The sequence below is a fragment of the Triplophysa rosa genome, linkage group LG2 (assembly GCF_024868665.1).
Source record: "Triplophysa rosa linkage group LG2, Trosa_1v2, whole genome shotgun sequence".
In the NCBI taxonomy this organism is placed as follows: domain Eukaryota; kingdom Metazoa; phylum Chordata; class Actinopteri; order Cypriniformes; family Nemacheilidae; genus Triplophysa; species Triplophysa rosa.
This window is the reverse complement of record NC_079891.1, coordinates 23,730,759-23,972,887: the sequence shown is the minus strand read 5'-3', so window position 1 is coordinate 23,972,887 and position 242,129 is coordinate 23,730,759. Positions and strand designations below refer to the sequence as shown.

The following is a 242,129-nucleotide window of genomic DNA, read 5'->3' as shown; positions in this document are numbered from 1 at the left end:
TCTTCTTCGGAGCAGCGAGACGACGATGCTGCTGAAGGAGAAAATGGTACTGAATGGCATTTGGCCCGGACTTATATGGGTGAGCGGTGCCGCCTATAATGGCGGCCCAAATGCCATTGGTCAGTGATTTTCACAGACGTTAACCAATAGGCTTCAGTATCGGATAAAACAGGAGTTTTCCCATAGCGTTTTGCTAAATGCAATGCGAAGTGAACCGTATCGAAAGGGGACTACATTTGCATTTAGTCATTTAGCAGACTCTTTTATCCAAAGCGACTTACAGAGAGTTCAGGGAGCAATAAAGCGATATGTCATACAGGAGCAATAATACAATAGGTGCTAATACCAAGTTACTAGTTTCCACAAAAGCCAGAACAATACATGTTTAGAGAAAGAGAGAGAGGGTTTTTTTGTAAACTATATTTACAAAGCTCTGTCATGTTTTCTTTGCTGTGGCTTCATGTGCTCTTAATCAAATATGTTTGGTCAGTAAGACTCCTACTGGGATGGAGTCATCCACACAGAATTTACCCCTAATTGACCCAATGTGTTTGTGCCTGGATGACTATATAAATGTGGTAACATGGAAGAGCTGATATAGCTACAGATAGATATTGATATATTTTTTTTTCATTCTTGAGAAAAAGATTACGAGTTGGGGGACATGCGCTAATTAATGGATTTATGTGTTCCATGTCTTTACATCCACACAGCATGTAAGCCAGATGACATCATAACTACTTTTTGCATGCAGGAAAAAAATACATTTTATACATGCGTTGACGCCAATACCACATCCTCAACAACTTACTTCATTAAAGCATAATTAAAATAACAAAACCTTGCAAAGCTGTTTATGTACAGTGTAACCCCAGACACCATTAAATCCATTTAAAAAGCACCTACTGTAGTCTCACAAACTAAGAAACAAACAAACATGTCAAATTTAGGCCACAGTTTGCACATAACCAGCACCCCTTGTAACGCTATAAACAATGCAGGCTAAACATCCTACCACACAAAAACACCCAAACATTTATGGGTATGGGACCCCGATACAGGTAAAAACTGTTGACTGTTAATAAACATCTAGTTCATATAGAGTACACTTCATTTATATATTTAGGAATCATGTGCTCTGCCATATTGTGATGGCTAAGGCCACACAATAAATATGGCTACTCTATTCCAATTGTTTTAAATTTTCTCCTTATTTTATTTCTTTATGAGAAATTGATTTTGTTTGTTTGAGGGATTAATTGTTTTCTGCTTGTTTATATATTTCTACTCATTTTGTTTTGTTTCTTTAACAATTTACCCAAAATATTGTGTTAGAGGTGCATGTTGTCTTTATGCGCACATTGAATATCAAATAGCGGGACAACATTTCAATTACTAGAGTGCACGCTAGTGTTTGAATAAACCACAACTAGATAAAGATATGGGTTTAACATTATTTATTTTTTATTTTTTTAATTGTTTGAATAACCGCGTATCTTACCCGTGGTTCCGCCTGGATCCGTGACTGCAGCATGGAACAAAGGCCTGTTATTAAAAGACCGTGGCAATTCGTCCCTTATATCCTTTGCTAGGAATTATGGGAAATGTAGTTTTGGGTAATTTATGGGTCTGGATTGTTTGTTCATTTAAAGGTGTGATGAACTGGGCTTGTTTATTGTTTTATACTGTTGTATGAGGTCTACTTATGACGTTCGTTTTTACATTTAAAAACATCAAAATCAATAAGTAATAGGCTATTTTCTACCCGGGTTTTGATGTCAGCTCTACAAACGCTCGGTTTGAATGGGCGATTGGGCGTTTGAAATGGGCGTCATGAAGGCTTGGAAGTAAATGCCCACTGCTATGATTGGATAGCAGTTTGCGTAGTAAACTTAGTTTGAGCCTTCTGTGAATTTGGTTAGAGATGTAATGTTAGGTTACACATTAGCACCATTCGCACAAGATTATCTGGGGACCTCGTGTAATTTATAAATTACCTCCCCACATCAGTATTTCATGTGACGCATTCGCACGGGATGATTTTACTCAAATTTACAGACTTATTTCCCGGATGTGATGGCAAGCCTTTGCGTAAAGTTTGTATAGCCTATAGTTGTATTGCGTTTAATGATATATGACCGTACCTGTCAGCATTTGAGACCCGTGATTGCGAACCGGACAAAAGATCACCGCGATCGCGGGTCTCAAATGTTACGAGAGTTTCCATGATAAATAAACAAATGGGAGACTCCCGGTAATTTATGGATATGACCCAGCACCCGAAATAATACCAAAACACTTCAAAATAGCCTTCATTATTGTGGTGGATAAAAACCTTGAAACATGATATATGAGCCCGCCAAATCACAGAGATCCCGATATGCACGGGCTTAAAATCACAGACAACCTCTGCAATTAATACAAATGACTAGCGGTCCCCAGGTAATACTAATCTCATGCGAATAGTGCTCAGGGCATATCAAGAGATCTCTAACAAAGCAATAGTGACGCATAGTACAAAACTGTTTTACTCACATAAGATTGCTGCGCCATTCCTATCGGATCCAATATTGACGGCACAGCACCGCTTTTTAATTTTAGTCTCTCCACAAATCCAGCGTCGACCTGTGCCTTGTTCAAGAAGGAATCCTCGGAGAAATGAAACTAACAAAAATTCTCCATGTTTTTCCCACATGAGCTGGAACGTCTTTAAAAATAAACTTTAACCCCGCATTCCTAATATCGCAATCCCGAAGGAAGGTTATGCAGAGACTGTATTCTTCCACAACCAGGGATGGCACAATATTTAGCTATCTTTAATGGCATGTTTGTTTATTGCTTGCTCGCTCTATCTGGTTCCGCGCCACTTGTGTTACTTCAGAATTGTCATGCGCGAACCAGTGGGCGGGGCTATAGAAGTAGTCGTTGATATTCTTTCTGTGGAGGCGGTGTTCAACCTATAGATAGGTGCATTCCAGAACCTGCCGTTTGCTCGGCCTGGTGTCAATAACAGTTGTAATCTCAGTAACAAGGGCGTTTTCAGTTCTGTCACTTACAGTACATGATGTTTGCGTGAATACGATTCCCTCTTACACAACAAAAGCTCAGGTTAAAATTGTGGTTTTAATTCATGGCATCTTTAAATGTTTTTGTAAAGTTCATTTTTTGGGGTTATCTTTATCATTGCTTTGTTGAATGTAATTTAATATGTTTGTGGAGTTTTTGTATATATTATATACTTCTTTGAGGTTTGATTTATTGAATTGAGACCCCCTGTAATCATAAAATGGTTTAGTCTGTTTGGTTAAAAGGGTTGAATTTTCGATGGCTGAGTTAGTTCTGGTGAGGGATCCCTGGAGAAACATCTCAGGCCCAGAACTCAGTGTCATGTTGGTTCGTTTGTTATAGTTTTTTTTCTTTTTCTTTTGTTTTCTTCCTTTCTTTTTCTGCACCTGTGTGACCAATGCATCAGTGGCAGTCAATAAAAATAAAAAGTTTATATGAATACCTCCTGAAAATTTTATGAAAGAACTCTTACACATATACTGCATGAATATTCTTCTTACATACTCTTTTTCAAGCCATTACTGTAAGAATACTATACAAAAATATTATCCACCCTCTATGAGTGTTTTATTATGCTTCCAATGTACTGCATAAAGACTTACTCTCTCATAAAAAATATTTGTTTTCAACTGTTTACAAGAAACCTAATCCACATAACTGATGCTAGCCTAATAAAACCTTATGCTGGGCAGCTTTCTTGACATTGTTTTCACCAAACTCTCAAATGGCTTACACAGCCCTGGAAGAGGCACATAATTTCACCAGCAAAAGCCATTAAAACATTACATTACATCTACATTTATTCATTTGGCAGACGCTTTTATACAAAGCTACTTGCAAGTAGGAGACCAAGTACTGTATATAAAAGTATAAACATTTTGTCAACACACTAAACAGTACCATTAGTTTACAAGGCCATACTACAGTACTAGGAGGATAAAAGCTGGAGTAAGCAAAGGAGAGAATGAACAACAAGAATTTTTGACAGACAGTTGTTGGTCAGTGAAATAAATGAGGAACAGTTATGTTTTGAGCGTTTTTTTTTTTTAAGTTGTGAAGGATGCTGCAGTTCGTGTGGAGGCTGGCAGTTCATTCCACCACAGAGGAACCGGATGAGTAAAGGTTTTTGCGAGCGATTTGGTGCCTTGCAGTGATGGAACAACCAGGCGTCGCTCATTTTCAGACCGAAGATGATGGGAAGGGATATAGACCTGGAGCAGTGAGTAAAGGTAAAGGGGCGATTTTTTCATTATCATTCTGAAGGCCAGTGTTAGCTATTTAAACTTGATGCGGGCGGATAACTGGCAGCCAGTGATGTGAAATCAGGAGGGGTGTTACATGGGTTATTTTAGGCTGATTGAAAACTAGACATGCATCTGCATTCTGGATCATTTGCAAGGTCTTGACTGCATTGGTTGGAAGGCCAACCAGTAGAGAATTGCAGTAGTCCAGCCTTGATATGACCAGAGCTTGGACTAGCAGCTGAGAGGCATGCTCCGACAGGAACGGCCTGATTTTCCTGATGCTGTAGAGCACATACCTGCAAGTTCGAGAGGTTGTTGCGATGTAAGAGGTGAATTTCAGCTGGTAGTCGAACATCACCCCCAGGTTCCTCGCAGACTTAGTAGGTGTTATAGTTGAGGATCCGAGCTGAATGGTAAGGCGGTGTTCCATTGATGGGTGGGCCGGTATAACCAGGAGTTCTGTCTTGGATAGATTGAGTTGTAGGTGATGCTCTTTCATCCAAGAAGAGATGTCCAGAAGGCAGGCAGTGACACAGGCAGAGATGGTGGGGTCATCTGGCTGAAAAGAGAAATAAATCTGCATATCATCTGCATAGAAATTGTATGAGAACCCATGTGCCTTAATAATTGGACCCAGGGAGGTGGTACATATAGAAAAGAGGAGAGGAGAAAGAACTGATCCCTGAGGAACTCCAGTTGTCAGCTGGTGAGATCTGGATGTCTCGCCTCTCCAGGATACCTTGAAGGATCTGCCTGTGAGATATGAGTCAAACCAGTTGAGTGCAGTTCCAGACGATGCCCAGTTTGGAGAGAGTGGACAGCAGGATCTGTTGTTTCAGTGTCAAATACAGCAGAGAGATCAAGCAGAATAAGGACAGATGACAAAGGTTTAGCCCTTGCCTGCCGTAGGTTTTCGACGACAGACAGGAGAGCAGTCTCCGTAGAATGTCCTTTCTTGAAGCCGGATTGCTGACTGTCCAAAGGTCGTGCTGTGCGAGATAGGCAGAGAGTTGGTTAAACACTACCCTTTCGAGGGCCTTGGAAAGGAAATGCAGGAGTGAGATTGGTCTGTAGTTGCTGACCATTGAGGGGTCGAGTGTCGGTTTCTTGAGTAAAGGTGTTACGTGGGCTTGTTTAAATGAGGTGGGAACAGTACCAGTGGTGATGGATGTGTTTATAATGTGTGCGAGTTGAGGCAGTAGAGACGGAGAGATAGCCTGTAGGAGGTGGGAAGGGATCGGGTCGAGGGGACAGGTATTAGGCCAGGTGGAAAGGAGAATTTTGGAGACATCAGTCTCCGAGAGGGGAGAGAAAGAAGGCAGTTGAGGATAGCAAGGGGTAAGAGAGAGATCAGGGATGCGTTGAGCAGAGAATTGCCTGCTGATGGTCTCCACTTTATCAGTGAAGAAGTTGGTAAAGTCATCAGCAGTCAGCGAGGTATTGGCGGGAGGTGGAGGGGGACAGAGAAGAGAGGAAAAGGTTGAGAAAAGTTGAGACGCGTTAGATGTACTGTAGTTTGGATTTTGTTTTGAAAGTACTTGGTTTTGGCTGCAGATACAGTACATCAGTAGCAAAGGAGTTAAGAAGATGTTGATACTTGGAGAGATCAGCAGGGTCTCTAGACTTGCTCCACTTCCTCTCTGCAGCCCTTAGCTTAATCCGATGGTCGTGAAGAGTCTCAGAAAGCCAGGAGAAAGAGGGTGTAAGCACGTGCAGGCCTAGAGGTAATAGGGCAGACACTGTCAAGACAGGATGTTAAAGTTGTACAGAGACTATCAGTAGCTTCCTCAATGTTGAGAGATGAGTAAACGGTTGTGGTGGGTAGGGAGGAAGACACCATGGATGAAAAGCAGGTGAGAGAGAGGGAACGAAGATTATGACGGAAAGAAACAGGGTTAGGGGTGGGAGGTGAGATTACAGGGAGTGTTACTGTGAACATTATAAAGAAATTATCAGAGACATGCAGGGGAGTAACTAGAATATTATTAGCGGTGCAGTTACTTGTCAGAACAAGATCTAGCTGTTGTCCTCCTCTGGGGGTGGGAGGGGTGTTGGCCCTGCGAAGGTCAAATGAGGAGAGGAGAGCTAAGAAGTCGGCTGCTTGTGGTTTGTCTAGGTGGATGTTGAAGTCACCTAGCATTACCAGTGGAGTGCCGTCTACAGGGACAGAGGACAGCAGCGTGTCAAGCTCTTCTAAGAAGTTTCCCAATTGACCTGGAGGACGATAGATGACAACACAATGCCTTCTAAAAATTGTTAGTAACCTTGAAGAAGTGGCAGAAGTGTTGACTTTCGCTCAAGAAATCGAGATGCAGGTATCCATGGAGATGTGAGGAAACTTGATGTTAACAAAAGCTGTTTAAGGTTTGCGATGCCAGAGGGAATTGTTTTCGTGCCATGCTATAGAGACACCAAAACACAACCTAGTGAAGAGCAAGCTTTGTTTATTGTGATCGGCTGCGATTTCACAACAAATTGAGTCCAAAAGTGGATTAAAGTGATTCAAAACAAATCTTTATCGGTTTTTTAGCCAGTTTCAGGGAGACTGTTGATATAAATTCCTGCATCAACAAATGACATGTTTGGCAAACTAAGACAATTTCAACCTATAAAACAGACTCAAAAGCCTGCAGAAATCAAAGGAAAGTGTTTCACCTGAGGCTGCATGAAATACCAATCCTTTCCTACCTTTAGGTAGTACATTCATGTGACTAGTCTAGTAATCAAAAGGTTTCTTGCTATGTTTTTGACAGAGCCTGAAGCTAATGCTATTTTCTAAGAACATGTTACAATTGTTTTTAATCTTTCTTTTTGAAAGTTATTTGGCATTGTGCATGTCTACAACAATAACTTGGATCAGGCAGGAAAAGTACCCGAGTGTTGTTTGTTTACAGCTTGTAAAATAAAGTGAAAGACACATGGAACAAGTTTAACAAACTATTACAAAGCTAATGATGTGATAATGATAAGGATGAGGAATTTTGATCAACTATTTTATGTGTTTTTAGCCTAAATAGATTTTTGATGTCTTTTTACTACACAATAGTTACACAATATCGCCATATTTTCGTAAAATCTTTTAGGAATCATATCTGCTTACGCGAGATGTGATTATCCCTTCATGCTAATGCTTTTTTAAATTGGACTTTTCAAAAATTCAATAAAGCACTAAAAAACAGGGTATTAATGACTCAAAGGACCCTAGAGCATCTTATAAATCAAACGGGCACAGATATAGAACACTTCAATTGCAAACACCTGCCATCCATAAACATGCAGATGCATTATAATAATTAAAACAATGATTTAACGTGAGGTCTGAAGAAATGGTTACCTTTTCCTCTTTCATTAGATTAAAGCATCAAAGGCTTGGCACGCCATGCATAATTTAATAAACATATTTTCACTTTTAAAAGCTTTTATGTTTTATTTATACAGCATGTAAGAGTTTTCTCATGAAAACGAGGATTTCATGTCATCTAATAAAAAACTTTTTAAAAAAAATTAGCAGCATACAAATTTGTAAAGTTCATATTAACTGTCTAACTGTATTCACTCAAAAATATAATCATACAGACGTCCTGTAATATTACAGTCTTGTTGAAACAAGTTGACAAAGATTGGATAAGTGTTCAAACTGTCAGTTATCAACAAAAAAATTATCAAATATACTGTTAAGGAAGAGCACCTGTTGTTCAGGCGACATTTCCACTCCCGTTTGGGACAAGTTTCTGCAATGTACTTTACTGTTCTGTGGTAATAGTAATGTATGATGAAGCTACTGTAGCATAAACAACACAATTTATGTCATGATGTAATGGAGGAAATTATCTAATTTCAGCCTCTGTCACTTACTTCAATAAACACATATTACATATCCTGAACAAGCTTTCACAAAAATATGCTATTAATCGTTGCATACGTGATTACTTACGCTGCTGAACAGAAAGGCTTGAGTTTTAAAAATGGCGCGCAGGCGGCAATGGTAAACAAAACTTTTAATAATCGTAAACGATAGACAATAAATCACAATCAATCAATCTAGCATTTAAACATTTGTGTTACCGACTGAAAAGATCACCTAATCACCTAATGCTTGTTATTTTGGCAATATCCTCCTACGACCTGGCGTCCACATGTGTGGACATCGCATTTTTGATTGTGTGCACGATAATACTTAATTCTGTGTAACTGGAACCTGTTATTCACAAACATGGACCTTTACACTGCCATCTGGTGGTGTTAGAAGAGAAAAACGCTTTAAATAAAAATGTCAAGATGGCGGCGAACACATCTGAAAAATAAAGGCAGCTATGGCAGGCCAAAACGTCCAAAAGGTAAAAAATGTAATATAATTGTCATTGTTGCTTCTTGTTAAGTTATGCATAGTAGTGTTGTATGATTAATATGGCATGCAAATTTGACACATTTTTGCAACAGTAAATATGTACTATGCCTCTAAACTTGATGTCCACACATGTGGACAATGGGACTTTGCTAAGTTGAAAATGTAAAAATGTATTAAAAAATAACTGCTTTTAAATAACTGTGAAAACGTAGTTTGGGAAGAATTTGTTTGAAAACATCAATTTACACAACGACTGCAAGCAGTACCATGGGGCCAAGCCCACACTACCAAGTGTACCCACACCCAGCCCACACTTCCCCCGGTGTACCCACAGCATTCCCACACGTCCCCCCCAGTGTACCCACACTTACCCAAGTGTACCCACAGCATGCACACACACAGCCCACACTTCCCCCAGTGTACCCACAGCATGCGCGCACACAGCCCACACTGCCCCCAGTGTACCCACACCTAGCCCACACTTCCCTCAGTGTGCCTACAGCATGCCCACACTTCCCCTAGTGTACCCATAGTATTCCCACACTTCCCCCAGTGTACCCACAGCATTCCCACACTTCCCCCAGTGTACCCACAACATTCCCACACTTCCCCCAGTGTACCCTCAGCATTCCCACAGTTCATCCACAGCATTCCCACAGTGTACCCACACTTCCCCCATTGTACCCACAGCATGCCCACACACAACCCACACTTCCCCCAGTGTACCCACAGCATTCCCACACTTCCCCCAGTGTACTCAGGCTGTTAATAAAATATATTTGTACTTTATTACACAATGGTTTTTTGACTGTTTTCTGTGGATACAGACCGATTGTCCACATGTGTGGACATCGTTTTTTCAAAAAGTGCTTCATGTTCAAATATAATATTTGGTTATTATATTTTTTGGTTCCTCCTAACCCCAAATAGCTAGAAGAAATCTAAAATGCAAGCCAAACCAAAGCTCGGGTCTTAGGAGGTTATGCAAGACTCACCCAACTTAAGCCTCATTTGCCTCCACTGGTGAACTGACGCTTTACAGTAATTGCGTGATGACATCACACATATGTAAAACAAAAATAGCAATTAAAAATATTTTTTACTAAGCAGATCCTAACCTAAACTCATCAACATTTGGTTTAAAATTGGATTAAAACAGATTCGTTGGTTATATTGCATTTGTGGTATTATTTTTATTATTGATTTGAATTTTTTTTATGCATTCTGAATAAGCAGGTGAATATACTGTAGAGAGCTGTTTTACATCCGCAACCCCCTTTTCCCAGACGAAAATGCACTTAATAGGGCCTGATTGGGCACTGAATTTGTTACCACCAGCATGTCTGTGGAAAAGGTGTTTTCAGCACCATTAAACTCACATCAGCGATGCTCTGAGGGCTTATTTATATTCCCTTAACTGGGCTGTCACAATAGCCTCTTTCCTTGTGGCACTCTCTTACGTTTTCGTGGCTTGGCAACAAAACTGTCGTCAAAACAGGAAAACCACAGGCGTTCGAGGATCACGCCTTGCTGAAACCTCAGGTCCTATTTGGAAACTGGACTATTCTGTGCCACTTCAGCACAGGCGAGCCAAACAAGGGGTCAGACTTTTGCTGGGTTAGTTAGCCCCTGCTGGTAGATGCCCCAATTACACATTCTGTGGGCAAAAAAAAAAAAATTCTCTGTTGACAGTAATATAAGAGTAGCCCTGTATTATGGCAAAATGTTGGTTAAACTCAGGTTGATTGTGACACTTTTAGAAATTTATTTCAAAAAGTAAAATGTGAAAAATCTCGAAAAGTGCACAGTCAACCTGAATTCACCCTATTGGAGGGTTAAAAAGAATCAAATGTACTGTGTTAACATTAACAAATACTGTGTTTTTTGTGTTAACGTTGTGGTAAATGTTTTAACTCTCCATGTCTGGAAATCTGAAATAATACTACATGATTTAAATTTGATTGAGTTTGAAAGTTACAGTATAATTATAGAATTTGAAATTGCCATAAACTTTGAAGTTGTTGACAAAATGCTTAGAGAGTATTGGGGAAAAAGTCATTCAAGATTTTTCCCAAATATTTGTGGCTTTTTTATTATGATCATGGAGTACGTCAAAACACATATGAATATGACAAAAATGGACAAAACAGTTTATAACAAATATCACTCCAGGCCATTTTTCATTTTGTTCAAAACAACACATCACAACTGCTTTTCATTCAAATTTCAACATTCAGTAGTTTATGGAACTTCCAACTTTTCCTACATGGAAACAAGTTGAATGTTATTGGCAAACTATATTTTCAATAATAAACAATATGAACAATTGGCAGCATTTAAAAGAGACCAACCTATAGAAAAAATTAAAATACTGTGTTCAAAATTAAGATTCACAGCTTTACTGGTATGGTAAAGTATGGTACAGTACTCTGTACCATAGCGTCAGGACTTAAGCATAACATTAGAGATTTTGACTGTCAGTACATTGCTTCAGTAAGACTAAACACATAGTAAACATCGTAAATATGGTTATTGCAACACAATCAGAAATTTCCAGCAAACAATAAATAACTTGGATAAATAAAATAGACTAGTCATTAAAATATGGCAAATATTATCTAACATGAAATACAAGATGAGCCTGTTATTTTTCCAGTTCATATTTCTTCAGATATCTTTTATGGCAGACATTTTAAAATAATTTGTGCAAGTCAGCAGCTTAAAAAAACAGCAGGGGCCTGGAAACAACTACTAAGGTTAGATATGGAGAGATTGTGTGTGTGCGTGTTGGAGAGCAAGAGAGAGGGAGAGAAAGACAGAGAGAGAGTGAAACTGTGAGACGCTGCAAACCTTTTAAAAAAGCATGTTGTTCTCATCTCCCGATTTTAGTCTCTCACACAAACCTCAGGGGAGTAAATTCATGCAAGAGAGATTTTGACATTATCAGTTCTACTATTAGGCAAAAATACCCACATTATAAAACCCACACCATGAAATTAAATTGACTTGGTAAACACAATCATGTTCCTCACTGGCCGCCATCTTTATAAATAACAGAGAAATAATTGAATGCCATATCTGGTGGAAAAAATCTCTAAAGGGACCACTGTGTCCAGACTTGCTCACTAAATGCATTACAATAGGATTCATCACAACAACGGTGAAAACAATGATGTTACTAAGAGACACTACCACCATGAAATGCACAGTGTCACTTTAAAAACCTCATTCATATTCCCCGGCAATTATTGTGATGTTATACATGCTAATACTTACTCTGTTTATAGGGGCACAAAAGGTTAAAATAATAATAAAGACAGCTATGTTTTTAAATATGAAGAGAAACAACATCATCTGTAAAGCCCCATTCAGACATCCAGAAACTAGCAGCGGCAGAGCGAAGCAATCTCATTCATTTCAATGGAGAGCTGGCAACTTCCGGCAACACGAGCGACAGTGACCGTTGGCGACAGAAAGTGGGCGTGTCCAGTGACGGGAGTCAAGCAAAAAAGTTGAGAATTGTTCAACTTTATGCAAATGATGAGAAACTTTCGCGAGTGACTACCAATAGGAGTAAAGCAGTGGAGCTCACGTCATCCGTCTCTCGTCAGTTACTGGAGGGTTTGTTCAAACTGTTACTAGGACGACCAAAGCTAGGAATGCCTTCAAACGATCTCATAGCAAGAGACAAGCAACACAAAGCGACTAATTCTCTGGCTGTCTGAACAAGGCTTAAATCCATCAGATGTATTCTGGCAAAAAAATGTATGGGATCACTCTTCAGGTCCTTTAATCTGAGTCCATATACAGTAAATACAATATAAACAATTGTGCAGTAAAACTCATTAGAATGGGGAACCACAAACCTTTGTACATGTGGAGACACAGAACTGTAAACACAGGATTATGAGACCTTTCAACAGTCATATCCATTTACATATACATCTGTAATTACATACATACCTCTTTTTCTAAGTAAATTAAAATAGTTTCATATAGACCAATATGAAACCAGGAGTGATCACAAGGTTTGTTTACCTTTTAAGGGACCATATGGATGGTACAACTATGGAGTAAAACAAGGTTCAGCTGGTGATCTCGATGCCTATCCACATCTTGATCTTGATGCCTAAAAGTAACTTAGAAATAAATAAAATCATACGCTTGCAATTTTGGAACATTACTGGTCAGTTGTGATTAAACTCAGCAGTATAATTGAAAAGGCCCGTGTTTGTTTTGCTTCTCCCGTACAGTCAAACAAGCAAACGTCTTTGTTACAATACAATCAAACATGTTGGAAAAAGCATCACGTAATACCAATATCACATTTAATTTTCTAAAATGACTTCAGTTTTGGGCAATGCATTGGAGTAAAATGCTATAGTTACAAGCCTGTGCCCCGTGAGGAGCATGCATGTTGTTTACAATAGCCTGCTGTGTGATCTCCAATGGGTGGTATAATCACAAACAGGTTCTATGTTTACAGCCTTCAACACATGCCGAATTTAATTCTACATGGCAAGACTGTCCAATCTGATGGAAATACATCAAAAGATCTTCTGCTCATAAGGAAGAACAGTTAAGTATTAAATCCCCAGTATTTCAGTGATGGATGTCTGAAAGCGCCTGAAGAAAAGTCTTATGGAATGATTGTAAAATAACCTTATGTGCCTGACCATATTAATTCCTGGGCTAAAACTTTAAAAAGATTGTAAACCACATGTTTGTAAGCGAATCTTTACGCGTGAGTGGCTACAGCCAATGACTAAATCAATTCAATATGAACGAATATTAAAGTGATAACTAATGGCATTTCATAATCCATAATTAATGCTTGTTATTAGGTGCAGCAACTTTTTCCATTAGTTAATGTTCATGACATTACGAAAATAGTTTCAGGCCTAAAGATTCCATATTGCTTCCACACATACTATGTTAGTCAGATTTTGTTTAGCCGGCTGGGGGATGCATAGCTGAGCCTGATGACTGCTGGAACAAAAATTGGTCTGTATTTCTTTTCAAGCACTGCATTATACTCATTCGGCTGCTGAAGAGGCTCTTTTGTCTGAGCAGAGGTTGTGATGCATTTTCCATGATTGCATGCAGTTTGGAAAGCATTCACTGGAATCATCAATAGCTGACTCCAATAACCAGGACCACCGGAACAAGCTGGCATTTACACTGGCAGTATTGAAACTCTTGCTGCAACTCCTAGAGCAAAAATCTAGATTGATATATTGAATGTTCCCTCTCCAGGCAATTTAAAGAAAAACCCAATGTAGATTTTATCAAGATAAAAAGTAACAAAACAAGAATCTCAAAACAATGACTGTGAACTTGACATAAATTGGACGTAACAAAAACCATGCACCAAAAACAAAGAAACTTATAGCAATGTTTGACATAGAACAGGGCAAACAAGAGCGGTTTAAATATACAAGGACTGAACCCGGGGGGAAATAGTTTACTGCAGAGGTTGCTTTTTTAAAGCTAGACTTTTTGGAGTTCTCAGTGACAGCATTTTTTATTTCACTCATCAAATTTGTCTCAGATGAAAAATTCTCCAATTCTTAAGGAGAAATAAAGAGACACAAAAGTGAAGCACTGCAATGAAAGCACAGTGCTATAGACTGCCTAGCTCAGATAATTTGTCTTGTAAGAATCTCAGCTATGGATCCCAAAAATTATTTTGCAGGCTTGTAGGCTCTGGAATGGCAAGGTCTTATGGGACCAGGCTCAGATCGGGCAACTGGACATTTTATTGAGTTTCTCCAACTACAGTAATAGTTTGGTTCACCTAAATTAGAGTTTCAAAAATGCCATTCATTTAATATCCTTTCAACGTACTAACCCCAAATGTCAAAACGCACAAGCGCTACAAAGTAAAAATTTTCTTTAAAAGGTCAGTGATGTACATTAGATATGATCACTATAATCTGAGGAATATGTGTGCGATTCTCCTAAACTGGCTTCAACATTTTATCACATCTTCTCTATTTCCAGTTTAGCCACGTAATGTGTGCTCTGTCTCTCTCTCAACAGTTCAAAAGATTGAGCTTCTTACCGAATTTCCAAAGTACCTCATCCAGTGGAACTTTAGTGAAACATCTGAAATTAAAAGTTGTTTTCCCTGTTTGCACAAAACAGCATTAAAGGGATAGTTCACCCAAAAAATTAAAATTCTGTCATCATTTACTCACCCTCAGATTGTTCCAAACCTTTTTTAATTTTTTTGTTCTGCTAAACACAAAGGAAGATATTTGGAAGAATGCCAGTAACCAAACCGATATCATCCCCCATTTACTGCCAAAGTAGGGAAAGTAAACACTATGGGACTCCATGGGGGGTGAGATCTGTTTGGCTACTATAATTCTTCCAAATATCTTCCTTTGTGTTAGTGTAATGATGCCGGATTCTCCCTCATCAGCCACGCCCTCTACATCGTCACTCTCTCACAGACTGTCCCGCTCGCACTCGCCTGATTACTGATCATACGCACCTGCACCTCATTCACGGACTCTTTATATACCCTGCCCTATGTTCAGTTAGTTATCGAGTTTTGTTATTGTTAGTCTGACTTTGTTTCGCATACCTGTTTGATAGTTCCGCTTATGATATTCGATACCTGATTTGGATTACCCGTTTTTGTGTGGATTTATGTGCTTTGGATTTTGCCTGTTTTTGTTCACCTGTCTTCAGTTTTTTCACCTTGGATTGTTCATTAAACCCTGTTCACTGGTACTCCTGAGTGTGTTCTCCTGCTTGGACCAAAAGCGTGACAGAACACTCGACCTACCAAAATGACCACACCTCAGAGTACCACCACCACAACCCCCACACCAGCCACCTCGGATCCCTTCACAGAGCTTCTGCAACTTCTGCGCACCCAACTCTCTCCATCTCCGTCCAGCGTGAGTCCCATGGTCATACCAAATCGCTTTTCAGGATCGGTGGAGAAGTGCAGCAGGTTCTGCTTACAATGCGAGCTATATTTTCAGATGCACCCAGGTCAGTTTCCCACCGACACAGCAAAAATCGCATTTATTATCTCTCTACTGAGTGGAAAAGCTTTGAACTGGGCGAAAGGCATCTGGCAGGCTGGGGAAAAATGGACTTCAACGCTGCGCTTATTTCTGCAACATCTCTGAGAAGTCTTCGGCCTCCAGCAGTGGATGGAACGAAGCAGCGCTGATATCAGTATATCGACAGGGCTTGGAGCCCGGAGTTCGTTCACAGATGGCCATGTTTGACGACACTGTAGGCTTAGAAGCACTTATACAATGATCAGCTCGGATTTGTCAATGCCTGTACCCCACGCCGACCCACTGTTTCTCCATCTTCTTCTGTTTCCGCTACAAGCCCCACTCCAGAACCCGAACCCATGCAATTGAATCTGTATCATCTCTCTGTTGAGGAACAGACTCGCAGACGTAATCTTAACCTCTGCCTGTATTGTGGAGGACCGGGTCACCGTATAGCCACCTGTCCGATTCGCCCAGCCAGACCCGTGGTGAGTACCATCCATATACCCGCCTCGGTTCCCACTCTGGCCCACACCGATGTAGTGATTTCTGCTCTGAACTCATCTCTTTCAGCCAAAGCTTTGACTCTGGAGCTGCTGGAAATTATATCTCTCTGGCCTTACTCACCTCGCTCGGGCTGAGTCGGATAAAGAACCAAAGTACCATGTACATAAAGAACATTCTTGGTAAACTGCTGTGCCGAGGCCGGATAAGTTACCACTCACCTCGGGTCACACTGCAAAGTGGTCCTCACCATACTGAGGAAACCATGTTCTGGGTTCTGGAGGGCTCCACCTCGGATATCATCCTGGGACGACCCTGGCTTCTTCTCCACCAACCCATTATAGACTGGCAGACCGGTAAGATTCTTCAGTGGGGAGAGAATTGCAAAGGTTCATGTTTACCCATGGAATATTCCACCTGTTTGAACTCAGCAAACCTGCCTGTTCATGCCAATCCCATTGAAAAACCCGAAGAGGTGTCCCACCTTCAGATTCCCAGAGAATATGGGTCGTTCCAGGACGTTTTCTCCAAGCTACGAGACTTCCCCCTCACCGGCCATGGGACTGCACTATTGAGCTGCTGCCTGGGGCCGTAACACCTAAGGGAAGAATCTACTCGCTTTCAATCCCGGAACAGAAGGCCATGGAAGTGTATATCAAGGAGGCTCTGAATCAAGGATTCATCCAGCCATCTACTTCCCCTGCCGCCTCCAGTTTTTTCTTCGTTGGAAAAAAGGACGGGACTCTGAGACCCTGCATTGACTACCGGACTCTGAATCTCCACACAAAACGCTTCTCATATCCGCTTCCTCTGATCCCCGCTTCACTCGAGCAACTCCGTCACACAACCCTATTCACTAATCTTGATTTTAGCAGTGCCTATAATTTAATCTGGATTCGCCCTGGAGACGAGTGGAAGACTGCCTTCATCACACCCAGTGGACACTACGAATACCGAGTCATGCCCTTCGGCTTAGTTAATGCCCCAGCGGTCTTCCAAAGCTTCATGAATGAGGTAATCCGGGACCTATTAGGAAAATTCACCATCGTTTATCTGGAACGACATCCTAATCTACTCACGTACCCGCACAGATCACATCAGGCATGTCACTACCGTACTTGAAAGACTCAGAAAGCACCAGCTGTTCCTGAAACTGGAGAAATGCCAGTTACACCAGAGCACTATCCATTTCCTGGGTTACATCATCTCCCACAATAAGGTCACCATGGATCAGAGGAAGGTGGAAGCCGTGCGCACCTGGCCACAACCCAACACCTTGAAAGAGATGCAACGCTTTTTGGGTTTTGCAAATTTCTATAGACGGTTCATTGCGGGTTTTAGCATCATCGCCGGACCTCTCACGGCCATGACCAGAAAAGGACCAAGACTCCTGTCCTGGAATTCGGAAGCTCTGCAGGCATTCCAAACCCTCAAGGAAGCCTTTTGTGCAGCTCCTACTCCGTCTGCCCGATCCAGATTTGCCATTTGTAGTGGAGGTGGATGCATCCTCTTCTGGAATAGGCGCAATGCTTTCGCAGCGGCAGGGGAATCGTCCTCGATTACACCCATGTGCGTTCTACTCACGCCAGATGTCCCCGGCAGAGGTGAATTATGACATAGGGAACAAGGAACTCTTAGCCATCAAGCTGGCTATCCAGGAATGGAGACACTGACTGGAAGGGGTCAAACACCCGTTCTCTGTATTGACCAATCACCGCAATCTGGAATATCTCAAGAATGCCAAAAGACTTAACTCCAGACAAGCACGATGGGCACTGTTCCTCGCTCGGTTCCAGTTTACTGTGACTTACCGACCGGCTACCCAAAATGTTAAGACAGACGCCCTTTCTCGCCAGTACCATTCCGATCTCAGCACTTCTGATCCGGAACCCATACTCCCTTCAGCTGTGTTTGTGAATCCTATTCAGTGGTCAATGGACTCAGAGATCAAGGTGTATCATCACCCCACTCCGCCAGGAGGTCCCGAGGGTAAGACCTCCATTCCCCCTGAGCTCCGTAATACCCTGTGGACTCAGTTCACTCTGTTCTGGGATCAGGACACCCAGGTAGTCAGCTCACCTTCTCGCTCCTCTCCACCCGGTACTGGTGGCCTGGTATGTCTCAGGATATCTCCCGCTTCTTCAAGAGCTGCTCAGTCTGTGCTATGTCAAAAATTCCAAGACGTCTTCCGGAAGGCAAGTTGATGCCACTGCCTATTCCCAATCGCCCCTGGTCTCATCTGGCTGTGGACTTTATCACAGATCTGCCCCGGTCCGACACTTATACTTGTATCCTCGTTGCTATAGATCGATTCTCCAAAGCTTGCAAACTCATACCCCTTCCATGTCTTCCCACGGCTATGGAAACCGCTGAAGCCATGATCAATCATGTCTTTCGGAACTATGGAATCTCGGAGGACATCGTGTCGGACCGGGGGCCTCAATTTATATCCCACGTCTGGAAAGCCTTCTTCGGATTATTGAACGTCACAGTCAGTCTTACTTCCGGATATCATCCACAAGCCAACGGCCAGGCTGAGCGGAAGATTCAAGATGTAGGGAGGTACCTGAGATCGTACTGCCATTCTCATCAACACAGCTGACATCGATACCTACCCTGGGCCGAGTACGCACAGAACTCCCTTCGCCCAGCATCCACCGGACTCACGCCATTTCAGTGTGTACTCGGGTACCAGCCTCCCCTGTTTCCCTGGTCGCGAGATTCCTCTTCGGTGCCAGCTGTCAAACACTGGTTCCGGGAGAGCGAGAGGGTCTGGGACTCAGCCCACCAACATCTTCAGCAGGCTGTTCGCAGACAAAAGACTCATGCTGATACCCGTCATTCCCCGACACCTCTGTGCACTCCTGGACAATGGGTATGGCTATCCACCTGGGATTTGCGTCTGCGACAGCCTTGCCGTAAACTGAGTCCCAGATACATCGGACCATTCACCATCACCCGCCAGATAAACCCCGTCACCTACCGTCTCCAGCTTCCTCCTCACTACCGGATCTCCCCTTCCTTCCATGTTTCCCTCCTGAAACCCTATATTAACCCCATCTCTGCTTCCTCCACAGAACCTGGTCTAGTGACGGACATGCCCCCTCCTCCGCCTCCGTTGGACGTAACCCAGCAGATCTACAGGGTAGAATCTATTCTCAACTCCAGAAAACGAGGTGGCCGTCTGGAATATCTCGTAGACTGGGAAGGTTATGGTCCCGAGGAACAGTCGTGGGTCTCTCGTGAGGATATCCTGGATCCTTCTCTCCTCGAGGACTTCCATGCCAACCATCCCGAATGCCCGGCTACTCGTCCCAGAGGTCGTCCTCGTCGCCCTGTAGGGTCCGCTGAAGCGGAGCGTGGAGGAGGGGGTACTGTAACGATGCCGGATTCTCCCTCATCAGCCACGCCCTCTACAACGTCACTCCCTCACAGACTGTCCCGCTCGCACTCCCCTGATTACTGATCATACGCACCTCATTCACGGACTCTTTATATACCCTGCCCTATGTTCAGTTAGTTGTCGAGTGTTGTTAGTCTGACTTTGTTTCGCATACCTGTTTGATAGTACTGCTTATGATATTCGATACCCGATTTGGATTACCCGTTTTTGTGTGGATTTATTTGCTTTGGATTTTGCCTGTTTTTGTTCACCTGTCTTCAGTTTTTTCATCCTGGATTGTTCATTAAACCCTATTCACTGGTACTCCTGGGTGTGTTCTCCTGCTTGGACCAAAAGCGTTACAGTTAGCAGAACAAAGACATTTATACAGATTTGGACAAATCTGAGTAAATGACAACAGAATTTTCATTTTATAAGAGTATAAGAACTTTATTTGCGATGTGCATGTACTGTACGGTACATGTACAATGAATCTTTGGTGGAGCAACCTCCAGATGTCTTCTTTGTACATTCAGACTCTTAATCAATGTAATATAACAAAAAAGCAAGAAAGAATCTCCATCTGCTCCATCATCCCATACCAATATTCTAAACTACAATAATTAAAGAGGGTTTAGTTTAGGGTAACTTGAAGGCATTACAACAACCTCAAGTTAGAGTGTTGAGGGCCACTTGTAAAATCAACAATATAATCACTCCAACACATATACTGTAAGTGTCACGAATGGCAGGAAAGAACCCAAATGCAGGCAGACGGTGGTGAAGGGGTTAAACACGGATATTTATTAATAACAAATAAACACAAAACAAAAACCCACAATGGGGTAACGAAGACCGAACTAAATATAAAAACAGAAACAAAAGTACTTCCCACAAGGGGGCAAAAACAGCAGGACCAGGAACGAGGTACACATGCATACACAACGCAAGAGCACAGGACAATGAAACAAGAGGGCATTAAATGGGGAAGACAAACGAAGGATAACGACACAGGGCAGGTGAGAGTAATCAGACACGGCCGGGAAACAATACAGGAAACGAGAGGGGCAAGAGCAATGACGAGACACTGGAGAGAACATATATTATTGTCAAAAGGGCAATAATATGTTTCTCTCCACACATAACCAAAGGCTTTGTCATGGCTCTGACACAGGACCAAGAAAAACATGACTAATAGAGGCAGAGCCATGACAGAAGCCCCCCTTTAATGAACACCCCCAGGTGTTCACCAAGGGGTAGACTAACGAGACAGGGTAGACTGCGACCGTGACAAGAATAAACAGAACATGGAAAATAAGATCAGGGGCAAACATGCAAACACAATCATGGGGTTGGGGTGACATAGTAGAAATAACAAACATGGGAGGGGGGGTGGGGCAAAACAAGAGTTCAGGGGAGGAGTTTTAATCCCCGGCTGCGCTCGAGGGCGCGGAGTCCTAGGGGACTTTGTGGGGGAAGTCCTGGGGGGAGCCGCCGACTGGAATGTCGGCGGGACAAGGCTGGGACCCGGCTGGAAGGCCGGCTGCTGCACCGGACTGGATATCGGCTGCACCGGACTGGACACCGGCTGCACCGGACTGGACATCGGACTGGAGACCGGACTGGAAACCGGACTGGACGCTGGCTGGATCACCAGACTGGACGCCGGCTGGATCACCGGACTGGACGCCAGACTGGACATCGGCTGCACCGGCTGGGACGCCTGCTGCACCGGACTGGACTCCGGCTGCACCGGACTTGACGCCGGCTTGATCACCGGCTGGGACGCCGGCTGCACCGGCTGGGGAGAGGCCCGCGCTGCCTGCCGATGCCTTTTTTTCTTCAGCTGAGCCACCCGCCTGGTGGTCAGCTGAAGGAAGGAGGTGAAGGGTACGGCTGGCTTGGGGTTGGAGGCCTCTGACGAGGAACCCCAGGATTCTCGCCTTCCCCGTTTGCCACCGAGGCTGACTGGTGGTAGGGAGGCTGCAGGAGGTGAGGAGGATGATGGCGTGGAGTTCCCCAAGGTGAGAGTACCCACCACACGGTCCTCCGGGATGGATGCCAGACCGGGACGAGAGGAGATTGGATGATTGCTGGGATAGGAGTCTTTGCCACACTCCTCTCGAAGCTGCAACCGTTCCACTAACAGTGGGAACAGCTGGTAAACCAACTCCTCCCGCTCCGGAAAAGATGGTGGGTCGTCCATCCCGGCCATGAGGTAGGCACTCACCAGCACCTCGTGAACGGATGCCCTCTTGGCCTCGACCTCCCGAGCATAGTCCTGCAGAGGCCGACGACACTGGGCCGGGAACAGGCCCCCTCCGGCATGTGACTGGGAGGCTAATGCCTCCCACCATACCGGATTGCCGGTACACGGCCACCGGCTGGTTGAGAGTCTGTCCATGGGCTGCCTGCTGGGTTCAGCTTTGGGCTCTTGCGTTCTGTCACGAACGGCAGGAAAGAACCCAAATGCAGGCAGACGGTGGTGAAGGGGTTAAACACGGATATTTATTAATAACAAATAAACAAAAAACAAAAACCCACAATGGCGTAATGAAGACCAAACTAAATATAAAAACAGAAACAAAAGTACTTCCCACGAGGGGGCAAAAACAGCAGGACTAAAATAACAAGAACTAACACGACCAAACGTCAAAACATCAAACCACAAGGCTGGACTTAAAGAGACAATGAGCACACGAACGAGGTACACATGCATACACAACGCAAGAGCACAGGACAATGAAACAAGAGGGCATTAAATAGGGAAGACAAACGAAGGATAACGACACAGGGCAGGTGAGGGTAATCAGACACGGCTGAGAAACAATACAGGAAACGAGAGGGGTGAGGCCAATGACGAGACACTGGAGAGAACGCATATTATTGTCAAAAGGTCAATAATATGTTTCTCTCCACACATAACCAAAGGCTTTGTCATGGCTCTGCCACAGGACCAAGAAAAACATGACTAATAGAGGCAGAGCCATGACAGTAAGACACATTAACACCGTAACAGACCTCTGATTACAGTCCTCACAGACCGCTCCGGTTCTGCTGGGTGCCTGAAGGTGCAAAGCACATTGATTTGCATGTTGTAAATCCTCTGTCCTTAAAGCAGATACTTGACTTTGGGTGAAATAAAAGCATGATTTTATACCCAAAACAATAAACAGTGTTCCATGTGTTCACTGTTAAAACCCTGCAATTTATCTGTGTTGTCTGGCACTGGAAGGAAATGACTTGATTTGTGATTTCAAAAACCATATCTGTGAAGTCTAAAAATTATTACTTATTCCAAACCTCAGGGCATTAAATTAGCCTCAATTTATAGTCGCAGAAAACTTGGTTAATCCTGAAACCTAAGTCTGGGCTTTTCTTGTTTGTAACTGACTGTACTTCTGGCCAGGCTGGAGTAGGCAATGAAAAAGGCAAATGTATTCAAACATTTTTCTTAATTTGATCCCATTTGCCAACCTTTGCTCTTGCCTATTTTCTCATACTGCTTTTGAGTAAAGTAAACTGTGAAACCTATGTCTGATGACAGGGATATTACTGTAACCAAGCAGAAAACACTCTACTGGTTGTAAGACTGATAATGTTATCAGCACAATGATATATATAACACAATACAAATAAAGATACAATAAACAAAGATAGATACAATAAAGCACAAATGATTACCAATACTAAATTTACTACATTTTAGAGGTGTGCTTAAGGCTTAACCTCAATGATGTTTTCAAAAACTTTTCAGGTGAAGGCATTTCAGATGTAACGTGATGCAAAACTTCGATTTGGACATGACTTGTCGCCTTCCTGCTTCTGTATCCTGAGGCAACATTTTCCAGCTTTCTGATAATTGTATAAACATTTTAAGTAAAAAAAATTGGACAACTATAAACAAATGATATTTGATATGATACGAACAAAATGATATATGATTTGCCATTGCCTATAGAGGTTTGATTTGTCTGACAAGAAATTGCTCCAATATTGCACATGGTGACTTTTAGTCATGTGACGCACACAGTACTTGGAAAAGGAATAGTATCTGGAACATGATTGTTTTATGGTACTGTTGTTTCAGAACCAACAGAGGATGTTGATGTTGGCTTGGATAAACCTCTCACAAAGTGTGAAAATTAATATGATGGTAGTTGCAACGTACTTGGAAGAAACTCATTATTTTAATAGCAAAAACTGAACTAACACATTAGTAGAAACATTAAGAAAACCATAATGGTATAGTCTCTTATTTATTCACAATTTCTATCACAGTCTGTACAGTGTACATTCTGTAAAGACAAATTAAATGCTAACCACATATTAAGTCATCTGAGCCCATGACTGTAATGTGTTTTACCTGCTGCAATGTTTGACTGTAATATCCCTTGACAGACCAGCGGTAAATTTATCCCTTGAGACTCACAAGTACAGTACATAGAGGTAAACTACAGCAAGGCTTGGAAAAGGTGTGCTGTATCACGTTCCAGAAGGTCTCAATGGACCTGTCAAAATCCCACCACAACCCCCCTCAACATGGGATACACCTGACCCTGTGTTCAATCATTCTATTGATGTGAGGCACTTTTAAATCCGATGAGGGTAAAGAACAGGATTACTTATATAGTGGTGCTTCAAATCAGATCCTGTATTTCTAAGGTTTTGCAAGATTTCAAAGATTTTAACAGTATTTTGCATGATGAATGTCTGGTTTACACAGAGGGCATTGCTAGACACATTTTACTATGGTTTGTGGCTCCATTAAAACATTAAAAGCTTACTGTCACGCCAAGTGAGGTAAACAGTTTTACAGTGGTATCTTTGTACAGTAATCTTTGTAAAAGGGTGCTAATTTTTTTTTTAAGACACACGTCAACACACAAGCTGTGGTCATGTACAGTAATATATAAAATCATGTACTGTATGTAAATCATTACAAACATTTCCTTTTCTTTTTGTATGTTATTTAATTTAACTTTTAATTTGACTTCAAATTACTTTTAAATTGACTTCAAGTTACTTGTTATCGATTTTCAAATTACTTGTAAACTATCTTCAAGTTACTTTAAATTAGACTTCGAGTTACTTTGAAAGTAATTTGAAGATAGATTACAAGTTACTTCAAGTCTAATTTAATCTATCTTCAAGTTACTTTCAATTTCAATCTGTCTTCAAGTTACTTGTAATCTGTCTTCAAGTAACTTGATTTAATTTGACTTAATTTGACTTTGAATTTTTTTTAATTTTACCTTTACTTTAGTTTTATTTTATTTGACATCATTTTATGGTACAATTAAATCAAATTAAATGTAACATGAAATCAAATTAGAAATAACTTGAAGACAGATTAGAAGTAAATTGAATTCATTTAATTCAATTTTATCTTTTTCGATAGAGAAAAATTGTTAAAAATCATTTGGGGTCAAAAACAATCATAACCTTTTTCAACTTCACTGTCTTTCTCACCACTTGCCGAGTTTTAGAATGGATGGATGCACCTCAGTAACATGTACATCACCCAAGAAGGAAAAGGAAAAGTTGCAAAAACAAAGCTGCTCCGAATTGTGCTCTATGACATAACCGAAGCTCAGTCCATTGTGCATCTGTTTCCCGTGTTCTCTTCCTCAGTCTGGAGCTAATAAAGTCACAGCGGTGATGGACAATGTGATCTTAACACCACAGAGGAAAGACAAAGTAAACCCAGGCCCATCAAAAGAACATTCCACAGAATTACAAAATCTCTTTCACCTGCTGTTTGAGATGCTGTGCAACATGGGAGAAAACTGAGCTCACTGCCATGCAAGCTTTTTATTCCTCACCGTGGGACGCCCGAGCTTCACATTACCAGACGTGTGCCAGTGAGCCAGGAAACCATGACAATTAACCCACGCCTCTGAGGTTGAGTAAAAGCTCAGCGACACATCTCTCAAACAAAATGGTAGAATACAGCTGGGTACCACTGGGAGGGATGGAGGCTTGCTCTCATGCTCCGGTAAGTTTTGTTTCACAGTTTATGGAGTGTTTCTGACTTGACAAACACAGATTTGCCCTTGGGCTTTTTGAGACATTAATACCCGTTCGAGAGTTATGTAGGAAAATAGTAGATTAGGTATCAGCACAAATCTAAACGACACAAAAATAAATGATTCAAGCTGTACAAGGCAGCTAGTTGAATCTTCTCACTTTCTCCTGCATTAACTCCCCATTGACAAAAGCAAAAACAATCGTAACCCCTCAGTTTCAGTTCTTCTCCGGTTCTCCAGAAACTCACTATAGCATATCCACAGAATTATGGCACACTGGATGAAGGCCAGAGAATTCACTCACTTTCTCCAAATAAAACATATTTTACAATAACATAAGCTGTGTTAATAACATGTAAGTGGCCATCTAAAACAGACCCCTGGGTGGGGAATGATAAAAAGAGTTTCTTCACCTTGATTTGTGACAGACCCCCTCCCTATCACTGCAGGCCTAGTCTCTGTTCCAAGTCATGGGACAGCATTCCAGTTTATACAAAGGGTACAGGCATACTCTTTCATTATTCATGATGGATATCCACTTTGTGTATGATGTATTTTTGTTTGGTCTGCTTTATTGTCATCTTCAAAGTTCTTTCTCATTGTTTTGAAAGAAACCTTCAATTAGACCGACTACGGCTGAAAGACTGGTCTTCTGAAGTTTCTCATGTTGGTTGAGGTTGACCGTTTGCAGATTTGTCATCTATAAATGTTTGGATGTGCTCTCTTCTCAGCACCTTGAGATGTGGCACACGCTATACATAATTCAATAGCATGTGGTAGTTCACACATGCGTCTCACTTCGTCATTTTACACACAATACATGGAAACATCATACATACTGATCGTGAACAACAAAGTAAATTTTGAAAAAACTGAAAACACAAGGGCTTAGTGAAAGAAATGTTTTTCCAAAGTTTAGTTATTATTCATTATTGTGAATAAACAACCAGCTGTAGCACTGAAGGATGTACAAACATTACCTCAAAGAAGCCCAAAGTAGCTGCCAACCACTGAGGACAATACCAACTTTGATGCCAACTAGTATGATTTTGTAAATATGGTTCAATTTTGTTATTACAAACATCTCGTGCACGTGTACATGACCCACTGGTTATGAACATGTACTGTAAAAATGTTCCGGCAGGTTACCTAAAAATGTGCTTCATGGGGTAACATTTTAAATTGACTGCCTTAATGCAACTTAAAAGTAATAGCTTACATACTACACCAACAAAAGTCATGTTTAAGGGTTAAATAGGGTAAAAATGGTTCCTTACCATTTATTAAAACTGCACAAATTTTTAAAGTGTGAGAAAAACATAAAGAACCATGTGAGGTATTGTCTGGGCTATAAGCTGCATCTGTGATTGTATACTTTTACTTTTTAAAATTTCTCTATGTATTATTTTGTGACTTTAAAGACTTGTGCTTTAATTTACATATCGTTTCACCCAGACGATACCACTGTAGCAGCTCGCATTACAGCCTGCCTAGAAGACATGCTTGGATGAAAGAGCATCAGCTCCAGCTGAACCCTGCCAAGACAGAACTACTTGTGTTTCCGGCACACCCCACGGTGCAACACGATCTCACCATCCAACTTGGCAATACCACAATCACTCCTTCCAAAACACCTAGGAACCTCGGAGTCATATTCGATGAACAGCTGTCCTTCAATGATCACATTGCAAGGACAACGCGGTCATGTCGATATGCCTTATTCAACATTAGAAAGGTTAGACCCTATCTCACTGAGCACGTGGCACAACTCCTTGTCCAGGCCCTGGTAATCTCAAGGTTGGACTACTGCAATGCTCTCCTTGATGGTCTTCCTGCAAAGGCTATCAAACCACTCCAGCTAGTTCAGAATGCAGCAGCACGCCTAGTCTTCCAACAGCCAACAAGGGCTCATGTGACTCCCCTTTTCATCTCTCTCCACTGGCTACCGGTTGAAGCCCGTATCAGATTCAAGTCACTAATGCTTGCCTATAGGACTATCACTGGATATGCACCGGCATACTTTCACACCCTCCTACACTCCATCAAGAACCCTGCGTTCAGCAAACCAGCGGCGTCTTGTATTGCCTTCTCAAAAGGGCAGTAAATCACTTTCCCGCTCATTCTCATTCACAACTCCATCCTGGTGGAACATTCTTCCTAACTCAGTCCGGTCAACCACATCTCTCACAACATTCAAAAAACTACTTAAAACCCATCTCTTCTACACTAACACTAACCCTCTCTCTTTCTCTCAACAGGTAGTGGTCTAGCTTTTGTTGAAACCAGTAACTTTGTATTGGCACCTATTGTATTATTGCTCCTGTATGACATATCGCTTATTGCTCCCTGAACTCTTTGTAAGTCGCTTTGGATAAAAGCGTCTGCTAAATGACTAAATGTAAATGTAATTTTTTCCAAAATGCTTGACACGTGGGCTATTTAGCCACACCAAAGGACATACTCATCTCAGATGGTGATTATTTTCTAATAGGTCCCAAATCCTATAGAGACCTTTAAGTCACTTACTTGTTATACGATTTACTACAAAATAAAAGATAATTGCTCTCTATTTCATTTAATTTCAGATCTTCCAATTGCATTCTTCTGTGGTCTAATAAGGTAAGGGGCCTGTATATTTGATTGTGGCAGTCTGTTTTCTGTTTTCTCCTGACTCAGTATCAAATCTACAAAACAAAACAGCTGAAAAAATATTTCTTTTTTAAGTGAGGCAACATGACAACAAACACCCCTCAGGTTATATTTAGGTTTAGGTTGACTACTGTATGAAAAAGTACATTAAACAGAACCTCTGGTGCTTTACAGCGCAGAAGTGAGAACTTTTTGCAAAATCATATTTACCATCGCATAATAATCTGGTTAAATAATAAAGATATCAATCATCAGATATCAGTCTTATTTAAGCAAGACCGGATATGATATACCCATTTTATAAAAATTGGATTTCTGGTTAGAGTACAAATTACAACATCTAGAAGCGGACAATGCTTTTAAATACAAAAGAAATGTACAAACATTTTTGCAGAGACCAAAATAACACAATAAACACATCTTGGGTTCTTTCATGCAGCAGCTTATCAAGTTGAAGACTTCAGTATGTCAGCCTTCAGTATGCACAATATTTTCCTTATAACATTTCAAAAGTTCTTGCCATTTATGGCACAAGTAGCATGTTTAACGCGAAGATGTTGCAGATCTACAGACCAAGGTATTCACTACACATGAAAGCAGGTGACGTCATCCATGATGAAGACCTGGTTTGCTCTCCTATTTGTGTGTCGGCAGATTAATGGGAAACATTAAACCCACTGAGACTCTATGTTGAATTATCCCTTTGGATTTTTCCCCCAGCTATTACCTTCCCCCTCTGGAATGCCTGTTTCAAGTTTTAGAGGCTGTGTTTCCGAGCTCTGCAGGGAGAAAAGTTTTGAAAAGGAGATGTTGATCTAATGGCAATCCTGCCCTTTGATGGCAAGATGTTCTTAAAAATCATGACCTTGCAGAAAATTGCAATGCTGGTTAGCACCACCATGAGAGAAAACAACAATGCTTACAGTGTAGGCACCTTCATTGTAAAGGGAACGGGTATTTGATCTGTGAATGGGCATTGGGGAACTCTTCACCTCTAAAAACAGAGGACAAATTAATAAGACAGGTAGCTTTTGTTGTACTCTACTAATTTCATATAAATTGGGTATAACAAATTTGTCGGTAGTTTATAAAAATGTATGTAGACATAAATTAATTCTTTCCTGACCAGATAGTTCACACAAAAATGAAAATTCTTTTAGCACTTACTCACCGTCATGTCATTTCAAACCTATATGATTTTCTTTCTTCTGCTGAAAACAAAATAAGATATTTTGAAGAATGTTGGTAACCAAACAACATTGGCCACCATTGACTTCCACTGTATGGACACAAAACCACCGAGACATTTCTCAAAATATCTTCTTTTGTTATCTACAGAAGAAAAAGACATACAGGTTTGAACAACACAAGGGTGAATAAATGATTACAGCCTGTTCATTTTTGTCTATGCCTTTATGCCTTATCTTTTTCTAAGTTTTCTTGTGCTTAGTTGACTACATACAGTACATGGACTCTGTTGCTTTATGAAATTAAATACGGCAAATATAATTGCTATGATATTGTTAGATTTCGCACACTGATCTAAAATTGAATGAACAACTCGACAAACACTGTTTTTAATATTACCACGTGTTGCCCAGTCTCTGTTCTCTAATGGCTTTCATGGAAAGCTCTGTGGATTGTTTCCTGGGGATTGTTCTTTGTCAGTTAAAAACTTTATAATTAATGATGTTGCTGTTTGCATGTGGAGAAATCAGAAAAGCTTGCGTTTCACGCTAAGCAAGTGTCCGATTTCTCCATATATGTGTTACTGTGCATGTGCACTAGATCAAGTTTTGAAAGCATCGTTTCACAGAAGATGAACAAGCTATGAAAGCCAGGATGTTTACCACAGATGAATCACATGATGTTTACCGAAGCAGAAACACATTTGGGCAGAGAGGTGAATCTTTAATGCATTTATACTGTAAATAATAGGTCCATTACATTGAAAGACAACAAACTAAGAACAATCCGCTCTATGGGGGAGTTCTGTGCCCGGGCTTGTGAAAATATGTTCAGCTGTGTATCAAGTGATGAATGATTTAAATATATAATTTTGAGTAGACTGAGGGCTAAGGGTTCTTTTCAGGTCCAGTGAACACAGAACGGCAGGACTTGCTATTGTACAACAACACAAAGGTCAAGAGGGGCTCCTCATTAATCACGCACAAGGTAAAATTCATGAGCCTCTACCTTGATGAATGTGGGTAGGGAGAGTGTTTTCATGTTTCGAGGATTTTTAATGGAAAATGGGTTTCTAACATGTCAAAATAATAAATTATGTGCATACAGCAAAGCTGTTTCTGGCGTTTGATGCATGTGTTGTTGTGGAGTAACTAACATTTTTTCAGTGGGTGTAACAGTAACTCAGTTGGTTTCAAATAGTGTAGCTTATTTAGTGCTGAGCTATACATTTTGCAACTGTACTTTTATCCCATTGTATTATGTCTGCAGCTTTACAGCCATGTGATAAAAAAAGCATAAATCAAACATATGTTCCTAAAAAATATTGCTCTAAATACATCTCATTACCATGTTTTATTTCAATTCATAACCTTTGCCTCTTTATCGTCATCTCTGTTTGACATGTAAAATTGCTGATTTCTTGCAGTTATTTTCTTTATGTATACTTGATGTCAAATGACGTAATTTCTTGCAAAATCCAAACTAACAGCTGAACTTGAAGCATTATTGCAAGCTTATCGTTATGAATCGGGGTAAGGTAAGGAGACATTTTTGAACACTGACTTTTTATATGCTGCTTTGCTGAATTAGATAACGTATTTATGACACGCACTCTGTAGAGCAGTTTGTCTGTTTAAGGCTACTGTAGAAACAACATGACGAATTCCATACAAGGGGACCTTAAACATAACCCATCATTATGCAATGTTTTTATACACCTCTGAAGACATAGTTATGTATATTATATTGCATTTCTGTCGATAGATCCTCTAAAAAAATGACACATTGGACCTTCAACGAAGTATCTTCAAAGTAGTTTTTTCTGGACAAATGAAACACTTAAGCTACTGGAACCCTAAAAATACTGCCCTTGAAATAGCTGTGGCGGGCATCCTTGGTTAAGATTTTCATTAGGTCAACTGCATTCTTGGATTGAACATAAATTACCTGACAAGCACAACATCACTTTGACAAATGAGAAGACAGCCCACCGCCGGAAAGCAGCTAGTTTAACCATGTCCTACACTGTAATTAAACCTGACTTAAATCATTCATCTTCTCTCGTTCTCTCTCTACTCCTTTCACGCATGCATACTCCCCTTGTTGCATTTGCCAAACATAAAGGCTTGAACATACAGTTCTCTTACAGAGCTTGGAAAAATTTTATTAATAGCATTAATTTGTCATTAATCTCAAAGACCAAACACATAGACAGGCAACATATAATTTAGAGGACAGGTCCAGTGGAGGATAATCAAGAACTGGCCAGTGGTGAAGAAAGAAGAAGCCAATGGCTGTGGTTGAGGCGGGTGGACACAGCATGGGCTGCCAGATGACCTTGTAACAATGCGACACACACCCAGGTCTGATCAACCTGCGGTGGGCCTCCCTTGGCTGAGGGTGTCTTGTGATAAAGGGCCGAAACACCCAATGAAGCTGAGGTGCACAACTGTTGATATGTCGCATTGATGGGAACCATACAACGGGCATTATCAGCAGCACCTCACCAAAAGGCATCTTTCACTCAGGATAATGGATGTGATGAAAGTGGGACACACAACTCATGAGATGTCTCTCTGATAATAGCAAGAAAAGGTAAGTATGCTATAATCATTTATCCCCCAAACACAGAGGATGCCTACCCGACGAACCTAGTGAAACCTCAGACCTCCTTTCCTCTATTCATATTCTTGACCGCTTCCCCCTGTCATGCATAAGGCGTGGGAAATGTCCTATTGGGCAATTCAACTGTGGGTTATAACACCTTGTCCTATTAAGCAAATCTGAGCACGGCATAACTCAGAACTGGCTTAAGTAAACTGGTAAACTGTTACTCATGACAATACTGAGATGGCATCAACTCACAAACTGTCTCTGAACACTAAAACCATGCTTAAGGCCTCAACAGCTCTGTGAAATGTGCAGTGAATACCATTAAACAGTACAATATATCATCCAGCATAAATCTGACCATACATGGACATCATGTTTTTTCTTTTTGCCCAACTTCTGAAGGTAATAAATTAATATCATAAGTCAAGAGTTACAGCAACCTCTAGCTCACAGAGAAACCGCTGTCCCAGTTCAAGTGCAGACAGGATATAATTCCATCATTTATGTAGATAAAATACTCAAACGATGAGGTAGTATGAGAACTCTTCAGTTTTCCTCGCAGAGGTCGTCTCTCATACCTGTTTCACAATCAGAAGTCCCTGAGCTCCTCTGAAGAATGACATAATGGTCCTGCTCGTTTTTGTTCCATATGCCTATATCCTTCCTCTCCTGAAACGGGACACAAGATCAGTTAATTCATAATTAATTCAGGAACTTGCTCACCATTTGTTTCTCGTCATCAGACACATCTTTATCTTTTAAAGCATCTTTTCTCTTTGCTTTAAGAAGTGTCATTCTATCCTGGCTTGGAATGGAGACTTGAGACTACCCTGCGTCAAGTTTAAGAGTGCCAAGTGGAACATATTAACCATATAGTTAACTGGGACAAAATTACCAACACACGCAGCTATGAAAATAAAACCCCTTTTATATACTGAACACACCGTGCAAATGGACATCCCCTGTGGGAGAAACATGTTGGTGGTGCAGTGAGGTTCTGCCAAAGACCAAAAAATAAAAGCATTTCAAACAATAATAGCTCATTAGCTCATACTACAGCTATAGTCAGCATGTCCTTGTGGGCTTAAGATGCCTTTTGGGACAGAAGGACTGAGCTGCTGAACTATTAAAAAGTTAGGTCCTCTGTGAGCAGGTGCCACCTTCCACATCCAACTTTCCAACTGATTACTTTAAAAATGGGGCAATTAGTGCTTTGACTATTATAATTCCTGACATATCACATGCTGTGGGCAAAGCCAGTAATTAACAAAGTGGAACTGGATAGGAGTCCTGTTGGCTCTCTTCTCATTAGATGACTGTAGCATTATTCCAACAGTTTATTTACAGTTATACATCATAATAGGTTTTTAAAACAAAGTTTTAAGTGTATTGGGTGTTGTGAGCATATCGAGCACATTTTATTACATCCATTTTTCAAATATGCTTGTCCTCATTCGCAGATGGCTGGCTCCAATCCCAGAATCTATCCCATTTTAAATTATAATATGAAATAATTATGAACATTTTATGAATCTTTATTGAATAACACTAATTTTAGTCTGAGAACGGTTACGAATTTTCTGCCTGATGGAAATGTGTCATTCATTAAAGACTCACCAGCAACAATATATGACAGGGTGCAGATTTCTTTCATTCTGTTTTTTTTTAAACAATTATTGTTTACCCATTATAATTTAAAAAACCTGTAAGAAATTAATCTTTAAAAAATACATAGTCTCACATACAAATATAAAATCTCAGTTTCATGCTGTATTTGAAATATACAGTTTTTCCACACATAAACTATATATATGTCAAACTGTTAAAAACTCATCATATCATTACACAGTCACACCCCCTTTATAGGTTATTTAATAAAGATCGACCTCTTCCAGACAGGTGCAGTTCATCAGCCCCTGTAACTTGTCTGCATGTGAAAGCTGGGCTCTTCACACTGGTCTCAATCCCTCTAGACTCATCAATTCCTCTGTCTTCCATGTGCTCCCACAAGTCTCATATGCTCGTTCCAAATCGTATTTTATTTTATGCTCATTTTTGACATCTTGAAACTTAGCTCAGTGGAATGAGGCGTGGAGAACTCAGCTGTTCAGAGTGTGCAAGACTGTCATTCCCCCCTCTCTCACTAACCCCCCTCTATCCCTCACCGACCAAAAAATGGCCTACTTTTCCTTCTCATTCTCTCATGCCCCCTCCGTGTCAACTCCTAAGGATGGATGATTGCGATTCCACTCTTTCCATCCCTCTACTCCAGATGATTTGAGAAATTTCAGCTGGAGCACGTTTTACAGCACAATCAATCAAACATGACATCTCAGGGTGTCACCTGGAAAACATTCAAACTGGGCACATAGACAGAAACATGTATGACATCACTCATTCACAGGACAGTAGCTGATCTGAAATATTAATTTTACCCTGTAGTGCTTGTAAAGTTCAACAAATGGGAGTTTTAATTGTTATACAATTAGAGTTCATAGAGTTGCAACAAGCAAATGATGCTTCTTATAGAATATTATGATAAACAATGTTTGTTTATATTTTAAGGTGATCATGAAAGCAGTAATTAATGTACTGATAACGTACGTGTTTCCTCCACTTAAGGTAAGGTGCCCACTCACTGTTTTCCTGGCACCCGTGTTCTTGATGTCTCTGCGCAGGTACCTGCGAACCTGAAGGACGACGCTAACATCGGAGCTGTCGTGCTGCACATGGGGGTGTCAGGATGCGGCAGTAGGAGATCTGATTATGAGTATGAGAGTCTGATCGAGACAGTACGCAACGCATCGCCCAAGGTGAGGATCATCGTATCAGGGCCGCTTCCTTCCTACCGACGAGGGAATGAAAAGTTCAGTAGACTATTTGCTCTAAATAAATGGTTGATGTCATGGTGTATTGAACAGAAGCTGCTCTTTGTTAATAATTTTGATCGGTTCTGGGAGCGACCTAGGCTTTTCCCACCCCGACGGCCTGCACCCCAGCAGCATCGGAGCTGATCTTCTGTCTGACAACATCTCAAAGACGCTACGCATTTGACTAGTAAGTCAAAACTTTAACCATAGTCCGTGTTCCTCCCACTCAACTGTTAAAAATGTTACTGCCTCCAAATGCTTAGAGACTGTGTCTGTCCCCTGAATAATGAAACAAAATAATAATTTTGGTAAAAGTCAGAGAAAAAACCTTATTGTGATTAAACCTGAAGACAATGTAATAAACGAGCAAAACCAACTCATAAAGTATGGGATACTTAATATTAGATCACTAAATTCAAAGGCAGTTATTGTAAATGAAATGATCACAGACAACAGTTTTGATATACTCTGCCTTACCAAAACCTGGCTTAACCCAAATGATTATTTCGGTCTAAATGAATGTACCCCACCAAGCTACTGTTATATGCATGAGCCACGTCCGGTTGGTCGAGGTGGCGGTGTCGCAACAATCTTTAGAGACTTTCTTACTGTAACTCAGAGAACAGAGCATAGATTTAAATAATTTGAAGTGCTTGCGTTGAACATAATTGTTCCAAACGAAAGTAAAAAACCATCGCTTTCTTTTACATTGGCTACTGTGTATAGACCCACTGGTCCCTACACTGATTTTCTGAAAGAGTTCACAGACTTCTTATCAGACCTATTGGTTAACGTTGATAAAGTACTTATTGTCTGAGATTTTAATATCCACGTAGATAGTGCTAATGATGCATTAGCAGTGGCGTTTATAGAGCTCACTGTTGGGCAAGTTACTCTGGAAATGTAATTAAATTACTGATTACTGATTACTCCTTTTAAAAGTAATCAAGTTACTGGTCTGATTACTTTATTTAAAAAGTAATTAGTTACACTACTCATTACATTACTACCCCACACCCCTCAAAAACACAAAATGTAACCTATTTAGCCTTCTCAAGACTAAACTTTATTGGGAAGTGCATACTCTACTCTATCTCTGTCACGGTTCCCTCTTTTTCTCCTCTTGTTTTCACACTCGGACTTCATTCCCCACGATCCTCCACACTCCCTCACCTGTTTCGTGTCTGTAATCATCACACCTGCCCGTCATCTGCCTCATCATGGACTTGTATATATTCACACTCTGTGCTCCCCTTCATTGTCTAGTCTCAATTGTAATGTTAATGTAATGCCATATGTTATGTTTCTTCGTCTGTCTTACCCAAACGCTACGAATTAAAAGTGTTTTGCCTGTGGATCTACTCTCGTCTGAATTCCTTGGTAACATAGCGTTACAGAAGACTAGACCTCCAGAGATGGACTACATCAACTTCACCTCTCCAGAGGACATTCTCCTATACCATCTCCGCCAAGACAGTCATCCCCTGGAGAGGTATGTGGAGGACTTCCTTGACGTCTGCCATCAGGTGAGTTGGGACGATCGCTCACTTGATGTGTGTTTCATGATGGGATTAGATGATGACTCCCATCGGTGTCTATCTCCCGAGTTCCGGGACAGACCCATGGTCGAGTTTAACGATCTTATCCTGGAGATGAATGGCTCTCGCTTCTGTGTGGAAGAGGCCACTCCGGATAAGATCGATCATCATCCGATCCCGCCCGAACACAAGTTGAGTGCCCCAACTCACCCCACCATCTCGGCAAAGTCCTCCACCAAACCCCACAGCCGTGCTAAATGGCATGGATGCCGCGGCACTCCTGTACCGGCTCTCCGCGGCTCCGCCGGACCAGCACACCGCAGCTCCCCCGAGCAAGCGCCTCGTCGCTCAGCCGAGCCTGCACCTCGACGCAGACCTCCCACTAGTGGTGGGCGGATCGATCCTGAAGTATCGATACTTTCGATACTGAGGTTGTATCGAAAAGGATCGATCCTAACATAAAAATATCGATACTAATGTGTTTTTAGTTTTTACTACTGATTTTATTTATTTACTAATGTAGCTAATAATTGTATAATGAAGAAAAACTATTTCCCATACACCTAGTTTTGCACACGTTGCTCCTCCCTGCCCTGCTGTGTTTTGTAGTCCGCCATCACGTGACTCAGCAGCGCCAAGCGCAAGCACGCAGACGCAGCTGCAGCCAGCGAAAAGAAGAGGAGCATCGTGTGGAGTTTTATCACCTCGGTGAATAAAAACACTGCGAACTGCGATGTATGGCAGTGGGCCTTTGGGGGTAAAAAGCCAAAGATTGAAAGTACTTTATTGTTTGAGACACAAAGTAAATAAAGTGCTTAAATAATAGTGTGCACTTTGTTTATAAATTCACTTAAAAAAGTGTAGTGAAAGGGAAACATGTTAATTTGTTCTATTATTTTGTCTAAACATAACACTGAACAAGGAAAAGCAGTTTTAAAATCTTTGTTCTTGAGTAATAATTTTGTGCACTTTGGTTTTTTTAAAGCTAGAGAAGTAGTACTGGGATAACGAGAAATTGTTTTGTTATATATCGTTTTTCTGTTCTGTTAATCTGTTATTGTTACTATTTTCCAGTAATAATTTGGTGCAAAGTTCATGTTTGCAAATTCGATTACAGGAATAAATAACTAAATAAATAGATTTATTTGGTTTAAATGATGTCCAGTGTTTTAACATCTACATGATTAATTGGCCTATAGGCACATTAAGAGCACAAATCACAAAATATTTTAGTGGTCATGAAAATGTATTCAGATTTAGCATATTAATGATGCATTCATCTGATAAATCATGACATTTCATTTACAGGAAAGTAAATGTAAGTTCAAGTGAATGCTTTTTAAAAGTAAAAAGTATTGGTATCGGTATCGAAATCGGCAATACTGGCCCTGCATTTAATTGGCATCGGATCGATACTAAATTTTACAGTATCGCCCACCACTACCTCCCACATCAGAGCTCCCCTTGCTGGACCAGCTGTTGCGGGAGTTTGATCCACTATACCCAGGAGAGGAAGCCCAGATTAAAGGGGACCCTGCAACACTGCCGGAGGACATTAAAGGGGACTGTGGCAAGGGGTGTGTGATTTAGCAAGGTCTGCAGCGGGAGAGAAGGCTGAGAGAAGAGTGGTGAGTAAATGGGGTGCGAAGTGCAAATGATGATCAGCTGTCCTCTATTCCAGTGATTGGTGTGGGGATGCATATAAACAGCTCGGAGACAGGAGCCGGGTGTGTGAGAGCCAGCAGTGTCTACTAGAGAGAGAGAGACGGAGAGACAAAGCCAGTAAGAGGACTGCTTCACGAGAGGATCGGCAGCTCCATTGGAATACGGAGGCTGGAAACGGAGACGCGCAGCGTCAGCATTAGACTGAGATATAATTTTGTGAATAAACATATTTCTTCTCTCCAGTAGACAACCTGACCCCGATCTCTTCCTTCTCACCTACACGAATATTACTACAGTGGTGCCGAAACCCGGGAGAAGGAAGTAGGAAGCCGTGGCCAGATGCAAGCTCCGCCGGCAACCCCGTTTGCGGACGTCATCTCGTCCCTCGCGGTCCTCCACTGCGAGCAACACCAGGCGCTTCTGCAGCTGAGGGCAGACCAGGAGGCCCGCTTCCAGGCTATCCTCCAGGCCCAGAAAGAGGACCGCGAGGCGTTCCGGAGCTGGGTGGACCGGGAGGTTCAGGCTGGGGGCCGCACGGAAGTGGCATCGGGTTCCCACCTGTGGCTGACAAAGATGGGACCCCAGGATGAGCCGGAGGCGTTCCTCGGCCTTTTTGAGAAAGCTGCTGAGTCCAGCGGTTGGCCGAGGGACAGGTGGGCAATCCGGCTCCTCCCCTTCTTGTCCGGAGAGTCACAGGTGGCGGCGCAACAGCTGGCCCCAGAGAGCCTCCTGGTTTACGATGAGCTGAGGAGGGCCATTCTACAGCGGGTCGGCCGGAGCCCAGAGGAGCATCGCCAGCGTTTCCGGACGCTGGGCTTCGCAGAAACCGGTCGACCCTTCGCCCTCGCTCAGCAGCTCCGGGACTCGTGCCGCAGATGGCTGAGGAAGGCGACGTGGAGAAGATCGTCGACCGGATGGTGCTGGAGCAGTTTGCCACCCGTCTTCCCCGGCAGACAGCTGCGTGGGTCCAGTGCCACCGGCCGTCGTCGCTGGACTCGGCCATCCAGCTGGCGGAGGACCATTTGGTCACGTGCCCCGGGGTCGGGGAGGCAATTCCATCGGCCTCGCTCTCACACACCCCCACACCTCCTCCAAGTCGACCAGTGCCGGCTCCTCGAGCCCGGCCACCGGGTCCACCGCGGTTCCCGCCTCGGGGGCGAGGCGGGACTGTTCCTCGGCCCGATGATGGGTCCAGCGGGATGCAGGGACGCACCGGCGGATCGGCGCTGGAGGAACACCACCCCATGTCTCCGTCCTCCCCACACCAAGCACCGCCCCCATTTTCTGCCGCCCGGGCGGCGGGTAGGTCTGGGCCGGCCTGTTGGCGCTGCGGGGATCCGGACCATTTTCTCGACCGATGTCCCATGATGGATGTGGGGTTAATGGTTCGGGTCCCGGACGCGCCTCAGGCTGCCCCCGGTCAGGCTGGCGAGTACCAGATACCAGTGAGTATTGGGGGGGGTACCTATCGGGCTCTGGTGGATTCCAGTTGCAACCAGACCTCGATCCACCAAAGCCTGATTCGATCCGTGGCATGGGATAAAGGCCGCGCGGTTAAGGTACGGTGTGTGCACGGGGATGTGGTTCAATATCCCCTCATGTCGATGCTGATAAAATTTAAAGGGAAAAAGCATAGAGTTGAGGTGGCCGTTAATCCGCACCTCCGACATCCGTTAATTCTAGGGACGAATTGGCCTGCTTTTCCAGAATTATTAAGGGTTTTATGCACGGATGTTGCTTGGGGAAAGGGAAACCGGGGGAGGCGAGGGCTCGTGCAGGCGGGCAGTACAGAACCCGGCTCGCAGGGGTCTGGCTCCGGGGGAGGAGAAAGCGGGATCGAGAGGCTGATCCTCTCGGACCGCGATGACTTTCCCCTGGAGCAGGCCCAGGACGAGACCTTAAAACGGGCTTTTGAGCATGTCTCGTCCATTGACGGGCAGCCGGTGCAGCCTGCCCGACCTCTCGCCTACCCCTATTTTGCACTTCGGAACAATCGGTTATATCGAGTGGCCCAAGACGCTCAGACCAAAGAGGATATAACCCAATTATTAGTTCCAAAGAGCCGCCGGGAAATGCTTTTTCAGGCGGCTCATTGTAATCCAATGGCAGGACATCTGGGGCAAACTAACACATTAAATCGTCTCATGGCCCGGTTTTTTTGGCCGGGCATTCACGACAATGTGCGCAGGTGGTGCGCGTCTTGCCGTGAATGTCAGTTGGTGAATCCACCGGCCACACCAAAAGCGCCATTGCGCCCTCTTCCGTTGATGCAGGTCCCCTTCGAACGAATTGGGATGGACCTCATCGGGCCATTAGAACGATCAGCACGGGGACATCGGTTTGCTTTAGTCATAGTGGACTATGCAACCCGATATCCCGAGGCAGTAGCCTTGCGCAACATTTCGGCAAAGTGTGTTGCGGAGGCTCTGTTTCGTATCATCTCCCGGGTGGGGATCCCCCGCGAGGTCCTCACGGATCAAGGCACGGCGTTCATGTCACGCACACTGCGCGAGCTATACGAATTATTGGGCATTAAATCGATCCGGACCAGCGTCTTTCACCCACAAACAGACGGCCTGGTGGAGCGGTTTAATCGCACATTAAAGACCATGATTCGTAAGTTCGTACACGAGGACGCCAAAAATTGGGATAAGTGGTTGGAACCCCTATTGTTCGCGGTACGGGAGGTCCCGCAAGCCTCCACAGGGTTTTCCCCGTTTGAGCTTCTTTACGGGCGGCAACCTCGAGGGGTGCTGGACGTATTGAAGGAAACCTGGGAGGACGGGCCGTCCACGAGCAAAAATGAAATTCAGTATGTCATGGACCTGAGAACAAAACTCCATACACTGGGGCGGCTATCTATGGAGAATTTGTTACAGGCCCAGGACAAGCAAAGCCGCGGGTATAATAGGGGAACCAACTTGCGAAAATTCACTCCGGGAGAGAAGGTACTTGTATTACTCCCTACTTCCAGTTCAAAATTACTTGCAAAGTGGCAAGGACCCTTTGAGGTTACACGGCAGGTAGGGGATCTCGATTATGAGGTCGTACGAACAGACAGGCGGGGAGCACGGCAAATTTACCACCTCAACCTCCTTAAAAAATGGAGTGAGGAGGAGTCCGTGATGTTGGCGACGGTGGTAACGGGAGAGGATGATCTCGGGCCGGAGGCGAATGTTAAACATCAATCCCTCGCCCTGGCCCCGGGGGGAGATCACCTCTCACCCTCGCAGCTCACGGATGTGGCCCGCCTGCAGGCGGAATTTGCGGATGTGTTCTCCCCCCTGCCTGGTCGCACGAACCTTATTCAGCACCACATTGAGACCGAGCCGGGGATAGTGGTACGAAGTAGACCCTACCGGTTACCTGAACACAAGAAAAAGGTGGTTCAGGGGGAATTAGACGCGATGTTGAAGTTGGGGGTAATAGAAGAGTCTAACAGTGACTGGGCGAGCCCGATAGTTTTAGTCCCTAAAACGGACGGCTCGATACGGTTCTGTGTAGACTATCGCAAGGTGAATGCCGTGTCGAAATTTGACGCGTATCCCATGCCGAGGATTGACGAGTTGTTAGATCGGCTAGGCACCGCTCGTTTTTTTTCGACGCTGGATTTGACGAAGGGATATTGGCAGATCCCTCTTTCCCCAGTGTCTAAAGAGAAGACAGCCTTTACCACGCCGTTCGGATTGCACCAATTTGTCACCCTTCCGTTCGGCTTGTTCGGAGCTCCGGCCACCTTCCAGCGCCTCATGGACCGCATCCTCCGGCCACATGCAACATATGCGGCTGCCTATCTGGATGATATTATCATCTACAGCAATGATTGGCAGCGGCATATGGAGCACCTGAGGGCGGTCCTGGGGACGCTGAGGGAGACCGGGCTCACGGCCAACCCGAAGAAGTGTGCGGTTGGGCGGGTGGAGGTCAGGTATCTGGGCTTCCACTTGGGTCATGGGCAGGTGCGTCCCCAAATTAACAAGACGGCAGCGGTTGCGACCTGCCCGAGGCCTAAGACCAAAAAGGAGGTGAGACAGTTTCTGGGGCTGGCGGGATATTACAGGAGGTTTGTGCCCAATTATTCGGAGCTTGCCAGCCCGCTGACTGATCTCACTAAAAAGGAGGCACCAGATCCGGTCCAGTGGACGGAGCGGTGCCAGCAGGCTTTTACCCAAGTTAAGGCTGCCCTGTGCGGCGGGCCGCTCTTACACTCGCCTAATTTTTCTCTTCCTTTTTTTCTGCAGACCGACGCGTCGGACAGAGGGCTGGGAGCTGTCCTGTCCCAGGAGATGGGGGGAGAGGAGCGGCCGGTGCTGTATATTAGCCGCAAGCTCTCAAAGAGGGAGGCTAAGTACAGCACCATCGAGAAAGAGTGTCTGGCGATCCGGTGGGCCGTTCTCACCCTCCGGTATTATCTCCTGGGGCGGGAATTCACCCTCTGGTCGGATCACGCGCCCCTCCAATGGCTCCACCGCATGAAAGATACCAACACGCGGATCACCCGTTGGTATCTGGCTTTACAGCCATTTAAATTTAAGGTGATCCACAGGCCGGGGGCACAGATGGCTGTGGCCGACTTCCTCTCCAGGCGAAGGGGGAGGGGGGAGGCTGCAGGCCGGAGGGCTCCCCGGCCTGAGTCGGGCGGTGGGGGTATGTGGCAAGGGGTGTGTGATTTAGCAAGGTCTGCAGCGGGAGAGAAGGCTGAGAGAAGAGTGGTGAGTAAATGGGGTGCGAAGTGCAAATGATGATCAGCTGTCCTCTATTCCAGTGATTGGTGTGGGGATGCATATAAACAGCTCGGAGACAGGAGCCGGGTGTGTGAGAGCCAGCAGAGTCTACTAGAGAGAGAGAGACGGAGAGACAAAGCCAGTAAGAGGACTGCTTCACGAGAGGATCGGCAGCTCCATTGGAATACGGAGGCTGGAAACGGAGACGCGCAGCGTCAGCATTAGACTGAGATATAATTTTGTGAATAAACATATTTCTTCTCTCCAGTAGACAACCTGACCCCGATCTCTTCCTTCTCACCTACACGAATATTACTACAGGGACCTATCATGGCCTGCTTTCGAGCCTGCTGACAAGCCCCAGCCGGTCCCGTCAAGCCTTCCAGAGGTCTTCGAGCCGGTCCCGTCTGGCCTTGCAGAGGTCCCCGAGCCGGTCCCGTCCGGCCTTTCAGAGCTCCCAGAGCCCGCTGCCCAGCCGCCAGAGCCCGCTGCCAAACCGCCAGTGTTCCCCCTGGATTCCGCTCCAGTGTTCCCCCTGGATTCCGCTCCAGTGTTCCCCCTGGATTCCGCTCCAGTGTTCCCCCTGGATTCCGCTCCAGTGATCCCTGTGGATTCCACTCCAGTGATCCCCAAGGACCCCGCCTGTGTGGTTTCCCCTGGCTCCTCATCTATGACTTCCCCAGACTCTGCCGCGGTGGCCGTCGTGGCTTTGGCACTGGCTTGCTCCTGGGCGGCCACCGCATCCTTCCGGGAGGGGGGAGTTCTGTCACGGTTCCCTCTGTTTCTCCTCGTGTTTTCCCGCTCGGTCTTCATTCCCCACGATCGTCCACACTCCCTCACCTGTTTCGTGTCCATAATCATCACACCTGCCCGTCATCTGCCTCATCATGGACTTGTATATATTCACACACTGTGCTCCCCTTCATTGTCTAGTCTCAATTGTAATGTTAATGTAATGCCATATGTTATGTTTCTTTGTCTGTCTTACCCAAACGCTACGAATTAAGTGTTTTGCCTGTGATCTACTCTCTTCTGCTTTCCTTGGTAACGTACCGTTGCAATCTCATCTTTAATTATTTTAATACATTATTTCTGCTTATTTCATACTAAATCCTGGCATAAATAATAATAATTAAACTCTGTGACACTTTAACTTAAAACATTTTTTCATATGTTAACTAGTATTTCTAAACCTGCATACTCCATAATGTAAAAAGTCTCTCCTTAGTTTCTTATAACTTATATCTTAACTAGTGCTTCTGCATATTTCTATGATGATTTCTTTGTCATTTAACAAATATAACAGCGTTAGAGCAGCAAAAACTAGTCTGACAAAACATAACATGTTACTAATAGCAGCCTGGCACTCGACAGTAGAAGTTGATTCATTGCTCTCTGTGCCCGGTGACGTTACTTTCTCCAGAAGTTTAACCATGCTGTACTGCCCTTTCAGGTTGTTTTTCGCAGGAGAGAGGGTTTTGCATACCTCCTCTTGACTGACAACGCACAACAATGTTCTTGCCTTTGACAGAAATAAACTCAAAATAATGATTGTATTTCCAGCTACAGAACGAATACGTTTCTCTCTCCATGCCGAGTTTGTTTTCACTGGTAGTACCAAAGATTGTCTTGTGATAGGGAGATGTATGGGTCTGTAATACTTACAATTGGAGCATAAAGGCTAACATCGATCACGAGAGGCACCTCAGCCAATCATATCCGGTGTCTAGTCTCCTTGCCTGCGTTCCGCGCGGCGATAGCATTGGCCATTACGAGTTTTTAGCTTAAGGTGGCAGGCTTTCCATGGAGTGGTTGTTTTTTTTGGTACTTTCCGCGCAGGCGCGTTTCAGTTTGATGACGTCGCGGGTGCGACAGGCAGGCATCCAGACTTTGAAAAAGCTATTTCGCTTTTTACAATTTAAATGATAAAACGATGCAACAATGTAACGCAGCTGTAACGTATAGTCACGTGGGCTTGGAACTATAATCTAATTACTATTTTAGGAATAATAACGCGTTAAATTACTCCGTTACCAAAAAAGTAATCAAACTACAGTAACGCGTACTGGCTGTTCTGCCTGGGCACTCAAAGCGCTTTTACATTTAAAGGGTGAATCACCTCAACCACCACCAATGTGCAGCATCCACCTGGAAGATGCGACGGCAGCCATATTGCGCCGCGACGGCAGCCACATTGCGCCAGAATGCTCACCACACACCATCTTATTGGTGGAGAAGAGACAGTTTTTTTTAACCAAGCCAATTGGTATACATGGGGATGATTAGGAGGCCATGATGTTTAGAGGCGAATGGGCAAATTTGGCCAGGATACCGGGATTACACCCCTACTCTTAATCGAAGGACATCCTGATATTTTTAATGACCACAGAGAGTCAGGACCTCGGTTTAACGTCTCATCCGAAGGACGTACACTGCGCGCTGCAGAAATCAGCCTTATAATTCGTTATCGACAGGGTTGAACAATTACCTTGACTACTAAAGATTGTTTAGCAAAGAGCTTGCCAGATCTGACTCCTTTAATAACCTTACCAATAAATACAGAATCGCTTGACGATATGACCAGCAACATGTGCACTATTTTCTCTAACCCTGATAGCAAGACTCCGGGGCGGATCTGCCTTCAAGTCACCTGGTCCGCTGTACTCTCAGATTCAATTCGGCCACAAGCACAGAATATGCCCCGCCTCCGCAAAACGCACTGTCAACTCGCGGACTCGCAACTGACGCTGGGCGAATTCTCTGACCGAAAGCGTCTTTTTTAAACCGTCACAGTCACTTAATCCATCTCCTCACACAGTGGAAACGCTGGAGCTGGCAGGTCGGTGAGGACGGAACACGGTAAGAATAGTTAAAATATGCTTTATTTGTACAGTTACATAGCCAGTAACATTACTGTTGATTGCTTTGCTTGATGTTTTTAATTGTTTTTAAAAGTTTCAGCACATTGTCATTCGCGTTGAGTAAAATTAATTTGGTAAATAACTTTTTGAGTAAAAGCTTTTTGGACAGAATGTCTTTATCTGTCTGGGAGGTGGGGTGATTCAATCGGATTTTGATCCAATCCTGAGCGCATATTTTCTCCCCTTTCCAGTAAAATAGCAGGTGAGATAAACTGATGTTGGGCCTATCGTTAACGTTAAGTTACCTGTTTTTTTACACTGAACTTCTGGTATAGTTTGAGTCTTTTGTTAATATTTTGACATATATTCTCCACCTCCCCATGTAATGTTGTTTCAGATCATTTTCATATCATATTAAATCATATTAAGATACTGTGTGTGTGTTCTGTTGTGTGTGTGTGTGCGCGCGCGTGTGTGTTATTTTGCAGCTTACAGCTCATTCAAGTGCCACTGGTCTTGCAGTATTTCATCTTTTCCAAACAACCGAGTAAAGTAAGATTTGATACTGTTTTAAGCTTGATTTAGCCAGCTATTTTGTCAAATACTAATAATGGTCCACACTACAGATTTTAACATGTAATAAATGTGCAATTTAAAAAGATTCATACCAATAATTTAAAGTTAAAAGTTTTTAGGTTTATAACCTACTTCGTAGTTTAAAAACCCACTTGTATAAGTAAACTTTAGTTCTGGTAGACTAATTATTTCATGTCATATTAAGATATTAAATCATATTAAGATACTGTGTGTGTGTGTGTTCTGTTGCAGCTTAAAGCTTTCAAGTGCCACTGGTCTGTTTTTGGAGAATTTCATCGTTAAGGTACGTATGTAAACTTTGCCTACAGACTTAAAAAGAACACGGAGGTTCACAACTCGCATGCAATTCTGTTTATTAACTGCTAGAGCTCCAAAAGTTGCATAGTGTAGGCCTACCTATAAATGTCAGATTGTACACTCTTGTTTTAAAGACAGTGGTTATGTGTATCCTTAAAAAAAACTGGTATCTCCTATTTGATTTCATGAATTTGTTTAGTGAAAATCTGCTTGTGTATCACAGGTGCTGTGAGAAAGAGCCATGTCTCCCGTGCCGCCACTGACACATAATACGGCGGTTCAACTTTGCAGCAGATAGGGGAAACTCAAGGAGCTGTCCCACTGTCAGCACCCAACAGTAGCGTTTGGGTGTTTCACTGTTAACTTCTGTGTTTAGAAGTGTTCGTTTAACAGTTAAGTAGTAACAGCTGAGATAAAGTTTACTACTTTAAATAGTTAGTGTTTTATTTATTTAATTTTGTTTCTATTCATCTTCAAAAAACCCAGTTTCCACACAAAAAATAAGCAGTGCAACATTAAGAATAAATGTTTTTTGAGCTACATTAAAAAAGTGTTCTTCATTAAATAAAAAATGTTCTTTGGACAATTTATGGTTGCATTTCATTTTCTGTAATACCTATTAATTGTATACATAAATAATTGTTACTGGCTAAAATGGGTGAATTTAGATATACAAGATTTGAATGATTTCATCATGTTTTATTAATAAAGGCAGGCACATTAAATATTATAGAGCAATCCAGTCGGTTCATTAGATTTGAAATATTTCTTTAGCTAGTTTGGGCCAGAATACTAGTTTTAAATGAGGGGGATCTGAAAGGTATCCAGACAGAATGACCAGATCGGATCCGTGGCGGATCAGCTGCTTTATAAACGGGTCCTGATCGGATCCGTGGCGGGTCAGCTGCTTTATAAACGGGTCCTGATCGGATCCGTGGCGGATCAGCTGCTTTATAAATGGTCCTGCTCGGATCCGTGGCGGATCAGCTGCTTTATCAGTGGATACAGGGCGGGTCTGCCCCAGATCTGGTCCGGATCTGCAATCCTTACTTGTTCTGGATCCGCTGCACTGTGCAAGTGGACTCCGTTCCGGACCCGTTTTGCGCATCCGTTCCGGACCTTGTGATACTTCCGGGGCGGATCCGTTCTGGAGTCAGTTTGCTATCTGGGCGTGGCACCTATGAAGTCAAAAAAGATTAATGACAAAAACATATCACCATGGTACAATAGCACCACTCGTGCCCTTAAAGGAGAAACACGTAAACTGCAGCGCAAATGGAAACAAACCCAGTTAGAGGTCATTCAAATTGCGTGGAAAGAGAGTGCAAACTGTTATAAAAAGGCACTAAAAGCAGCAAAGGCTGACCACCTCCGAAACCTCATAGAAACTAACAAAAACAATCCAAGGATTTTATTTAGTACAGTTGCTAAATTAACAAATAAACAGACATCACCTGACCTAGTTATTCCGCCGCACCAGCAATGAATTTATGATTTTTTTTACAGAGAAAATTGAAAACATACGAGACAAAAGAGTAAAAACTCAACCTCCAAGTCTGTCCTATGAATTAGTATCAACCATCGCCCCAAAAGAAAAGCTACAGTGTTTTTCACCTATAAAACAGGAAGATTAAATTAAATTTATCAAACTCATAGCAACATCTAAACCTACAACATGCTTATTAGACCCCATACCAACTAAATTATTAAAAGAGTTCCTACCTGTCGCAATTGAGCCAATTTATTATTATTATCAACTGGTCAATTTATCTAGGCCATGTCCCAGAACCTTTTAAGATGGCCATCATTAAGCCTTTTATCAAGAACCAAACTTGGACCCCAATGAATTAGGAAGCTATAGACCGATTTCAAATCTCCCTTACCTGTCTAAAATACTAGAAAATGTAGTGTCAACTGTGCTCTTTCTGACAAAATAATGACATACATGAAAAATTTCAGTCAGGCTTTAGACCGTATCATAGCACTGAAACTGGGCTCGTTAAAATTGCAAATTACCTGTTTATAGCATCAGATAAAGGTAACATCTCACTCCTAGTCCTGCTTGACCTTAGTGCTGCGTTCGATACTGTAGACCATAAAATACTTATAGATCTCTTACACAATTATACCGGTATTCAGGGACAGGCACAACAATGGTTCAGATCTTACTTATCAGACAGATATCAATTTGTCCATTTAAATGGGGAATCGTCAAATCTAACGCAAGTAAATTATGGATTACCTCAGGGATCGGTTTTAGGACCCTTGCTATTCTCCATATACATGCTGCCCCTTGGCAACATTATTAGAAAACATGTAATTAGCCTCCATTGTTATGCAGATGATACTCAGCTATATATCTCATCAAGACCAGATGATTCCTTCCAGCTATCCAAATTGGCAGAGTGCATCGAAGATATTAAACATTGGATGATTAGTAATTTCCTTCTTTTAAACTCTAATAAATCAGACCAAAAACACGCAAGCAGAATATTTTGGATTATAACCTGCAAATTGAAGGCTGCATTGTTGTTACTCCAACAAATACAGTTAAAGACCTAGGCGTTATATTAGACCGCAACCTGTCATTTGGAAATCACATCTCAAATGTCACAAAAACAGCTTTCTTCCACCTTAGAAATGTTGCCAAATTATGAAATATTCTCTGTGTTGCTGACGCAGAAAAGCTTATTCATGCATTTGTGACCTCAAGACTTGACTACTATAATGCACTACTTAGTGGTTGTCCTGCATCATCAAAAAACAAACTACAGTTAGTTCAAAATGCAGCTGCCAGAGTTCTAATCAGGGGCCCGTTCTTCGTACATCGCTTACTACATCCAAGATCAAAAGAAATATCCGAGATGACCTAATCCCGCTAATCATGATCTGGATAATTCAGTTATTCGAACGCACCTCTTGTGTACGATTAGTATATCTGGATTTAATTGGAAAGGCAGCATATATCGATAGAAGAGCTACTCAACTCAACTCAACTCAACTTTATTTATATAGCGCTTTTACAATTTTCATTGTTACAAAGCAGCTGCACATGAGACACATTGACTACAAGCAAAACAATCAAAGTTGTACCTGCAAAAACAAGAAAAGGTTGAAAACACAGAAGACAGACACACCCACACACAAAACACTCCACACACAGAACACGCACACGCACCAACACACACAGACACAGAGACACACACACACACGGATGCGCACGCACACACACACAACACACACACACACATGTACGTACACAGACAAGTACGCACACACACACACGCTCAGTGAGAGCACACATTTAGGATATTTAGGATAAAGGAGAGAGAAGCACAGGTCAAATATAACAGATAATAAATTCCTATATGCAATATTAATTAAAACTTTAAAATTCTAAAGCAGCCCCCCCGGTCAGGCAGATAGTGCAAAAACAGTATGCAAACGGTGGCGAGGAACCCAAAACTCTAATCGAGAAAAAAAAACCCAACCTGGGGATTCCAGTTCCCCTCTGGCAAAAGCTGCTGCCTCTGCACAAGCTCCAGAGAACTTGCACAACAAGGCTAAATAAAATAAATAAACTTAATAATAAAATAAATAATAGTTTAAGATTATCATTAATAATCTAATAGCATTTGAAATTTTGTGGTGAAGACATGTCAAGAGACCGCGTCCTTCTTTATCCAGCTCTATCATCTCAGCTCTTGTCAGGTCCCCACTTCCCATTCTCCGATCTACCATCAGGTCAGGCCATGAACTGCATCCTGCTCGCTGTGGTAACCTTGGAACAATGAGACAAGACTGGCTGAGAGTAGAGTACTGTTCTGTACTCTTTGATGCAACAAGTACATCAGTTGTGTTTTTGGTTCCGGTTGATCTAACTAATGCAGCCTAAACCCTCTGAAGATTTATATTATGGAAGAGTAGTGTATGCAAGATTAAAAAGATGCGTCTTTAGTCTAGATTTAAACTGATCAGCAACGCTGCTATTGGCTGGTTGTTACGTCAAAAGACTCAGTTACGTCCATAGTTTTTTTGCCACTGCTTAAAGATTATGACAAATTTTAAAACTTTATTAAAATGTCAGGAACACTTCAAACGATGCACAGACAGATTACTTTAAGAGATATGTATTACAGTTTGAAGCAGTTGTAAGCTGAAGTTGTTTATTTTGATAAACTAACTTTAAGTTCTTTTTTTATAAATTATCTTTTTTAATGGTTAATTGCAATGAGATGGTGTTTTCCCCACAAAATAAAGTGTTTTATACCCATTAGTGTTCACTGCATGGGATACTGAGGAAAGTGTCTGGAGGACTGTCCGTTTCAATAACATTTTTTAAATTGGATTAACTCAGTAGCAGTTGCAGGAGTTCACATTATGTGAAAGGCTTTTACATCTGCTGAGTCTGCATAGAAAAGTGGTATAGATAGTGGAAAATATGGTTTTGTTGTGCTATTTTATTGCTTTTAATGTATTGTGAATTATTTATTTCACTCCACAAAAGGCACAAGGCACATCGATGTGTAAACTTTTTAAAGTCTTTAACGGTTGGATATATGGACATTCAAAAGCCAAAACTTCAAAACATTGACCTTGACAATATAAAGAACACAAACCTTAAACTGGAGATTTAATTTTTAAAAGATTGGAGATCTAAGTAACTATTTCTATATTGTTTACGGACCTAACATCTCTTATTGCAGGTAAAAGATGACACTGATACCTGCCTATTATCCATGGAGATTAAAAGTAAAATGCATTTGGGCATAATGCATGTTTGTGTTGCTTTTTATATAATAATAATAAAAAATTGTATACCAAAAGTTATATCTCATGAAGCTCAGTCTGTAGTGGTTTAGAGATCATCATCAGGCTGTACCTCCCTCGCAGGTCTCCTCTGTTTTCTGATGATGTATGTAGTGTAGCACATGACACAGTACAGGCCCTGTCAGGCAATTTTGATACACTGAAATCCTTCATTCCTATCAGTTGCCCGAAGGTCATTTCATGATCCTGTCCTGACTAGGGCTGCAGTGTAACAGGTTTGGGTCAGGGAATGGTGTCTTCAAACACAGTCCCATCATAAATGTGACTGAAATTTGTTGACTCATGCAGATTCAGGTCATTTTGCTTCAGTGCTGGTGATACTATAGGTGCACATTAGGTCACACACCATCTAAGAGATTATTCAGTCAGCTTCCTTATTCATTCATTTACTTTTTGCTTCATACCATTACTAATATTAAAATGAATATTACCTGCAAATATCATCATTTATTTTCAGAAAATAACATGAGGCCTCAGAGGCCAATGATGCAATCTATGACATCAATCAAGACACATAATGCTCATTGACATGATCATGACTGCAGAATCTTTAGTTCCCTTATATCATATTAATTAAGATGGGGTCTTAAGAGACTGAAATACCATAAATTTGCAAATGGCAAGACAGACTGCATTTTTTTATAAATCCCCCATATCATATACACTGTCTGAGCTTTTATATCTCTTTTTTTATATTATATGCGAATATCTCCTTTACAAGAAAAAAAACAATATTTTATTTATTCATTCATTTATTGCGGACCGAAGACTTTTCACAGTAAATGAGAAATAAAAAATGTTCTTAATATATTATATTACATTACAATAAATAATGTTCTAAAAGCAAAACATTGCGTTAATTACATGTTAAATTCGCAAAGCTCTTTCTATTAATCATGTACCTTGTACAACAAAGTTGCTTTTGTATGAATGAAGCCGATTCGACTGCATCATGACCGCGATCTAATCCTGTTTACATGAAATAAGCCTGCTCTCGAGCAGGTTTAAGATAACCGACCTGTTGCTAAAACAACAAGTCTAGGATGAGCGTCGAAGAACCGAACAATCCAAGATCATGCGAAATCGTCAACAATCAACAATCAAATCCAGCTAACTGAGTGCAAGAACGGGCCCCTGGTCCAGAAAATATGATCACATAACCCCAGTTTTATCACCCCTTCACTGGTTACCCATTATATCGTATTGACTTTAAAGTTCTTTTAATCACTTATAAAGCCCTAAACGGTTTAGCCCCTACCTACATAACAGAGCTTCTATCTTTTTACAAGCCATCACGCTCTTTAAGATCTCAAAACTCTGGACTTTTGTTTACACCTAGAATAACTAAATCCACCAAAGGGGGTAGATCTTTCTCATACGTAGCACCTAAACTCTGGAACAGCCTTCCCGATACTATTCGAGGGTCAGACACACTCCCCCAGTTTAAATCTAGATTAAAGACACATCTTTTCAGCCAAGCATTCACTTAATGCATAATATGCTAAATTAATTAATGAACAGCAGCTACGCTAATTATTCTCTTTTCGCCCTCCTCCCCCACCTCGGGATGCCCAGATGAATGTCATATGCCCATCTCTAACTAGAGATTACGCCAGCTCCAGCTCCATCTGAACATCCCGTACCATCCCCAACCAAGAGCAAAGACGGACTACTTGTCACATTAATGCTAAATTTACAATGATTAGTATTAAATGATAAACTAATAATGAAGTTATAGCTGCACTCAGTTACATTATGCCATTATCATTTTCCCTGCTTATAACATTCCTCTGTTGCCTGATATCGATAAAAAAAAAATAAGACCAAATTAAACCCAAACAGTTTCAACAAATGAAATTTCCTAAATCACAACTAATAAACTCTCCCTATTCTTCATAAACATTTACTCAGTAACTTTTAATCAAAGTCATTGAGTGCAGCTGTGACACGTCAGAGGAGATCTGACCCTCCCGGCTGAGACTGGTATCTCCCAAGGTTTTTTTCTCTCCATTTATTTATCATTGGAGTTTGGGTTCCTCGCCACAGGGCATTGTTGGCTGGCTTGCTCACCGGGAGACTGCATTTATTAGATATTTACTAGAATGATCTTGCTTGTTCTATAAACACCATGCACTGTGCTGTTTTACATTTTCTGTTTTTCTCCTGTAAAGCTGCTTTGGAACAATCCACATTGAGAAAAGCACTATATAAATAAAATTGAATTGAATTGATAATGCAGATGAGTGTCCAAGGCTATCAATAGCCTATATGGTGTGCTGCATCCTCCGAAACTTATTGCAACACTTTGTTGCTCTATCCAAATGCAAATTGAATGGGTGCAAAACAACACAAATGACGTGCTAGTAAACAACCCTGTCGGTTAAAGAAACTCATTTTTAGTGAATTCACCCATGTCTTTAATGGCCAGTGACTGGAGGACAGCTCTGTTACATTAGATGACATCAGCACTACATTACTGCATGTCTCTCAAAGTATAAAACTATTTGTTGTCTTTTCCACCATGAGTGACCTCATTTTAACAGAGGTTGTACTGAGCTAGGTTTATGCCATCAGCTAGTCAATGCCTGCCAAGACGAACGCCTTTCCTCCATAATGTAACTCACAAATGGCTTTGGTTGACTACAGAGTGAAGTACAGTTACAGTACACCTGAACGGTGAAACAACAGATTTTACATAATTAAACTCCAGTGTTTTTCATATTGAATATTTCTGCAAATTTGATCTGCCCTGTAATCATTCAGCCTTTCAATCTGAATGCCAATATAAACTTTCTTGCAGAACACCTAGCTCTAAAGTACAACTTGATTTCTGTTTATTGGCACAGATCAGCGTTCCCTAATCAAATTCAAATCTTGACCTAAGAAATTATGAAAAAATTACTTCTGACACATATACCTTGGTTGCAAACAAACGTATGATAGAATAAAAAACCCAAGTGTACATGTGCGAATGCTACCTACATTAGTATCAAACAACAAGGCAGTGACATCATCATGCTGGCAAGGGGCTTCATGTTATTCATGAAATTCGTCTTGGAGCTTTCTCAGAACGTAAAGCCAAAACATGTACAACATACTGTAAACAAAACATCTGACACTTTTTTAAACTGAGTCACCTGTTTTATGTGCTTTGCACAAGTTTGATATAAAAAGTCAGACAGCCTATATTGTAACAAGGCTCACAGAAAAAAGTCAGACCACATGCTGCGTCAGCAGCTTTTGATCTCCATGTGATACATAAATGGCAGGATGAGAGGATGACGGATTGTGTTTAAACCTCTGCTATGACCTCTCCTACACACTTATAGACACACACACACATGCATGTTTCCATGTTGGACCACACATGCACACAAGACTCACATCCAAACACTTTGACGACGCAGGTAGGCTATAGATTACGCACACAATTGCACAAAGGTACATGTAAATATGTGCAAATGCATTGTAGTTCAAACAGAGCTGTTTGTTAATTCTACAAACACGATTCACTGATGGTTTTATCAACAACAACAAAAAAAGAAAAACATTTCCGTTAAGTGTGGATATAATAGCAAGATGCTCCTCTTCTCATAACTATTAGGTTGCACAATATGCTATACAGGGGTAGCAAATAATGTTTATTCGAAAAAGTGTGTGTGCGTGTACATAAAGATACAAGACTGAACTCATGCTCTCAGATGTATCACCCCATTATTGCTGACCTGACTTTAATGAAAAAAAAATTCATCAACTGTCTTATTACTCTCTGTCTCCCCCTTAATCCTGTGTTTTACTTAGCAGTGAAAATCCAATCTAAACACCCCATAAATTGGACGGCTGCATCATATTTTTATGGACTGTTTCCTTTCCCATGATTTCATGCGCTGTTTTAGGTTGGCTCTTCTCTTCTCTATCATAGGTCAGGTATGAGACTACACTGGGGAACACAGGTCACAAGTAGCAAAGGTTGCACAGCAAGCAGTCAGCAGTCCTCAGAGTCTTTAAGCTGCTAAAGGCCATGCATACAAAGAGAAAAGAACCTACAGTATCATAATTAAGATGTAATGTATTATTAAAACAACAGATAAAGCACTGTAATAAATGACATTTTGTCAACACAGTAAATTTAGGGAAATTTTGGATTAAACTGTTTCAACTGAAATTATAGGCCATTAAGTTTGTATGCACCAATATGCATATTGTTTCTGTAGCTCAACTAGTAGAGTACAGTGCTTTCAAAACTATGGGCTAAATCCCAGGAAAAACATCCTGATAAAATGTACACCTTGAATGCACTGCAAGGCGATGTGCCTGCCAAATTCAATTCAATTCAATTTTATTTATATAGCGCTTTTCACAATGTGCATTGTTCCAAAGCAGCTTTACAGGAGAAAATAAGAAAAACTGAAAAACACAAAAAAGGTCAAACACAGCACAGTGCATGGTGTTTATAGAACAATCGAGATTATTCTAGTAAATAATATCTAATAAATGCAGTCTCCCGGTGGTTTATTTAGCATATTTTGCATTAAGTGAATGCTTGGCTGAAAAGATGCGTCTTTAATAGATTTAAATTGGGAGAGTGTGTCTCACCCTCGAATAGTATCGGGAAGGCTATTCCAGAGTTTAGGTGTATGAGAAAGCTCTACCCCCTTTGGTGGATTTAGTTATTCTAGGTGAAAAGTCATCAAAAGTCTGGAGATTTGAGATCTTAGAAGTGGTAGAAGCTCAGTTATGTAGGTAGGGGCTAAACCGTTTAAGGCTTTATAAGTGATTAAAAGAACTTCAAAGTCAATACGATACTTAATGGGTAACCAGTGAAGGGTTGATAACATTGGGGTTATGTGATCGTTTTTTCTGGCCCTGGTTAGAACTCTGGCAGCTGCATTTTGAACTAACTGTAGTTTGTTTATTGATGATGCAGGACAACCACTAAGCAGTGCATTACAGAAGTCAAGTCTCGAGGTCACAAATGCATGAATAAGCTTCTCTGCGTCAGCAACACAAAATATTTCGTAATTTGTAAATATAAGTCTTATATAAATGATCTGTGGTCTAAAACCAAATACTCAATATGTCTTATCAAATCATGTTAACTATTAAAGGCAACATTGCTTAATATTTTGTAAAGTATCCACCCATTTTAACAGCGGATTTACAACATGGCCACTCTACACTTAAATAACTGTGTGCTCTACAGACTTTTTTATTGTAGAGAATAAGTGAATTCAAAATTTGCAAAAAGAAGAGCATTGCCATTTATTTTGGTAACTGGTACTGTAAAACTAATACAAATATTTTAAAACCAATGAAACACCTTTACATTTCTGTTTGATCAAAACTTTTATTCTTTATGCAACGCTATTTTTGAACAGCTTGTATAGTTTATTCTTCTTTCCTTTTTGTTGGCATTTCAAGAGTGATGTTGCAATCGTCGAAAGCTGATCGATTTGTCACCATGGCCAACATAAGAATTGAATATACTGCAGCTGCATCCTGTGAACCCTGAGGATTCAAGCCAACCTGAATATAACCAGCATATACATAAGCCATCTGGGCCAGCAAAATCAACTTCACATCCGGACTTCACAATCCAGCCAGAGTTCTTTGACCCAAAAACTGTTGCATTAGATGGGAAACAACAGTGAAGACGTTTCACAAATGGTATGTGGAGGAGATAAATAAAAAGACAATGCATGTTTGTACTGTTGTCAAAAATATTGATATTTCGATAAGTATCGATACTGAAGAATCTGAAACGGTTCCAATACCCATGTCCCACGTATCGATATCAGCTGCGCGTTCCCGCTCTCTTTCTCTTTTTCGACAGTGAGTTAACACACACTGCAGGTGAACGCATAACAACAGAGCATCGCCTCCTCTCACATACTTGACTCGTTTGTGGCAGTTAAATCGTGTTTATGTTAGAAAAGATGGCCAGTCTCAGTAACACATCTGGCGTGGTGCACGCTCGTTACGCTTCCCGTGTTTACCATAGCGATCCATGTATGTGCGCTGATCAATAATTTTATCCACTCGTTTCATTCGCCCTGGTTATATGTTGTTTATGTTAGTACAGAGTCTCCGCAACAGTTCTCATGTTTAATGCACGCGTTTCTGTCTTTATGTGCGCTCATCAATGATTTCATTCACTCGTCTCGTTCGCTCCGGTTAATTTGATGTTTGAAATAATGCTGGTGCGGGTAAAGTCTCCGCAACAGTTCTCGCATGTGATACACGTTTGCACTCCAGTGTTTACCATAGCGCTCAATGTATGTGCGCTGTTCAATGATTTCATCCACTCGTCTCGTTCGCTCCGGTTAATTTGATTTTTGAAATAATGCTGGTGCGGGTAAAGTCTCCGCAACAGTTCTCGCGTGTGATACACGTTTGCACTTCAGTGTTTACCATAGCGCTCAATGTGCGCTGTTCAATGATTTCATCCACTCGTCTCATTCGCTCCGGTTAAAAGTTGTTAATGTTAGAAAGATGTCCAGTGCGGAGTCTCTGCAACAGTTCTTGCGTTTAAGTATGCGTTTCTGTCTATATGTGCACTGATCAATGATTACAGTATGGGCCTATGTGAATAAAAGCCAATTTAGCCAAATAAAAATGTAGGCTATTAACTAACATTAACGAACAATGAATGAGCAATACATTTGTTCAAGTATTTATTAATCTCTTTTAAATTTTAGTTAAAAAATACAACTATTTATGTAAGCTTCCCTGTTGAAAAATCCAGTATATGCTGGGTAAGGTATGTTTTGATCGATGCTGGTTTGATCTTAAACCAGCTAAGAACCATCTTAAATCAGCATATGACCATCTTAAACCAGCACATGAACCATGGCTCTAGTAGGGCTGTCACGATTATTAAATAATCGTCTCATCGCGATTGTTTGACCTCATCGCGATGATTTCGGATCATCGCAATTATCGCACATCTCTATAGAAGACACTAGGGGGAGCTGTAGTGCATCTGCATATTGCATATTTTAGTGTATATATTGTTACTAAAGCATGGTAATACTTGTAAAATGTACCACCACAACACAATCACCTAAAAAAAAAACTAAAACATATACAAATTACCTGCAGTACAATTTAATATTATTTAAGCAAATCTCAAATCTCAAAAATCTCAAACCAAAATTTCATTAACACACAAGTAAAATTTTACTGTAGTCTTGCAAGTGAGAAAAAAACAGACTAGAAGCTTTTCTATGACTGATAGTATTTTAATGGTGGCTTCAATTCACACCTGATCAATTTACTTCATTTACAAGTATTTGGTGGTTGTATTATTGACAGGTAAAAGCCTAAACCTTAAATACATGATGACCCAATTTTTTCCGATGTATTTCCAAGAAAAAAACATAGTCTTGTATTCAGAACAATATGGTCATTTCAATCGCTGAATCAAAAATGAATGAGAATTAAATGTCAAAGCTCAAAAACAGACAATTAATCGTCATAATCGCCAAAGCCCTAAAACAGACAATTAATCGCAATGATTTATTAGACAATTAATCGTCAATCAAATTTCATAATCGTGACAGCCCTAGGCTCTAGACTAACTTTTTGCACTGGTTGCACTGGTGCGCCTAACTTTTTTTCTTAGGTGCACCAGCACGAAAGTTAGGTGCACCCAAATTTTCGACCGCATCGCATTTAACACCGCAGTTTTACAAGTTCACTTTTTTTTAATCGCTGTCCATAGGCAATATTGACTTGTAAATGATTAACTAACAATCTGGTCAACATAAAGTTCTTTAGTTGAAGCACAATTCTACAAGAAAGCAGGGCTCTAGACTAACACTTGAGAGAGGTGGCACTGGTGCTACCAAGTTATTCAGTTGGTGGCACCAGCCCTTAATTTAATGTGTTTAATACATTAATAAATCAATTAGAAATTAATACAAATCGTTGTTTATGATTGAATTATTTTTATTGTATATGTAAACTCTCTTTCAACACTTTACCATATTTAAAGCACATCTTTCTTAAAGCTACTTTCTTCCTTTATTTGTTGTGAACGACTCCTATAAGAGAACACAATTCCTTTAATATCAGTGAGTGTTTTTGGGCCCGTCCGTTGTTGTTTGATGAACATTATAAACAGAGATCTTTATTATGCTGCTGCCCCTTTAAGAGCTCGCGCAATATACTGGAACACGTGTTTTGTTTCCCAACTGTTTGGTCACGAAACAAACTGAATACCTTTACAAGGTTTCTTGTTAATATGGGAATTTTTAGGTTATTTTGTGTTAATATGTCCGTTTCAGAGTAAGAAGGCGTGAAAGTGAACTCCGTTTAGTATTTTGTGCTCTGACTCTCTGGGCGCGCGCATATCTCAAACACCCGCGAGACCTGAAGGCTTTTAGTGATTATTCATCATGAAAGCTGCATTGATACACGTTTGGCTTCTATCAATAGCGACTCACAAATAAATAGTATTTAGCGTGATGTGTAACGTTTTGTATGCTTTGCAGTATTGTTAGAAATCTTTATACAATAGTTCAGTGCTTAAAGTTTAAACACGTGTTTCCTGCATTAGCTTCACATGCATACAATACTTGCAACACATTTCGTTATCTTTGCTGTTTTGTACCTTAGCGGGGGAAATTCTTGTATTCTGCATATTTATTTAAATTGCAAGATTGAGCGCTTCACTCGTCTGCTCTTTCGGTCCTTCGCCTTTTACCCGTAACCTGCGAATTACGTCTTTGGGGGCGGGGCACTGATAGATAAGTAAATGGTTGAAGGAGGGGAGACGAAAATGAGTGACTGAATGTGCAGCTTGCGCAATATAACATTTCTGCGCATTAAATTTATAATACGCAAAAATTATATATTGATCAGTTTGACAGTCGCACCGGTGCGACCATTAAGAAAAACTTGTCGCACTGGCAGGAAAATTTGTCGCAAAATGAGACCATTTAGTCGCAGTCTAGCGTGTCAGAGCATTGGTTATGATTTTCGGACGGAACAGGCCTTAACTTAACATTCTTAACGAAAAAGTTGTCAATCGTTCTTTTCATCTTATCTCATCATCCGCGGCTACATCCACTCTGTTTATCTGACGGGCCTATAGGCTACTCACCTCTCTGTCCGACTGCAGCACAGCATTTTCAAACGTACACACACATACAGGAATATCTGGACCACGGCCAATCAGAGGGGGTCCGCCCTTCACTATCTCTGATTGGTTTAGACCACGATATGGGCCTAATGTGTCTGCTGTTGAACCACAGGGAGACTTTCGCAGAAACTTTTTTTCCCTCGAACGGCTGGTTGCACCGGTGCGACCTCAGATTTTTTTTAGTCGCACCATTGAGAAATTAGGTCGCATGTGCGACCAAATTGGTCGCACTCTAGAGCCCTGTGAACAGTTTAAACCAGCACAAACCAGCATCAAAACATACCAAACCAGGCTGGTTTTTTCAACAGAGTCTGGTCCATTAATACTGACAAATACAACTTTGATTTTAAATAGTAAATGTATTCGTAAAATTAACATTAGATTAACAATTAATAAATAATGTAAAAATATATACCTCATTGTCTAGTCTTGTTCAATTTAACTTCAATTTAAATTAAAAAGGCCTATATTGCTATTGCTTATTAGGGTCTTATTGCTATGGCAGTTTATTCCCCGTGGTATCGAAAATGGTATCGAATATCGATATTTTTTTAGGTATTGAATCGAAGTTAGAAATTCCAGTATCGTGACAACACTACATGCTTAAAAAAAGAATACAGTAGATGTATCTGAGGGTGTAGGTAGGGCAACAATAATGTCTGTAAGCTGCAGAGGTAATGGCAGAACTTGTACATATTGTAACAAATTGTACATATTAAAAAACAACATTATAACTGCCTATTGCGTTACAAAGTTACACTAATTAAAGGTTACGCGTTATTTTCATAAATATGTGACTACATTTACGTTTATTCATTTCATTTGGCATACACATATAGCGACATACATAGTAGATGCTTGCTCATAAAGGTCACTAACTCAAGGTTTTGAGTGAATGCCAGCAGAAAGCAACCCTCAGAGCACGGCACCGCCTGGTCAGGACCGCACTTAAACACCTTGCATTTGTGGCACACCCACCCACCTGGAGACTAAGAGGTATAAAAAGGCTTGCAAAACAAATGTGTTAAGATCCACACTGACCTCATACTCACAGCGGCACATTTAAAACCCCTAACTCAAACATAAGCCCACGCAAACTCAGCCATGCTAAGCTGACAAGTATTTTGGTGGGTCGTTTTGACCCGAGCGAGCAGGAGGCGCTAAGTCGGGTCACAGCTGCGCGACTCGCACACAAACCCACATGCAGGCATGTGCTCCAAGACTCACATATACAATGAAACACTGGCCTGGTATCTGCACAGCTGCATATACACACAAACAAAAACTTTAAAGAACGAAACATGACTCACAATTGAAGGACCACTTCAATGCATATTTTGGCTAGCCACTACATCCCAAGGGGACGTACAACTGCCACTCAAATTGCAGCTGTTTGACACACAAAAACACACGCACACACTATCTGACCAACACACGCTCTGAGGTCTGCAGCTGGGCAGCAAAAGATGGATGATCTAACAGCAAACTGGGGGATTCAAGGGGAATTCCATAAACATACTGGATGTACAGGACTCACTGCTCACAAACAGCCTGCCAACATCAAAAGGATACAGTTTATGACTAGCCAGTGCACACAAAACAGCTTTAGTAATTAGACACAGTAATGTTCAAACTAAAAAGCCAGAACAGAGATCTTGTATACCAACATCAAAACACTAAAAGTTGAAATAAACCATAAACTTGGCTTTGAATTACTCTGCACGTCCTCCACCCAAATTCTGAGCACTTCAAAATACAACTGCAGTCACTGCACTACCAGTCTCAGAAAAATCACTACAATGAGCAATATTTGAATGTGCACTTACAAACATTTGGTTCACGTTAGTCACATCATATATTCCTGTCAAAATGTGTTCAGGAGTATATGTGGACCAGCCAAGGGCTCTTGTTTAAATTACAAGCTGCCTTTGTCCACCTATGGTGTTCTGTCTGAAAATTGTTCTCTCCCTCTTTCTCCCAAAGTTTCTCCCACAGATTTCACCCACAATCAGTGACCGACACATGTTTTGATGGATGTGTTCTGTGCAATCTCATAGACGGACTGTTTGAGCTGACTTGTAATATATCTGGATAGGCTCCAGATTAGTGGTGTGATAACAGGCCACAGAGCAGCCAATGGAGACCAGACCATGTCCATATATACTCGGCCTCTCTAGACACTTGGCGGACTGAGACATTTCATCCAACATTCTGCACTAAGCATGTCCAGACATTATCCAAATAAGGAGGGAGGCAGACCAGGATGCCTATATTTTAGCCTTACATGTGGTCCAATTACAGTGTTACCTAGAAAATTTTAGTTCTGTATTTTATTACACAAACAAAGCCAGCAAGAATTTGCATCACATAAGCAAAATTTGGGTGTAAAACAGTGCACGTAATCTGAATCAAAAACATATTTAAGGTTTTTAAGGGTAGAACGTGAATGCACTCAATGCATGGAGTGCTGCCTACGTATTTCCGGTAAAATCTCAGGGGGGCGGGAAAGCTTCCGAGTTGTATTCACCCATAGCAAATGTGCTTTACCAGCGCTCGTTTTGGGTGGAATTAACGTGTAATATAGATTAGTGAAATACATCGTATTGTTAAAATACTATATATTAAACATGTAATGATACTATAATACAAAACTTTAGTTCAGTCATGACCTGCAGCGTTTGAATACACACGTGACTGTGGTACCGTCAGGCATGGCTGTGTCCCGTTTTATGAAGCTTCACAGAGATTTAATAATCTTCTGAGCATGGATTTACATTATTACACGTAAGGATTTAAACCTTAACTGGTACTACAGTTTGTTGTCATCACTTTAAGAGTGCAGATGTGATTGAGCCACAGCACGTCAGCTACTGAAGATCATATGGTCTATTGGTGAAAGCGCTAGCGTTAGCTAATGCTAAAGAATAAACGTAACACTGTGGATACATTAATTTGGTTTTATTTGTACAAATTGTAATGTAAATAAAAATAACGTAAATGTATAGGCTACTTATGACATTTCTGTACTGTACGTAATATGCATTATATGTGCTTGTGCAGTCATCCATATCTTAGTTCTTACTGTGTGTACTTTTTTGTGTGTAACTAAAATGTCTTTCTATGCAGCTGTGACATGACAATAAAGATATTTTATTATCAAAATGTGATCCATTAATGTAAGCATGTATATAATAACTGATACAGAGAAATTGTCAGGTAAAATGCAAATACAAAAACTATTAAATACGTCAAACGAATGCTTTTGATTTAAATAAGGTTTCATATTGGAATATTGTAAAGTAAAATGATTAAAATGAATGGACTATATGAAATTCTCACAATACACAGTAAAAATGCTCACTACTATTTCAAAAGATGTCCCTGTTCTTCTCATGTTATCCCTGCTCTTAACCATTTCTCATATTTCTTGTGGTTAACAGTACGACTTTGTCTGTGATCCTTGGAAAACTTCACAAAATTTAAACAATAAATTGAAGCTTTAGGTCACAGCTATCCTTTGGTGTGTCCTGCTCCTAAACTTTGTGTCTTCTCTGACTTCATCATAATTCTGAAACATGTCGTCCTCTCCCTGATTTCCTGTCATCTGATTCTGACTGGGAGCTGAGAAAATACATATAGCCTAGTATTAATGATTTGAAAATCACACTTGTTACAATGGGAGGTAAGTGAGAACGTTATAATTTATCAAAAAAATCAATGTCATCAACTTAATTCACCTTGTGTAACAAATTAAAAACCGATTCAGCATTTAAACAATATTTATACCTTTTAAAAGCCAAGCGATGTGTTTCTTTACAGCAAACCTGCATATTAGAGCCATATGACAGATGTGTCTTACCGGGAACTGTGTTATTGATATCTGGTCAGACTCATACAAATTTGTTGTTTAAAGGTAAAGGTATTTAAGGGCTGAAAATCGTTGATAAACTCGGTGTAAAGATGATGTCATTCAGTGTTATCCAGCCTTAACGTTACGTGCTACATGCTAGTAGCAATAGCGTCCAAGCTGTCCATGTATTTTTAAACGTATAGTTTAAAGTACTTCTCCATTTTACTTGACAGGGGAGCAGCTGACAGTATCACAATGCTGACGAACATCATTTATTGTAATCCGGCGAACTTTGTGTAAGCAGCGAGTACAAATATTCATCTTCTCCTCTGTCATGTTCACAGCTCTAGGTAGAGATGAAGGGCAGCGGATGTGTTTTACACATTGAGTGTATTGAAGGAGTATTACATTTACATTTAGTGAAAGTGACCTATTAGTCAGATATGGTGACCCATACCCGAAATGTGACCTCTGCTTTTAACCCATCCAGAGAGAAGTGAACACACGCACAGCAAGTGGTGAACACACGTACACCCGGAGCAGTTTTTTATTTTATTATTAAATTATTTAATATTTATTTAATATTATGTATTATTATTTATTTTTTATTTCATCATTTAGCAGACGCTTTTATCCAAAGCGACTTACAGATGAGATAAACAATGGAAGCAGTATTAGCTGGTTGTTAAACATGAAGGCATTTCATGAGAAAAATGAGATGAGAGCAACAAGAATCAGGTGTTTTGGAACAGTCGCACTTGACAGCCACGCAGGGGGTAGCCAGAACTTTTTTTAGAGGTGGCCATGCAGGTAAGACCCAGTGATTTTATTAGGGTGACCAAAAAATCCTTACAGACAGAAATTCTTTAACTTCTACTGTAATTTACACCAATTCTTCATTACATATAGTTTGCTGGTCAAAAACATACACAAAGAACGTAAACAATTATTTGCAATGCTTTCATGTGCTAACATTATTTTAGAATTATTTGCTAGCTATCATTTGCAGTAAGTTAGCATTTTTTATAGAAAATAAACATTGCAGTATACCCCAACTTGAAACAGTTTTCCCCAGCGCGAAAATGTAATTAATGAATGAAATCCAGTTAAACAAGACTGATTTTACTGACCTGATCCTTCTGCTCGCGATGAACTTCCATGGTACACAGACCAGTGGTGTAGCCAGAACTTTGTATTTGAGGGGGCCTGTCTGTAAATGAGGGGGCCATTATGTATATGTATATATAGCCATTTATATTTTTCTATTACTAAACTGATACACCTATATTATACAGCACATTTCACCATTTTAGCAAACATTAAGATAGCCTAGCGGTTCTTAATCCTGGTTCACGCTGATTTAAATCACCAGCTCGTTAGAAGAGCGCTCCATGAATAAACTGTGTTCCTATTGACATGGTCCCTAAACAGTGTTCACTGCTCTCTACTCCCTGCACACAGGGAATCAGCTGAAGTTACTTCTTAAGTTAACTTTAGTTCAGAACACGAATTTGCGCTACACGACTGCCTGCAGCGTCTTCACACAGGAACAAAACTTACTATGGAAATTTGAAGGGTTATTTAACCGCAATCATGAGATTTGCGTAGTAGTCACGGTTCGTACACTTCAATGCCTTTTATGTACACTTCGCAAACCTCTGAAGCGGTAAGAGAAGCATACAAAATATGCAGAGCGGGGGGGGTCGTAAGGATCAGTATTGAACCGCAGTAGCTCAGCGGCTACCAGTCAAACCATTGGTTTACCTTTTACATGACAATGCGGAGTGTTCGAGGGTGAGAAAAGTTTCTGTTGAGAAAAGTCTTTCGACACTACAATAAGTCATATGCAGTGTAATCGTTATCTTTAGCAGTCTACTCGTTTTCTTCTTGCTCATCTTTTCGTAATATATATAAAAACAGACTAATGTGCACCCGCCATTGCAGCGTATAAATTAAACTCTTGGCGCAAACGATGCTACGCACAACACGTGACATAATTAAACCAATAACTTTGAAAACAGCGGGGAGCACTGATCGATCAACCAGAGTAACAAATCAACAATTCCTTATTTTTTAAGCAATCAAAGATCTGAGGGGGCATACATGTAAATGAGGGGGCCTAGGTCCCCTCAGGCCCCCTCGTAGCTACGCTACTGACACAGACAGTACACTGTCACGAAGTGGTTAGCTATAGCGCTCAGACGAATTTGTGTCAGTGCGTCAGCGTATGACATCATATTAACGCGAGAGTAATGTTCTCTCGTTACTTTCAATGCATACGCTGCTGATCTGATCTGCGCAGCACTCCGCATCCGTAAACTCCGTCACACATCTTAAAACTGCTTCGCACAACAGAGGTGGCCATCCATCATTCAGGGGTAGCCGTGGCCACCCATGGCCACCATGTAGCTACACCCCATGCAGCCACTCGCTCTCAACACTTTTTTCTGCCGCCAGTCGCTCTCAATTTTCTAGTTCCCTAGTGGTGACTCTATGCCATTACAACCTGTGACAGTACGCCACATCCTCAGCTGTGAAGGGAATGCTTTTGATCTGTCAGCTGCAACTCTTTCAAACGAGTTTGATGACAACACCTGCATCTCTTTCCAGAAAAGGCACTTAATGAACCGAAGTTTTCACACCGCATTCATATACTCCCACTTCAGTGACTACCTCGCCTGGACTAAAAAAGGCACAAACCTCGACGGGCGGACACCTCAGGGGAAAAACAGGAGAAGAGAAGACAATAAAGAGGATGAACTGGCAAAGTAAAATTTGCAGGAGTGTGCAAGAGAGCGAATGTACACTGCTCAGTTCCTTACCTTTACCCTCCAAGCTCCAACATGGTCCTGTTTCACCCAATGTCCAAACACGTCTCATGCATGATGTGAAGACAAAAAACATGGTCTTCCATCAAACTTGCATTCTCCTAAACAAGACAAAAGCCTTAAACTGAAATTAAGCCGTGTTTGTATTAAGCCATGTTGGCTTAGCATCATGTTGGTTTAGAACATGTGCAGAAAAGTGATAGAGAAATTGTGAGAGAGAGAGAGAGACAGAAAGAGAGAGAGGGAAAACCATTTGAAAAGAACATGAAACTTGCCAATGGCATTAAAAGAAAGAAAAACAGACCATGTTAAAGACCATAGCTAGCCAGTTACAGCATAAGAAACAGCAGACTCAAGAGAACGCCTTACAGGAAGCAATATAATGCCACCTATGAACACTGGGATCTAACTATATAAAATAAAGTAGATATTACAGCAAATATCATTTAAGTACCTTACGGTCTTCCTTTGCATGTCAATTAGCACACAAATACTCGCACACGTTTAATCTAAATGTGGAATGAGAGAATCTCTAAGATCTATCTCTTTCCTTACATAAGTGCCTTATGTTCTGTCTTATGTTCTGTCTTCTCTGATTGACAGTCATTGCGAATCACTGCATTCCCTGTTGTCTCTCATGCTCTTTGTTAAAACCGTCCGTTGATAATCAGGCTTGTCTGATGTTGGACTGCACTCTTGGCCATGGCTGTGAGAGAAATGCTTTGGTTTTTATCTACGCAGAGTGGGCAGAGCCTGACACTGACAAGTGAATAGACTACTGTACATGTTCTTATTTACTATTTTTTTTAGTATATTAAGTTGCATTTTTGCAATGCAGAAAGTGACCAGAGGTCAAAAAGAACCAAAACGTGTAACATTAAACTGACAAATTCTGTTTATACTGTACTGTACAAATTGACTGTAGCGTAAAACGAGAATAAGCAATGATACACACTGATAAAATACTACACATTATAATTTTACATCTAATTCAACCACAAAATCCCACGTTAATTCTCACTTTTGTCATGTCTTTTAAAGACATCACTCTGTCAGAATCAGAGAAAATAATAATCTAATTTTCTCAGTTGTTTGCTAGTTAAATATTAGACATATTGTTATGCACATAGGCCTAATTGTTAGCTACACAGAATAAAGAGAAAGAAAAAGGGGTAAGCCAGATTTTTTCAGCAGGCAACAACTTTCATCACAAAGAATGCACTTAATAGAAACAAATAAATATCACCAAGGAACCACCACAAATAAAAGTACTTCTGTGGAGTGTAAAAATTCTACAAGTTTCCTGCAGGAGTATTCAATCATGGTGCCTTCCATTGTTGAATCTATTTATTTTTCCACTGAGATTCTATTTATTAAAACATCCTGGAATTAAAGCAAGCTACATATGGAGATTATTATGTTAAACCAACCAAATAGTTCTAAATTATACAAAATAGAAATTTAATTTTTAGGAAAATGTCAATCAATTTTATTAAAAGCATGCTTCAAACCAGGGTGTTCTAAAATTCTGTCAATTCATAAGGTAATCTACCATGGATAACATTTATGTCATTGCATTAATTTAACATATGCAAAACATGGGTGCCTCACCCCACCACTTCTGATCTTATACTGCCATCACAGTTGAACCCCGAAATTCAGCATGTTCCCAGCATACTGGAAAAATAACCTAATGCCGCCCTCTCTAGGACAAACAATAACATTGCAGTGCTAAGAATCCAGTTGTTTTATAGTGGAATGATTTGTATTACATGGATTATAATATGAACAGTCATTAAATCTAACCATGTACTTACTCTCTTGTCACTCAAAACAATGTATAATGACATCATCACTTCAGACTATTAGTTTATCAAGTGTTTTGGATTTATGCTGGAATGAACCAGCATGTGCTAAGTAATCATTCCCATAGGACCCATGTTATGTAACACCAAAGTGCTCCAAATTCAATCTGAACTCACAACTCTTAAATCAGTTTCATTCCTCGATTGTTTCAAAGTTTATTTACTTGTGAAATTCCTCCCACATTGTTCCAGACTCGTGTAGTCAAAATCACTTCTCCGCTGTGTGAGATAGGTCTAAATCGAATACCAAACATGAGCATAAGTCTGTATGGAGCCTTTGACTTGATGTTTTCAGTCTGGGTCATACAAAGTCGCTAAGCATCAGCTCATAAATCCAGCCCGTCCTGTTCCTGTCCCACCAATTGCCTTCCTCAAACCAGCACTAACTCTCAACAGCCTCAGACAGTCATGGAGCCAGAGTACAAAACCTTTGGGAATACAACTCCGTGGAAGAAATGCAAAAGCAATTGTTTTATAATAGAGAAGAAGAGTTTGTATATTGGCAGGTTGGAAGGATCGATGTGTGTGGGATCAATGGTGAAACTGATGCTGGACGTGACGTGAGTCTGGAAGATCTGAATCATAACGTCAGTCCTTGCACTCACACTTGTTCTTCCTCTTTCTGCACCTATTTATTATTCTGTTCATCCTTACAACATACCCTTCTCAAAGGGATCAATTCGAATCACTTTGCAAACAAAAAACTGAAACAGAATAAGACATGGTGAAAACCAACGCAAGAAAGATAAATTACATCAGAGGAACGTTCTAATTGACTGCTAGGGACAAACAGTGCATGAAAACTGAAGTCCTTACAACTTTGTTGACATAAGGGAAAAAGAGACACAGGTTTTCCATATTCTGGACTTGATGGTGAAGGTCCACAAAACTCTGGAACGCTAGCGGATCTTTCCTCTCATCAATAAATCCATCCTGGGTGGCCTTTTAAGAAATTACAGTCACAAATTGTCATCCATATGTCTCACACTTGGGATTATGGCCAAAGCCAGAGCAGTCACAGTAGCCAACAGTGACTCCAACAGCTAAGCATTAGAAATCATAGATGTTTATTCAGCGAGAAATAGACAGGTTAAGCCAATCTAACTCCATCTGTAGACCTTGTAATATGTGTTATTATTAATTCCTGATGGAAAATTTTTAAATGCCCTCTTGTCCCCTGGCAACCCTTTGGAGGTGCTGACAGCTGCATTGTCTTACATCATACACTGGGAGCCAATTCTCTTTTGAAATCTGTTGGTACATGCTTTTTTGGAACAGACTGCCACCCTTTCATTTCTGTCAAAGGTTCACTATTGTGCAGCAGCCACAAGTGCGTAAGACGTACTCACATGTCACACCATTCCAGTAAATCCCCTTTATTCTCTGTATTTTTAACATTTGGCTCGGGTATAAAGACCTTTTAAAGATGAAAAGCAGTGGGTAGTTCTCAGTAGGCATTTCATTATGATTATGCAAATAGGCGATGCAATGCCGTTATTGGAAATGTTAAGCAGATCTAGCGTATATTCCTACATGACATCACAATCTGTGTGGTCACCCTCTGTGAAGCCATTTCCTTACAATTCATGGTCATTACGGCTTGCTGGGCCGAGTGCTCGGTTTTTAGTCTGATATGACAAAGTCCATGACAACGTAAAGTCAAGCTCTTTTCTCACACACCAGGCTTTCTCACTGGTTTGGCCGGTGTGTGGTGTGCAGTCAAATGCATTTCTGACAGTCTTTTTTGAATGGTAGCTGTGGGTGGCTGTGTGTTCAAACTAAAGCTGAAAATTAGTTAGTGCACACACACAGCAAGAAATGACCTCTTTTATATTGCTCCATAGATTGATCCAAACACAAGAAAGCAAAACTGAAATTAAAAACTTTGCTTGTCAAATATATAATGTAAAATATATGTAAAATATATAAAAGCCTATGTGTTACCACTGGTACTCTGGTTGAACCGGTACAACCATCATCATTAATGATAATGGATATTTTCCCTAGGACACATGCTATGACACCTTGCAATAAAATAAGCAACACAAGTTTAAAATGCAGCTTTCCTGATCTTGTCACTCTCCATGATTCCGTGCCTTCTGTGCAATATTGCTGCCTTCACTTGCTCTCGGAAATTCATTAATTCCCATTTCAACCCGGAACTAATGCTGCCTTCACGTGCTCTCGGAAATTTGATAATTCCAGAGAGCATGTGAAGGCACTATAAATTTCAAATCAGTTTTGGGCAAGTAGATTAAAATAGTGCACAACACCTTTGGCGTACCTAACCCTGATTCGCAATGGTAATCTTATCATATTGATTTATACGTTTAGCTGTCGAGTACAATTTCGCCAGAAATCATTTAACTACAATGTAAAGTAACCTGCAATTGTATGTTTCAAACAGAGACTTTCCAAGTGTACCTTAGAAATACGTTTTTTAAATTTTTATTATTATAATACAGAATGTGTACATAATTTGTACAAACATATACAACTCACAACAAATTAGAATATTAAAAATTAAGCTTTGAAATAGGCTATACATTGCCCACCTATTCCCCTATCAAAAAACAATATCGGCCTCATTATTATACAAATAAAGTACATAATTTGTCTAATCAATATTCCCTCAAATGTACACATAAGAGTATTATTTAATCTCTACAAATGTACAGACTGAAATCACCCAGGATTAAATATTATTATTATGTAAAAAAAGTAGTGATGTTTTGTGCTTGTGTGTCTGTGTGGGTGTGCACGTGAGCTCAGTGAAATACCACAGATTCTCCTCTCATCTGACATCGGTGAAAACATACCATTTCTGGCCTTACGTAAGGTCCAGGCAACACACAAAGTGGTTTCCATTCATACCTTAAATGGCTAGTTCACCCAAAAATGAAAATTCTGTCGGGCAATTCCGTGAAAATGTCAACCTTACCACGAAAAAAATAAGTTTTTACCAGCGGTTTTTACTATGGTAACAGCACAGATTTTAACATTTGGTGGTTCAAATATCCATGTGAGATCTCTCTTCAAATTTGTAAAGCATTTGTTTTATTTTTAGTGCATGATTTTTCATAGTCAAGTGCCATTTTCAGGATTGTCACATCCATAACACTACATATTCCTCATAAATGGACACATGAAAATGAATATAAAGTAACTATTTTATGTTCTATAAAGAGGCATCCCTTCTCCATTCATTGGGTGTTATTGCTTCAGGATTGTGCATTTTATTTTATAGAAATCCTACAAAGTTTATCGTCTCCCAAAAACCGCTTCCTTTTTTTGTCACATCCATAACGCATGTTTATTTCCCATTTTTTAAATGTACATTTTTTTCATAGACTGACATTTTTTTATGTTTAGACTCTATCAACAAGGGTTCAGTAAAATATAAACAGATGGTTCAATATAATCGTAACAAATTCATTCTCTGAGCATTTTTATGTCACGTCCATAACGCAAAATGTCACGTCCATAACGCTGGAATTGCCCTGTCATCATTTACTCACCTTCAGGTTGTTTCATATCTGTATAAATGTCTTTGCACTGTAAAACAGCGAAATATATTTGTAAAGAAATATATTTGTAAGAACGTTAGCAATTTTCAGTTCTGGGACATCATCTACTACCATAGTAGGAAAAAAAATATTGTATCTTTTTTTTGTTCTGTTGAACACAAAATGAGATATTTTTAATAATTTAAGAAAACAAACCGTTCTGGGGCACCTTTGACTACCATTTCATTTTTCCTACTATGGTAGTCAGTGATGTTCCAGAACTGAAAACTGCTAACATTCTTCCAAATATTTTTCTCTGTGTTCATCAGAACAAATTAATTTATGAAATAATAAATGAGTAAATGATAACAGAAGGTTTTGGGTGAACTATCACTTTAAAGCTGTTACCACCTGCACTATATTTTATTCTCTATCCTGTCTCACCCCAATCTTGACAGCGGTGGGTGATTGCAGTCTAGACAGAGTATCGTCTCGGTTACAACTGTAACCTTTGTTCCCTGATGGAGGGAACGAGACGTTGTGTCGAGACAGAATGGGGTTTGAATTTGAGAACCTATCATCTCTGACTTGACTTTTAAAAGGCCAATGAAGTTGGCGAATGGCATGAGCATGCCAGTCTCCGCCCCGTACATACGGGTATAAAAGGAAGACGGCGTGCTCATTCATTCACCTTTTGTTCTTCGGAGCCTTCGATCTTATGATCCAATTTATGATCTACGCTGATCCACAAATACTGCTAGATTCTTACGTCGTGGTGCAGCGGACTGTCCCTTCCTGCGGTGACTTCCCCTGGGCGTCTCGGCAGTTCCAGAAGTGTTCAAGTTTTTTCTCTAAAAGAGCAAATTTCTCCAGCGTGGCATGTCCCGCTGTTCTCGTGGGTGCAACACACTCATCGAGGATGGGGACGGACATGATGTCTGCTTCCAGCACGCTGGGGCAGACGTTGTGGATACATCCTGCCCGCACTGCGGGCGGTTGACGATTCAGACTTTGCGTTCACTGGTGGCTGTGTTCCCACGGGACTCAGCCACCACCTCGTCTGCTTCCCGTTCTGTGACAGTAGTGGCTACGGCCCTGCCATCCGCTACGGCGAGCAGTGAGGGTGATATGAGGATTACTGTGAGCGTTAATCCATCAGCCACTGGCTCGCGGACCGTTCGCACCTCGTCTCGCTCGTCTGACTGTTCCCCAAGAGATGGTCCCACCGTCTTGTTCCTCAACCACGTATTTGGAAACGGTGCGTGATGATGATGAGATGTCCCTTGCAGCATCGGAGGGTGACTTACTGCCGTCCGACTCCGACGATTCCTCGGAGCTCCCTCCCTCGGGGGGTCGAGCCCAGGAAGAAGCGGACGTCGAAATGTGAGCCATGCTTTCCCGGGCTGCCGTGAGTGTTGGGTTGCAGTGCCCGCACTGCCTCACGATGAAGACGGCTCTCCTGATGGCGCTCACCTCCAAGAGGGTAAGGGACTTACAAGCATCCTCCTTGTCCACAGATTGCCTAGAACTCGGGCCCGATGATTCTCATGTTATCCTGAGACCCCGGCCCGGCTACGTGCCCAAAGTTCCTGCCACGGACCCCTAGAGACCAGGCGGTAAACTTGCAGGCGCTCCCCACCGGGGAGGAAGACCCAACAACATCCGTGTTGTGTCTAGTACGCTCGCTGCGCCTCTACTTGGACCACACGCAGAGCTTCAGAAGCTCTGAGCAGCTCTTTGTCTGTTTTGGAGGTCAGCAGAAGGGGAGGGCTGTCTCCAAACAGAGACTGGCGCACTGGATCGTGGACGCAGTCGCTACGGCGTACCGATCCCAAGATCGCCTGTGCCCATTGGCAGTGAGGGCACACTCCACCCGGAGTGTAGCCTCCTTGTCGGCACTGGCTCAGGGCACCTCTCTGGCAGACATTTGCAGAGCTGCGGGTTGGGCTATGCCCAACACTTTTCCGAGGTTCTACAGCCTCCGCGTAGAACCGGTGTCAGCCCGTGTCTTGCATGGTAACAGGTAAGACCGGCGACCGGTAGGGCATACGCCTGCGAAAGCACCTTCCCCCTTCCCTCTAGGTGGGTCAGTGTGCTATTTCCGCCTCCCTTCTTTCCCCACTGGGTGAAGAATAGGCATTCCATCCATCACTATGCAGAGCAGCCCTGCTCCCTTAGGATGGGTACCAGCTGAGTTATCTACCACATAGCTCTAACCGGACATAGTGCTCCAGACGTGGTAACCCCCCATTGGGCGGTTCCGTCTGATGTATCCTCATGATTGGTTCCCATCTTGGCAACACATGACCTTTCCTAGGTGGACCTCCACCTTGTGTTAAACTACTTCAGTCCTCACATTTTTCCCATGAGTTCTCCCCTGACGGCGACACCATGCTGGTGTCTCCACTAAACTCCTCCCTATGGTAGGAAGTGGTCTCTGTAGCGCGTTTCCTCAGTGAGGAAATAACATTTACCCAGTGGCCCTTACGGTGCCGGGCGGCTTCTCGCTGTTAGAGAAACAAGGCCTCGCCTGTGACGGCCGGTGGCAGGGGCTTCCCACCTTTTAAGAAAAGCTCTGGGACCCCCTACCTCTCCACTGGACGGTCACAATTTCGCGCTGGTGCTCACGTCTGACACACCTAGGCTAGTTAGCATCTCCTTGCCTCGCTAAAGATTGTGACGCGGCACAGCGCCGTGGCGTTTTCCAGAGGAACCCCATCTGTCGTTTCAACACAATGTCGAGAGACCGACAGAAAGGGAATGTCTTGGTTACGGATGTAACCTCTGTTCCCTGATGGAGGGAACGAGACGTTGTGTCCTTCATGCCACAACGCTGGCCGCCCACCACAGTGGTCGAGGGATGCTCTCAGGCTCCTCAGCCCAAAAGGTGAATGAATGAGCACGGCGTCTTCCTTTTATACCCGGATATCCGGGGCGGAGTCCGGCATGCAAATTTCATTCGCCAATTTCATTGGCCTTTTCAAAATAGTCAGAAGATGATAGGTTCTCAAGTCAAACCCCATCTGTCGGTTCGACACAACGTCTCGTTCCCTCCATCAGGGAACAGAGGTTACATCCGTAACCAAGACGATTTCACTCCGCTGCCATTTTGAAATCGAAAAGAGGTGGGAAGAAAACCGTAGACTACAATGGTTTGGACTTACTTTGAACATGAATAAACAAATGATGCGTTTACTTTAAAAACAACGTTAAATGTGCGCGCGAATGAAACCCGTTCATGGCAGTTTAAACAGTCACTAATATTTGATGGTACGGCTTAAGTGGTCAAGTAAAACAGTTCGTTTGACACGCATCCTATGCTTATATTGTAACATTTAAGATTTTAGGTTGGTTGTACAAACCACTGCAGTCTATCTGTCTTTCTGATTTTCTTCCCACCTCTGCCTCGCTTTCGATTTCAACATGGCTGTGGCGTGAAATCAGTCTATAAGCGGGATAACCTTAACCTTAATAAAGTTACCTACGGTGGTTGTCGCATAAAAACCCACTCGCCCCCGCTCCGTGTCGATGTCTGTTTATCCTGTCAGGTTTTTGTTATAACCGTCTGGATGTATATTAACCTTACATGTGTGTATTTTCCTCATATAGTGTTACACAGTGTCTACTGTATAGATACATATATATAAAATAAGTTATTAATATGCAAACAGAAACACAGACGGCCAGATGCTACGTTTAAAATAGAGTTAATTGTATATTCATTTGAAATACACCACGATAACTGTCAACCAAACTATACAATATCACTAACTTACCTTTGAATGCTAGCCCTTGTTAATTGTACAGTACAAAGAAAACAGTAATTTTATAATTCCATTAAAAAATTAACATACCTTTTACACACAGAGCGGAGCTGAAGTTTACCAGTGTCTGTCACACAGTGCAGCGGGGGATGGGACGATACTTACCGTTACTGGGAATCGTTTTAATTTTATCGATTCCGATTCCAATTCCGATTCTGCTTATCGATTTCGATTCTTATCGATTCCCAGTTTCGATTCCACAGTTGAAGTAAAACATTTAGATATCAACCTGTATGGTCATTTAGCCTGCTTATTGACTTGTTTGCAAAATATATTTATATATTTATGAGCAGCGTTTTTGTGTATATTTACACATAGAAACACCTTTTCTGATTTATTACAATTTGTATTATCATAGTTGAACTACATCATGGTTAAACTGCAGTTACTATAATGCAACTATGGTTAACCATTATGGTTATGGTTGACAGACTTGTAAAACAAGGCCCAACTCCAGATCAAGACCTGCAAGGCCAGGTGACGTGGAGAGGGTGGTTTGGTCATTAATGTCTGAGTCTCATTCAGATTGAGGATAATAACAGAATTGTAATCATACGAACAACTAATGTAAGATCCTTTCCTTGTTTTTATTTACATGTAAATACTGTAATACTTCTTGACATACAAACAACACATCTGCTGCTTGTTTGTTTTAAAGAGACTTAGGAAAGATAATTATATCCAAACAACGTGTATTCTATATTTTTACTCAGCAAGAATGTTCATAAGTCATAAACAGAACACCAATTAGAGTGATTTAGAACTGATACTTGTCTTTGTTGACATCAACATCTGAGGTCTTTGTTTTGTCTACAACCCATACAGAGCAGAGACCATTTAACACATTAAACAATTATAAAGTAGGTCAATGCAGCAATGACAAGAGTTTGAGCCGTCTATAGTTTTATACAAGGAAATACTGGAAAATGCGTGCTTGTATGTATCCGCTATAATATTTACGAGAATATAGTCTACAATGATGCAACACGAGCACACAGTGACCTGATTTGTTTCAGGTTTTGCCATAAAGGTATGACTGTTGATGAAGTCTTTGTTGATGTAAAAGCTTTAGAACTTTAAAACACACAGCTGTACTGTGAGTCCATTCAGAAAGAGCAGAAAAAACTTATGGCATCTTAGTGTGGCCCAATAATTTTACTTCATGATTAGAGAAAGAGAGACTGGTAGATTAAAAACAGAACGTAAGAGGAGACATTAAAATCTGTTTATTTGTTACAGTAATGTGGTAACAACCAGTTTAATTACATAATAAATATTCAAACTTTCAACTGAAATGAAATATTAGATGCCTTCAATTTACTGGCAACAGTTTGTGAAAAGATATATGAACATTAAACAATGACAAGTCTTTATCTTTACAGAAAAAAACTATAAAAAACAGCCTCATGCAAAGCATTCTGGGACCCAAAAATTAGAAGAAGAAAAAACTGAAAGGTTGATGATTATTTCTGTTTCCAGATTGCTTTGCATGAGGCTGTTGTTTTATAGTTTTTTTCTGTAAAGATAAAGACTTGTTAATGTTTAATGTTAATTTATCTTTGAACAAACGGTTGCCAATAAATTAGATAAATATATAAATCTACAGTAAGTTACAGGCAACTAGCTGCATAGCTACAGCAAAAAACATGTACAGTGTATTAACCTGAATTTCCATTCCAATCCAGACCCATCCGAAATGTTAGTTGACTATTAGTAAAAAATATTAATGTATAATGTTCCCATTCAACAAAAGCAGCTGTCTGCAACACCAGCCAAACTGATAAACCAAGCTGATAAAAGCCTCACCCTAAAAGCGCTGCATTGAAAGAGAAGGAAAGAAACACAGTGTCCTCAGGCAGATGGTGTTGTTCTCTCTACATCCCCTGGAAGACTCTGCAGTAAAGACCTCTGGAACGTCTCTTTGGAAAATTCTGGAACTAGGAACTCCAGCAGCAGGTCAAAGTTGCAGTAAACCAAGTGCCTGTGCATAACCACATCAGTTCAAACTTTGTATATGTCTCTGCCCATATTGAGGATATAGTTCATATGTGCTTTTAGGAAAAAATAGAGGTCTATGTAAATATTGTGATCTTATCTATATGAATTCAGATGATACGTGAATACCTGTTGATACTGGGGTCCTGTAAAGACTCTAGCACATGTTCCCAGACCAGCTGGCATTTCTCAGAACCAAGCATGTCTGTAATTAACTCTACATTTCACACAAAACACATATGGGGTGAATTCACTAAATGTTTTAAGCATTTCAGCATGAAAACCTCTTTAAATACTTACTTAAGAACCCCATGCTATCCATATACCAGCTACCATGCACATTGTGCCATATTAAAACTATGCATTTCTCATTCTTTGCAGCACCTACAATGTAAATTAGTATTTAAATTGGTCTTATTACATAGTAATGTGTCTACAGTATAATGGGTGAGGACTATTTGCCTGCCGCAATTAAGACATTTAAGTATTTTCTTACTGATCATGGCAGGCAGCACATAAACATCAGGTGAAGATTAAATGATGCATAAGGATAAAATGTAGGGGAATGTATCAAGATGAGAAATTGACACATCCAAATTGCTTGATTTGCCTAATTCCTTCAGCAGATCAGGTGTTAAAACAGCGCATGCAAATAAACACATTGTTTCAATAGGTGTAAATAGTAAATCCCTTGCCTAAACTGCAATTGATTTTACTGTAAACATGTTGTGTATGTAACAATAATGTGTGCTTCTCTACTCCGCATTAACAGGAAAGCATGCAACATTTGAACTCCTTGACTTTAGACAGGCAGATAGAACATGGTTGCTGGTGTTGAATGCTTGTAAATCAGATTCCTCAAGTTTATTGTTTCTATACATCCATCCATAAAAGTCGATCCAATTTTGTGGTATAAACTGACCTGGGAATAGTTGCATGAGGCACTGTAGGCACTGAAGTCTGGTCTTTTCTCTCTGCTCTGGGCTTCTATATGGCCGTGGCACAGGCAGCTCACCTCCGGGCCACACTGCATCCTGGAGAACCCTTAGATAGATCACCCAGCATGGGGCACTGGTCAGGTGGGCTATGCCTACCTCTATCCACCTGAGGGGGACAGAAATGCAGAATGGGGTTTCCGGAAATCTTCATTCCTTAAATCTGACTAGGAGATCAGATAAAACCGCACAAGACAAACACATTTAAATATGTACTCACAGAGACATTTCCTTCACATTCAATTCAACACATCTTTACATTCCATTGTTAAATTTAGGAACTTTCCTCTAAAGGAACAAGTGAAAGCTTTAAAGGAAACCTCAGAAGTGTTCAAAGTGAGCATAATAAAATGTATATCACAAGATGTTGTTAAAATGCCGAAATGACAATGACGTATCACATGTGCTTATGTAATCCTGAAAGTTGTTGAAAATGACAACAAAGGCCAATCTTCTATAATACTTTTTCCAAAACATTTCACCAGATGGCAAAGGAGCTGTGCACTTTACTGTGCATAACTATCTTTTAAAAATGTTTTGAATTGATGTTGAATTGCATTCTGAACCAAAAGTAACTCCGTACAACTCTGCACAGTCTAATAGCCGTGAAACATTTGGGCTCAAATGTCCACAGCATGCTTTACTGCTTGTCATCGCTACTGCTTTACTATCTTTACTTCGACCATCTTATTTTCCTTTATATCTCAGGGCTAATATTATGCAAATCTTTACCACTAACACAGATTTACATGTTCCAAATTGTAATGCATTCCATTGTAATGCAATGACAATAAAGGCATCTATCATCTATCAAAAAGGAAATGCACAATAAACTTTACAAGTGAGGGCTTCAGAACCATGGTCAGGAGGGGCCGGTGTTCTGCCAACAGCTGGCTGAACATGTCTGTTGATTTTTCCATGTCTCTACTGTGGGGTGTACGTGTTCTCGGTCTACTTTGCATGTTGTGATGTGTGACTGGCAGTAGTGGAGTAGCAAAACTGGTCCCAAGGTCGCGTGCCTCCTCTCCAGAAATAGTACACAGAGAAATACAGAGACGGACGTATACGCACATAGAAATGTGACATATACCGATACACTCCTCAAGAGACATGTATATATAGAGAGTACGTATATCAGATGTGCGATTCAGACAATACCTCAATCGAATAACCAGACTGTAAGTGCACACATAGACAAGCAGGTGTGTCTCACAGTTGAGATGAGAAGAAAAAAAAGGTCAATCTTCAGAAAATCTGGAGTCTACATCAACGTTAGTGTGTACAGTATATAGGATGAAGGCCCATGAGCATCACATTGAACCACAATATAATAACTCAAACATTAAAGAAATGCTGATTGAAGGAGAGTTTGGTATTTAGTGAAATCAGATAAAGTATGGAAGTATGTTTTCCTTACAATTACAAGAAACTTGTTCTGTCTCTTTCTAGTCCAGAAAGATTAAAAAAGCTAATTATTTGCAGAAAATGGGCAAATTATAAACAACATTTGTTCATGTTTGAAGATTGTGTAGAAATATGTATACATAAGAAAAGTGTCATCCAACGCAACCTCATAGCAATTCATAACTATTGTAGGTGGCTAATTCAAATCAATTTGTACAATTTCAGTTATGTACATTTGTGACCAAGTCTGTGAATAATCAGTTAGTAATTTTTTTGTGATTTTCTGTTTTCTACATGAAATCCTCCTACATAAAGAACATTCTGTGCAAATATAATCTTGATTTTTTTTAATATTGACTGAATAAAGAATTCAAAGATGGAAATCATAGTGAAATTATTGGTTGAAATCAAACTTTAATGCTTGTAATCTCAGAATTAGATTTTGGGATTTTAGCCTGCAGGTTTTCACAGACTGGGTTACAGTTTAGTACATTTTGATTTCGAACTGTGACTTTAGGTTTAGGGGTGGTGATTTACTGTTGCTTTTTTCTAATAATTACATGTTTTTGTACAATTCACAGTATTGAATCGATATGAGTTCCCCAGAGACCAGGCTGTCATCTATATCTCTTCACCCAATGTGACATTACCGTACAGCACATGACTTCTGCTCATTTCAGCTTGCCAGTGTTGATGCACTGACTTCTGTCGGAGAACTAGCACTATATTTTCACACATGCTGAAATCTGTGAAATTCTGCATTTTTCTCTCACTCTCAGTTTAATGTGAACTCAACCAAAGGCCCCTCACTCCATCTCTTTACTCAAAAAAGAAATGCTTTATTGATCTTGATCTTTGTCGAACTGTCTACTGCCAAGAAATAAAAGAAAAGATGGCTAGGCGTTAGTTTACATAACAACAACTGTCAAAGCATTGGGTTATACAACAATTTGTTCCAGTACAAGTATAAATAGAAAATCATAAAATCAGAGCCCTTAACATTTTCCAGCTAGGCCAGGCTTTTATCCGCCACTGTCAGTGCATGTGTATGTTTGTATAAAGGGGAAGTATATAATATAGATATATAAATGGAAAAAACTCCAGCACATTTTTTGTTTCAAATTTTGTTTGTCAAATATGAATTTTGGTTGTTTATTGTGCACCACATAAAGTTATCTCGTGGAGTCAATGAGAGCTTAACTTAAACCATCTCAGACCAGCAGGCCACACAGAGACCGACTGAAGATCTTTGGTGTTTCAGTCTGTGCTGTGCTTTGAGTTCTCCATCAGCTGAACAGCGTTCCGTTTGCTGCTTTCAACTCCACAGAGCTGATTTAATAATATCTGATTTCCTGTCAGACAGAATCAGACTATTTTGCGGATTACCTCAACAAAATTTCAAATGTTTGACAAAATAAATATGCAGCTGTCTGAGGAATAGCACTTTATATTTGACGTTTGAGTTGAATAAGACTGAATGGCTCGGTTGGGAAGAAAGAAAATATCAGGATTAGAAGACATACTGAACATCAATTAAAATATGAGAACTTAAAGGAATAGTTCACCCAAACATAAACATTCTGATAACATTTATTCATCCTCATGTGGTTCTAAACCTTCTTCTGTGCAACACAAAAGACGATATTTGTGGTTTTGTGTCCATACAGTGGAAGTCAAAGGGGTCCAGTATTGTTAGGTTACCAACGTTCTTCAAAATATCTTTTGTGTTCTGCAGAAGAAAGAAAGTCATACAGGTTTGGAATGACATGAGGGTGAGTAAATGATGAAAGATTTTTTCTGGGTGAGCTATAATGTAGTGTGTTGTGCCCCCTTTTGGTAACGTGTGGAGCAACGTACTGATCTAAAAAGAGTCACTATTGATGTATCTGCCCTTTTGAAATGTCTCCTGAGACATGGCTCAAGAAAAACAAAGATGACATCAACAATGTTTAGGCTCATAGCAGGCACTGCATATCAAACTCAGCAATACATCTGTCCAAGAATATTTCCTGCAAAGCAGAAATGGCAAGATCAGCCAACAGTGGCCTAATATTTTTAATTAATATTAAGTGAAACAATCCTGTAATTATTAAAATAATGCTTAAAAAATAAATTGTTTACATGTCTCAATTCCAACAAATTCTCTGAAACCACAAAATGCATTCAAACAATACATTGTTAATACAAAGCATGATTGCATGATCATATTCCTCAATAACTGTCTTTATGACTTATTGTTACTCTTTATAATGTTCTTGATTTAGTTATAAAAACAAAGTATAGTCATTGACATCATGCAACATGAAAAAAAAGGTTAAAGGTGACAGAAAGAAAATCAACCCAGCCAAGAGGTTCTTGTAATGACATGAGGTCTGCTGCTGAAATACACTAAGTCACTAATGGTATGCCATCACTTTTAACAGGCATCTCCAAATCCAGCTTCCAGACGAAACAGGATCTAGTTCAGCACTGAAATCAAAATGGCCAACACATCATAACCCAGTGACCTCATGGCATAACAAGAACATTTATACACTCCATGACCATGTTTGCCATTCATTTGTAGGGGGACATTTCATTCTCAGATAGAACCCAAAGAATTGGAGCATTTTGTTTGTCTGGTTGCATTACATCATGATATTGTTGTTTGAAAGAGCAGAATTCCCATTGAAAATTCTGATATATGAGCATACAAAGACATTGCTGGGTTGTTTCAGCCCATGCTTGGGTAACAACAATCCAGCATATGTTAAATTATAACTCAATGATTGGTTTTGTCCATATTTTACCCATCCAAGGTTCAAAAGTAAAACACTGCTGGTTCAAGACACACAATTCTGAACCATCACCATTAAAGGGACAGTTCTCCCAAAACAGAAACAAATGGTTGTCATTCACTCATCATCACATTATTTTAAATCTGTGGAAGACATTGTTAAGGTTTGATGTTGCCCTTTTTCAATGAAACAGAATGGGGATTGAGGTTACTAGCATTCAACCCAACTTCAACAAAAGATTCGGAACAAACAAAAGGGTGAGAACATCATGACTACACTTTTTTCATTTTTGCATGAACTGTCACTTCATGATCATGAGCCTTTTTTTATGTGTCAATGCAAAGTGCGTCACATAAAGCATGAACACTGTGTACTGAATCCTAAGCACATCACACACATTGGTCACACAGAGAAGAAAGCAAATGAACCAGGACCGTTACATAATAACCCTTTTTGAAGATGTTCCATGCCAATACATGCATTGAACCACAGAGAGCAAGTTCCCAGACTCCTCTCCTGCTAAGCACCATAGAAACCTCATTCTGCCAATGTTTTGTCAGGGTGAGTGCTTTCATGATTATCCTGCGGTGATGTTCACACAGCTGATCCACTCTAAAAAATAGCTGTTGAGGGACCAGTCATTCAGTGTGAAACCAGACGGATACACACTCTCGCTAACAGTTTGAAAATGGGTTGCCAAACTAAACAAACTAAACGTTAAACTAAACATTGATGGTAAATTGTGAAATAGGTTTCATGACATGATATTTGTGAAGGAGCCATATGAACAGACTGTCCTAAAATGCCTGTGAATTGGCCTGAAGTGTGTATATAAAACAGTTAGTACCAAACAATCCAAGGCACTAACACACCAAGACCAGGCCAAATAAGTTTCTCTCATTCTGTCATATACAGAACACATGTTGGTACTGCTATCATTACGAGAACTTTCTTTTGATTTAATTTTTTTGAATGAGATTGAGAATGTTTTCTGTCCCCTCTGTTCCTTACCTTTACATCAATTCTTTAGATTTTTTTCATTGTTATTCAAACATTGCCAATTGTGTTTTTTTCCATTAAAAAATACACACAACAGCCCAAATTAGATCAGGTTTTCCTTTAGTTGTGAGGCCATTTTTCATCCACTACACACATACATCATATCTAGTCCCAGTCACATCTTTTGGTCAAAATTGCACTCCAAAGCTTGGCTGTTGGAGAAGAACACAGAGCTCTGCATGCCTTTGCAATCTTTTGGCACTTCATCCCAGCATTGCCACATGTCTGGCAGTGGCGGATGCTGTGAGGATAGAGAGAAGGTCAGTGAAGTTTGAATATTTGTTGCTTGTTTCCATATTTCCGGAACTCCAGGTCCCTCTGAGATGCTGTGCTCAAGTTTGTACTTGACAGTCAAATGTCTACCAGATGGAGTCAGGAGTGATTGAAGATATTAGAGCCTCAGACATGCTAGAAAACCCCTAAAATGGGACACCTTGTACATTTTATAACAAAAAAATAAGCAATTTTTTATTTCATGGAAAGACCGTAAAGTAAATAAAAATGAGTGCCGTCTTCTGACAATAATGTTTTATGGGGGATAAGATCTTCCATGAAAAGACTGAGACTCCAGCTCTGCGATACTGGGTTTGTTCAGGAACAAATGCTATGTTTTCATATCCTTAAATCAGCCAGTCAATGCATCAGTGTGTGGATGAAGTAAAGCACAATTTTAAGATACACAGGTTGCGTCATAGGCAAAACAAACAGTTCGGATTGACAGAGATTTATCAACATGCTTTGTGACCTTCACCATCAAAACCTCACAATATCCACTAAACTACCCCTTGTCCCAAATCTAGCCCGAGAACATTCCGTTCGCCATTTTTATAGGAAGTATTCCTTTCAAATTGCAGTGATAGTAATTATACTTAGCATCACTTACTTAACTAACCACAAATCACATGGACACCCCCACTTAGGCGGAAAAACATGCTGGAGTAATTGCACGAGTTAAGACGATGTCATGTGCAAAAAATAGCTTTAGGTTCAGCTGACATAAGATGCTGATTTTAACCTAGCTAATTAACACCTGACCCACTGTGATGATGTCAGACACACCAGGGCAGCATCAACTGTCACAACATTAAACTGGCATTAGGACCATCCTAATATAACCTTCCAGAAAAAAAGATATTTGGCATATGCATCGTTTTAATAAGGGCGAGGCCAAAATCCTAACTTTATCCCAAACCTAAATATGGTAATGCGAGAAACACATGCACAGAGTGACTGCACAAGGCCTCTGCATCGGGAAGGAGAATCTGAGACATATTGCCACCTTATTTAACAAAGCACTGAAAAGCCGAGCATAATAGCATATAAATGGAATCTTTACAGTTTGTATATTTTACAACAAAGAAATGGCTATCTACTTTGCTTCCCAAATGTAATGATTAGAATAAAAGTGTAATAATTAGAATAAAAGTGCTGTCTTTATATTTACAATGATTAAGCCTCTGGCTGCAATCTTCACTCTTAAAGGGATAGTTCACCCAAAATTGAAAATTCTGTCATCATTTACTTACCCTTCTGTCATTTAAAACCCGTATGACTCACTGCAGAACACAAAAGAAGTTACTGGTAAAAAGTTTGGTACCCATTCACTTCTAATGTATAGACACAAAACCAATGCAAGTCAATGGGTACCGCCGTTGTACGATTACCAACATTTTTCAAAATATCTTCTTTTGTGTTCTGCAAAAGAAAGAAAGTCATACAGGTTTGAAATAACTGGAGGGTGAGTAAATGATAACAGAATGTCATTTTTGGGTGAACTATCCCTTTTAAAACTGTTAAAATTCCTAAAATATTAAAATGAAGTAAATTACACTGACAGCAATGGTTCCAGTATCCATAATACAAAAAACAATCCAGACAAATAAACATTTTTAGAAACAACCCCCTTGCCTTATAAATGACAGAGAAAGTTCTGGTATTAAACTCTAGATGGCGCAATCCTAAAGTCTAAACCAATCTGACATAATAACTTTACTACATAATTGGTTCCTTCCATATCAGCAGCCAATGAGCTGTTCTACTTTTAAAACTCAGCTATATTGTTGTAGCAGTGCAGCGCGTTTCAGAAACCCTCCTCCTTCCCCAGCTCCACAGGTAGGCTATAGATCTGCTACAAGGGGATCACGTAAGCATGCAAGGTTTATTCATATATGTTATATGTGCAGCAGCAGCATTCCTATATGCACACAGCAGCATGATGTGCGTATTGGCAGTAGCAAGTCCCCGTACTTGCTCCGCAGCAGCAGCAGCGTAGCAGATCTATTCCGCCAAGACCAAATGCATTTATATGTCATGTACACTACCATGCTTAACCTTGTCATGACAGAAATGTTTTTATGCTTGTTATTTATGCTTCTACTTACTCAGTATTATTAACTTTTTATTGTTCAAAAGTCACATTGATTCATTCAAGCTGAATGTACTGAAAGAACTCTTGAAGAATTGCACGCTATGTGTGCAAACAAACATTCCCATTGGAACGTAGATTGAGAAACTCTGGGAAAGAGACAGCACATTTAGTAAAAATCCTATTGTTTTTGTGAAAAGAATACAAGCTCACAGCATGTGTGAACACACCCAGATGCATACTTCCCTCAGTAGTGAGCTCCAATAAAGCATAACATTGATCAAATTAAGAAAAAAAAGAAAAAAAGCAAGAAAAAAATCTATCCATTTTTATAAAAAATGAAATTTGGATATTTTCTGTCATGGCTCTGCTTCCTTTAGTCATGTTTTTCTTGGTCCTGTAGCAGAGCCATGGCAAAGCCTTTGGTTATGTGTGGAGGCAAACATATTATTGTCCTTTTGACAATAATATACGTTCTCTCCAGTGTCTCGTCATATTACGTTTGTTGTGCGTGTACTGTGCTCACCTGTTCTATGGATTTACTATGTTGGTGTGTTTCGTTTTGACCCCGCGTCTCAGCCTTGCCTTGTCCTGTCCGTGCACCTGTTTTGTTAAGTGAGTTGCTTTTAGTGGTCTTTGGTTTTTGTCTTGCCCCCTCGTGGGAAGTTTTTGTTTGTTGTATTTCTCCCAGTTTAGTTTTTTCCCCATTGTGGGTGTTTTTGTTTCTGTCTTTGTTAAAGAATAAAATCTTATTTGTTAACCCCGTCATTGCCTGCCTGCATCTGGGTTCTTCTTCCCCTGCTATTTCGTGACAATTTTCAGCAATGGTCCAAAATAAGCATTAACAATTCAACCTAAAATTGGTTTTTGGATGGTAAATTTTCTCATTTCACTTGCCATTGGTGAGAAGTTAATTTTGGACCCTGCCAATAGCGTCTTGTGTGACAGTTTCAGGCTATTTCTTTTCTTTCTTCAAGAATTCATACATCCTTTCTGATCAATAAAGGCAAAATGGCTTTATTATAGTATTTTAAAGTCACCTACAATTTACCCAAAATTTATTTCATTTTGAAAGCATGTCTACACCAGATGCCTTGGTAAATAATCTGTCGTTGATTTCATCAGAGAGCTTGAATGGAGCTGACACTGTTGCCTTACCTACACAATACACAGATCAATAAACCGGAGGACTAATTAATCTTAATAAGGAAAACAATGTGCAATGGGCTGTAAAGTCTGTTCAGAACGTCCTACAATTTTTTTTAAATCATCACTTCTGTAAATTCTCATGACATCTTACGCATGTCTGGCCCACATATATGACGCAAGGCTCTCATACCAGCTGCAATCCCGTTGGATAACTGGCCAGTTATCACTCAGCCCTACTGCGGTCCAATCACCTTCCTCTATTTTTCCCATCCATTACTTTTAATTGGGTGGAGCACAGCAGACATGAGAAGCTGCTTTTTGTGCATTCCAGGAATATTTTGGACTTTACGACTGACAGAGATTGATGAATCACTATTAATTAAAGAGAACTATGACCAGCGTCAGCTGCAAGTCAAAACAGTGTTCAGTTACGAATATCCTTCGTCAGTGCATTGCATAATTTCAGTTTGTTTCAAGCAGAAAATGGCCCTGCTTTTTTTTACCAGGTTTAAACTTGGCCCACATGGCCAGCAACGTTAAGTGATTAGGGGTTCTCTATTAAATTCACACAGTTTTACATAGAAGAGATAAAACAAAGAATACAACACTCAAATTAAGTTTAATTAATTAATTTCATATTTAGTCAAAATTAAAATAGGAATCCAACTGAATGCATGAATAAGACAAATGAACAAAAAAATGCTAACCCTGTACAGACTGAACATACCCTGTAAGATGTCAACAACACTTTACTAATGCAGCCACAAAGTAGTCAGAAGTATGTAAGTGTGTACTACCTTTCAATAAAAGTGCCAAAGAGTAGTCTGATGGTTTTATGGATGTTTTCAGTACATAGCCAGCTCCACCTGTCCTTCATCAGCAAACACAAGATATTCAGAGCGATGTCCGCCAGGGCCGTGTCTGCTCCATCACAAACACACAGATTAAAACAGTGCAGGTCACAATTCAGCTGTGTAAAATTCACATTGTGGTTTGCTCTTACATAGGAAAATTAGAGATAAACTGTCATAAAAATTTGATTCACGTATATTATGTGAATCTCTATCTTGGGTGGTACTGCCCTCTCCTGTTTGATATGGAGTACATCATCCACAACATGTTAAATTAAAGACAATCGCCTACTATTTCAGCACAATACCTGTTTGAGAACAAAGTAGAAACAGGTTTTTAACAATTCTTGGCTACCTGTTCCTCTCCATCTCTTCTCTACAGGTTTCTGCTCCTCTCTGCTTCTCAAGTGATTCTTGAAGACACAATCCACCTGCATCTCCTGTTCATCCAGAAAACCCTCCAGATCTGACAGGGAGAACCCTTTAAGAACCTACAGAGAGAGATGGAAAGTGCTGTGTTTTTGGTGATTTACAGAAAATCCAAAAAGGTAAAATCCAGACATGATCCAAAATCAACATTTGACTGCATTTAGTTATGTGGGTTGTGCACATTGTTAATGACTGTTTTTGTGGCTTTATTTGATACTCACTGAGCACTGTTCACTGAACGAGTATGTCACTTTAGGTCGCAGGTCTGGGACACTAAGCGCAGGTGCAATTTTACTGGAAAACCTCAGACGGGGCCTGAAATTTGAACGATTTGTGACATCACAAGCAATTTGATTTTAAATTAGCACGTTCAGCTATTCATGTTCGTTTTTTTGTCAAGGATTCTCACTTTCTCTGTGGGTCTCCCTCGTCTGTTGGGCTTTGGGGCTCTGAGCGTGGGAATGCCTTCTTCAAAGTGTCCACAATGTTTTCCATCATCTGTTTATATGACAAAAATATCACAAATACAAACAAGCAGAAAATCTTTTCCAGTCTTTTTTCCAGTAAACATTTAGTGACAGCATTAAACTCAAACAAGATTGTTGGAAATCATTTTAGAGAGACCTTGTCTATGCGTGAACTCTATGGTTTCTTCTGGAAAGCTGTTCTGGCATCAGTGTTGAGGGCAAGAAACTCGCGTACCTCCTCACTGTTGGCCACCTCTGGGATGGCGCAGAGTTTCTGCAAAAGTGTGGAAAAACAAGGTGTGAGTGAGGGAGACTAGATCCAGGTTTTTGTATAAAAGTCACAATTCATCAGTCAATTCCTAGTTTTATCAGTGAAGGGAAATCTGTTACCCTGAGGAATGATTCCAGTTGGCTTCTCCTGGCTTCCACTTTGTCTGTGTCTGCGTTGCTGAAGGGAAGGTCTGGAAACAGTTTCTTTGGCCCTTTGACATCTTAAATATGAGCACACATTTTTAAGGCACCAAAATGTCCACATGAAATCTATATAAAAGCTGACATCTCGTCGCAGTATATATCATATAGATATTCAGACATTTATAATATTACATACTTTACATTTTATTATATATTCCTTTCTTGTAAGGTATGTAAAACCTTTTTTTATTATGTAATGCTTGGCACTGTAAAGTCTTAAATACCATGTTGAATTAATAATGATTTAAAAGCTTATATAATCAAACTAATAAAATGTCTTACTTTTGATGACCTTCTTGAGATCAGGCCTCTCCTCCAAGCGTGTCTGAAGATTGAGGAACTCACTATAGCGCCGGTTTACTGTATGATATGAGACAGTTTTATCAGCGGTTGATGACTCTGAATCTGCAGCAGTTTCATACTACAAACACACGAAAACATGGTTTTGGTATTCATTTTTTGGTAACATTTTAGTAAAATGAATTAAAAAATATATTTTATTTTATTTAAATTGTATTTGTTAACATTGGTAAATGCATTAGCTATAACATTAACTAACATTATAGTTATAGTTTTTAAAGTTAAATAGAGTTAATGTTTGTTAAAGGTCCAGTGCATGAAATTTAGCGGTGAGATTGCGAATTGCAACTAACGGACCTCCCCGCCTCCTCCCTTTCGAAGCACTACAGTGGTTGACACTGGGCTAAGATGTTGTCATGTTTTCGCTTCCTTGCTGAAGTAGATAACGTATATATGAAACACGCTCTGTAGAGCAGTTGGTCTCTTTAGGGCTACTGTAGAAATAACATGGAGAATTCCATGCAAGGGGATCCCCAGTGTATGTAAATAAAAATAGCTCATTCTAAGATAATAAAAACATAACGCTTCATTATGTAAGGTCATTATACACCTGAGTTACAGTATGTATATTATATCACATTTCTGTCAAAAGATCCTCCAAAAAAGTTACACATTGGACATTTCATGGCAATACAATTGTTAATGTTCACTGTGTTAGCATTAACTATTTTTTTAAAAATTGATTTAAAAAATGTAGTAGTAAGTGCTATAAATGTAACATAAACAAAATGAATAATTTAAAGTATTGTTCATTGTGAGTTTATGCTAATGCATTAACTATTATAAAGTTTTACAGATTTTTTAATGCACAAAATCTCACCTTTACACTGTAAAGAGTATAAGAAAGAGTGGTGTTGTTTTTTTCCGTTTTGGCTGTGATGGCCCCAGTAATTTGCAGGTTATGAAATGTTACTGGTCTTTCAATATTTTCAAAACCAGCTAAGTCCCGACCTAGGCTTCCAGGGTTGGAATCGTTTTTTTGAGTCAGGGGTCTGACTGTTGACTCTTCCACAGTACTCTCAGGGCATGAAGAGGGCTCTGAAATGATGTTTTGGAAACACTTTCCTAAAAGACCCAACGTGTCCTCCTCCAGACAAACCAAGCCACACAAATCTGAAGGAGATATGCAGTCACAAAAATTCTCAGTGGAGTCCTCTTCCGAGTGAGTTTGTTTTAGAGACTCAATGGATGACTTCCTCTTTTCAGAAGTGGGCAAGTCCAAATCGCAGTCAATATGTCCATAGAGGCGGCTGGTGCGGTATGGAGATCGAAGCAGTTCGGCTGTATTTTGGATCATTCTTTCTGGAAAAAGCATAGTTGAGCTTCTTCGTCTCTGTACATTTTCATCCGACGACCACTGACTTTGGAAACTTGATTCAGAAGAATCATGAAGGGGTGCTGTAGATATAGACCAAGCTGTTTGCATGCTTGAGGTTTCTGGACAGGCAAAATTAATTATGGGGTCACATTCACAAGAACTGCTACAGGATTCCTCCAGGTCTGCTGGAGGCAATTGCTGTGGGCTTGCACAGACTGTTTCTTCTTCATCTGTCGACTTGGTGAACACATCCACAATCATCTGGTTTAACCAATCTGGGTTGGATATTCTTGTCACCAGGGCCAGAAGAACATTACATGTTATGAGCTCTCCCACCATGTACCGGCCAGTTCTTGTTTCCAGGTGAGACTGTGGAATGAGGACATGCATGAGGAGATCTACTAGCGCTCTGGAATAGCAAAGCTGGGCGGCTGGACTGGAGAGGGCAGGGTGAGGCATGTCAACTTTACTATACAACCTCCACAGTGTGGAGCTATTGCCTTCTCTTTCTTTTTGGTGGAGCTCCCTGGCCTGGCTGAAGCTCTGCAGATGGCCACCACAAAGCACAAGAACCCTCTGAGCCAGTGCCCTCCTATCCACCAGCTTTGCCCTCCTCTTTAATTCGCCAGCTGCCTCCAGCATGACATTCCTCACCTCCCATTCAAATTCATCCCCAGAAACAAAACTGCTGTACCATGATAGCAAAAAGTCGCGCAAGGTCTTATCGACAGCGTTCTGAATCTCCCAGTCCAGTCTTTGCTCACTATCTGTGGAAGTGTGGGCATGAGGGGACTCACTCATGGGCAAGAAATGCTCCAAATAAAGGAGGCTGTTGGCATTTAAAGCGACACGAGACCCCAGCCATCCACCAAGCACGACCAAAAGGCTGGTAAAGATGCACAGTAGCCACACATTAACCAGAAGGTGGAATAAAACCAACCATGTAATCAGAACTACGACTCCCAGAATGCTCCTCTGTCCCAGTAACTCAGAGAGAGTCCACGGGATTGGCCCAGCATCATCAACACCAGGCATTTTCTCACAATCTGAGCTCTGCTGGAATGATTGCAAATTGAAAAGAGAAGTAATAAACAAAAAATACAAAATTACACAAATTTTTAAATGAAGGCCACACATTTTATGCATCTGATACTGCAGATAAACATAATGCATTAAATACACCTATTAAAGCATCCTTGTTGTGGCATGAATTGCATTATAGTTGTACTGAAGACACTTTCATGTTCAAATAATACATTATACATACAGTATAAATCTCAAATAAATATGATACTGTATATATTCTTACAAATATATAAAGCTGCATATAGAAAATACGAAATATAGTTGGTAATAGTAAACTTACTGTTTAAGTGAAGTATGATCTGTATGCTCATTAAACTATCATTGACTGGCACATCGTTCATTACTCAACGTCTGTTAGAGATGTCCAAAACGCAGTTTTGCAGTGTAAAAATATCGTAGCTGAGAATGTTGTTTGGTCTGAGATGTTAGTTCTATCAGCATTGAGGTCGATGTAATCTACTTCACTTTAATAAGATTATCCAGTGACAACCTGTCCACTACACATGCCATATTCCCTTCAAAGGCTAGATGTCATCAACAGTGCACATAGGCCTTTCTAAAATCAGTATTTTAGAAACCCTTGTTGAAAAAAAGTTTAATTTTTGGTTGGCACTGTTCTCCCTTCGAAGTTCCATTCAAAGTCATTATATGGATTTCATCATTTGGATTGCCCTGTCAATTTGAAAGGCTGAATCCGACTCAACGTCGCCCTCTACCGCACCAACTGTGAAGTTCAACATCTGAGATGTAATACATTTGTTTATTATCTTATGTCATAATTGATCACACAAAACTATATAACACAAAATATATCAAGAACGTATGATTGAAATGACGTAGAACTATGCATTTTAATAAACAGTAAAAATCGAGGAAAGAATATTCTTAAAGTGGCATTTTAATACAGCATTCCTTATTATTATTATCATGTGCAAACGTGTTTGTCCTGAAAAGGACATATTCTATCCCCACAGTCCCAACATATCTGAATATCATGGGGTTCGCCAGACTCGTCTTGGTGGCAAAGGTCGCAATCTGAAGCATTCCCGTTCCCCTGACTGCGGATCAGCCGTCTGAGCTTCTTGCGTTTAGTATCATCCACGCAACAAGCCACGTCAATCAGCGTAATGCGAGCGGGGTCCCACACGCAATCCTCCTCGCGACCAGACTTAATGCTGGATATCTTGCTGTGTGGCGGGATCCAAGCGCAATCGTACCCCTGTTGGTGCCATGATTTCTGCATGGAGTGATGGTCACAGTCAATTTTCTTCACTTTTCCAACCCGCACTTTCAATTTGAAAACGACTTTGTCGTTCTTGTCAGTGTTGGGTGGGTAACACTTGGCTTTATCAATGTTACGACTGACATATATCCCGGGGCCGAGCAGTCCATCTTTCGAGGGTACAAACCCATTTCTGATTATGGTTTCGGCGTGTTTGAGCTGCGTTCCGTGATACATTGTGTAAACACGACCTGTAGTCGGCTGCTGGTCCGCGGACAGAGTTTTGATGCGGTCTTTAACTGCCTTCCAGCCAGAGAAAAACACAGTTCCACTCATTTCTAAATAGACATACATATATTAAACCATTTAACTTTGTAAAATGCCTTTGTAAAGTTTAAACGTCATACAAATGTTTAAGAGAAAAATGTACGCACCTTCCTACAGTTTGATGCCACCTTGTAACTTTCGTTTTCGTTTTAGCCTAGGTTACACAACTTATCTTTTGTCTTCTAGTCGAGTGATTCAAGTCGGTTAAAAACATATTTACGCACAAATGATATGTATAAATTACCACAAATGTGAATAATTTCGGTTAATGTTATTTAAAGGAATGCACATATTGCATTACATTTTATTACTGATTGTTTTGAAATTTACATCTTGATTTTTATGCACGTACACTGTTTTGCTTTAGACCAGTGGCAGTGTAAGATCCAGAACATCACTGAACATGCGAACAATAATGGTGATGAAATTACTGCTTGCCAGTTGATCCAAAGAGCATCTTTGGAACCACGGATTTATACAAGTATTCTTCGCTGCTGTGTTTAACTACAAAAAAGACCTCTTCCTCTTTTTTCTTCCTCGTTTTCCTTGGAATCATATAAGCATTTAATACGGCTGTGCCATTCTCCATTTTCAACAGTGTCGCCTTAATAGTGTACTCTGATCTACAGTCGATGCAAATCATTGAGAAACGTCTCCAAGCCAGTTATTTGCATTTAACCAAATGATGAAGCCTTCACAAGCGAAACGATGTGAAGGGTATGAATATGGGTGCGTGAGATTGACCATATACCTATGTCTACCTAGGTTTTTAATCGACTTTCTTCTTTTGATATAATGAACGTGGTACATGCGTTTTGCTGGACTAGAAAACTTAACTGAACATCTGAGAAACTTTGCAGCGTTCGGCCAAAATTATGATGGAGACAGGTGAGAATTTATTTAAATTCTATGAGGATTTTTTTATTTTATTTTTTTTTTTTATGTTAAATGATTAAAACATTGTTGCTGGGGTTTTACATTTATATAAAAGTTTTATGTATATATTCTTACACTGTGGTGTGTTAGTTTTGTACAGTATCTATTTGTTTGCTCTTAAATGGGATACGTTTTTGTTTAGCATAAATGTAGTAATACTGAAAAGGAACCTCTTTGCTTCAAAGTATAAATGTTTTTATCTTTAATAATACAATTTTAAACATTCAAAATTAATAAAAAGTAACACGTTATTTAAATAATTATTTTCTAATGCATTTACATTATTGTCTCAAATGCAAACATGGAATGGTATAAAGTTGTTTGAAATGTTGATTTTAAATGCACTGTAAAATGATAAATTGTAGGTTATAATTTTATTCATTTGTTTTGATATTTGCTTCTATCCTCCTTTTTAAGAATGTGTGTGATATTATAAATGTTGGTTACTGACATGCACATTTAATAGAGGTCTCAGCAAGGCTCAAATCTGTAGTACAGATGTGCATGTCAATGTAGGAGAGCTGCACTCCAGTAACTGCAACATCAAGCATAGAAAAAAGCAAACATTTTAAGCCTCTTTCTTTTAATGTTTTGCAAGTGCCTAGGGCTTTGGCATTTATGACTGTTAACAGAGGTAGATCATGACATTAGGCTAAATTACTGTGCGTGCACACCCTAGACCACAGAGCAGGTGTGTTTGAGAGAAAGACAGATAGAAGTTATAAGTTTGGCATCGAAACATGTTGGCCCTATTAGATTACTGTATAAGGGAACATATTTCCACTCACTAACAACAAAAACAGCTGTTTGCCTAAGGATCTGAATTTAAACCTATGCATCTGTAATTTTGACAGATGGTATGGTATGGTATTGTTTGTTTAACTCTGAGTGTTTTGCAATGATTTTTCCTCAGGCTTAAGTTTACCACAGATAGACATCCCGCACTGAGAATTCAGTTATATTTAGATTTACAGTAGAAATACTCCATCCTACTCCATGCGATGTACATTCCTACAACATTTGTTTCTTTCCCATCTATTTGTAGTTGTTAATGTAACTGAGGACTTTGACTGACTACATTTTCATTTACATTTGCGCATTTGGTAGACTTACATTGCATTATACTATACATTTTGTTTTCGGAGTATGTGTAATCCCTGGGATCAAACCCATGACCTTAGTGTTGCTAGTGCCATGCTCTAACCACTGAGCACAAGTGCTATAGAGATGGTTTCTAGAATAGTCACCAAATTCAACAGCACTTGCAGTGTCTTGGAAGCAGTCACAGTATCTTTTGTCAGCAATGGAACATTTTTGAATGGCAATGCCAAAAGAAGGTATTTTTATTCATAAAGAATGCAATGTTGTTTAAAATATATTATTTCTTATTTGCATGAATACTTTATTTTAAGAGTTGCTTTCATCTATTTACACAATGGTCTAAGCTATAAAACTTTTCATCTTTAATATGGAGTACAATTCAGATGTAGTCTTGTCATTTTTTTACCATAAAACATATACAAATTAACTAAAATAGTTTGTTTTTATTATATAAAGTTATATATAAAAACATGAAGTATAAATTACAACAGATCAAATTAAGTTTTAATAATAAATTAATCTTAACAATAAACACACTACAACAATGACAAGAGGGAATTATTATAGACAACCCCACGATTTTCTTTTTGATTCTTTTTAAATTATGTTTTTAAATAAAAATAATATTCATCATAGTACGCTAGATTTGCTAGGTTGTACAACTGTATTGTTTTTGGCAGATTTCTCAAGGAACAAGGAGCAGAATCAGCGGGTTTATGAAATCTTTGCCTTGCTATAATTACAATGTTTCAATTAATATATATGTATTTTTTCTTACATTCTGTTTTCTTTGTTTAGTAAGTGTTTGCTACAGTATAACACTTTTCTTTGTATAGCTCAAAACAACTGGTTTTGTAATAGCAACTACTGATTTGATTTAATTGTTTGGTTAATGAGTCAGATTAATCTGTCTACCAGATGGCATTTTTTAGAGAATGTGATAATAATTTTTGAAGACATGTCTTTAAAAAAGACATAAAATTGTTATTTTCTTCCCACAGAGTATTCCAAGAGAGTATACCAAGGTGTAAGAGTCAAGCATACTGTCAAAGACCTTCTAGCAGAAAAGCGATTAAGACAAACAACTGCACCCAGATTCAGTGTAAGTCATTGTTCATGTACTTGATCATCCCATGCTTATACATGATTCTTTTAGTGTTTTCTCAATATTACTTATATTGAAAAAAACTTATATTACAAAAAACTTATTCACACAATGCAAACAAACATTATTCTTCACAGAATGTTTAGCATTAGACGTAGCTGGAAGCTATCCATCATCCATGCTCGTAATGTCCCTTGTTAGTTTGAACAGATAAGTATCAGCCACACCTGCCAAAATCAGATCTGTCTTACTGAAAGAAGACAGACAGGCATTGTTACCAGTAGACGGTTAAACCCAAGCCTAAACCGAGGTCATCACTGAGGGATTTTCTACCAAACACAACAAAACAGACGGCCCTTGTGCTCAGGTGAACTCTTGCTGCGAGCTGCTGTCTGCTTTTGTTTTGTTTTGTACCCTTACTAAAACTAATGGACCAGTCCGTTCATGCAAATTCTTACGAGGGGTGGTTGGCCTCAACATATGGCCAAGTAAAAAAAACGAATTATATATTCGATGTTTTGAAATGTGCTAGAATCATTGTGCATGAAATACATACTTTTAATTGCACAACCATTTTTCAAACAATCTGTGACAAATACCATTGCAGATGTGCCTCTTAATGTAGCATGTCCTAAACTATATAACAAAGACTGATATCTACAAAACAAATTAACTTAATTCCGTTGCAGTCAGCTGGGATATGTTCCCAGTCATCCAATGATTTCTTTAGATCCTTATGACAAAATCTCATGAGAAGACTACACACTCCACCGGAGGGAAGTGTACACATGGTGCAAGGGGGGGAGTACTGTTGTGACACTGGCAAATCATATTCAAATATCTTCCCACATGATTTGCCTTGCTTTCAACAGAACAAGCACTAGAACCTAAGCCTTCCTGTCTTGCTATATTCTCTCTGACTTGAAGTCAGGCAAAATACAAAGGAGCCCACCAGGGTTTCTGTGTTTCACCTTTACATCGTATGTGGGGATTCATCTGTTGTGTGTGTCATCACATATTCTCGAAGGATTTATGAGAACACACACACTTAAATACACACTGAGATGGGGCAATAACAATGACTGTTTGGTTTTCAGACAAGCGGCAGTTCATCCCAGACAGCTTTTGTGCCAATGCCTGGTGAGTCCATCTCTGCTCATTTTGATCAAATTTAGGTTGTTAACAGACCTGAAAGATGTACCCGCTGAGAGTGTTAATTCACCTGGTCACAGCGAGCTACAGTAAATGAATTTCCTGCTTCCTTTTTGCAGGATCTCATGTGCTTCCTGGTTACTACAGTATGAGAAGACCCTTCCTCCCAGACTCAGAGTTCTGCCATCCCATGAAGCAGTACTCTCCGGATACTTATTCTTCAGCGCTGGGAAGCAAGGCTTTTACGTATGACCACCCATCCAGTTACCCCTCTTTTATTGACAGCTACTACAACCCTGACTCTTATGGAGATTACAGAGGGCCGACTTCATATACCACCAGTGGAGGGCCACTGTTTCCACCATCTACACTACCAACACTACTGCCATCTCTAACTGGAGAGGCCTCGTCACACCTACTCTTGGTATTCCTACAACTAAATTATTTTCTGCATTATTAATAAAATAAGAGTTATTAAGAACTAGCATGACAGTTTGTTACATTATTTCTGATCATTTCCCCTTTATATGTTACAGAGAGACCCCTGGGATCAGCCATCTGAGGACCCAGTCAGTCAACCAGAAGTCATTTGTCCTGAGGGCCCAACCCCAGTGCCAGACTCACCATCTCTGGGAGGGCCTGACTCTGGCGGTTCCTCGCCGTACCGTCTATCGTCAGGCCGCAGCGGGAACTCCATTCCCTCCAGCTCTCAGCCTTACACTCTGCAGCCTCTGGAAGACGTTCCCTACTCAGCGGCTTCCTACACCTCTGCCTCCAGCTACTCCTGCCCGCCATACATGACAACACCTGGGGATCTGGCTGTGGTGAAGATGACACCTGTCACCTCAGAGGAGGCTAGCGGTGGAGAAGTGTCTCTCAGTGACACAACATCCTGGGCAAAAGATGATGGAACCGGCACCTGGTTGTCATATGAGACTAGGAGGGCTTTTTGAGACGCAGAAGTGTCAAAACAAAAGCATTTTACTTGGACTGTGGACTGTTCAATTGTGATTATGCAGCCCCTGTGGAGACAATAAGTAAGGGATAATCCACAGCTAGCCGTGCGTTAAAGGGTTTTAATGCACGACGTGGAGGCCAAGAACCACCCGACGTGAAGCGGATCATGCCTCTGCGAAGTGCATTAAAATCCTTTAATGCACGGCTAGCTGTGGATTATCCCGCTTATACCATGGTCATTTGCCAAGTTAAATCTTTTATTGATGTTTACAGTGAAATTTTAGAGCAAACAGGTGAAAATTACAGTGATTTTGTCAGTTAAATTTCAAATGTAATCAAACTTACTGGAGCTACCTGTGCGTTAAAGGGTTTTAATGCACACCTTCCAGCCAATCAGAATCGGGTATTCAAAAAGACCATGGTATAAGGAGATGATAGCCATGAATATAACATAATATAGTGGTATATGTGTGTTGTTGTGTGACAATATGTTTATTTCTCATGGTATAGATGAGAAATATTGAAGTTACAAACCAATTTTTTAAACTCTACGGCACGAAGATAAAACAAAGATATGTGCAGATAGTTCAGTTCATGCTTTATACTTATGCATATTTATATTTGGAATGAATTGGAAAGAATGCACTTATTTTTCTGTATTTCGTTTTTGGTCAATTGTAACACCAATCATTAAAGTAAATTATCTTAAATCAAACAGTACCAAAGAACACCTTTGAGAGAATGGGCAATGGAAATGATGGCTAGCAAGTTACTTTTTTAAACAACGCATATCTTAGATTAGTCTGTTGTCAGGAATACCACATTTAAAAATAAAAAAAGTTTTGTGCTTAAATAACATTTATAGTGTGTCGTGTTTATAGAACAGTACAGAAACAAACCCTTCATTGTGTAGACTTGCTGTTCTGTTTACGTTAAGAATTAAACTAATGTATTCTGAGCATTCTTTGTGAGGCAGGTTACTAGGACGCCACTGCGTTGTTAAGCCAAGGCCCCCGGCGCGACATGGCTATTGAGGACTTTAACACATCGCCTGTTCTAATTTCTCTCACCATGGACCTTTGTCCCCAGTATGTCACAAGTTTATTAACCAATAAAAGATCTCAAGTGATAATACAAGATGAACGTATGTTAAAAATACATAAAATAGAAGATCGTTTTTTAATTCGCAGTCTTTTTCTACCTGGCTTCTTTTACTGAGCCGCGGCGTTGCTAGGCGCGTTGTGTTTTGTATTCCTGTTCTGCGCAGAGCGTCAAAGTTTCTGAAGTTTATCAACGTTTGATGTGTGATTATTGAGAGCATTTTCTTAAAGATGACTGTTACTTGTACAGTCTTATAGTCCACTTTAGACCCGGGAGTACGAAATGGTGAAAAGAAAGGCACTGTTATTTCTGTTGTCGTATGTCGAATGATAAGTTACAGTTCATCTTATAAAAACGGTGCACTAAGCCAAACCGCTAGCCTAGTTTGTCCATTTTGGCTAGTCTGATATGTTCAGTTATGACCTGTTCGCCGGTGTAAACAAATACACGAGGAGAAAACTGCGTAAATAAAACCGTGCGTAATGTGCTTAACCTTATCTGCGTCTTCATTTGACTAACTCGCCACAATCATCAACGGGCAATTCCTCAGCGCTGTTCATAATGGATCAGTATCATATTTTGGAGGTTATCGGAGAAGGATCCTTCGGGCGAGTTTTTAAAGGCCGCAGGAGGTTTTGCGGCCAGGTGAGAGCTGCTCCCTCTCTTCCAGTCCCCGTAGGCTGGCATGTCATTTAATGAAACACGGTATTACTTCTCTGCCCGAGTAACGTCGACTCTTGTATTTTTTTAGGTCGTGGCGTTGAAGTTCATTCCCAAAGTGGGCCGCTCAGAGAAGGATCTGCGCAGTTTAAAAAGAGAGATTGACATCATGAGGGGGCTTAAACATGCTAACATAGTACTGCTTTTAGACAGCTTTGAGACAGAGAGAGAGGTACGGCTGTCACGACAAGTCAAGTTACATTTTCCACCGCTGCTTTAACCCGGTGCTTCCAGTATAACTGCTTTTTGCAAGAAAATATAGCTTCCAGGGATAACCATTTTCACATTCAAATTTTCTAGGGAATAATTCTTGTTGGCAAGATGTAATATGTGTTGAGACGTTGGGTTGTTGGCTTTGGGAAAGAACAAGTTGTGACTTTGATCATGGCATTAAATATGTAACCGAAAAAGTATCGGTGGGAACATCTTAGAAAACAGGAGTGAATGTGTGTCACTGGAATAACTAGAGCATGTTTTCCTCTGGCAGGTAGTGGTGGTGACAGAGTATGCAGAGGGTGAGCTGTTTCAGATCCTGGAAGATGATGGGAGTTTACCTGAGGGTCAGGTACATCAGACAGGCAGTGATACTGTCACGGTTAACCAGTAACAAAAATGTAGATTAATACCATGCAGTGTATTTGTATACATTCTGAGATTATACATTTATTGTTTAGAACCACTTAGGGGTCAGTTTTAGGGTTTAGAACCATATTTGCTTTTGTAGCATTTGATATGATTCTGTATTGTTTAAATACTATTATGTTCGAGCTAACCACTTTAAACCTGGGTTGTATTTAATAATAACAATAATAATATACTAATGCATAAAAAGTTTAAATTAGGAAATAAACATTATTAAATGTATTTGCTCAAAATGTTGCTCAGACCTGTAGCACACATGATGATCAGATGTCTAACTTGAATGTCCAACTGTCTTATCTGCACTTTTTAACTTCCCATTAAATTGGGGTTGTTTTGTGTAGGTGCGTGAAATAGCCTGCCAGCTTGTCTCTGCCCTGTACTATCTACACTCGCATCGCATATTGCACCGTGACATGAAACCACAAAACATCCTGCTAGGAAAAGGAGGAGTTGTAAAGCTCTGTGACTTTGGGTAAGAATCACCAATAGCCAGGGCTGGGAAAGTTACTTTTAAAATGTATTTCACTACAGATTACAAAATACATGCTTTAAAAAGTAATTTGTAACATATTTCGTTAGATTACACAAATTCTGTAACTTAATCTAAATACTTTAGAATACTTTGGAATACTGATAAGGTACGTAACACAAAGGGATCACCAAACAGAGGACTTGGTTTTCCTCTGCATTTTATTTTAAACAACATTGGTTTTCCACAATATATCTTAAAGCAAAAAAGCAAACAATCTAAAAGAAAAGGAAAAATGCTGATGCTCAAAAAGGCAGCACAATGCATTAAGAGCTGGGGTGTGTAAACTTTTTTGAATTGGAGGCAAAATGTCTTCTGGGAAACATGTGGTTAAACATGCTTAATGTGATGGGCAGATCTACATGAAAAAAAATTATCTATAAACAAAATAAAAAATCTTTACACATCATCCTGTTTAAACATTTTCACCCCCTTCTCTGAATGCTGCATTGTGTTTCATGGAAACTTGCTTCCATCACTAAAAAAAAATTTTTTTTTCGTTTTTTCAGAATTGCAAGATTTAAACTCGCAGTTGCAAGTTATGAAATCAGAATTGCAGGAAAAACTCAATTTTGACATTTGTACAGTAAGTTTATTTTATGCAATTCTGACTTATAACAATTCCGAGTTTTTTTCTCAAGATCACAATTCTGAGAAAAAAGTCAGTGTTTTTTCTCTCATTGGACTGACAGATGCAATTGTGAGTGTATATCTCTCACAATTCTAAGAAAATAAATCAGATTTTACCTAAACAAATTACTTAAACAAGGGATTTGCAAAACATGAAAACAGTTGTTGATCAATCAGGTAACCACAGACATTAAAGATTCAAGGGTATGTCAATTTTTTTATGTGGCAATTTGTATAAATTGGCTCAAATTGTGTAATGGAGTATATGAAAACTTCTATTGCGTGAAATAGCTTATTCAGAACAGTACTAAATTTACAATTTACTAAAAGTAAAATTTTTATGAACCCAGATTATGAACCAAGGCTATTTCTATGAACCAAGGCTTATTTTGTTAAAATTATTCCAATTTTGCATATACTGCGAGGGGCATGAAAATGAGCAGAACTGTAGTTTGGGATGCTTTTGCAGAATGTCAGAGTCAGAGAATCACCGATTGCTGTTTACATTAATTGCCCGTTACAGTTAATATAAAGTTTAAATGAAATAAATGCCATTGAAATTCCAAGTAATCACTTTGGTAATCTAAAATACTTTTCGGATGTAACTGTAATTTGATTACCACCATTTAAAAAGTAAATGTAATGAAATACAGTTACTCAAAATTTTGTATTGTAAATACGTAACTAAGTTACATGTATTTCGTTACTCCCCAGTCCTGCCAATAGCTTCAAACTACTTTAGTAACTCTCTTCATTGTTTTTATAGATACTGGCATTGATTTTAGTTGCAGCAGTTCATTAAGGCTTAATTCTAGAGCCATAGGGGTGGTTTCCCAGACAGGGATTATTTTAAATCAGGACTAGGCCTTGGTTTAATCAGGAAATTTTTGATGTTTACCAAACATGCCTTACTAAAAGGATTACTTGTGTGCATTTTGAGACAACACAAAAGCAATGATGTATTTTAAGATATGGCAGTGCAAGTTGTTTTCGGTTTGGACAGCTCTAGCATTTATTTTAGTCTAGGACTAGTCTAATCACTGTCTGGGAAACTGCCCTTTAGGAATAAAAAACAGAGTGGATAGATAATTTAATGATCTTGAATAGTGGTCTCTCTTCTCAGATTTGCTCGTGCCATGAGCGTGTCCACCCTTGTGTTGACCTCCATTAAGGGGACTCCTCTCTACATGTCCCCAGAGCTGGTGGAAGAGAAACCTTATGACCACTCAGCTGACCTTTGGTCTCTGGGCTGCATACTCTATGAGCTCCACACGGGGGCGCCTCCGTTCTACACCAACTCCATCTTTCAGCTGGTGCAGCTTATTGTGAAAGACCCCGTAAAATGGCCAGAGAACATGAGCCAAGACTGTATGGTACTGTGTAATATACTTCCTGCATGAAGACATTAAATTTGTATAATGATTGAACTCATTGATTGATGTTTTCAGAGGAAGGCTATATTTCCATTTAATATTTCCTTCTTTGTGTGTTTTTTGTAGAGTTTTCTAAAGGGATTGTTGACGAAAGATCCTCAGAAGAGACTCTCATGGCCTGACCTGCTTCATCACCCTTTTGTTGCAGATGGAGTTTTAAGTAATTACTACTTAGCACTTTATCATTTTGTGCAAATATCTGTTCTTTGTGAATTGCAATTTTAACTAATATAAATGTTTTTGAACATATTGAGTACTTTGGAAAAGTAGGGTACACTGTAAACCCGAATGTTCAAAGAAATTAAACAGTTTAAGTAGTGTAAACTTAATTTTATATAAAAAAAATCCTAACTTAAATGTTTCGAGTTCCTGTAACTAATTCTTACTTTTGAGTTAGTTTAACTTAATTTCAACAAGTTAATTCAAGATGATTTGTTGAGAATGAAATTCAGTTCCCAGCATGCTTTGCGTGAGACTGCATTAGGAAAGTAAATTTTGAAATGAAGTGTTATTTTATGAGTTTTTAGAAAGGAAAAAGCCTTGTTAATGATGAATGTTCAATTATCTTGGATATTTAGAAGAGTTTGTTGTGTTTTTGACTTTTGGGGTTACCATCGTTCAGAAGAGTGGTGCTTATGCTTAGGTTGTGGGAGGTGCAATAGCAGTCGTTTGTGTGTTGCATCACTCTCTGTGAAGGCTGTTTGTTAATTGTTGATGCAGCTGAACTGTTTAGGTTGTCTTAAGACCTTTCATTTATTTAGCTGTAAATAAAAAAAGTTACTTTGCTAAATGTTCAAAATTAGAAGGAGTCAACAACAGTACAACAAACTCAAAACTGACTAGTTTTGCATACTTAAAATTGTTCAAAATTAAAAGGAGTCAACAACAGTACAAAAAAATCAAAACTTACTAGTTTTGCTTACTTAAAATTGGGAACATCATAACTCAAAAAATTGTAACTGATTACCTCAAATTTTTTGAGTTTTCCCAACTTATTCGGGTTTACAGTGTACAATATAAGTACTGAAACATTTTTTTTCTTAATCAACAAAAGGTGAAGAGATACTTAGCATTTAGAAAATAATGGTTTTATGTATCTAATGTATTTATTATATACTTTATATAGACCACTTTGCAAGAACTTATTTGTATTTTTTTAACCTTGCATATATTATTATAAATCAATAATCTTAAAGATATTTGTTTAACATTAAATTGGTTACAAATATTCTATTGGTTGTATTTTGATCAAACGTTTGTGGAGTGTTAAATAAGTTCTTCTGTACCAGCGCTGTTTACATCATCCGAAGAGGTCTATGTACTTGTTGAGTTATATCACTTTTCACTGTGTTTTATTTTACTTTATGGGCTTTTCATTTTGAGGTTTGAGATTTTTGCAAACCATTACCAAAATCCTGATTTACATAGTTTTGTAATTGGCTAGCAATAAACATAAATAAATGTAATTAAAAAACTAATAATAATTAATACGAAACCAGAATGGCTATAATATATACTAAATTAAAGCTATTACTCAGTATTTGTTTGATCATTTCTTTAGTTCTTCCAATAACATGAGTAGGCTATACAGGCTAATGACTAAGCTTGACAACCAATCAAGAAAATTTGTAAAACTTGAGAAAATAGAATGAAATGATTTACTTATCTCTTTTCTTGCTGCAGAAATACAGTAAGGATTTTCAACACAATTTCACAGCAATTCGTTACTATTTTATAAGTGGCTAATTCATACGAATTTGATCTCATTCATACTCTTAAGTAGCCTACAATCTATTTTTGCGTCAGTAACAGTTATTTAAAAGTACATTTTGTACGTCTTACAAATTAGTGACCTGATAAAATACTAATGAATTGTGATCAGTCTGTGATTTTTCTAAAATGGTGCTGTTTGCTTTGACAGTTGTGTCAGATGAGGGTTCGAGCAACCCCCTGACAGTAACACCAAGCCCGGATGTACAGGCCTTGAAGCAGCAGCAGGCTGCAGAGAAGACGACAGCACGTAGCGGAGAGGGCAAACTACTGCGCAAAGCTCGAGAGCTCAGAGAAAAAGAGAGGAATAACAGACTGGTAAACTCATACTACATCTGTCTACAACAGCTGCTATAAACAAAGAAGTTTGTTTTTCTTGGCTTCCTGTGTTCAGAGGTTATGGATGAGATTTTCCACATGTCTTTCTAATTTATGACACTTTTAGTGAGATAAACTGTTCATGTAAATCACAAAGATGCTAATGTTATTGAAGTAATGTTATTTGTGAAAACTTACAGTGTTATGTAATGTGAATGGATTGGTTTATTACCCCGAAATAGCTTTCAAAGTGTCCATTTATGTAAATGGAAAGGAAAAAAATGTGTCTTGTTTTACTAGGAGATAGCTGGGAAAGCTGCCCGCACCAGTCAGCCTCGCTGTAAGACAGCTTCTGCTGGAGGAGCCCCCACCACTGCCCACTCATTGGGCAGCACCTTTTCAGTGTATCAAAATTCATCTCAGCCAGCAACCAATCAGCATCAAGCAAATGACAACAGTGTTACCAGGTAGTATTTTCATGTAGAATTTGAATTTGGAAAATTTAGGACGAGGCTGTTCTGTAAATTTAATCAAGGGCATATCAAGAATACAGTAAGGAAAATAGTTTTTTACCAGCATGAAAATGATAAATTATAGAACCAGCTGTAGAGCACTAAAATAGTTTAAGACATGTTCATGCTAAACATAAATATGTATATTGCTGTCTAATACACAATCCCTTAAGAAAATCCATTTGAACAAATCACATATAACTGGAACATATAGACAACTTAAATATTTATGGTATATGATAATCTGTACAACATCTATAAAATGATTCTTTGCCTGCTCCATCATTTCCCTTTTTTGTTTTTAGGGTGTGCTCTGCTCCGCATAAAGGCCAGATCAGTAGAGACTATGAAAGGGAGTTCCCTTCAGTAGAAGTGGGACCCAGGCAAGTTGCGAAGCGATCTGGACATGCACGGACCAGCCTGGCTTCTGTCAGGATGGACAGTGAGGTTTGTCCCTTTAGAGTTAAAAGTCTTGGCTGTATAATATTATTACAATAACTCAGCAGTAAAAGCTGTGTACATTTCAGTGTTAAACTGTAACTCAGTTCTTCCACATAAATATCACTATATTAATACTGCAAATGTCCCTGTCATGTGCTTCTTTAACTGAAACACTGAAAAACTCAAGAAACTGAACAGTAAACTTTCAGAAGAATCTCGGCTTGACCTCACACTGGAAGGCATCTGAATCTTACCTTCACTACATGACCAATAAACGCTTAAATTAATAAACCAACAAATTAAAAAGAAACAAACTTCAGAAATCTAACCATAACAACTGATACAGCAGAAAATATGGTGTCGAAAAAAAAATGGATTATATTCATTTTACATTTCATAGGCCTAGTTGGGGAGTAACTTTATACATATCATTACATATCATACATGTAGCTTTATACATATCATTATATATATATACATAGGTTCGTTTGGGTGTGTGTGTGTGTGTGTGTGTGTGTGTGCGTGCGTGCGTGCGTGCGTGCGTGCGTGCGTGCGTGTACATATTTTGGGTTTAACCACCACATCTGTTACGCACTACTGATGTCCCATTTAAATATAACTCTGTCCATCATTAAGGAACAAGATGTTGACAGTGATTATGAATGGCAGCAATTGGCTGAATTTGCTGATCAGGCCTCTGTTAAACCTGCCATCCTTCAGAGATTAAAGACCAAACTTCTCTTAGCCAAAAAACAGGTAGGTTCATAGGTTAAAATGTCACAAGTGTAGCTGTTTCATTTGGGTAAGTGGATGTATTCAATACTCACTTCTCTGTCCAGCTGATGGTCGAAAAGGGTGAAGAGCCCTCTTCAATTCTAAAGCCACTAAAAGTCCTCAGGAACATTATTCAGAGCGGTCAGCCTGGAGATGTTGACAAAGTGGGCAAGGAGTTGGAGCTTCCTTATCTACTGTTCAGCCTGATCGAGGACACCCTGAACATTCCTGATCTAATGCAGGTTTGAAAAATACACATACAGCATCTTCTAGTGTGACTTAAAAGATGCAAAGAAATAAATGCATTAAACAAATAACATTTTAAATGCAGTGTGATTTGTAGTGGAGAATGTCTTTAAGATATTCGGATTACAGTAAATGAAACAGAAAAATCTTTTTCTGAATTATTTCTGAAATATTCTTTATTTTTTAATAAACCAATGGCTGAGATCATTGCTATCAAAGGTGAAAAATCTGAAAATAAAAAAATGAACTGGCTGTTATTTGGAGTGTTTGTTTGTTATTTAAAGGAGTCGCAGGGTGAAATCCTATTGGGAAATCTGATGAGTGTGCTCATAATGTATCTGGAAAAGAGCCCGGACTGGGAGATAAAGGGGAGGAGGTATTGTTTTATTAATTTATTTTATTGTAACCTATTCACTTTTTAATTGTAGGCTTTCCACGCTAAAATTATTTTTGCTTTAACATTGAATTTCTTGAAAAAAGAATATTGACGTCTTTTTCTTTCCTCTTATGTCAATCAAAACCCAATCATTATTTTTTTAAATAATGAATGAGGACTTGGGCCGTCAAGCTTCAAAATGACCATAAAAAAGAATGAAAGCGGTCTATTCCAAGTCTTCTGAACTTAGAATAAAAACCTATCTCTGCATGCATGAGTAAAATAAGATTGATTATCATTAATTCACGAATAATGAATGAATTCAGTCAAATCTTCTCAATGAATCGGTTGATATGGTTCATAAACTGAATGATTCATTCACTAACATGGTCTAGTCCTTAAATTCAACTCACTGTCTGTGATCTGGTCACAACATTTAACACTATCACTGAATGTGAAGCTGTTGAATGACTTAAAATGATTTAGGATTTGGTGGATAGATTTTATGATGCTTTAATGGTGTATTTTGTCATTCAGTCCCCATCACATTCATTGCATGGGAAATGTGAGGAGGACATTCCTTCAAAAATTCTGTCTGGAATCTGGATTGTTGGTGAATAAATGATGCCAGTTTTTTGGGGGTGAACTAATCCTCTAAGTAAATCTGCTGTTTCTTTTATAAAATGAAATAATATTTAGTGATAATTGCAGAATACTTGGTTCGGCTGTTGTTATTCAAACTGCTGCTAGGCTTTAATGAAACTTTAATCTGAGTGGTATTTTATGAAAAATATTTTCTCTCGTCAGGGCTGAGGATCTCTGTCAGCTATTTATATCAGTATTTCTCTGTCGAGACCCAAAACGTACAGCGGTAAGATTTTCTCTCTAGTTTGTGTCAAAACCACTTTTAAACCGGTAAAATCAAGTCCAACGATGGTGGGATGTCTGGTTTCATTTGGATTACAGAAGATTTTGTGGTCTCTCCTACAGCTTTTGGCAACAGCAGTCTTAACCTTGTTCGCTCGCCGCGGTATATCTGCAAATGTCAGCACGGAAAGGCTTGCAGCCTTTTTGCAGAACATTTTGACAGACACAGCAGAGGTACAATTCCATTATTTATACTGTGAATAATGCTTAACTCTGTTTGAAGTAATTAATGTCATTGATGTGATGAAATCCAGTGAAGTCATGCACCAACACAGTCTTCTCTCCCTCTCTTTCACATAGATTCACAACCCTTTACCTGCAGGCTGGGGCATATGTGATGGCCTCCTGTCACTGATTCTCTACAGACTATCTGATGTAATTCCACTCACATTAATCGTACTCAAATCCGTGGGTGAACGTGCCAGCTAATCCACACTTTTTTCCTCCCACTGATAAAAGTGTGAAAGCAGCTCATTGTGCGACTTCCAGTGCTGGGAGCTTTGGCCGTGCCTGTGGACTAAAGTGAACGCCGCACTGGAGAACACAACTCTTCAGGGAGCCCACTTCTCTGCTAATGGTACTGAACATCATTGAAAACATTAACTTAATACATTGCAGCTGTAATACTCCAGTAATTCGATCACACACGTCGGTCTGTCTTTACCCGGCAGGTCTGTACGTGTTACTCTCTCTTACTTTATTGGTTTTCTCAAGTGATCCATACAACTGTGTGGATCTTATCTCAATTGTTTCTACAAACTGCTCCTCTGCCCTCAGTCACCTTCTTACTACCAATTGGTGAGCTGGACCTCAAACATTATCTCAAATCTTACCATGGTAATAAGCAATACAATAGGTTTCACAGTGCACATCTCATTTCTACCTTCAGCAGCACTGCGATTCTTGAGAGTGGGTGTTTTTGGGGTGACACAGACATAAACAGCCTGTCAGTGATGAGCTGTCATCTCCTCTGCATCCCCTTCTCTCTGAGGTTGCCCCTTGAAAAACACGTGTCTGTTGTGCAGTCGTATCGTAGGTCAAATATTGTTCCTGGATTGATGAAGGTGTGATTTACAATCATTCTTGTTGCAGTCAAGTTTTAATTGCTTATGTTAAATGTAATTTTTTTTACATTTTTTCACAATTTTTTTGCTGTGTTGTGTCTTTGGTCAGATGATTCAAACTCTTCCCGTGGCCCTTGTGGAGCTTCCTCTGTGTCTTTTGAATCGCCTGCTACTATCTGACCCTCAGCACACTGCTCCATGTCTTATCAACGCAGCCCAGGCCTGTGCCTTCCTCCCTTACAACACCGAAAACTCTGACAATGGAACAGAACACACTCTTAACCACTCTGGAAATGGTGTGGAGCAAATCAGGAGCAACGGTAATGCAAAGAAAACCAAGATAGATCAGATCAAAGCTAAGTCTAGAAAGAGGATAGACCAACTTAAAGGTACACCTAAAACAAAAAAGGATTCGCCAGAGGCTCAATGTCAGTTGTCCAAAAGCGAAACCGAGAAGTTAAGGGAGATGGTAGCACAACCAAAAACCAAGAGATATCAAAACCCGAGCATTGAACTTTTTAGGGATAGATTAGAGCAGAGGAGTGGTTGCATAGAGGTGCCTATGGACAGTTTAGAGCTCCATGACCATTCTACAGGCCATCTCCAAGATCTCTCAGCTCAGCAAGGAAGTAACCTCAGCTGGCTTATAGACAGTCTGGATGAGCTGAGGAGAAGCAATGAATATAGTAGGAGAAATGGAGATCACCCCAAAGTCCCCATGGCACCGCAAATACCCTCCCCAGAGGCAGAAGGTAGAACGGCAAGTTCTCTGTTGGCTGTGCTGCTACAAAGCAAACTTCTTTACGGCTGTGCGGTGGAACTTCTTATCCTTCTCTCCCAACTCGTACCTTATCTCACCCATCACTCTCGTGCTTCTCTTCATGTGGAAGCCACCCAACTACGACTTGCATTGCATCATCAAGATGACGGAATCAGAAGTGCATGTTGTAGCCTGGTGGGCCACCTGATATCAGGTGAATCTGAGTTTGATCCAAGCTGGAGCCTTGATCCACAGATATTCCAGGACCTGTTGAGCTGCCTACGTGATCCCGCTCCGTCTGTTCGTAGGAGTGCATGCAAAGCTGTGGGAAACTGCTTGAGTCTAATTGAAAAAACTGATTTAAATACTTCCAGGTTTAAAAATACAACTGAGAGTAAAAAAGGAGCACAAGAAAAATGGAGGAGAATACCAGTATTGGAGGGTATCAGGCGAGGGCTGCCAGAAGGTTCTTCTGCTTTAAAGGGAAAAGCTGGTAGTGTGGGAGACATATGGAAAGAGGTTGCCATAGGAGCAGCCCTTCCCCTCTTGTCTCTGCTATCAGATGATGATAACGTAATTCGACAGCACTGCTGTGGGGCCTTGGGTAAACTGGCTGTTATCGGTGGAGGGGACGGAGCGCTCCTCAGCGCAGACGCGCCACGCTTGCTTCTCCAGACTGCCTGTGATGATTCCCATCATGCAGTGCGACGGGCAGCTGTGGCCACTCTGCGTGTGTTTAGCCAACGAAACGCACTACTGCAGGTAAGAGCAATGTAAATAAGTTTGGACTAACTTATTTAGATGTTTTTACCCGCCAACTAAATTAAGACAGTTATTGGATTTTTATGAAATATCACTGGGGACCAGCCGAAACTACTACCTAACAAGATTATTAAATATTATATATTTCCCCCAAAATGCTGTGTGTTGTGTGAGTGCAAAGAGTGCAGTTCTTTATAAGCCATATGCAAACAGTGCAGCAAAATGAACATTGAGCTGTTTTTTGCTATATTGCATCATTTTGACAATTGTGCAAAAAAATTGAAAGACAGAAAAAGCGGGTGAAAAAGTCCTTACTGTCATTTTCTCATTCTTCCCTTCCTTAAGGCTCTGAGGTCTCTAGATGCAGGAAGAAAACTTTGTCACACATCTCAAAGCTCTGCATTTCACAGGGATTATCAATGGCTTGTCAGCAAATTGGATGGGATCATTGAAGGAAAACCATAGACCTCAACTTTACAATTTGTGTGAATAAAAAGAATGTATTTACCTAAAGATCTTTTAGTAAATGTGGATGGATATTCCAATACTTACATTTACAATTAATGCGTTGCAGCATTCTTCTGTGGCTAGGAAAGCTGCTTGTGTTTATATTGATTTGATCTATGATCAAAAGAAATTCACTGAAAAAATGAATTTGTATTTTGAAAAATTGACAACATCCTATAATGTATCCCCATTCTGTAGCGTTGTATCATTTTGTAGATTTATTTGTTGTTTTAAATGCTTTCCTGTTTTATTCACACCGTTATGTTTTGTTTGAATAAAGCCGCATTTATACAGTATTTTTAGCCTCTTTTTGATCTATTTGTCCAGCCTGGAAGTTTTTGAATATAATAAATATGTAAAATATAAATGACCGGAAAATTCAAAAATGTTTCCAAAATTATAAATTAATATGCTGGGACATTTAATTTTGGATGGACCTTTTTTAATCTGCAATCCGTACGAAAAAAAAAAATTGAAAATCACGGATTCGCCTGTCTTTCCCTTTTCATTAGTTTGACTTCGTTGTGTTTTTTCTATTACACAAATCCCTAAATAAATAGAATTATGCAATATTTCATAAATGTGCCTTGCGTTTTATTTTCGTTTATTTGTCATAGTGCCATTTTATGTACCTGGGTGGATATTTATCTGTGTCAAATTCCAGGTAAACGACTTTTCGCTTGTTACGCATCTAGCTACATGTCAGAAAAGCATTTTGGTGTTTTTTAAAAGTTTCGAACATTTTTTCAGAAGAAATGGTGTTGTAGAATTCAAGTTGAATTATTTATAATTTGTATGCCTATGAATTGTAATTATATAGGCATACAAATACCGAAGTATCTAACAGTAAAAAACCTGGTTGCGTATTATGACGTGACACCAGACTGTCAGAGCAAAATATTGTATCTTATCAACGAAAATGTGTTGAGTGTTACAAACTGTAAAATACCTTTCGAAGCGTTTATTTAAAACTAAGAAGTTTACATTTGCGAATTTAATAGGACGTACAAAACCTTGACTAGTAAAATGACCTGTACTCTGTTTTTTTTAAACCGGCATCTACTGACATTTTGACGGGATACAATTTTTTAGCAGGTATATGTTATCTGTTAATGTAATTACCGCTTTACAGTAGGCTATGTGAAAAAAAACAATCTGATTTTACCGTGTTAAAAAAAACCATACAACAAAAATATTCAAACGAAAGCCTCAAAAAATGAAGGAATCAAAGTGAAATAAAGCTTTTGACGCGAAAGAAAAAAGAAGACTAATTTAATTGTCTGATCCTTGTACGTTTGGTTCTCTCTGTTTTCACCCTTTTTTCTTTAAGTGGTTGAAGAAAGTCGGGAAAATAATTATAAAGCTATAGCGATAATATACATATGACATATTTACAATGCTATAATAGTTTATATTAATATTGTTTTTTATATTCTTCTTTACACACACGAAACTGACGGACAGCCTATGGTTTAATTTCAGTGTTGTCTAAAACCTTTTCCACAGCGTGGATTAGTGAGGATACAGAGCAGCGCTGCTCCACATATTCGGCTTCTAAAGCTGTCAACTATTCTCCGGCCAAACAAGGGATAAACTCTATCCGTTAAACTCGAGGTCTACCGATTAAGCTCTAAAAATCATCGCCGACATGCACTGCTGCTGACACAAATCACTTTATTTGACCCAATGAAGTACAGGAAAACACAAGGTAATTAATCGAAGACGATACATCGAAATGCCTCGTACAAAATTACTTGTCTTGGTATTATAGCTGGTGTAAACTTGAAAATCGTGTGCCTCAATTCAGGGTTAAAAAAAGTATATCTCAACTTCACAAAATGACCGTACAACACAGCGAATAATAAGCTATAATTCATTAACATGATTGTATAACGCCATAAGGAAAGAATAGAAATGGATGTCGTAAGCTCTGTTATTATCTAGCAAGTTTATTTAGAGGAATTAAATTATGTTTGAAATATTGCTACGTTTTAAGGTACACAGACACTTTTGGAAAAATACCATAAAGAAAGAAAAGGCCAGATTTGTTGCGTATTTGTTTGTTCTTGTAATTGTTCTATACATGTAGCCTACCCTATTGGAGGGAAGTAGAAAATCAGAGTGACTACACAAGCTGCCAGGATACACTTCTGAAAATGACTAAATTGTAAACATGAAAATCATAACATTTGTCAAGGATTGTGCATGATCATAATTACAAAAATCTTAACTTAAATAATTTACATCGTTGATGAAATATTGCTAAGAAGCTGGGAGTCTGCAATTGTAAAATAATCTAAAGCCACCACAATCATTCCAGTGATTATAAAAAAGCTGGATCACTAAAAAGATTTCTTTGCTGTCCCCAAACACACACCAGTACATTAAGAGCAAACAAGCTTTATAAAATCACAAACCCTGATTGTTGTCGCAATAACAGCAGAGACATTGGGCCAAACAGCAGTTTGTGAATCAAATTCCACTCATTCATCTATAATGAAATGTGTTAGCCAAGAGAATATAAAACAGGACTTCTTAAGCAAGAAAGACTTTTGCAGAAATGTTCGACATGTCTTTCAGACAAAAACAATTTTTTTTCAAGAGCCATGAAATCTTCAGCATGCAAGAACAAAAGTACAGAAAACCAACACACATAACATTAGGCAGTGCCATATCTTCAGCATCGAGTTACAAACTGACATACCTCCATGACTTTGGACATAAATTGTATACCTGAGCTGCAGAACTCTAAATCTAAATTGGGCATTTAAAAACACATGATCAGGTTAGTTATTCCTGAGGGAAATTCATTTTGAGAAGCGCTTCCCCTGAAACTCAATATATATATATAACAAACAGATTGCTTTCAATATCAGTGCTCATTTCTTTTTAATATATGGAAGAGTAACGATAGTAGGAACTACAAATATTGTACTTTTCTATTGTACACTATTATTTTTATTAGTACAATAAATTACAAATAATCATTAAAAATAAATAAAACAATAAATTAAGATAAGTGGAGGTCATATGCTAAACTTGTGATATTCCCTTGCAGCCTTTACTAAATAAATGATAATCCGATGTTAATATATGTTGTTCCTGAATGCTCTGTTGTTAAAGCTCATTTATGGAAACAAGAAGATGACCCGTTTAGACACTTAATAAACAAACGGCTGTCATTGCAGTCGAGACCTAATCACAGTGCATATTGACCGATCTGGAGCTGTTTTTTTTTTTAAAGCGGATGTCTATGCTGCAGCTGTGGATGGACTTTGTCAGTTTGTAACGAAAATTGAATGATCGAATAGCGTGCAATAGTACAACCTCCACCACCACATTCTAAGAAAGAACACATTCAGTCCGAAAACATTCCAACTCAAATTTCATTGCCTTGCAGACTGCTAACAATTCTACTTGCAGGACCATTGTCAGGTGGTCAAGCTTTTGGTCAGCCGCTGGCTTCCTGTTTAAGGCGTTGGCTGCGGGCCTTGTACACCTCAATCAGGAGGTCTTTCACATATTGGATCTCTCGTTCCACTGATTCTGCCTTGTCTCGTAGCTCGCGGTTTCTGCCCTCCAGACCATGAAGCTGTTCTTCCAGTGAGTCCAACTCCGCCCGCTTCCTTTGACGATATCTGTCGGAAAAGTAAAAAAATAAAAAAGGTCATATTAAGTAAATAAGAATTGACAAATCAAGCTGTTATTTCCATGCTTTTATTTGCAAATTTTAAAAAATCCCATAAGCAAACAAATCTGTTTAGATTAGGAACCTCACTCATACAAAAAAAATGTAATACTGTTATAGCTGTGACTGAAAATGCAATACCTGTGAGCTGCCGTCTTGTTCTGATCTCTCTTCTTCTGTTTGCGTTCACCGCGGTTCCCTTCGATAAGTGGCACCTCAAGCTCTGGTTTCACAATGCAGGGGTCAACTCCTCTGGCACACGGGGAGCCCATTTCAGACCCGTGGTGGTCAGGACTCAAGCAGTCGGGGCCTTGGCCTTCAAGAAAGCCACATTGAAAGTTGTTATGTTGACGATGAAGCTCTGTGCTTTCCGGTTTAACCGGTTCACTGATGGCCCCCAGAAAGCTGTGGTAGGCCTCTTCTTGGGGTGTGCTTTGGAGGAAACAGCTTTCGTTGGGTTCCGTCTTCCAGGGCATGCTGGCCTTCACGTCACTTGCGGTGGTCTTTGCATCACTCATCATCTCCATTTCTGTGCTTCCTGCAATGCCATTTAAATTGACTTCTCTGACTCCATACATCATCATTTCGTCTTTCTTGTTGGGAACTTGAACGGGTCCACTGAAACTGTACCCACCGTCGACAACCTTACTCGAGCCAATGGCCTCTTCTGTGTAGCGGCAGTTCCTCTCCTCTTTGGGTAAAATGGAACACCTTCGGATCTCCACCGCGCTGCCCAGGCAGTAGCCTTTGCCAACCACCCGTTCATCTTCTGCACAGCTGTAGCTACCACCAGTTGCAACAGCTGAGTTACCTGAGGAATTTCCTTTGGAACTCCAGATGCTACCCTCGAAGGTGTCGCCCACCCGCGCGACATCGGGAACTCGCTTGCGGCTGCAGACGTTGGTGTTGGGTCGGCTGCAACTGTAGGGGGCATGTCTGGGAATCTTGGAGCGGCCAATGGGACCCCCACAAAAGCTCAGCAAGTCAAGTTCCCCAGTTGCCAGGGTAACAAGTAGAGGGCTGGATTCTGATTGGTTGGAAGTAGAATATGATGTGTACGGCAACTGGTAGTACGATGGTGGACCAACTGGCGTTGGATCCTTGTCGCATTTGCCCAGTTTGGAGGCTTTCTCTGGGAGTGGGTCAGACAGGAAGTAGTCCTCCAGCTGAGCAAGCTCCTCTTGCAGCAGAGAGGTCATGACCTCCAAATCTGAGGGCACCTGGATGTCATGCTGGAGGGGCGAGGGGGGAAGGGATGCATTGGGGGAGGGAGAGGCGTGAGAGGTTGGGAGGTACGAGGAGAAATCTACTTCTTCCGTCATCCAGTCACTAAGACCATCACCTGTGGGGAAAACAGAGGTCAACATCTTAATCACTGGCCTAGAGATCCAAAACAACACAGTTAATAAAATAAATAAAATAACAGCATTTTATTAACCTGTTAAAAATACTTATCTTAGTTCAGTGCACTTAATAAATTCAAAATCCGAAAACCTGTATTAAAGTAGCGCGTTATCAACAAATAATATAAAATAGATCCACATTGGTAGTTTTACTCACTGTTCAAGGAGAACGAAATGTGCTGCAGTGCGGTGCCCACCTGAAACTGGGAAAAATAAAAAACTGTATTCACTGCAACTCACCAATTAAGTGCTGGCTCTCCTCTGGCCCCTCCCCTCTGCGCCCCTCCGATTGGCTGTGGTTAGCCTGTGGGTGAGAGAGAGTGAGGGGGTCTGCCGGGCAGACGAGTAGAGTCTTCCAAATGGGTGCTGACATTGTCATCATCCTGTCCGTTGATCCTGCGATTCAAATGTCCGAGCTTAGAGTGCACCACAGTGAAGTTCGAGAGTTGAGCCACAGAAAACAGGGCTTGGTGTGCATTATGAAACCTAAAAACAATGGAAAAAATGATGAGGACGGTGTGGTAAAACGCATTGCGTTCTACCTAGTATCCAAAATGTACTACCACGACAACTATAAATTTCCAGTTGTTGGGGTAGGACGGAAGAAAAATCGTTGTCTCCCAAGTGGTGAAACTTTCCATTCTAAATTTGTCCTGGCACACCTAAATTATCTAAAAATAACTAACTGTCCATGAATCTATATTTTAAGAATTTTAACAACGTCACATACAATGCAAACTGAGTAAAAACGAATATAACCCCCCATTTCATTACAACATCAGTAAAGACACATTGGTGATTAGCGAGGGACCAATTTAGAAAACTACCACTCTTCCATCCATCAAAGTCCCTCGTGCCCACTTAGGGGAGCTCTACTGAGATCCTAGAGAACCAGGCGAATGCTCTACTTGTGGGATTTTTTAGCAGCCTGTATATTCAAGACCCACAGATGGGTTAAGCTTGACACACAATGACAAGCTTCTTTGACCACAACAGTAACCAGTCACAATAACAAAAAACTTTAAGAATGCTTTTTTCACTTGAGCTTTCATTTATTGGGGCTCAATTTTGCAATTAAAAATAATAATTCAGTAATTTAGACAATGAGGATTTTATTGCAATCTGATATGCTCTAATAATCGTGACATTTACACGGAAGTCCAGTTTGTTTACAATCTAAACTCAGACACAGAACATCATTTTGGGTTGACAGAAAAATCAGGAACAACCTAGAAAACGGCCAGACTGCAGAAACAACCAAAGAAAACTTTTATTCGCCGTTTACAATAAAAAAGTTATCCATTCTAGGCACATGGCAGGTGAAAACTGAGCAGCAACCTTTGAACTGAATCTTGAGATGCTCGGCGAGCACGTGGGTTATAGTGTATGACGTAATGCCAAAGCAAAGACACCAAATCTTTGTGAAAGCATCGAAACGGTTCTAGCTTTCGTCTTCATCGTGACTATTTTCGAGTGGAAAAACAATGCCAGGTGCATGCAATGCGAATCTATGCATCGGGGTACAAACATGAGATGTTAAAAAAAAACTAAGAATGAACGACATGGTAGGACCTGTACAGCCTTTGCACTACTGTTTAAAGAGACAGGCAAAAACGGTTACATCTGTAGCACATTAATAACGGGTCTATAGAAAATAGGACAAAGCAGTCCATCAAACAAGCATTCCTTTATTAATTCCAAAATAGACAAAATAAATAAATGTGTCAAAATAAATGCTGCAGTTAACGTCAAAATAGTAAAAGGCGTGTCAAATGTGTATTTGTAGTCTCAATACTATAAAGTTACTGAAGCGACTAAAAGAGCCGATATGAGTTTCTGAAACTTGACAAAGAAGCACAGCACACTCCATAAAACATCTCTTGTAACACTGTTACAAGTGACAACACACAAAACAGCACTTAAACTAAACCAATACATCGAAAAAGTACATAGCCAGCAGACAAAACCAACAATGCTTCAAATAAAGCACAGAAAAGTAAGAAGTTGCACTTACTCCATTCTTGCTTAAATGTTTTGGGTTTGAAGTGCGTTGCAAGAGCAAAGCACGGCGTTTCTCTGGGATCGACGAATCAACTGAATTAAAAAGCCATGTCTCCTTCGGAGTTCCTAGGACTGAAGTGCTGTTGGTCTTGCTTTGTTGTGATGGAGTTGATGACTGAGAATCGGCTAATTGAGTCAATGCATCAGGTCACCCACACCTAGCAACCAGCTGCGTCACGCGGTCAGCCCCCACTGCTATAGATTCCTCCGCCCTATGGATTGGTATTGGTAGATAAGTTTCACACTCGCGCATAGAGGGCCGGCGAAAACGCCCACAATATCTAGGTCTCATTTTCTCCTCAAAAGTCTGTACAAACACAGCCCGTTGACATAACCTCTAACTAAAAAGAGTAGTATTGTTTTGAGCCTGTTCATGTAACGAAAGCTGCTATTAACGCGGGTTGGGGCAATTAGCGTGTAACTAGAGTATGTGATTATACATTGAATATTAATATCATAACACGTTTACAGTGCCACTCAGATGTGTATTGTTTCACAGGGACTACTTGATTTCTTCTAGCGAGGAAGAACACTTTCTGCTACCCAGGAGATACGTGGCTGTTGTTGCAGGTTAGTTGCATCAGCGCTTCAAGCTGCTAGCAGATTCGCTGGATAGACTGAAGCCGACGCGCAGCGATTGGCTGGAGTGGAAGTGTTGTCATCTCTGATTGGCTTACGGTAGGGAACCGTTGCATCCCAATGGTCCTTAGCTTTCCACTCTCCGAGCACATGTTTCACGTAAACACCCCGAGAGTACGTCCTGAAAAGTGGTTAAACTTTCATATCTCAGAAGGACGGTTTAATGAACTTTACTGACAAAACATTGTAACATTAGTCGTATCATGCGGTACGGGTTTTGAACGCTTTGCCTCACTGTACGAATAGACTTGATTGAGATGTAACGTTAACCGGATGGGTACTGTTAACACATTTAGACCATGATTGTATATCTGATTGGACTGTGTAATCGCTTGGACTCCACGCGTTTAAAGTTTAAGTGTACGTAGCTAAATAGGCTCATCCTCGATTTTAAATTCAAGTCCCGGTAGCTTATTTATATGTTCCTGTTGAGCAGTGTTGTCATGGCAAACTACAGTGATGTTACTATCTATGATAATATATCAAATGTATCATAGGTTAAACAATAGCGAGATCATTTTACTGAACTCTGTGTAACATGTTGAGTATCATTCTATCAGCATTTCTCTAGAAATAAAGCTAAAAACTCTATATCTTTTGTTTGTCTATGTTTTGGTAGATAGTAAGTATTGCCGCAACTGTACAAGTACATGCGCTGGGCGATTCAATTCACGTGCTGTCACAGCGAGAGAAGACAAATAACCTCAAGCCCAAGCGTACATCTCGTTTAATTCCTGTTAATAACGGTTTTTCAAAGAATCAAGCTTTGTTTTTCCCCTCTCAGCAAATCCTAAAGCTGATTGAAGGAGCTATGTCTTCCTGTTGCTATAGTAATAGCGAACACTGCCCCCTATTTTAGACATGTTTTCTGGTTGCTGTTGCCATGGGATTTGCAACGAGCGCTCTCGCTCGCTTTTCGGCCCGTGCTTTTCAGTTTCGCCTCTGTGGTGTAAAATGACATTCCCATAAAAGTTTATTTAGTCATAAACACAATTACAACAAGTGCATATCATTGAGAGGTATACTGATGACACCTTTCTCCAATGTTTATTGGGTCGTTTGGTAACATCCATTGCGCTTAAAAAGCCACAAATGAAAAGTTATTATCTTGCAGATACTCAAAATTACCGTCGCAGACTTTTATTTCGGAACTTGGGTTTGTTTATAGTTTATGTAATGAAATTTAAAAGCGTTCATGAATCAAGACATCTTGCCAACACTCTAGGCAAGCATAGAAAACTATTAATGCCCTGTATCCTGTCAGGCGGAATATTCAGCAGCTTTAGCATGTCTTCCCTGACCCTGACTGAGGATAAATTGATTTTATTTACACTTAATAGCTCTGCATGAGAGAAGTTGACACCTGCTTTCTCTAGCCCACTGGATCAAAAAGGGGCTTCCGAAAGTACTGTGATACTGTAATTCTTCTTGTGAGTCGGCTCAGCCTCGCAGTTGTAGAAGTAGGCCTGATGCAATCTTCGCGACCGCGGTCGTAACGTTGAAGAGACTGAGATAATAATGGTTGTTGAAGTGTGGGATCTCTCCCAGGAAAGCGCTGACTCTCCCAACTCGCCGTGTCTTAATTGGTCCGTGGGGGCGCCCTGTTTGCGCAAAGCGTGAGAGAAAGTCAGCAGTACACACTCGGGCACCTCAGCCACCGACAGCCCCGGTGTTGTCGGTGCATCATACTTTGAGTAGCTGTTTGTATTGAGATTTTTTCCACCTACGTTAAGAAATAGCTGATCTGGCGGATAGAGTCGTAGGTTCACGGCGTACCGTAATTAATCACAGCTTTTGAGGATTCAAGAAGATGGCGCGAGTGATAAATCTGTTATCCTCATAAATCCAACTGTCCATGTGCGTAACTATTTAAAAAATGCTCATTCCACTTAGACACCACGTGGTCTAAGTGAACGAAACGTATTTTAGTTTGTTTACTTCGTTCACTTTGTTTAGTCTTTTCAACCCCCTCCCCTGCGCTATGTATGTTGAGAAGGAGTGGGTGAGAGAGCAACGTACGCACCATGCCAAGTTCATGTTATAGCACACACATTAGTTACAGTTACATCACAATTTCATCACCATTTCCCTCTGAATTCACTGTTGTTTCTTTTTCATTCCCCTATACGGGCGATCAAATCGTTTAAAGTTCAGATGACTTGGTAGGATATAACTTAGTTTTAAAAGATAAACATCCATCCAGAAATATCAGCAATATCAGCAGTCAGTGTCCCACAGAAGTAATAATTCCTAGGGAGTCGAGTTTAAGCACCCCCAGAACCCTATTTAGAAAAACAAACTTGGAGGATAATGTGGCTAAAACACATGTTGCATAGCATGCCATAAAAGCATCTGTTTAACATGCATGCACCGCAGCGATTTCACTGACTGTTCCTCTGAGAGCGCAAGGCAGCGCTCAAATTGTTTGATTTTGAGTAAAGTGTATTTGTCTCGCGCCTCCAGTGGGACAGCGCTGTTATTTAGGGTGCGTGACGTGCGTCTCGCATTTTAAACTTAGGGCTGAACATCGAGACCTAAAGACTGGGGAGATGGGGTTGGGGTGCAGTCAAGGACAGGCTGAAGGTCTTTTTGCGTTGACAGTGACACCCTGCATGTAGTCTTACCTTTCCTGGAGAAAACACAGTATAAATCATCGGTTATTTACCATTAAAACAATTACAAAACACTTTTTATGATTGAATGCGTTGAACAAACTGCTGACACGTCTGGTTCTGTTGGATCAGACATCACGCCATTACAGCAAAAACCCATAGAAACCAGTTTAAGTTAAAACAATACAATCGCAAACATACATTTTATAGGAATTCCTATATCATGATTTAAACAGTTTATATCAGAAGTGTGTTATTGTCAGCTGTGTAATTTTGCAACCATAAACTTCGGTGCGTCTGAAAGTGCCGTGCGCGGGTAAATGCGCACTTCGTAAACTTTTTCTATGCTTGTGTGAAAACGCTCGCTGGTTCACATAGATGGATTAAGTCGGTTGATCGCGACTTCAAAGTCTTAGGCTATTGATTCCCGAGTGACTTCTCAAAAGGTCTCAGAGTTGATCTTCACCACCGGCTCAACAGTTGATCATGTCGGCTCAAGTCCTTAGAGATTTGCAAGGCACAAACCTTTGATTTGGGAGAATTCAGCTGCTTTATAGTACGCTGTTTTTGAAACTCAAAGATCTTATGCTTAATAAGTGCCTTTGTTGAATGTTTACATGTTACATATTTTAAAGTTCAAGCGAAGATTTATATAAAGGTTTAGAGGCGCACTCTTTACATTGATTACATTCTTGGGGTTAATTCATGATGCTTTTATGTTGCTTAACAATTGTAACGTGTGAAGTGTTTGCATCAAGTGATAAATTAATTGGTGAGGCTCTGCTGGTGTAGACAGCTGGCATCATTATAGCGCTGATGACATTTGTAGTTGCACATTTAACTGTTATGGTAATGACTGGGTGCGAGGCAGAGAAGAAAACAAGCTCAGGGCCCCGGGGCCTCAGAGCAGAACACTGAGCGGAACGCAGATCCAGCCCTCGCATCTGGAGCATGAGAACAGCGCTGAGAGACGTCGACTGGCGCCCTCTACTGGACAAAAAGCAACAAACAATGTTCACGATCGACAGGTGCAAAAGCTTGATAAACAGACTAATTTCCATACATCAAAATTTAACCGCGAATCGGTAAGGTAAAGTTGAACATAAAAAAGCCGTTAGCCCATTTGTCAAAAGAGAACAGGCCCAAACAAAGGTTCTTGTTTTAAACCTCAAAATGATTACGGTGGGATTTCCTGCGCATTTCCCAAGACATTTACAGGTTACTAATGTAACGGATGTCTGAAAAACAGACGTTATCTCAGGAAAACAACAGCGAAAAGTCAATTGAACTGCACATTAGCCTGCTGAGATTTACATAGATTCGTCGTGCCATAAACCGATTTAAAGTAACTTAAAAAGGATGCGATTTGTCTATTAGATCAGTTTGGGGTCTTTTTGTAGACTTAAAAAAACTGTTGAGCCTCGTTTACGTTCATAAGTAATTATTTCACATTGTATGCATGATTTAATGCATGTCTTTGCATTTTTAATAATGACACAAAGTTTGCACGAGTGATATAAAAACGTTTTCTTGTGTGGTAATAAAATGCATTTAACAATAAACCCATGTGATTATGTATCTGTTCATTTATCAAAGTTGTCTTAAATCAGCCATGCATTATGCTATATATACAAGTACAGCTTTATTTCAATTCATTATTTCTTTTAAGCTTTAACATAATTTGGCAGACAGCTGTGTTCATTTTTAACCTCATTTACTAAAGCTTGTATCTGAGCAAAAGGGAAAGCTATGTTTTACTTTTTATTTGCCTCAGAGTAGGCTATATGCTACTTGTTTCTGTCAAATTGTAACAAGCTAATATTTAAAAATATACTGTTAGTGATGTAGCACTGAATTAAAAACAAAACAAAACATAAAAGATATCCAGAAGTATATCAATAATCTGAATAACACACAATATCTGACTTTGAATCAAAGTGGCACACACATTTTCAAAACCTTGAAATAAAAATATGTGCAAGTCAGAGTACATACATGGCTTTGGCAAGACAAAACCTTTCAGTACGAGTGTACAAGGGTTTGCTTTTTAAAAACACAAAACATTTACTGCAGTGGTCCCTGACCAATACACATTGTAACAAATCAGGTAGCAGGCGTACATTTTTTTGTTACTTGTCTAAGCACCTGAGCCATTTGTTTAAGAATCTTTGCAGAAAAAGAGTATACTAAAAATGGAAAATACACAGTAACATATTAACCTTGGTAAAAAAAAATGCTACCTGAAACAAATCATGAATACTGTCAAATACAAATATGTTTATAATACAGTGTCATTCCTGTTTCTGCAACTAAAAAACTAAAAGTAAAATAAATGTTGGTGATACACAGATGTATTGTGTATTGACCTTAAGGCTTGGAACCTTAAAATTACCACAAAATTAGAAATGTAAAAATATATATAGATATGCATATTGAGCATATGATTGATATGAAATGCTGTAAGATCTGAGCTTTGTAAGTGTTATGTATTTCAATAATATATAGAATGTTTTCTCTCTCTCTCTCTCTCTCTCTCTCTGACCATCAGTTCCACAATAATATATTATTATCAGGCCACATGCATCCAGTTCTTCTTTAGTTCCATTGACAGAGTTCAGTCATTGCTGGCCGAAGTTTCTAATGAAATGTGACATAATTCTATAATAAAAATGTCCTGTCAAATGAGTCCTGCCCGATCTGCGCTCATTGCAGGCGGATTTCATTCCGCCGACTCTCAGGTCATAAACTGCGTGTAGCCCTCAGCGCCCGTTACTATGACATCCATCCAAATCCGCATGGCCTCTGGAGACGGCGCCACCATGAAATAGAGTCGATCATGAGTCTTCACACAGAAGGTTAGCGAAGGATTTGGACTCTATAAGGACACATGGAAAGATAAAGTGTGTGTAAAAGTGTAAGAAGATGGTGAACAACAGCAGGGCAGGAAAAATGGAATGTCGCAGGAGCAAAAAGGAAAAAGCATGACGAAATGCATGTGAACATACGGCCGCTTTGATCTCTTTCGCCTTCTGCTGTAAGAAATTCTCTTTATGGAAAGACGCCTGTCTGTTTAAACTTTTACCATGTGCTCGCATAAGTTGCCGCTGTAGCGTGAGCGGTGTTCTTTAGCTTTGTGTGGTATGTTGATTTATTGATGTTGACAGTAAATAGGAGGTGCTGAAACAGTACAACATACAGTTTGTGTATTACTGCGCATACCTTGGTTGCGCTGCGCAGGTGATCGTAATAGACCTCCTCTATGGCTTGAAAGTAGATGACGCCCTTTAGTTTGGTCTCGTGCTTATCTGAGGAGTAAATAACATGAAGTGCTATTAGAGAAAATGAAATTGAGGAGCTTTTTGGGGAGAAAATAGAATAATTGTACAGATTAGCTTTATTATTCATTAAGAGGGATTGAAAGGAGATTACATTTACCAGTTGACATTTATATCTTATTTGCGTTACACGATGGGTGTGTTGGGATTTGTGTTTTACATTTGTAATAAATCACTCAGTGCAGGATACAGAAATAAAAAACTGCAAAATCTCTTTAAAGCTCTGCCTCGGGAAATAAAACAAGCATATAAAGTAGACGTTAATTCTGGAAGTGCACACATTGAGTCACCTAAAAAGTATTGTCTGTCTCAATTTAACGCCGTGTGACACCCACACTAAACCGCTGCTACTTCAACAGACCTCCTTTTCACTGCTTAGAGCAAATTAACACATATCTTCAGATTTGATCTCAATATTGAATGCACGCAATGTTTAAAACCACTGTTGAAGTGTGTGACAGCCTCCAGTGAGCCCCCTTGCACCCGTGTCAACGGTTAAGATTTATTAGTTTCCTTTGAACCTTTTTTTTCTTGCCCGCCTCTATTCATTATACAAATCTGCTTAATAATAGGATAAATTGTTTTTGTGTTTCATGTTTTTGAAGAGTTGTAAATGTAGTATTGTTACTCGGAACTGAGCCAGGGGTAAATCTACACCCCCATCCCTCACAAACGCGGGGCTGGAGAAAGTATTGCAGTTTATTTCATCATCTTCATCATCATCATCATCACTACTAACATGAGGAGTGAGGGGGTGAAAAGGCTACACACGAGCAAATGTATGTGTCTGTGTGTGCGTGTATGTGAGAAAGACACATAGCATTTGAAAGCAAGACAGGATGATTGAAAATTGAGAGAACTGAGATGAAGCACTTCACTAGAACATGCCACTATATCAACTGTATAAGAGTTTTCTAGGTTTTTTTGTATCTCATTCTTTTGCACATCTCCTTATATATTACAATTTAAAGTAAGCCACACAGAACATAAAAAATGTGCTCTTGTTCACATTTAAATTCGATGTAGTTTGCTAGAAAATCAAATAGTATAAAATTGCTTGTTTCATAACTAGTTTATAAAATATTACAGCTGTAGTGGCAAAAAATGATAACAGCACTTTCTCTTACAATGTAATGAAGAAAACATGTGATGGTTACCTCACCTACGTAATAAGAGAAGGTCCTTTTAAGTCGATCAAAGACAAACCAGCGTTTTTTCCAGGATTTGATCTTGCCGCCCATCTTCACGAGATGGCCCTTGCACATTTTCTCTGTGACAATGACATACGCACAGGTGTCCACGCAGTGGCCCGATGATTCCACGTGAGAACGCAGGTCGAACTCTTCTTTCCGAATAGGCAGGTAGCGTGTCATTGGCCGAGCCTGAGGAATGAAGAGCTGAGATTAGCAATTGCCAATCTTTTAATAAGTGTGATTCAAATATTTAACAGAATAAATGGTTCTTATCAAATGTATGCTTTATTAAAATTGCTAAAATCTAAAATTATTCAAAATGTTTTGACCGACAAAAAACTTTTTTTAAACTGAATTTACTGTATATCCATTGCAATAACTCACAGGCTGAATCAATTGTTCCAGTAATGTCACTTATCTGTGTATAAAACATGGGTGTCCTACTGCCCCTGCCCTTCCCTGCCTCTGTCTCATCCCCCTCCTCTTCCTCCCGTCTTATCTCTTTTCTGCTGTCTCCCTTTCACCATCTGTCTGTGCGCCTCCTCTCGTCCACCTGCTGTGCGGAGCTGCTCTCTGTGCATTCGCGCCTCCCGTCTGGCCCACTCAAGCTGAGCCAATGACCTCATAAAGACTTTTAAAGAGCAACTCAAAACATCCACTGACCCCAGAGCTGTGCCGGTTAAGCAGACTGCTGTGCTAAGTGCTGTACACAGATATCGAAACTGTCTGCTCAAGCGAGGGCAGACGCTAGTCTACTGACCTTAGATCAGTGCTTGAAACCAGATGTCCCTTATGTTACCACTTCATCACAACATGTATAACATAACATGTAACATTAACTGACATTTTGACAATATAATTTGATATGTTCATATTGTTAGAAATGCCGTGATTTGTTTTAATATACACTACTGGTTAAAGGTTTTAGAACACTTTTTTTATATATAAAAATGTTATATATTTTTTCCACATTTTAGAAATATATAAGCTCATCAAAACTGCATAATAAAACAACAGGAACTGTGAGAAATATATAGTGTTTATATATGTTTTCTTTCTTTCTTTTTTTAAAACATATTTTAACATATTCAGTGTAGTCACCTTTTGCCTAGAATTTTCAGACATGGTCTCTTGCCATCTCTTGCCATTCACCCTGCGATGCTTTTTAAACAATATTGAAGGAGTTCAATCTGTGCTCTTACTAGCCGCTCTTTTTCATTATTCAGTCGAATTCATTCATTTCAAAGACATTTTTATTAAACAAAATTTTAATTTGTAATGAAAAAAGTTTCTATTTTAAGTATATACGAATATAATAATATATTATAATATTTTTGTATATGAATTTCATTTCATACATCAAAGCACCTTCAGATCAAACGTTTTTTTTAGATAACAATAAACATTTCACTCAAGTGGTCTAAAACTTTGACCGGTAGTGTCTTGATCTAACTTGATCTATATCAAATCTGAATGTATATGAACTAGTGATTAGGAATGATAATTAACCATATTAATTAGTCCTTTTTAAGTTATATCTGATTTGATCATACCAATATTATGACACTATCTATTGAAATGTTTTAAATAGATATTTATGAATTCAGATACCATTTGCATTTTTATATGAATAATGATGTTTTCAAATTCATCTTTAATTTGGTTTAATTTGTGGTTTCTCTTTCTTAGCCAATGAATTATACTTAAAATATGAGTGTAGGGAGGCAGAGAGAGAGTTTGTATGTGTAAAATTAACAAAATATTGACGATCCTGGTTCTTAAAGAGATAGTTCACCCAAAAATGAAAATCCTGTCATCATTTACCATCTACCATCATTTACCTGTTCTGCCGAAGAAAGAAAGTCATACAGGTTTGAAATGACAAGAGGGTGAGTAAATGATGACAGAATTTTCATTTTTGGGTGAACTATCCCTTTAATATCATACTAATTAATATTAGGTCAAAATATGTAAGTGTTAAACTAACATACTGACCTGAGAGCACTGTTTCTCTCTCATCTGGACCTCTTCCTCCACAAGCCTCTGTCTGTGTGCAGTCTCATCGAGCAGCCTCCTCTCCACCTCCTCTCGCCTCTTTCTCTCGGCCTCAAGCTGCTGCTTCCGTGCCTGAACTTCCCTCTCCTGATGAAGAGACAGACAGACAGATTAAGACACAGAGGGGCTTTAAATCAACAGTGAGAAGATTTAATAGGCGATAGGGAAAAAAAACTACATACAAATACATAAAACACACAGCACGCCTGACTGGGGACGCATGAAAAAATAATTCAGTGAGAGATTGTCTGAGTGAGTATTACTGTCGGAGAGCTTGTTAAGATCTAGCCTTTCATGTCTATCACTCTTTGTAGGTAAGAAACAATCTTTAATGCAGCGATGCCAAAGGGACCGCAGCTTCCTTTTTAAATTCATGAAAAGATCTCTTTTATATGAGAGACAGGGAGACGGATAGATTATATTTCACAGGCAATTAAACTTTAATGGTACTCACTCGACTCTCTACCAGCCGGGCTTTCTCCTGCTGGGCCTCCTTCAACATCTTCTCCATCTCCTCCAGCCTCAGCGCTGCCAGTCCATTGTTACTGAGGGAGACACACACACATGGTTACTGTTGCCGTGGCAGAGGAAGACAGTGGGACATGAGTGTGGGACAATCCGGACAGATCATAGTTCTCTTCACTGACTTTTATTGAGGCTTGGAAGCCGTGTTGATGGAAGATGTGATTTTGTGCTATTTTACTTTTCACAGAAACCTTACATGCTTTCTTGAGGCCCCATCTAAAAAAAAGGTTGACCGGGGTGAAAACAAGGTGAACACTGTAGGAGTCTGAAGAGTGCTGAAACGTCTAAGTAAAATCTATGTGGTCAAAGATTCTTGCCCAAGTCTGTTGATGCTGGAAAGTAGGCCAACATCAAGAGAGCGTCTTTTTGTGACGAAACACCTGAAGGGTCCCTGGCTCTAAGGATCATACTCTGTACAATGACATTCTGTGCTTGTTCTGCCTCGGGACAAGAGCGAACTTTGAAGACGAGAAGAATAACGTGACTCTTTGCATGGATGCCTGTGTTGTCATGGAAACAACCTGGGAACTATTCTGGGAAAAGGATGAAAAAACATTTATGGGGAAATTGGCCGGCGTGACCCGTCGCCAAGGGAATGGAGGTAGAACGGAGGGTTCTTTTGACAACTGCATCTCACCTTTCAGGTGAGTAAGCCGAGTTGTTGCCAGTAGATACGCTGGTCTCCACACTGTCGGAGCTCTCCAGACTCAGAGTGTCATACGTGGATTCTCCAGCTGGGGGTGCTTGGTGGTGCAGAATCGAGTGGTGTACCATGGGAGTTCCTGAAGATGAGAAAGGGGAATGAGCGCCATGTGGCACCCCCCAGTGGCCTTGATGATCCATCAGAGGTTTCTGTTTAGGATCTGTAGGACGGAGTCTGGAATCATCATATGCATAGAGTCCTAAAGCAGAACAATGAAATCACTGTACGGTTTGGTCCGTAACCACCTTGTTTCTTTAGGTTTCTTTAGCCCTTAAGCTCAGCAGAACATAAATCGTACAACTGTTTACAAACTGATGTAGTGATACAGAATAGTGGCCTACCTCTGCCTTGTAGGTCCAACTGTCTTTTGGAGTCCAAGTCAAAATAAGCAGGAGACAGATCTGGTAGACTCTGTACATAATAATGAAAGGATAAAGACAATAAAAAAACACTGAAAACATACACCACCCAAACAGATTCTTCAAAGCTAAAAGTCATGACTAAAAGTAAAGAAAACTCCAATTTTGGTTTAGTCAAAGATAATAGATATTAACAAGATGCGGCACTGCTATCACTACGAATGGGGAGGAAATGCAACTCTCAATATGGCCACTCTTGCGAAGGATGTCCCACCTTCCAGTAAAAAGAGTCTCATGAGGCGCTTGCCAACCTGTGCACATGCGCAGAGTGAAAAATGTGCCGAGTAAAAAAATGAGAAATGTGTTTTTAGCTCATCAACTGAACAAGTGGTTCAGTTGATGTCAGATTTAATTGTTGCCTGGAGGTGTTGCAAACATGGTCGCTGAGTGCCACGACTTCCCTAAAGGCATTTTGGATTAGTTTTCTTACTTTGGTGGGCGTATTTCTGCCTGAGCTGGTCACGCTGTAAGGCGGGGGAGTGAAGGTGCCATTGGTTTGTCCCACATCTCCGTCTTGCTTGGATACCTGAAATAAAAACACACCATGACAAATACAGCGACTGTTTCCCATAGCAATGTAGAACATCGCATCCAGTCACGAAGAGGAAGAAAGAACCTCAAATACTTTGGATTATAAGTACTACGTTTTTCATGTAATTGTATATACACATAGAAGTGTCTGGATACTGAGAGGTCACGAAGAAAAGACATAGAACTTAGAGACATACAAAAGAATGCAAGCAGAGAAGACGAGATGAGGAGAGTTTACCTGCAATGGTTTACGTGAGGAGAGACATTTAGCTGGCAGAGGGGGAGGACATGTATTGCTGGGCTCCCCAGCCGCCATGATCTCCTGGTACCAGCGTTCTGAATCTAGCCTGGGAATTGAAGGCCTACTCCATGCAGGTTGGGTCTGAATGTAATCCAGATGAAGGAATCGAAATAGAAAAGAGGAAAGATTTGATACAGAGATGAACTAGAAGAGAATCATTTGAAAGAGGAAAAACATGCATTGAAAAAATGGATTGCAAACATTAAAAGTGGTATGTAGATAAGAAAACTAAGACATTAACTGATGAAGAAGACATCAATACAATATCAAACCAAGCCATTTCAATTCTTGTTTTCACACACTGCTCTAAATGAACCGATCCAGAATGACACAACAGCTACCACAAAAAAAAAAAAAACAGGAACAAAGATGAACCCAAAGACACCAGGAAACAGTGGTGCACACACCTCAATGGGAAGCGGCTGTGAAGAGCCCCACTGGGATGTGCGGCTGGAGACGACAGGGTCAGCGACAATAGCTTGGAATGATTGGACGGAAGATGTGGGGGAGGGGTCAACCGTGGGCATCCCGAACAGCTGGTTTAATTGACTAACTGTCACATACTCCTTTACACCATCAGAGCATGGCCCACACACACACACACACACGCACACACGCACACACACGCACACACGCACACACACACGCACACACGCACACACACACACACACACACACACACACAGAAGGTAAAGTGAGGGCATTGTGGGTATACAAAAGCAGAAAGACACAAAAGCCAGCCAGCTGGCATAGCAGAGCATACAACATCAAGAGAGGTGAGGAGAATAAAAAGAGAAGAGAGCAAATGGGTAATTCTGACAGCAAGATAAGGGCACTGAAGCGCAACAAACTAAGGCTAAATGGCATTGCAAAATGAAACAGGAGAAAAAGCAAGGAAATTATTCTATCAGGGATGAAAGACTGGAGGAGTCATACCTCACGAGGTGCGTCTGGTGTTACAGCCAGCGGGAGACAGAAAGCGTTAGGAGCAGAGGAGGCAGTCTGGGCTGGGAAACATCCGTTTCCATACATCTTATATACATCAGAGAGTTTGAGGTACTCCTGAACACACACACATCCATCCACACACACACATCCACAGAGGATACCAGTTGATGATGCACAAAGAACTACGCAAATGAAAACTTCATGCACACACGTTGACGAAACCCATGCTCCTACTCAACAAATCAAAAACAAGCCACACTCGGAAAAATCTCCAATAAACATGCAGTGGGTATATACAGATTGTCAATTTTTACCTTTCCATTACTAAAACATGTGACCACAACAAAACTGCTCAAAACTGGACAGAACACAACAGGTCATGCAGTTCGTGCAGTCACACAACAAAATGTGTTATTTGTTATAGTGAAATCTCACAGTGCAAACATTTTATAAAAACCAGACTTCTTTTCCATTTCTCCAACTATAGCTGCTGCTAGTACAACACATGGCACAACTTAAATCAGTGGTTCTCAAACTGGGGGCCGTGGCCTCCTGAGGGGCCCCGAGATGGTTCCAGGGTGGCCACAGATTTTGTGGCATTTTAGAAATATAGATATTTATCATACATTTTGTGCAATCAAACATCAGAAAAACAACACCACCATCCAAAAGAATTGATGTTTTAGCATTGTTTAACTGAATATTTTCTTGGTTTAATAAAAATTTTGAGTTTAAGATTATACTGTAAGTCTTTATTTGGGGGGCCGCAAAGCAATGCACTCTACACAAAGGGGGCCTTACAACAAAAAAGTTTGAGAACCACTGACTTAAATAATGTCGTGCAAACAGGGCCGAGTTAAGGAGGGGCTGGATTTTCTTGGGCCTCCTCAGATTTTCTTGGGCCCTTCAAAAATATCCAGCTGACTATTCGAATAATTAAAAATGAAATACTTATTATTCAATACTTACAAAATCCTTTTTGTATTATCTATTAAATAATCTAATTAATCATAGAAAAAATGTAAAAATAATGCATTCACTGAACTTTGATATATACTTCTATATATCTGCCCTGCTAGAATATATAATTGCCCTCCCCACAGTAGACGCAGGCCTAGTACCGGGCCTGCATGCAAACATTTCAGGCTTGACACTCCATTTGTCCATTAGGAATAAATAGTTTATTCTTTTAATGTTTCCAAGTAGGCCACACAGTATACGCCATGAAGAAAGATTTTACTTATGAAGATTAAAATGACTAAATGATATAAAGGAGTTTAGTAAGGTATAATGTAAAGTCAGCTGCTCATTAAGGCCAAATAAACTATAAAAATAAATGTTGGTTAGCAAAAAAGGCAGGTAAACTACATTATTCAATTTATTACATATACAGTAAGTCATGATAAAAATTTGTATTGATAGCAAAGTGCCACATTTGAATTGAGTATTCCACTGACCTGTTTATTAATGGTAGTAATTTACTTTAAGGGATAGTTCACCCGAAATTCTTACATCATTTACTCATCCTCATGCCATTCCACACCTGTATGACTTTTTATCTTCTGCAGAACACAGAAGAAGATATTCTGAAGAACGTTGGTGACCAAACAACATTGGACCCTTTTGACTTCCATTGTACGGACACAAAACCACGGAGACATTTCTCAGAATATCTTCTTTTGTGTTTCAGAAGAAAGAGTTATACACAGGACAGTAGTAAATGATGACAGAATTTTTTGGGGGGTGAACCCTCCCTTGGTAATGGTTCAATTAGTTTAGTTAATCTTTCGGGGGGTCATGCTATGTGTTTACCTCCTGTGGCCTGTTAGAATATAAGGGAGGAGGTGAGGAGCTTTGACAACAAGACGTTGAGAGCAGAGAATGCTGGGTAGGGAGCTCATCTAAAAGGTCAGGTTCGCTGATGTACAGCACTTCCTGGTTTGAATACGAACAGTCAGAAAGCAGCACGCAGCCAGTGTTGCACAAACCATGCCAAACAACATCTGAATAATATTGTTTGTCTTATCAAACTTCTTCATATTCCCCCTGCATATTTTATAGTTGATCAAACAGACATCGGCATGAAGCTCATTGCCAGAGGCGCTAACCCAGAAAAAACATGCTCATCGCTGCTAAGAGAGACTCGGGTGGATCCCTACAGACAGCAGCACCATCAGGATGTACACAGCGCTACAACTATTTCAAAACCAGTGTACTAAATACTGCGATATCTCATGAATTACAATGATCCTACAGAAAGAAAACAAGTTCAGATCACAAGATTTCTGTACACAGTCTGTTGAACAGCTTAGACTGACAACAAAGTTAAAAAGAGTTCACTTGCCAGCCAAAATGGACCTGTAGTTTCAGTTGCGGCTGGAGAATATTCTTACCTCCTTTGAAGTGTTAGGAGCCTTGGAGAAAGTCTTCCCACCTGTCAGGCTCTGGTATCTCTTCTCCACAGCAGCCAGTCCGTCTTTTTCCTGAAAAAAAGTAATAAGAATAAAGTTGCATAACATAACTGTAATGAAGACACTCTGGATGAAGTGTAAATGGAGGTAAGATGTTCTTCTCAACCTTGTTGAGCATCTGTAAGGCGAGGGTTCTGTCTTTGACCATCCTTTCACAATCCTGAGCAGCCTGAAGACCTAACTGATTTGCCTGAATCTCAAGCACTGCCATTTTTTCCTATACAAACAAGAAACGCATTATAATATGTTATTCTATTCTATTACATTCGATTTTAGAAATACCTTAACAGAACCGACCAGAGATCAGTGCCCTTACCTTCCTTTTGGCCACACTCCGGTGATACTCTGCCTTCTCCTTCAACAGCTGTCGGCTGACCGCCTCCTTCTCTTCTTCAATGCTGCTTTCTCTCTCCAACTGGCGGAACTCCAAATCCTCAAAGCGCTTAGTGGCCGACTCCAGCGCCTCTGCCTTCTACAGACACACGCGCACAGATGGACAGAGAGACGACGAGGGTGAGGGAAAGACAGAGGCAGACGAACAGATGGGAAAAACAAACACGCAGACAGACAAATGTGCCTCAATGACAAGCCGCTGAAGATCACTCCATCTGCTAAACAAGGTTATCTGTACGCAACTGTTTTTTTCAATGAATCTCACAAAAATCCATTTCATAAACATCCTGTGCTTGGTGCTTGTTTGTTATCAAGCGCAAACAGTTCAGAGCTAAAGAAGAGTGAGGTGATTCGCTCGATTCATTACATTATCAGTGAATTAGTAAGATTTAGTGATATAAAATAAAAGTGTGAGAAAAAAGCAAGGGCAGGCATACAAATACGTGAATTTCATTCGTACACAGCAAACAACAACTCGTAAGAGAGCAGAGGTGGACCACAGGCAGTGTGTAAACCCTTTATTGCCATGAGCACATTTTGTCTAGATAGGGTAGTGCATACACAGGCAACACAAACAGCCATGGGACATTTGTGCAGTTTGTACAGACCAAGATCTTAACAAGCTGTCCAGTTAAGGCTGCTATATCATGACGTGTGTTTTTTGCTCATTTATGGCTGGTGTTATTGGAGCGCGATATACTCCAACAGTCACAGTGTATCTATTTCTGATTGGCAATTAACAACCAATAGGAGTAAATACACCAATACACTTGATGGGTTTCTAAATTCTATTCTGTCTTTTTATTTTTTATTATATGTATTTTCTTTTTTTATATTCTTTTCCTAACTTTTTATTAGGCCTGGTCAATTTGTTATTGTATAAGATTAATTACATTTTCCATAATGCCATTCTGTCTGATTTCTAATACATACACAAAACAATCGTGTTGTTTATTATGCAAATCGTTTACTCATCCTCTCGTCATTTCAAACCTGTATGACTTCCTTTTTTCCGCAAAACACAAAAGAAGAAACTTTGAAGAAAGTTGGTAACCGAACAGCACTGGCCCCCATTCACTTCTATTGTATGGACACAAAACCAATGCAAGTGAATGGGGGCCAGTTAACAACATTCATCAAGATAACTTTTTTGTGTTCTGCGGAAGAAAGAAAGTCATCGCAGTTTGAAATTATGTAAAATGATGACAGAATTTTCATTTTTGGGTTTACTCTTTCTTAAGAGTAAATTAAATCTATAGTTAAATGAGACCTGTTACAATAATCAAGTCATTTTCAGCTTCTATATTTTATTCAATATTAAAATCACAAAAAAAATGAAATGTTGTCATCATTTATTCACCCTCTTGACATTTTAAGCCTGTATGACTTTCTTTCTTCTGCAAAATACAAAAGAAGAAGACTTCTATTGTATGGACACAAAACCAATGGGGACCAATGGTTTTGGGTTACCAACATTCTTCAAAATATCTTCTTTTGTGTTCTGCAGAAGAAAGAAAGTCATACAGGTTTGATATGAGTAAATGAGGTGAATAAACGATAACAGAATTTAGTTTTTGGGTGAACTACCCCTTTAAATATCACAAGTCCTATAAGCGCAACATGTATAAGCCTAGTATTAGCCAGACTAATAATAATAATAGTTTTATTTGAATAAAAAAGCTAAATTCTTAAATTTAAAGCTAAATATTAAATGCAAAACTTTAAAACATCAAAAGTAGTATTCAGAAACATTGAAAGTGTGACGTTATGTTACCTTCTGAAAACCATGAAATCAATAGTTTTTAATTATTTAGATCTACTGACAGCTCTGCGATGCTTTTCTTTCTTGTCTGTCTATCTTGAAGTGAATTAGTTGTATGGATGTTTGATCTCTCGTGACTCTCTGTCTGTATGGCAGTATCAAAGCACGCACTGACCCTGGTCACTTGTTCCTGTAAGTGTTCCCTCAGTGATTCGGGGCATTTATGAAGGTGGCCCTTCAGTTCACTGTACGATTCCCTCAGCCTGGCCAGGACATCCCGCTCAGCTGAGACTTTTGCTCTCTCCTACAAAAACATTACACACACGTAACACACACACAGGTAAAATACACACGCGGCAAGCCGGTGACGTCGGAGAGAGAAGAAAACAACAGAGCATGTGGCTCAAACAGACACAAACCATGCTGTGTTAAGACAGAGGTTTTCAATATGGGGTTGCCATGGCAATAGGAGCCCATATTGCAGTGGGGTAAATCATAAATATTTATACGACAGTCAGTTCTTCGCAAAGTCTATCTGTGGACTGTTATATGTCGATATCTCTATTCGGTTTGGGGGAGGATTGACTTCTGCCACTCAGAATGAGACAGGCTTCGACCTACAACATACTGACATTCAGAAAGAAAAAGGCTCACCTGACTGTAATATATATTTACAGTACTGTATATCATGTATTATAAATGTTTGTAAGATTACATTTATTCCTCTCCTAAAGTTGCAAAATATGAAAACATTTCAATTTGTTAAAAAGATAATAGTTGTCTAATTGGAGTGTGTAGGATACAAACACAATTTTTTGTGTTGATTTGTGGTTTCACAAGGCTGTTCCCCAATGTGATTCTTTATGATACTTGCTGCAATATTTTATTGTAGCTAGGTTGTGTGTGACTCCCCTTTTGCTGTAGTTAAAGAAGAAGCTGACTGTAACATCATATTGGAGATTTAAGTCCAGATTCATTGTTTTTACTGTCTCTAAAGATTTTTATAAAAAGATCGGCCATTCCACATGCAGTGTAGCTTGTGTCATTGGGATTAATTCGAGTTAAAAGTCAGGTTAGAAACTAGCATGGTAGTAAATATGCATCCACATCCAGTAGTTTTCAAGAGAAATAAACTGAAAACAGGGAAGCGTTGGCGAAAAAAAGCACCTTCTCCTTCTCCCTCTGCGTTTCATTTTCCACTTCATTCAGTTTGAGCTGAAGTTGATTGATGATCTCTAACTCAGCCTCCACTTGATCAAGCTCCGCCCTCCTCTCTCCCTGCAGTAAGGCTCTCTCCATCTCTGCCTGCCAATAAAACAACACATTCTGTTCGCTTCCATATGCTTCTGTTATTATGAATAGCATAGCTCTGCTGATCAGGCAAAATCGCACATTCACATCGATTTTAATATGCAACACCAAAGATGTATCTATGCATGACAGATGGCGATTCAATGATGTGGATGAAAAGGACTAGCGATTAAACAGACTTTACTAGTGCTAATGTGAATATCTACATCTCTTGCTCGTAGCGCTCTGGTGCTGATGATATGATGGAACCAGAGGAACATGTCCTTTGGAGATACATCCATACAGCGTAAGAACTCAGTCTAACCTCTTGCCTGGACTCCTGTATCTGTTGTTCTAGGTCAGTGACACGTGTCTTTAACTCGTCCACTCGAGCCAGAACCCTGAGCCGCTCATCCTCCAGATAGACTCGCTCCTGTTGCCCCAGTACTGAAGAATCTTCATGCTGAGAAAGAGAGATCAAGAAACTGAGAGGAATGAAATTCAGAGAAAAGGCAAGACAGGGAGGAACAGAGGGTAACCTGTGCCACTTTACCCAAGTCTACCTAATCTAAAAACATTTGACACAGTTTACCACCAGTTAGCATTCTGGAAAAAAATCCTCTACTTATTAGTTCATAGTTACATTCATTAGTTCAATATTACATTCAAACACTGGCAATTGGTAAATTAAGGTATACTGGGACACTTTGACATTAAGATGATTATGTGGCAAAAACTATTATAAAATATTATATAATATATTCTACAATTTTCTAGATGTGGATTAGTTTGCTTCAATCACAAAAACTACAATGTAGATGTAAGTATAGTTTGATTTTACATTATCTGAGGCCATTCGGGAAAATTTCAACTAGTTGCAACAAATGAACTCTGCCTCACATTGTACAAAAACATGAATGAAAAGCTTTTTCGCTCAGGAGAGGGAGAGTATGAGAGAAAAGATGCATTTAGAGATGAAGCAGAAACAATACTGGGAAGAAACTAGGTGAATTCAAGAGGGACCACTAGCAGCAGACCAATTGAAAAATCTGTTGTAAACATGTTTGGTTTGCTACATGGGAACATGGGAATGTGCACAAACAGAGTGCATGAATGCTTTTAACCAAATCTCATATAAAATGTGGACATATGTTTTAATATTTAAGTAAATGTATTTATACTCATACTCATAGTAGGTTTTTGTGTTTTATTCAGTGGGTTTCAACAGCCTAAAACCACTAGTGAATTTGCTTCTATTTTGGTTTACTTGCACATACACATAATATACATTTTATTTCAAATTATATTACATATGACATTATCAACATAACAATTTCAATCAATGGCTAATTGATCAAATTAATTTTAGAATTTTGTTTTTATTGCCATGACTCATTTGCTGTGATGGATTTTTAGCATGAGTGTGTGTTTTAAACTGGTAATGAAGTGAACATTTCATATTTGCATTTATTTGCAAAAGTTACTGTGCATTCCTTGGTTTAAATCAGATCTTGAATCACAACTTGTCAATGTTTTCTCAGAGTTTTGGACCCCAATCTCTCTCTCTCTCTCTCTCTCTCTCTCTCTCTCTCTCTCTCTCTCTCTCTCTCTCTCTCTCTCTCTTCCTGTTCTTTCGCTCCTCGTCGCTCGTCTCTCTCTCTCTCTCTCTCTCTCTCTCTCTCTCTCTCTCTCTCTCTCTCTCTCTCTCTCTCTCTCTCTCTCTCTGTGTGTGTGTATGTGGGTATCAATCTGTTGGTCTTATTGTTAGAGTGCGTATGATTATGTTGTGTGTGAATGTGTGTGTTGTACCTCCTGGTGCTGGCTCTCAGTGCTGCTACACTCCTCTTTTAAGTTCTCCTCCTCACTTTCTCTCTGTCTGTGAGAGCTGTGGGCTGCCACACTCACAGGGTCAGAGACCTCCATCCCCGGGAAAAAAACAGCCCTTCCCGTGTCCACACAAACAGGAGGGTCACTTTTATTATACTCGGCACACAAATTCAGGATGGTCTCAAGCCTCTGCCTCTCCTAAAAGCAAAAAAGGAAAAGAGTTTTGTCACACATGCAGCTTTTTAAAAATTTCCTAAGTTAAAAAGCTGAAACAGGGATCTAAAATAGCGTAGCTCTGACGTTAAGGCACACATACACAATCTCTCTCTGGAGGTTCATGTGGTCATGCTGGTCTAAACTAACTGCAACTTGAAACCAACGAACATATCAAAGACCATTTGGTATATCCTGTGTGTACACCGCGTACACAGTGACCCCAACACGTCATTAACTGGATCTGTCTAGCACATTAAAGAACTTGATATAAATGAAAAATCCAAAATATCTTTTTAAATAATTCGCCCAACCCAGTTACTGTAAAAAGACTAATTAAAAAGCAATATGTGCCCCTTTGATTTCATTTTACAGTGAATTCTACAACAAGGGCATTTCACCCTTTAAACATCTTGACATTAATGTTACTTTCCGTGGCACTATTACCCCAAGCCCTGGAAAATTTCTGCCCCTGCCCCCAAACCAGACTCAAGCAAGCTCTCAGTCGTCTGTGATCATCAGCTGCTGCCATCGCTCTACCAAAAGTCTGTGTGTGTGTCTGTGTAAATGTCCCTGTTAAAAAAAAACATCATACGCTGGTTAGGTATGTTTTGAACCTGCTCAAACCAGCTACCTTGCTTTAAAACACACCTAACCAGCATATGCTGGGGGTTTTTCAACAGGGGCGTGTCTGTATATATGCTCTCTACTTACAGGCTGCCAGCGATGCAGTCTCCTCTCATATCTCTAGTCGGACTAACTAGCGCTCTAGGCACTTGGCCTCATTATATTTAACATGGACAATACCCAGCGCTGCTTGGCTAGATGACACCAGTGGCATTACTAAAATAGCATGGCAGGGGCTGGTGCTCTTATAAACCCAAGAGCACAAATAACTCAAAGCTCTTTATTTCAGCGCATCAGATTCAGGAAGTTAATTAAGACATTATTTATGACAATTATAATTCAGTTTACAGTAAATGTATCCATTTGGCTTGCAGTTTAAGTCAGTGCGATTTACACTTTATTCAATGTGTATCAATTTGCACCCTGGGAATCGAACCTGTGACCTTGGTGTCAGCAACAGGAAAGCACAATTAAACATTACACATGCAGTTGTAAATTAAACTTGTCTAAGATGTAACAGAGATTGTGGAGACAATATTTGCTGGCTGTAAAAGGCTGGATTTAGCGCATTAGTTCAGTGCTGTCAAGTCTTTAACACTGAGCCACTATCTTACAAGCCAATAGAGCGTTTGGAAATATATATACAGTTCCTTTTAAACAAGGTCTCCCCCTGTCAGGAGTGAAGACAGAGCACTGGAACAAGTAAACGCTAACTGATGGGTAACATAGCAACAGCATTCTTCCCTAACAAAGAGGGTGTCATCACAGCTGGTGTGCATGCCAAAGATGCCACGACACCGTCCGACACAAGGCACAGAGCACTAAACATCTGTGTGCAAAACACTGATCTCATTTATTTAAGCAAAACTACTCAACGGTCAGTTAACTTTGGACTAAAGCAGTGTGTTTAAAGGTACTTAAGTATATAGTTTCTCTTGATATTTTGTGTGGAAATTACCTTATTATAGTAAAAGTGTAACAATCATTTTTGACATTTCTGATTACCATTTGTACTGTATAGCCACAGTTTTACTACAAATATTGTTACTGTAGAAAAACTATGGTTAATTTGTGGTTACTATGGTTGTATTACAAATAAAACCAAAAAGGCTATGGTTGGTGAAGTTAAACCATGGTTCATTTTCACAGGGGTTGGGGTTCTGTCAAGACACTGACCAAATGAATCTGTCAGATATAACTGTCAGTTCCCTTTCTGTCGGACTCTCGACGTTGTGTCGAACCAACAGAATGGGGTTTGATCTGGAGAACCTATCATCTCCGATTGTACTTTTTAAAGGCCAAAGAAGTTGGCGAATGGCGTGGCATGCCAGTCTCCACCCTGTACATACGGGTATAAAAAGGAAGATGGCGTGCCCATTCTTGGTACCTGGATACGGTACCTTTTTTCCTGGAGGTGCATGAAGACCTGGCACGCCCCCTTTTCGGCACATACACGTCAGACGAGCTCGGTCACCTTGACTTCCCTCGACGGCGGAGCAGCTAAGGGCTATGTCGATGTACCCCAGGTTGAGCGTGCCCTCGCGGTACACCTGTGCCCGCAGACGGCCGCCACCTGGAGGGACCGACCAAGGCTCCCTTCCAAAGCATGTAAGTTTTCTTCATCACTGGTGTCGAAGGCTTACACTGCCGCGGGTCAAGCTGCCTCCGTGCTTCATGCCATGGCCATCCTGCAGGTCCACCAGGCTAAGGCATTGAAGAAACTGGACGAGGGAAAGCACGATTCAGCGGTTATGCAGGAACTGCGCACCGCCACTGACCTCGCTCTATGGACGACCAAGGTGATGGTGCGCGCGCTGGGTCGAATGATGTCCACTCTGGTGGTCCAGGAGAGACACCTTTGGCTAAACCTTGCGCAGATGCGAGACGCTGAGAAAGTCCGCTTTCTCGATACACCCATCGCGCAGGGTGGGCTGTTTGGTGACATGGTCGAGGACTTCTCCCAACAGTTTTCTATGGTGAAGAAGCAGACGGAGGCCATCAAACACATCTTACCCCGCCACGACCCGGTCCCCAGCAGGGCGTCGAGGTCCCGGATGGCGTCTGCTTCCCAGCAGCCCCGCTTCTCCGTTCCTCCTGCCCCGGCTCCAGTGCCCCCTTCTCAGGCGGCCTCCCGTGGGCGGAGGACTCCCCGTCAGCAGCCGAACAAGAAGAAGCGGCCCTGAGACGGGGACAGCCCAGGGAGGACCAGGACATCGAGCGCAGCTCCAGCCACCACCACCGCTTTCAGGGCCTGGCGCCCACATTCTCACAAAGAGAGCTTCCTTCCTCCCTGGGCGTTTCCAGCATGCAGCAGCCTCTACCCGACGTTGCATCACGCTGATGCTGCAGCATTCAGCACTCTCCACTCGACGGTGCGTCGTGCAGCAAAGACTTAAGGCAGGTAAGTCAGCAGACCTGCTCGTCTCCCCAGGGCCCCGCCCCTGGCGAGTTAGCCGTGCTGCCAGCCACAGAATATCCCCCCACGGGGACGATTTTGCAGATCTCCCCACTAGTTCCTCTGTCATGGTATCTAGGGGCCTGGTTACAGTCTCCCCAACCTAGTGAGGACGATGCATCTCGGCTACGCGATCCAGTTCGCCAGGTGCCCGCCAAAGTTTCGGGGCATTCTGTTCACCTCAGTGCAAGGCCAGAATGTTCCCATACTTCGGGAGGAGGTCGCCACCCTTCTGGCGAAGGGGGCGATCGAGCCCGTCCCTCTGGCCGAGATGTCTTCAGGGTTTTACAGCCCCTACTTCATCGTCCCTAAGAAAGGTGGGGAGCTGCGCCCCATCCTGGATCTGCGCACTCTGAACAAAACCCTTCACAGGCTCCCGTTCAGAATGTTGATGCAGAAACGCATCCTGATGTCTATCCGACATCAGGATTGGTTCGTGGCAATCGACTTGAAGGACATGTACTTTCATGTCTCGATTCTCCGACGGCACAGACCGCACAGACCTTCGAGGGTCGAGCATACCAGTACAAGGTCCTGCCCTTCGGTCTGGCCCTGTCTCCCCGTGCCTTTACCAAGGTCGCAGAGGCTGCTCTCGCTCCCCTCAGGGAGCAGGGCGTGCGTATCCTCAACTATCTCGACGACTGGCTTATCTTGGCTCACTCGCGAGATCTGTTGTGTACGCACAGGGACCTTGTGGCCTACGGGTCAACTGGGACAAGAGCAAGCTCTGCCCCACGCAGAGCACCTCTTATCTCGGTATGGAACTAGACTCTGTTACCATGATAGCACGCCTCACCACCGAGCTTGCCCAGTCAATGCTGCGCTGTCTGACCCTCATCTGGCAGCACTCAGCGGTCCCACTGAAACTTTTTCAGAGCCTCATGGGGCATATGGCGTCCTCGACGGCAGTCATGCCGCTCGGGTTGATGCATATGAGACCGCTTCCGCATTGGCTTCAGAGTCGAGTTCCTTGAAAAGTGTGGCACACCGGCACGGGACGTATTCACATCACGTCTCACTGCCGTCGCACCCTAGCACCCTGGACAGACATGTCCTTCCTCTGGGCTGGAGTCCTGATGGGCCAGGTCTCGAGGCGCGTAGTGGTTACGAAAGATGCCTCCCTGCTTGACTGGGGTGCTGTGTGCACCGGGCATGCAGTGTCGGGGCGCTGGGCGGGACCCCGCCTGCAGTGGCATATCAATTGCCTAGAGTTGTTGGCTGCTTGGCTTGCATTGAAGAGGTTCCTTCCTCTCATCCAGGGCAAGCACGTGCTGCTCCGCATGGACAGCACGGCTGCCGTGGCGTATGTCAACCACCAGGGGGGAATTCGCTCACAGCAGATGTCGCAACTCGTCTGACGCCTCCTCCTCTGGAGTCAGCAGCTGGTGGAATCCCTGCACGCCACTCATATCCTGGGCGACCTCAACCAGATGCGCTCTCTCGGCAGGTCACGCTCCACCCCTGCGCCGTCCAGCTCATTTGGGAGCAGTTCGGGCAGGTGCAGGTGGACCTGTTTGCCTCCCTGGACACCTCCCATTGCTCACTTTGGAACTCCCTGATCGAGGCCGCCCTCGGCACGGATGCTTTTGCGCACAGCTGGCCGTGGGACAAGCGGAAGTACGCCTTCCCCCCAGTGAGCCTCCTTGCACAAGTCCTGTCTAGGTCCTGGAAAGACTGATGGCCGGCTGGGTGTACGCCTGCGAAGTGCCTTCTCACCTTCATCAGGTGAGTCAGTGCACTGTTCCAGCTTCCCTACTTCCTCCACTGGACGAAGTATAGGCATTCCATCCATCACTAAGCACTTCGAGCTTACGAGCCGGGCAGAGCGGGTCGTATTCCAGGCCCAATATAGGTGAGTTTCCCTCACAAGGCGAACCCTTATACTTGAGCAAGTGCTCCACACGTAGTGACTCCCCTCCTTGGGTAGTCCCCGTCTGACGTTCCTCACTCTTGGTTCCCCTATCGGTCAACCTGTGACCTCCCCTCGGTGGACTCCACCGCTTCTGTGCACGCCTGTTGGGACCCCGCACTACTACTCCCATGAGTTCTCCCCACTGTAGGTACCATGTAGGTATTCCACGCTCATTCTCCCTACGGCAGATGTGGTCTCCATAGCGTTCTACCCTCAGGCGAGGGGGTAGCGCTTCCCAGTGTCCCTTACGGTGTCGGGCGGCTATCTTGCCCCTAGAGTAGCAAAGGCCACCACCTGTACAGCTGTTACGATTATAAGGTTACGATTCGCGGTTGCACTCACTTCTGACTCGCCCAGGCCGGTCAGTGTCGCTCCGCTGGAACTCGTGACGCGGCGCAGTGCCGTGGCGTTTCGTATAGGAACCCCATTCTGTTGGTTCAACGTCGTGACACCGACAGAAAGGGAACATCTTGGTTACGTATGTAACCTGAGTTCCCTGATGGAGGGAATGAGAAGTTGTGTCCTTCTTGCCACAATGCTTCGCCGTCCACTGCAGCGACCGGGAATACCTCTCAGGTTCCTCAGCCCAAAAGGTGAATGAATGGGCATGCCATATTCCTTTTTATACCCGTATGTACTGGGCAGAGACTGGCATGCCACAACATTCGCCAACTTCATTGGCCTTTAAAAAGTACAATCAGAGATGATAGGTTCTCAAGATCAAACCCCATTCTGTCGGTTCGACACAACGTCTCGTTCCCTCCATACGTAACTGAGACGATTTAACTATATTATATTACCTCAACTTTTTGCCAAAAAACATATCTGATCATGTTATCTTTATTTAAAACTCTCTCTCTGACTCTCAGAGAGAGAAGGTGATCTCTGGTGTAATAATGAAACTGGACTAAACAGGGTTTAACTAGGGTTAATTCATGTAGATATAGAGACAGTTTTTTTAACAGTCATCTCAATGTCAAAAAGTGCCCCAATGTACCTAAATTTACCCTACTTAAAAAGTGTATATCTATATTTAGTGCATATAGTCATTATTTACAGTAGAAGACCATTTCTTTTTCAGATGCTGTTGGAGTACACATGGGGCGAATCTCCATAATTCCTTTATCGAAGTTTAAACTTTGGTGCTCTGTCGCCCTCATGTGGTTATTGTTCTGAAATGTTTCAGTTTTCTGATCTTTGGCAGGTACACAGACTAGAACAAAAGGTAAAATGACCTCCAAACTTAAATTTCACCTCAGCAGACAAAAAAAGACATGTTGGTGTGGTTCCAGTATTTATCAACTGTCGGGCTGCGACCCAAATACATTTCTTGGTGACAACAGAAAATGCTAAATGAAAAATAATCAAATTCATACAGAAAAAGACCTCCCATAGGCCTATTCGTTGTTGGTTAAATTAACTAATCTTCAGTATTTATATCTGTATCTGGTAATATATGGCTACATTTTAAGCTGGTAAATCAGACTTGTTTAGGTATTTACAAAATTTATCTTTACCTTGTTTTTATATCCCGTTGGGGAGCTAAACCTGAATGCACACCAATACATGGGGACACAATTGAGATCCCCATGGACAAAAAAAGCTTACAAATCGTACAGAAGTTTTCTATGATCTGTAGGTTTAGGGGATAAAATATACAGTTTGTACAGTATAAAAATCATTACGCCTATGGACTGTCCCCATGGAGATAATAAACCGTGTGTGTGTGTGTGTGTGCGCGCGTGTGTGTTTGACAAAAGGTGGGAGGAGCCCAGCGATACTATTATAGAACACAGAAGAAACACAGTTTCAAGCCAACTGGGCTATGACCTAGAACTGAGTAAACACAGACATGCACACACGTGAGAGGATTTAAGAGCAAATATGAGCCATATTATCTGTTTTCAAAACTATTAAAAGATCAGATTTCAAACCCATACTTTTTCTAGTTTTATTTGATCTCCCAAATGTTTTTCCACGTCAAGCACCAGATGCAAATTTCCTCAGAGAATATCACTTCCGTCCTGTCTTTACACAAAGAATCTGTGGTCACATGTGGCTAGCACACTGCGAGGTCTCACTTCTAAAATCACATTTAGCAATCAGCATCTGTGTATTTGATGGCATTAGGAAGGAGATTATCAGCCTTAATACAGTTTAGCTGTGCTGTAGGGCATCTTCTTTGTGTCAAAGGTCTTTTCAATAGGTAACACTAAACTGCAACAGACAACATTCAACACCTTTTGGACAAAGCTGCGAGTGTTAAACTAACACCACCTTTCCAGTTGCCACACCATTGGACAGAGCTGTGCTGTAACCATGACAACAGTGCCAGACAGACCAGAGACCACAGGACAAAGTTTAACCCAAACAGAGTGAAAAAACTTACATAATACACTTTAATGCCCTCACTATTGTCTGGAAAAAGCTGAGCTGAGTTATTATGGAAAATGACTTCCTGTCCTGTATTAATTTTAATTTCTCTCTCACACTCGTGTCTTAAAATAGTTTTCCTCGGGGGGAAAACAGGAATGTGTGTCTCCTGTGACAGCTGCTCCACTGTATAATTGGGTTTTTGTGTGCGTTGTATTTCTAAGTGAAGGGTACAGTACTTCATCATGCAAATATCATTAATCAGTCGGTTTAAGGGACAGGAGATGGATATAATTTTAGAGGTAAATAAGACGGTGACTAACGCAGATGATGAATGACGATTCCATGTGGGAATTTGAGATGCGCTGAAGGAGTGACTGGGGTGTGTAATTGGTTTTAATAAAAGAGAGATGATGCGTGTGCGTGGTAAATTTAGGGGTTATTGTGGAGACTGTTTAGACTGCAAAAAGAAGGTGTGTGCGTGTGTGTAGACGTGTTTGTGAGGAGGAGGGCAGTCAAAGCACTGAGATTGCTTTCGGGCAGCCACACGTTCTGCACATGGGCTTTTAAAAAGATCTCAGGAATGTACATCCGTGTGTTATTTCTGAATGCTGTGTGTCTACCAGTATACTCTCGTCCATATAAACGCCAACTGCTTCAAGTCCACACCAAACATCAAAGCTCAACACACACTAGGGTTGTCACAATATATCAGTATTGTCAATAACCATAATATTATAAACCATGAATTCTTTTGGTCTTATGTCCATGTAGTGAAAATCTGATATCGTGATAGCCCTAACACACACAAACAAAGCACAAACTTCTCTACAACTTTCTATAACTGTAAGTGTCACGTTAGTATTCAAGCAGTTTTTTCCCATTTAAAAGTTAAGCAATCGTCTATATCACACAAGAAATCAATCAAACAAAATTTTACTCAATGTAAAACCCCTCAATGGTTGTGCGTTTAAACATTCTGTACATGGGTAGTAACAAGTAAACAGTACATGTGTCCTATGGTGTGACAGCAAAAATCTAGAAAACAAACGGTTAATAATATATTAATTAATATCATTAATATTCATATTTATAATATAAAATAGCATAAGAAAGATTTATCTTCATTGTTAGTTTTTTCAATTTTTTTGTTTATGTCACGCCATAGGACACTGTACTGCATGATGTATTTGTCAACTACCCACATAAAGAACAAGTAAAAGGTTTGCACACATGAATTCATTTGCACATAGGCTTTGTTAAAAATTCTCTAAATAAAATATTAATTAATTTTGCTAATTTTTTTATTTTTATTATAACATTTAAGAGTAAAGAATAAGCCAACAAGTATCCAAAGCTGTTGTCATGGTAAGAGGTAGCTATTTTGAAGAAAATGAATGTAAGCTAGTTTTTAACATGATTTTTAACAGAAATTTTGATTTATTAGCAGTTATTGCTCATGAGTATGTGTGCTAAACGTTTGACTTGTTCTGTATATATACATACATACATATGTAGACATACCAGCCTCTCCATCTCCTGCTCACGCATCCGCTCCTCCCTTTGCCAGCGATGGTACTCCAACAAGTCTTCCTCTTTGTCGCTGACCTCTGAAATGCTGTTCTTGCGTTCTCGTGTGCACAACTGGGCCTGCCATTGCTCCCTGGGGTTCTTCCTCTGGTTTCGGGGACTGGTGAGAGGTGACACCCTGGTCTGGGAGCTCAGAGCAGGTGTAAGACACCCCCTTTGCCTGCCTCCAGGTCCACCTGACTGGTCCTTCAAAAGAGCTAATACAGGAGATGGGCTTCTGGCTCGCAGCTTGGTATTTCCTACCTCATCCTCCGTTGTTATTCGCCGTTGGAGTCGGGGACTCTCAGGTACGCTTCGACCCGATTGGCTACGGGAGGTCAGAGAAACGCCAGGTAGAGCTCCGGGTAGAACGGGCACTCCGAAGACACCTCTGCGTGAAGAGGATGGGCTGAGAGGAGGAAGATCACGCATGCTGGATGATTCTGCTCCACGGCGGGTAGACTGGGGGCTTTCTGGAGGATGGAGTACACGTGAGTTGGACTGAAGACTGGAAGTAATTTCTTGGATAGAAGAGCCAACGCTGGATCTAGGGCTGGAAGACGCAGGTGAGGAAGAAGTCGTGCCGGATTTCGGGGTAACTCTGGCACTGAGCTGTCTGTTTAAATCTCCAGCATCCTGATTCAGGCATTTACGAGTGGTCGTGGGGCTCGACGAGGTTTCAGTCAAAGCTTTCCTCTGAAGCCTGGGGTTTTCATGATCCTTCAGTCCTCCGTTGGAGCTGTTGGTCTTGGATGCAAAAGTGCGTGGCTGAGGCACCGGAACCTGAGTAGTGTGGGTGGAACGAGTGTTAGTTAAGTACAAACAAGCCCCTGGACTGCTAACCACAGACGCGGTGGAAGCGGGAGAGAAAGGAGGACTGGTATTTTCATAGCTGGAGCTCACGGACATAGCACCAGGACTGGTTGGAGAGGAGACAAGAGTGTGGCCACCCCCGTTGAGCATGGCAGATTGCGGAATGGGGTGGTGAGTGTGTTTACGGTGCTCAGAGGAAGAAGCTTGAGTTTCATCCATAGACAGAGAGCTCATGATATCCTGAAAGTCTTTTTCGATCGAGCAAACGAGAGTTTTCTCATGCACTAGAAGGTGGTTTCCATTGAGCTTCCCATGAGTTTCTGTGAACAATACAGAGCATCCATTTTAATAACACTTTCAGATGCACAGAAAATCAGATTATGACTATTGTTCTGTTGTTGTTTCAATACAAATAGTCCTATATTTAAAATTGTACATTTTTCATTTTTACCACACATTCGCTACACCAACGCATGGTTAGGCAGAATACATACAACAACACCTCCCCCTCTTTCTCTTTTTCATACACACACACACACTTAAACTGGGACTGGGTGTGGTGCTCAGCCCGCAGACTGTTGATGGCATGACTCCCACCCTCGGCTCAAAGGTCAGAGCGGGCAGAGAAAAGAGCCTGAATTACAGCATGACTCATTCTGCACACTCTAGAGCAGCTGAATGCACCACGCACTCTCTGTAGTCCGGGCCACCAGTGCACTAACCACACATTAACATGTTATGTGTGTATAGATCAAGTCCTTGCAGCAAAAAGAAGTGCATGTGCATAGCTCATAGGGATACAGTTTTGAATCTGGCCTGTGTCATACAACCCAACACTTCCCTTCATGTCCTTGAAATCATTTAAAGTGTGAATTTTAAATGAGTTATTTGTTAATAAATGAGACTAACTTAATCTGCCAATAATTTTAGCTGTGGCCTATAGCATTTAGATCACAGGATGCTGCCACATTTAATTGAGGTACTAAGGATGGAGATAAATGTGTTAGTATATAGACGGTTTCAGAGGCAACTACATAATCAAAAAAGTTATTTTGGCCAAACTTAACTTCTGTATAGACATCCGCAAAGAATGAATAACTGTTGAGTAGTTGTAATTTAATTTAATACAATTAATATTAGGGCTGTCAAACGATTAATTGCAATTAATCGCATCCAGAATAAAAGTCTGTGTTTACATAATATGTCTGTGTACTGTGCCTATTAATTTTGTATGTCTAAACACAAACACATACACATAAATGTACACATATTTAGGAAATATTTACATGTATTTATTTATAATTACCAATCATTTAAATTATATATAATTATTCATTATTTTTGATAGTTTTCTTAAATATTTGTATGTACAGTATGTGTATGTTTTTAAAAATATATATTTTTTATTCTGGATTCTATTAATTATGATTAATTGTTTGACAGTCCTAATTAATATACAATAAAGTATTTATATAAATGAATTGTTATATTACTAGCCACTAGCCAGAGCGATAACCAAACACAGATGGGAAGTTAAGTTCCGACCAGAACAGATGCGTCAGATGAAACCGCCTTTAATCTGTCCTTATCCACCCCCTTTATATATTCTTTCTACACTGCTGCTTTTGAAATTAAGGCCCAACCTTAAATTATAGTTTGATATGAAACTGGAAAAAAACAATCATTTAGACAATATTGAATGTAATGCCCTAAATAGATATTTTGGTTGTACTGTTAATTTTCCGACATGAACTTTTAAGCTTAACATGTGGATCAAAATCCTTGCATTTAGACAAAATAGTAATGCTTTTTGTTATTTTTACTGATGATAATGACCACCATACATACGGCAAATTATAACACAACTGGAAGTTTACATCCACAGTGCCCACACAACAATGTGATATCCCACATAGTCATGGTGTCAAGCTCTTTTAAACATTCAATAAGATGTTAAAAGATTAACAAGGTCAAAGCCAAGGTCACCCAACAGGAACTTTCCCGCAGCATACAGTATTTTTGTGGTCATTCATAAAAGGTCTTTCTTCTCCTAGGATCTCACTTCCTTGTATCATTAAATATAAAAGCAATGCTTGAATCAGTAAATGCAGTGTTTAAAATGGGCAAAGATACAGCTGGAGTTTACACCAGTAACATAGATTAAAGAGACTTGAGTTATTTTTATCAGATTGTGTCGCCTGTGGTGTGTCTGAAACTTGTTATAATTATCTAGGGTACAATTCCTCTCTGTGCTCCTGTTTCTGTAACATTTAGTAATTGAATTGACAGAACATGCCATTATTCACAAATCTAACTCTCTTTTTATTTCTGAGTGCTTTTAGAATCTCACATACCCCATACTGTCAGTATGATTTAGGTTTTGCGCACATACCCGAGTGGTTCCTGTATGCACTGGTAAGCCTATGGATTCCACCTGGCATCAAACTCTTCATCCTGAGGGCCTCCTCTGGGTGGTTAAAGCGGAAAAAGGATGACTGACCAAAACACAGCATACACCCTGAAAAAAAACAGGCATAGGTAAGCAAAATATAAAAAAGTAAAGATGTAATCCTGATAAACATCAAGGCTCAAGCATATAACCTTAAAATGTTTCATTTAAAATGATTTATTATGACTGAATCTATTCAATTGCTTTTTATTACTACAAATGCAATTTGCACTACACAGTGATTTATGTCAAATAAAATGAGACATTTATACGTAGGTGACCGAGCATTAAAACAATGTCTGAATGGCACAATTCCCCATCTCGCAGGCCGGTCCTAAGAAAACAGCGCTATCAGTGGGCATTATTCTTTCTAACTGTATTTCACTAACATTGGGTTACGAATACATAACTGACATTTTCTGACCTTTTTTCATCAATCTAAGGGTGGAGTTGTCCCATACCCAGCCGCCCTGAGTGGAGCTACAGGTTCTAGTTTTTTTCCTTCAAGGGAAGTTATCTCATGCTTCTAACTGCTTAACAAAGGGACAATTACTTCATAGATATTTCATTTTATTCTTTAATGATAAACTAGGACAGGATTTCTCAACTGGGGACCCACAGAAATGACATATTGGTGTCTCCCTTATTTAACAAAGAGAGATCAATGAACTGAGCATGTCCGAAGATCAGAACCGCTAATATATAGCATCTACATAAAACAAAGAAAATGTGTGGAAAAAACATAACAAACAACAAGCGAAAAGTAAAGGTTACACATACTGTTTTAGGGCTGTATTAGATAACCAGGTGTATACATTTTATTACACCTGATATCACGGCTTATCTTACCATTACACAGTTCAAACAAAATGATTAAACTGACATCTTTCAGATGACAAACACACAAAATTACACACATACACACACACACTTTGTCCTCTGCCCTTATGAAAGTGCAGTGATAAACAAGACAGAGGGATCGATGTAGAGTCTGTCAAAATGCCAGTGAATTATGACCCAGACCTCCATTTCATAATCAACATTGCGGATTAAAGAACAACATGAGCCATTGGTGACTAATAATTCACTGAAGTGGAAGGCAGGACAGCTAAACTTACAGCTCAATTTGACATCACACTATTATTCAATTGTCCAAAGAGAAAATATACCTCTTGCTCATATTTGTATGTTACTAAGATTATTTCTGAAAATAATACCAGGATCTAAAAAAGTAGCTTCCTTTCTTTCAAACATCAACAATTCACATGTATGAAAGGTTGCACATCCTATTTATGTGTGTGAATTCACCCAGAACATAATAAGTGTGAATTTATATAATTCCTGAATTACAATCACTGATCATCACCTCTTTTAACACAATATTATAGTTGGGTTTACATTAAAGTTACCTTAAGGCTAAAATACACAACAAGACTTTTGCTCAGATTTTGCCCAGATTTTCAGTCTGGACTTGTTGCAGACTAGACTTGTTGCCAGTGTCAAATACAATGTCTGCAAGTGTTATGATGTCTAGTTTAAAAAAAATCTGTTCAGATTTTAAAAGTCTTGTAGTGTATTCCAATCATAAAAAAACAAACAGCTGTACTTATGTTATGTGTTTAAAGGACGTTTAAAAAACGAGAGAAACTTGTCTAGTTACCTGTATTATAAATGTCTAGGCTACTGTACACAATTTCTGGACTAACATTCAAATCAACACGTTGCTTACGACATAAACTTTGTACAAACGTTTGAACAAACGTTACAATATAGAATTTGCTATACAATCGGCAATACTAATAGACCGATTTTTGTCTCTTTTGTTTAACAAAACAATAGTTTTAGGCTATTTATATTTAAAAAAATAAAATTGTATTATATTTAAAAGTATTTCTGAATATATGGCTCATGGGTTAAATTCAATCTTATAAACCCCAAAAGCACTGTCTCTTTGAAAAAAAGTCTGTCAAATGCATAAAACGTACATTTAATTTCTATAAATCTTTTTGCATTGTTTCAAAGCAGCTTTACAGAAAATATTAGTAAACGAGTACCACGTTGTGCCAATTGAAATAAGTTCATATATAAAATATTTTTGACGACAAATGTATGATTTTTAAACTACAAGACTGATTAAGTGTAAGAAAATCAACACATTTACGTGAATAAACTTTACATTAGATCAAGCTGTTTCTCTCCACTGCGTAACCGGCCAACGTATATTCAATCGCAAATAAATGTTAGATAAATCGGTTTCACCTACCAGATTCAGAAAAGAAACCCCATATTAATATCCAAATGATCTAAAACGTCGACAGTGTAACAGAGCTCTCAGTATTGCCACAGAAGTGTCGCGTGGAGAAGGAGTGCCGCGCGTGTCGCTGTCCGCAGCTTTTGTGATGTAAATGACAAGCGCAACGACAGCGCGTCCCTTCATTGACTTCTGCTATAACACAAAAGAGCGCAGCTGTCACTACTTGACCATCCCACAGAAAAGAGACAAGACAAATAGAAGCCGAACTGTCTTACAACCAGTGAATTAAGCTCGACTTCAGGTGTGTTCAAAATAGAAGTTACTTTCATTATAAAACAAACAACGTGCGCAGAATCCATTTGATTTGGTTTTAAAATACTACATACTTTAAGAGCAGTGCTGCAGAAGCGTTATCAACACAAATGCACTGGAAGTCGCATGGGTGGTACGTTGGACAGCTGTCATCACGCCGGCTGTCTTATGTTATTGTCATGCACAGATTGTGAGCAGGGGGCGGCCTGCAAATCAGCTCAACTGGGCCAACATTATCACAAGTGCTTATTACTCCAGCTGGTATTAAATAAATGACTTTTAGCTAAACTCAGAAATTAGGCTGTAATTGTTCACCCCACTGACATGGGAGCCCACCAATTAAGGACTATTTCTTCGATAATGTTTAAAAAATAGAACATAATTTGAACCCTATTTGGACCAAATTCTCCAAACAAGCAGGATATTAACTATTAATTCCCTGGTTCAGTATATAAAACAAATGCACCAATGTCCAAACTAGACAGCTTGAAATAGACCATAAGGGCTTTTCAACAGAGCAAGGTCAGGTTCTTCAAAGGGAAGTTCAAACAAAGCCCCAACATTATCATGGCACAATTTCCCGGTCCCGTGTCTAGCACAAATACTGACAGATTGGACAGTCTGAAATAGTTCAAACGAATAGCGTCAGGTCAAGTTTTTTAAAGAGAGTTCAAACAAGCCCTTATCATTATCTAGAACAAGTGTATACACACCTATTTACATTGTTAAATTGTTAAAAGAACCATCTTATCAGTGCTAGAAATAGTATATATCCCATTTACCTTGTCTCTTCTTTTTCTACATTATGACTTATTCAAACTTATTCTGACAGAAACATTTAGAGATATAATTATTCTCATGACAAAGACCCATAATGGGTAGAATTAAAATTCAGAAAGCAATTGTATTGATTTCATAACACCAGAGATAAACAGAACCAGATTTTATTAAAGTCAAATTAAAATTCATGCGCCTTTTTAATGTGCCTTTGTTGCATAAAATGTATTTTGTATTGTTGGTCATATGCAGTTCTCCTTAAAAGACTAACAGGTTACCTGTTTACCTGTTTCGGCTGCTTACCTTGTGTGAGTCTAACAGGTTTGTTAACAGGCAGGCCATCCATTGAGCACTGATTTCCACAGGGGTACAGGGTGATGACTCCGCCCACATTTTCAATGTAGCAGTGTTGTGCAACAACACATGGACCCTGAATATTAATGTCTGTTTTCCCATGACCAAGCGTAGTCTTCCCTGCAATGTAATGATGTACATTGTTTATTGACATGACTATTGAAACAAATGTGTGTACTTAAAATGTCATTAGTCAGATAATGTTTACAACGAAAAATGTAAATAATATGGTGGCACTATACTAAGTTTATGTCATTTTCTTCAACAAAGCTCATTTAATGACAAGACGTTCCCCTCCTCCAGTGTTCGGCCCTGTCTGAGTTATTTCATTCGAAGTGTCTGTGAAACAGATGTGAGCTAAAGAGCCATCACCCAAAGCTATTGTGAGTGCAGACGTGACTTAGACAGAGGAAAGAAGCGACGGGGTGGGTGTGAGCGGCACTTCAGATTCAAGATGTACACTGTTCATTCTGTTTAAGCAACCTTGTTCTCATTCAGTCATACATCCCCCTAGAAAAATGTGCATTCCCCTACTCAAACATGTTCAGTCAACACAGTGTGAAGCAACAGGGGGTTGTGTCAAAGTCAGGTCATCACCCCATAATTCTGCCTTCTCTTCTAAAGCCAATGCCATTGTGAATGGATTTTACAATAAATAGTTGACACCTTCTGATAGGCAACGACATACATTGGATCTTTGTTTAATTTGTTTTATATAGAATTCTTTATTTGGGATATTTAGGATGGATCATTATATTGTATCTATTATATTATATTTAACAAAATGGTCATAGGACATCTTTAGATAATGTATTTAACCCCCAGCATATAAATGATTCCCTAATAAATAATGCGCTACATCTACATCCTCTGGGGTTAATACTTGCATGCTTGCTCTCATTTTCTTCAATGTCAGGGGAGGAGAAGTCCTCTATTTGTCATTCTTTATGTGATGAGGCATAGTTAAGTTATGGGGGCAGCACTGTGAAGTTTGTCCTCTCTCATGACCTTCTTACCCATCACAGCATAAAAACAAACACACAAACAAACAAAAACAGAGAAATGCCAATCATAATTTGGGTTTCCGTTTTTTCCATTGGCATCTCCTCTGTATAATTAGGAAAAAAGCATTGCCACTAAACACAATTTATGCACCAAACCACATCCTTTGTCAAATGACTGTGTCGGAATTAAACATCAACCGGAATTTGTTGGGCATTGTTTTTGAGGGCATGCATTTTATTTAAATACAGTGATAGTGAAAAGATAGAACTCACCCTCTGGCAAGGGCAGGAGAGTTATTGCTGTACTCAGACGGCCACTTCCCAGGCTGACAAGATGGGGGCTTTCTGCTTGGACTTTGAGGGTCTTGCCTGTTTCAATCAGGTCCAGTGCTGTACTCTGTGAAAATATAAAAACAATGATAAATTTACGTTCTACTTCATGTGGGATCTAAAGAGTTGAAGACAGTTGCCTTCTGGGGTCTTACTGCTCTAGTTAACACAACAGCCCAACCATCGAAACACAAACTTACTGGATTCTTTGTACTAGGCCTTCAAGCTTAAAAGGCATAGTTCACCCAAAAATTTAAAAAATCTTACGTAATTTTCTCACTCTCATGTCATTCCAAACCCGTATGACTTATGCAGAACAAAAAAGAAGATATTTTGAGAAATGTCTGAGTGGTTTTGTGTCCATACAATTAAAGTCAATGTTCAATGCTGTCTGGTTACCAACATTCTTCAAAATCTTTTTTTGTGTTCTGCAGAAGAAGCAATGTCATTTTTGAGGTCTGGAATGACAAGAAAAAAATGGTCATTTTTGCTTGAACTATCCCTTCAAATCTGTTCAATTAAAAACGTAAATGTTTAATTTACTTACCACAGTTTCAATAATGGATCTGTTCTTACAACAACAGCCCTTTGTTCACCATTAAAGTGACTCTTTTGGATGACTGCGCAGGGTCCCAAAACAGGATTAGTCTAATTCAGTTAGGGCCAGTGAGTATTGAGGCAGGCTATAAGGCTAAGTAGGCTAAATGGGTTAAGCTCCATCAGGTACCACCATGCAGGCTAAGAGGCTAATAGGATTTAGCTATTAGATGAAAGACAAAGGACCGGCCTAATATATGACCAATAGAGGAACATATTCCATCTCAGTCTGTCACAGTTTGAGGTTCTCAATGGCGACATGGGGATAATTCTTTTGGTAAATCATGCTTTGATGTTTCGCGAATTGGAAGGCATACTAGCTTTGTGGAAACCACAAAATGTCTAATGCTTAATATAGGAAAATAACATATTTTACTTTTTGTTTCTTTAAATACCTCCGACACACTTTACATAATCTGGCTAACATACTGTTTCCCCATCTGGGATGTAAACTCTTTGTGAAACATGAATTAACTTCCAATGGGGACCACTCAAACCATGAGTCAGCCTATGGACCAAATTTAATACAAAACAAATATATACAAATTTAAAGAGGGAAAAGTTCAATTCATCAGAAAGGTTTATTTAAACAGCGACATATTGTTTTCTTCAGTGTATTTACAGCAGTTTTACAGTACTGCAGAAGATTTGTTACTTGTGTTCTTTTTACAACAAGTTATAGTGCTTCCATGGTGCCAGCCACCTTATGCCACTTCTACAGCTATCTGTCTGCACATGAGTCTCCTCACCTGGTAGAATCCAAACATAGTGGTGGATTATCTGCTGCGTGAGTTGTGATGGGCCGTCATCGGCCCTGGGCTGTTTTTTAAGTCCCTGTTCATCCATGGTACAGAGGTTCTATTTATTTCCACTGATTGATAATTGAAGCCTTTGAGAACAAATGAGCACTCACTACACTTGACTCGGTTAAGGAGCGTCTTTGAATGTTACCTTTCTTTTACTGATAAACTGTGGTACGAATACCCAACTAACCTTTAAAAATGAACATCTAAACTGACCTGGGGCAGTCCTGCAATATGGCTTCCACTAACAATGCATGTATGTAAGTGATTAAATGTCAAAGTAGTTTGTTTTAGCTTTCATATCTTATCCTGTCATCTCCTAATGTTAGAGCTACAGTTTCCATTGTCCTTTGACATTTTTCCACAGTTTTTCCACAGTAGTCACGTTTTTTGTGTAAATTGCAGTTGGATTTATTACCTACCTAGATATTGTTTTTTAACCATATGAACTAGATTAGTAAAGCTTGAATTAACTACATTAGGCTTAAAGGGTGTCTATTATGCATGGTTTAACCATAGTTTATTCATTCTTTTGTGTAGTAACACAAAACAGTAGTAACCACAATACACATTTAACTGTTGTATTTGTAGTAAAACTATGGTAGTACAAATTGTCAATCAATCGGCAAAAAAGTCATTTCATGAGCAATTCCTAGTGCTCTGTTTAATAGACTAATAGACAAAAAAGGCTCCCAAAGACTTAATGATTGTTCACCCAAAAATAAAATTCTGTCATCATTTACTCACACTCTTGTCATTTTAAACCTGTATGACTTTCTTTCTTCCGAAGAATGCAAAAGAAGATATTTTGAAGAAAGTTGCTAACCAAACAGCACCAGAATTCACTTCTATTGTATGGACACAAAACCAGTGCAAGTGAATGGGTGGCGGATAACAACATTCTTTAAAATATCTTCGTTTGTGTTCTGCAGAAGAAAGAAAGTCATACAGGTTTAAATGACAAGAGGATGAGTAAATTTTGACAGAATTTTTATTTTGGGGTGAATTATCCCTTCAAGACCTTAAAATAAAATATAATTTTACTTGTTACCTGGATATGTTTTTTGCTCACACACTCACCTGTAGGACCTGATGAGTCTGGCGGCCATGTTCTGGAACCTTTGGATTCAGCCTGTCCATGTCCATGGAGTTATTATTCACTTCATGACACGTGTTCGGATCCTAGAAAGCAATGATGATTTCAACACTTCTTTGACAACATTTTGAAGAATGTTGTTAATAGCCCCCCATTCCCTTCCATTGGTTACAATAGAAGTGAATGGGGGGCTGTGCTGTTCTGTTACCAACATTTTTCAAAATATCTTTTTTTGTGTTCTGCAGAAGAAAGAAAGTCATACAGGTTTGAAATGATAAGAGGGTGAGTAAATGATGACAGAATTTTAATTTTGAAGGTGAACTACTCCTTTAAGCCTTTGCCTTTGATCATCCTAATAGAGGACTATCAAACACACACAGGTGCTTTATCATCACAGACAAAATGCAGCGATGCAGTGATGTAATGCATGGCGAACAGACTGGTGTCTGCATTATAGTTGAAATACACAGCATGAGTCAGTGTGACTCATCTCTCTCTCTCTCTCTCTCTCTCTCTCTCTCTCTCTCTCTCTCACTCTCTCTCTCTCTCTCTCTCTCTCTCCTCTCTCTCTCGCTCTCATCTCCATCTCCTGCTCACACACACACACACACACACACACACACACACACACAAACGCATATTGGCATGAACAAACTAGCGGAGCTTAGGTCAATGCACACATCACAACAGATCTATCATTTTTACAGATCATCTCTCTAACCTGAAATCCCCTTTACACACCACTCTATCTCTCATTCCAGAGTCTCATACCAAACTCTTAGACAAAACACACTCAAAATCACAGCAAAACAAAGTTGCAAGATATACTGAGCATTAGGGTCTGTAATTGTTGGTTCAACTTAAAAAAAAGTTACATGGTTGTGTTAAAATTTTTAGTTAGTTCAACTTAAAAATATTAGTCAACTCAACGAGAAATTCTTTGAGTTACCAATTTTTTTTTAAGTTGTCTTAACTTAAAATTATTTTAACATGCAACCATTTTAAGTGTAAGTTTTAAAAATATATATTTTTTACAGTATACATATACAGAGAATAAACATTTTCCTGTTTTATACACCTAAACATCATGAATTGACACAGTATTTGCTTCTCTCTTAAAAAAGAAAGATTGTTTGCAGGTAATATACATAAATTTACTTCTTTACCCCAACGTACAAAAAAAGAAAAACATAAGTAAATCAGTATAGATTACCTTGTTCTGCCAGTTGTCTAACAATTCAACGGTTTCCATGAGGTGAGTCTGTGAGAATATCCTAAATTGTAGGCAAAGCTGTGTGGAGCTAATGCAAAATAAACTCTTTCCTCTACTGGCATGTCCAATCACAGAAACTATTGGAATGAGACGCTTTGCTTCTTCAAACAAGCAAAGACAAGCTGGCTATGCATATTGATAAGGCTGAGATGATGGAAATTTATAGCCGAAGCTCTAGTAATGTATAGATTTAACTCAGCTGACGCATAACCAAACTTCCTCTTTTCCTGATTCTCTAACCTCTCTCCTCCTTTAATTCCTGATGTCATGTTGTTTGGAAGTGCAGCTGGCTGTTTCACAATTGGGTCCAGTGTCTGACCCAGAGACAAGAGAGAACAGAAAGCCTCTGTCACTACACTGTCACTATGGTCACATTGGTCACACACACAGACAGGTTTGTTTCACTATATTGGGGACATCTCAGGACCTAGTCCTAAACATGCATATTTTAGGTAAAAATCATTTTGGCCTACTTAAATGTTATCAGAAGTCTGTTTTGAGATGTACTAAAGGTATAGTTCACCCAAAAATGACAATTCTGTCAAGAATTACTCACTCTCTAGTTGTTCCAAACCTGTATACATTTCTTTGTTTGGTTGAACACATGTAAAGATATTTGGACGAATGCTTGTAACCAAACAGTTCTTGGAACCCATTGACTACATAGTATAAATTTCAATAATAGTCAGATATAATGCCCCAGAACTGTTTGCAGTCAATGATGAAAGAATTTTTATTTTTGGTTGACCTATCCCTTTAACATTTGTGTGAAGACATTTTTAGGAATGTTGGCTCTTGTAATTATAGGCAACACACACTTTATATACATGCAGTAGTGGCCAAAAGTGTTGTCCAAGTTTGGACAATTGGCATATTTGCTTTTTATTTAAATGTTTTAGTAAAGAAGCATTAAATATTTTGTATACAAGTTGCATTGGTACATTTGGAGTATAAACTGAAGCTCAGCTCTGGGAATTTAAGGAGGTTTGGCTGAAGAAAAGAAATAGCCCAGGAGAATGACTACAAAATCTTACTATAGAAAAGAGGATCAACCAATATTAGTAACAGTTAACATTGTAGTTATGCAAAATATTTCATGTGAGATTTTATTAGAATAAAACCCAATCAGTGGTTTGCATTTTTGCCCAATTCTTACCAATAAATGTACCTTAAAATTGTAGCATTTGTACCATACACCTCATTTTATAGTAGTTTAATCTAACCTGAGGGGGCATTCAAAGTAAATATTGTACAAATATGCCACTGTACACACACATATGTACATAATATGTATACAATATACACACACATCTAAACTGACCTTATAGGCGCCTCTATACAAACTTACATCAGACTTACATTCACACACAGCTCATACACAAAAACATACAGTTAATGGCACTTCAATGGGCAGGAGTGTTTTATGCTGGTAGTTGGTGGGACTTGCCTCTAAAACATGTCATTAAGTCTCCAGTTATGCCACTGTGTCCTGCCCTCTGCAGCAGAAAATAGATTCAAGCACATAGCACAAACCACAAAGCTCCTCTTACAGAGTTATAATCACACAGGCTACACACACAAACATGCAAAAGCACAAACACGAACACGAACATACATATATAGACACATGGCAGTATATTAGAGTTACAGGAAGAAGAGGCGAAACTGCAGCAGGGACATGGAAATATAACAGCATAGCTAAATTTAGAGTAAATAACCTGAGTGTATTAATCTAAGAAAACAATAACCAAAGGGTCAGAAACATTCTCATTTATTTATTTAACCAGGTTAGTGAGATTTAACATATCTTTTCTAATACCCAACCAATTAAGGCAGCAGTACAAATGTGCACAATAAAACACACTTTAAAACGAAAATAAATTTATTAGCTAAGGATTTTCATTATATGGACTACATAGATATTCCATTCTATATGAAGAGTTTGGTTCCAAAATGAGAAAACTCAGTTTTTAAAAAATTTCAAAATCATGTTTTTTATTGTGTATTTCAATTAATATCAATCAAACTGCAGTTGGTTTGTTTTGATTTAAGCGATAATAAATAAAAAAATACAGCTAACGAACACAAGCACAAAAAAAAACATGATAACATCATAAAAAACATGATTTAAAATTTTTTTAAAAGCAGAGTTCTCATTTTGGAACCAAACTCTTCATATATATCTCTTATATAGAATAGATGCATATTGATTTGGGGTCCAAAAAATTCTCTATCTCCAGACACTACAGTAATATTCTGGGATAGAAAATTGACACACCCCACTATACATTGTAAAATGCTTTATAAAAATATGCTTCATAAATATTTACTGTAAATTTGATTCAGTGCACGAAACAGCTGCCAAAGTCAAAGCAGTATTAAAACAAACCAAACAACCCACCTATTACAAAAATCAAATTTAAAAATACTATACAGAACTTAAACACAAATCACCCCAAGTTCTGAGAAGCAATGGTCAAGCAAACCCACTCACCATCATATTAATCCAAAAAAGTGCTGCTCTGTTGCTGCATGGTCTTGTTTACCGTCTCTATCTCTCTGCTATGTCCTGTGTTTACACCTTTGAGCCTTCAGCTGACCGTCTACAGTCCAGCTCTCGCTGTTTGTTTGTGTCTGCTCCTCGCTCATGTCTCTTACTGAATGTACTGAAGTACTACAGGACAGAATTACATACTATCACCACAGCCAGAGAGAGAAAGAGAGTGAGTGAATGAGTCAGAATGATACTAGCAGAAAAAGTAACTATGGGACTGTAGCAGATGATTCTGTCAGAATTAAGGTGTGCATGTCACGGTCTGCCACGACCGGGGGNAACAGATCTATCATTTTTACAGATCATCTCTCTAACCTGAAATCCCCTTTACACACCACTCTATCTCTCATTCCAGAGTCTCATACCAAACTCTTAGACAAAACACACTCAAAATCACAGCAAAACAAAGTTGCAAGATATACTGAGCATGAGGGTCTGTAATTGTTGGTTCAACTTAAAAAAAGTTACATGGTTGTGTTAAAATTTTTAGTTAGTTCAACTTAAAAATATTAGTCAACTCAACGAGAAATTCTTTGAGTTACCAATTTTTTTTTTAAGTTGTCTTAACTTAAAATTATTTTAACATGCAACCATTTTAAGTGTAAGTTTTAAAAATATATATTTTTTACAGTATACATATACAGAGAATAAACATTTTCCTGTTTTATACACCTAAACATCATGAATTGACACAGTATTTGCTTCCCTCTTAAAAAAGAAAGATTGTTTGCAGGTAATATACATAAATTTACTTCTTTACCCCAACGTACAAAAAAAGAAAAAACATAAGTAAATCAGTATAGATTACCTTGTTCTGCCAGTTGTCTAACAATTCAACGGTTTCCATGAGGTGAGTCTGTGAGAATATCCTAAATTGTAGGCAAAGCTGTGGAGCTAATGCAAAATAAACTCTTTCCTCTACTGGCATGTCCAATCACAGAAACTATTGGAATGAGACGCTTTGCTTCTTCAAACAAGCAAAGACAAGCTGGCTATGCATATTGATAAGGCTGAGATGATGGAAATTTATAGCCGAAGCTCTAGTAATGTATAGATTTAACTCAGCTGACGCATAACCAAACTTCCTCTTTTCCTGATTCTCTAACCTCTCTCCTCCTTTAATTCCTGATGTCATGTTGTTTGGAAGTGCAGCTGGCTGTTTCACAATTGGGTCCAGTGTCTGACCCAGAGACAAGAGAGAACAGAAAGCCTCTGTCACTACACTGTCACTATGGTCACATTGGTCACACACACAGACAGGTTTGTTTCACTATATTGGGGACATCTCAGGACCTAGTCCTAAACATGCATATTTTAGGTAAAAATCATTTTGGCCTACTTAAATGTTATCAGAAGTCTGTTTTGAGATGTACTAAAGGTATAGTTCACCCAAAAATGACAATTCTGTCAAGAATTACTCACTCTCTAGTTGTTCCAAACCTGTATACATTTCTTTGTTTGGTTGAACACATGTAAAGATATTTGGACGAATGCTTGTAACCAAACAGTTCTTGGAACCCATTGACTACATAGTATAAATTTCAATAATAGTCAGATATAATGCCCCAGAACTGTTTGCAGTCAATGATGAAAGAATTTTTATTTTTGGTTGACCTATCCCTTTAACATTTGTGTGAAGACATTTTTAGGAATGTTGGCTCTTGTAATTATAGGCAACACACACTTTATATACATGCAGTAGTGGCCAAAAGTGTTGTCCAAGTTTGGACAATTGGCATATTTGCTTTTTATTTAAATGTTTTAGTAAAGAAGCATTAAATATTTTGTATACAAGTTGCATTGGTACATTTGGAGTATAAACTGAAGCTCAGCTCTGGGAATTTAAGGAGGTTTGGCTGAAGAAAAGAAATAGCCCAGGAGAATGACTACAAAATCTTACTATAGAAAAGAGGATCAACCAATATTAGTAACAGTTAACATTGTAGTTATGCAAAATATTTCATGTGAGATTTTATTAGAATAAAACCCAATCAGTGGTTTGCATTTTTGCCCAATTCTTACCAATAAATGTACCTTAAAATTGTAGCATTTGTACCATACACCTCATTTTATAGTAGTTTAATCTAACCTGAGGGGGCATTCAAAGTAAATATTGTACAAATATGCCACTGTACACACACATATGTACATAATATGTATACAATATACACACACATCTAAACTGACCTTATAGGCGCCTCTATACAAACTTACATCAGACTTACATTCACACACAGCTCATACACAAAAACATACAGTTAATGGCACTTCAATGGGCAGGAGTGTTTTATGCTGGTAGTTGGTGGGACTTGCCTCTAAAACATGTCATTAAGTCTCCAGTTATGCCACTGTGTCCTGCCCTCTGCAGCAGAAAATAGATTCAAGCACATAGCACAAACCACAAAGCTCCTCTTACAGAGTTATAATCACACAGGCTACACACACAAACATGCAAAAGCACAAACACGAACACGAACATACATATATAGACACATGGCAGTATATTAGAGTTACAGGAAGAAGAGGCGAAACTGCAGCAGGGACATGGAAATATAACAGCATAGCTAAATTTAGAGTAAATAACCTGAGTGTATTAATCTAAGAAAACAATAACCAAAGGGTCAGAAACATTCTCATTTATTTATTTAACCAGGTTAGTGAGATTTAACATATCTTTTCTAATACCCAACCAATTAAGGCAGCAGTACAAATGTGCACAATAAAACACACTTTAAAACGAAAATAAATTTATTAGCTAAGGATTTTCATTATATGGACTACATAGATATTCCATTCTATATGAAGAGTTTGGTTCCAAAATGAGAAAACTCAGTTTTTAAAAAATTTCAAAATCATGTTTTTTATTGTGTATTACAATTAATATCAATCAAACTGCAGTTGGTTTGTTTTGATTTAAGCGATAATAAATAAAAAAATACAGCTAACGAACACAAGCACAAAAAAAAACATGATAACATCATAAAAAACGTGATTTTTGAAAAATTTTAAAAACAGAGTTCTCATTTTGGAACCAAACTCTTCATATATATCTCTTATATAGAATAGATGCATATTGATTTGGGGTCCAAAAAATTCTCTATCTCCAGACACTACAGTAATATTCTGGGATAGAAAATTGACACACCCCACTATACATTGTAAAATGCTTTATAAAAATATGCTTCATAAATATTTACTGTAAATTTGATTCAGTGCACGAAACAGCTGCCAAAGTCAAAGCAGTATTAAAACAAACCAAACAACCCACCTATTACAAAAATCAAATTTAAAAATACTATACAGAACTTAAACACAAATCACCCCAAGTTCTGAGAAGCAATGGTCAAGCAAACCCACTCACCATCATATTAATCCAAAAAAGTGCTGCTCTGTTGCTGCATGGTCTTGTTTACCGTCTCTATCTCTCTGCTATGTCCTGTGTTTACACCTTTGAGCCTTCAGCTGACCGTCTACAGTCCAGCTCTCGCTGTTTGTTTGTGTCTGCTCCTCGCTCATGTCTCTTACTGAATGTACTGAAGTACTACAGGACAGAATTACATACTATCACCACAGCCAGAGAGAGAAAGAGAGTGAGTGAATGAGTCAGAATGATACTAGCAGAAAAAGTAACTATGGGACTGTAGCAGATGATTCTGTCAGAATTAAGGTGTGCATGTCACGGTCTGCCACGACCGGGGGGTGTGGCAGCGAGGAAAGAACGCAGATGCAGGCAGGCGTGAAGGGGTTAACAAAACAATAAGACTTTAATAATAAAAATACAAAACAAAAACCCACGAGGGGGTGTCAAACCAAGAACCAACTAAAATACAAAACTAGAACAAAAACTTCCCACGAGGGGGCCAAAAACAGCAGAATGAAATAACAAAAAAACAAAACACGACCAAACGTCAAAGTAAAAGGCATGGAAGTCCAAAACGTTAAATAATAATCCCAAAGACAAGGCAGGAACAAGACGAGAACTCACAGAGTAGCACTTACGGGGGACATTCACCAAACACACACATACACAACGAAATCCACGAACACAAGACAAAGAAACAAGAGGGTATTTATAGGGGAACACAAACGAGGGATAACGACATGGGGCAGGTGTGGTTAATCAAACACTCAGGGAAAGATCACAAGGAAACGAGAGGAGCGGGCCAATGACGAGACACTGGAGAGAACGTATATTATTGTCAAAAGGACAATAATATGTTTCTCTCCACACATAACCAAAGGCTTTGTCATGACTCTGCTACAGGACCAAGAAAAACATGACTAAATGAAGCAGAGCCATGACAGAAGCCCCCCCTTTAATGAGCACCTCCAGGTGCTCACCAAGGGGTAGACGGACGAGACAAGACCGACTGAGACAGTGACATGAACAGACAAAACATGGAAAACAAAATCAGTGGCAGACACGACAAAATAATAACAGGACTAGGGTGAGCCAATAAAAACAACAAACATGGGAGGGGGTGGGGCCAAACAAGGGCCATAGGGGGCAGTCCAGGGAGGTGGGGAAAGTCCCAGTCCCCGGCTGCGCTCGAGGGCGCTGAGTCCTGGGGGACTTAGGGGGAGTCCTGGGGGGACAGTCTTTGGCCCTGGGAGTTTCCCAGGGGTCGGCTTGGCTGCCGGACTGGGGACCGGCTGGAGGCCGGCTGGACAGGGCTTGACGCCGGCTGGAAGGCCGGCTGGACAGGGCTTGACGCCGGCTGGAAGGCCGGCTGGACAGGGCTTGACGCCGGCTGGAAGGCCGGCTGGATCACCGGCTGGACGCCGGCTGGATCACCGGCTGGGACGCCGGCTGGATCACCGGCTGGACGCCGGCTGGATCACCGGCTGGACGCCGGCTGGATCACCGGCTGGGTGACCGGACTGGACGCCGGCTGGATCACCGGACTGGACGCCGGCTGGACTGGCTGCACCGGACTGGACGCCGGCTGGACCCGGACTGGACATCGGCTGGACATCACGGACTGGACGCCGGACTGGACGCCGGCTGGATCACCGGACTGGATACCGGCTGCACCGGACTGGACACAGCTGGACACAGACTGGACACAGGCTGGACACAAGACTGACACCGGACTGGACGCGGAAGCGCGCTGCCCCGTGCTTTTCTCTTCAGCCGAGCCACCGCCTGGAGGTCGGCTGAAGGAAAGAGGAAAGGGTGAAACGAGAGGAGGGCCAATGACGAGACACTGGAGAGAACGTATATTATTGTCAAAAGGACAATAATATGTTTCTCTCCACACATAACCAAAAGCTTTGCCATGGCTCTGCTACAGGACCAAGAAAAACATGACTAAGGAAGCAGAGCCATGACAGAAGCCCCCCCTTTAATGAGCACCTCCAGGTGCTCACCAAGGGGTAGACGGACGAGACAGGGCAGACTGAGACAGTGACATGACAAGACAAAACATGGAAAACAAAATCAGTGGCAGACAAGACAAAACAACAACAGGACTAGGGTGAGCCAACAAAAACAACAAACATGGGAGGGGGGGTGGTGCCAAACAAGGACCCATAGGGGGCAGTCCAAAAGGGAGGTGGGGAGAAGTCCCCGTCCCCGGCTGCGCTCGAGGGCGCGGAGTCCTGGGGGACTTAGGGGGAGTCCTGGGGGGGACAGTCTTTGGCCCTGGCAGTTTAGGGGCCGCGACGGCAGGGGAGGCCGGCTGGACAGGGCTTGACGCCGGCTGGAAGGCCGGCTGGACAGGCTTGACGCCGGCTGGAAGGCCGGCTGGACAGGGCTTGACGCCGGCTGGAAGGCCGGCTGGACAGGCTTGACGCCGGCTGGAAGGCCGGCTGGACAGGGCTTGACGCCGGCTGGAAGGCCGGCTGGACATGGCTTGACGCCGGCTGGAAGGCCGGCTGGACATGGCTTGACGCCGGCTGGAAGGCCGGCTGGACATGGCTTGAGCGCGGCCGGCTGGCATGCACCCGGCTGGAAGCCGGCTGGATCACCGGACTGGACGCCGGCTGGATCACCGGACTGGAGCCGGCTGGATCACCGGACTGGACGCCGGCTGGATCACCGACTGGACGCCGGCTGGATCACCGGCAGCTGGAGGGAAGTCCGCGCTGCCCGCCGCTGCCTCTTTCTCTTCAGCCGAGCCACCCGCCTGGAGGTCGGCTGAAGGAAAGAGGCAAAGGGTGTGGTTGGCTCAGGCTGGGACTCCTCAGACGTGGAGCCCCAGGACTCACGTCTCCCCCGCTTCCCGCCGAGGCTTGCTGCCGGCGGAGAGGACGGTGTGGCGACGCCCACAACCCCGATCTTCAGGGGACGGCCCTCAGGGATCGCGACCAGCGGAGATGAGTAGGTGGGTTGAACTGAGACCCTGGACTCCGATCGATCAGCGGCATACAGCCATATCGCATCAAAGTCCAGCGGTGTCAGCGACCTCATCTCCGCACGCGAGAGTGGCTCCCTGAGACCGGCGTTGAAGAGCGTCACCAACTCCTCCTCTCCGAACACAGTCTCCTCTGCGACTTCGAGGAACCGGCCCGCATAGTTATCTACGCTACCGGTTCCCTGGCGAATGCCGCAGAGGAGACAAGCCTGGCGGGAACGTACAGCGTCCATGTTGCCTGCTGGGTTCATCTATGGTTCGTGGATTCTGTCACGGTCTGCCACGACCGGGGGGTGTGGCAGCGAGGAAAGAACCCAGATGCAGGCAGGCGTGAAGGGGTTAACAAAACAACAAGACTTTAATAATAAAAATACAAAACAAAAACCCACGAGGGGGTGTCAAACCAAGAACCAACTAAAATACAAAACTAGAACAAAAACTTCCCACGAGGGGGCCAAAAACAGCAGAATGAAATAACAAAAAAACAAAACACGACCAAACGTCAAAGTAAAAGGCATGGAAGTCCAAAACGTTAAATAATAATCCCAAAGACAAGGCAGGAACAAGACGAGAACTCACAGAGTAGCAATTACAGGGGACATTCACCAAACACACACATACACAACGAAATCCACGAACACAAGACAAAGAAACAAGAGGGTATTTATAGGGGAACACAAATGAGGGATAACGACATGGGGCAGGTGTGGTTAATCAAACACTCAGGGAAAGATCACAAGGAAACGAGAGGAGCGGGGCCAATGAGGAGACACTTGAGAGAACGTATATTATTGTCAAAAGGACAATAATATGTTTCTCTCCACACATAACCAAAGGCTTTGTCATGACTCTGCTACAGGACCAAGAATAACATGACTAAATGAAGCAGAGCCATGACAGTGCATTTATTGTCGCATTTATGAATAATGTTCCTTACAATTTTAAGAAAGCTAAATCGTGAAGGATGTGGAGGGTCAAACGTGAACTTGACCTGTATACAACAATTGCTACGTTTACTGAATTACAATCATCTCGCTTTACAGTTCGCCATGTGAAAATGGAATCAATACTGAATTTTAATACATTTTATGGTTGCATGTTTTTTTGTTTTTCAAGTATAGTTTTTCATAGTCAAGTGAGTGTATTGTCACATCCGTAACAGAAGTGTCACATCCATATTCCTCATAAATGGCAACATGAAAATTGAAAATTTTAATTATTAAGTAATTTTTAAGTAATAAATCTTTTATATTAAGTATGCTGTCTCTCAAAAACGTGCATCCTTTTTTGTCACATCAATAACACATTTTTTTCTCTCTTTTAAATTATAAAACTCATGCATAGACTGGTATTTTTTCTGATGTCTGGACTCTATTATCAGGGTTTGGTTAAATATAAACAGATGATTCAATACACTGGCAAAAAAAATACATTCTCTGAGAATTTATATTTCAAGTTTTGACTAATAATGTCACATCCATAATGCTGGAATTGCCCTATAATGTTTGACCACCGGTAAGGCAGACGAACTCATTTTAGACAGATCAGGTCACATGGTATTCTTGTGTAGGTGGGGGACGGAAAAGACCTTGATAATTCTGTGGAATACCCCTACTCACTTCCTGCTCTTTCCTCCTCCACAGAGGCACTCTGTTACACTTGATGTGTAACAGCTGCACACACTGCTGATGTTGTAACATAAGTGAGTCACTTTGTTACATAATTAGTCTCATTTATGGAAACAAGATGTTGAAAAGAAAACTTCCTCATTGTCAACAAAGTCATCACAGAAGTGAGTAAACATTTATAGTTGGTCTCTCAGACAACATAGAAGAGAGGTCCAGAACACACCAGATCTCGGAAAACATGGGAAAGCCATGCAACTCGGCAGGATAGCGAAGGGAAAAGGTTTGTCTGGTAAAGAAAAGATAAAAGAAAGATGTCTTTCCATGCTTTTCTTCCATGACCACTGCCAGTGACTGGAACACAGAGAGCCCAAACACATAAAACATGTACACAAACACATCTGAGCAGCAGCTAGGCAACTGCAGCTGGAGGAGGAGAGGACTCTTCCGGTGTGAGCTCGTGAGCAGGGATGCTTCCTTTCGGATGACCCTTAGATCCAGCGACTCTGGGAATAAACATTCTCCAGCTGCACCCTTCTCACCCAAAAAGGAGAACGAATGATCATTTTTATTTATACCAGTTCGAGATCCTCAGTCTTCAGATTCTCAGTCTCAGTCAATCAAGCCACAAATGACATAATTTGAGCTACATTAGTCATAAGAAGCATAAGCCAATTGAATACATGGAAATGTATCCCAATCATTGCTTTCAAACTTTTGTTTGAGAAAAAGTTATTCATCTGAAAAATGTTCTTTGGCTTTAAATGTAAGACTGGTATGTTAAACAGATGGCAAGCAAACTGGAAAGTTAGCGTCTGGATAGCTTTCCACATTTCCATGCCTGTGCGCCATCTTGGAATAACACGTTTGATATCAAAGCCCATTGTTTTGGTTTTACTCATAAATTCCTTGACAGCATGAACATAAGGCAATAATCTCCCTCAGCATTTCATAACAGTCTAGTCTCACAATTATAGTATCAAATTAGAGGCGTCAGAAAAATTGACCAGATCTCTCCATAGAAAACAGTCACTGCTTGCGTGGCAGAAATGCCTGAGACCAGCCCACTGTTTATATCAGCATGTGAGAGAAGAAAGGCTGGGATTGTCTCATTGGCAAAGTGGTATGAGAGACTGTCCTCATGTTCACGAGAACAGAACAGACCGAACTAACTGGAATACAATGTTCCTACACTATGTGTATTTTCCTTTATTACACAACTATAGGAATAAAAATGTTCACAATTAGACTAAATTTCTGTCAGATCTTTCTCACATTCTCATTCACACACACACCATAATATCACTGCTGTTCTTCTGAAACCTTGTATCTCTATATTTTATGATTTTTATGTTTGTAACCTCTTATGTTTGTCACTAGGTTTGGCAAATATCTAGCCAATAAAAAGTGCTTTGCCAGCATATTCAATCATTCAAACAGTATAGTGTATTTCCATTTCCAGAAAAAATGGTGAATTTGGACATACAAGGTTTTGGAAGGACCATAACAATATGTTGAAAATAAGCGATCCATTGGGAGTCAATTCCATTCTACACACCTGCAGACACACCAGTAATTATTGGGAACTTTATAGGTATTTAAGACTATTAAAGAGATAGTTCATCCAAAAATTAAAATTCTGTCATGAATTACTCACTCTCTAGTTGTTCCAAATCTGTATAAATGTCTTGTTCTGATGAACACAGAGAAAGATATTTGGACGAATGCATGTAACCAAACAGTTTTTGGGCCCCATTGACTACCATACAATGGAAGTAAAAAGTGAACCAGAACTGCTTGCTTTCCTACATTCTTCAAAATATCTTCTTTTGTGTTTAACAGAACAACAAATATATAACGTATTTATAAAAATATAGACATTTTCCTACTATATGGTGGTTTTCTTTTTTTATTCCAAAAAATTGATCAAAGTGAGGTTATACTCCTATTTGAGTCCTATAGTTTAGCATTCTGTTATTTACTTTTTTAATTTCTCAAAAGCAGTAACATCACCAAAATATACACGGCCTAAGACCATTTTTTCAGTTGGTCAGTAGGTTATACTACTGGAATAGTATGGAGACCCTTCCTGAACCACCCATATTTGTCCCAGGACAATGTTCCTCAACAGTGTAAGGTCTGTGGGTGAGTTGACTGAAGCAAAGACCTGATGGGACACAGACTGAACGAAGGTGTGAGAACTAGAATAAAAGCTTCTGCAATTATGCCATGGTCACTGAATCCCATTTGGCTATTTTTTTACTAATTTTACGCTGGTGTTTCATTTCTCCTTTTTGTTCCTCCTTTTATTCTTTTTCTGTTCCACTCCGTATCCTGTTCAAATGCAAGAATGCTGATTGTTTGCCCTGCATTAATGCATTACAGGTGCACACAGTCTGCAATTTCAAAAACATGCACATCAATTTGGCAAAATCTCTTTAATTTATTCATTTTATCTTTTGTCTAATTAACTCTATTATTGTCTTTCTGTCATTTAAACAATTGGTTAAACAACGGCAATGCTGCTCCATATTAATTCAGTGTTTATGCGGCCTAATCTCTCACTCTCGCATGAAAGCATCTATTCAGACGGCTCTGCTATGCTTGGATTCTAATCTCCCTACATACACACAAAAAGACTCCTTTAGTCTTTAGGCCAAGAATTAGATTGGGGTGTAAAATGGCTGAGATAGTCAATTTATATATAACACTAAGTAACACTAGTCACTTTTCCAAAACCATCAGACCAGGCTGGGAAAACAACTAAAACCATCAAACCAACATAGATAAATGGCAATATGACCATAAAACAAAACACTCACTGTCCTCTACCTGCTTTCTTACTAAACCCTTGTTTGACAATGAGGTATTGAATGAGCCTCCACAGCTCTCCTCGAGATTAGACAGTTGAAGTTGACTGACAGGTGAGGAATTTTTCTATTAAATCATTGGTTAGTCACTCTTCAGTAAAAGTTTTGAACAGCTTTGCTGGTGTAAACTGTGTCAGTAGACCAATAGATACACACATACACCGGTTTGCCCAGTGCTGTCTCCATTGGGACAATAGTATCATTGTGCATGCTTGAGGACAGGCCACTATTTCCAGGCTGGCCCGGGTGGCCTATTTTCTCGTCACTCATAAACATGGTAAGAATAGAGTTCTCCATTACTCACAGTCACAGATGACATGATTAACACCACAGTGCATCTTATTATAAATAAACATGACAAATAATTCCTCAGAAAACATCTTTCACTCCCATTCAGTTCCTCTTTTACTTTTCCTTTCTCTGATTCTGATGAACTTTTACAAAGTTTTAAAGGGGCTGGCAGCGATATAATCCAGAATTTGTTGTTTTCACAAGTAAAATTGTTCCGAAACCCACCTCCAGATCTTTTTCTTTGTTTATGATTGCCATGAATGAATCTTAAAGCTAAAGTACATAAATCAAACAAATCCAGCTATCAATCAAAGCCTTACCTATGAGTTCAGATATATATATAGCTCCTAACTGTAATCCATGTGTACTCCAGAGATCTGGAAAAGGTGTCGTTCTAACTCATGCCTAAAGTTGTGTAGTGCACCAGAGCGGATCATTCAGAACAAGATGAGAGAAATATCTTCTGTCGTTTACTCTTCCCCCAGCACATGCTTCTCTTTTCTCCACCCATTTGCTGCTCCTTCCCTTTCTCGAGCCCTCATAGTCTCTCACACGCTCTCACCCTCCCTCTTTATCATTCTGCTGCCACAGAACAGTCTTTCATTCTCACATCTGAAGAGTTCCTCACTTGTTCAGGCTCTGGAACGAGACCAGATCAGCAGAGGTGGGATGCATTCAGTCAGAACAGAGGCACAGCGAGTGCAATAGGGGACACTTATCTTGAGATCTTGATTCCAAGATTTGAGAAATAATGTTTGATAAAATTAGATGTGATATTATTTCATATTGGTAAATGGCAGCAAATATTGAACAGAGACAGGTGCCTCTAACTCTTCTGTGTGAGAATATTGTCTCTGTATAAAGAAATCTAATTCCTACGGCATATTTGATCCCGAGCCAAGCAAGATAAGCAAAATGTGAAATTCAATTACATTAAGTCAGGACAGCAATAAAACCACACTATAAATGGATTAGAGCAATGAAAAGTGCATGTAGAAAATGAGAGTTTGATTTTGGCCTTGCATTAAAACAGATTAAAAGTTTAAATAGCAGACAGGTCTTGCAGTCTGACAGACTCTTTTGAAAGACACAACTGGGAAAATCCTGCCGCTCCGTGACATAAGCCTGGCAGTAGTAACACACTGAATCATGTCTTATTTTAGTCTTCTGTAGTGTCGAAATCTTACACACAATGGTGACTCCCTCACCCCAAAAAACCCTGAGATATTCCACCAATAATAATAACCAAAAATAACCAAATCAATGCTTTACAAGTATTAGTTTAAACAGTTGCCTTGCAATTAATTGTACAAAATGAGATTTTAAGGAACAAAGGCAACAAATGTGACCCTGGACCACAAAACCAGTAATATAGCACATGGTTTGTAGCAATAGCCAACAATACATTGTAGGCCTATGGGTCAAAATGCTAGATTTTTCTTTTATGCCAAAAATCATTAAGTAAAGATCATGTTCCATGAAGATATTTTGTAGATTTCCTAACGTAAATAAGTCTTAAACTTCGTTAATAAATAAACTTCGCTCGCTGCTACCCACTCTTTGGGAATTACTTTGGAAAATATTTTGATTTTTTTGCACCCTCAGATTCCAGATTTTTCTATGCTAACAAACAGTACATCAATGGAAAGCTTATTTATTCAGCTTTCAGATCATGTATAAATCTCAATTTTACTAAATTGACCCTTATGACTGTGGGGCAGAAATATCATGACACGTGAAATAAGTTTTGAAAAGACAAGCATTTATTTAGAACCTTTTGGAATTCAGGTAGATCGGGGACACTTTTTGACATTAAGATGATTGTGGTTGACCATTATATGTTAAAAAATATAGGGCCTAAACTGCCGCAAAATGTGCAGAAGTAGGCTATTAGCGCAGTTTTTGTTGCTAGACTTCTTTAAAAATCTTAAAAATAAAGTAAAACACTGTATCTACATACAACAATCACAGCATTAAAATCATACATTTATATGACTTCAACAAATAATTTGATCGATTTTAACATTGTGTAAACCTTTAAAAAGCTATTCAAGTTTATTAGCATGGATGTTGCTAAGTAAAATTTACATTACTACACTACAGCCAAAAGGAGAGGAGCAGCATCGTCGTGTAAAATTGCACTTACTTTGTTTTATGCTATTACCTTTGATGTTTCCTTACAGAAGACATCGTTACATTGAAAATACTTAAAACAGAATATAGAAATTGTGACATCTGGTGGTTGTGCACGAGTATTTCCGTTAAAGAACAGCACGTCATTCTACACTACCGGTCAAAAGTTTTGGGACCCTTGACTGAAATGTTTCTCATTATTGTAAAAAAAAGGTGTATGCTTAATTGTTTTAAATTAGGTAAGTAAACAACAATATAATTTTGCAAACAAAATTCATTATTTTATTAAATAAAAAATGATTTAGAAATGAATGACTTTGACTGAATAACGAAGAAAGAACAGCCAATAAGAGCACAGAATAGATGGGAACTCCTTTAATGTTGTTTAAAAAGCATCTCAGGGCGAGACCTCAAGAAGATGCTTGATAAAATGACAAGCAAACATTTCTGCAAATTCTAGTCAAAAGTTGACTACACTGAAGATGATAAAATATAACATGTTTTTTAGTTTAAATATAATTCCCCTTTGTTTTATTTCATTATTTTGATGGGTTTATTATTTTTATAAAATGTGGGGTAAATATGAACACATGAGTAAGTGGCCCCAAACTTTTGACCGGTAGTGTAGACAGAATGAACACAAAAAACAAATGAAAACAGACTAAAAAGTTTGAAAAACATCTACCTTTATTACATTATTGAACCCTACTTTAATGTGTTCACTTTACCCATAAAAAAAAGCTTTATTATTTTTTTGTAATTACAAAAACAAAAAGGAATTCACTGGAAGTAAATAGGAAATCACAAAAATTATCTTCATTCAAGACCATTTAAATTATCTCGGGGAGTTTGAAACGGAACAAAACCATTACTACCTACCAAGCAAGCATTTGTATTAAAAAATCTCCTTAAATAGACCCAACATATAAACACTACAAGCTTGAAAGCTCATTTACTTGAAAGCTAACCCTTTTAGGAGCCATTCTGTGGACTTTGGTTGTAGCTAAACCGATCCTTGGTTTAATAACAGGAAAATCCTTGGAAAGGGTCTTAAGGTATGAGCTCAGAGTGAAACGAATAGTCTAGCTCATTCATTGTTTTTCATCGTTTTTCATTCACAGAAATTCATTGTTATCCTGCAGGAGGCAGAAATGGTTTCCACTAGAACAGCATCTACACCCCTACATCTAACTATACTGTTAAACTGAATCCAGTCTACTAGCCAGTTTATCATGGATTTTGCTCTATTGCTCTGTCCTGCACTTTCCATCCGACTCTTTAAAATACAATTACATAAAAGATCCAGAGCGATACAATATTACACCCCAAAAAGTAAGACCCATGGTAATAATGTATTTGAAATATACACATAGCTCAAGATCTTACACTCAAGCACGTATTCAAGATCCATCCTGTCTTAAAGTGGAAAAAACTAAATGGAAAATAATGAATCACTCGGTTGAATTGGAACATGCGACCAATGAGACATAACATTCAAAACGGTACAGCAAAATAAATGACAGTTCTCAAAGGATCTTTTTAAACTCTTTAATGATTTTTTTTATATGTTTTCACTGGAATGTTATTCATCATGAATCCCTAATTCATTATTTTACAAGGTTACAAAAATCTCTGGTGTATTTCTACCGTTCCCCAATCGACATAATGATTCCTTCAAAGCTGAACAAAACACAACGAAAAAAGAAACAAAAACATTTAATATGTCCTTCCCCTCAGCAAACTATGCAGAGACATTCAAGATATTATTTGGAACAAACAAAAAGAAAGGAGGCCCTTGTACTCTTCTTCAGTGTGGTATGTGGGGTTGAGGCTGGAGATGGCATTAGAGTCTTAGTGCTGTTTGAAAACCAGAGGTTACTCCTGGAAAAGACAGGCCTGATTCTGAACCTTCACTGAGGGGGTTCAGCCTGCATACAACATATCTCAGATGGGGGGGTGGTGGTTGCTTTTTACTAGTATGTTTGGGTATTCAAAGCCTAAACCCATAGTTTAACCTTTTAATACAAGATACAAATCAGACGGAGAACACCATAACTGAATAGATGCTAACTTCTCTCTGTCTGAAATGCGTTTAGCTTAATAACAAGATCTGTAAAACATTATAGTTGGCTTTATATGTTATGCTGTGTCATTTGCAGGTCAGTTCTCTTAAGATTAGAGTTTCTCTCATTATGCTATGAGAAAGAAAAGTTTAGAATGTGAATATGCAACACTGGCAATCTTACATCACAGCATGATGTAAAACAGGAGAACAACAATCCAGTCAAGAAACAAATCTGTCAGGTTTCTTAAACACTTTTTACAGCAGACTGAAACATGAACTAAAATAAAATTATGAACAAAAGAGGGAGCTTGACCAAAACAGACAAAACAATGACTATGATCCATTTCAGGATATGATGGGCTACTACAAGCAAGATTCAACAGTGGATCAGTCACATAGGATATGAAGTCTAGGACGGTCTTCTAGTGTTGTAAAAAATGTTTACAGCACAAAGGACATTACTCTGCAGTCACAAACAGAAAACACACCAGCAAATTGCCTTAACCCTTTCCGTGATGTGATGTCATATCAACTGTCAATTAAAATTAAAATAGTAATGTTATTCATTACTGGCATCAATTAAACAACCCCACCTGCCCGATACCACCTCCAGATCCAGTCCACATATTAGCCCCATCGCATGCTGAAATTATTTGGTTCGGCCATTGAGAGGAAAGTTGCTTTAGAAAACGATTTTGGTACAAGTACAGCCAATATTGCCAGCAAGGGTCAAAAGGACTTTCACCATTGTCGTGTTGGGGAAAAACATTACTTAAAAGTTCTGCTAAAGATGATAAAGATTGCATTGCCCCTCCGTTGGTATGTCTCTCCCTCCTTGTATTTGTATGAATGTTTTCAGTCCATTATCTGCTCTTCTGCAAGGTTGGGTGGAATTATGTTACGAGTAGTTTCCTCCTACAGTATTTCGTACTTATCAACCACAAAAGATGTTTCTGAGGAGAACCGAACCGGGCTGTCCCCATCCACCTGAGACACCTTAGCGACCTGGCAGAGAGAGTCAACATAGGGATGGAGGAGAGAGTAAAAAGTAGAGAAAAGTGTGTTACATTTTAAATTGTGACTGATGAACAATGCATTGCATGATTTTTTTATTGAATTGAAAGCAATGTACAAGGCTTTGCCTAGATATCAAACCTGATCTTACTATAGCTAGTTGAGCTACAGAAAACTATGAGTAAGACTTATTTGCAAACTAGTTAGAGTTAAGCTCAAAATGTCTAGAAGTCTTACCTGAATGTCACAGTAGCTGCCTTTGGAGACAAAAGAGACATTGACAGGGAAGAAGTCGTTGGGCTGGCCAGGTATGCTGAACTCCAGGCTACCGGTCTTATTCTTCACATCGATCACAGGCAGACACCATTCCAGAATATTCCGTCTGCTGTCATGACGATATTCTCCATCTAGATCACCAATCACAGGAGCACCCACACCTGACCTGTAATGTTTATAAAAGTTATAAAAGCCAACAAGATTCTTGTTTGTCCAACTTTAATACAAGCAACTGTTATATTTTGCCGATAATACCAATACAGTGAACATTTTAGGTGCTTTATATTTTGGATAGGGTTCAATGGCCAATAAATGTATATAACTTGTACTCACGGCACAGGGATAAAGATCGCTACATCGTTGAGTTCCAGAGAGTCATCTTGTAACTCATACTCAATGTTTACATCACAGCCAGTGCCACTCTCAGAGGGCCAGCAGTTAACTGCAAAGAGACATAATAGACATATTTATTAGAACAGACCATGTGACTCTATGGGTGAGACATTAGCTGTAACTTAAACTTGTAATAATAAAACAAAATGTTCAGGACTGACTTGTTAGTGGTATGAACGATTCATCTGTGGTCTGTAGTCTCCATTTCAGTACACCCACATCATTTTTGAGAGGGAAGGATTTGTCCGGGTTCTTCAGACCAATCACCGACTCGGCTGTGAATAGCTTTTTGTCCACATTGGGATGCGTCTACGGGAATAAGGATTAGAAGAGAGTTAGAATTTGCATTTTATAATGTGTTTTTTTCTTTTGCAAAAATGCAACTTAATTATGCAGTTAGTTGTATCTACCATCAAGTCATACCAAAAGCCAGAAAACTCACCTGTAACTGGACACCCCTCTTGTCATTATTGTTGATGTGCATCCTAATCCGGCCATTCTTTTCGTCAGAAACTCTGAGGGTAATCATCCCAATAATTTCCATATTTTGAAGGCCGCCATCACGCCCACATGTTAGGGTAATCTTTTCCTCCACTCGCAGATGCACACTACAATTATGCAGAAATTATAATTAATGACAATTCTTTTGGTAAACTTCAAGTGTGATTATTGTATTAGAAAAAAACACCATCATTACCTCTCTGTGTGGACTGGAGCAGGTAGTGATTTTGATGCGTCTGAGGGTCTTTTGCCTGTGCTGGGCAAGATTATGTTTTCTCCCTCTGATTTAAGCTTGTCCACAAAGTCATCCACTTCTTTCCCCTTGCCAACCAATTTAAGTGCTTTACTCGAACCACTGGACCTAAAACAAGAATCCAAAAAAAATAAAAATACAGTCTATGATAGAGAGATTAAGGACATATTTCTCCTAGATTTCAGTCAGACAAATCCTCAAAGAAATTAAAACCAGCTGGCAAGCTTTGCTTTAATAAGAGCACATGGATGTACCTGACAGGCACAGGGGTGGGTTTGGGTTTCTCTGGTTCGATCAGCGTGTCTGTGATTATGGCCATGTTGCTGCTGCTGCTCATGCCCGAGCTGCCAAAACCGCCGAAGCCTGGCCCCTTCTTTCCACGCTCAGTGTCACGCCGTATCTGCTGCAGCTCCTTAGCTTTCCTTCTCATCTCTGCTTTAGCCTCACGCTCCTGAGTCTGTGTGAGGAACAAACATATGCACAGTATTAGTGATGTAAATTATGCAAGCAGAAAATTTTACTTCATTTAAGACAAATTACATTTATAAATGTCTCCAATGGGAAACCACTGGGATTAAACCAATAGAGGCTTGCTTTAACAATGAATTCTGCACACTTAGCACCGGTCAGCAATCCTCCTCCTCATTTGCATCAATGCTTGTATACTTATGCTAAGCAAATCTATTAGCCACATAATCAGTCAAACGTAGATTGACAAAGCGTAATGGAATGGAACAAAGTGCTGAGGTCATGAGACACATTTTAAACATGCTGTCTTAAGGCCAATTCACACAAGGACTATAACTACTACGGCTGTCAAACGATTAATCACGAATAATCGCATCCAGAATAAAGTATTGTGTTTACAAAATATATGTCTGTGTACTGTGCATATTAATTTTGTATTAATAAACACATACACATATATTATATCTAGGAAATATTTACATGTATTTACCAATAATTTAAATTACATATAAATGTTCATTCATTTTTATGTTTTTCTTAAATATAAGCATGTATGTGTATGTTTTTTATGAATATTAATATGCACAGTACACAGTCAGACATATATTATGTCAACACAAACTTTTATTCTAGATGCAATTAATCACGATTAGGCGTTTGACAGCCCTACTATAAAGATAAAGTGGAAAATATCAGAATCCACAACTATAACTATACAAAAGTACGATATATGTTTACAGTGATTTTTTTTTCTAGCTGAAGATCAATAAAAGATTGGCAGCCAATCAAACTCCATTTAAATATAAAGGCCCTGTATATTTAAAATGTGAAACCACAGTAAACTTGACATTGAACGTGGACTAAAAATGAGTGTGTTGACAATGTAAATATAAAAATTAAGCCACAGACAAACATAAAAAAACAACACTTGTCAATCTCACTAATCAGCCTGTTGGTTGTTTTGACGACTATTATTAATCTAATAATACTATAGCAAACTATTACATAAACAGAAATAAGAAAATGACCACAAAAATTTTACATTTAAACTGTCTTATATTTGGTTTCTACAAAGTAGCCTTCTTGCCTAGATTTACAACTCTAAACACTCCGGAGCATTCTCTTGGCAAATTTCATGTGGTGCCACATGGGATGCTTTGTAAACAATACTGAAGGAGTTCTATGTAAGCTAAGCGCATGCTTTCCTCATTTCAAATAAACAAAATGAACTGTATTGAAAATAAATTTGTAAGTTGGTAGAATTTATGTTTTTCTACAAAATGCATTTACTAATAAGCCATTAATTCATTTTTAATTTCGTAGACCTATTTTTTATTTTTTTTAAATGTCTCTCCTACCTCTCTGACGGCACGGAAAACCTTTTCTTCATGAGAGTCCATCTCTGTAAATGTTCGAATCTGGGCCAAGTTGACATTTTCTCTGTAACCGAGTGCGACAATTTCATCAAAGGCGAAGATGAGGTCGAAGCAGTGCTCAGAAATCTCACTCTCCTCAAGGACACGACAGTATTCAGGAATCTACAGAAATATTAACACAATCAAATCTTTCTCCCCTTTGCTTTCATCTCAACAACTTCTGATAAATCTGCATTCATGTTCATGTTATATACTGGATTTAACAAAATAGAGTAGAATTTTTTTGCTTTAGGTTAATAATTGTGAACACTCATATTAACAAGACAATATAAAAATATGTATTTTAGTTTTATTATATTTATTATTTGTATTACACTTATTAAGTTATTAATTTATTAACCAAATCTTGCATATTAATTTCCTTTCATACCACACGTGAGAAGAGACGCAGTGTCTCCAGGTCCTCCAGTATGTTACTGTTCTTTGTGGTGACAAGAACCATGTAGAGTTTCTCCAGTGGCTGGTAGACGTAGCGCACGCTCTCTGTCTCCACAAATGTATGTTGCTTCCCTGTGTTCATCAGTTTGGGAAAAGCGGCCAGCAGACCCTCCACTCGCGTCCGTGTCATCTCCACAAACTGCCGCGACACCAGGGCTTTACCCGCCTTGGTACACACTGCTGCTGCCAACAGCACCTGGAGTAGGGTTATTTGACAAGAATCTTAGTGAGCCATTTAAAAAAGAAATTGCATTCTGTACAGTCCTCTGGGAAGATTACCAAAGCGCTATGTGGATGAAAATCATCAAAATTAACATTCCTTCCATAAGCAAAACAGACTCAACTGTTGGCTCTCATGCTTGCTGCACTGCAGTTTTAATCTGTATTGCTCAAGGACAGAACAGATTCTAAATAATGAAATGTCAGATTTGCTATTAATAGTAATAAAATAGACTAAGTCTAATAAAACCAATGCATATCATGATGAGATATTTACAAAAATGCCCCCTAACCACATTTTAATTCCTCTTATCACTCAATTAGATTGTTCATTTTCAGTTTTGAGAGATTTTAAGCTCATTCCTCGATTAAAAATGCTTTAATGTAACCCCCAATGACTATATTACACCACAAAAAGACATGTTAATATAGTACAATGAAATTATCTTTCCTTTTCACTTTCAAAAAAACCCTCAAGCTCTATATGATAAATCAGATCCAAATTATAGTTTGGCAGACCTGTTCAGTTGCCAAAATACTGTCAAGAATAAATAAACACAGTGGTCGTTGCAAGCAAATCAGTAAGACAAAAATAATTACATCAGAATTGATTTCAATTGTTGTCATATTTATGATAAGCGCAATGATCATAACATATTATCATACAATCTTAAGTCAACATATGGTAAAATGAAAAAAAAGGTTTCAGTTATCAGTATTAGACGTAATTTAGTTCACTTTACAGATTTACTTTTATTAATCACAAACTTGCTTACTTGACTTGTTATTAGTAATACAAGCTAATGGTTATATAGCAAAGTTAACTATGTTACAGGCCTGCATTGTTTGACACTAATGTAACGTTAGCTCACAGCTCTTGAAAACACACATTCCAGCTGACTTTAACAACTCAAGAAGTGACAATACGCAAAGTCAGAGATTAACATTACAACCCCACAATACGTCAATTTCTACGTCTGTCTTGAAGGAATACAAATATCGCTCTATAAATCAGCCTGTGCTTCATATCGTTAGCTAGCAGCAACCTCTCGGTTAAAACCGGAACCTGTTGTCAAGATTAGCTGTTTTCCTTGAATATATATACATCAACTTACCATTTTCAGTCTCTGGCGGTTTTTCTGTCTTTAGTTTTGTCAACGACGTTTGTGCAGTTGTACAAATGTTACGTGGCGATAAATAAAACAGTTATTTGTGTGCAGTGCTCTGCTCCACGACTCAATATGGCAGCAATGTAAGCCACGTCTCCAACCGGAAGCAGCTCGTCAGCGGGGTAAAAGGGCAGAGCGACATATGTGGAGGATCCAACATCAGCAGCCGCACAGCACTGCCCAACCCTCGACTACAAGATTAAACTTGAAAACCAAGCTAATTTACAATTTTTTGCAGCTTTCAGTTGATTCATAAAACATATTTTTAATGTCAAATATAATATAAAGTAAACATACGTGATATTTGTCCTATACGTCCTGTATTTATTTTAATTTTATCCAACAAAAACAATACATAAAAATCAACTAAGCTTATTCATTTATTAGTCTCTGAGTAAAGTGCATTATCAACACAATTTGTATAGACTTGTGGCTATAGCCTAAATTTAACGTGAGATAAATGTAAAAACAGAATTTCGCGTTGGTATGCGCCATAAGTATGCGCAGTGTGGCGCTGCATGATGAGCGTGAATACACCCACACTCATGTTGTAGGAAGGCGGAAGTCTCGTTCTCGTGTAGTAGGTCATACCTTAGAAATCCAGTCACGCGCAAAGTTGAAGCAGCACAGTAGCATTAAGAAGTCACTCGAAACAGTTGCATATATGACAGAAAATTCTTGATACGTTTCGGGGAACGTTGGGCACTTCAGATCGCTCCATTTCCTTGGTGGAAATGTCTGAGAACATTAGTATTTCGCAAGTAAGTGGAACTTCACGGTTATAAAGCGAGTTGTATATCTTGATTTTCCATTGGCTGAGTCAACAATCGGTTCAACCGCTTTGTATTTCTATTGGTGAAGGGGATAAGTAGGCGGGTCTACTCTAGCAACATGTGGATTAGATTCAAAGTGTGGATGTTTGAGCCTTGTCAATGTATTATGATAAAATGGGTAACATATAACAATACGTTTGTAGTTTTGTTGTTGCTTTTAAGGTAGAGATTTTTGTTAAGATAGTCAAAGTTTAAAGAAAATGTTATTAATCTATAATTCACCTTATAAATGAATTACATCCTAGTTAAGTAAATCTTTTTTTATGTTGTCTATTTACATTAAGTTACAATAAGCATAAACACTGTAGGTGCACAATGGCCAAGCCGCATGACTTGAGCATTCTATATCCATGCCCTGTCCCAAATGGCACATTCGGGTGACGAGATTTTTGGTTTCAGAGATTTTCGGTTTCAAAAGGCGGAGGTAATAATATATAATATACTCATGAGCTTCCGTGCATGCGCGCGAAACTGAAAATATCTCGCTTGGCATTTAACTTTGAGCTTTATCATTTTGCAGATATTGTTTATGCTCATTACCAGTGTTGGGTGTAACTAGTTACTAAGTAATTAGTTACTGTAATTGAATTACTTTTCCCTTGAAAAAGTAAAGTAAGGGATTACTCTTATTTTTTCTGTAATTTAATTAGTTACTTTTGATGTAATTAAACTAAATACTTTGTGTAATATATGTGTGTGCAATAGTGGAATTGACATCAAAATTCAAAGTCTAACTTTAAAATCCGTGCTTTAATGTATAATTCTCACATTTGTAATACTTTGGTCAGTTAATAAAATAAACGGCTCTTTCAATTCAAACTACTTTATGTAGTTTAATATTATTTATTTGAATGAATTAAAAGAGCCGTTTCATGCCTATCCTTCAATCACTTAACTAATCAAGGTTGATATAGGATATAGAATGTAATTAGTAATAAGTAACTAATACTTTTTGGAGAGAGTAATTTGTACAGTAATCTAATTACACTATTGAATATGTAATTAGTAACTAGTAATTAATTACTTTTTCAGAGTAACTTACCCAACACTGCTCATTACACACTAACTAAAGTTTGAAAATTGGCATCACGGGGAATGGCCGCTTTAAGTCCACGAGACCGCAAGTCATGAAGTGCGCCATTTGGGACAGCGCCTATATCCAACCTGTCCTATCTCTTTTGTAGAGTTTTGAACTTAAAGATAAGCAGCAGTTTAGTTGAAACAACTGGACTGGGGTTGGGCAGTCAACCCAGTTTATCAGCACTGCCCAGAAAACACTGTGCAGAATAAAAACCACCAGTAGATCATTCATTCATTAGGCCTTGTGGCAGGCAGGCAGGCACATCTTCTGCAGAACTCTCATTCAGCAATAACATGGAAGGTCCATTCAAGTGCATTAGAGTGAGGGTTTGATGATTTTTCTGTATTGTCATTCACAGAAGTTAAGGAGGAGACTATATCTCACTTTGTGACTTTCTTTTTCTTTCAGGATGGAAATGGAAAAGTCAGTCGGATTATTCGCATGGGAACAAGGAAGAGCCAGGTAATGTCACTTAGTCTTGTGATGTGTCATGAATTCTTTGTATTTATTTATAAGGGTATTTATTATGATACTTAACTTTAAGCTTTACATATTAACATTGATTGCATATAGACTATAACTAATTGTAACTTTGGAAGAATATTAAGATATACTAAATGTGCAATTATCACAAAATTGTTCATATGTGAATTATGAAGTTCTTGGATCATCTTAACCACACAATACTTCCCAGGTTTTCCTCTTAACAGCTGTCAGATAAATGATCAGCAGAATAAGTCAGTAATAACATTAAATAACATAAAAAACAAAACATTTATCATTGGAAATGTAATTGTGGTGTATAAATGAATGATGTAATTGAATTTGTTACTTGAAGAAACCGTTTAAAAGTGAGTTGAGATAGCCAAATGGAAATGGGTGTGAAAACTAAGATGTTTTGATCAGATAAAAAAAAATGTTGCCTCTTGTTACTATAGGACAGGCTGGGAGGGGCTAGCATTTTATGACTTATGTATTATAGGAGCCATGAGGAGAATCCTTAAGGTCACTTACTTTAATTGTTGAGGAATGTCTTGTTTTATGACTTTTGTCATTTATTCAATAATGATGACGTGTGTGTCTCACAGCTGGCTCGCATCCAGACAGACAGTGTGGCCAGCAGACTGAAAGAGATTTATCCTGATGTTCATCTAGAGATAGGTAAGAGAGAAAATTTTGTATAAAATAATTATTATGTTTATTTTTTTAACTTTTGATAACACAATGAGTGTTATTGTTATTGTAACACAATGAGTGTAATGAGGGTTAATGTTAATATCAACACTTACTAATACATTTTTAAAATGAAAAGTTCTATCTGTTAATTAATGCATAATGAATATTAACGAATGAGTCTAAATGTAAAGTGTTACCCTTTATTCTTGTTATTGTTAAAAAAAATTGTGCTGTGATAAGCGAAGAATGTTGATGTCTTTGGTTTAAATGCGTAGATTTTTATCTGTAGTTCTTGTTTGTACTGTTACCCCCACTACTCTTACTTTTCTTTTCCTCATGCACTCACTGCTTGTTTAAGAACAGAGCGAGATTGTTTTCTGCTGAGAATGTGTAATCTATACCACTGCTCCATCTCTGAATCTTACTGTCTGTGTCAAAAGAGATGAACAATGATGTCATAAACGGAGCCAGTGTGCACAACTATTCTTCTGTATAAACCTTTTTGTTTGTGTCCTTTTCAGTTGCCATGTCCACAATTGGGGACAAAATCTTGGACACTGCATTATCAAAGGTACAGTAGTGAATTCAGTCCTGTCATTTGTACAGGTTCTGTTTGAATGAATGACACGACTTATAAATACGGTATTGCAAGCGTATCTGTTCTCACTCATAAATCATGCATTTTATGTTGGCTTTTCTTAGATTGGCGAAAAGAGCCTCTTCACCAAGGAGCTGGAGAATGCCCTTGAGAGAAATGAGTAAGTTTGATCAATCAATACTGATCTTCTATTAAGACTCTGCTGGTGAATGTCTGCTCTCATGTCATCTTATATTAAGGTTTTCCTCTTCTTAAACTCCTGTTTAAAAATTATCTTGTAATGTGCTTTAAATTGATTTAAGCTGTAATGTATTACACATTTAGTGTCATTTATTTAGCATATCAAATCTTCAATTGTTTTAAGTGTTTGGTTTATATTGATAAATCTGTTAACAGACAAGTAATCATGTAAATGTCCTTGATGGCACAATGTTATAAAATAACAAGTTCTTTTTTACACGTGTTTATTCATCACGAGGGTGGATATTGTGGTGCACTCTCTTAAGGACTTACCTACCTCATTGCCTCCTGGATTCACAATTGGAGCCGTTCTTCAGTAAGTACCTTTAAAGTCTCACAAAAATATCTGTCCATCCATTTTCCAAACCTGCTTGTCTTCTGAAAGGTTGCATGAAGGCTGGAGCCTATTTCAGCATCTCAGATCAAAGGGCAAGAAACACCCTGAATTGATGAACAGCCTGTTGGCACAAAAATATCCCAATTAATTTGAAATTGTGATTTCTAATCACTATAAATCTATAAATTGTGGAACAAGGTTACGGTAGTTGGTAGTATGTTGTTTGTGATACGCTTTGTTTTGCTTTGTAAGGCGTGAAAACCCCCATGATGCAGTGGTGCTTCATCCAAAGAATGCAGGGCTTACCTTGAACAGCTTGCCAGAGAAGAGGTAAGATCCTAATAAGCATTCATGATGTGCCAAAAAAAAAAACGGAGGCATGCATCCTCCATTGATGACCCAATAATCAAATAATATCATCAGAAGTTTCATTGTGAAAGTTTTCAAAACTGTAGATCTCTGTGATTCTGTTATGTTATGATATGATAGTCATCTATTGAAGTGATATGACCAAAGCTGTCAGAAACATCAGCGTCAACATATTTTGAAAGCTCTCCGTTCACTTCCAGTGTGATTGGCACAAGTTCGCTTCGCCGGGCAGCTCAGCTGAAGAAAAGATTCCCTCAACTGGAGTTTGAAAATATTGTATCCTCCTGTTTTCATTGCTTTCATTGTGTGGATACTTAATATGTTATTCATGAAAACAGCAAGCAAGAACACATTTCCTAGGTGTTTGCTGAACCCAGAGGTTTCCATTCATTGTATGTAGCATTTTTATGGTACTACAGTATTCTTCCTTGACCTTACTGCTGTAGAGGGGGAACCTAAACACCCGTCTAAAGAAGCTGGATGAAAAGGAAGACTATGCTGCCATTATTCTGGCTGCCGCAGGCCTCAAACGCATGGGATGGGAAACCCGAATCAGTCATGTGGGTTTATTCATTGTTAAAACTATTTTGAGCTGTAGATTCAAGGGCTTTAAAATCAAATTGGATATTCAGAAATCCAATCAAATTGATCTCAGAGAAAAGCTTCACATTTCATGCCAACAATTAAAGGTATATCATATGTGATAATATATGGGTTTATAGCGAGAATGTAACCAAATATTAAGGATAGTGGGAAATCTTTTAGGAGTTATTTGTAATGCATTTAGTTAGGCTATTAACTGTTTTATAAATGGTTAATTGCAGATTCTGGGTCCTGAAGATTGCATGTATGCTGTTGGCCAAGTAAGTACACAAACATGGACAACCATCTATGAAATAGCACCATGATAGTTTTAAATTTAGTGCAAAATAAACAAAGTTATTTATAATGGCAGGTATTTTCCAAGGTTTTTGGTCTTCATGCAGTTGTTTATACGGTTGTTCATGCAAAAAGAGGCACCTGCAGCTGTATTATCAACTGTTCTGCTACTGCACCTTATAAACACTGGAGGAAACACCTGTCTAACAAATTATGTTAACGGTTACAACTTTTAAAATGTGTATATTTGTTGTGTTCTGCATGTATGCACATACAACGAAGACATAGTGCTTCGGTTATAATCTACTTTCTATAAAACCACTGTATGCAAACTCTTCAGAAATGTGAAGGAGTATTAAAGTGATAGTTCACCCAAAAATAAAAAAAATCTGTCATCATTTATTCACCCTCTTGTCATTTCAAACCCTTATGATTTTCTCTCTTTCGCAGAACACAAAATAAGATATTTTGAAAAAAGCTGGTAACCGAATGGCACTGGACCCACTTCTATTGACTTCACTTCTATTGTGTGGACACAAAACCAATGCAAGTGAATGGGGTCCAGTTAATAACATTTTTCAAAATATCTTTTTTTGTGTTCTGTGGAAGAAAGAAAGTCATACAGGTTTGAAATGACAAGAGGCTGAATAAATGATGACAGAATTGTTATTTTTGGGTGAACTATCACTTTAAAACCAGTAGTCCTCAGAAGCGTTCCTTAATCAAATGCAGGTCTATAATATGATTGTCTTTATCACCAGGGAGCATTGGCAGTGGAAGTCAGAGCACAAGATAAAGACATTTTGAAAATGGTATCTGTCCTGAATCATTCAGACACAGTGCTGCGCTGCATCTCAGAGAGAGCCTTTCTCAGGCAGCTGGTGGGTCCCATTTCTTACTGGAATGCACAAACACACACACCAATGTTCTCTCTTCAAAATGTGTAATTGTTTATGTTTAAGGATTATTTCACTCAAAAATGAAAATGCATACAAACATTTGTCATTTATATACATAAGTTCCAAAATGTTCAAGCTCCAAAAACAAATCCATCTATCAGTAAAAGCCATTATGGGTTATTAAGTGTGTTCGGAAGCAAACAGTGTGTGATGTGTTTTCGGAATTACTATTTTGTGCTTAATTAGCCAAAACGCATGTATTACTCTCCGTTTTGGCCTTACGTCCACACTGAGATGGCGTTTTTGTGGGTGAGGGGCTTGTGCAAAGTGTTTTATGGCATTCACACTACTGTTTCTATTGTCCGTATTGTGATTTCAGGAAGGAGGCTGCAGTGTGCCTGTTGCTGTTCATACAGAAGTGAATGGCTCCATGGTAATACCACTAAAGACAGAATATAACTTTTGCAAGCTATCAGTTCACTACACTACACAACTTTACTAAATGTAGATATTTTTTATTTTATATATTTTATTAATCTGATTGTTGTCAATTTTGCACAGCATTAATTCAATAAGCTCTTTACTGGTTTCAGTTGTATTTGACTGGGGCAGTTTATAGTTTGGATGGCTCTGAGTGCTTGAAGAATTCTATGGAGATATGTGTGGAAATAGACAACAAAGTAAGAGTCACACAGGATGTGTGTGTGTGTGTTTTTCTCTGCAAAGCAAATTTTTATTCTTTCTAAAGCCTAAATGTGTGATGTCAGAGTCTTTTAGAGATAATTATTAACACCCAGTTATTTCTTTTAGGTGAACGAGAGCGCACAGGAATGTGTACACGTTGGAGTCTCTGCCAACAACGTATCTTCTGTCGCCCTTGAAGCTGCTGAGAAACTAGGGGTAGACCTGGCAAATTTACTCCTTAATAAGGGGGCCAAAGACATTCTTACAACAGCCAGAAAACTAAATGATGCTCAATAAAATTTTTGTGCGCTGGAGTGTCTGAACTCAGTTTAGGAACTCTTGCCATAGTGTTAACTTGAAAATGTTTTACACTTAACAGTGTGCACTGTAGCCAAGTCCCGGGTGTCTGAAACAACAGTTTTGAGAGAATATACAGTATATATATATATACAGTTTATATATATATATATATATATATATATATATACATATACAGTAACTGATGACACCAGTTATCTTCCAATTCTCAAATGTTGGAAAATGTATGCTGTTAACCTGGCACTTATATTGTCAGGTGGTGCTCGTTCTTGAAAAGATAAAAACTGTTTACAAGTTTTAGAATGTGTATCATTAGTTTACTTCCCACAAAATATGATCATTTGTAAACCATCCATGTTGTAATATCTGGTGCATTTGGTTTTATGGAAAACTGGAATATGACAATACTGATTTTCTACTTTTTTAAACGTTTTGAGAATTGTCTACGCAACATGCAAAATCCTTAATGCTAAATAAGTCTAAAGTACTTACGCAAGCAAATTGTGTAACTAAGATGGCTTCAAAAATGTTGTTTGTCGTATTTACACCGCAAGTTCGATCAAAGCTAAATAGCGTTCTGCGAATTGTGTTTATTTGATTAACCGTGGCCAAACGTGTCCAGACCAGTAACTACATGTACTGTGTAACATCTGAGGGACTTCTGAATAAGAAGTGACCAAAACCAATTTAACTTTGTTTTATACGATTTAAATACACGATCGTATTTTTGAAATCACTAAATAAGGTTAGTTAAGTCACACCACGTTGTGGGTGCCGTGCTGCGGTATATTTAGATATCGATACAAAGCCACCTTTATTTAAAGAACTTTTGAAGAAAAGACAGAAATATAAAAAAGCATTTATTTTGTGGAAAAAAGCAAGACATAATTAATCACAGTTAGCAAGTGGAAATTTGAGCTTTTCAGGCGAGCTGGGTGGCCCTTAAAAGGGCCTTTTTGGTTAAATTAGTTCGCCACAGCATTACTCAATACTCCTGTGACTGAGATGAGCCTTTCTTGCCAGATTTCCCAGAACTGGGTGCAACTTGGCCTGTCTTCTTGGGTAGGAGCACGGCCTGGATGTTGGGCAGAACACCACCCTGGGCGATGGTCACTCCGCCGAGCAGTTTGTTCAACTCTTCATCGTTACGGACAGCCAGCTGAAGATGACGAGGAATAATACGACTCTTCTTGTTGTCTCTTGCGGCGTTTCCCGCCAACTCGAGGATCTCAGCGGTGAGATACTCCAGAACGGCGGCCAGGTAGACTGGAGCACCAGCACCTACCCTCTCAGCATAGTTGCCCTTTCGCAGAAGACGATGAACACGTCCAACGGGGAACTGCAGACCGGCGCGGGAGCTGCGTGTCTTTGCCTTGGCGCGGGCTTTTCCTCCGGTTTTTCCTCTTCCAGTCATGTTAATTTAGTTTCTCTTCGCGTTTTGTTGAAGAAAATTGTGAGGTATTGTGTGGAGTTGCTGCAGTATTTAAGGACGGACTAAACCAGGGTTGTATAGACCCGCCCACAGTTTCGATTGGTTGAAGTTGTGAGACACGGACCTGATTGGCTTTTAGATCCAAACCTAGAACGGATGTGACTTTCTATTGGCTTAAACGTTACTGTGCATAAACAGCGCAAATAAAGCACCAATCAGAGCGGTTCAAAATGCGCGTGAGTCGATTGATTCGTAAAGTCAATCTGCTTCACCATTGGTGCTTTATTATGCCGATCAAACTTGGGCGGCAAATTCAAACCAATTGAACACATTCCCTCTTAATTTTAAGTCACACTTTAGCGGAAATGAATACCACGGAAAAAATGATCGATTAGTTCTAGACTAGTAAATACACTCCATATACACATGTTCAATTACTTTTCTTTTTAAATGCATGTTTTGAAACATTTAGATATTTTCGTATAGTGATTAGCTCCTGGTATGTAGTTTTATTCCACATCTTCATGGCTACTTGGTGATTAAACTGTAAAAATACCAGCAAATATTTTACGATATCGTGCAAATACAAAATTGTCCTACTGCTTTGGAATAAAAAAAGAGAGAAGAATGGATTTTCAAAAATAATTTATTCAGAATAAATTAAACATCAAATAAACCACAATAATACAAAGCTCTGATTTGCTGGGAAGGTCTACAGTCTTCATTATAGCTTACTCTATTTATCATAACATCATGGTAGTATTGTAACATTATTCAGGCTTTATATTCCAGGGGTTACGCAGACTGTAGTAGTTAGACTGGGGTAACTTGAAAACCATTTGTCTTTTTTTCAGAGCTCGTATTACTTAAGTTACTTAAAATAAATTTGATAAAACAACATTGTAAGGGGGTGGGGAGGTAAGTTTCCTTAACGTAGCGATCATTAACAAAAACTGTAAAATATCCAGCTCGATATTATAATAAAACCCATCTGTGGCATTACGACGAATACAATAATTTCCTATTTCAAATAAAGCACACGCTGATTCACGAATTCCTACTGATCAGTTTATTGCAACAAAATGAAAAACATGTTAATGTGGTAACTTAACCTTATATTACTGGGAAAACGCTTATTTTGTTCAGTAAACCACCTCTGAAAAAATAACGTGATTTTTTCACCTTTTACAATGTCCCCTGAGGTTTGTTTTCACGTGGACCCTGAAAATAGCACTTTCCACTGCAAGCCTGAAGTGCTTCAAGAACTAGATTTACAATATTTGTTGGATTCTTTTTTAAATATACACAAATGTAGTGTTCTTGTAATGTTTTCCTTTTGTCGTAAGGGTTCTATGTTACAACCAAAATACACAAACGCAATTTAATGAGATATGCCTATACTTACAACCGTTTCCTTTTGTCTTAAACATATAGAAACGTCATTATAAAAATTATTAAAGGCTAAAATACACTACAAGACATTTGCTCAGATTTTGCCCAGATTTTCAGTCTGGACTTGATGCAGAAAGTCTGTGCCAGTTTAAAGGTCTTGTAGTGTATTCCAGCCATAAGCCACAATTAAAGTCAAACTTACTACTACTTGAAAACATATCTCGTCTTCATCTTACTGCAAAAGCGAAACGAGAACAAAGCTCACAGCATGTCTGTATCAGACCGTCGCAACACTCCTAACGTTCTCCGGAGAAATAAGTCAGTGCTGCTGATAACAGTGAACGATACACAAACATGAGAAAAACGACGAAAATCTTCCCCCGGCGTTGTAAACAATCCGATTAAGATCCAAAGTGCAACTGATAAAACGACATAAATAAGAAAACAGATAGCAACAGGGTTGAGGGCATCAATAGTAATTGATCTCTGTCGCCCCCTTGTGCTCAATAACCGCATGACACCCCCGTCCATTTTAGGTTTCTCGGGTTTGTCCGCCCTTAATCCATCCACAAAGCAGCCTTTTATCAAATCAGTCAGCACGACAATCATGAATTGCCTTTTCAATTACCTTTTCAATGTTCACATTTTGCGGAGTTTTCCATCCTTAAAAGCATAGATGGGGGATGTCGTTCCAGGCATAGAAACATCAAAGCACATTTGTCTTGGGACAATGTGGTCTGAAGTATGTTTTCATTCTAGACCGAATGGAGAGTGGAGAATAAGTATAAACATAACATAAATAACTCCTATTCCACTTTAATTTGACTGGTGCCTGCACCATCTCTTTTTCCCTTTTAGTATTTTTTGTTTCTCCTTTATTTGTCTGTAGTGTTGGCTCCTCCATTGGCTGTGGTAGATTTGCCCTTTGTCTTGGATGAGCGAAACGAAAAGCGTTTGATGAGGCGACGAGAGAAGCTTCCAGACTTCTTACGGCTGGTGGAGGAGCAAGATGCTGTGGGAGAGTCATTGCCCAGGTTGGACACATCTTCATGGGATTGACTAAAACTGGGGTCTTTCTCTCTGTGCTTTCTGCGGAAAAGTAACTTGGTGCCACTACGGAGGAATCCCACTGAAACACAACAAACATGATATTCAATAAAACAATTCCGTCATAATTTATTCACCCTCATGTCATTCAAAACCTGTACACGACTCTTCTGTGGCACACAAAAGAAGATATTTTGAGAAATGTCGTTTGAGAAGTGGTTTTGTGAATTCCGACGCTGTTTGGTTACCAACATTCTTCGAAATATCTTCTTTTGTGTTTTGCAGAAGAAAGTCATACAGGTTTGGAATGACATGAGGGTGAGCAATGAAAGAATTTTCATTTTTGGGTGAACAATCCTTTCATGGAATGCACATACTTTGGATGTAAGTGTCTGGCAAATGTGCAGTTGTAATTTTTATATATAAAACCTGCCAGACCTTTGTGGTCTTTGAGGCTGCGTGTCTCGAGCGCTCCGGTTGACCCCGTCTCTGACTCCGCATCATCCACAGAGGGCCGTTCTGACACATCAGACGGTGTGGTTTCTTCTGCCTCCTGATGCGGGCCAGCTCCGTGGTTGTTCGGGTTTCCGCTGGGAGACTGCGCCCCCTGTAGGGCTGCGTCCATGGCTGCAGCATATCCCACTGACACGGCTGAGTCATCCTCTGTAATGGGCACCTGTGGGAAGAAATTTCGTTTTTACGTAATGTTCCTTATGTACAAGTCCTGGAGGCACAATTGAGACAGACTACACAGAGAAACATTTCAGGCTTTTACTGAAGGTGGCAGTATGTTTTCAAAGCAGCTTGTTGTTAGCCTTTCTGTGAACCCTAATGGCTTAGGTAGTGAATTTGATACTGCGAACAGTTTGTCACCCAAGCAACTATCAGTACGTTCTCATGATTTATTAGAGATGCGAGACGTCTACATGATATACAAGACAGATAAACATTTAATAACATTTATATTTAAAAACACTTAATAAATTAGAACATTACAACAAAGTTAATATAAGTAAAATATTAAGTTTTAGTATTGTAACAAATATTCTAGATTCATACCATGGGAATGGAAAGCTTATGTAAGGTAAGACTTAACAAACAAATTAGCTGTGGGAAGCTCTGTTCTCAGGATCATTTCCCTTGATGCTTACATCATTGTTACAAAGATGTTTTTATGACACTGATTTGAAAACATCTGTATAGATGATGCTTAGTCTCTGACCTTTGATACCCCGGATATGATGAGAGTGCTGCGTTTAGTAGGCGTCTTCTTGGGAACCTTACTGGCCGACTCGATTAGTTGCCGAATGGCTGTTTCTGCTACGGGATCCAGCCCATTGGGGAGTGTGCCTTCTGCTTAGGATCAGCACACAAAGCCACAAACAACAGGATCACAAACCTTGCCATAATTTGAGCGCATGTAAAATAATAAAATGTGTGAAATGTACACAATCTCAAGGCAAGAGCTCACTGCTGGGGGTAGGACTGGCACTGGAGTTAGTGAGCACGGTGGGAGCCTTTTCTGTCACTTCCACCTTTGATGGAGACAGAGACGGAGAGTCTCCTGCAGTTAAAGAAGAAAAAGAGTAGGGTAAAACCATAATGTCACTATAGTGGTAAATTACACACTCTCTTGTTGTTCCAAATATGTATACATTTCTTTGTTTGGTTGAACACAGAGAAAGATATTTGGAAGAATGCTTGTAACCAAACAGTTCTTGACAACCATTGACTACCATAGTAGAAAAAATAACAATGGTAGTTAAACGTGCCCCAGAACTGTTTGCTGTCCTACATTCTTAAAAATATCTTCTTTTTTGTTCAACAGGACAAAATTGATTAAGTAATCTTTCCTACTATGGTAGTCAATGGGGTCCAAGAACTGTTTGGTTATAAGCATTCTTCCAAATATCTTTCTCTGTGTTCATCAGAACAAAGAAATTTATACAGATTTGGAAGGTGAGTAAATGTTGATAGAATTTTTAGTTTTGGGTGAACTTTAGTACAGCAACATCGTGTGTTCTCAGTTTTCTTGAACAAGATGGTCTGTACCTAGTTTGCGGTCCACTTTTAGCCGTGATTGGATGGTGGTCACAGTGGTCACAATTGTGCCATCGGGCATGATGGTGCGGTCCACATCCACCTTCTTTGAGGGTGTGACCGAGGAACGCAGAGGCGTGGCGTTCTGACTATAACGCAAATCACTCAACTCCAAACACAACAGCTACAGAGGCAGAAAAAATGATGATCATTTTAAAAGACAGAAAACCGATGTACTGTATACTTTTAGGTTTAGCACATCCACACATAATAATTCTGATCTGCCTTTACATGTGTGATTACAAAAAAAATTATTCTTTTTTTATCTACCATTCAGTTGTACCTACAAGATCATGTGTCTAACAAGTCCTGTGTGAATTAGGTACCAGGTTAAATTAAGAAATAATTCAGTTATCGAGATAATCAGAGACAAGGTGATTGTTCAGTGCACAGGACAGATCACTGTAATAAGATATGTTTTCTATTAAATAATTCACATTGACATTTAGAACAGGGCCTTATCGGTGTGTTCTTAAGTCAACACAGACGTTCTTGGGAGTCTTTAAATCAAAGTAACTTAATTTAACCGAGCTAGCTACCGACTGAAAATTGGCAAGGAAATCGTTCAGTATTTGAATTCTAGACTCATTTCAATCAAACATTGATGTAAGAAAGATATCCCTCACCTCTAATGTTACCACAGCAGTTGGAGCCAAACCGTGACCTGGAGTAATAGACAGCTTGTGTTGTCCGTTGGGTATTTTTTTAGAGAGATCCAGTGGTAAGGAAGCATGACCAGGCAAAAACTCTGTCAAAAAGAAGAAGAACCACTATTATTTCCAAAATAAACAGATAAAACTATATAATGCAATAAAAAACAGACAGTATAATAGTACATCACGGATTCCTTTAATATAAAAAAATTGCCTCTGCAATCTATGTAGTATGGAAAGATAGACAATAGACGATGAAATATTACTCACGCTCTCCCTTGCTGTTTTTCTCCACAAGCCTCACTTTGAGTTCTTTGGTGTCTGGTGCTAATTCCCTAATAGAGGAATACAAGAACACCATGACTATATACTCAATTCACACTTTGCACACACTTAGGGTTGGGTAATCGATAACCTGAATCGATTGAGAATCGGAATCGAAAGACTCGGAATCGGATCCGAATCGATAGGAATAGGAATCGGATCCTTGAAACTAAAATTTCAATTCCTGTGTGCATATTTTCAGAAATGTGCATGTGTTAACTTGTGATAAAGCACAGGAGCCACAAATTGACCATAGTTTCATTATATTAACTACAGTTTAACCATGATGAAGTTAAGCTATGATAATACAAATTGTATTAAATCAGACAAAACATGGTTGCTATGTGTATATACTGTATACACAAAACCAGTCAATAAGCAGGCTAAATGACCATACAGGTTGATATCGAAATGTTTTACTTCAACTGTGGACTCGAAACTGGGAATCGATAAGGATTGGAATCGATAAGCAGAATCGGAATCGATAAAATTCAAACGATACACAACCCTACACACACTAAACTTAACGTTTTTATTAGTGGTACTTATAGAATATTAACTGGATTCATTCAGTTGAGATTAGATATTAGGTTATGAAATGACTACATTACATTAGCATGGGAGATCCCCCCGCAGCCTTACAAAACAGCAGTCTGTAAGCCGTCTATGAGAAATAAATTGACCAATCTGCTAATTGACAACACAGGAAATGGTGATGTGTTGGGAATGGCTGTAATTAAATGTGCTAAATAGCTCTTTGTTTCCTTGGGAGTTGGCTGCATACTGTATATTCACAGAGCGGATGGTGGAGCTGCATACAGCTTCACACCTTCATTAACAACAAAAGGACAGCCATTTGATGAATAGGCTATCTTTGAGTGGGGAAGATGACCTTTGAATGGAAATCCGGAAGACTATCAGAAGGCAAATGTTTAAATTGTGTATTTTAATACTTGCGTGCTTACAGTGTAATATCATCAGTCCAGTTCAGGACTGCTCCAGTACTAGAGGAAGGAGTAAGGAAGCCTGTTCTCTGTTCAATGGAGGGAGTGTCCAGACTCAGAACACAACAAAGCTCTCCTGCATGAGTCTGACATCCTGGGACAGAGTTAAGAAAAACATTAGAAAGAAAAACAGACAACCTGCATTAAAAGAGAAAAGACTTCACGAAAATGTTTAATCAATTACTAAAATTATGAAGGTTATTTTTGAGAAACCAAGATGTACGGTAGAGGACTGCATTGGGATTGGGATCCCGCGGGTCCCAACGAAAATCTCGCGGGAGGGGGCGGTTTTACCTTTGCCGCGGGCAGGACTGGGCGGGCAAAACAAATAGTGCCGGTCCCGCGATTTATAGCCACCAGCAAGGATGGAGTCAGTAGATGAAGTAGAGAAGAAGATTAAACGGCTCAAAACAAAAGCAAGGCAAGTCTGACATTTGGACAAATCTCTCCATTGTTACAGACAAAAGTGGTAAAGAATTAGACTTCGTAAGTTGCAAAAAATGTGCAAAAGTATTGATTTACAACGGACAAAAATCTGGCACCTCTGGGTTGAGGCGACATACCTGCTCCATTATCCCTGGTCAAAGTAAGATCTGCTTCAAAGATAATTGAAAGTAATTTTTAAAGTACTTCTCCCCGCATGTGTTAAGCAAGATACTACAGACTAGAGTAGGGATGGGGAGTCGACTCCAAAAGAGTCGATTCCTCGACTCTTGATGTCCCTAAAGTTGGAATCGACTCCAAGACAGGAATCGACTCTCAACGACTCCGTAATTTTTAATGTTGTCATTGACTCAAATCGGTTAAATTGTCTTTGTGATTGGCGCAAAGCAACAAATAACATTTAAAAACCAATCAGGTAAAAGTCATACCTCCACTCTCTCTGATTGTACACGTTTACATCCGATCCAAAACAATGCATGCCTACTGGTTCTCTCACAAAAGGGAACACAATATCTCCCGTTCATTCTTCACCTTCAATCCGATCACATTAAATTCTCAAATTCTTATTAAAAACTCTCATATATTTCGTCTGTCAGTCTTCAAGCTTTTATTTCTCTAAACGACTTTGTAAGTTGCTTTAAATGAAAGCGTGAGTCAAGTTTGTGGAAACAAATTATAAAGCGTTTCATCAAGCTTAAAAACGTAAAAAATCAGCAACAGCCAGGAAGTCACAAATCATATATTAAGTTCTTGTTGCTGGGTTATTATTATAGTATATTTGTTGGATTTAAAATGAAATGTTGAAATACTTCAACATTTTGAAAATACTTTTTATTGTTAAATGCCCAACACAGAAAGGCAATGAGTTACATTAAGAAAAGAACACAAGGTAGGCTCAACGCCTTTAAAAAAAAATGTGTTGAACTTAGCCTAAAGGAAAATAAATAAATAAATGTTTTAGGCTTGTTCAGCGCACATTTACGTAGCCTCAGTTCAAAACAATGAAACGCGGTGTCTTTAAGTACAAAACATATTCATTTGTGTAACTGTAACTCTCCAAAATCGATGCAATAAAAAATTATAAAAATAATAAAGGAAACGAAATGTCTTAGCTTTACCATAAGTGTACAGCTACGGTTAGACCTGGGCCGTCATGTCCTTGCGCTGCGTGCGCTTGGAAAACCACATCGGTTTAGGACCAGAAAGGAGTAACTGGTCTAGCCTGGTTAGCATACCTCAACATTGTTTAAATTCTTTAAGCTAAATTGTTCGCGGGTGTGGGCGGGAGCTAACGCACAAATTGCGTTTTCACAACGCAATTTTCAGAAAGCAAATTTCACAACAAATTTCTGTCAGTTATGTCACATGAGGTATCAGTCTTTGGTATCGGTGCATTTTTTATGAGTACGAGTACATGAGCTTAGTATGGGGACCTCCCTACTTATTGATGAATAAACAATTATGCTAACATAATTGTGCAAATCAATTATCACCGTAAACATTACTGAATTCAAGTCTCATGGTAAATAAATGTGTTGTATTGTCAAACATAAAATCAATCTGTAACTAAAGCCACTTTTATACCTTTCTTGACATTGTTTGCTCTGAGTTGATGTACCATGATACTTCTGACAAGCGAGTTTGGAGACAGAAAATTCAGACCACCGAGCTGCTTCTCCCTGGGAAACTAGAAATAGAAGTGTGAATGTTTAATCACACATGTGTTTTCTGATGAGGAACGTCATGTCACATCACAACATGTCACATATCCAGCACAAGTAATGTAATCGAAGCAAAACATACAGTTACTATGTTCAGCATAACTCCTACTGTGTGATATAGCAATTGATTCTGGTATTTTTACCGCTGGACTTGATACACAGGCTCTCAGGTTGAGGATCATCGCAGGGTGTGTTGTGTACAGTGTATCTTCCACCAGCGCGGCAATCATATCACTGTCCACCGTTCCGTCAGAGCCCTAAAGAAGAAAAAGACAAAACAAAAGCAAGACTGAACAAACAAACAGAGCTTCTTAAAGATCATTACTTCAATTTATTCATTTCAATTGATTTGTTTTGTATTATTAAAGTAGATGTACCTTTTAACAAATCATTAACTGTTGCAAGATTCAGATGAAATAAAGTGTACATTTCTCAGTTTTACCTGTTGTTGTAGTTAATATGAAAGATTCATAGGGAAAGATTGTTTTCTACGCAAATGACGATTCTCACCTCTTTCTGGACTCTTTGGCGTGGCGTCACGGTTATTGAAAGCTGAGGCTGCTTGGAAAAAGTCCAGGACACAAGGAGACCCTCTTCCTCCACTTCCTCAAGACAGACCTGCAGCTACATCAGCCCAGACAGACCATATTTTCACACGGGACACTCATTTTTCACAGGCCATTTCAAATGCTCCATTTGCAAAGATATATAATCATCGGAGCTGCTTCATTTTTTACTGGCCTGAGATGAAACTTTAAACTGTGGAACTGCACATCAAGTGCCGTCATTTGTTTGAGATGAGTATCGCATGCAATATTCATAGCCACTAAACCTCACAATCTACATGAAGCTATTGAGATGGAAAAAACTGGCAAACTGAGAGCCCCAGAGAGGACGTCAGATTGATGAAAGTGGAGTGTGCAGCTATGCAGTCTGATGCAAACTCGCCAATGCAAATCCATTTCATTTGTATTTTACCTGAGCCTCCATGGGCTCCATCGTGATCTGGTAGGTATCCATGGAAACAGTTGCAGGTGACTGCTGAGTGACAGTCACTGGGAACGTTACGGTGTCAAGCGAACAATTGCACTGTAGGACCTGGCAGTGATTGAAATAAAAAAGATAGTGAGTCGATGGGATACAAAATATGGTATCTTGAAGTTAAAGGTACTTATGGTAATAACCACAAAGAATGCTTTGCTATCATATACAGCTGTGGAAAAATTAAGAGACTATTTCAAAATAATTGTCAGTTTTTCTAAATTTACTATTTATATGTTTGATCATTTTTGTTTCATTCTGTGAACTACAAACAATATTTCTGCTAAATTTAAAATAAAAACATTGTTTCTATTTGCATTTATTTGCAGAAAATGAAAACTGGAGAAACAGGTCAAAATAACAGAAAAGATGCTCTGTATTGTTTCAGACCTCAAATACTGCAAAAGTACAAATGAACTTTTAAGCATTACAACAGTAATATTTGTACATGTATTTAGGAGCAGTTAAAAATGATATTTTTATGTGATAACCCTCAGTCTTTCACATTGCTGTTGGATGACATTGTCACTTCTGAGGTTTGATTTTGTTGAAATTCAACAGACACTGGACTGGTATTGACCACAATACATGTAGAAATGCTGATTAAATAAAAATTTGGAATGGTCTCTTAATTTTTTATGCAGCTGTACATTGAGATAAAATATATATTGGATACAACTTGCAAGAACTGACCCAAGGATATACACATTGGTCCTGGTTTTAGATGTACGGAAACTCATACAAACACATGCACGCACAAAAATGTCTAAACATGTATGTAGCACAATTCTCCTATTTCACAAAATGGCGACAGAGACCGGAAGTAGGGAACAACTTTTTCCGGCCCTACTGCTGTCATAGCCATTCATTCATTCAGCTTGTTTTCTCATAGGCATCCATTTTATTTACCTAAAACAAAATTAGCATATGTTGTCCGATTTATTCATGGTTTACTGGGAGATGTAAAAATAGGGAAAACAAACATTACAAAAACATTGTTTTTTGAGCGATTTATTTATTATCAAGGTCTGATATATGTTAGACAAATCAGCATAAAGGGAGCGCTACATTCCTATTCTTCTGTGGAGCTATGGAGCTAGAGCATTGACCGGACAAGCGTTTACCCTACTTCCACACTGTGAAATAGGTCTATCGCATGTTTTGTCCGTTTTTTTACAAACATGTAGGTTGGGAGATGCCTAAATACTCCGGTAGATGCTTTTAACTGCTTACCATGCTGTGTGTTGACTGGTTTGTACAAGTCACATGGTCAATGGATGCTGATGTTGGGAGTTGAAGGTTGTCATCAAAGGTGATTTGAATGGAGCTCTGGGAAGACATATAGACTCTCAGTTAGTTTATCTGCATATAAATTGCAGTCAGTTAAAAGAATGTTAGCTGCCTTCACACTACACGGTTCAGATTTGTATTCTGGGCTAATTATTTATTTTCCATGTTTATACTGAGCAGGTAGATGGTGGTGCATCCTTAGAAAAAAATCCCAGCTACATATGGAAAGAGAAAAGTGATAAATAGGCAAAGAAGCACTGTCTGTAATATCATCTACTTTCCCTGCAATGCATCTCTTTTAATCATGTAAAGTGCAACTGCAGGAGAGAAGAAAGGAGCATTTTAATGACAAAACTGCATAAATTACTAAGCAGTAAGTGTGGGTGTTGAAACACAAAACAAGCATCAATCAGTAGAGTTCTTGAAAAGAAAATGGGGTTCTCTATCATTACCTTCCATAAGAGTATAATCAACTATGGATGGGTCATTATGTACATTGTTACAAAGATCAATGCAAACTGTGTTAATTTGGTCTCATTTGGTGCACTTAACTATCTAAATAGGAACATACCATCTTCGTATACTGTTTTTATGTGCAGTTAATAATAATTACTATGGCCCAACATTATACACAGCCTAACAGATAACATTTTGCATTTAGAGAACATCTTTTTCCTTTATTATTAAAGCAACCCAAACGTCCCCAAAAGACAATTCTACAGTATCGTCTGGGGACAAACAGGTTCCAAAAGGATGGTTAGGTGTTACACACAGATATGCTCAGCACTAGCTTCAGCCAAATACATTGGTCAGCAAATCCCAGAGTTAGGATATGACATCATTCTGTCCAGGCGAATATGGCAGACTGCCATGACAACAAGCTGCCAATGTACCTATTCAAGCCAGACTTTCACAGTTTGCAAATGTAACTCACGGAACAAACACCTATGCCAAGCATAACAGGACTCCAGGTAGAAATTTTAACGAATATCAACTTCTTCAAATCTAAAAGATTGTGATAAGTGCAATGGCCTCTGATAGGTTGTTTGCAATCACGTGGTTTTGATGCCACGCAAGGCGCACTATCACAAACTCAAAGTAGTGTACCTATGTTTTACGACCTGCACAAAGGCCAGGTAAGCCCAAATTTCTGTCAAACCTTACTTGTAATAAACACTAGCTTCCGTTAAAAGAACAAGCCCTTATTAAGTGGATAAAGTGAAAAATCTCACGTTAAGCGTTTCTTTCCCATAGAAGTCCATTATAAGGAAACAGCTTAACATACCAAAACAACAACCACAGAAAACCAAAATAAATACATTTGATTATCACTGATATCAAACATAAACATAATGACAGAAAAGTGTTTTATGTTCTCAGTTTGTCGCTGCCTTGAGCCACGTTATGTGGTTATAATATTATGTGGTCAACTTCTATGAAGAACAAGCTTAACGTGAGACCATTCTCATCCCTGGAATAAGTGTTTATTACAATTAAGGTTTAAAAGAAATGTGGTTTTACGTGGTCGTTGTTTCGGTACATTAGGCTGTTTCATTATAATGGACTTCTATAGGGGAGAAACGCTTAGGAAACGCGAGATTTATCACTTTATCCGTTTAATAAGGACTCGTTCTTTTAACAGCAGCTAGTGTTAATGACAAGGTTTGACAGAAATTTGAGCTCACCTGGTCGTTGTTTAGGTATTTTAAACCTTGTTAAGCGTTTTAGAAAGTCACCGGCTTTACACCGGATTCAGGTTTACAAGCCACTTTTATCTCCATTTCAGTCAATTCTCGCATTTTCCCCCTTCATGAACATCAGCTTTTGCTACACTATAGAACACCTTTCATGGTTTGATCGACTTAAACAATCAAAAACTATGCAAAACATAGGTATTTTGAGTTTGTGATTCCTATGTAGAGAATCACTTGCTGCCCTCAATCTGCACTTCGCGCAGTGCCGTGACGTCATGTGCAAACAACCTATTGGCCACGCTGTCAGTAAAAAGATGTTGCAGTAGGGCAGAACCCCAGCCAAGCATGACTGGCAGAGAGAAGTGTGGTAATGCAAATAACGCAGCATAACCACAACAATATGTGGACGACACCGACTTACACTGCTATCATTCATGTAATAGGACAACTAACAGCCATGGCCTTCTGCATATATGATTTAACGTGTTGTGAGACCCGATACGGGCATTTTAAATAATTCTGTTGACATGACTGATCCTCTGTCTAAAGTCATAAAGGACCTGTCACATTAAGAGATTGTTTAAAATGAAAATGTCCACACCGATGCACAATGAGAGACTCTATCTGGATTATTCTGGCTCATCCTCAAAAAAAAGCGTGTTAAAGTGATAGTTTACCCAAAAATGAAAATTCTGTCATCATTAACTCATCTCTCTTGTCATTTTAAATCTGTATGACTTTCTTTCTTTGGCAGAACACTAAACAAGGCATTCACTTGCATTGGTTTTGTGTACATACAACAGAAGTGAAAAGGTGCCGGCCCTGTTTGGTAAGCAACTTTCTTCAAAATATCTTTGTGTTCTGCAGAAGAAAGGAAGTCATATAGGTTTGAAATGTCAAGAGGGTGAGTAAATGATGACAGAATTTTTATTTTTGGGTGAACTATCACTTTAACGGTGTTATGCCAGGGAGATAAAATCATGCATTGTCTAGCTTTTCATTCATGAAGCGTTGGTGGAATGTGTCAAACATACAAACCAAACTTGTGTAATGTAAAAGTTGTAAAACCACCAAGACAGGTTGTTAAAGTTCATACTTCCTTGAGCAGCAAGTTCAATATAAACACATACTTTCAGTTGAACAAGTTTTTCAATTTCATTCAATTAATTCTGTTTACATACTCTGGTTTCACATTATCTATACCAAAAGTATGTGCATCTGTTACAAAGTTTCTTTCCTCACTATGTCTGACCAGTATTAGGATTTGTGACTAGTGTAAACAGGACAGCCCATTATATCTAATGTGGAACATGTTATTCATTTGATAATGACCTGGGGTGAATATGATCAAAGCCCCCCAAACAATGCCATTAAAAGCATCAAGTCCCATCATTAGATTAATTCCTTTATCTGCGCACTTGGAAGGTGGCACGTTACATAGACGAGAAAGCTCTTGAGATGATCCTGGACAGTGATGAAGAGTTTACCATTTGCTCAGAGGAAGAGCCTGACTCCAACGATGAACGTTTGTATTTTGAAAAGCGACTTGATCCAGCTGAAGATATGATTTCGGAAGAGTAAGTCATTCAGTTCTACTTACATTCACCGAAATGTTATTTTATGTAAACATCAACATATAACTTTGACTACTTGCAAGTAGGTATCCGGAATTACATTTCTTTAAATGTTTCCTAATAGGGATATTTATGTATATTTAACTGCTGTATAGATTGAAAATTTAAATTGTATGATATATTATATAAAATAATATTTTAAAACCTATTTGGAATATATTATGCCTAATCTTGACCACCCTGCTGAAAAACAATAGAAGCCTGCTCAAAACACAATAGAAAACGGAATGGATTTAATGGTTATAATGGGAATTGTATTGGTTTTAAGGGAAACTGTAATGGTGTCTACTGGTAGTGATGGATTCTATTGGTGGGATGTTATCTGACAAATCCTTTTGGAATTATGCCTAAAACACACTGCAAAATGAAATTTTGTAAGGGTTTTAATGGAAAAAGCTAATGATTCATAATGGTCCAGTATTTTAATAGAAACCATTAGAATTTTCTGTGATGTTTTCGCAAATATCTGCTCTAATGTGTCAAATGTGCTATAAATGTACCCGGTCGATGGTATGACATGCGTGACTGTGTAAATATTTTGTCATAAATATGTCTGATAATGGCCCATTACCAGACATAAAGAGTAAGTACAGTTAACTAAGTACAGTTAACTACAGTTAATTTAATTCTGTTTACATACGCTACATCAGGGGTTCCCAAAGTAGGGGTCTCAAGGCCGCGAGAGCGGGGTCGCAAGATGATTCCCAGAAATCATTTTTATTATTAGAAATAGCATGTTTTACGTGCAACAAAATATTATACAAAAGTGTAACAAAATATAATAATTTTAGTAAAGTCTAAAATAAAACCATGCAAATAAAAAGCCATCAGCCTTTCCAATTTCCTTTCCCTCGATCGTGACCCCTGAAGTGATTACGTCACATTAACGTTATCAGCAACCGCATTAGGTTAGGTGCAAACTTTAACCACTTCCGAGGATAGTGGGGTTCTCGAGTCACTGGCACTGTAATTTTGGGGGTTGTGGGCTGAAAAGTTTGGGAACCCCTGCTTTACATTATCTACACCAAAAGTATGTGCGTATGTAACAACGTTTCTGTCTGACCAATATTAGGATTTGTGAATGACAACACCAATCCCAGTCTTTATATAACATACATTTTCACAATTGTTTGTTTTTTTACAGATTTATGACTAGTGATAAGGCAGCTGCCGCAAAGAGAGCCAAGACAAACATGCAGGCGAGCAGTCCGCTCTTTCATGGAAAACAGAGGCCGATATTGATACGGTTCCACAGACTCTGAGATTTCTGCCTGCACGGGAACCTGGACCACAGCTGAGTCCTACCGACGCACACACTTCCCTAAATCTCTTCAAAATGTATTTTTCTGAGAGTGCAGTGTCAACTCTGTGCCTTAACACCAATGCTCAGGCTGCCAGGGCAACTGGCTGTAACGGGCTGTAAATATAAATGGATAGATGTCAGCGTCAGTGAGATGTACAACTACATTGGACTACTTTTTTACATGTCCATGTTGAAGTTGAGCTCCATCAGAGACTACTGGCGACAGGACAGTGTTTTCTCTGTGCCCTTTCCTGCCACAGTCATGTCAAGAGACAAATACTGCGCCATTTCATGGAATGTGCACATGAGTCACCCAGAAGAAGACACGTTAAATGACAGGAAAAGAGGCAAAGCTGAACATGACAGTCTTTTCATGGTCAAACCTCTTATGGAAACTATCCATCATGCTTGTGAAAGCATCAATCAACCTAAAAGAAACTTAGCTGTGGTTGAAAGAATAGTGGCTTGTAAAGCCAACCCAACCATGTGGTGCTTCAAGATGTTTGTACTTGCAGATACATCAAACGGATACATTGTGGACTTTTCGGTGTACGCAGGAAAACTTCCCCACAGACCATGGACTATCATATGATGCTGTAACATCTCTCTTGGACTGTAAAGTTTTAGGGTCTGGATACCACGTATACATGGACTACTTCTACACAAGCCCAAAGCTCCTGACAGACTTGTTTGCCATGAAGTTTGGTGCTTGTGGGACTCACAGAGACTCCAGGAAGGACTTCCCAAGGGATGCAAGCAATTCACTCTCAAAACAATCTGCCAGGGGATCCATCAGGTGGATTCGGGATGGACGTCTTCTATTTTTTAAGTGGATGGACGCACGAGAGGTATCTGTCTGTTCAACTATCCATTCATCTAAAACAGGAGAGACAGTGCAGAGGAGGGTAAAATCACAAGATACGTGGAAGACAAAACATTTCCATGTCCTGAACCTGTGACTGCTTACAATCAACACATGGAGTGTGTTGACTAGTCTTATCAACTTTTACAGTACTACACTGCACAGCACAGCATAAAAGAATGAAGTGGTACTACAGAAAGATCTTTATACACTTTTTGGACATTGCTGCCACCAATGCTTTCATTATGCATAAGGCGCCATGTGGTACCATGACCCACAAACAGTTCATGGAACAGCATATTGAAGAGCTCCGTGATGTGTCACAGGAAGCAGAACCAAAACAGACCAAGAGTGACCACCATATTCCAGTTCCAGGAGCTGAGCTGACCTCAGATTCAAGGAAAACTGCCACCTTTGGTCGCCGGACCTGTGTGCTCTGCAAAGCAGTTCATGGTAAAAGACAGGACACACCTTGGAAACGCTAGGCATGTGATATTCACCTGTGTCTTCAGTTAAACAAGAACTGATTTCAAATATGGCACAAAGACATGTAACTGACACAAGAGTCACTGGCCATCTGGACTGTCATTGGACTCATTCTTAGGATTTTTCCTGGTTTATGCTGTTTTCTATATTCATTTACATTTTATTGCCTTTGTATTGCACTTCTACCTTGTGTTTCTTGAGAAGAATGGAGAAAATAATACATTTGTTACCAACGACAGATGAAAATAAAGATGTTTAATCTTGAATCTCTTTACATTTACATTTAGTCATTTAGCAGACGCTTTTATCTAAAGCGAATGAGGTAAACAATAGAAGCTTTACATTCTTCCTCATTCCTCATTGGGGAGTTTCCCCCAGGTGTGAATTACATTAATATTCATGACCATTGACACTCCCTTGAATATTGCTTTTCCTCATCAAAAAGCATCTTACAAAAGTTAAAACAACATACTGTTTTGTGAAAGAGTGGACACAATGGTTTTCACACCTTTTGGTAGCAATTCTCTCTTCTACAAGATCCAGTCCTCAAAAGTCTAAACAAATGTTTAGTATGCATTCTCTGGCAATATTTCAGTGACTCGTACATGTTGCTCATGTATGGTTGTAGCACAGTTTGTGCTGAATACAGTGTTATGAAACATTGATCATTAAAATGCTTGTAATGAAAAAATCTTCTCCAGGGCCCCAAAAACCAGTGCTCAAATTGAATCATGCCTTATGGGGTCCCCAACATTTTCGGGCAAATAGACATAAATAGACATTTGGGTAAATTGACATAATAGACTTAATTATTGTAGTAATTCATTCACAATATTTACAGTATCTTGTCTGCACAAAATTTAGATTAGTCATTTTAATTATTTTTTTTATATCTGAAGGACCCCCTATTTTTGACCTCTTATAGGGGGTCCTTATTGCCTTATGGGGGGTCCCGCAGCCACCCTCCTCCCCCAATTCAAGCAATGCCCAACACACCCTTAAGAGGCAAGTACAGTCCGGCCTTCCGTGTCTGCGCGGCGCCCGCATGACGTAATTTTGGTCATCAGGAGGGACCGCGGTCGTCCGCACACCCCGTCCACGTGCAGCCCAATTTTTGAGACCACGCTGCGAAAACGCGTACAACAGCGCATGCGCGAAATTTTTTTTAATCGGCCAAGTCCTCTCTGTGATGTACTGCGCATGTGTTGAACTCGTCTATCCACGCTTATCAGCGATTGAGTATGCTCAAGAAGCTGTGCGGACGCGTTTGTGCGCGAGACAGACACGGACGCGGAAAGCCAAGTATACCCAGCCCTTCAGACCTCAAAGGTCAGAGTTGCACAGACCCCTTGTGTTAAAGGGTTATAAGTGTGGAAAAGTCAAGTTCAAATAATCAAAGAACATAAATGTTGACATTATACAAAGTAGAAGTTAACGTCAAAGCTTTAATATAAGAAGAGCTCTGTTTAATTAACTTTAATTCTTTCCTTTTTGACTCTGTACCTCAGTCAGTGGGATGACAGGACATGTTGACTGGGTAGTGTTTACTGGCTCAGCCCCTGAGTTCTTGGAGAGGAAGAGAGAACACAAATCCCCTACTGTAGTGGCATATGTGGCTCCTCTATCTCAGTCTTACACACTCATTATACAGATACACAGGCACAGGACAATGTGTATGTTAGCATTTGTGCATTTTTACAGACAAACACTGGACAATGGGTTTTAATTTGCTGTAAAGCATTTATCAGATGAAAAAAATTAAATTCTTCTGCATAGTAGCCTAATCTTATAGTTGTGAGTACGGACATCAGAAAAGCATCAGTCTATACATATATTTTCTATTCAAGATGAGGAAAATACACACGCATTTTGTTTGTGACAAAAAGGACACATGTTTCTGAGGGACCACAAACGTTGTAGGTTTTCTGTGAATTAAAAATGCACAAACCAGAAGCAATCTGAACTATCTAGATCAGTGGTTCTCAAACTGTGGTACGCGTTCCACTATTGGTACTTGAAGAGACCCCAGGGGTATGTGACACTACAGAAAAATAAAATCTCTATATATTAATTTTGTGTTTTAAATACAATTTCAAATGTTTAATACATGATTGATAAATACGGAATACATCTCAGCCTATGTGCAATTTTAAAATAGTTGAATTATTGTTTATTTATTATTGGTCGATGTAACTCAGGCGCGTGACGGGCAGCTCAAACACAGAGCGGGAGCGGACAGACACTTGTGAGTCCCTCTCTCTCTCTCTTTTGACGAGCTGCGTGCAAATTAAGTTACTTATGTATTTTTGCACTCGAACCGCTGTTTAATGCTGTTGTTATTGCTGTTAAGTGCTAATTCAACACGCGTCTGCATCTACTCGTGGTTAAATCAATGAAGCGCGCGTTGCGATGTATTTTTGACACGCATGTTCTCATGATGTTTAATTATAGGTATATTTATTTATCTTCTGTGTTAAATATGTCTTTAATATAAATTTGTAGTCTTTCTGCAAGTCCCCACAAAGTTAATTAATCCCCCATGAAAGTCATTTACACAGCCATGTTTACAGTGCACTACAAGAAAAGTGTTTTGTGTCCACTTTTACTGCTGACTAACTTGAAAAACATGGAAAAAACATATTCTTTAGTTTGAAAACAGCTGGTTGATAAAAAAGTGTTTGTATTATTAACAATACATTAGAATTGGTGGATGAGGTGTAAAGATAAAGATTCACAGCTCTACTATTAATTTAAGTGTTAATTCATGTGATTTTCTATGGCGGTCATTAGGTGGTACTTGGAACTAATTTTATTAAAGGTTGTACTTGATCTGAAAAGTTTGTGAACCACTGATCTAGGTTAATAGTTTTTTTAACATGTCTTTCTAATTCTCTCTTCAGCAACGAATCACCACAATAAATGTACTTTGCATACAGAGACAAATCCTTGTCATTTACATCACACATTTGCATGATCATCTCTGTTCTCTCACAACATCACGTCGAGATTCAAACATAAGACACTGGTTATTACACTGGTTATTAGCCAGTACAAACACCTGCACTGGAACGGCACGCACAGCAGAGAGTATCAGCACAGGGCCAGAAGAAGGACATTTGTGTTCTATTTAAAGGAACAGAGTCCAGTCAAAAAAAGATCATTCTTTAATTATTCAATCACTCTCATCCTGTTTCAAACCAGTATGCTGTTACTTTTTCGAAAAGGACAAATTTCAGTCTCATTTTTTTAGCAGTGACCATAGGGATAATTCCAAGATAAAAAAAGCATTAAAATAATTTCATTATTTACTCACCCTCATGTCATTGTACACGCATGCATCTTTCTTCTGCATAACACAAAAGAAGATATTTTAAGGAACTTTGGTAGCCAAACAACTCCATTGTCCACAATTAGACTCCATTGACTTCCATTGTACACAAAACCACTGAAACATTACTCAAAATATCAACATGAGGGTGATTAAATGACAGAACACTTATTTTTGGGTGATTTTTTTATTTTGGGTGACTTTTGAGAGACCTATGCCTTTAAAGGGACAGTTCACCAAAAAAATAAAAATTCTGTCATCATTTATTCACCCTCGAGTTGTACCAAATCTGTATACATTTCTTTGTTCTGATGAACACAGAGAGATATATTTGTAAGAATGCTTGTGACCAAACAGTTCTTGAACCCCATTGACTACCATAGTAGACAAAAATTACAATGGTTGTCAAAAGTGCCCCAGTACTGTTTGCTTTACATTCTTCAAATTATCTTTTTTTGTATAAAGCCATTTTTCCAACTATGGTAATCAATTGTGGCCAAGAACTGCTTGGTTACAAGTATTCTTCCAAACATATTTCTGTGTTCATCAGAACAAAGACATTTATACAGATTTGGAACAACTTGAGGGTGATTTTTGGGTGAACTGTTCCTTTAAGCTTATTTGACTCCAAAAGCCAAAAAAGCACTATACTCTATATGACTTTCGTCTCAGAGTTTTCTCAAGACAAACAACAGCTTTGTTTGAAGGGTCATTATCAGCCATTATATGGGATTCCTTTTGTGCCAATAAAAATGAACACAAACTTTTAAAAAACGAACAAAAATATACAATGAGAATGAAAACAATAAACTCAATTGCAAGAATGTGACATGATTTTCAAATAAACTGCTATTTTTCTTAACAATTTTCTAAGTTTCGTTTTTGCAAATAATAGTTTTGAATTCGCTGCTAGATTTTTCATTTGCGCTTTCCGAGTTTTCGTTTATGCTTCTCAATTTTTCGTTCGCCTTTCTGGCAACTAGAACTAACAATAATCAAAAACAATAATCAAAAACTCAAACTAACTAACACGGGCAAGACAAAGCAGGACAAGGCAGGAACTCGAGGAAACCGCACACAACGAACATCAGCACATACATACACAATCCAAGAGCACAAGACAATGAAACATGAGGGCAATTTAAAGGGAAGACAAACGAAGGATAATTGACGAGGGCAGGTGGGAAACATAAGACACGGCAGGGAAGCAATACATGAAACGAGAGGGGCGGGGCCAATGACAAGACACGAGAAAACACATGAGATGTCATAACAAACAACTCATGGCTTTCTCACATAGAACCTAAGGGCTCCGTCCCGATCCTGCCACATGACTAGAAATACAGAACCAAGAATGCAGGACCGTGACAGATACGGTCTGTGTGCATTAATGTTGTCCGATTATGACCGTAGATGAACTCTATTCAGAATTTCAGAACTGCTGTTTGACTTTGTAGATAAAAACAAAATTGTGGAGTGTCTAGGTTAACCTTACACTTACCAGTGCTATAATAAATAATAAATATAGCAATTCATTAAAAGAATAGTTCTCCCAAAAATATAAATTCTGTCATCATTTACTCATCCTCTTGTCATTTTAAACCTGTATGACTTTCTTCTGTAGAACACAAAATAAGATAAATGTTGGTAACCGAACAATTCTTTAAAATATCTTCTTCTGTGTTCATTCAGGTTTGAAATGACAAGAGAGTAAATTATCATGTGACAGAATTTGCATTTTTTTTGTTAACTATCCTTTTAACAAGATAAAAAAAGTCTTAATCTTTTACCATTAGTTTGTGCTTCAAGTAAACAAGTAAAAGTTTAAAACAATCCGTGCTGAAACCCCTTCAGTCCCCTACACAGCACACCAATGCTTTGAACCAACCGAAATATTATTTTTCAGGCACCATGATGCAATTAGCAGATAAAACGTAATATCCAATGTTTCCTCTGGGTAAATCTAAATCACAGGATGCCAACAACTGCAGAGAAAAGCGTGACACCAATCATCTCAAAATAAAGGACACGTTGAGACGTTGACATGCACAACATTGCCGTGGGCATCATCCCGCAGTGTCGAGCTGTAACATTTTATTTATGTCTGTGGGGTTCGCTGCCCCACAGTTTACTCATAAACCAATGTGAATGCAAGGTGAAGCTTGCTTAATGCTTTTATTAAGCAAAATAAAACCGGAAAACAGCAAAAATAAAGAGGCTAATTTTCTTGTCTTTCGTTCCATAAAAAGCAAATTGCCATTCATGTAATAATTATTCAACAATTTCAAACCCATCCACCATCAAGGAGAAAGTGAGATGGAGTAAGAATGAAGCAGGAAAGTGATGAACAGACAGAAATAAACAAACAGGGTTGACCTTGAGACCATTGTCGTTCCCTATGTGCATGTGCAAGCACTGTGCTATGCTGTGCACTGCAGGCATGACAAAGTCCCATCCTACCATTCCATTATACAGATTCCACACACACTTTACTATTCAGCACGGGCAATCATGACACGGGCACACATGCCTGGGGGACTGAGCCACACTGGCAATGACAACTCTCAGAACACTGAAAATATCAAAGAGGCCAGCTGGGAGAACAAGAGATGTTTAAAAGCTCAGTCACCTTTAAGGACCTTTAAAAACTGTGTTTAACATGTTTTCTATGTAACTACATGATCTTTTCTGAAACACAAACACACAATGAATGTAATGTGGAAATGGTGGGTTTAAAAGTATAGATTAATGTTGTAATGTTTAGACACAGGCTGATACTCATTGGCTGATGTTCTTTATGAAGCTGTACTATGTATCCATACAGGACAAACTACTCTGTTTCTGGCATTTTTTTAAAGCACAAAATTAACTTAAATATATACTCAGGTTTTACACAAAAATGAAGTGTTGATATATTTTGGAACTGTCGCACGTAATAATCCACACCCAATCTTATTATGAGCTCATATTGTTTATGATATAGTTGCTGTCCTTCCGAACCACGGATGTCCAAATTATCAGTTTTTTCAGAAAAAAAAGAAAAAAAATACTGTACTATTTAAATGATTAAATACTTTGTGGTCAAAGTTGACAAGCATTTAATACTTTTTATTGGTTAGACATTAGCAACGTTAGGGTTACTAATACTAATGATTAATTGCAAAAAATTTAAATCACGACATATGGAGATACGAGGTTTCAGAAGGACAGCAGCAATATACTGCATATTATAAAAGTGTGTTTTATATGAGGTACCGTCAAGATGTTCATTAGCAAGCAGTGCATGTGTAAGTGAACTTTCTCAAAGGACGTCCCTTTATTGCCATCACCCCCCAACCGCCCACCCTCCAAGCTACCAAATCCCTGGATTACTAGAAGGGAGTGTTTGTGTTTTAAAAAGAAAAAGTGCAAGACTGAACGAAAGATAAAACCTCATAGCAATCCTTTCACATCACAAACATGTAGCCTGACGCTAATCCTCTCACACCAGATATGATCAGAACATTGGCATATAAACAACAGACCACTTAATTCTTACTGCAGAAGAATGAGCAGTATCCTCTATTTGTTAAATTGTTTTGGCACAAACATGTGGCTACGCCTTTGTCATCCAATGGGGTATATGCACACGGGGCGATGACGTACTTCCGCTAAAATCTCAGCCAGCTAAGCCACTTTCACTCTCATTGTGCCAAAGACTAGAGATACCAAGAAGCGAAAGTCTAGTGCTTTTTGGGAAACATCCACTAGGTGGCGCATCAGTAGCGCGGCCGCCAATTTGGGGTGAAAATGCCAGCTGGACAATAGCACAGACATACAAAAATTCTAACAACAATTCTAGACAATAGAAAATTCTAAAAGTATGTCATCAGTAAATTTCATGACACCTACAGTAAATTTTGTATTGTCTTATATACGTTTTATGTTATCAGTTGTGGAATCCAACCATTTAGCCTACTTTATTAAATATTTCCATTTTATGCAACTTTACACATTTACTATTATATTATTAGTTACTATTTTTCCAGTAGGTCTCGAATATATATTGTACGTTTTAATCCCCTGGAACACACTACAAACATGATGATCTTATAGAACCATGCTGAAAAAATAATAATTTAATGGATTTAATCGTAATAATGTTCAATCCTATTGGAATAGGCCTAATACCAAAAACACAATACAAAAATGAATTTTGTAATGATTTTAATAGAAAAAGCTAATGATACATAATGGTAACCATTAGAATTTCTGCAATGGTTTCTATTGGGTTTCTATTGTTTTTTTTTTTAGCAAGGATGCATTAGGGGCTGTGTCCACCGAGGCGCATTTATGCGGCTGAAAATGGCAGGAGCTCGGCTGAAAACACCCACTGCAGGCGCAGCGTTCTGACCAAAGTTGAGCATTTTTCAACTCAGGGCGCTCGGTCGAACGCCGGCGCTGAGCATGAAAAAAACGCATAGCACCAGCGCAGAGCGCGGAAAAAAAACGTCAGCTGATGGCTTTTTTTAAAAGCGCAACGTTTCCATAGGAAACAATTGAAAAAACACGCCGGCCGCAGGCGTAAACGCCTCGGTGGACACAGCCTCTTACTGCTGAAAAAACAATAGAAACCCAATTCTAATGGTTTCCTTTAAAATACAATTTAGGAAAAAAATCTCTCTTATACTGTTTTATTTTATATACATATTGTAAATATTAATAATATAAAATAATGTAATATTAACAGTTTGTTTTCTAAATTTTACTATGTCACATGATTTATTCGTCAACTGCCCATTTATTGTTCAACATTGCCAATTTTTCTGATGCATGTCCTTAATTTGTTGGTATTAATAAAGTGTGTATAATGCTAATACTTGATAATTCACATGGTTTCTAGAGAGCAAGTGTTTTGTCATCATGTATTTGTCATGATTCTGTCTCATCTTGTCAAGCTTTTCGAGTCCTGTGGTAGGATCATGACAGTCCCACATGTTTTGTGTGGAAGCGCATGTGCATCGCTTGCTTTGGCATGCCATGCGCTCTTCGGTCTCGTCCATGTCCCCACCCTCTCGTTTCCTCATTAATTATCTTGTTATGGTTTCATGCCCCTCACCTGTTCCTTTCTTGATTTAATCCCCTACTTAATGCCCTGGTGTTTTCTGTTTTGTGCGGTTTGTTTTGCCTAATACCTCTGTGAAGGAGGCCACGTCATTTGTCTTGATTCCCTGTTCCTGTCATCAGAGTTGAGTAAAGTCTAGTCAGTGTTTTAGTCAAGTGTTTATTCTTAGGGTGTACTCTCACTAGGCAATCTGAAAGATATTTGGAAGAATGCTTATAACCAAACAGATCTTGCCCCCCATTGACTCCCATATTAGGAAAAATTACTTTATCTTTTTTTTGTTCTGTTGAACACAAAAGAAGGACATTTTGAAGAATGTAGCACAGCAACCAGTTCTGGGCACTTTTGATTACCATTGTATTTTTTCCTACTATGGTAGTCAATGGGGGGCAAAATCTGTCTGGTTATAAACATTCTTCCATATATCTTTCGCTGTGTTCATCAGGACAAAGAAAATTATACAGATTTGGAACAACTTAAAGGTGAGTAAATGATGACAGTAAAAGTAGTGAGTAAAAGTATCCCTTTAAGGTTGGATTTCAGCTTTAGTTTTTATTATTATTATTTTTTTTAAAGCAACTGATATTGCTATCGCGACAGCAAAGATCTATTGGACTGCTGAGTTGTTTTCACCCCAACATGGCGGAAGCACAGGGCTGCTAACTGGGTGTGAGTGTTGCAATGGAGCTTCTATTGAGTTTCGCCTCTTGGTATTCTATACTCTTTGATTGCGCTGATATCATTTTTCATCAAGCGATAACGATGTGTGTAGTAAGAAAAAGTTCAAGTTTCAGTTAACCGACAGCACTACGATTAAACATGGCTATATGCCTTTGTGATCATGCCTCGACTAAGAGCAAAATTTTATTTCGCTTTTTTCATATGTGAATGTAGCCTGAAACGGATAGCCTGAAGCACTTCTCCTTTTTGGTTGTCAATGTATGACAGTGTTTGGATAATTAGACTCACATCGTTGACCGTAATCCTATGTGCATTTTAATGCGACCGATTTGAAAAATGCCATTGTTTTCCTATGGACGTAGCGCCGGATGTAACTGAGCTGGTTGAGATTTTATCGGACATACGTCATCGCTCCGTGTGCAAATACCCCATTCGATTCATGTAAGAATATTCCAGTGGTCATAGATACTCCACACCCAATCTAACTCTCTGTAACAGCCAGCATACCGATAATCTGATTAAAATCCCACTGTATGTGGAAATGTGCAGAGGAGATTAACCAGTTGTCAATGGCTGGTCAGTCATACTTTTGGTTATTTATCTAAAGATCTTTTGGTAACACTTATATGCAACATAGTTTTTAGCATTTATTGTTATCCTTATTAAAGATCAGGTATCACACACAGTTTCTGCGAATCTCATATTAATCTTGAGTATCTATTAGGGTTGAGCGATTAATTGAAATCGAATCGCAATGTGAGACATTGCGATTTGCTAATCGCAAGAGGCTACGATGTGAAAAATATGAAACGCGTCTGTTCCAAGCCCGCTTGGAGTGGCATTCTTGCAAACCAACGGAGTGAGCGCACTCCAGCACACAGCCAATCAGCACTGCCCTAGCCAACTGTGTAAACATCCGTCATTAAAAAAAACAAACAAACAGAAAGTGGGAGAGAGAGTGTGTGATTATGGCGTCTGCAGAGTCAGATCGATCATATAAGGCAAATAAATACTAAAGAAAATTCCAATCCAGAAGACCGCACACAGCCTGTGTCATACTCGCGCATCTCTGACCCGCGTTGCGCATCTCCCGCGTCTCGGAAGAGGCTTGACACACGCACACCCTGTGTCAACTCACGCCTGGCTCCGTGTTTCAAACAAATGTCACTGCTTTGCCTATTTTCACTTGGATGAAATTAAACATTCAGCACATTTTCTACATGTTTTTAAAATCCCAAATACTTAAAAATGAATAAATCAGCCCGTGTAACCTATGTACTATTTTAATAAGTCAACACGATAGAACATTTCATGGATTTAAGGGTTATAATGGGAGTTGTATTTGTTTTAATGTAAACTATAATAGTGTGCACTTGTATTTGGATTCAAGTACAAGTGTGATGTAATCTGGCAGTTGGGAACCAATAGAACAACAGTAAATCCTATTTGAATAATGCGCAAAACACACTACAAAAAGGAATTTTGTAATGGTTTTAATGGAAACAATTAGAATTTCTGTAGTGTTTTTTATTGATTTCTTTCAGCAGGGTAACAAAACTCATACTGTGCTGCACACTATTGACAGTATACATGTAGAGCTGAAGCTTGACTTAGAAAAATTAAATCGCAAATCAAATCGCAATCGCAATGTCTGTCAAAAAAATCGCAATTAGATATTTTCCCCAAATCGCACAGTCCTAGTACCTATACAGTAGTATTGCATATGTCGTATCTTCGAAGAGTGTTTAGTTTGATCACATTTATAAAAGATAGATACAGCTGTATGATTATTTCCGGAAAAAAAACACAAGCTGCTGGAGGCTGGCAGTGGGACGGACGAACTACAGCACGACCATGCAACAGCACGAGCACACAATTATGCAGGTACGCGCCGATTGCCAAAACACAGACATATGACTTAGTTTCACTTACCGCGTGCAGTTCATGTCCAGCATCTTTTAGCACTGGGACCGCGCTATCTATCAGTTTTAAACAATCTCCAAATCCAGCGTTATATCCACCTTTTATATAACATCCATCACTGAAATGCCGTGAACAAACAGACACACCTAAACTTCACTATCGCAAGAGTAACGAGCTGCAGCGCAGCCCAGACAATCTTGATGGCAAGCGGGTCTCGCTCGTCGATTGGCGTGTGGGCGGGCTTTTTCTTTCGCCTTGCTGTGCTTTTCCGGTAAAATTGCCCAATAAAGTAATAATATCCCCGTTAAGAAACAGGGATACAGACTTTTACAAAAACTTTCCGAAACAAGTTGGAGTACTGGAGGAGGGAATCAAGCACAGAAATACTACGTCATATGTGCAACTCGTTTTTAACAAGTTGACCATGTTAAGCATGAGAAGCCAGCACGTTCAACAGTGTAAAGTCAGAATGCATGACATAGCATGTTACCGCCGCTTTAATGTTAGCTAATGTAAATACAATTATTCATAATAGTTCATTGTGCATGAACTAATGTTAACAGTTACAACATTTGAGTTTTTAAAATGTATTTGTAAATGATAACCATGAACTAAAATGAATAAATATTGTAGAAGTATATTGTTCATTGTTAGCTCATCTTACCTAATGCATAAATAATTGTTAAAAAATAAATCCTTATTGTGTTAAAATCTACTTACTAAGAACTAAAATAAAAAATGCAGAGTTACATCTAGAGGAATTAGAAAAACTGTTTCTTGGAGCGCTGGTGCAGTCGCATCCATTTTCTTGTCTTTTCAGCCTGTGAATCACTGGCATGCACACATACGCAGACAGCCCTGAATCTGACCTTTTCTCTTCTTTTAGGAATCACTCCAATATTTTTACTGTGGCTATTTCTGGGATGTGTGTGTAGACACACAAGACTCTTAGAATTTTTTGGTCTTCTTTGCTCTTACTGCACTATTCAAAGAGGCACACACCAACACACACCTCTCAGGCTTTTCAAAAGCTATTAACTCAAAGTCAAGCTGTAATTATTAGATAAATAAACAACAAGGGTGTGTAGGTTCGATAGATTAAAAAGGTACGTCCCAAATCACATACTTATGCACTATTCTACACCATTTTGCAGCATACACTTTAAAAAGTGCTGGGTTGTTTTTTACCCATGTTGGGTAAATATTGGACAATGCTGGGTTATTTTTAACCCCGTTGCTGGGTTGTCTTTACCCAACCATGAGTGGAAACAACCCAGAAGTTGGGTTGAAATAACCCAATAGACTGTTCTGTTCAATATTTACCAAGCATGGGTCAAGAACAACCCAGCACTTTTTAGAGTGTAAATAGTTTGTGAACATTGAAAATAAAAAGAAGTGTACTTTAAGTATCTGGATGATACGCACATCCAACTGAAATATGAAGTATGGAATGCTGGACACTCCACACATTCAATGGTAGCAGTTTACATTGCGGAGGAGAGCCGGTGTCCTGAAATTTCATCCTACCCGTCAGACTATCCTACCAGGCATGCGCACATCAATGTTACGTCATTTTTTTGCCCTATAAAATCACCCTACCTGTTTACTTTATAATGCTACGGGAATCTGATGGTGTATTTTTGTTGTTAAATCAGTCTACATATTTATTTAATACTGGTAGTACAATTTGGGGTATTGCGCTGTAAATTAATCCTACATGTTTCTTTTATGCTGGTAGGATAATCTGACAGGGTATTTATGCTGTAAATTTATTTTATGTGTTTATTTTAAACTGGTAGGACTATCCGACAGGGTATTTTGCATTGTAAAATCATCCTACCTGTTTATTTTGTCGATGTGGTTTAGATTATATTAAGTTTTTCCCTGCGGTAGGAAAATCTGACAGGGTAGGACAATTCGACAGAACACTGGGACTATCTGATGATGCACAAGCTAAATTCAACTGCAGAGATGAATACAATTACAATTGTCGGGCAAAGAATGTAATATTGACATTAAAAGTACACAAATTAATTTTCATTGACTTCTTGCGTTGTTTTATGCATTTGACGTCATTTGCTCTTAAACTTCCGGTTAGTAAAACCCAACTAGTGTTCCATCTGAGATAACACGACCCTTAAATGTATACACTGGATGGTAGAGTACATAGTGCATAGTTTAAATGCATGTGTAGAGTATGTCATTTGGGACACAGCTTTACACTGAAACAAACAGCCTCTCTCACTCCTCTTTCTTGCTTTAACCCAAGAGGTGGTCACCATGGTTAGGGCTGGAACCATGGTGTTTGTTTTCATGTCGCCATGTCAACAGATGGCTTCTGAGTTTCAGAGGGGCAGAGCAAAAGTATCTAGATCTCTTCCGCTCTTGATCTCAGTTAACACTCGATAATAAGGAAAACTCACACACACTGGAGAAACCCCTCTGTCAGGTTTTTCAGGTCATAAGAACTTAAGATGAACGCAAGAGTTTGGGTTGTCAAGCACCCATGATAAAACAGCATAAAGCAAGATTCTAGATCAAAGCTTCTAAAATGGAAACTTCTCCCTAAAGCCCAATCAAACACAGGAATATTTAACTAGCACACGGAGGTCACCTCTAAGGGAGAGTCATGTGACCAACATTTCACGGTGATGTGAGGCGCTATAAATGCCTTCAGAGGTTTCAGTTATTGTAGATTATACTGACAGGCCTACTTGAACACAGACAACGTCTCCGGTTACTGTTTTAACCTCGGTTCCCTGAGAAGCGGTAACGAGACATTGCGTAAAAACGCTATGGGGTAATCTCTCCTTCTCTACCTTTCCTGAAGCCTATTGAATCACACCAGTGACAATCAACTCGCACTGGCCAATGCTGCTCAAGATGGCGAAAAGGGGTGGGCCCTGCCGCCACTACATAATGTGCCATCATAGTGGCATTGCCTCAGAATCTTCGACTGAATAGCTGATCTGAGCAGTGAACACTGCAGCTTATGCAATGTCTCATTGAATGTCTGACAAGAAATGGCATTTAGAGTGATGGGCACTAGGGATGTGCGAGACTAATCGACTAGTCATTTAACGGTAAACTCCCTCTAGTTGACATTGAAAACAACAGTCCATTACACGAAAACATACTATACTTTAAATGACTTTCATTTTAATGTTTCGTTTAAAAACCTGTTAAATTTCATACTAAAACAATATGTTTGAAAAAATAATTTCTAATAGTATTTAAAAGTGTATCAGAAACTAAATGTTTTAATTTTTGGTTAGCTCTAGCATGCGTTTGTCAAGATTCTCGGGGTGAGACACGGACAGAGGACCCAAATGCAGACAGCGGATAAGGGATTAACAAGACATTTAATAAAATATAAATACAAAACAAAGACCCACGTGGGGGTAACATAACAAAACATTGGTATCAAAAGGACGAAGACTAACTACACTAAACAAGACTAAAAATAACATCTACGACATATTACAAACTACTAACTACACTAACAGGACAAGAACTCACCCACACGAAACACGACACAGTACACAATGAACCAGCACAGGACAATGAAACATGAGGACTATATAAAGGGGACGAAATCAAGAAGGGGACAGGTGCGGGACATGAACTAATAATTATAACTAATGAAGAGACGAAAGGGCGGGAACAGAGACGCGACAACGGAGAGTGGAAGACCAACAGGGACAAAACATCACTCTCCACATAAAACAAGAGGTTCTGTCATGGTTCTGCCACTAGGTCAAGAAAAGTAAGACAAGGTGGGGCAGAACCATGACATGCGTTACCTTTGTGCCAATTGCAGCACGCTCAGAAATGACCACTTGAAAGATGAATTGTGGTGGTGTTTTTAAGGAGGAAAGCGGGGAAGGTTTTACACAAACTATTTCATATCAAAGTGGCATAATGATAATTTCACTGGAGCCATGCGTAACCATACTGTATTGGGTTCTTATTGCAGCGATGCGTAAAATGCATCGGAAGTGCGGAATGCAGGCATAAAACGAAAAAGTAGATAATGATCTAAAGCTACATACAGTTATTTTAACAATTACTTAATAATAAATATCAATATTTTAATATTTAAAATGCATGAAAGACGGATTGACGTTATTTGATGGCTGTACATGCGGTGAATGGATCTTGAGCCCACTCAACAAAACGGAGATGAGAATGTCTCAGCTTCTAGATTCACAGAACTTAGAAATTTCTTTGAATATAATGTTTATCACAAAAAAGTGCTTGAATAAATATGATCGCTTAGCACTGTTATCTGTGTGCCCTTGCAGAGTTTGCGCAGATTCCTCAGATGGAGTTAATGTTCACAAACATTGAGCCGACTTTCATCCAACCATAATGCTTGCATTTCCTCAACAAGAACATGTAACACAATATTAACATCATAATCACATGCGGACTCGAGTGTTTAGCCTATGTATGGTTCTATAAATTAGTTAATATGGGCAGTATGCTTTATTAGCGGCTATTTCATTCACTCTGCGCGAGATCAAATGCGTTCTGTAGCTTGTTCTGTACTTTTTGTCCTTTGCTTTCTATTTGCTTTTTTGTTTACACACATTGCTTTGCTTTATTAATAATAAAACAGGATATAATGTAGGCTATCGTGTTTGTTGATAGGTTATAGGCTACCCTAATTATAACTTGTAGGCTACTTAAATTGCGACATAATTTAAAAAGTAATGTTTTTTCATTCAACATCATTTAAATAAACAAATAATGAAACATTAGTTCCTGCTCCGGGGGTACGTGTGTTCACTACTTTCTGGATGGGTTAAATGCAGAGGTCACATTTCGTTGCCTTGTACCTTCGTACATGTGCAATGACAATAAAATTGAATCTAAATCTAAAAAAAATCTAAAAAATAAACAAATAATGAAACATTAGTTTTTAAAGGAACAATACAGCGTTTTTTGGAGGATCTATTGACATAAATACAATATAATATACAAAACAATTTCTTCAGAGGTGTATAAAGACCTTACGTAATGAACCATTATGTTCGTAATACCTTAGAATAAGCTGTTTATATCTACATACAGAGCGGGCCTACATACATTGAATTGGCCGCCATGTTTTGTACAGCAGCCCTAAACGGACAAACAACTCTACAACGCGAGTTTTCTCTTCCTCTCTGCTGCGGTATCGTGGTGAAACGGATCGCGGTATGATCCGTGATCCTTACGGATCGTGCTCTCTGGTGCAGAACGCATGTGACCCGCGGATTAACTGAATGTTTATTCATCATCGAGTAAAAGAATAAAACGCACTCTCGCTCGTTCTCCAGTTTCAGCTGCAACGCGCTCTCTCTCTCTCTCTCTCTCTCTCTCTCTCCAGTATCTGGATGAGTACAATATTAAAGCAGTTCCAGATAAACAATGACGCTCAAAACTGCTCCATCACACAGCTAATATTACAACAACAACATATCTTGGTATGTTAGTATGTTACTCACATACTGATCCGAATCAAAGCAACCTCCTCGGGGGTGATTTTTAGACGATCTTTCTCTCCAACGTCTCTCTGCTGGAAAGTATATCTCCATAGATATCTGTGAGTACATATCTGCTAAAAGACTTAGTCCTAACGTGTCTCTGCTGTAAAGTCTTTATAATATTAGCGCAGGTCCTAGCTCCTGCCTGACTTTTATTCTTCTTTTTATACTTAAAATCCACAAACCTTTATGTAATACATAAGTCATAGCTCTTTCTACAGTCTTTCTAATGCCCGCAAAATCTCTTCCCTGCGTCAACATGAGAACAACATCTTTTTGTACTGTGGTGGCCACCGTCGTGTTTGGACTGAGCGATTCGTGGCAAATCTATAATACAACACTGGCTGCTGTTAATTAAGAACTGCGCCTTTAAGCTTTTAATTAATTGTTATTAAATATTTTAAGTTTCATGATTTCAGTGTAATAGACACACTTTTACTTAAATTTTATTTAATTTGATTACTAAAATTTAATTGAACTTTTAGAGTCCGAAAAAACAGACTTAAAGGAGAAAATAAAATGGATTTTTGTATAGGCTACATATTTTAAGCCCGGACACACACCAGCCAAAGCAAACAAATGCTCATCGAGTAACTTCTTGCAGCTACTAAACAATCCAGTCAGTGTTGGCGCATGAGCAAATGCAGAAATATTAATGATCATAACGTAAGGAAAGTGGAACACATATTCCTGTTTTAGCTACATTAAATATTGTATATGAACAGTTCTATTAATAGCCTACATTCTTTAGTATTTAACATGTATTACATAGGCCCTACGCAAAGTTTTTGGATGCCTTCTGGGCCATTCTTAGTTTTTGACTAGTCGACTACACAGTTACAAAACTTTCATTTAAACGACTGTCAAATTAGTCGTAGCACACATCATACACATAATCATGCGGTCTACGTGTGACATACTATCATACTATATACTATGTGGGCTCGGTGACACTAAACATCATACATGGAGAGCGTTGTAAATCCCCTATGTGCAAAATAGAAAGCAGGGTAGCTTCCTCAAACAGATCGCATGCAGCGGATCGACAAGAGGGAGAGCCAGTACTCTCAAAGCAAAATCTCAGGCCGGAGCAGAGGACAGAGGGCGAAGGGTCTCAGCCGTTCTGTTACCATCACAGATCTGAACAGCACTGCATATACAGGAGCACTGAAAACCCAATGTGTATCAAGCATGCAACAGGTCACTGTCGTGCCGAGCTGGAGGCAAATAACACTAGGCAGTGTGGGTTGCGCATATAACTAAGCACAAATTGAACAGGACCAAACGGCGCCGTCAACCTCTATAGGTGTGCCCCGCGGCCGCTCAGCATTGTCTCCTGTAGTCCAATATGAGACTGGGACACAAGAGATACAGCAGCGTGCATAAGAAACAACGAGCTCCGGGTTGGAGGTCTGTGCAAAAGCGCGCACGCACACAGTCACAGGGGCAGTGTTGCTGTCACAACCTACTGCACATACTTGGCTATGTAACAGCAAGTATAGCAAGACACTTACTTGATGGAAAGCCTGCACCCTTTAGCAAAAAAGGTGTTACACAGGTCTTTCAGACCCTACATATCCTTATGACATAAGTTATAGCGCACACATAAACCACATTACGGTGTTCTTTGGGCATAGGAAGTAATGGTTGAGACTGGAATCGAACCCAGATCTCCCACATAGAAGCGAGTGTCTCTATCCACCGTGCTACAGGGGGCGCCTCACAAATGCATGGAGCACGTGCGTGAAAGGCTCGTCGCCATTTTGAACGGCGCCCATGTGAAAGAATATTCACAACATGTGCTTACATGGCATGCCTCCATTAACACGGGTCTGCTCGCATACAAGAAGCGGCTCTTTGTGTGAGAAATGGCTAAATTACACAGCCTAAATACAAGGCAAAACCTATGGGAAAGGGTCTGCTCATTGGGTGAGAAACGGCTGAAGTACACAGCATTATACAAGGCAAAACCTATGGGAAAGGGTCTGCTCATTGTGTTAGAAACGGTTGAATTATACAGCATATATACAAGACAAAATCTATGGAAAGGGTCTGCTCATTGTGTGAGAAGCGGCCGAAATATGCTTCGTTACATAGCAGGCCGCTGCACTGGGGGATGCTCATGTACAGTAAGTGTGCACACTGTGGCGTGATCTACACCAAGTTTAGTGGAGAAAAATGCCCAGAACGTGGCTGTAATGTCCTCGTAGACTCCTCGTGGTCTCCCGACCAGTTGATGCCCCAATCAAGCCTCGTTAGAGGGGTGGATCTTGGCTATCGGTGCTCATCACCTCGTGCTCTGTAGCAGCAACATGCGCTGGTGGCAGTGGGCCTCTGCCTGCAACCTTTAGCTCCTCTTCGCTTACCTATAATTCATTCAAAGCGAAGCTCTTCTTGTTAACTTGACTGCACTGCCCAGGACTCTTCTGTCAGACTTCTGAAGTTCACAGACGACACCACACTCATTGGCCTCATCCAGGATGGTGATGAGTCTGCGTACAGACAGGAGGTTGAGCAGCTGGCTGTCTGGTGCAGTCATAACAACTTGGAGCTGAACACGCTTAAAACAGTGGAGATGATTGTGGACTTCAGGAGAAACCCCCCTGCACTCCCCCCTCTCATCATCATGAACAGTACTGTGTCAGCAGTGGAGTCATTCAGGTTCCTGGGCACCACCATCTCTCAGAACCTGAAGTGGGACAATCACATTGGCTCCATCGCTAAAAAAGCCCAGCAAAGGTTGTACTTCTTACATCAGCTGAAGAAGTTCAACCTACCACAGACTCTATTAAAACAGTTTTACTCAGCTGTCATAGAGTCTGTCCTCTGCACATCCATCACTGTCTGGTTTGGCTCAGCCACAAAGTCAGACATCAGAAGACTACAGAGGACGGTTCGGACTGCTGAGAAGATCATTGGTGCTCCCCTGCCCACCCTCCAAGAACTGTATACATCCAGAGTGAGGAAATGGCTCAGAAAATCACCCTGGACCTCTCACATCCAAGCCATCATCTCTTCACAATACTGCCGTCTGGTCGGTGCTACAGAGCACTGAGCACCAAAACAACCAGACACAAAAACAGCTTCTTCCCTCAGGCCATCTACCTCTTAAACAGTTAAACGTTTTTACACACCGTGCAATTAATAACTCTGTGCAATAATAATTAAGTGCAATATTAATTATATCCTCCAGATAATACACTATCTATTTTTTATACAACTTTTTTCTGTAAATTATATTTCATTCATTCTGCTGTATATAGCACATACCTTGTACTACAATAGTCTATTCTTGTTTTTTACTTGTACATATTTACATACATACATAGCTTTACTCTCTATATCTTTATCTTATGTTTATTGTATTGTATATCTTAATTGTTTATACCCATAGGCCCTTATTTAAATCATTGTTGTATTCTATTGTGTTATGGTCTCTGTGTACTGTTGTTGCTGTTTCTGTGTTCTGGATGCTCCTGTCACCAAATCAAATTCCTTGTATGTGCAAACATACTTGTCAATAAAGCTCTTTCTGATTCTGATTCTTAACCATCTGCCGGAACGCATGTACTAGCGACCTATCAACGGCAAGATTCAGGTTCGTGAAGGAGAAGATTCTGAGGAAATGCCGCTATGATTGCGCATTATATAGTGGCAGGGCCCACTTCTTTTCGCCATCTTGAGCAGCATTGGCCAGTGCGAGTTGAATGCCACTGGCGTGATTCAATAAAGCTTAAGGAAAGGTCAAGAAGGAGGGATTACAAAAGCTATGGGGGAACACATAGCGTGATAACGCAATGTCGAGAGACCGCTCTCGAAAGGGAGTGGTCCAGCTCATTGGTGGAGAGGAGACAGAGTTACGAAGCCAATTAGTACATATGGGGATGATTAGGAGGCCATGATGTATAGAGGTGAATGGGCAAATTTGGCCAGGTTACACCCCTACTCTTATTCGAAGGACATCTTGGGATTTTTTATGACCACAGAGAGTCAGGACCTCGGTTTAACAACTCATCCGAAGGACGGTGCTTTTTTACAGTATAGTGTCCCCGTCACTTGTTATATAATGTCAAGAAAGTGCAATTACTTTGCCTAATTGTCTGTTATTTTTGCTTATTTCTTAACCAGTGTATCAAATATAATGGACTGGTTGCCAGAATGTTATTAATTTATGTTTTAGTAAGAAGCCCAGAAGCCCACTTGCCTTTAAAAGTTTGTTATAAAAAGAAAAGTAACCAATTAAAAGAAATTGAATTGATTACAAAAACTGCCTACCTAGGTTTTAATTTAGTGTTTTTAGACAGAGCAAGAACATACCACAAAGGAGTCTTCCGACCAAATTGTGAGTATTTGAAATACTTATAATTTAGGCTGGACTTGACTTACTGTACCTAACCTGAGAATAATAAATAATAAGGTTAAAGGTGATAAGACATAAGTACACCTCGTAAAACACTATACTGGGGCATTAGGACCCACACAGACCACAGGGTGAGCACCCCCTGCTGGCCTCACTAACACCTCTTCCAGCAACAACCTAGCTTAGAGTCCTGCACGGGCCTCACATCTAGGCCCTAGCCCGTCCCTTGTCCGAGAAGCACGGGCTGTAGCCCGGCCCTTGTCTGACAGCTTATCAAAATGTTTGGCCCGAGTCCGACCCGAAGCCTTGGTCTTTTTTTCCCTCCACCAACACAGCTTATAGCCTACTACTTTTACAGTCATTCAAATAGCTCAGATTTTGTATTTAATGGAAAGGGGATTATATTTTGTTTTATTTTGTTTATAAAGTTAATTTAAAAAAATGTTCGGAGTGTTTTTTTTTGTTAAATGTACGTTTTTTTTTTTTAAGTGACGACATCGACGACCAAGGCTCAACCCTGCTTAGCTACAGTGGGCAACCAATCTTGGGCTACAGGGTGATATGGCTGCCGGCTTTTTAATAAGCCTGTATCACATGTTGTACCAGTACAACCCGTATGTTTACATGCAGCCAAGAAACCATCATCCCTGTCTTATAACCTGTATGTTTTCTGTCATTAAACTATTATCTCTCTTATACAACCTGCATGTTTACTTTTTTGTAATTGGATGCAACACCTTCCATTACAGTTTCACAAAACCTCATAATTCATGGAGGACAGTTTCTTACATAAATCCCAAGACTTTACACTAATATACTGGAAGATCAAAAACACACCAAAGTCAGTCATAACCAGTGTCAATCACACCGGTTTTTCCATTGAATAATAAAGAAACTATGAATGTAGTCTAATAATTAAACATGTTTCAAATCACAAAGCAAGTACAGACCAACACATAACATCAAATCAACTCCTCTGACTCACTCCTGCATGGGGACTCTAAACACAAGACTATTCATTAGGAAAAGCTTTACTTCAGGACTCCCTGAAGTAAAGCCACATGCAGAATCTGCAGAATCTTTGCACTTCACACCAGCATAAAAGATGAAGCCGTGGTGTTGGGTCTTGGCCAAAACAGGCACTTAAATTAAACAGCAAACTAGTAAATGCGTATTTATTGGCCTCTATTGCCCTACTCAGAAAAGTTCACCCAAAAATTAACATTCTGTCATCATTTGCTTACCCTTTTGTCATTTTAAACCTGTATATCTTCCTTTCTTTTGCAGAACACAAAATATATTTTGAAAAATGTTGGTAACTGAACCACGGCGGTATTTATTGTCTTCGTATCGATTTTGTGTCCATACAATAGAAGTGAATGGGTACTGCCATTCTTCGGTAACCAACATTCTTCAAAATATCTTCTTTTGTGTTTTGCAGAAGAAAGTCTTAAACTTAAAAGTCTTGAACTATCCCTTAAACTTACTACGATGAAATAAAAACTAAAGGGAACAGCTATTGCATAACCATGTTTCTGGAGTGCTCCCTTCCCCCCGCTTTGACAACCTGAGAAAATAAGTGGGTTACTGAACTGGCACAACTATTGGCAGGAGACCGGTAAGGAAATGAGATGGAAGGAGATTTTTTCCCTTTATATCTCAGCCGCTGGAGCAAAGTTCATTGTCTAAATCCATAGAACGAACAATCTCGCATATGATGTAAAACCCATCAGGATACACCTGTCTGATGAAAATCCCATTTCAACATTCTGCTCATATCTCACCAGTCTAACTATGCAGATTGTCATCGCTTACAAAGCTGACTTCTGATGTCTTCTGATAAACTGATCCTCAAAGACACCATCGTATGAAAGCCTCTCTGGGCGGTTTTCAGAATTTGGCATGACCTTATTGAGGGGGGTCGGCGGAGAAGGGATGGATAGACATCGCTCATTCTTTCAAAGTGCACCTACAGGGCAGAGTCTGGCACTGAGCTTTGATATTCACACAGATCAAATGGAGTTTGAGTTAAATATAGGAGCAGAGACCTTTACACAACACACCAGGCCCTAAAAAAAGCCCCATTAAAGTGATACTTCACCCAAAAATGAAAATTCTGTCATCATTCACATTGTTCCAAATCTGTATAAATTTCTTTGTTCTGATGAACACAGAGAAAGATATTTGGAAGAATGCTTGTAACCATACAAAACATTTTTTTTCTGTAAGATGGTTTAGTGAATTAGCAAATAAAATCATACATCGTTCAAACCTGAGCTGAGGGGATTCTGACTTGCCAGAACATACTGAGCATCATATATGCAGTGCTTAAGGAGTAGTTCACCTTCAAAATGAAAATTCTGTCATCATTTACACGCCCTCTTGTCATTTCAAACCTGTATGACTTTCTTTCTTCCGCAGAACACAAAATAAGATATTTTGAAAAATGTTGGTAACAGAACAGCACATTCCCCCCATTCACTACTATTGTAACCAATGCAACTGAATGGGGGGCTGTTACCAACATTCTTCAAAATGTCTTCCTTTGTGTTCTGCGGAAGGAAGAAAGTCACACAGGTTTGAAATGACAAGAGGGTGAGTAAATGATGACAGAATTTTCATTTTGAAGGTGAACTACTCCTTTAAGAAACTTATTAGACCACCATCCAATGTAAGGTTTGTTCTACAGCTGCCCTAAACTAACAGTGTTGGAAATTACCAAAACCATTTTTTATGATTTTGTAATGGGTAATCCACCAATATGTGTAAGATCTTTAGCCACAGTAGTATTGTTAATGCTAAAATATTATTATTGTTGTTATGAATTTTACAAGAAAAGCAGAAAAAACAGTAAAGCACTGTATTTTCTATTTAGATTAGCTATTACGGTAATTTAATTGCAGTTCTTAATAGAAAAATAAGTTGAATCATTGAATGTTCCGCTGACTTCTGAGAGAAGTTGAACTTGCAAGGCAGTAGTAAAAATTAAAATGGTAGTCAAAGGTGCCCCAGAACTATTTGCTTTCCTAATTTCTTCAAAATATCTCATTTTGTGTTCAACAGAACAAAAAATATACAATATTGTTTTCTACTATGGTTGTGATAGTGAATAATGTCCCAGAACTGAAAATCGCTAACATTCTTCCAAATATCTTTTTGTGTTCAACAGAACAAAGAAATTCATACAGATTTGGAACAACTTGAGGGTGACTAAACGATGACAGAAATTTCAATTTGGGTGAACTGTATCTTTAATATTTACATAAATGCATAATAATCTTATGCATGTGGGCAATAACAGCATCAAATTGTCAATATAAACTTGGCTTATAGGATGGTGATTAGCTGGAAATTAAAGTGCCAATTTGGTTACATGAGATAATGCCCAGAGGGGAAGCTAGATTGAGGCCTGCCATATGCAATAATAACCGCAGAGCAGATATCTAGGAGGAATGAGACGCAGGAGTGTGTGGTTGTTACACAAGAACCTGTCTCTCACTCCTGCTTCCCCTGACAATCTCGCACCCACACGTTCACTAACGACAGCCAGGTCACGATACTGTGCCTACACACACTCACGCAACCTATAAATACACTTACGCATGTATAAACACGCATGGATCAATAAAATCACATGCATGTGTATAGAAAAGCTCCCACACATATTGTTGCGCTAAACTGTTTCACAATCAATGAAATTTCTCTTGTCAGATCATACTCACCCCTTGCCTGCAGGCCTGTTCGTTGAGCGCTCGCACCCAGGCTCTCTGCCAGTGCTCCCTGAAAGACTTGAACGCAAAGAGCGAAGACAAAAGACCTTTGACACCCACCTCGGTGTCACTTCCCGCCCCATCTCGACCAAGCCTCAGCCTTAGGAGGGAACCCCACACGCCACCCGTCAGGGTCTGGTGGGTGAGACTCAGGGGCAACTGCCAGGGGGTCTCCCTCTTACCCGGGACTTTGGTGCGCCACCTAGGTCGAACCAAGGTCAGTGAGAACTGAACAAGCCAGGCTAGCACGACCAACAGTGAGGCGCAGAAGAGCGCCACCTGAACCAGCCAGCTGACATCCTGGAAAGTCATCGTCTCCCTAATCGCTGATCACTTTAGTCTCATTTTAACGAAGGGTGGAAAATCTTGACTCACGAAGGCTAGAAGAAAAGGGTAGAGAGAGACAGGGTAAGTGTACAGGAAAATGGTTTAATGCAGGAGAATGCACCAATAACGGGACACGTTAACAAGATCTCATGGTTACATTTAGAAGGAAGCAAATTATAAAATGAAAACATACAGGTGCTGTCTAAGTCTATGTATTTATATTCTTGACCATACAATCTGCAAAAAAATGGTTATTACATTATTACTACAATAAAACCAAAGTTAGTTTTGTTTAATGAAGGGCTGTAAAGCTGTAAATCAATACGTACTTAGTTTATATGTCTAAACATTTGGGTTTTATACACAAAATACTGGGCTACCCCAATTTTATTCCATTACCAATGACTGTAGTTACTGTGGTTAGCGGACACTGTGGTTACCATAGTAACCGCTTGGCATTACAAGACTTGTTCTTATCAAAAAGAAGTACGAGTGTACGTATTGTGTTAGTATTGCCACATGTGCTTAAAGTTTAAGCAGTTAAGCAAAGTGACTAAGCATTTCGGTGAAAGTGTAACATTCAATGCCCGTCCTGTCCTGACACCGGAGAGGTCTAACTTCTTCCAACTCAGATCAGCTTGCTTTTCTATCGCAAAATCGGTCGCTGGTCCTCTACGAATACTAAACCCGCTCCGATTCTGTTACATTACTGAAAGCAGAACAGCGGTTGTGTTCTGGGTCACTGCAGCTGTTCTCACTGTTTAAATTGCTTTTTGACAGCTAATGCAAAGCCTGTGCTCTGACTTGTCGCCCTCACTGATACGTCTCCATTTAAGAAGCACCGCTTGTGTCTCAAAATCTAGTTTAGCTTTCTACCTAGACATTATTTTGGCCATCACAGAAGTATTGCGCTGAGTGTGCAGCTCCGCTGACTCGCATACGATGCCCAAAAATGTTGCGCGCGCCCACGACGATTAAAATGCTGTCTAGGTAGGCAGTTCCTAATGTTTTGAGACAACAGCCTCACAGTGTTACACAGTGTTTGACAGACAAAGGTAGAGGTAAATTAATACCGATTGAATGTAACACCAAGACAGCACGGTGATCGTCGTTAACGCTAGCTTCAGATCACCAGATCCATTACTACATCATGCCTTCGTCATCCCAACACCAATCTTCAGGTCCAAGCATCTTCTGCGATTACACCGGAGTTGATCGTTACATGGCCTCCCTTTGGTCAATCTTCAGGGTGCTAAATAAAACAATCCATTTAGAGTCAACGCAAGAGAAAACGTGTCCTCCTAATGTCGGTGCAAGACGGTCTGTAATGGTAATGCGCAGGAACAGAACAGACGAGCTGTCAAATAGTGCAGCAACACACACCGACCGCGGCGCGTACGCTCTGTATGTATTTAAAGAGACACGCACAGTGTTCGAAGCAAGACGCCACATTGGCCGCTTTGCTCCCCTGCTGTGATACGTCAACGGCGCTGCCATATTAGTGAGGGCAACAGAGCACTAAACCCAATAGGAGAGCTGCGCTTTTTCGAAATTAAAAGCACAATCACGTTAACATTTCTTAACATATTTCAATGGTTTACGATATATGTAGAGTACAACTTTATCATGTCTCTAGTTGATTCATATCTCGTTATTGCTTACTTTAAAATGAATGGTTGTCATAAGGAAATGTGAAATCCATATTTGTGCCTGTTATTCGTGAGAATCCACTAGATGGCACCATGATCAGTGATCCGAAAATAAAACAGACATGTAGAGATTGTTTCTGTTTTATTTGAATCAGCGAACAAAACACCCAAGGTAATATAGTTTAGTGGAAATGGCTTTTTCTGTAGTAATTTTAGACATGTTCAAAGATAAAATATGTTATTTTATTAATCCCGGTAAAATCGTTACAGCAGTTAAACATGATGTATGTGATATAGTCAAACAAATAACACTGCCGTTCATTACAGGTATGAAATAGCAGCAGTGGTGTAGTGGTGCCTGGAGAAGTGGGTATACTGTTAATTTATGCCCCCATTTTTAAAGCAGAACAGCAAACGATGAACGCCTCGGTGTTATAATGTAGACAGGTTTCCACCCTGGTTTTATGCACATTTTGAAGTTTCGTATCAGAAATGAGTGATGACCACAGAAGAGGTGCAGATTCTGCAATCAATCCTGGCCTACAGGCTGTATGAAGAGACAACCAGGGCAGTACGCAGGATTTTAGAAATACAAATGTCCCAAAAAAATGTTGACTTCCTTGATCTTATATGTGAACTTTACTTTAAGACTTTTAGAGTGGAAATTAGATAACAATAGCTAAAGTACAACCATGTCTGTCTTTTCATGATTATTAGCATCAGTAAAAAAGTAAACTCATGGTCAATATTTTTATACAAATATTATACAATCTATGTTTCGTGAAAGAGCATTTGGGTTTGAAATGACATAAAGGTAAACGAGTGTGCAGAATGTGCAGTTTTTAGTGAACTATCCCTTTAACTTTTTGTGTAATAACATAATCAAATTACAAAAGTTGCAGATACTTTGGGTTTTTTATTTAAAACAGGTAACATTTAAACAATATAGAAACAGAATTAAAGAACAATAATTAATTTAGAAGTTATGCATTTGAAATATTTGCAAACATTATAGCTGATTTAACCACAACCTAAACACACCCTAGTAAGCCATGCGCTTTAGCATGACCTAGTGAAGGTCTGGTCATGTGGACTTGCTGTCTGTTGGACTTAAATTGCAGGTGCTTGTCAGGTCTACGAGTCCGTACACACAGAAAAATAGGGGTACTGTTTCTGTACTCAAAGGTCATTTGCTACAAAAGTACCCTGTAAGTTACAGAAAATGGTCCTTAAGGTTGTAACTGTTGACCATTGTTCAATTTTAAAAGTACAAAATAATTGTAACCTTATAGGTACAATACACACAAATCCCAAATGGCGCACTCCGGTCTTGTGGACCTCCTCCGAGTCCACACTTGATGACGTCAGGAAGTGCAGACCCATAGGGCACTAGGCACGAGTCCACAAGGGTACACGGGAGTGCATTTTGGGGCAGACTTGAGGACATCCCGCCGGAAAGAGCAAGCGGTGCTTTCTAATCACTCTCGCGGTACTTTGTTGTCATTCGCTGATCAGTCTGCGCAGCGCCGCGTGAAGTCGACCACTTGTTGTCCCAATGTTGTTATTTGGGCCTGGAGCTGCCGGTTTTTATTGTTCTGTATTTCATATGTTTGTATTTCATATGTTGATATGCCACCCGAGCATTATGCAATAGATGCTTATGTTTGTAATGCATTCATTTGTCATGACGTCATGAATGTATATTTATTAATTTGTTCACACTATACTTAATGTGCATAATGTGTTCTTAATATGCACATATGTTGTTATTTAATATTTCTCTATAATACAGAAGCTGTGTTGTTCAGCTTTACAGAGCCCAGAGCAACTTGATATAAATCTGCAACAAAACATGGCTTATTACCTTAAGTAAGAAAATGCACTGCATTAAAATATTTTATTCTTGAATAGCTGGCTTTATAGAAAATAAATAAGCAATAATACGAATAAGTAACCAATTAATCAATTAATTTTGAATTTTATCAAAACATACATTTAAAAATGTATCCGTCATGTTTAGGTAGGCCTATGTGTCTGACATCCACGACACTCCTCCCATCCGTTCTGTGATTAGGCGCTCGCAAGGATTCCTGGGTAGGGGACTTCAGTGGAGTCTTCATTAATGTGGGCACAAAGGAGGCGCTCGCGAGTAGACTTCTGAGCGCTGAAAAGACAAATGGGACACTCTACGGACTCCTAGACTTGGAGAGAACGCGCAATTTAAGTCCACGAGACCTCAAGTCCACATGAAGTGCGCCATTTGGGACAGGGCCTCAATTAGATTGCTGAGCACTTGTAGTTTGCTGAGGTAGATGATATCTGAGATCAGTCATAGGCGTTTTCTACAATATTGGCAGCAGTTCATTCAGTTTGTCCTGTTATTCACGACTTTTATGACACACCATGGAAAAATTACCGAGGGTATACGCCGTATACCGCTGCATACCCTGCACTACACAAGTGGGTTTACGCAATTCCGAATGATAAAGAAGTGGGTATACGCCGTATCCCTGCGTATAGCAGTAGACTGCTATACGCAGTTTCAAGTCTATAACCATCTTTAACTGGAGACAAAACGTTTCTGTACTCCAAGTAAATAGAAAAGTATTGAAATTAGTTGAGAAATGAAAACGATGTTGTGTTTTTATCCAAAAAACTGCAGCTCCACCATTCACTCGTATGTCTTTGTCGTCAGCTTTTGCCC

At 39.7% G+C, this 242,129-nt stretch overlaps 10 protein-coding genes and 1 long non-coding RNA gene across 25 annotated transcripts; 4 read left to right on the top strand and 7 right to left on the bottom strand.

The window, feature by feature from the left end:
• Positions 1–45,161: 45,161 nt before the first annotated feature.
• LOC130550225 (uncharacterized) lies at positions 45,162–47,174 on the top strand. Its single transcript, XR_008962366.1, has 4 exons — positions 45,162–45,701; positions 46,192–46,255; positions 46,532–46,583; positions 46,821–47,174. It is a non-coding gene; the product is annotated as an uncharacterized LOC130550225 (long non-coding RNA).
• A 30,488-nt stretch (positions 47,175–77,662) lies between these two features.
• Positions 77,663–93,814, bottom strand: snx19a (sorting nexin 19a). Its single transcript, XM_057326323.1, is given in 12 exon segments — positions 77,663–78,426; positions 78,570–78,657; positions 79,363–79,544; positions 88,987–89,110; positions 89,396–89,531; positions 89,691–89,784; positions 89,879–89,967; positions 90,094–90,210; positions 90,327–90,427; positions 90,693–90,831; positions 91,591–93,144; positions 93,455–93,814. Coding segments are annotated over 11 exon segments (2,733 nt in total). The 5' UTR covers positions 93,124–93,144; positions 93,455–93,814; the 3' UTR covers positions 77,663–78,296.
• Positions 93,815–93,970: 156 nt separating this feature from the next.
• Positions 93,971–94,950, bottom strand: gig2o (grass carp reovirus (GCRV)-induced gene 2o). The gene is made up of 2 exons (XM_057326346.1): positions 94,831–94,950; positions 93,971–94,734 (listed from the first exon to the last, which is right to left on the bottom strand). Exon 2 carries the CDS (start codon positions 94,730–94,732, stop codon positions 94,100–94,102), a length of 633 nt encoding a protein of 210 aa, XP_057182329.1. The 5' UTR covers positions 94,733–94,734; positions 94,831–94,950; the 3' UTR covers positions 93,971–94,099.
• Positions 94,951–95,420: 470 nt separating this feature from the next.
• Positions 95,421–100,945, top strand: pou2af2 (POU class 2 homeobox associating factor 2). The gene is made up of 5 exons (XM_057326334.1): positions 95,421–95,611; positions 97,762–97,862; positions 98,963–99,005; positions 99,137–99,441; positions 99,554–100,945. Exons 1-5 carry the CDS (start codon positions 95,599–95,601, stop codon positions 99,968–99,970), a joined length of 879 nt encoding a protein of 292 aa, XP_057182317.1. The 5' UTR covers positions 95,421–95,598; the 3' UTR covers positions 99,971–100,945.
• Positions 100,946–101,250: 305 nt separating this feature from the next.
• stk36 (serine/threonine kinase 36 (fused homolog, Drosophila)) lies at positions 101,251–113,782 on the top strand. 4 transcript variants are annotated; one of them, XM_057321330.1, is made up of 20 exons: positions 101,251–101,720; positions 101,827–101,967; positions 102,283–102,360; positions 102,779–102,909; positions 104,720–104,969; positions 105,096–105,189; positions 106,951–107,117; positions 107,418–107,584; positions 107,935–108,076; positions 108,707–108,826; positions 108,910–109,086; positions 109,375–109,466; positions 110,274–110,337; positions 110,457–110,567; positions 110,694–110,768; positions 110,853–110,970; positions 111,065–111,191; positions 111,286–111,457; positions 111,567–112,979; positions 113,325–113,782. In XM_057321330.1, the coding sequence occupies exons 1-20, from the start codon at positions 101,637–101,639 to the stop codon at positions 113,442–113,444; spliced, it is 3,843 nt and encodes a 1,280-aa protein (XP_057177313.1). In that variant the 5' UTR covers positions 101,251–101,636; the 3' UTR covers positions 113,445–113,782. The 4 variants fall into 4 exon arrangements, with proteins under 4 accessions (XP_057177313.1, XP_057177306.1, XP_057177322.1 ...); XM_057321323.1 differs by having other exon boundaries at positions 111,283–111,457; XM_057321339.1 differs by lacking the exons at positions 101,251–101,720; positions 101,827–101,967; positions 102,283–102,360 and having other exon boundaries at positions 102,800–102,909; positions 104,704–104,969; positions 111,283–111,457.
• A 1,343-nt stretch (positions 113,783–115,125) lies between these two features.
• atf5a (activating transcription factor 5a) lies at positions 115,126–120,772 on the bottom strand. Its single transcript, XM_057321358.1, has 4 exons — positions 120,592–120,772; positions 118,818–119,063; positions 117,316–118,516; positions 115,126–117,124 (listed from the first exon to the last, which is right to left on the bottom strand). The coding sequence occupies exons 2-4, from the start codon at positions 118,957–118,959 to the stop codon at positions 116,938–116,940; spliced, it is 1,530 nt and encodes a 509-aa protein (XP_057177341.1). The 5' UTR covers positions 118,960–119,063; positions 120,592–120,772; the 3' UTR covers positions 115,126–116,937.
• A 4,562-nt stretch (positions 120,773–125,334) lies between these two features.
• Positions 125,335–177,058, bottom strand: phldb1a (pleckstrin homology-like domain, family B, member 1a). 9 transcript variants are annotated; one of them, XM_057353771.1, is made up of 25 exons: positions 176,870–177,058; positions 161,565–161,666; positions 159,028–159,151; positions 157,700–157,870; positions 153,997–154,122; positions 150,747–151,924; positions 141,625–141,840; positions 140,141–140,278; positions 139,693–139,830; positions 138,701–138,829; positions 136,687–136,842; positions 136,477–136,587; positions 136,293–136,382; positions 135,712–135,834; positions 133,888–134,013; positions 133,359–133,517; positions 132,889–133,032; positions 132,550–132,645; positions 132,042–132,111; positions 131,635–131,899; positions 130,927–131,017; positions 130,413–130,559; positions 128,387–128,606; positions 127,109–127,194; positions 125,335–126,764 (listed from the first exon to the last, which is right to left on the bottom strand). In XM_057353771.1, the coding sequence occupies exons 2-25, from the start codon at positions 161,628–161,630 to the stop codon at positions 126,624–126,626; spliced, it is 4,311 nt and encodes a 1,436-aa protein (XP_057209754.1). In that variant the 5' UTR covers positions 161,631–161,666; positions 176,870–177,058; the 3' UTR covers positions 125,335–126,623. The 9 variants fall into 9 exon arrangements, with proteins under 9 accessions (XP_057209754.1, XP_057209738.1, XP_057209759.1 ...); XM_057353755.1 differs by lacking the exon at positions 176,870–177,058 and adding an exon at positions 165,348–165,642; XM_057353776.1 differs by lacking the exon at positions 176,870–177,058 and adding an exon at positions 164,301–164,477.
• Positions 177,059–180,216: 3,158 nt separating this feature from the next.
• arcn1a (archain 1a) lies at positions 180,217–187,041 on the bottom strand. The gene is made up of 10 exons (XM_057323749.1): positions 186,861–187,041; positions 185,459–185,722; positions 185,011–185,190; positions 183,439–183,641; positions 183,128–183,292; positions 182,873–183,038; positions 182,592–182,739; positions 182,371–182,479; positions 181,999–182,203; positions 180,217–181,752 (listed from the first exon to the last, which is right to left on the bottom strand). The coding sequence occupies exons 1-10, from the start codon at positions 186,861–186,863 to the stop codon at positions 181,663–181,665; spliced, it is 1,533 nt and encodes a 510-aa protein (XP_057179732.1). The 5' UTR covers positions 186,864–187,041; the 3' UTR covers positions 180,217–181,662.
• Positions 187,042–187,350: 309 nt separating this feature from the next.
• hmbsa (hydroxymethylbilane synthase a) lies at positions 187,351–194,863 on the top strand. 2 transcript variants are annotated; one of them, XM_057323763.1, is made up of 14 exons: positions 187,351–187,675; positions 189,237–189,290; positions 189,917–189,989; positions 190,526–190,575; positions 190,707–190,762; positions 191,081–191,158; positions 191,432–191,509; positions 191,749–191,824; positions 191,995–192,108; positions 192,373–192,411; positions 193,189–193,308; positions 193,706–193,759; positions 193,920–194,006; positions 194,137–194,861. In XM_057323763.1, exons 1-14 carry the CDS (start codon positions 187,649–187,651, stop codon positions 194,305–194,307), a joined length of 1,077 nt encoding a protein of 358 aa, XP_057179746.1. In that variant the 5' UTR covers positions 187,351–187,648; the 3' UTR covers positions 194,308–194,861. The 2 variants fall into 2 exon arrangements, with proteins under 2 accessions (XP_057179746.1, XP_057179754.1); XM_057323771.1 differs by lacking the exon at positions 187,351–187,675 and adding an exon at positions 189,078–189,148 and having other exon boundaries at positions 194,137–194,863.
• Positions 194,864–195,166: 303 nt separating this feature from the next.
• On the bottom strand, positions 195,167–195,983 carry LOC130566063 (histone H2AX). Its single transcript, XM_057353282.1, has one exon. It carries the CDS (start codon positions 195,740–195,742, stop codon positions 195,314–195,316), a length of 429 nt encoding a protein of 142 aa, XP_057209265.1. The 5' UTR covers positions 195,743–195,983; the 3' UTR covers positions 195,167–195,313.
• Positions 195,984–196,390: 407 nt separating this feature from the next.
• On the bottom strand, positions 196,391–239,185 carry c2cd2l (c2cd2 like). 3 transcript variants are annotated; one of them, XM_057353271.1, is made up of 15 exons: positions 238,850–239,185; positions 237,510–237,829; positions 206,720–206,815; positions 205,424–205,543; positions 204,956–205,069; positions 204,589–204,702; positions 204,309–204,411; positions 202,242–202,374; positions 201,223–201,287; positions 200,926–201,047; positions 200,252–200,423; positions 199,671–199,763; positions 199,422–199,555; positions 198,638–198,875; positions 196,391–198,281 (listed from the first exon to the last, which is right to left on the bottom strand). In XM_057353271.1, the coding sequence occupies exons 2-15, from the start codon at positions 237,759–237,761 to the stop codon at positions 198,028–198,030; spliced, it is 2,010 nt and encodes a 669-aa protein (XP_057209254.1). In that variant the 5' UTR covers positions 237,762–237,829; positions 238,850–239,185; the 3' UTR covers positions 196,391–198,027. The 3 variants fall into 3 exon arrangements, with proteins under 3 accessions (XP_057209254.1, XP_057209240.1, XP_057209247.1); XM_057353257.1 differs by having other exon boundaries at positions 237,402–237,829; positions 238,850–239,184; XM_057353264.1 differs by having other exon boundaries at positions 199,422–199,552; positions 237,402–237,829; positions 238,850–239,183.
• Positions 239,186–242,129: the final 2,944 nt, after the last annotated feature.

What these genes read in the sequence shown, in the direction of transcription:
- gig2o (XM_057326346.1), bottom strand. Translation starts at nt 94,732, where the DNA reads ATGAGTGGAACTGTGTTTTTCTCTGGCTGGAAGGCAGTTAAAGACCGC.
- pou2af2 (XM_057326334.1), top strand. An exon ending in CAACTGCACCCAGATTCAGT is followed by an intron (nt 97,863 to 98,962) that starts GTAAGTCATTGT and finishes TTTGGTTTTCAG; the next exon opens with ACAAGCGGCAGTTCATCCCA. An exon ending in CCTCGTCACACCTACTCTTG is followed by an intron (nt 99,442 to 99,553) that starts GTATTCCTACAA and finishes TATATGTTACAG; the next exon opens with AGAGACCCCTGGGATCAGCC.
- stk36 (XM_057321323.1), top strand. Translation starts at nt 101,637, where the DNA reads ATGGATCAGTATCATATTTTGGAGGTTATCGGAGAAGGATCCTTCGGG. An exon ending in GCAGGAGGTTTTGCGGCCAG is followed by an intron (nt 101,721 to 101,826) that starts GTGAGAGCTGCT and finishes GTATTTTTTTAG; the next exon opens with GTCGTGGCGTTGAAGTTCAT. An exon ending in ACATTCCTGATCTAATGCAG is followed by an intron (nt 109,087 to 109,374) that starts GTTTGAAAAATA and finishes TGTTATTTAAAG; the next exon opens with GAGTCGCAGGGTGAAATCCT.
- atf5a (XM_057321358.1), bottom strand. Translation starts at nt 118,959, where the DNA reads ATGATGACAATGTCAGCACCCATTTGGAAGACTCTACTCGTCTGCCCG. An exon ending in GGAGAGCCAGCACTTAATTG is followed by an intron (nt 118,517 to 118,817) that starts GTGAGTTGCAGT and finishes TTTTCCCCACAG; the next exon opens with GTGATGGTCTTAGTGACTGG. An exon ending in AACAAGACGGCAGCTCACAG is followed by an intron (nt 117,125 to 117,315) that starts GTATTGCATTTT and finishes CTTTTCCGACAG; the next exon opens with ATATCGTCAAAGGAAGCGGG.
- phldb1a (XM_057353747.1), bottom strand. Translation starts at nt 162,832, where the DNA reads ATGGAAACCGTTGAATTGTTAGACAACTGGCAGAACAAG. An exon ending in CACCAGACGCACCTCGTGAG is followed by an intron (nt 133,518 to 133,887) that starts GTATGACTCCTC and finishes GATGGTGTAAAG; the next exon opens with GAGTATGTGACAGTTAGTCA. An exon ending in GCAGAAATACGCCCACCAAA is followed by an intron (nt 132,112 to 132,549) that starts GTAAGAAAACTA and finishes TATTATGTACAG; the next exon opens with AGTCTACCAGATCTGTCTCC.
- arcn1a (XM_057323749.1), bottom strand. An exon ending in TGCGTCTCTTCTCACGTGTG is followed by an intron (nt 185,191 to 185,458) that starts GTATGAAAGGAA and finishes ATATTTCTGTAG; the next exon opens with ATTCCTGAATACTGTCGTGT. An exon ending in GCGATCTTTATCCCTGTGCC is followed by an intron (nt 182,204 to 182,370) that starts GTGAGTACAAGT and finishes TAAACATTACAG; the next exon opens with GTCAGGTGTGGGTGCTCCTG.
- hmbsa (XM_057323771.1), top strand. Translation starts at nt 189,122, where the DNA reads ATGGAAGGTCCATTCAAGTGCATTAGA. An exon ending in GTCCATTCAAGTGCATTAGA is followed by an intron (nt 189,149 to 189,236) that starts GTGAGGGTTTGA and finishes TTTTTCTTTCAG; the next exon opens with GATGGAAATGGAAAAGTCAG. An exon ending in CAGAAGTGAATGGCTCCATG is followed by an intron (nt 193,760 to 193,919) that starts GTAATACCACTA and finishes TACTGGTTTCAG; the next exon opens with TTGTATTTGACTGGGGCAGT.
- LOC130566063 (XM_057353282.1), bottom strand. Translation starts at nt 195,742, where the DNA reads ATGACTGGAAGAGGAAAAACCGGAGGAAAAGCCCGCGCCAAGGCAAAG.
- c2cd2l (XM_057353257.1), bottom strand. Translation starts at nt 237,761, where the DNA reads ATGACTTTCCAGGATGTCAGCTGGCTGGTTCAGGTGGCGCTCTTCTGC. An exon ending in AACAGGCCTGCAGGCAAGGG is followed by an intron (nt 206,816 to 237,401) that starts GTGAGTATGATC and finishes ATGTCTTCCCAG; the next exon opens with AGCTCCATTCAAATCACCTT. An exon ending in GAAAAACAGCAAGGGAGAGC is followed by an intron (nt 201,048 to 201,222) that starts GTGAGTAATATT and finishes TCTTTTTGACAG; the next exon opens with AGTTTTTGCCTGGTCATGCT.